The sequence below is a fragment of the Simochromis diagramma genome, unplaced genomic scaffold, assembly GCF_900408965.1.
Source record: "Simochromis diagramma unplaced genomic scaffold, fSimDia1.1 OVJJ01000717.1, whole genome shotgun sequence".
Taxonomy (NCBI): Eukaryota; Metazoa; Chordata; class Actinopteri; order Cichliformes; family Cichlidae; genus Simochromis; species Simochromis diagramma.
Genome location: NW_024387503.1, coordinates 2462659 through 2751016, shown reverse-complemented (window position 1 = coordinate 2751016; position 288358 = coordinate 2462659). Strand labels below are relative to the sequence as shown.

Below are 288358 nucleotides of genomic sequence, written 5' to 3'. Positions count from 1 at the left end.
AGTCACTTTGTGCAGGCGATGTTGAGAAACCTATCAAGGTAAGGACACTCATACACACATAAAGTATGCTGGTTTCTTTTTTGTCCTAACTGTCTGCAGAGCTGAATGATGTGAAGCAGCCAGTAAAACTGGAAAGTTGTTATGCACTAATTGTGAAATTCTGGAGTGGTGCTGATGTTTAAAACACCACACTGGCTGATAGCCAGTGTAGCAGGGAGACAACATAGGCATCGTTAGAAAGTTTGGTTTTTTTTTTTACACATATATCCTAAAAACAAACATTATGACTACTGAAGCTTTTATTTTCACCGTTTTTCATCTCGAAAGATTTGAACCGTAAACGTCCTCTGTTGTCTCCCTCTTGCATAACTTGCATATCCTTGATCTTACTGCCACTAAAGATTTGTTGTGAGTATTCGTTTATGTTGTTTCCATCCTCTAACTCTTATTAAGGCAAACTTATCAGGAAGAGATGCTTTCCAGTCAGCAGTACACGTGAGGTAACTGTCGACAGTGTCAACATGGAATGCTGTTAATGTGAAGGATGCAGGGTCTGTGACAGGACCGGCTCAAGTCCTGGATGCATCTACATCTATCTTAAAGGAACGCACACTTTCAAGGAGTTTGGCCCATTGGTTAAATTTACCTGATCGTTTACTGACACAGTCTGGGAGCGCCTTTAATCAAATGTAATTAACAACACTTTATGTCCAAAAATGATCTCTGATTACAAAAACAGCTGACAAAAGCATCTTTTTGAACCTTCAAATATTCCTGTTAAACAGGATATGAAGCTTATTTATGAAGTTTACTGGTGATTGTATTTGGTGGCTCCACACACTATATCCCATTTTGATCCTGGGAGGAGACACAAAGCCGTTGAGGGTTGTGTCAGGAAGAGCAAAAAATTAGCCAAATCAAACATACAGAGCTGTCTGCTTTGGCGACCCCTGTGAATAAGGGAGAAGCTCAAAGTAGCCCACTGATTCTATTTAATTTGATATAAAGGTTTAGGTAAGCTAACCAAGGGGTCAGTTTTCCAAATGGGACAAGTTTTCCATTAAGATGGATCCATTTTTTTACTTACCCATTAGCTTTCATAGCTGTTGAAGAGTCACCAGTGTGAAATTAGTTGTAAAGAGGAATACGGTGCTGCATAACAATCCTTGCGATCGCTTTGGTTGCTAGCGGGTTGCTGCAGTTGCCACTTCACTGAATGGAAGATGCAGATGTGTCTGCAAACACACTGTTCTCTAAACGGCAGTGGAATATGCAAACTGGAAACAGGGACTGTTCACCTTCAAAGTGAAAGTTGTGCCGATTGAAGAGTGTCAGTGCAGTGCTAAAGCACAACGTTAGCTTTGGGAGTGACAATCCGCGTTTCCTTTTTCAAATGTTCAATGAAGCTTTTTCAAGTTTCACTACAGATTGGAGAACAAATAGCACGTGTTTGCAGACAAATTTGCATCTTCCACACCAACTGCTTGCCACAGACGGGGAGGTTTTTGGTGTAGCTCCATCTTTGCAACTGATTTTACGTAGCGACATCCAGCAACCTTCAGTAACCACTTGCCACCCGGTCTGGGAATTTAGATTTTTCGTAGTCAACAGAGGTTACTGAGGGGTCACCGACAGACTGGTTTATAGGCCCGTGTGACTGAGGCCTAAGATGTCCATGCTGTGTATGGAGCTGTTTGTGTTTTCTGTGTTCTCTCAATGCCGAAAGTGTTACAGAATCTACTGTGTGTGGCTGTGAGCAGGTCCTGCAATCGCTCTAAAGGAGGAACTCTGTCACCCCATTTGCCAGCTTAGATGGCCTCTGTGTGTGTGTGTGTGTGTGTGTTTGTTTCTGGTTGACGTTTTAGTATCATGAAGTCGCCTTACATTTGAAGCTTCACACCCACCATGCTTTTGCCTCACCTACTTTGATTTCCAAGCGCCGCTGATCATTTTGGTGCAAAATTTGGTGATTCCAAGTCTCACCTCTCCTCACTGTCTCTGTTCGCTAGATTGACTGTTATGACCACAACAACAGTGGCGATCACGACTTCATTGGAACATTTCAGACCTCGCTCAGTCAAATCCAGCAGGCAACAGAAACATTTGCGGTGAGTTCATGTGTGTGTGTGTGTGTGTGTGTGTGTGTGTGTGTGTGTGTGTGTGTGTGTGTGTGTGTTTGCCAGTTTGAACATTTTGCTTAAGAATAAGCAGAGGGGGGGAAGTACATCCTGACACCTGTATGCTGTGTTTCTCTTCTTCACAGGCGGAATTTGAGTGCATCAACAGCAAAAAAAAAGAGAAGAAGAAAGGATATAAAAACTCTGGCATCATCATCATAAAAAAAAGCAAGGTACTCTGGTTTTATATTTTTTTAATATGTGTTTGATATGTTTTCTTATGTTTTTAGATATATCATTCGTCCTGTTGTTTATCTGCTGGAGCACAAGAAACAACATTGTTTACCCTTCTTAATAGATAAGTACTGCTGCACAGTAACTCTTGTGCTGTTTACAGATAGTGAGGCAGTACACGTTTCTGGATTACATAATGGGAGGCTGTCAGATTAACTTCACTGTGAGTTTCACATTTATTTGTTAATCCTAATCCTTCCAGTTATCATTTGGAGACACACCTGAAATATTTAACTGACGTTGACATTTTATGATTCATTCATAATTAACTGACGTTTATTAAAAAAATGCAACACATCCCTCTGGGGGCGGCGCAGATCGCAATTGACTTCACAGGCTCCAATGGGGATCCCAAATTCCCCCAGTCACTCCACTACATCAACCCTCAGGGCTACAATGAGTACCTGGCAGCCATCTGGGCAGTTGGTAATGTCATCCAGGACTACGACAGGTAAATACATACATAAAGGATTATGCAGGTGCAGAAAGTAAGTCTGTTTTCCTTCATTCAGAAAAATTATAAGTCAGACCGATTTAAAAACAAGCTCCACCGTAACTTTTTCTTTTCTAGTCTTAAAGGTTTCTGTGCACTTCATCAGTTCATCTACAGTAATTTCAATGCAATTTAACATGTCGTTTGTAAGTCTTAATATGCACCTCGCCTTTGGCAAACTCACAATCATTCTTACAAGCCTTGAAAGACCTAATATATCACAGTACTAGTTGCCCACATTCAACAAGTTTCAAATAATGAGGTCAGTGTGTGGGCATGTAATCCCTTGTGAGCCAAAAGCTCCAGCTTCAGACTGTTTTACTCGTGGCTGTGTGAACACTACCAACTCAGCACAGGGACCCACCTTCCTCCTGTTCAAGTTAATGAGAGAGTCAGTCAGGAGAAAGGTGGCTCAAACAGAGGGGAGGGGGCTAGCAGCAAAGGTGGCCCATGGTGAATATGCTGCTGGGAATGAATATAATAGATCTCTGCTCTCACCATGATAGTAGCAGCAAAATACTAATAATCTGACCAGTACTTATCTGTTATTTTGAGCGTTCATTCCTAATGCATGGATAACCGAATTCCCAGCAAACCACTTAATGCAGCATGTCAGCTGACAGGCATTAAGCCAGAGCACCAGCTTATCATCCTGATATTCACTAGTTTTCTTGCACTACAGGAAAATAAATGATTAACAAAGTGAAAACATAACAGCGTGAGAAGCAAGGCCAGGATGTCTTGTTTAAATAGAACCATGAAGAACATTAATGTAAAGAGTCTGACAAAAAGACTTAATTTTAAATGTTCACTGGTCTTTACAAACTGACATTAACAGTCTTTATTTTTGTATTGCTTCCTTTTGCACAGTGATAAGATGTTCCCTGCTTTTGGTTTTGGAGCACAGATTCCTCCTGCATGGCAGGTGATTGTTGCACTTTTGATGTTTGCGTACATGTGACACGCGGCAGAAAGATTGTTTGTGTTGTAGGTAAGTGTAAGCCATTGCAGATACGATCATTTGGGATCTGGGTTGTTTATGTGTGCAGGTCAACCACGAGTTTCCCATCAACTTCAACCCATCCAATCCATTCTGTGCAGGTAATAACAGACTGAATGTAATGTGAGATTTGTTTCACACTGCCATGTGTTTGTATAAACATTAGCAGTTATTTAGCACAGTGGAGGTCAGTCTATATTCAGATTTGCCAGTGTGCAGAACAGCTGCAACACGGGGAAAACAATTATATGTTTTACACTAAATAAGAGATATTTTAATTTTAACATATTAGTAGATTTATTTTTGCATCTTGTTCTTCTCATAATTTAATTTCTATGTTGTGACCTATTGCTTTATAAACATGGACGTACCTTTGGGTATAAAATTCAATTCAATACAGTTTTATGTATACAGTGCCAAATCACAACAACAGTTGCCTTAAGGTGCTTTGTATTGTAAGGTAAAGACCCTGCAGTGTTCAAGAGAAAAGTCCAACAATCAGATGACCCTCTTTTGAGCAAGCACTTGGCGACAGTGGGAAGGAAAAACTCCCTTTTAACAGGAAGAAACCTCCAGCAGAACCAGGCTCAGTGAGTGGTAGTGATCTGCCCTGAGCAGCTGGGGCTGAGGGGAAGAAGACAAGACAAAGACACGATGTGGATGAGAGCTAGAGATGAATTATAACTAATGATTAAATGCAGAGTGGTGAATTAACACATGGAGAGTCTAAAAAGGTGCGTGAAGAAGAAACACAGTGCATCATGGGAAGCCCTCAGCGGCCTGTTCCAGTGTAAATAAGGGAGGATTCAGGTTCACCTGATCCAGCTGTAACTTTATTAAAAGACATCATTTTAAGGCTAATTTTAAAAGAAGAAAGGTTTTCTGTCTCCTGAATCCAAACTGGGAGCTGTTTGCACATAAAACAGACCTGAAAGCTGAAGGCTCTGCCTCCTGTTCTACTTTTAAATATCCTAGAAACCACAACTACAGTAAACCTGCAGTCTGAGCAACTTGCTTTAGTGCGGTGATACGGTACATTTCATCCACCTTCATGTAACTGTGACCCATGACTTTATGATGGTTTTTTGTGTGTGTTTCAGGTGTAGAGGGTGTGGTTGCTGCCTACCAGCAGTGTCTGCCCCAGGTGAAGCTTTACGGCCCAACAAACTTTTCCCCAATCATCAACCACGTCGCCCAATTTGGAAGACAGGCGCTGCAGCAGCAAACTGCATCTGTGAGTCACAGAAAGTTTGGAATCAATCAAAGCAGTCCTAATGTCAACTGACTGCTCCACTCTGCTGCTTTTTTTGTTCCTGTTGTCCTGATGATTCACAGCAATACTTTGTTCTCCTGATCATCACTGATGGAGTAATCACGGACATGGACGAGACGCGCAACGCCATCGTCAACGCCTCTCGTCTGCCCATGTCTATCATCATCGTCGGGGTCGGAGGGGCGGACTTCAGTGCCATGGAGTTCCTGGATGGAGACGATGGAGTTTTGCGTTCGACAACAGGAGAGAACGCCATGCGGGACATCGTGCAGTTTGTGCCATTCCGGAAGTTCCAAAATGTAAGCCGTGGCAAGCTATAAAGCACACTCTTTGTCCAGATGCACCAACACCACCAACATTTGAATGTTTGCACATCTTATTCCAGGCGGGCAGTGCAGCCCTTGCACAAAGTGTACTGGCAGAGTTGCCTGACCAACTGGCCTCCTTCTTCAAGTTATTTGAGCTGAAGCCCCCCACTGAACCGAGTCCTACCTAAAATGTGCAGGAGTACCCCAACCAACACGCTGATCGTGCCCCTCATCCTTCCCTTCATTTGATCCGAGCTGCAATCAGGATTTATAAATATCATAGTAACCTTGCTTTTTCAAGGTTATGTCATGCCTTGATTGTTCACAGTACGTGGTGCATTAAGTCATCATATACTGTAGGTTTGTATGAGCACAAAACGGTAACTTAATGATGCACGACTCTGTCGAAGCCATGTGAAGTTTTCTAGCTTTTCTAGCTCTGGTTGGCTGTAAGAACATGTGACTAGCTTAAACTTTAAACACCTTCTCTTGGGTGCTCTTCTCAAATTACAGCTGCAGCTCTCCAACCTCCCTGCTTTCTTTTCTAACTGCATGTTTCTGTGTGTGTGATTGGCACACTTTCACTGTTGCTCTGTCTCTGCCCTTTGTCTCAGTGTCCTAAAGAACTGCTTGCTCAGAGCGTCCTGGCAGAAATCCCAGATCAGGTGTCTGGCTTCTTCAACACCTTGAATTTGAAGCCGCTTGAGAGCTGCACACCTACTTCTGACCTCTCAGCATCTGCGCCACCCCTTCTGTGATTTATTCTGAAAACTATCTTTCCTTCTTAATGTCTTACCTACAAATGTCTTGTGATTCCTCACCTGGAATTTTTTAGGAAAACTTCCTGCAGCTACAGGGTAAAGCCATACTGCATTAATGTTATCAAAGATTTCCTAATATTTGCTAATATGTGGAAATTTATGTCAGTTAAGTGCCAGATATAAATGTTGCTTTTATTTTATTACCTTTATTAAAGGATTTATTGTAACTGTGTTGTATTGGGTGAGCTGTTATTGACTGTTAGTCACATGACAGGGTCTGGAGTATTTAACTGGGTACTGATATCATCTCCTCTGTATTACAGCCATAACTTCTTTGTTGGTTTTCACATTTCATGTTGTAATGGAAAATATACATTTCAGTTTAATACATTTCAATTTAATATTTCCAGCAGATTTCAGGTGTGATGCAGTAAGTTTTACAAAATGAATCCATATGTACTGATCCCGATGTTCAAAATAATGCATTTGTTGTTCTGTTTTTATAGACTTTTTTACAGTTATGTGATTTTGATTAAAAATACTAAATGTGCTTGCATGTCTTAACCAAAAAGAATCAAAGTGATTAAGAACATCCTTTTTTTACACAGTATACTTTTTTGATTTTTACTTTGTCTTAAGAGGAAGTAGCAAAAAATGTACTTCAACATTTATTAGATCCCCCGATACATTTCCCTTGGTGTATGTGTAAATTCATTGTTGATATTTGGAGCTGTTTACACTGATGACTGTGGCGTTGCCTTATGCACTATACATGTCTTTGTAATGGACGCTAACTTCGTCAGTATTTTACTTTGATATAAAACACAGTGGAAGGAAAAATACCAGGAGTTATCCTTCTGCATTCTTGTCATGGTGAAAAATACTGCAACAGCCAGTTTCGCATGTTGTTCTTTGTGTCTGTGTGTAACCCAGTTCAATAAATATTTCTTAGCTTTACAGGTGAGACTTCAACTCACTGGTGCAACTAAAGCAAAATCTCTTCCCTGTCAGTTTTGGTATAAATCTATATTTTAAAAAAATGAATTTTTGGTGTTTTTTTTAATTTTTTTATTCAATGCTATTTATATTCCTTATTATTCTGTTTTATTTTCTCTTTATATATATTTTTGCAGGTAATACAATAAAAGTAACAATAATAAATATAAATATATTGAAGTGTGTCTCGTATGCTTTTATTTTCCAGTAATACCTACAAAATAAATCATTAGATACTGCGACAGAATGAAATGCCATGACTGCAAACTTGGAAGAACGCTGACCTAGACAGAGCAATGATATATGTTAAGGCAGCATCATTTTCAAAAGTCCGGAGGCAGAAATGACTCAATGATGTGATAATGCGACTGGGCTTGAGTACTGTTATTTTTCATTAACATGAGATTAGAGCAAGCGTTTAACCAGTAGGAATGTCACTAATTACATTTACTACTTTAATCCACTATTACTTCATTTAGGTATTTCTATATTGTGCTCATTTGTGTTGCACCCGTGTTGTAGAGTGCTGCTTTTAAAATACTTGCTTGTTTGTCCAAAAGCCTCTTATACCCTTTAAGTTAAATTTTAATTCACTAAAATTAAATAATTGTAAATATAATCTTAGGTCTCTGAAAAACATCAAATGCTCACGCGATGGTCTGCAACGCAGCGGAGTGAAGCCACTGAGCAGCCCAACTTTCTCCAGGTGAAATCAGTTTCTCCTGGTGATGTTTTAACACAAAACGTTTAAGACAAGTAAGTTTGTAATGAATTAAATTTCTGCTGAAGGTTTAGTACATACATTAATCACATGCAGTAGTGTGGCCACATTTAAAAATATTACCCAAAACACTTCACCGAGCAACAAAAACAAGTTTCCTCAGTGAGTGGTAGAAATGGTACAAACAGTAAGTTATTTTAAATCAAAATTATATTCAAACTGACTGAAATTTTGCTTTTGACAGCCACTCAAAACATTTCTGAACATGGCCATGATGAAACAGAAACCCCACAAAACCAGAGAAATGTCCTTAAGATCTTAGATCTAATAAGCAAACATGATGCATTAGTGAAAAGACGACCATCACAAGGTCCCACAAACGCAAAAATATATCAGCAAAAGCACTCAAAAGGAGATTCTGGGATGTTTGGCTGAAGTGGTGAGTGAGGAAATCCTCAAGAATGTTAAAGAAAGTTAACATTTTTCTATTTTGACACATGAGACAAAGGACATAAAAAACAAAAACTGAGCAGTCGTCTCTAGTTGTAAGATATTATTATGATGGTGCGACTCAGGAGAGCTTCCTTGAATACCAAAGAGCAGAACAATTGGATGCTTCCAGTTTAAGAGAGAAGATCATTTGATGTCTGGAGAAGTAAGAGATGTAATATAAAGAGAACGTGGTGCTGACTCTGTGAAAGATGTCGCAGAAGCTGCATGTTTTTTCACTGCTGGAAAGACTGTATACATTCATGTCAGGCTCACATCACAATAATCAGATTAATATTCAAAAAGAAATGTTCGGTATGCCTGCACAAGAATGACCAAAACTGAGTGACCCTAGGTGGTCCTGTTGCTTTGCTACGCATAAAACCCTTCCTGGCAGGTTGTCTGCAGTAATGAGAGCGCTGGAGGAAAATCCACAAAATGCTATAGATGCAAGAGGATTACGCTCTCAGACTGACTCCACGGGACTCCTTATGGTCTTCAGAAAATTTCTACGTGAAACAAAGATTTTGTCTGAGAAGCTCCAGTCAATAAATGTGGACCCTGCCAAAGCAGCTGACCTTAATGAAGCCTCCGACAGACGTTTGAAGACTGCCTCAAAGAGGAGAGCTTTGATGAGCTGTGGCGTATAGCCACTGAAACATGCAGTAGTTGCCATCTTTCTACCATTGCCAAATCAAAAAGACCAAAACAAACATCTAGCAGACTGTCTGATAGTCTTAGTCTTATCTACATTTGGACAGAAAACAAATGTCAACAGCAAAGATGCCTTTACAGTCTCTATATTCCTTCCCATTATAGATAGGTGAGATCATTTCTCCATATATGACTCTGAATTGCAAGACTTACAAACTGAGATGTGCCATACAATACGACTTCTTGAAAGAAACAAAGCAAATGGCAGAGAGTGCCCATCCAGTTTGTGACATTCCTGGAACCTTGGAAGGAGGTCTTCTTGGAATTATTTTGCTTGTGCAATTGTCTGTGTTTCCTTAGAAGAGGTAATGATGCAATTAATATTTTTAAAGCATTTTTGTGGATATTTTGTTGACTCCATTTACACATACATCACTGAAGATGTGCCACCCTGCCGAGACCTCTTGCCCCTCCTTTGCCACCCCCAATGTAAAATTTTCTAGATCCGCCACTGCTGAAGTAAAAAGTGAGAGTTTTTTTCCCCATATTTTGCAAAACCATTATCCAACACTAAAGTATGTTTAAACTCTTGTGCAGCTCCACTTTTCACGTAATAGATCATTAGCAGGACAAAATACTGCATATGAGTTTGAAAACTGTACCCAGTGTTTTGTTTTTTGGCTTTACTCGAGTTTAAAGTAGTTTACACTGGTTTTATATCAGATTGATCATATATCCCCCTCTTGCCCTTAGCCCCCCACCCAGCCACCCGCACACACAGATTCCTGGTGACGCCCCTATTCGTTTAAACTGGTGGGCGTGGTTTCGTGCTTTCGAAGCGGACGGGAGCTACTTTTCCTTACAAGAGCACTGTGCCAAGGGAGTGTTACCAGTGTCGGTTATAGTAGCCAATATTTTCTTTCCTTGAGTCCCATAACGCGTCTCACACTTTCAAAGGTAAGCCTGAATTTAAACTAGCTATTACTAATTTTGCGGAAGTTGACGTGGTATACCAGCTAACCTAGTTAGTTGTCAGTTTATTAGCCCTGTGAGCCTACGAGCAGTCTTTTTTTTTAAAGTGCTCTTTAGCTTTTCTGCTCCACACCCACTGCACGGCATTAATGGTTGTCACATTTTCCAAGACACTGTGCAGCAGAGAAGCATTGTACATAAGTGAATTCATTGGCTACCTTAGTCATAACGGGATAGTGTAACGTTAGCACCCCTAATGTAGTGTAACATTAGACCGCTAATAGTTAAACGTAATGTCGAAGCAAAAAAATCCTCCCGAAAACAAAAAACAAAACAAACCCGTCTGTGTGTTAGAACAACATCACTGCCTAGCTGCACGAATGGTTTCGTTTAGAGGGAGGCTGGGAGGGCTAACAGTAGCGTCACAATTGTATACCTACGTAAACAAACGCAAAAATGTCAGTATTTCAGGACGATCTTCACTAAACATTACCACAGCCACTTACTGTTAAATCAGGGCTCATAGTACTGCGTAGTGCAATGTGTGTGTTTTTTAACATCTCTATGTTGTTGTCTTCCCAGTTTATTACCAGTCAGACATGGCTGCCCAGTGTGTAACCAAGGTGGAGCTGACTGTGTCCTGTGAGAACCTCCTGGACAAAGACGTCGGCTCAAAGTCAGACCCCCTGTGTGTCCTGTTAATGAACAGCTCTGATTCTCAGTGGTATGAGGTCAGTGTGTTTAGCAGGTCTAAATGATTTGAGTGTCAAACCCACCATCATGAGCCTGTATTCCATACTAACTTTGAAAGGAACAGATAGATTCCTAAAAGTCTCTCCCTACACTGTAAAGTTGATAAGACAGGATATTGGAAAGCCCACATGTTCTCTAGGTGCAATCGGTTATATCACTGTAGTAGGAGAAAAGCTACAGTTCAGTGTTAATTGTTAACAGTGTTAAAAGCCCCCTGAAGGGATAGTTTCCATTTCCTGTTTCCTCACTGTGTGTCTCAATACAAACTACTGCTTTGTGAAGAGTTCACAGCACTAATTTCTCTCTGACTAACTGATGCAATCTTTTCTAACAGGTGGGTCGCACAGAGAAAGTCCAGAATTGTCTCAGCCCAAAGTTTGCAAAGAAGTTTGTCGTTGACTACTACTTTGAAATAGTGCAAAAGCTGAAGTTTGGAGTTTATGACATTGACAACAAGACAATTGACCTGACTGACGATGACTTCCTGGGTGAACTAGAATGCACCCTGGGCCAAGTAAGGTTTCCTTCTCTTTTCCTCTTTCTGTAAGGCTGAAGGTTTTCAGTGTTCAAAATTTCAGAATTCATTTCTGTTAAATGAAGTAAACAAGATTTTGCAGATGCAAAACTGGTAGGACTTATACTTTGCTGTAAGAGGACACTACAGTGTTACCATGTTGCAGATGAAGCATTAACATCCCTGATAAGCAGTTGCTGGTTCGACTCTTATCAGTGTAATGTGACCTCATGTGTTCATTATGCCCGATTTGTCATTTGCTTAATGGTCTGCAGGCTGCTGTGTATTACTCATTTATTCTCTTGTCTTATTTATCTTGTCTCTTTTTTGCTTGCTTTTAGGTTGTATCTAGTAAGAAACTGACCCGACCGCTTGTGTTGAAGAACAAATCGCCAGCAGGGAAAGGGACCATCACAGTGAGTGATGCAGAAAGCTGCAGATAAACAGTTGGATGGTGTTGTTTTGCTTTTGTCTCAGTCATTTATCTTTAATTGTGTTATAGATCAATGCAGAGGAAATAAAAGACAATAGGGTGGTGAATTTTGAAGTGGCAGCAAGAAAACTAGACAACAAGGTATGGCTGATACAGTGTCAAAACTTAAATTCATTCTTTCATTTTTAGGTATTATTGACCTCATTCCCTTTATTCATTTTCGTACACAGGATTTGTTTGGAAAGTCCGACCCCTACCTGGAGTTCTACAAACAGACAGAAACAGGCTGGCAGCTGGCTCACAGAACAGAGGTGAACACAAAGCTTTTACACTGCTCCTGCCTATCCAAAAGATACCAAATAACAGAACTAAAAGTTGTAACTAGATACACAGTTGTTGCTAACCATAACGCATAAAAACAGGCGCTTGTCTGTCCATAGTGTAGTTATATTAAGAGAAAGAGAGAACTTTAAGGAATTAATATAGCCACTACAGTGACCATCAAAACGATGAAACAATATTGCCGTAAACAGTTTATTTTGCGACACCACGAAACAAACGATAGCGTAAAATGAAACGATAGACGTTTTTATATCGTCATCTGATATATATCGTTATATCGAACAGCCCTACTTCTAAAGAAAACTAATATATTTAGAAGACACATTATTTCTATTTGCGCACAATAACAAAATTACTCCAGAAAAATGACCGGGGTCAATATTATTAGTACCCTGATAAACGGACCTTTTCATTGAGCTGTAGCACAGACCATTGCTGTGCAATGATGTGATTTAGCTATTTAATGTTCAGAGGTTGTAAAATGAAGAGGGGAAGACTATCTTTAAATTTACACATACTATAAAAACATCAGGAGAGGTTTGAGCTGTCACTGGAGAAAGCGTCATGCCAAAAATGAAAGCAATCAGTTTAGACTTGAGAAAAGAATTGTTGATGCTCACAGAGGAGGAGATGGATGTGCAAAGTTATCACAGCATTTCTGAGTGTCAAGAGCTACAGCGAGAAGTATCAATTCAATATTCTTATGATTGGAGAAAGAATGGAGAGGCGTACAACCCAAAGATCATCATCATCTCCACAGTGAAACATGGTGGTGGGAATATTATGCTGGCGGATGCTTCAGTGTGTCTGAAACTGGGAATCTCATCAAGGTGGATGAAATCATGAAGAACGATATGGGAAGTAAAGCAATGACCCATCAATTATGGCAGTCATGGCGAAAAACTATCTGCAGAAGACCAAAGTTTCTCCTTATCTCTAACTTTTCTCTGATGGAGGAACAGTGATTTTTCTCTTCACCCTCAATATTCAGGGTGAAAAGAGGAACTTCTGATAGTGTAACTGTTAAACACAGCTTTTGCACAATTATTATTAGCTAACACTAGCTTAGTTAGCAACTGCTCAGACACACATAGCTGCTAATTATCAGTGAATTACATACATCTCTCTCTTGGCAGTGTGTACCTCACAACAGGATGTATTATTTATCTGATAATACAATTACAATGTTCCATAAGGCGCTAACAGCAGAACACTCTAGTTTAGTGACTGGATTTGGTGGAGGTGAGGCGTAGCAGATGGCTTTAGGCTGTCTCTTCTCATCTACCTGTCAAAGAGGCCACACCCTAACTTTAAGTCTTAACCAAACAGGTGAGTGATTATAAAAGCTAGAGAGCCTGATACAAACAGTTTTCCATACCAGGTTGTAAACCTGTTAATTTAAATTTTGAAGTTTGGCATTTTGAGAAGGGGGTTGACTCTGTTTTAGAGTCAGGCTCCAGACTCTATATTGTTGTTGTTCAGTGAGTCATGGCATTAACTTAAGCCTGTGCTTTGTTTCTCAAATACTGAAAACCGGTTTTGATCCAAGTGTGAGGGTGTATTTATAGCTTTTCTTTCTTGGAAGGACTGGGCTCCTGTTTGAGACCAAATAAGCTCCAGAGGGGAAAAAACATTTTTTCTCCTCCATGTGGTGCTCCCCAGCACCTGATCAAGAACTCTCTGTATGTCTGATACTAAAATTTCCTTTGTTGGATGACAAACTGTAGCTGTAGTTTTTGCGTTGTTGTTATTAGGTGGGCCGCCTACCAGTTGGTGACACAGCATCAACAAACCACAGATGAGATAAAAGGAGCATATTTGACATTTTCTCCAGTGACATGTTGACTAAACCAGACCGACTGGACTTGTAGTATTCTGCAGTATCTGATTGTGATGAACTGTTTTTCTCAGGTGGTGAAGAACAACTTGAATCCAACATGGAGGCCGTTTCGAATCCCTCTGCAGTCTCTCTGTGGAGGAGACATGGAGAAGCCAATAAAAGTAAGTAAATGATTTCAATCCACTGGGCACCTACAATCACTCCGATTTTTCTTGTTGAGTTCAAATTCACTGTTCTGCTTTAGAGCTGTCGGAGTAAGTGGTACTTCAAAACATACAAAGTAACTAGCGTGTTACAAATTAGCTTGATGATATTTTTTTTTAACCTCTGAAGCAAACATGTCAGGAAGGAAGCACTTTCCCACCATAGAGGACAAGTGAGTTATTTGTGAATCAAAGTATTTGTATTTTTACATCTCTCCATCGTTTCCTGTGTGATGTGTGCGTGAAAGGAGCAGATTGGGAACAAGGCGGGGTCTCTGCAAGGTGCTCGCCACTTTTATCAAGTTTACCATTCGTGAAAAGCAACACATACAAGTCCAGTCATTTTACTGTCCGCCTCTCTTCAAGAACACGTGGAGTACAAAGTGTTCATTTGAGTGTTACCTTTGCATGTTGTTTGTTTCTTCTGTTTTGTTTGTCTGCAGAGAGGAACTTCACCAAACCTTTTCTCATTTGTCTATAATGGCATCCAACACTGTGGATATTTTTAGTTTTTATTCGGAGCCCTCCTAGTTACTGAGAATAATCCCATTTCCATAGAGAAAGTATTCTTAGCAAAGTCTGGTTATTTATTACTTTTCCCCTCCAGTTTAACTCGATCACGACCAAATGTTTTTGCCCGTTTTCAGGTTGAGTGTTACGACTACGACAATGACGGGTCACATGATCTTATTGGAGTCTTTGAGACGACAATGAAACGCTTCCAAGAAGCCTCACACACTTCTCCGGTATGAGAGTACTGCAATATGTGGGCAGCTCAAACATTTCTGCACTGTGTTTGAGTTGATGGCTAAAACTGCCCTTTGGTCTCTGACATTGCAACAGAATGTGGCCTTTACTGTGGTTTTATTCTTGCAGGCAGAGTTTGAATGCATCAACAGTAAAAAGAAACAGAAGAAGAAAGGCTACAAGAACTCTGGTGTTGTGAGCGTAAAGCTTTGCCAGGTGTGATACTGATTTTTGTTGTTGTTTTGTTTTTGCTTTTTGCTATTTAAACTGACTTGATGACCAGTATACTTGTTCCAGGTGGTGAAGGAGTATACCTTCTTGGATTATATTATGGGAGGCTGTCAGATTAACTTCACTGTGAGTCTCGTCTTCTCTGTTTCTTTCCCGTTTTCATTCATTCATCTTTGCAGTAAGGTTTTCTATAGCTTCACCTGTATGTTTGCCAATAGGTGGCCGTTGACTTCACAGGTTCCAACGGGGATCCTCGGTCACCCCAGTCTCTGCATTACATTAGTCCCCAGGGTGTTAATGAGTATCTCACTGCAATCTGGTCAGTGGGTAATGTCATCCAGGACTATGACAGGTAGGAATATATTTCACATACCTGGTATTATTAGTGTAAACTATGAGATATTTAAAGCTACTTAAGTAGAGTTGTATGATAGGGACTCATTTAACTTGGCTGATAACTGTATCAACTTATTGGCAATGCAATCTATGGCTCATAATTCAAATAAGCTTTTGGTTTGTCTTTCATGTTTAGTGATAAGATGTTTCCTGCATTTGGCTTTGGAGCCCAGATTCCACCCACATGGCAGGTAAAGCTTCTGTTTATATGAAATGAGACATTTCCACACCACATAAGACAGTTTTTTGTTTGTTACCATACTGTAGATTGTGCTTTGACATTGTTAGATCACACTGTGAACCTGTGATGTTTGCTCTAATTTGCTGATTTTTCTCTGTTATAATCTATTGTGTTACAGGTTTCCCATGAGTTTCCGCTCAATTTCAACCCATCAAATCCATTTTGTGCAGGTGTGTTTACAGATAAATGCACTGGAGCTGATGTTTCATTACTTACTATACACATGCACCCTAGTACACTGTAGTTCTCAGTTTGTAGTGTGTTTAATCAATGGTGTCTGTATGGGTGTGTGTAGGTGTTGAAGGTGTGGTTGAAGCCTACAGAAGCTGCCTGCCTCAAGTCAAACTGTACGGCCCCACCAATTTCTCCCCGATTATCAACCACGTGGCCTGCTTTGCAAAGCAAGCCCTCCAGCAGACCACTGCAGCTGTGAGTATTTCACCTCTTCAGCTCACTCACTGTAGGCAAGGGCTTTCAGTTTCATATTTGAAATTTAATTTAATGCTTTAACACGTGGATCCTCTACAATTGACAAAATAAGAGATTGATGCATGCTTAGCATACAACCCCACCCAGTGGATGAACTGAGGGACTGCACCAAGGGCTGGTATAAGATAAATAGGGGTTGTTCTATGCTGTGAATAATGCAAAGCGACTCTGGCAAAGTCCAAGAATAACATTATGGAGTAGAAGGATATGAGCCTAGTAAGTTACCTTTTACTCTACATCTCTGTGAACATTTGCAATATTCCACATGGGATATGAGCCTGCACTGAAGAGTAAGAGATATTAGTAATGTCATGAGTAGTGCAGTCTACAAATTCATATGTTTAGTCATCGGTTCTAGTAAGATCATAGTGTGTTAAAGTCTTAGCACTCAACTTGAAAACCTTGCAAAAACATTTGCTTTTGGAGCGAGCAAACTCAAAAATGTTTTTTGTACATCCCAAATCCAAAACTAAAAAACTGCAAGTGTTTGCAATATCTCTTGGAATTTGTGAGCCATTATTGGATACTGTATTTGGGAAAATAATTAATCTTACATCATGGCCACATATGCTGTCCTGTTAATAAGAAAAAAGTGGGTTATGAATTCACTACCTCATTTATACTCTCAGTAAACATTTGGTTCGGGCAGTCCTGTCAGTGTATGGTTGTATAATCTTCACATTGAAGCAGGTGATTTGATAATAGCTTAATCAAAGCTACAGGATAACAGGGGATGGGGCTTTCTGATGCTCGAGGGGCACTAAGCAGTAGAACTGAGCAAATATCAGAGTTTTGATGAGGATTCAAAAGCTTCTTGCTTACATGTTGCTGTAATAGTTGTGTTTTTGTTGTTGTTGTCTTCTTGTAGCAATATTTTGTTCTGCTGATCATCACTGATGGAGTGATCACGGACATGGACGAGACGCGCAACGCTATCGTCAACGCATCTCGCCTGCCCATGTCTATCATCATCGTCGGGGTCGGAGGGGCGGACTTCAGTGCCATGGAGTTCCTGGATGGAGACGATGGTCGTTTGCGCTCTCTCACTGGCGAGGCTGCCATGAGAGACATTGTCCAGTTTGTACCATTCAGGCAGTTTCAAAATGTAAGTGACAGTAAAAACATCAAGTTTTTGTTATATATCTATATGTACCAGGTTTCTGGATGCTGTTAGCTTTGGGTGCCCCCCTGATTTTTCTGTCCACATTGCATGTACTTTGTTTTTTTTGTTTTTTTCTAAGCTGACATTAAAATTACAAACTAAACGGAGCAGAGTGTTTCTCGAGCCAATACCAGTTAATCATATATATCCAAAGTGAGGGATTGCCTGCGCCTCAGCCTAAAAATCATCTAAGCTGTTTTCACACATGAAATGTTGCGGGAAACATGTTAGGACAACCAGAGAATGTCCCTTCTCACATTTTCCACATCCCAAGAACAATGCCCATGTGGGCCCACAGTGGGAAAGTGTGAGTGAACTGTGGGGTTGTGTAGGCGGGGCAAACCCACACTTACACCATGTAAGTCCCAACTTGGGTGTGCTAATGCTGGGTCTCTGCTTCGTGTAGTCCACTCTATGGGCTGCCTCACTGGAGCCTTACATTTCATGCCAGTGAAATATGCTGTTTGGTGTAGGAGAGGAGGTTTCATGGGCTCTTCCCACATGAGTGCGTTGTTAAAAGAGAGCTGGGAGGCTGACGGCCGTTTAATGTCCAGTCTGACTGAGACTGACAGATGCATTACCACAACCTGTGTAATGTCTGGAAACATGCAGAGCTACAGTGCATGTGTGGAAACAGCTTTAGCTTATCTCTTTGCTTTGTTTTTATCCATTTCTTTTCAGGCGCCCAGCCAGGCTCTTGCCCAAAGCGTATTGGCCGAGTTACCTCAGCAAGTGACCTCCTTCTTCAGTTCATTGAAACTGAAGCCTCCCCAAGATCCTAGTCCTTCATAGGGGTACCTCAGAAATATTAAGTCATAAACCCTGCTTTCATCTAACTTCTCCTTCACCTGCACGAAAAACTGCAGCAATGAATCACTGCATGCGATTCATCATCAGTCTGGTACAACAAAGTCTGTCGTACTGTCTGACTGAGGATCTGTGGCTCTGGTTAAAGGCACTGGTGGCACTCTGACTTATATTAAAGGAAAATTCCTCTATTTACGTAACGCTGTTAAAGCGGCACTTTGTTGTTAAAGTGATAAGCAGTTGAGCACATCTTTGATCGGTCCAGGAGTTTTGATTAATGTTAGCCTACCACCGGCCTCAAAAGTATAATCATCTCTGCTGGAGTTTGACATAATTACAGCCTCAGAAAGTGTCAAGATAACATCTGAAATCCAATGTTTATTAAAGTGTGTGGAATTTTCCTTTAAGCTCTCTTCATTTCCATCACTCTCTCCTTGCTGTGTTCAATACTCGTGCAAGGAATCAGTTAAAAACATGTAGAATTATTTTCCTCTTCACTGTTTTTGACTTGACTCTTTTTGCTCTTCAGGCACCGAAGGAAGCGCTGGCAAAGACCGTGCTGGCTGAAGTACCAGGTCAGCTGGTGGATTTTTTTAATACCATGAAACTGAGTCCACCCAACTCCAACCCTGCAACCAACCCTGCAGGCACTGTGTAGCAGACTCATCTCATCTCCAGCAACTATAGATCACCTCATAGCTTCCTCACATTATGCAATCACCACACTGAGATAATAGAAAACACATCCTACACAATCACTCTCCTCGGTTAATAATCTGTTATTGCTTTTAGATGCTAAAACAGGCTTGGTGCTTTTGAGATTACAGTGAATTCTAAAGCAACTGCAAGATAACCCACACTAGGATTTAGGGCTTTAGTGTTAATGTAATATTTACTGAATAACAGGATATTCAGATTTACAAGATAAAACACTGCAAAGCAGTGTGATTAATTTTTTTTAATGCGTGTTTGTTGGCTCCAGAAGCAAATTATAAAAATTAGGTAAAATGTAGAATAGGGAGTTCTGGGCTTCTCTGCTTAGGCTGCTGCCCCCACGAGCCGGCCCCAGATAAGCGGGGAAAAAATGGATGGATGGAGGTAAAATGTAAAATAATAAAGATTATCTTTTGATAGCATCATACCACATGTTTATTCTTGTTGTTTTTGGCACGTGGAGCTTCTTCTAAAAGCTGTGGCATTATTGCACATTTATAGCAAAACATTATATTATTCTGTTTAGTTAGAATGAAATGCCAAACCCAGAGTATTATTCTGAAATGATGTTGTGATAACTGGAATGTATAATGCCAGTTTCTAGTTTTGTGTCAGCTACATTTAGGATACTTTATCACTTGGATGAAGATTAGCAAAGTTACCACGGGATCATTTCTTCAACTGGACCAACAACTAAGAGGAACATAAATCAGTATTAAACATGCTGGCACAGTAGAAACCAAACTCAGGACTGATCGTTAGTCATATATGGAGTCTGACTGATACAGTAGTTTTTAAGATCGATAACGATATTTGGTGAGTTTAATAATCTGATACTTTGATATATAGGCAGACTCTTTTGTTTTTTCTTCTCTTACCTTGTTTACTCTGCCCACCTTTGCTTGTTTTGTGGCTTTCCAAACATACGTGCTGCCAACAGGGGAGCTGCATGTTTCAAGGGCATATCTACCGTAACTTCTTTACCTGATACTGAAGGATTGGCAAACAGCTAACATTGTTCGGGTGATAAATGGGTCAGGTCCTAGTCATGTACATGTATGTTTTTTTTCGTTTGTTTTTACCTTTTTGTTTTTATATGGTTTTACAATGAAACAAATGTATCACGTTTCATCTGCTTTGTGGTCTGAAAGAAGTGGGAACTGTGCCTTCATTGTGCATTAAGCATGCAAATAAAGCCTATTTTATTCAAACAAATTAAATCAGAACGTCATTTAACCCTTGCAAAGAACTAGAAACTGTTTATTTCTCATGCACACAGTAAAGTTGAAGCCATTTCTGTTGCTACTAATGTTAATGTTATGTTAATTCCACAGCTTAGTTTAGGATGTTGATCCACTCTGCTGGTCTTGAGTGTAAGGATTTGTGGATACAGTCATGTACGGTATTTAAAAGACAGACGAGGCTTTCAACTCTGCAAACTAAAGCCAGTGCGGAAGTGCCCTGAAAATGCATTCTTTCTAATGCCCACAGTATACATGTGTATACTGAAGAAATATGTTCATAAATGCAGGGTGTGTGCGTGTGCACAGGCACATATGTATGTTTATATTTGAGAATGTATTCATGTATATACATATAAATGCAAATGTGTCCGTGTTTCTGTTTGTTTGCAGCTGAACATCTATATCAGGATAAAGTTTATTGCTATCAATTTTCCATTGATTGCACGTCAGTACCTAGCTGTCGATGCCCCATCTATTCTGTCCTTTACAGCTTTACAGTCCTGTCTTTCTTGTTATGTCTCATGTGAATGTTCCTCTGTACAAAAACAAAACTTAGAAAAACCATTCAAGCCAAGACATCGTGCTATTCAGCTTGAGTTTATTTTCAATATCTTTTATCATTTTTCTTCAGTTCCAGTTTAAGATTCATGCTTTTCCCCCCACCCAATTTAGAGCTTATAATGAGTGTCTGTATGGCCTTTGTGACGCTGGTGCAGAGTTGCTCAGACTCTAGGAGGCCATGCTCAAGAGAGGGCGAGGAGGAAGCTCCAGCTGCAGGATGCAGGGAACTACCTCTGTCACCACTTCCTGTGTGGTGAGGATTTCGGAGCTATGCGTTACCTGCTGCTTCTCTTTAAGAGTTTGAATGTAACTTCTCACCATGCGGAGGAGTTTAGGTGTTTTGTAGAATAAAGTTATAAGAATCATCTTTTAAGCCTATTTAAAGAATCACAGAAATATTGAGTGATGCTACATTAGACTGTTTTTTTGCTGCTCTTTGAGTTCAGCAGGAGGAGGTGAACCTACAGCTGGGAGCGATTCCCTGGTGGGTGGGTGGGAGGATCGTATTTCCGTTATTCCTGGTCTGTACCTCAGACAAGAACTGAGTCAGCTTTTTGAAGTTTTCCTACAGAAAGAGGACTAAGATGGCAACACACTCCTAATGATTTGTCTTCTCAGTGTTGCCATAATGTTTTCAGTTGTTAAATACTAAACTAAAAGCAGATAATTCAGTGTTGAAATATTCCACAAAAGTTCCACATTAAGAAAAGTGACCCCAGACAGTCTACGAAGGTGTTTTTCTGTCCACAAAGTAAATATGATTCAAGAATCACCAATTACAAGATTTCAGCTAAAAAAAAAAAAATTCACATATCAACTTTCTCTAGATTTAAGTCTTAATGAATAATATGTTCATTTTGTGAGTTACATTCCCCCCGTGAGGCAAAGAAACGATAAAGCAAAGTATACTTAACCCTTGTATGGTGTTCGGGTCTGTGAGACCCGTTTTCAGTTTTCCTCAAAAGAAAAATTAAACAATTAATTATTTTTTCAACCTGAAATTCATTGGCTTTGGCTTATTTTCTGTGAAGAACATAAATCCGAACTAATTTTCAATGACCTCATACTGTACCTCCCCCCACGCATTTACATTACATACAAGGTGTTCGGGTCCACTGGACCCAGGTCTAATAAAAGTGTTGAAAGTGCAGGTCCTGTGTTCCCACACTCTGTCTTCCTCCTTTCTGGTGCTGCTGATAGTGTTTTCTTCCCCTCCTGCTCGCGCACAAAGTTGCAACATTGTTGAAAATTCAACTACCAACACCGTCTGCTCTTACATTCCCACACATTTTACCCTCTTTCTTGAGGGATCCAAATTTTATTTTCTTATACCGTGTCCCACCTGCAAATTAGGGGCATAATACTATAAAAAAGACTTTGCCAGTGTGGTTCTTTATCACAACTGATCAAGATGGCAAAAGATTATCTGCTGCGAAGGCCATCCAATTGATTTTGGAGGAGAGAGGAGCTTCGGATGATGATGTTGACAAAGAGGTTTCAGAATATTTCACATTTCTGAAAATTCAGAGTCTGACAGTGACTTTGAAGAAGAGGATGAGGTTGAGCACCATTTAGTAACAAAACGAAGACGAGTACCCCATCTGCTGCCAGCTCCAGGACCAGAACAAGCCCACCAGACAGCAAGTGAAGAAATATGGATGTCAATAACTGGTGAAATTGAATGGTCTTCTTGCCCAAGAAATGAGCCACCCTACAGAGCTGTTACTGTGATAAGCCAGGGCCAACACGGCTGACAGTTACTCATGTGCAGGACATCAAGTCTTCATTTGAGCTTTTCATCCCAGATTCCATCCAGAAAATTATTCTGGATTGCAGTAATCTAGAAGGACGGTGTGTTTTTGGAGAGAGGTGGAAGGAGATAGACCAAATTCATCTAAGAACCCCAAAGGCCTACTTTGGGGTTCTTATCCTTGCAGGAGTTTTCAGGTTCAAAGGGGAATCCACAGAATCCCTGTGGCATGCAGAAACCGGCAAGAACCTTTCAGTGAATCAATGTCTCTGGAAAACTTCCACAAAATTTCCAGGATTATCCGTTTTGATAACCGAGACGACAGACCAGCTCAACGGCAGTGAGACAAGCTAGCTGCCATCAGGACAGTGTGGGATAAGTGTGTGCACCACCTGCCCCTGTTTTACATCCCTGGGCCTAATGTCACCATTGATGAGCAGCTGATCCCATTTAGTTGTGAAACATATTGCTTCACGTGTAAATGTGTTGTGTCTTTCCACTCACTCCACTTGATTACAACTGATTTATTTTTTTTATAACATTTTATAAAAAAAACCCAAAAAATAAAACGAGAAGCACATTAATTCATAAATGTGATCTAACAAAGGTAAAGGGAAAAAATTAACCATGTTTGCTGTTCATATGGTTTGTAATTGGGATGAAGTAAACATCTGTTGAGTAATTTAACATAAAATTGTTTGATAGTGTTAATTTGGAAAGCCAAAACTCTAGCGGGTCCACCAGACCCATGAACACTGGCTGAGTAACAAAAATATGAACACCACACAAGGGTTAAGGGCAGACCTCCCATGATATTGCCAAATCACCACCGTATAATCTCTCGCTTGGCCTCTCAGTTGAGGTCTGGTTTCAAAAAGCTTGACTTGATATAAGATGTACAACTTACCGAAATTATTACCACAAAAATCAAGGTATTATTCAGCTATTAGTGAATCAATTGAATCTAAAATTCAAAAATAAATGCTCGTGCAAAGTTCACACAAATACTTTATTGTGTAAAAGTGTACAAAGATACAGCTTGTTCACTGATGTCACTGTCAACAATGCAGAGTGATAGCAGTTGTGACTTAGAGATACTAATCCCCTCAGGCTAACGACCTATAATCAGGCACTTCACATTATTATATAAAAATAGGTTGCTGCCTTTGTGGAGCTGTTCTTATTTAGTGTCACATTTCCTGCTAACATCACCTTCTGCTCAGGCTGTGAACCCAGCTTATCCGAACTACTGCCTGAAAGATGACACGTGAGCACTACAGCAAACGTCTGATCTACAGTGAAGATGGATGCATCTCAGTGCTACAAACCTACATAAATCACCTTATAGATCACATGACTAAGACATTCTTTACTTTGCGTTACAGTGCTGAAGCTCTACACCTTCTCCAAAGTAGCTAGTGGAAACCTCACATCTTGAGTGGAGGTTTATTTTCAGTTCTCCAGCAGCTCAGCCGACTGTATTTTTATGTCAGTTATGCATAAATCAAAGAGCTTAAAATGCTGAAAGAGGAGCCGGATCCTGGATAGAATTACATGCGGTGGATTTTGTGGTGATCCATGAACTGTTTGAGGTTCTGCAGGTTGTCCCACCACGTGAAGAGAAAGGTCTCGGCAATGAGACTGAACCAGGGCGTGATCTCCAGTTCTTTGCGCTTGGCCTTCTCCAACATCTCCTTCAGCTCCTCTTTGCTCACATAACAGTGGCTTTTGATCTCATTGGGGTCTGGATTCAAGTCCACGTCCTGTGGAGAGGCATAAGAAAGTCATGCATCAAAGACAATCCTAATAGACAAAAGGCAGACTCGCAGACAAATGAAATCCAGATACACGCTACATCAAGATAAATGAAAACAGCTGTCTGTGAAGTTAATTTGCTCAGGAGTAATCATGTTTTTTGCTCCATTCCTGCTTCCTCTAAGCCGGTACTCTCTCATATTGTCTGCACCTTGTAAACATGAGGCCTCTGTGCTCATACCCAGAGCTGTATGCCTTTGAGACCACATTAGGGATGCTCTCTATATGATACAGAGTCATGAGCCATTACTTGCACATACGCTGACCTCATTATAGGAAAAACTGGACATGTTTAATGTGGGCTTAACTTTAAATCATCATGGAATTGTAACTGTATCTGTAGAACACCTTAATATTTAAGGTGATAATATTCAGTTGTATGATTGTGGTCAGTGACTCACTGAGCTAACATGCACCTAATATATGCGCATTTTAATTTTTGCATGCCAGTCACAAACACACTCATTAGAGCAGTTTCACCTGAGGCAGGTCCACCTCACATCAGTGTCCTGCAGAGTGACCACAAGTTAGTTTGAAGAGCTTAATGATTACATCCTGTGTACATGAAGCATATTCCTAAATGAAGCTATTCTTTTAAATCCACAGAACTCATGTACTCAGAGGTAAACTCGGGCCAAGGCTTGTTATTTACACGGGTGAAGTGAAGCTGTCACATCAAGCCTGCACACTGTGTAAGGTAGATTTAGCCTTTCAGGTTAAAACAAGAATCACTGAGTACAGTGGATATAAAAGTGTACACATCCCTGTTAAAATGCCAGGTTATTATGATGTTAAAAAAAACAAGACCACAAAAAATTATTTAAAATCTTTTCCCACGATTAACATGAACTTTGACCTCTGCACAATTCATCTGAAAAACAAACAGATCTGTTGTGGGGAAAAATATGAATAATTAAAAACGTACAATAAGGGAGGCTGCCAAGATACCTACAGCAATACTGAAGGATGTGCAGGTATATTCGGCATGTACTGGTTGTGTGCTACATATGACAACACACAGGATGTTGTCATATGTGTGGACTATGGGGCAGGGTTTCAAGACGGAAGCCTTCTCTGACAAAGAAAGACATCCAAGCCCAGGCACAATTTGCAAAAAAAAAAAAAAAAATGCTAAAGTCTCTCAAAAGCATGTTACCATCCCCATGGTGAGCCATGGTGGTGGCGGTATCATGCTTTGAAGTTGAATTTTATCAGCTGGAACTGGAGCTTTAGTCGAGGTGGAGGGAATTATGAACACCAGTCGCTTATGGCTCAAAACCTTCAGTCATCTGCTTGAAAGCTGAAGATGAAGAGGAATTTCACCTCCAATGACCCCAAGCATATATCCAGATCAAGATAGGAAATATTTTCTTTTAGTGAAAGTTTTGCACAGGAGATGACCTCACAATCTGACAGCTGGAGCACTTTTACAAGGAAGAGTGAGCAAATGTATCCAAGTCAAGATGTGCCATGCTGATGGATTTTTACCCAAAAAGGGTAAATGCTGTAATTAAATAAAAAGTTGCTTCAACAAAGTTTTAGTTTAAATGTGTGCATGCTTATGCAAGCAGCCTATTGTCCATTTTTTGTCTTTTAGATTTTTCCCATAACAGATTTGAATGTTTTTCAACTGAACTGTGCAGGTTGTAACACAAGGGAAAAGCTTTGAGGGTCATGCACACCATTTATATCCACTGCATACACTTGTATCTAACAGATACTACAGCACTACCTTCTGCACAAAAAGGATGTAGTCAATCTCATGTTCTCCCCAAACCCCATCGGACTGGGCCTTGTAATGGATTCTTGTTAGGTATGTCATTTCATCTGGAGTCACCTGAGGAGAAACAGGAAAGCCGAGATCACACACACAAGCGAAGATTTGCCACAATCCTTAGTAATCCTCTTCCAGTGTGGGTAGAAGTCGGAACTGAAACACACACCTGCTCCATGGGAATACCCAGCTCTGCGCCGAGTCTCCTCTGAGCAGCTCTCCTCACCCCCAACGCATCCTTCTCCTCCAGCTCACTGTCTGTGTGTAGAGGATGACTACAGCATGTGTTTGTGAAGCAGCCTGCACAAAAAACACACACAGAGACACAGAGGATTGTTAAAACCTATAAATACTGCTTAGCCTCGATAAAGCAGCCTCTGAGGGGACCGCAGGAGAATTTAAAAGTAGTGAGACTGACCTGGAAAAGTGATTTTGGCGTCAGACCTCTGCTGTAAAAGCAGCTTCTCCTCGCTGTTGAAAATAAAGACGCTGAAGGCTCTGTGCAGCAAACCTGTTGGCAAGAACAAACAACATGCATAGAAATGAGTGATGCAGAACAATACCTGTGTGGATCTGTGTGGATCCTAATGTGGAAGACAGGCACCTTTGTCGATGTTGGAGTTGAGGTGGCAGTTTTTCTTCGTGTCCGCTCCGATCTTGAGGTCGTTCTCGTCGATGAGGATGCACATCTCGGACAGAAGCTGCACCTGCTTCTCATCCAGGTGATCGGTGGTTACTTCGGGCATTCTGGCTGCAGACTGCAGGTGTCTGACTTCACTGCAGCGCACAGGGTAGCAAACAGTTCATGATTCACCAATTTATCAGTGTTGGCTTTTAAATGGCACTTTTCATTTGAATGACAGGCTTCACCGTTGTATTTTTTTCTGTAGTTTTACAGTAGATGAAAAAATGATTATTGTGAGGTGCTTCTGAAAGCTCTAGAAAGTGGACCTTGCGTTTTATTCCAAGTTTAGGATTCAATATTCACACTCAAGGAATATTGTATAGCAATAACACTGAAAATCCAAAATCAAGAGACTCCGTGAAATGATCAAGAAACCCTCTTTGAAACAGTGAAACACATGAAACGTTGGTATCTTGCTAGTTCTGTGTAGCTTTTATATTAAGACAAAAGTTTACTAAATACACCTGCTACAACATATAAAGCATGCCGTACTGGCGACAATATACTGAGGATTTGAGCCACGACCATAACAGTGTGTTCTTTAACCCTTATGTAAAGCTATGTCAAGAGCAAGACTTTGTTTTAGACAGAATTTGGCCTGAGTTTTGTTGGTAGCTGTGATAACCCGGAGGATACAAACAAACGCGCTGCGGCACTCAGCTATCAATAGCCCAAAAAACAGCGTTACTTCCTGTTTACGGCTAATAAGCTTAACCGTTAGCTGGCTTTTAAACTCAGTATTTTGGGCCTGTTTCAGAAACCTACGTCCTTCCATCTTACCTGGATATCGCTCTGCCGCAGGTAGTAACAGCTGCGCACGCAGGTCTGGATCGCCGTAAAGCTCCTGTGGTGGCACAAGGTGCGTTTGACTTCAGCACAGCGGCTCCCTCCCTGGATAGCATCCGGAGGACCGCCCACACAGCCCGCGCCATGGCCTGAGAGAAACAGAAAACCAATCACGGGGACCGGGGGTGTGGCTGTCGGTAAAAAAACGGCCAGGATCGCAGTGGGTCGGGATCGGAAGGTTAAATCACGCTTCTTGACAAGGTTATTCTGCCAGATTACCACCACTCTATAATTCAGATATATTTAATTTACAATGACACAAGAGAGAGAGAGAGAGAGCTCGGCTATCGAGTGCTGTTCAAACACTCGATTTTTTTTTAGCATTAAGGTTCCTGTTTTAGATCAAGTGCAGTTCATGTTACATCCATATAGGAAAGCCATAGAACTTAATACAGGGTGCAGGCTCGCTTATCAAGCCCACTATGTCCCTTCAACTGAATTCTACTGATCTGTTTTGACTGTAAGTTACACTAATTCATACAATTCGGTAGTGAAACTCTCAAACACCTATATTTCCGGTAAGTTAATGCAGTTCAAGCTCCATTAATCATTCACATGATTGCTTCTGCAACAATCACGGTAACCAGGAGGACACTGATCCGATACGGTCAGATTTTGGGAAGCATCTTTCATGTCTCTTTGAAACCAGTGATTCACCAAGGTGATTCACCAGGTGTACAGCTAGCTTTAAAGCATGGCACTCAACAATGGCAAAACAAATAAAATGAAAATGTGATGAGGCTATTGTGCTAGTGATCCACTTCTACACCCAGGAAAATGCCTCTCTTGTTTTGCCTCTGCAATCTAACAGAGACATTTTTGCACTTTTATAACTGTGGCTACACCTCTCCATAAGTGTACTATGCATATATGCTAATAAATATGCAGACAGCCATCTTTAAAAGGCAACCCGAAGAACTTGAGGAGGACATATTTCGATGATGCAACTTTGATTAAAAAATAAATAAATAAATTAAAAAAAAAAAAAAAAAAAAAAAAAAAAAATTATATATATATATATATATATATATATATATATATATATATTAGGAACATTGTATAGGAATAAACTACTCCAAAGTTTACGCAAACACAAGTATAATTACGTTATATTAATCAAGTGTAGTTATGTATTAATAAAACATTAAAGCTACTTATTTTAAATTTTCATCGTCAAAACCTTCCTTACCTGTTTACTAAAGCTATCTAGAGAAGGTGAAGAAAGGAGGGCAATACCAAGTTGTACCACAAGATGGTGCAATGAATCCATCTAACATTTATTCTACCTGGTAACTCATATTTTTAATAGTGGCCACACAAAATAAAAGGAATAAGGGAGCAAACAAGAAGTGAAGTACAAATCCCCAAACACTCCAAGTTAAAATGCAATTGCATAAAACAACTTTAAGGTCTAAGCTGAAAATGGTAACGACCCAACAGCTCCGTTCCCGTAGACTCTGCTTCATGTTTTCCTCCAAGCCCCGACTGTCAACACGCCATCAGACCACACTGCACAGCACATCTGCGCCACCCAGGCTTCTGTCAACTGAACATAAGTATGGACCTGCTGTTGTATATACACGCTACGGAGAAAGCGACAAAGCATTCAATTACTCACGAAAGCTGTACTTTCTTTACGGTTTGCAAATCACGTCTTTTACCGTGTTTCAACGGTGTTTTAGGGCGCAGTCTGTCGGAACGACTAGCGCTTCCAGTTACTAACCTCACGGTTTTTCATTCGTTGTCCTCCCAGCCGCGTGACAGCTCATTGGCTAACAAAGTGCAAACACGGTCTACGTTACACGGAAGTAGAGTGCACAAATAATATACGTCATGTGTCAAAATTTTCTAATAAAATTCTGATACTTTTTGTAATAAAACTATAATTTATCACCCATTTTCCAAACTAATGAGTCACAGCCTTGTCAAAAAATGCAAACTTGTTAGCGTACACGAGCTCGTGCGACGTTAGAGATGATATAACCCGTCGTGTCCTTTAGCTGCTGTGCGCTGTTTGGTCTAAGATGCCGCGAGGAAGCTGATATGTGGCAGTTAGCTCGTGCTAGCGTTTAGCTCTAGTAATTTCTCGGGCTGCTTGGCGTGTATAGATTCAGTCAGGTAATGACAGTGGTGAGTGTCGTCTTGTTTCGTGTACCTGTATATCAAAATGCTGTCAAATTACCTTTTAATTTTTCATAGGTAGTTAATAGACGTACTGTTTTATGAATCGACGCGTTCAGGCGTTTTTACTGTTTCCAGTCTCAGTTTCACGCTCATATATATAACGAGCGAGCTAATATTTATTACACATCATTGCCTGCCCTATAAAATTTCTGTTGGCTTATATTTATTACCCGTTGTCCTCTGGCTTACTATCATACTGCGCTATAATAACGGAAGCAGCGGACATACAGCGCTGCAGAACTTCAATAACATCCTGTAATTAATGTGGTAATGTCTGCTGGCAAAGAAATGTACGATTTAGAAGATGATCGGGTCTTTCAGGCTTTACTGGCTGTCTATTGTAAATTCAGGCGACACCATTTACCTCGGGACTCTTTATTAATTGGACAAAAGGTCTAAATGCACTGTCTATATCTATTATTTCCCCGTGTAAAAGAATAACGTGAACACATAGTTTAATTGTTGGGATTTTTGAATGGATTTAGAATTTAAGTTGTTTTACCTTAAAGAATTCATGTAATGGGGCTAAACCTGCATTTTCCTTTCTTTTCACTGACAGACAGGTGGCAATAACTGAAAGCCTGAACCAGCCAACCAGAAAGTCCAGCCAGTGTTTACCTGTTTCTCAGGTAGGGTGTGAACAGGGGGCAGGGCCACCCACGAGGTAGGAGGGATGCCTGTGGAGGGCGGAAGCAGCAGCGGCTCTGCTTCAGCTGCCCGTCACCCCAAGCAGAAGCGCAAGGCTCACAGTTTGTCTATCAGGCGCACCAACAGCACGGAGGAGAGGCCGGGAGGCATCCAAAGAGGAGACATGCTGGATGGACAGGTGAGGGGGAAATACACAAAGACATGGATCCATGGGTTTTCTCATTTACACACAAGCAAATCGACAACAGCAGACAAGTAATCTATGTTAACTTGAAGTTTTGAACACAGCGTAATAACATATGTTAGGTGTAAAACACACAGAGTTTCACTTTAAAACACAGAGCAGGCTGTTCTCGCATAAGTAGCATTTTTATTGTTAGGCTGTTTTGGTGCGAGGCTGGTTCTTTCATTCACAAGAGTACAGTATGAGCCAGTTAAGCAGCATTTCTTTTATTTTGTACTTGCAACATCAACAACGCCACGCTTTCACATGTTTATGAGTTTCTTCCTCTTTGTGAAACAGTAGCTGCAGTTTCTTAGTTTTGGGCAGATATTTCTTAGTCAAAAAGTTAATGCTGTCTCTGTCCTCTGTGGGTTTAGACTTTGGTTACTCATTTCTTTGTTTTAAAACAAAGTACTCGCCTGTGTCTCTGTTATCAAGTTGGTTATTAACTTACTCCAAACACGGTTCTCTAAATTAGTTCTACAATTGATTTATTTCTTCCAGAAAAGGGAAGACTGAGAACCTGTTCACGAGCAGCCATTTCCTGGTGCAGACCAGTTGCTTCTTCCCTTCTGAGATAATAAAAACTGTTTCTGTTTGATCAGGAATATCTTGGTTGTTAACTTTTGGGAGTTGGCTTTACAGCAACCTTATTGAAAGTCATCTCCCAGATAAGACCAACAGATGGTTTGTGAGTGTTTCACATTGTATTGACAGGTTTCTCGTATCGGGGGAGATGATAGACAACGTGTAGGGTTAAAATGAAAAACACGTTGGATGACCTACTTATCAGTCGCTCTCAAAAATGGGATGGTTGAATTTGTCAGTTTGCCAGACCATGGAAATCCTTTGCCTTTTACTTTCTGCGCTTTGTCAGCCACTAAAACTAGAGCTCAGCTTGCACTCGCCTGTTGTCTCATCAAGTTTTAATATGGGCCGCTTGTTCAGGTCTGATTAGTCTTTTCAACAGTCCTTTTTTGTTTATTGCCAAGACTGGCTGGCGCTGTGGATGTACCTCCTCTATTCCCTGCAGCACTGGCTACACATACACAGACAGTTTTATGGACCCATATTTTACACAGAACAGATATTCTTCCTCACTTTTAACACTGCTGGCTTTGGCCTGAGTAAGCTGCAGGTTTAAGTGCCACTACTAAAGCAGCTTTAAATTCACAAGGCCTGCCTGTTATTTCTTAAATGACCTTTATTTATTTGTTTGGGCTTTTTTTTGATAAAGTGTGTGAACGTGGTGATGACAGAATGGTCATGCGGCTAACGTCATTGTGCCAAGCGGTAGGTTTTTTTAACACGTGCCTCAGCTGAAGGGTGACAAGTGAAGTGTTTGGTATCGTTGTCTTTTGGACGGCTGAAGGACTGAGCAGCAGCGCTCAGGGAGCTGTGAGACGCAGCCTTCTGAATCTAGTGTTTTCATGGCAGCTTTTATGTGTCTTCACATGCTAGTCTGGTGGAGATTGGCGGTCAGCTGGTAACTGGGTACATCTAGGACTGCACTATGGAGGTAAGTTAGTAGAGGCTGGTTGGACACTCCTGTTGTGTAGTAATTTGTTTTTAGCTTGTAGCTCTGTAGCTCAAACTGTGGCCAAGAGTTCGCACAAGTTCATCTGCTGCCCGATTAAATCGCGTAAACACGTGTGTTCAGTTAAACGTTTTACCTTTAAGAGTCACAAACTTCACTTCCGACTGTAATAACAGAACATGTTGTTGTTATACAGTTCTGCATTTTTGGCATAGCATTATGCTACATTATGTTACGCCACACTTGAGGAGGATGTGGAGCGAATTCCTGCTCTACATTCCTGACCTTGAAGCGTGCCGTGTGTATGACCTTACTGTGTGTTTGGTTCTGTTTTCTGTCTGTCCAGGACTCCAAGCTGCCTCTCACTTTGCGGAGCAATCTTCTTGACCTGTTTGGTCAGATTGAACGGGAGTTTGAGAATCTCTACATAGAAAACCTTGAATGTGAGTAACTGACAGTGTACGCATCAGTGCTCATTTACTGAGTGGACGTTTTCAGTGTTTAAATACTGACACGTCATGGCTGTCTTACGTTGCAGTACGTCGGGAAATTGAATCACTGAATGAGCGGCTGACTGGAGATGGACAGGCTGTTGAGGGAGGAGACCCCACCAAGGGAGCCTTGAAAACAAAAGGTCCGTAATTTCCAACACAAATCTATTTAAGTCTGTAATTTACACTGAGTACAGTTAATAGAAGTCTTTGGAAATTGAAATGGAAAATATTGATTGTGTTTAAAGTGGATATCTCATCCCATGGTGGCTGAAGTAATCTCCCTGGGAGCTGATAAACATAAAGATTTAAATTGGCATGTTACTTATGTGTCATCTTTGTGACAGACTGTCGTAAAACAGTTGTACACATATGAGCAGTTGTTTTTATTTTTACCTTTGGGAAGCCAAACTGTGTTTGTTCTTTGAGTTACTGTGGTTTAGTCACGATGCAGATAGATAAATGGTGACTTGTAGGGCGTTCGTAAATGATTAAACTGCTGATTAAAACTCGAGGAAGTTGTTGATCACAGTCCACACAGTGTTATTGCCACAGGCTGAAGACAGAGGAGTCGCCAGCATCACAAAGGCGGTGAATTTCGCCGGCTGAGTGGCACCGTAACACCCACAAAGGGGTGTGGGACTTTTCAGTAAACTGATTTCTCCTGCATTGATCTGAGAGATATTACAAACAGTGGCATTCCCACTCTGTCTCTAGCCAGCTTTTCGTGTTCTGCATCACATCCATGTCATGACATTTCTCAAAAAGTATCACAAAAAACATTTTGGACCCAAACTACCAGGAGTCCAGGAACATAAATTGAAGGGAAATGTGCCCCCAAATCACTCAAACATACGATAGCATTCGAAAAGAAGAGAAGTACAAAGATACAAGCAACTAAATGTTTACAAAATTATAGATAATACCAAAATAACTTTAAAATATTCAAGATAAAATAGCGAAGGACACGGATATTTTCTACCTTTAAAAAATGCTGTAATGAATAAGAATTAAAGTGAAGGTTAATGAAAGCAACAAAGTTTAATTTGAGATGTTTTATCGGCTCTCTCAGACAGGCAGACTCTACCTGCACAGCCTAAAAAGACAATTTATCATTTCTTTTTTTTTTTTAAAACTTCTTTTTATGGCAGATGTTTGTACCAGCTGTGTTTGTTTATGTTGTGTCTATATGCTGACCAGGCTGCTATATGGCATGGCTACACATTTGCATGAGCCACCTGTTTTTTCTTTGTATGATGGTACAGGGTGAGTGAACATTTTCTAGGAGCTAATGTTTACTTGGATTTTACTATTTGGGCATCCAGCAGCCTCCATAAGGTGAAAATACTCTCCAGTAACCCTCCGCCTGGCTGTGTATCATTGTTTTCATTAAATGTGTTTTCAATGCCAACAGTTGCCTCGATTTTCACTGCAGCATCCATAGTTTTCATTTGACTTCAGAGCTCGAGGCACATGCCCACCTGGAGGCCAAAAACAGTATGGCGGCCCTTTGAAAGTCTATAAGTTTAACTTATCGAAAATACCAGAAGGTTCCTGTGCTATCAGATGCACTAATAAGCTTTAACTAACCCTGCCTTACAGGCCAAACGTACCAGCCCCTGTTTCTCCTCAGCAGCCCCGGCTGTCAGTGGTGTCTCAGTTAAACTGTTGGAACAATTTACCTGACATTAGATGTATGACAAATGTGACAAATTCATGTTATTGGAACTTTTCTGACCCTACACTGTAAATTTCCACAAGACATGAGATTGGAATACATATGAAAATACATGTAGCTGTAAGCTTCCAACCTGGCAGCAGTGCAAGGTGAGAAAACCCCCCCAAACACTTTAGTCCTGCAGTACTACTGAGTGTCCACGATCGGCTGTCACGATGGAGTAACGTTTTGTAATCGTTTTTGCCCACCAGGTTAGCAAGTTAGCAAGTGACTGAAATCTGTGAATCACTATAAGATGCCATATAAAAATTGTACAAACAATGATGTAAACTGTAAACTGATCGATGTTCATGCTTGGGGTGAGACACTCACATAGGTCAGACTTATGCAAACCCTCTGTTATGACACCTAATATCCTTAAAGCCAGCCTGGATTTCTAAAATAAGCTCAGTTTAACTGGTGATCACACTTTGTGAAGCTGAGCTCTCGACAGTATTTTCACAGCTCCGTCCTTGCTGGACACGGGGACATTTACACTGCATAAATGTTCAGTGTAGATAGTATAACTAGAAACGCTCAACAAGGCTTTGTATTGTCGAGGTGTGTGCTATTTTAAAATCTTGACACTTTACGAGGCCGTTACTGCAGCAGTGAATAAAAGCAAGCAAGAGTTCTGTCACTGGGTAATGAATTTCATTCATTGTTCTTTGTGTCTCTGTCACACAGCCAGCCACAGCACCAGTCAACTGTCACAGAAGCTGAAGACGACCTACAAAGCCTCTACCAGCAAGGTACCTGGCACAAGCCACGTTAGCCCGTTCAATAGAGCTCGTAAGACGTGTCATGTGTGTAAATATTTGAGCTTTTGGGATTCAGGCCTGTGTGAAGTAACTGACTGTGGAAAGCCCCTGTAATGCTGAGTGAGAGGAAGGAAGAATCTTCCTCTGAGGAGATCATAATCTGTTTAAAAAATGTGGGTAAACAAATAATTCACTGATATGATTGAAGATTTTAATCACAGGGGTAAAAGAAATCGTGTGTTTACTACAGCATTTACCACAAAATGTCATCTCCCCTTTGTCCTTTGTAATCTCTTGACTCTCTGACACAGTGCTTGTACACTTTCCAGGGCAAATTAGGTGGACCTCGCAACTTCAGTGTGGCAACATGGGAGTTGTGGGGCGGAGATTCATGGGTAACTTCCTGAATGCTCTGTTTGCCACTAAGCATCATGGGGGAGGCGGTGGTGGCTTGAATGTCTCTTTAACTGCAGTCTGAACTTGACTCCTTCTCTGCTCTGCACTCATACTCAAGTCATTTGGGCAAAGCTGCATTTGTTAGATGTAAAAAGTGTTACTTTTTATTTTATTTGTTTATCCTTTTTTGTATCGCCTTTCATTACTTTGGCGATTCTTTGAGTCACTTTTCATCAGCTATTTCAAACACCGTGTCAGTTGGCTACACTTACCTTCTTGCTAGATGAGAAGATCAAAAGCAGTCCCAATTTTGGGGGGAGCTGACGTTAGTAGCTGGATAGCTTAGCTAAGCACAAAGACTAGGCCTAAAGACTTGTAATGAGGAAGCAACATTGTATTGCCCGAAAGGTAACATAATACATCTATCAACAATGATTTCTGTGGAACTTTTGTGCTTGTAATTTCAAGTTTCTGCTGGTCGCCTTAAAAAAATAGTCCGGCACACGATCCCTGCCTTCATAAAGTTTTGTTGTTTTTACAGTTAAGTTTTTGCACAGTTCAAACAATTGATATAAAAGATTTTGTCTGCACATTATGCCTTGTTTTGACTGGGCCAGCTAGCTGCTTTTCCTGTTTTCAGATTTTATGTTATCCACAGTTAACTGGCAACTTGACCAGTGATTAGTGTTTTGTGGTTTGGTTTTTTTGTTTTTTTTTTTTGTGGGGGGGGTGTTGTTTATTTGTTTTTTTTGTTTTTGTTTTGATAAGTGTTCCCCCGAATTGGCTTATGTTGGACAGGTCTGCTTTCAGCTTCTTTTTGTTGTCTTTCCCATACAGATGTTGTTAGTAATGATTACTATTATTCTGCCTTTGAAATTAACAGATAGTTTTTGTAAAACTATTTCAGATTTTGAAAAAAAATAACATCAGGTTTTTCATTAATCTGAAAAATTGCTGCCTTTCGTCTTATAAAGCTAGATGAAGTGTTTCCTCTCTAATTGGTAAAAACCTGTATCTGTACTTGCCATCAGGTTACAGATGAAACATCAGCAGCACAGCTGATGCCCTCAAGCTAGCATCCCTGCCACTAGCAGTATAGCTTCTAGCATCTTTACATCTGGTTAAAACGTTCAGGGCTGATCTCTGTCTGATCGAAATCTGTTAGAATATGGTAGCTTTTTCATTACATCTTCACTTTACCTACTTTGCTCTGCTCCTGTCCACATTCATGCACACACAGTGAGAGCAGAGGAGAGGAAACTGGTGTGAGCTAAACATTACACGAGTGCAGATAAAATTAGTAAAATAGAAAAATACCTAAAATAAATATTTATCTTTTTTCCATTGCTATATTTACAGTAATAGGAGAATCATTTTTCTCTTCTTTTGTGTTCTATGTAAAATGCTGTTCTGCTTTTTTTTAATGCAGAGAAACACCTTGAATATAGCCACAGTGAAAAGAGCATTGAGGGAATCAAGAAAAGGCTTCTTTAATTAACCCCATGACAGAAGTAGCAGCTATGTACAATACCACTAACCTCTCAGCTGGCTAAGAAACATGACCAAAAACTAATTTTGGAAAGATGGAGGGGACTTGAAACTAATGATCCTCACTAACTATAGCTTCAGTGTTGTACGGGGTTGACATTGACTGGGCTATTCACTCATCTTGTCTGCTATTTTGCTCTAACAACAGGAGGTGTATAGTAAGGTTGCATCAGAGCGCAAGGTGAATATAAACACTCTGGACAGGATAAGAGTTTATATTAACACAGTCTGGCACTCATGAACCAAATACTTTGCTGCTGCTGCATCTAATGTCTAGCAATGTTGTTAGCTTGTTGCTGTGGTCAGCTGTCTGCAGCAGCATGTAAAGTACTGGCTGTGACAGCTCTGTGACAAGTGAAACTGCACTTTAGTTTGTTTATCTGGTAGCCTGCAGTGACGGGTCCATGTGCAATCAGACCACTAGTTATTTTTAGAGGTTGCACCGGTCGTTTACAAGGACAATCACAATCTGTCCTCTCGATAATTTGATACTCTAGTGACATGCAGTGTGGCGCAATCTGAAATCACAAATATGGAAAACACAAAAGTGTCGCAGTGTACAAACACACTTGGGGTCTGTATCACAAAGCCAGTTTAAATTATTCTGATAAGCTGACATTTAACAATGAAAACGTATAACTTTAAATAGAGGAACACAGTATAGAGATATTCAAATAACTTCCCGATAATATAACTAATGTGTTTAGACAAACAGAATTACCACAAAGTGAAGTCTTTTTAATGTGTTTGGCATTTTCAACACGAGCGGTTATAAACTGATAAACATTAAAAACAGTTAAAAGTTAAGGAAGGCTCGACCTGCCAATGCAGAGGGTGACCAGCACAGATAGTCTGTGCTGAAAAATAAAACAGGTACGCGATAAAGCTGTAATGTTGCTTTTGTAATTAACTGAATTCATAAACAGCATGCACAATTAATATTCCATTGTAATTGGTTATCGAACTTCAGTTTGTAGTAAAACCTTTTTTTATCTCTGACATAATTATCACCAAAAGTAAAAACGACTTATTATTCTTATTGCTCATCTCTTTAATGAAAACCTTTGCCGTCATTATGATCATGTGAGAGAAATGTCAGGCTGGCTTTGTTCCCATGTCCTTAAGTTAAATTGCTTTGGAGCCATTTAGCTGTACAGTTAGGATTAATGACACCTCAAAGAGACTTAACCTATTTCCTAAGAAGACGCCTTTCCAGGTGACCTTGTTTTGTGATACACACCCTTGATCTAATCTGGCAAGCAACACATTAGCTTTTACTGTGTTTGACAACGAGTAACAGTTAACTGGCAATACCTGTATGTAGCCAGGTGTTGGCTAGGAGTTATATCAGTATTTACGGAGCCTAAATGAAGCTGTGCAGTAAGACAGGAGAACTACAAGTTAAACTCTACATATTCTTATATTTTGTAATCAGTGTAATTACATTTACATTTTTTAATAATTTAACTGAGTGCTGTTAAACCGTTTTACTTTTCTCTCCCTCACACTCGCTTCAGATCGTGTCCAGTTTCAAAGCCACCACCGGCTCCCGGGCTTTGTGCCAGCTGCTCAAGGAGTATGTGGGCCATCGCGATGGGATCTGGGACCTCAGTGTCACCCGAACTCAGCCAGTGGTGCTGGGCACTGCCTCTGCAGGTAGAAAAAAAAAGTCCCTTCACAGACTATATAAATCAATCATGATAGCTTTGTTGTACACACAGGCAGCATGTGGCACCCTAGTTTTAAATAAGAATAAATAGCAAAGACTAAAGGTGCTGCAAGCAATATTTGCATCATTATATCTTTGTCAAATTAATTGTGATGCCTCGGTGCAATTAGCAGAAAATGAGAACATACTTAAGATGATTGATTACATCTGGTGATGCAGCGCAAGTAGTGTTTTAGTATCAATATTTATCCAAACCAGTCCTTCAGAAACAACATGTTGGCCTCGTTTTATCTTTAAGGAAGCTCGTTAAACAATCCAGAAATTTCTTACCACATCCACTCAGACTATACAGCCCATTACATAAATGCAGGATCATACAGCGTGAAACCATTAGCTGGTTACTGTAAAAATGGAAATGGCTGCATGTTGTTTATACCTGCTCTCTCTTAACAGACCACTCAGCGCTGCTGTGGAGTATAGAGACGGGCAAATGTCTGCTGAGGTATGCTGGCCATGCAGGATCAGGTAATCACAGCCAAAAGCTTTATTTGTCTACAGACATTCACAAAGTCCATACACAAAAATTATTCTAAATCGTTTATATTTTTTCTAATAGAATGTTTTAATAGCCTGTCTGAGTGCTTATAACAATATTTAGTGTGACGTACAGCCTGTCGTGCGACATCTCTTGTTAATAAACACTGGCTCATGGCAGAAGCATTTCGAAGCGTATTCTTAGATGTAACACTGTCTGTCAACATTTGCTTACACGGCTTGTTAGATGACGTCTCTTCATTGTTCCCTTTGCACAGTCAACTCCATCAAATTCCACCCCACAGAGCAGATGGCACTCACAGGTAAGCATTTGAATGCATGTTTGACTTGTCAAGTCGACTACGTTAAATATAGCATCTGTTTCAACAGGTTTGTTCTCCTTGTTGTCGTTTCAACCGTTTTCTGCTGCATCTGTTGCCTCCAGCAGTCACTCGTGTGTAGATGTGAGTTGTGCTCTTTGTTGATTTGTACTTTCCACAGCCTCTGGGGACCAGACGGCTCACATCTGGCGGTACATGGTGCAGCTTCCAGCCCCACAGCCACCACCAGATGTCAGTGTGAGTAGCTTTGAACTTGTTCTCTTCCCAGTGTTTCTACAATAGGTCACTTTACTCTCAAATGAATCAAACCAAAACAAGACAGGAGCTCGACTGAGCTTTTGTTTTGCGTCTTTCACAGGCTCCGTGCGATGAAGACCAGGATTCTTCGGACAGAGAGGAAGGCGAGGTGGATGGCGAGGGCCCTTGTGAAGTGCCCACGGTCCGGGTTGCTACTGCAACACTCAAGAGCCACCAGGGCGTCGTAATAGCAGCTGATTGGTTAGTGGGAGGCCGACAAGTGGTGACAGCTTCCTGGGATCGTGCTGCCAACCTGTACGAGGTTGAGACTTCTGAACTGGTTCACACTCTCACTGGTATGTAATGGCAGAGGAGTCGTAAACAGAAGTCAGGGTTTTTGTTATTTTTCTTCCTCATTAGTGTACTTTGTATGACACTCTACAGTTTAACCAGACTGTTATTAAAGGTCAAATATGAAACTACAGACATTTTATCTTGATGCATGCTCACTCATCCAGATAAGGAAATCCCAAAAAGTTGATTCTGTTCATCTGGACGTAGCGTTTTCAGTGGGAAAAACCACTCATCCAAGTGACTTCTTCAGTCTCAGCTGGCTGCAGGTTTTCCCAACCTTATAAACTGTACATTTGCACAATGACTGAAACTAGCACCACTGATGAATGATGGGCTGTGAGGTCAGTCATTAATGTGCAAAATCTCATAACCACTGATCAACAAGCACTGATCAATGACCATGAGTACCATTCACAGAGAGTTGGGGAGTGGCTGCAATCACAGCATTGTAGGATGGTAAAAGATGTATCCTTAGGCCCCCTCCTTGATTCAGAGATGGTCTTTCCCTTTTCCTTGACTCCTCGCTCGAACCAGCGTTCCTCCCTGTCCAGGATGTGTACATCCTCATCACTGAAAGAGTGTCCACTCGCCTGTAGGTGTAAATAGACTGCAGAGTCCTGGCCTGACGAGGTAGCTCTTCTGTGTTGTTCCATCTGCTTAGCCAGAGGTTGTTTGGTTTCCCCGATGTATAAATTATGGCAATCCTCCTGGCACTTAACAGCGTACACTGTGTTACTCTGTTCCGATCCTTGGGGTTGACCTGTTTTTGGTGCAGCGTGTTTTGGGGTTTGAAAGCCACAGAGACAGGGTGTTTAGAGAAAATGTGTTTCAGCTGTTCCAGTACTGCTGACACATACGGGATCACTACAGGTTTTTGCTCAGGCAGCAGTTGTCCTTTTCTCCTGGATCGGCTGGAGTGATAGAGCAGTGACAAAATGTTCTCATGATAGTCTTTCTGGTTTAGCAAAACCGTGCACCTACCCTTGTCTGCTGGACAGGTGATAATGTTGTCATCACTAAGCAATGTGAGTGCCTTCCTCTCCTCCATGCTGATGTTTGATTTTGGGTACAGACATTATAAAATCCATGTAGTTTGTGGAGCCAGCTTGCTTCTTTCAGTGTTTCTCAAACTCTTTTTTAAAACCTGCCAACTTACAACTTTTAAAAAGTCATTATTAATACTAAACAATCCAGGTTGAATTTTACTAAAAAGGTCAGTGCAATAGCACCAACAAGCTTTCTTCTTTTCCATGAAATCACATTCAGCCTCATATTTTTCACCTTCTTGTCCACGCTCCACCTACACTGGTTTAATCCAAAGAAAATCTGACGTGTAAAGATCACACGCTGTTGTTTTTGTTGTTTTTTTTATGTTGAGATTACTTAGAAAGGTGTGAATTTATGCAACACAATGTGCTGTGTGTGTGTGTGTGTGTGTTCAGGCCATGACCAGGAGCTGACTCACTGCTGTACCCACCCAACCCAGCGGCTGGTGGTCACTTCATCCAGAGACACCACCTTCAGACTGTGGGACTTCAGAGACCCATCCATCCACTCTGTCAACGTCTTCCAGGGACACACTGAGTGAGTCTTTCTCTCTCTCACCCGCGCTCCTCCTTCCTGGTTCCCTGACAGATACTTAAATGTGGGTGCAGTCTTTAATTTGCCCACAGGGTGGTGCTGTAGCATCTCACCTCTCCATAAATCCCTCCAACATTTTCTTTTTCCTTTTACATTAATTTACAGACCCTGTTGCTCTAAGCCAAATCCTCCACTTGCCTCTCATTCATTACGGAGCACTTCTCCTCACTTCAACAGTTTGCTTCTCTTTCTCCTCTCTGCTCTTCGACTCTCGTTCTCCCTCCCTCTCCCGTTCATTTATCTGTCCGTTTCTGCGTTAATCCCCCCACTCTGTGTAATTTGGCACTTCGCTCGCTGTTAACACTCAATTGCAGCCGCTCATTTCAAAACGATGACTGTCAGGCTTGTCTGTGGCTTTCAATGGCAGTGCTCTTTAAAAGGCACAAGAAGTGTGTGTGTGTGTGTGTGTGTGTGTGTGTGTGTGTGCCGGCTGGCTGGCAGCCTTTGATTGCAAGTGGGGGGATTATGGCAGAGCTCATTATGTACGACCCCAACATGTATAATTCCCGCAGATCCCACTCTAATTCTCTCCCATAGACAATTGCTGTAATGAGATTAAGCACCAGTGTTTCACAGTTAACAACAGCCCTCCTCCCCTCCTTTCCTTCCCTCCATCCTTATTTCCTTCACAAATGGCCACTTTCTTTGTGGTGCTGCATTTAAAGCAACAAGTAGACCTTCAGGCAGACATAATGATTCCCCAAACTTCTGCAGGCTCATTACAGGACTGCAAAAAGCCTAGTCTGTAATAGTATTTCTACCACTTGACACACGCAGTGTAAATAAGAATGCAGCTGAGCTGTTTTTCAAGTTGCTGATTAATAGTTTAGTTTTGTAAATATGTATAAATGGAAGACGATGCCCATCTCAGAAGAACACAACTTTAAAGTCTTCAGATGTCATGTTTTCACTCATGTGGTGTGCATCAGTGAGTTGAAAACCCAACAATACTAATTTAGCTGAGATGTAAACAAGTAACACAATGTAGACTTCAAAGATGAATTAATTGGTTTAGTTTGTTAAATGCTTGCAAATCCATTCTCGGCCTTTTTGCTCAGTAATTATTAAATATATTTAGTCCTGTTGTTTACTTTATAAAGAACACGGTGACACTGCTGCCAAGTGCCTGGAAACATAATAAGACAGAATCTGATTAGATCTCAGTGTTGATATCTTGGTGATTTCGGTCCAACAAATATGCTAAAAAGTCCTAAATACTCGCTTTAATGGTTTGGAGGAGTAGTAAGCAGAAGAGGAGTTGAGACAGGCGTACTCTGTTTATCAACTCATGGCTTTTGCTGTATGTTCGGGCGAGTAGGAGAGCATAATGGACAGGACGCTGGAAAGAAGTTCATTGACTCTGTGTGTGTTTTTACAGTTTCCCCACTTTACTACTTGTGAGGTATCCTTGTTTTAACAGTGTCTTAGAGCACTAACAGGTTGCCATTCCTCCTACTAATTTCCCAGGATCTCCAACATGACATAATGGTGTGGCATAAATGGCATAATCTCCGCGTCCCTCCTGTGGAAACATCAGAGAGAGTAGAGTGTGAATAGTTTAATAGGCAGACGAGGTTGAGAGCTAGAGGGGAGACAGCCTCTCGTTTTCACCGTCTTCACTGGCAATTACAGCTAACGCTCCCTGACAGCGAACCTTGGCAGCTAAAAGTGCCGCGCGCCCCCTCTGTCCTGCCACCCCCGCCGTAATTGCAGTGTAATGACAACTGCGCGTGAGCTAACAAAACGACCGAGAGCAAACGAGAAATGACAGCGGACTTGCTCTACAGACGGACTGCCATGTCACGTTTGTCTCTGCTGCCGTCGACAGCTTTCGGTGACATCTGATTGCAGTTTTGGAGAAATGCAACTCTGTACGTATGTGTGCTCGTGTGTGTCTGCATGCAGATGTGACATCCTGTCTCTGGAGGAATACAACAGCACTTACCGGGTTCTCAGCGACTGTCAGATCTGCAGCATGGCAAAATAACAGAGTGCTCTTAAACCTCTTAGTCGTCGCTACCTGAATATTTTCATTAACATTTTAGGCTTATGCTCTCACCCACTCAACAATGAGCACATGTTAAGGTTCTTTGAGATTTCCATACATTTAAATGCAGTCGTTTAGACCAAAGCCTCAGTGCCAGAACAGAAATCCAGTCCACTTAACAGTTTTACGTAAGAAAAATTAACATGCAGTTTGGTATCAATGTCAATAATACAAAGGAGTCTTACAAACTGTTATAATAAGTCTAGCCAGATCATTTTACACACTGCTTTCATGTGATATTTGCATTTATAATGCACAAAAAAATTTTAACCCAGCAACACAAAGGCATTCAGAGTGCTGTTAAAAATGTCTTATATTTCGGGGAAGTATTTTCATTTGAAGATTGAGCCGAAGCTTCACGTGAAGACTAGCTGTAACTGTCCAAAGGGCTTTCTTTGTAGATGTTGAAGCTACAGGTGTGTCCTGGGCTGTGATGTCCCTTAAACGTATCACATGAGGCTGTCATAAAGTTTCTGTTTTGAAAAAGCACATCCCCAAGAAAACACTCACCGAGTGGCTGTGCACCAGCAGATTGTAGCTTTCTGCCTTCTCGAGATTCACTCTTTCACACGAGTGAGTGACAGCGAGATAAAACGATGTATTGTAGGGTCTTTACCTTATAATGGAACGCACCGTGAAGTGACTGTTGTTGTGATTTGTTGCTGTAGAAATCAAATTGAAATGATCTGTTTTCTTTGTGAGAACAAGTTTGAGTTTCAGATCATCACAGTCGGTCAAAAGTTGGAAGTTTTGCATTGTTCTCATTTTCTTCACATCTTATATGAGTCATGACACCTATTGTTCAGGAGAATACTGCAGCCTGTACTCGCACGCTCAGTGCTGGTGTAAATCCTACCGAACCGTGGCAACGTCAGTATTTGTGTGCATGAACGGCCATCTCTCGCTTCTTCTCCAGCACCCAAAGTCTCACAAAGAGTCTCGACCTTGGCTTTCAGAGACACTGCAAAGCATTAAGTACTACTGAACACTCCCCTCCTTCCTCACACCCATTCTAAAAACCCTTTAACCTTAATCAACCTTTTAATCAATTATCTCGTCTGATTACACTCCCCTCACACCTCCCACCTAACACACCTCCTATCTTTCCTCTTCGCTATCTCTCCCTGCTCTCCGTTTATTCCCAGGTGGGCTGTACCCTGCAATGTCAGAAGGTGCCTGTAACGATAGAGCAGTTTCTTTGAGCCGCAACCTCCCTAATAGCACAAAGTTTAGTCCGCTAATTAGCCCTTAATGCCATGTCGATTTAAATTAAGCAGGAAGCCAGTTTTACCTAAAAAGATGGGATGTAGAACCCAAGATAGTGCTGTGTGTGTGTGTGTGTGTGTGTGTAAAGGCAACACGAACCTTAATAAAGAACGAGGAAGCCTATTCAGGCCTCCATGAATGAGTAGGAACAAAAGAGAACGCAACTGATGTGTCGTCATATTAAATAGATTCAAAATGCTGAAGATCTGTTAAATGTACGGATAGGCCTGACCTTAGTCCTAACGTGGGGAAAGAGGAATCATGCCTGGCTGAATATAGGGGGGCGGAGGAAGGGATGGGTGTATGCACTGCTGCCTCCAGTGTGCACAACATTCCTGTCAACAGGATCAACTAAATAAAGTACTGCCTGAATTTGAGCACACATTTGTTTTTGTTAACAATATGACAAAAGAACATTTAAGTTTCCGAACACATGGAGTTTTCCACTATAAAGTTAACACTGGTATCAAATGTTAGCGAGTTATCGCGGATCTATATATATACTGTATTGGTGTGGCTCCGTTGTATTGGCTCTGAGACTAATAAAAAACCATAACAATAAAACACTTGTGTATAGTTTAGGGGTGCCCAAGCATACATCGAAAGTGCTGCAAGTAATGGGTACTTGAGGTTACCTCAAAAGGCTCTGAGAGGACGCGGTAAACGGACTGGTTCTTATATAGTGCTCGTGCACTCTACTTGAGTACTCAAAGAGCTTTATACATTCATACAAGCACTTTGCTCTACATTTCTAAGTGCTTCTGTCTAATGTTCACGCTCTGATGAATGCATCAGGAGTAACGGTGTATTACACTTGTATGTATTATGTTATATGTATAATGTTCCCAAACTTCGGAGCATGTGTTTCATCACATTTAATCGTAAACTGAAAGAAAGAAAATGTGACTAAATGCCAATGCATCGAGAGGAAATCATCGTTCACAGCATCCTGATGGCTCAAACACGTTTGCTGGTGTGAATGTTTTCAAGCCATTATTTATCTCTTCACTTTGTCCCGACTGCCGCATCTCTGTGACATCCTCTGTGCACGAGTGAGATCCTGCCAACTTCAAGTGGCAAAATGACACTTTGTAAGGTTTTAACAATGCAGAGTCGCATCATAAACGAAAAAGCACACAGTGTCAGCTTTACAGTGTTGTACCTGACACACCCTCTGTGGCTCCAAGTGTCTTTGCACATCACCGTGACGCATGTGTGCGGCTCGTGTCATCTTTTATGTATTAACAATAATAGCACTGCCCTGTGGGAGGGGGTGACTAATAACTTGTCACTCAGAAAACTTTCTTCTTTCCGTGACTGGTAGAGATGTGCAACTATGATCTCTGAAATAGAAAACCATACAGTAGCTCATTACCACCTCCGTTTGCTGCTTGCACGCTTTCGTGCGTAACAAGTGTGTAACGCTGTTGTGTGTGTTTGTCTTGCAGCACGGTGACGTCTGCGGTGTTCACAGTGGGTGACAATGTGGTTTCAGGAAGTGATGACCGTACTGTCAAGGTGTGGGATCTGAAGAACATGAGGTCGCCTATAGCAACCATCCGCACTGACTCAGCTGTGAACAGGTAGGTGACAGGAGGAGAGAAACTGTAGCATGCGGTGCTGCACGTTACAAACTATGGTGTTAAACTGATATGTTGGCTGGTTGAGCGCTCTGTCAGTGGTTGTCAACACTATAAATTAATTTAAAGTCATAGATTGCTTTGAGGTTTATTTATTCAATATAAAGTATAAATTGAATTAAAATTTTACAAGTAATTAAATTAGGCTGATGTAGTTAAAGTCAGCATTTTGGGCATCAAATTTTCTTTGTGTATTATACTTTTCTTTATACTTTATGCTTAACAAATGTATTGGAAAACCACCCGATGTACGGTTTATGCAACCGCTGCTCTAAATTAGAAGTGATGGTAACTACCAATACTTGTAATTACCAGCATGCGCAAGCTCTTTAGTCAAAATGATATTTTTAATGCTAAAATGTAATTACTGTTGTTATCCATGAAATTTTAAATTCACTGGGTTTCTTTTTTTAAAGCTGAAAAAAATAATATAGCACACTGTTATTTTTGATTAAATGTCAAATTACAGTTATTCACTTGCATTCCTGAATAGAAAAATAAATTTTAGTTATTGAATGTTCTTGAGTGAGGTCGCAGATGCAAGTGGTGGAAATTAGTTTGATTCAAAGGGTGGCTGGGCTCTCCCTTACAGATCATTTGAGAAGGACTTATAGTAGAGGTGCTGCTCCTCCACATCGAATAGCGCCAGTTGAGGTGGTTTAAGCAGGATGGTTCCAGATGCATCCTTGGCACGTTGTTTCGGGCATGTCCTGCTGGTAGGAGACCTCTGGTCTGAGCTGGAAGAGAGGGTGAGGGAATTCTGAACTTCCCTGCTTAGACCGCTGTGACCTGAACCTGGATAAGCGGCAGAATGGATAGATGGATGAATGTTACACTTAATTAATTTTGGACTTCTCAGAGGAGTCCAGTGTTAGGTTTATATTGTTGGATTGTCATTTATGCTTAGAAATATATACTCATATATGCTTAGTTATATAATTGATTGCATATTGATTGGATGTCTGATCCTTAGCAGTCTGCAAAGACTGTGTGCCTTCCAGAGGGTTCTGGCATACATTTTTTTTTTTTTTTAAATACTTGTGTTTTCTATTAGTGACTGGGGATCTAAAACAGTGTTTCCCAACCTTTTGGAGCCACGGCACATATTTCACATTAGAAAAATCACACCGCACACGACCAAACAAAAATGCCACAAAAAGCATATTGATCATTTTTCCCCACGCACCAGATATAGTGGAATTGGCTCGGTTTGTCCCCAGTGTACCTTTTTGTGCTTTCTTCTACTCATGCTTTTCTCCAGGAACCAGGTCAGACTGACTACTTTTTCTTTTCAAATAACTATCTATTGCAGTAGTTCTTAACCTTGTTGGAGGTACCGAACCCCACCAGTTTCATACGCGCATTCACTGAACCCCTCTTTAGTGAAGAATAAAATAGGATTTTTTTTCAAATTCAAGACATACATACAGTGGGGCAAAAAAGTATTTAGTCAGCCACCGATTGTGCAAGTTCCCCCACTTAAAATGATGACAGAGGTCAGTAATTTGCACCAGAGGTACACTTCAACTGTGAGAGACAGAATGTGAAAAAAAAAAAAAAATCCATGAATCCACATGGTAGGATTTGTAAAGAATTTATTCGTAAATCAGGGTGGAAAATAAGTATTTGGTCAATAACAAAAATACAACTCAATACTTTGTAACATAACCTTTGTTGGCAATAACAGAGGTCAAACGTTTACTATAGGTCTTTACCAGGTTTGCACACACAGTAGCTGGTATTTTGGCCCATTCCTCCATGCAGATCTTCTCGAGAGCAGTGATGTTTTGGGGCTGTCGCCGAGCAACACGGACTTTCAACTCCCGCCACAGATTTTCTATGGGGTTGAGGTCTGGAGACTGGCTAGGCCACTCCAGGACTTTCAAATGCTTCTTACGGAGCCACTCCTTTGTTGCCCGGGCGGTGTGTTTTGGATCATTGTCATGTTGGAAGACCCAGCCTCGTTTCATCTTCAAAGTTCTCACTGATGGAAGGAGGTTTTGGCTCAAAATCTCACGATACATGGCCCCATTCATTCTGTCCTTAACACGGATCAGTCGTCCTGTCCCCTTGGCAGAAAAACAGCCCCATAGGATGATGTTTCCACCCCCATGCTTCACAGTAGGTATGGTGTTCTTGGGATGCAACTCAGTATTCTTCTTCCTCCAAACACGACGAGTTGAGTTTCTACCAAAAAGTTCTACTTTGGTTTCATCTGACCACATGACATTCTCCCAATCCTCTGCTGTATCATCCATGTGCTCTCTGGCAAACTTCAGACGGGCCTGGACATGCACTGGCTTCAGCAGCGGAACACGTCTGGCACTGCGGGATTTGATTCCCTGCCGTTGTAGTGTGTTACTGATGGTGACCTTTGTTACTTTGGTCCCAGCTCTCTGCAGGTCATTCACCAGGTCCCCCCGTGTGGTTCTGGGATCTTTGCTCACCGTTCTCATGATCATTTTGACCCCACGGGATGAGATCTTGCGTGGAGCCCCAGATCGAGGGAGATTATCAGTGGTCTTGTATGTCTTCCATTTTCTGATGATTGCTCCCACAGTTGATTTTTTCACACCAAGCTGCTTGCCTATTGTAGATTCACTCTTCCCAGTCTGGTGCAGGTCTACAATACTTTTCCTGGTGTCCTTCGAAAGCTCTTTGGTCTTGGCCATGGCGGAGTTTGGAGTCTGACTGTTTGAGGCTGTGGACAGGTGTCTTTTATACAGATGATGAGTTCAAACAGGTGCCATTCATACAGGTAACGAGTGGGGGACAGAAAAGCTTCTTACAGAAGATGTTACAGGTCTGTGACAGCCAGAGATTTTCCTTGTTTGAGGTGACCAAATACTTATTTTCCACCCTGATTTATGAATAAATTCTTTACAAATCCTACCATGTGGATTCATGGATTTTTTTTTTTCACATTCTGTCTCTCACAGTTGAAGTGTACCTCTGGTGCAAATTACTGACCTCTGTCATCATTTTAAGTGGGGGAACTTGCACAATCGGTGGCTGACTAAATACTTTTTTGCCCCACTGTATGTGTTTTTTACTGGTGCACAAAATGAGGCGTGCATATCACGGCGGAGGCTCTGCCGAACCCCTGAGACCGACTCACCAAACCCCTGGGGTTCGATCAAACCCAGGAACCACTGATCTATTGCTATTACGCGCTGTGTTGTCTCACAGCATGACTATTTTGTAATTGTTTTTCTTCATCTTCATCTTCTTCAGCAGGTAGTTGTAGTGCCCTCTAGTGGAAGAGAATGTAATTGTTAGAGTGCTAATCAGGTGGAACCAGATAATCTTCCGTGCTTTCCGTGCTGCAGGACAGTGGTGGGGAAACACTGGTCTAATAAACTTGTTAAGCATTGTATGTACAGTTAAGGCAGTTAGATGTTCGTATTAACATGGTTATTGTTCCTTATCTTCATCTTCCTTTAAAGTGCACCACACCACCATTTACCAGACAAGATTGTAAGTGTCATCGTTGTGCTGCAAACAGAAAGTGAAAATGTGCTTCAGACGTGGCTAGATTTAAATTCTATTCTTTCAGTAAATCACTGACATAGAGTCGGTCCAGTCAATCAGGAGAACTCGGGTCAGCAGATAAACTCTGGCTCCAGTTTAAAGTGCGACTACATCTGATCTTTCAGGATCAGCGTCTCTGCCAACCAGAAGATCATTGCTCTGCCACACGACAATCGACAAGTACGCCTGTTTGACATGAGCGGGGTGAGGCTGGCCAGACTTCCACGCAGCAACAGAATGGTAAGAGCAGAATAACCTGGACGGGAAGGCGGTTGTTAGCTCAGCATCAGTTACCATCAACTAAAACCTGCGTGTGTGTGTGTGCGTGTGTGTGTGTGTGTGTGTGTGTGTGCGTGTGTGTGCGTGTGTGTGCGTGTGTGTGTGCGCAGGGTCACAGGCGAATGGTGTGCTGCACGGCGTGGAATGAAGAAAACCAGTCGTGCAACCTGTTCACGTGCGGCTTCGACCGGCAGGCTATCGGCTGGAACATCAACATCCCCGCCCTGCTGCAGGAGAAGTGATCAGAGTCCCTCCGTGTATAGACGGCGCAGCACACGTCTGCACTGTAACCCGTGGCCTCGCACACGCGTGTTTCCTCTGTCGAGCAGTTTGGTTGTCGTGTGCTTCGCAGCTTTCCAGCAGTGAGCTCCAAGTTCAGACAGTAATTGCTCCTCAGTTACTCTCACATAAAAGCCTTTTCATGTCATCTGAACACGCGTGTACGAGGCCACACAGCCGACCTTCTGCGTCTGACCCTTCACTTATTTAGCATGGATCGTGAATTGTGACAAGGCTCGTCCGATCTGTCCGCCCCCAGCCTCCTCTATATATTTCTGACCCGTGTGCCGCGGGGCTGCCGATCACGGCACTGTTGTTTAGTTACTGCTGAATCGTCGCTCTTGCATGTAGATAAACTCAGTTTGCAAATGTTACTTGTAAAGTCACAAGAGAATAGAACCGTTTGTAGAATACGATGTGTAAATAATATATTGTGGCCTGTTTAAAGTGACCTGTGTTGCAGGTTGTTGTTGTTAGCTAATGTGTCTTACAGTTTGGCAGAGACAGTTCTGTGATTCTTTTATTTTATTTTATCCTTTTGGTCAAATATTTGGAAGATTTCTTATCGGAACATATCACAAATCTCCATCATATCACCTGTGCAGCGAGCGGGCTGCCGGGCCAGTCGGTGAGCGCTTCAAACGGCGTCTGAGGCGTTGTGGGAAACCTTTGACAGATTGAGATTCGCTCCCTTGCCTGTTACCTTTGATGCTTTCAGTTTCACAGCCAGCCTCCATATTTCCAGTATAGTTGAAACTGTAACTCTGCCTTGTTCTGTGTTTACAGTGGATTTTTATTTTTTTTAAACATGTTGCTTTTTTCTGCCTTTTCTGTGAGGATGTAAAGTGTCAAGAGCATAGCAATAATGACTCTCTGTGAACAGGAATGTGTTGTGCATTATCATATTCCAGTATTCCCTACGTGCTGCTGGTGTCCATAAGCTCAGTATCGACTCGTCCTCTTTAGCTTGCTGCCAGCTCCTGAGCCCTGCGTTGCTGTACTGTGTGATCCTTAAGTGAACTTGTCAGGTCATTTCTGTGCTTCAGTAGCGCTCCTGTCAACATGCTCTCGCAGTTTGTGTTGAGCCCTCAGTCTTCTATAACTTCCTGCATCTTTGTCGCTGGCGGCGCTTTTACTCTCTGCACGGAGCGCTCTTTATCCAAAAACAGAAGCAATAACCCAGCTTGACTTGATGTTTCTGGTGCTCGGAGTGAAGTCCGGGTCTTTCTTTTTTGTTTTCTTCCATTTTGAAATCAGTGACTATAACTTGAAATACACACTGAATCTCAGTTTGAGTTCTGACTTGCCTAGAAATAGGCTTAACTGGATTCCAGGAAGCTTCAATTGTTACACTTGTGCAATATTTTAAACATGAAGTCATGCTGTAGTTTCTCACACGTTTAATCGACTTCAGTGCTGTAAAACCCACACAAAAGACTCTGTGTACCTGTGTGACTGCTGTAGCTGTAGCTCGGTGTATAAAGGTGACTTGCTGAAAAATCTGGCTTCAGACTTCACTGCTGTTTCTACCCACAACACAAACGGGATGCATTCTGAAGTAGCATGAATCTGAAAGTGTAATAATCTTATTGAAATGCCTTACATTGCATTGAGGAGAAAAAACCCGGTGCATGGGCCTTATCCATCCAAGCATCAGTGCACTTTTCCAAATGCTTGTTAAAGAACTAATTGTGTTCCCGAGCACAGCAAAGATAGGATTTTTATTCCTGTTTCATTCAGGGAACTCAATTTGGCGCCCACCGGTATCAATGTCATTTTAATCTGCAGGTAGAACGGCACGGCCCGATTCGTGCCCCGCTTATGAATTTCAACCTGGAGGAAATATGATTTTGGATTGATACATTAAATTATTGCGTGCCAGGCTGTAGGGGTAAAAAAAAAAAAAAAAAGAGTGGATGGGCTTTGCTTCACTGTAGCGAATCATATTCACCTCAAACTTCATTATGTGATCTACTTTGCATACTTTATTGTGACGGGTACGTGCTCTCTTGACACTTTCCAATAAAACGTGTGATTCCCTTTTTCCAGTCTCACATCTCTTTTTCATCCTATTCAAACACAAGTCCCTTGTTCCCTTTTGTTCACTTCAGATGTGTTTTTGAAAGGCGCACTTTATTCATCAGGTAGCTTCGAAAAACAATGTAAAACTGGTGTTGATGAGAACAGATTTAAGAGGTGTGTGGATTTAATGAGACTTTTAATTTGCTTGTTAACTCATTCTTAAAGGAAGCCACAGCGATGCACAGAGCAGGCATGCAGCTACTTTATTTCTTAGTGTTCAACAACTTCTTCTATTTCTCTTTTTCACTAATGTCCAAGAACATAAAAAGGATCCGTCTGCTTCTTTTGCTTCCCCAGCTCAACAAGGGGCTTGGCTCAGGATACCCAGACACCACCTCCTTAACTATATAAAGAAAGAACCAATCAGGAGGCTAATGGAAATCACAAAATGTTATCAGTGATAACACCAAAGCAAAAAAGCTTGGGATTTGATTAAAAATTCAACAAGTTATAATGATTTAAGTTAAGATTATATCTCCAACCAGTAACAATGTGGCAGCCTCTCTGAAGCACACAGTTCGTAAATAAATATGTTTTCATCTACTGAGTTAAGACAACGTTCACCTTAACAAAGTAAATAATATTGGAAACCCGGAAAAGAGCATTTTTATGCTTGTGGGTCCCTCATCTTGAAATCAGTGATTTTCTGATTTGATCCCTGAAATAAAGTCTGTGGATAACACAAACTAAAAAATTTTCATATGAAGCTTTCATGTTTTTGTAGAAATTAAAGGTTGGGAATACTGAGGTCGCGAGGCTGGTTTAGTAAGTCTGGGCAATAACACGTACACTTGAAAAATTAAAATAAAAGTGGCATCATTTTGTGAAGATTGTTTTTCTGAACTAAACAGGCAAGTGCGAAAAACTGGTTTCCCACATAGCTCGCAGACATTCATATCTGCAGTAGACTAAACTACTATGAGACACAGTTAGCTTAAAACTCTGCCACACCTCTGATCACTTATTATGGTCTAGTGTTCAACTTGAAGAAATTAAGTTTGCACGGTTTCCACTGCTCACAAGTTCAGTTTCCTCTGTAATATTTGTTTCTTCATAAACAACGTTTCAGTGGATGATATTACCGTTAGCTTTCGGCCTCCGATGGAGGCGTAATGTCCCTCCAAACTAGTTCATCATGTTTTTCCCCAGATTTAACGAGTTCACATGTTCCTGCTAATCTTGAGCCTCTTGTCCCTACTTAGTTTTGACATATTGTAACCATCTGTCAGAAACTGAGAACGTCTTTGTCCCAGTGCATTTTTAATATTTACCTTCTACCTGAATAGAATTAAGGATTTATTACATGTTTTATTTCTATTTTAAACAAAATCTTTTTTTTTTTTAATCTGAAACTGTTGTAGACCATACCCCACTGGTGTAACCCTACATGATGACACAATATCATGTGTTCTGGTTCCTAGATTTCACTGAGAAGCAGCATGAAACTGGGAGTCAGAATACGCTGTGGAGCTTCACCTCTCCGTCCTCGTCCATTAGATTAGAGCTGGCTGGCTGTGACCAGCCGCTGGAGCAAATTGTCAATTACGATGTATATTGTTGAGCACACAGCCGACTCCGTGGCCTTAGGGGAAGGGGTGGAAGCTACTGAGGAGACATGCCTTAAACTCCCTGCGCCTCCCCCCTCTTCGTCCTCACTCGATTCTTCCTCCAGGCTAATTTTTGGTGGCTGGTCTGTGTGACACCTGCCACTGAGCTTAACAGAGATTAACCATTTCCCCATGGATTTCCCCTGGGAGATGCAGGAGAAGGGAGGCCTCTTTAATAATAGTCTGGATGCTCCGAGCCTCAGAATATGATGGCACAAAAAGGTGGCCATGAGAAAATGTGAACAGGCCAATATCAGTGCTCAGTATAGACCAAATATTCTCCATCTACCGGGTCAAACGTTCTCTTTCACCCTGCAATCAAACTGACAGTAAATGTGACGAGAAAAAAACTTCAAAGACCAAAATAAAATTACAAGATTTTGAGGTTTTATTCACATATACAGTACAAACATTCACTTTGTATTTGTTACTGAAGTGCAATTTACAGACCTTAGCAGCAATTCTTCATAGACTTTAATTTACATCTTAATTAGACATTTTAGAATCTCTTTCACATCTTTGTCAACTTTGTCTTTTATACTTTTTCTATTTTTTTTTTTTTTACATATGTACACTGTTTGTAGAATATTGCCATTCAGACACAGCCTATATTTATTATATCTCTGAAAAATAAATGTGTGAAAATCTGTGTGATGGCTGATGAAGCCACTATCGAACATGGTGCAGAAATGATGACAAACGTCGACAAAGCAAGTCTGAATATGTGGCTTCTCAGACAATTCAAATGTGCAGCGCGATGCGATGAAGGACCAACTCTGTGTTCTGACACACAGACGGCGTTTACACAAAATCCGAGATTTGAGTCTGCTGCATTTTTTAGCACAGGTAAGGTCTAACAACTGGAGTGCTCTCACTGAAACTGCCATTAGCCTAGCTTGGATTAACAATGTTGCATTAGCTACATTAAATGTGAGCACATCGAAGAGGACCTCTTATGCTTTTCTGTAATGGATGTGGATACTTTTCTAGTGGTTGATGGTTGTATTAAACGTGGCCAAAGTTTTAAATACCAGGGTAAATAATCCCCGTGAGCCAAAAACCCAGGCTTCACACAGAGGCTCAATATCCTGAACATCGCTTTGTATAAAACTGTTTCAAACCTTCCAAATTGAACTTAAGACGAGACATCAAATGGAGTCGAACTAGGGCCGAGCTGTACCGTAGTGTGATACTGATTTGTACCACAAGAAGGCGTCATGAGTAAATGTAGCCTTCATTTTACACGTTCTTCTTACCCCGCAGCTGTAAAAGGCTGATGACTGAGTATTGTTGTCACCCCATTGGCCGACATGGACCCCCAACTTTGTGAAGACAAGATGTCACCTACGATTTTCACTTGCTACCCGACCGTATCTGCTGAAATTCTTGGACAAGTTCGAATCTCAGTCCGATCTTTAAGTCTGACGTCATTAGCCGTGTCTGGGCCCAAACTCTGCTGCAGGTCCCGAAGTCAAACGATCACTGCAGCATCACTCAGAGTTGAAAAACTGTCTAAATTCTTTCATCTCTAATAAAATGATCAGCGTTCCTGCTCTACCAGGCGTAACAATTAAGTTTAACATCCAGGCATCCATGAAAACAGAATTTATGAAGTTTAATGGAGTTCAAAGTTAGCAGGAAGTTAGCTAGTTTCCATCTAAACATAATATAACATGTTCTGACAGAACATTCTGAACATTTCTGAAACAAATTAAGACGTACAGCTCTGCTATCACTTCCCACATAAATGAAGACAGGAAAGCAAACAGCAGTGATGTTTGTAGGGTTGTGCTAGCTGGTATATAATGATATGCTACGTGATCGCTAGCGACACAGCTATGTTAGCAGAATACAAACAGGGAATCTGGAGGATGAACGCTAACGAACGGAGGACTTTTTTCCACTCGATAAAAGTTAACGTGAGTGTTCACAGTGGTTAGGGACAAATGCAATCACATGACAGGATGCTGCAAACAGGATGCTGCAAACGGACCAAACGTCAGTCAGGAGAACCACCGAGATAATCCATCAATAGGAGGTTAGTCATTCATAAACTGCTGCATGGGCTGGGCTGTAGTTGCATCATAAGGTTTTGAAAACTGCGCTTTAAAATGATTAGCAGTAATAAAAAACCGAGAGAGGAACAACAGCCTTATTAAATGCAGAGTAGTTTGGGCCCAGAAGCAGGGTTCATCACGCCATCACTTAAAGACTGGATGACCTCGACCTCAACGTCAAGGTCAGAGGTCAAGTGATAACTTGAGAAGGAAGTTACCTATGATTGGAGCATTTTGAGGATATGGGTGTAGCCAGAAGGACAAGCTAAACATCAGCATGCATCTGAAACACCTCAGCACAGCCTGGGGGAAATCGCTGCCCCCTGGGGGTGAAAATTCAGCTTCAATTCTGCAGAGGGTATTTCCAAAAAGGAGCTTTAACGGGAGAGGAGGTAGAATGGCTTATTTCAGATAACAACGGGCTGCACTTAGTCCCAGTTTAAGATAAAGATAGAATGGTGTGGCTAATGCAAAGCAAGAATAAAAATACAGAAATGAGCGTAACAGGTCCATATGAAGTTGAATCTATTAAAACTGCCATTACTAAAGCTGGATTTATACACAATGACACAGTTTCCACTCATATTAAGACTTAAAATTTGTCAAGAAACTTTTTTAAAAAACCCGGTGCATTCGTCTAGCTTACGGTAACTTTGCCTTCTCTAACATGTAAACACACATCTGGGGCCTCACGGGGACTGCAGGAAGCGCGACTGACGGTCTGCGTTTTCTCACCGTTTGGACAACAGCAAGGATGAATGGCCTCCTTCTTAAACATCTAACAAGGCGATTACGCTGCTCACAACAACGGCTGCCAGCATGAATGAAAGAATGTGAATACAGTGACTCCACAGAGGTGGTGGTCACTAAGAGTCACCTATAGACGGCAGCTCCAGTGCTATTAATCTTCATCACAAAGTCCAATCACAACAACACCCAGTCACTCAGTGCTGCACAGGTGATCATAATGTCATTATGGATACGAGCATAATAAATCCAGCTTTAGGGAGCAACATAAACCCTGAGGCCTGGTCTCTCAGGCAGGGGTGCATAATTAGGTAAAAGGGGATGTCACACAGTGTGTTTGAGTGCAAACTGCCCAGTTTTTAAGCATTTTGTTAAACACATTTTTATGTGGAGAATCACTTCTGCAGCTTTTTAAAATTTCAAATGTAAGAAGAAACTCTTCCACATGCAGTTTTTGTGTAAAGCCGCCCGTGTGTCCAGTCGTCTGATCTCCAGTAAAGGCTTAGCTCTCCAGCTGTGACACTGTAATGCTGCCTGGACAGGGGCTCACAGCAGGGGCAGGACAAAACACAAGAGCGACCACTAGATGTCACTCTCACTACTCTGAACTGGGCCGCACCGCTACCTTGACTAGAGACAAAAACGGCAATGACAGAGCAATACGAAGACTATAAACATTTAACTGATTTAAAAGGACAAAAAAGGGAAAAAAATCACGTAAAATGCTGCGTTCATGAAATATGCAAAGACATAAAATAGTGTGAGGTGCAAATTTACAAAAAGAAACAAAACAAACTTCACTCCAAGGTGGTCATGACCACAGAATGACAGCTTGCTCGGGGCATCAAGGCTGATGACTCGCCTCCATAAGCAGCTGCTATTGGTGGCGACAAGATTAGCGATTAAGATGCGTGGAAACGGGCATGAAACCAGGTGGAAAAAAACGAAACAAAACAAAAACTCAGGTCAGGCAGGTCAAAAGACAAAAGGAGGAGAGTAAATACACCACTCCCCCTTCTCCTCCATCACTCCACGCACTCAGGGCGAGCTGTAATGGCTGCGTTTATGTACCTCGCTTTCTCTTTTTACCCAGAGGGGTGAAGATGAGAGGAAGGGAGGGATGGGGGAAAAAAAGGGTGGTGTATTAACCTGTCCTCGTGTCATGTTAAACTCCAAGCGTGGCGGGGAGAGGTGAGGAGAGGAGGACGAGGAGGTGGAGGCAAGGGAGGAGACAGAAAAGAGGGCAAAGGAGGGAGCGACGGAGAGTCAAAGGGTGAGTTAAGAGGAGGAGGACAGAGATAGAACGAGAAAGAGAGAGAAAGGTGAGCTCTGAAGCGACGCTCCGTCCTTCTTTTTCCTCACTCGTTCTTCCCTTCCTCTTTCTCTATCACCCGTCACTCTGACAGGGCCGGTAATTGGACGAGGACCTCTCCCTCTCTTTTTTCCCTCTGCTTCTGTCTGTCTCGCTCTCTCCCCCGTGGCTCTACTCCTCAGCGGGAGCCTTGGGGCCCGGAAATAGCTGATGACAAGATAGTGGCTGCCTTTCATTCCCGCTCAAGGTTACCCCACCCTTCCCTGACAGCCACAGAAGAGCTTGGGGGTGGTGGTGGTGGTGGTGGAAGGGGGGGTCACATTTAGGTGGGTGTTTGCTTAAACTCGTGTGTTTGTGTGCTTAAAGAACACCAACTCCACCCTCGTGTCCCGTTTCTTTTCAGACGTCCAGTCAACCTTCCGCCTGCCGTCCTGGGTGTACGTGGAGAATGAAATGCAGACACACACACACATGCTGGGCTGACAGCCTTGAGTTTAGAGGTTAAACTGGGTTGTGAAACATAGACTCATTGGACCCTAAAATAAAAGAGATGCTTAAACAAACACACCCTCACACACTCTCTCTCTCTCACTCAGTCCGACAGCAGGAACTGCTCCTGCTCTGGGGGTTTTTTGACCCAGGTGCCGAGGCCCATTTCCTGCAGAGACCTGAACCACTGCTGCTTCGCTGTCTGGTAAGGGCGCGCCGCCATCTTGGCCTCGCCGTACATGAGCTGGCGGTCCGCCGAGCTGGACGCGTGGATCCCCAACTGAAGAGGGCGAGGATGACCGGGAGAGAAAGTGATGGGTGGAGAGGGGAAACAAACACAAGAAGAGAGAAATTGAGAGTCAGATAAGAGCGGAGTCAGACGTGAAGACGGGGATGGAGAACAGAAAGAGAGAGAGAAATAAAGCCGGGGCAGAGGGGCGAAAGGTTTAGCGAGCAAAACAAAGCGAATGAGCCGGCACAAATGCATTTGGGTGGGGGCTGGGAGCAGGCGCAGGGTGGAGGGGGGCTTCAACAGCTGTGTAATCTCCCCATTTAAATTTCACAAGCAATTGAACATTCTCTGTGCTTTTTGTGCATTCCTATTGTCACGAGGAAGGGGGGGCGGGGGGGGCCAATGAAGATCGGCAGGGAGACAAGTGGGGAGAGAGAGAGGGAGAGAGCAAAAGTTTGTTTTGGAGATTAGTGCGACTGCTCTTGCGTGGCCCCTTATATGCGGCGCGCAGGGAGCACTTAGGGTGGGGGCCTCCTCGAGTACTTCTCCAAATAATTATGGTTTCATAGTCATTATGCTTTAACGGCCGCCATTTGGCGATGCAGGCAGTGTCTGTTACGTAAAGTTTCAGAATGGAAATGAGAGTGCGGCGGGTAAAGATCCGAGCTGTCAGTTTTTTGATAAGCCGCACAGACAGCAGATGTTGCCAGGCAGACAAATGTATCTACGGCAGAGAGGAGATTCCACATTTCCACTGCACACAGCTCTCTGCTTCTACGCGTGTCTGTGCCTTTTGACTGCTGGCATGCATCACTGTAGTTAATGCTTGTGTGTAGCGGCTGTGCGCACGGGATTCCTAATAGCAGTGGATTCCATATTGTTTCCAGCAATAACTGAGCGATGCCTTTGGCTTTGCTGCACGAGAGCACTTGCAGGGCACAGAGCGCTGAAACTTGTAAGATGTGATTATTGTTCAGCCTTATATTAATTAAATAGGACATCGTAATATTTTTCTGGGAACTAAAAGATACAATGTGGGCAGTGTTTTGTTTATTTTTAATTCACTTTTCAATTGGTGGAACTTTATCCACAGCAGACATTTCTGCACATCATAGCAAACAAAAGAACGGTGTAATTATTAGTGTGACGGGCGCCGCGTTCCGTTTAGGTGTTTTCTCTAAAACATCGAGTCTAAATGTTTGCTGTGAGAAAGTCCTGCAGAAGGAGTCAGTGATTCTGATGAATCGAATAAAACTGGAGTTAACTAAGCTCATCTGGAGGTCACTGCAGTTCCTCAAATGCCCACTTGAGGCTCGAGCTGAGAGTGAACGCTCAACTTTACAAAAGGAAATAAACAGGTTTCAAACTGAAACAAGAAAAATTATTTTTGTGTTTATTGCTAATTTATGTCTTCATAGCAACCCTGAGGTAGCTTATATATATCTCATTGTATTAACTGTATCAAGGCTCAAAGAAATACTTTATTGCACTGCAGGAGCTGTCTGCTAGGCAGATGATCTGACACTGATCTGGACTGATGTGGTGTTTGTCAAGTAGTTAACGAGCCCGTCATAACTTAAAGACCTTCTAGTACCTTATTATGCTAGTAGAGCACTTCACTCTCTGACTGCAGTCTTACTTGTGGTTCCTCTGGTATTTAAACGTAGAATGGGAGGCAGAGCCTTCGTCTTTCAGGCTCCTCCTCTGTGAAACCAGCTCCCAGTTTGGATTTAGGAGACAGACAGCCTCTCTACTTTTAAGATCAGGCTTGAAACTTTCCTTGTAGATAAAGCTTATAGTTAGGGCTGGCTCAGGTGACCCTGAATCCCCCTTAGTTATGCTGCGATGGGCCCAGGCTCATGCAAGTATTTCTTCTTTGCATTTGGTTACAGCAGATGGCCCCGCCCCTCCCTGATCCTGGTCCCTCTGTGGAGGTTTCTTCCTGTTATAAGGGAGTTTTTCCTTCCTACGGTTGCTAAGCGCTTGGTCATAGGGGGTTTGTCTGATTGTTGTTGTTTTTTTTAATATTATATTGTATTTTGTAGGGCATTTACTATATAAAGGGCCTCGAGGTGACTGTTGTTGTGAATTGGTGTCATAAGGTCTCAGCCACTTGACCTTCGCCACAGGTGCCTCCCCTCACCTTGCGGTACAGTCTGTTCCAGCGGGTGAACAGGGCGTGCTTGCAGAGACGTGAGGGTGTCCCTGAGTCTCGTCTCCGTCCAGTTGCGGTGTTGACCACCTCCAACTGTGCGTCACCCAACGTCCAGTTGACGCTCACACACGACGCCTTCCCCGGCTGCTGATAATCGGCACTGCTCAAGCCTATGTGGAAGACAAGAAAATACAAATGACATCATGACATGTCACATGGTTTTGTGAGTGAAATTTTGCATCTGTATGTTTTCTGAACCTCTGCTTTGTTATTTGGTTTAACCTTCTGCCACCCTCGCCTCACTCTTGCCCTGAGGCTGGAAGACATACAGGTTTGCAGGGATGCACAAAAACGATACGATGGCTATGTAAGTATTATGGTTTTGATACACCTTTAGAGAGCAGGTTGGAAAAGGAATGAAGCACATAAGCAATGTCTTTTTATGCTGTAAATATCATCTCCACACTCTAAGATCGACTGCTGCCTACACTGGACTGTCACTCTGTTCTCCACTCTCTACATTTCTTTTTGAAATAATTAGCCTCGCAGCAAAGCACACAAAGTGATCAGCAGAGGAAAGTGAAAGAGAGACAGCGGTAGATGGAAAGTGGAGGTGAGCGGCGATCACACGGCCTCCGTGGAGAGAATTAGCCGCCTGCACTGAGAACACAGGCGCTGGCAGAGGTGCTGGGCCTGTGGCGGGAACAGAGCTGACAGCAGGGTGAGGAGCAAATGAGGGCTCAAGGCAAAATGTTCCTGAGAGGCCAGCGTGGGCGTTTCATAGAAGCTGCATAGGAGTTTGGATTCGCACCCGATTGTACAGCCTGAAGCAGGAGAAAATGTTGAATCTAAGCGGCACTTTCTGGGGCAGAAAATGTAACAAATATGGAGTGCCAAACTCTGCGTTTCTTCAAAAGGCCACTTGAGGCTGGATACAAAAAGCAAGTCAATCCCCAGAGACTTCCAAGTTAAAATGCCAATTTTTACTGCAGAAATAACTATATTTAAATCCTGGTACAAGAAAAATTTTTGATCTCTATTGCTAATATGCCTTTCACACAGTACGGGTGTGGATTGCTTTACAACTTAACCATTAAATTATCTCATGTATTAAAGATATGCACTATTAAAGTTTGCAGAGTTTCAAATTTTCACCACTGGATGTCAGTAGATTGCAGATTGCGGTTAACTTAGTTCTGTTTTTGTACCCCTCCCAATTCAAGTACATAATCCTAGCTGCTATGTTTCAGTCAGCCAAAAGAGATCAAAACTATATTTAGATTATATCACATAATAGTTGTGGCCAGTCGGTATATATCTACCAGCCTACCGATCAAATCCAGTTCTAAGGAACACTTCCAGCCTGCTGTTTACCTCAGCTGTCAATGCAGAGTGAGAAGTGTCCACCTTTATTTACTCTGGAAGAGGCTGTAAAACTTTCTGAAAGGATCCGATACAGGTCAATGAGCCGGAGAAGCTCTCTTTTGATCGATGACAGTCATACTGAAGTGAGTTGTTAGGTAGCAGTGTTGTTTTTGCTGCCGTTGGCTGCAGTTCGTTCATGAAACTTTCTCAGAAGTAGATGTAACAGTTTGACTGAGGCATTTAGCAAATAAATCCTCCTACAATGTGACAATATAAACAAAATGTTTATCAGAAGGAAAGAAAAGGAAAGGACACTCAAGTCTAATGTGAGCTGGCATAATGTTAGCTTATAACCAGCTGTTGTTGTAGCCTGCTCTTCCCATTTAACTCTTCCCAAGAGTTGGGAGTTCGCCTTGTAATCGGAAGGTTGCTGGTTCGAGCCCCAGCTTGGACAGTCTCGGCCGTTGTGTCCTTGGGCAAGACACTTCACCTGTTGCCTACTGGTGGTGGTCAGAGGGCCCGGTAGCGGCACTGTCTGGCAGCTTCGCCTCCGTCAGTACGCCCCAGGGCGGCTGTGGCTACAGTGTAGCTTGCCATCACCTGTGTGTGAATGGGTGGGTGACTGGATGTGTAAAGCGCTTTGGGGTCCTTAGGGGACTAGTAAAGCGCTATACAAATACAGGCCATTTACCATTTTAATTAGCACTTATCCATGTCTGACCGACGCACCCACACAGTTCACAGATGTGAACCAAACTAATTTGTAGTAGCTGATAAATTTGTACTCCAAACATTCTGCCTCTAAAAACCGACATGACAAAGGCCAACATGCCAAATGCGAGACCTCACATTGTTGGTCCACAAACAAATGGGTGCCTCAGCCATCTGTCATACGCAGTCTGTGGTTAAATCACATAGGACAAATGCCTCCTAGAACTAAATTTTGATTGTATATTTGTATGTACACTAATTGAGATCATGTGTTATCCATTGATAACTGCTGTATTTTATGTAAAGCTACCTTTAAAGAACTGGAAGGCTTTTCTGGACTACTACAGAAGCATACTGGGCCCACTCCCTATGTAGATAGAAGAGATGTACTTAGAGGCGATTATATGCTAATGAAAAATAAAATCAATGCTGTATTACTTTTCTAGGAATAGAGCCCTGTAAATTCTGCACACTGGAGCATTAATAATCACAGCTATAAGAATCGCTGTCTTTGATTCCAGCTTGAGTTATTTATTACATCATGCAACATTAAAGGCTCCCCTTATAGAAAATCAACGGGCAGAGTCTCTGTGACGGCTGAATAACAGTTGCTTCTGATCTCATCGCCTGACAGACAGCTTGTTATATTACAATACCAGATCTACAATACCACAATACATGCCTGCAGATCATTTCCTCCTTTTCCACACTGATTTTCCTGTCTTCACTCTTCCATTTACCAATCTCACCTCTCCTTTTCTGTTGCTCCTTGGAGCTGGAATGAATCGCCTGCCACGGTAACAATCCTCCGTGTCTCTTATGTATTACCCATCTCTTCTCTCTTGTGCAGACGCACCTCTTTGAACAAAAGACCCTCCTATCCATCCTGCTTTTTTCCACTCCTCTCGCTCCATTCATGGCTCATTTCTTCCCTTCAATGGGCTTGACTCCTCTGTTTCTGTAATAGCCAATTTGATGTTTCCTCCATTGAGGACTTGATCAATTTCTCTTCTGGGAAGTGTTTGGCAGACATGAAAAAGGCAGAATTAAAGCCTTTGGTTATGGGATTCAGAACTGTACAGTACACACAGGAGCAGCTTAATATCTGAGGCTGCTGTGCGTTCATGTGTACACAGTGCATCTATCCTGCATTATTGTAGTACTGCAGGGCTGTAAATGTGTGCCTTGTTGGGTGGAGAAGAAGTGGAGGAGAAGTGAAGCAACAGGTATGTGAAAAGAGGAACTTACTCATTTTCTGTGTCAACGACTGGATTATAAATGAACAGTTGCTGGCTCAAATCCTTTAAAACACTTTCTATAAACATATTTTAAAGACCAGATTTTAAAGAAAGGTAAGCCAAGAAAAGGGAAAATGCAGATTTTAAATTGATTTCATTCATTAAGGAAAAAAAAGCTATCAAACTCTATTTGCCCCTATGTGAAAAAGTAACAGACCCCCTTGTTAACTTATGAATTCACTGTGATTAACCACATTTTTTGGAAAGCTGAGTTCAGTTTACTAGCCACACCCAGGCCTGAGCACTCGCTGACCTGTTGGATCAGGAAATCCTTTAAATAGAAAGTCTTCGTCAAAGCGAAGTAGACTCAAATATCTCAAAAGACAACACAACATGCCAAAATCTAAAGCAACTCAAGAACAGCAGCGTCAGTCTGGAAAGGGTTACAAAGGCATTTTAGGCCTTTGGAACTCCAGCAAATCAAGGCTGGAGGAAAACTGGGGAAACCTACGAACAGCTGGAGTGGCCTAGTCAAAGTTTGGACATAAATCCAATTGAGATACTTATGCATGACCTTAAACAGGGATTCATGCTCGAAACCCCTCCAGTGTGGTTAAAGACCTGCAAAAAGACCAACCATGGTACATGCCCACCTTCATTGGCGTCTTAGTGTGGTAAAGTTTGCAAAAAAATCAGCCCCAAAGCATTATGTTTCCACCTCCCTGCTTGACTGTGGGGACGGTGCTCTTTGGGTCACACACAGCATTTCCCTTCCTCTAAAAATGAGACATCAAGTTGATGTCAAAGAGCTTGATTTTGTTTTATTTGATCCCTGCAATTTCTCCTAAGCCTTCTCATTTAGATGTTTACTGGCAAACTTAAGACAGGCATGTACATTTGCCTACTTAAGCAGGGGGACCTTGTAGGCACTGCAAAATTTCAGTCCATTATGGTGCAGTAGGTTACCAATGTGGTTCGTGGTGATTGGGGTCTCAGCTGAGGATCTGTCACCTTTCTTATGATCATCCCATGAACCATCATCTTTCAATTTCTTCCATTGCCGAATGAACACACCAGGAGTTGTCACCTTGTTACCAAACTTCTTGCTGATGGTCTTGTAGCTCAGTCCAGCCTGCGCAGATCTGCAGTCATGTTTTTCGACAGCTCTTTGGTCTTGTCCATGGTGGTGGAGAAGATGGAATGGAAGAAATTGATACTGTAGACAGCTGAGCTTTATGCAAATAATGAGCTGAGATCAGGAGCATCTGTAATTGATTGATTGATTGATTGACTGTGCGCCACATGGACATATAGCCAATCTGTGGAAGTCAGAATAGTAGCTGGGTTGTCAGAAATCAAATACTTATTTGACTCAATGACATGCAGATTAATTTATAATTTTTATGTAATGTTTCTTTCTTTTTTTTAAATAAACAGATTTTAGGTTGATATTCTGTCTCTTAATTTCTTCTCCCAAAAAATAATAATAAAAAATAGTAACTGATCATTTTATTGTAAGTGAGCAAACTTATAAATTCAGCAGAGGATCAAATGTTTAACAGCACCACTGATGGACTGCCGATGATTACTTGATGTTAATATGTAATGAGTAACTGATTACATTTTTCAAGTAACTTTCCTCACAGTGACATCATCTTAATGCAAATATGTATCAGACCTCAGAACAGCAAAAGCTAAAATACGAATTTCAACACGTGGAGAAAAGAGGGTGTAGCTGTAAAACATGCATGTGCACGGATCTATCTGCAAAGCTCCAAAAGTGGAGCACGAACATTATTAATGTTTCCTTTATCTGCTGTTGTTCCGATTCCTCTTATCCCGAAACAACAAAGCCCCGCCACAGTTTGCGTTCGCTCAACAGCAGGACGAGGAGTGAAGGACAAGTCGGTCCATCGATGCGTTTGGCCCTCAGGGTTCAGGTGGAGCCGCTTTGGCTGTGTGTGATAAGAACGGGCCCTGCGATCCTCAGGAATTTCTTCTGGGGGTGTCGCTTTTAAATAACCCTGGACTCACAATAGCCTGGGAGCTCATCAGAGGCAATGAAAGGCTGGCGGAGGAGATGAGAGGAATGGGAGGGGGCGATACACGTGCAGTCATCTGAATGCGAGCGAAGCTCTGCGTTTCTTTATTCCCGCCCTGCCTTGCTGTCTCCCCTTGTTTTCCTCAGCCTGTCTCTCTCTCGGTACGAGCTCCCTCTCAGATTGAATGGCTGTCCGATAAGGGCTGTGATTACATTGATTTGGCGTAGGGCCATCTCCACTCTCTGTCCATCTCTCTCCCTGCCTTCACCCTTCAATAAACTACTCATAGTACTGCAGGTGCAAAGATCTGACAGTCTGAGACACACACACACAGAAAACACACAATCGCTGTTAGAGAGGACGACAGAGCATGTGCAGGACACCTCAAGAAATGGCGTAAAGGACATTCGACAGCATTAGTGTGGCTTTAACTGGTGGGAAAAAGAACCTATAACAGTCATTAAACACTCTTTGCAGCAATGATAAAAAACGGGATAAGGAAGAACGATGAACAAAAAGATCAAACCTGACCACAATTTTCCAAATATTAACCGCAGCTTGTAATATCTAAAAGCAAAGACTCAAATGACTCCATTTAAAAAGCCAAATCATGAGAAATGCTCGCTGAGGCTGCGGTCTGAGGGTTCAGTGATAAATTCATCCCAGCAACCATCACCAGAGGACATTTCAGCACAATTATCAATCTCGATAAGGACGGGCCTCAGAAAATCTTCGCCACCAAGGCAACCAGAGAGCCCCTGCGCCCTTCAAGAAGAGCATGCAAAGCCATGTATAGTAGATATGGAGATGTTAGCCACAGAGAGCTGTTGATATGATATAATGTGTTTCCCTGTAAGTGACTGTGATTCTCTTTGTTTATATCAGTGATCCCTAACAACCAAATGTGTCCTACATCTCTGTGCGTGCCTGTCGCTCAGCGGCTCTGCCTGGCCTAGATCTGAAGTGATGGCTGATGCAGTTTCTACCAGTTGGGTGTCATTCACATCCTCTTCCAGCATTCATCCTCACTACAAACACAAGCCTCGAGTCTCAGCGGAGCCCTGGAAGCAGACGCGCCAAACAACTTCTTAGGTTTTGCTTGTCTGACTGGCAAAATGTAAGTGTAGAGAAGAAGTGGTGTACGAGTTTGCTAAGAGTGCGAGAATGTGTGTTTGTGTGTGCGTGAGAAGGGGGTGTAACATATGATCTGTTATGATGCATCGCGCCTGTAGCTGACATTCCTTAAAAAGAATACGTGAAAACAGAGTACTGTACACGAGGACATTTATGTAGTGCAGATCTCTAAGCATGTGTGGGTAAGTCGCTATATGAAGGCAGGGTGAGAATAGAAAGCAGACTGTAAGCTGAAAAGAGGAAATGCAGAAAAGGCTGAAAGTGATCCAAGCACAGAATTCATGTTTAGTGGGTTTTAACAGTTTTGCTGAGTAGGCTACAGGCTGGTGCTTGTGTTTAAGGATATTTTAGGGGTATTCCCAAGAACAACCTGTTGTTTCCGAAAGTGAGTTAATCCACATTGAAGATCACTTTACAGGAGACTCAAACATGTACTTTTAGTATCCAAAGTAATATCAGAATAACTTGGGAGCTATGAATGTACTTTGCTAATCAAGCTAGCTAGCTTCTGCTCTTACACTTGAAAGAGGAACCTACATGTTTATCCTACCTTAGACTTTAAAGTTATCAATAAAGTTAATGGACTATTATTTTGAAGCCTTGGTTTTGTCATTTTGGCCCACAAAACACTGGATTTTGAAACACGATCTGACTGTATATGGATGACAGGGTGTAGGTGGAGAGGACTACAGGGATAACCCAAGAACACTAGGCTGAATATAGCCCACCTAACAGGACAGTCAGTTTATCCAATTTAAATCCCACTCTTCAAGTCTCTATCCTGTTTCTGCTGGCGTGCCCCAGGGTTCAGTATTAGGGCCTCTTTTATTCATTATCTACATGCTCGCTCTTTGCCAAATATTTTGAAAATATAATATCAATTTTCATTGTTATGCTGATGACACCCAGCTCTACATTTCCTCCAAACCTAATTCATCCCTTCCACCTTCTCCCTCTTGAACTGTCTTATGGAGATCAGATCTTGGTTCTCCTCCAATTTTCTCAAACTTAACAGTAATAAAACAGAAGTGTTACTTGTTGGCACAGCCTCTACCTTAACCAAATCTCACAGTTTCTCCATTAAAATTGAAAATCCCCCATCCTTCCTTCCCCGCAGGTAAAGAGTTTGGGTGTCATACTTGACAGTACTCTCTCATTTCAGTCTCACATTAATTACATAGCCCGGTCTGCATACTTTCACTTACATAACATTAACCGACTTCGTCCCTTCCTTATTCCCCATGCTGCTGCCATCCTTGTCCATAGTCTTATTACTTCCCGGATCGATTATTGCAACTCCCTCCTATTTGGTCTCCCCAGTAAGTCCCTCCATAAACTTCAACTTCTTCAGAATTCTGCAGCTCGGGTCATAACTCGTAACTCCCCTAAGAGACTATATAACTCCAATTCTTCAACAGCTTCACTGGTTGCCCATAGAAGCCAGGATAAACTTTAAAATATTAGTTCTCATGTTTAAGTATATTCATAACCTCGCCCCTCCTTATCTCTGTGATCTGCTTCATATCACTACAGTTTCCCGCTCTCTCAGATCTTCATCTGCCACTCATCTTCAAGGTTCAAGGTTCAAGGTTCTTTATTTGTCACATGCATAGTTATACAAGTATAACACACAGTGAAATGTAGCCTGACACGCTCCTCGACATGTGCAAAAAATTGGTGGGGGGGAGGGGGGTGTAGAGGAAAAACATACATACATACACACATATATATATATATATATATATATATATATATATATATATATATATATATATATATATATATATACATATATATATATATATATATATACACACACACAACCTGTGCACTGCCTGGATTGATTACAAGAAGGCCTATGACTCAATGCCCCACAGCTGGATACTGGAATGCCTAGAATTGTACAAGATCAATGGGACCCTAAGAGCCTTCATCAGGAACTCAATGGGGATGTGGCGTACAACACTAGAGGCCAACTCCAAGCCCATAGCACAAGTCACCATCAAGTGCGGGATCTACCAAGGAGATGCTCTGTCCCCACTGCTGTTCTGCATAGGCCTGAACCCCCTCAGTGAGATCATTAACAAGACTGGCTACGGATACCGACTACGGAACGGAGCAGTTGTCAGCCACCTCCTGTACATGGATGACATCAAGCTGTATGCCAAGAGTGAACGAGACATCGATTCACTGATCCACACTACCAGGCTATACAGCAATGACATTGGAATGTCGTTCGGACTGGAGAAGTGTAGTCGGATGGTAACAAAGAGAGGGAAGGTAGTCAGAACTGAGGGGATTGAACTACCAGAAGGCAACATTGCAGACATAGAGGACAGTTACAAGTACCTGGGGATCCCGCAGGCAAATGGGAACCATGAAGAGGCCGCTAGAAAGGCTGCAACCACCAAGTACCTGCAGAGGGTCAGGCAAGTCCTGAGGAGTCAGCTGAATGGTAAGAACAAGATCCGGGCCATCAACACGTACGCCCTGCCCGTGATCAGGTACCCTGCTGGGGTAATAGGCTGGCCAAAGGAGGAGATAGAAGCCACTGACATAAAGACAAGAAAGCTCCTTACCATGCATGGAGGGTTTCACCCCAAGTCCAGCACCCTGAGGCTGTACGCTAAGCGGAAGGAAGGGGGCCGGGGACTGGTGAGTGTCAGCACCACAGTCCAGGATGAGACAACGAACATCCAAGAATACATTGGGAAGATGGCCCCAACTGACCGAGTGCTCAGTGAATACCTCAGGCAGCAGAAACCCAAGAAAGAGGAGGGAGACGAGGAACCATCATGGAAGGACAGGCCCCTGCACGGTATGTACCACCGGCAGATAGAGGAGGTGGCTGATATCCAGAAATCCTACCAGTGGCTGGACAAAGCTGGAGTGAAAGACAGCACAGAGGCACTAATCATGGCAGCACAAGAACAAGCTCTGAGTACAAGATCCATAGAGGCTGGGGTCTATCACACCAGGCAAGACCCCAGGTGCAGGCTGTGTAAAGATGCCCCAGAGACAATCCAGCACATAACAGCAGGGTGCAAGATGCTAGCAGGCAAGGCATACATGGAACGCCATAACCAAGTGGCCGGCATAGTGTACAGGAACATCTGTGCCGAGTATAACCTGGAAGTCCCGAGGTCAAAATGGGAGATGCCCCCAAGGGTGGTGGAGAATGACCGAGCTAAGATCCTGTGGGACTTCCAGATACAGACGGACAAAATGGTGGTGGCTAACCAACTGGACATAGTGGTGGTAGACAAACAGAAGAAGACGGCCGTAGTGATCGATGTAGCGGTTCCGAATGACAGCAATATCAGGAAGAAGGAACACGAGAAGCTGGAGAAATACCAAGGGCTCAGAGAAGAGCTCGAGAGGATGTGGAGGGTGAAGGTAATGGTGGTCCCCATGGTAATCGGAGCACTAGGTGCGGTGACTCCCAAGCTAGGCGAGTGGCTCCAGCAGATCCCGGGAATAACATCGGAGATCTCTGTCCAGAAGAGCGCAGTCCTGGGAACAGCTAAGATACTGCGCAGGACCCTCAAGCTCCCAGGCCTCTGGTAGAGGACCCGAGCTTGAAGGATAAACCGCCCGCAGGGGCGTGCTGGGTGTTTGTTTTTTTTTCTACATATAGTATATACATTGGGTGAATGTGCAGTAGTAGCAGCAAGCAGGTGAATTCTGTACATTAATATGAATAGACATCTGACTATTTTACAGGATAGACAATATAAACATATTTAAAATTAAAGATATTGAAATGTACATTGTGCCTTGGTTTAGTGTCTGGAAGAGTCCTGACTCAGTCAATTATAGATGATGTGAGAGGGCGGGTGTGTGTGTTTAGGGCACGGATGGCTTGGGGATAGAAGCTCCTCTTGAGTCTCTCTGTCCTTGCCCGGAAGATGCGGAACCTTCTACCAGATTGCAGAAGTTGGAACAGTTTGTTGCCAGGATGGGACGGGTCCTTCAGTATCTGCGCTGCTCTAGTCCGGCATCTCCTGGTGTAGGTGTCCTGAAGCGGGGGGAGAGCAATCCTGCAGCAGCGTTCTGCTGTACGGATCACTCTCTGGAGAGCTTTTTGGTCCTTCACACAGCTGTTCCCAAACCACGATGTCATGTTCTGTGTGAGGATGCTCTCCACAGCGCCTGTATAGAAAATCCTGAGGATCTTTGGAGAGACCCTGAACTTCCTCAGTTGTCGTAGGTGATACAGGCGCTGCCTAGCCTTTTTGGTCTGGACCTGAATGTGGGCAGCCCATGTCAGGTCTGAGGAGATGTGGACACCAAGATACTTGAAGGACTGCACCCTCTCCACTGGAGCTCCATTGATGATAATGGGCTTGTAGTCTCTGTGCTGACCCCTTCTGAAGTCCACCACCAGCTCCTTGGTCTTGCTGACGTTCAGCTGGAGGTGGTTGTCCTGGCACCACGATGCCAGATTCTTCACTTCATCCATGTAGGCCGCCTCATCGTTGTTGGAGATGGCACCCAACACCACTGTGTCGTCAGCAAACTTCACAATGGTGTTGGAGCCGTGGGTGGCCACACAGTCTGAAGTGTAGAGGGAGTAGAGCAGTGGCGAGAGGACACATCCCTGAGGTGCTCCTGTGTTGATGGTGATGCTGTTGGAGAAGCACCTGCCCACCCTCACCACCTGAGTTCTGCCAGTGAGGAAGTCCAACACCCATGCACACAGACGGCTGTTAAGTCCCAGATCCCTCAGCTTTGTGAACAGTCTGCAGGGCACTATTGTGTTAAACACTGAACTGTAATCAACAAACAGCATTCGCACATAGTTACCCTGTTTCTTGTCCACATGGCTGAGAGTGGTGTGTAGGACGTGGGCGATGGCATCCTCTGTGGATCTGTTGGATCTGTAGGCGAACTGCAGCGGATCTGTGGTGTCTGGGATGGAGGAGGAGATGATGTTCTTCAGCAGCCTCTCAAACACCTTCATTACTACTGAGGTCAGTGCAACTGGCCGGTAATCGTTCAGGGATGAGGGTTTGCTGTTCTTGGGCACAGGGATGATGGTGGATCTTTTGAAGATCTTGTTGTTCCTTCTGCTCATCTTATCACTATGGGTCACAGAGGAACTCACTTCCTTCAGCCTTAAGAAATATAGATTCCCTTATTTAAGTCACAACTCAAAGCCTACTTGTTTAAACTGGCTTACTCTCTTTAATACAGATTTTACTTGCTGGCAAATAGTAGTTTTTTTGTGTGTGTTTTTAATTTTGTTGTTTGTGGCTGTATTTTGCTGGTTTCTGTATTTTAATTTATTTGAATCTATTTTAATCAAGTGTTTTATTGATATGTCTTTTTCTCTTTGTAAGGTGACCTTGGGTTTTAGAAAGGCGCCCTCAAATAAAATGTTTTATTATTATTATCATTATTATTATAATGCTAACACTGAAATTTTAAAATGCAAAGTCCAAATCCAGTGGGCTACATTGGATTAGATCCCCCACATCAGGTATTTTTTTCCATGTAGTTTTCAATTATAATGAACATCACAATCTTGACATTTGGGACCTGTTTAAAGCAATGCCACCCAAGGAAGCTCCAAACTTAAAGCAGACAAAAAAAAAAAACCCTCAGACCTTTATGTGCTACATCAGAAGCAAAAAGTAAAAGTATATTGAAAAGATTTTTTTACTGTGTCACTTTCTATTGTGTGGAGACTTCCCAAAGTGCATAGAGTGTATTTTACAGCTACTGCCCAGAATTGCTGTGTGGCTGATTATGTTGTGGTCATACCGCTGAGCAGGGGCTGGTTGCGTCTGTATGTGGCAGGCAGTGGGCCCAGGCGCTCCTGACGCTGGTTCAGAACTCTGCCCAGATGGCCCGTGTGACGCAGGCTGCCAACGGTCATGCTATGCAGGTACACTGGTTCCACAAAATGGCTCAGCAATGCCCCCTGCAGGCCAAGGATGTTCCATCTAGGGGTAGGGAGGAGGTAGGAGGAAGAAAAGAGAGAAGAAGTTAAGGAGGGAAGAGAGGAGAAAGGATGGAAGGAACAGCATTCGTGAAAACGTCGGCGAAGGTGTGAGTGTAGGATGAGGTGTGTGGGTGAAAGGAGAAACGAAACGCAACAGTTGGCCAAAGATACGAAATAGAAGGAGGAGATGGAGGGGTGGAGCGGTGGATAGAGAGAGGCAAAGTGGGGAAAACGAGACAACAAGGCAGGTGTGAGAGCTTTGATGACAGGTGGAGACAATTTGATCATTATCTCGATGTGGGACGTGATGAATAGCAGCAAGTGACCACACACGCTCTTCACGCATAAACGTCCTCTTCCCCCAGAAACACAAACCGTCATCACCAACAACAACACCGCCAAAGGTCAGTACATCAGCATTCATTACCTGGAACAACACATTACCACGTGTGCATTCATCAGTGCCACGGAGGTTAATACACTGCAGGGCTGCAGGAGAGCCTCAGTCGACTGCTCGCTGCACGCGGATCTCCTTGTGGTTTGTTTAGCGAGCCACAAGTGACACAAAATCACTGTGGGGCTAATCCCGCAGGCCACGTGGGCACCTCAAAGTGTAGCCATCAGCAGATGCTAATTTATACATATAGAATGATAATTAGCGTGTTTATTATAATCCCTGCCCTTCGTAAATGAAGAGGAATCCTGCTGTTTACCTGAGCTGTGCACCAGACTTTCATTGGAGGCTTCTAATTTTTACATCACTGTTCTTTTTGTTAATCAATGTCTCCTTATCATGGATGCAATTACACCCCGCATCCCCCCACCACCCCTTCCCAGCTTAATAATCACTCATTACAGCTTCCTTTGCTTCCCCAAGCAGTCAATTAACATCACCGGCTTTCTGGGAATCACTTAAATGGGCTCACAAAGCAGCAGCCCGCCCGCCTCTGCTTTACCTGCAATCTGTCACCAAGATCTGTCCTTCCTTCCCAAACAGAGAGGAGGAATTTTGTTCAAAAAGCAACGCGCGCACGCCCAAACAGAAAATACTTTAGCCTGAAATATTAATTTACCCAGAAAGCGACACCGTGAATCAGAAACATCTTCTAATCTCATGCAAGAAAAGACAGCCATCTGGCTTGGGCGTGTGAATCTAGAGAGAGGAGAGGGGAGAGGACCTCCTCTTTCTCTCTCTCTCCCACCCTCAGTAAACGCCGACCATTAAAGTAATGTGTTCATCTGCATAAAACTGCGGTGGAATGGAGAACATCATCGTTATATGAAAGCCATTTAGGCCCCTCAATTAAATCCAGCTGTCGGCTTCGAATCAAATATTAGTGAAGAATCTTCACCGAGGCCCCGGCCTTAAGAAAACACGACGACAATCGGCGGGCGATGCAACGGCCACTGTTATCAGCTGTGTTTATGATAAGAGCAAAGATCCTAATATCCCCTCTGGTCAAAAGCTGAACTAACGATAATAAAGTGCAGGAAGTGGGAGGAAGTGGAGGGGAATAAAAAAGTAATGGGAGGTTGCAAAATGAGCGTGACAGAGGACAAAAAGAGTATCCAGGGGATTGCTTTAAGATTGCAGTGTGTGCTGGTGTGTGTGTGTGTTCACTCTGTAGCTCTAAGCTCCTCTCACTTCCACCTTCCACTCCTGACCTTGATAAACTGGCCCTCTGTGACCCACTCAGTTTAACGATGGCCACCGATCATTTACAGCGATATAAAAAAAGAGGAAAGAGGAAGCTGCGGAGCAGTGAGAGCGCGTCTGCTGTCTGGCCGGGCAGGATGTGGTGAAGAAGGTGGTGAGCGGGTGGGCGGTGGGGGAGGAAAGCAGGGTTGTCCCTTCTCCCTCCCCCGTCACTCTATTTTTTTGTAAAGTAATTGCTTTCACCCCTGTTGGTGACCTGGGTAGATTTAATCACACCATCTCCACCCCTGGCCAACTGAATCAAATTGGTCAAATTAACAGCGGCTACACAGGAGAAGGGTTCACCTCTCGCTCGTGCGCTCTCTCTTTCTCTCTGTGTCTGTGACACGCGCGCGCGCAGCAGCGGCTCAGCTGTAGTCCTGTACGGCTCGGCTGGCACAGCGTGGTGCTTACTAAGCTAAATTCACGGGTTCGGCTCCTGTTGAGGCAGAATCGTGGCAGAACAACTGAGACTATATTAAAAATTGATTTCAGATATTTCAGAGAACGTCAGGTGTAGAAGAGAAGAATTACAATTGTTGAATTTCTTTACTCGGTACAGCGGTGAATGTTTTTAGCCGTGCTAGCAAATCTGGAGTATTTCAGTGGGAAGGAATGGCTTTACTGGAGACAATCAACTGTTTGTGACATGCCGTTATAAGGGCTAAATTGCTTAAAGAGTAAAGAAATTTGTGTTTGAGCGATTATTACTTTGTTGTAACGATGCTTCTTGGCAATAAATCTTATCATGTGTGAAAGTTTATTTTTCCTTAAATGGTGCCACATTTGTAAGGGAAATGCATTTGTTGGTTGCTCCCATGAAAAACTTGCCAAATTTCTCTGCCAATGCCAAACAGCTTATTCGGCTACCAAAAGCCTCTTCATGGCCTAGGTTCAGTAAGATGCTGGAAACATTCCTCAGAGATTTTGGTTCATGTTGACATGACAGCATCACACAGGTGCTTGCAGATTCTTCAGCTGCACATGCATTTAGCAAATCTCCTGCTCCCCCACATCCAAAAGGCGCTCTGCTGGACTGAGATCTGGTGACTGTGATCTCAATGAACTGCCTGTCATGTTCAAGAACATTTGAGCTTTGTGACACAGCATTTTATCCTGCTGCAAGCACAAAGGAAATTTCTGGCACAACTTCACCTGCTTCCAAGGTGCACTAGGGAAGAGCAATAATCTAAAGAGGCCGAAGCTCCACCAACACTAGTGGTATGAAAAATGACTTTATTACCCGATCAACGTGTTTTAGCCTGTGGCCTCTGCCAGGCCATCCAGGTGGTGTATAAAGGAGGCAAATATCCCCACACTACTGCACCACCATCAGCACAGGATGGCTCCATGCTTTCATGATGTTTATGCAAAATTCTGACCCCACCATCTGAATGTTGCAGCAGAAACTGAGCACAGCCATAATAATAACAGATTTATTTACTATTAGAATCATTATAATCACTTATCACCTCTAATACCACCTCACCACTTTAAATTTGCAATGTATTTGGAAATATATTTAACATTATTACGTTTTTTGAATATGTGTAGCAGCCTCCAGTGTGACCACACTCTTCACACAAGGACAGCGTGAAGCTGGAGGCAGAAGAGTAAAGCTGTCCTGATGTATCGTGGCCATCTGTCCTAAACTGGCCTGACAACATGTGGACATGGGTTCTATAGTAGTTTTGCTCTCTCATCATATATTACTGAGTCACTGAGTCTGTTTTAATCTAACACTGTTGTGCCAGGAATAAAAGAAATCAATGAATTAGAAATAAGTGATTAAAACCACAGTTTTCAACTGTAAACTGCTGCCCTCTAGTGGGCTGTGACGGCACTACAGGTCAGAGGTGGGCAGTACCGGTATTGGTATCGATACTGATATTGATATCAGATCGATACTGCGAAAGCATCAATATTTTGTTTCTATCCTTTAACTTAGGTACATAGCCCAATAAATTGTATTAAATATTTTTTTAGAAAAGAAAAAATTTACATCAAACATGTTTAATGAAACGTGTCAGTGTTGACTGACGATTGATGTCTATTTTATTTATAGGCTATAGCATGATAAACAACAAAATCTGACCAAAAGCTTATTTACATCCTAGGTCTCAAATACACATAAAAAGCCTAAAAGTGTGTTTTATTGTTTTAACTTATTATTACGGAAAGTAAAAATCATCACAGCCATTTTGTGCTCAAATTGAAAATTACACATCTCATAAATCATAACTTGGTCTTGGAATTGGGCATTTTAAAGTATCGGTACTGGTATCGGTATCGGCAGTAGTAGCCCTGTATTTACTTGGCATCAGATCAATGCTAAAATTTGCAGTCCAGAACCAACACTTCAGGTGGGCTAGGTGAGTAATCTAATATTTACAATGAAGAACATTTTAATTGTGCATTAATTTGCATTTATTTGACCAGTTTTTGACATGAGGTCTATTTTCTATTTCACTTAATTGTTTGGAAATTGTAACTGACAGAAGAATTCATCAGTTTTAGAGAAATGGTACTGAAAAGGTGGCAAAAGAAAAGTCTTTCATGGCTAATTATCATCAACAAGCAGCTCACAGCAACAGCAAAATTAATCTATGAAAACGAAGAGAAGTAGCAACAAAAAGCGAGCACCTATTGTTGGTTTTTACAAGTGTGAGAACAGAAGACGGGTAATTACGGGTTTGGGCAGACCACAGAGGTTTCTCTGTCCCTAAAGTGGGCTGCAGAAGCCTTGAGTTTGGAATATTAGTCATAGCAGCCTTTACCAACTATACACCACAGAGTGTAAAGGATTGTATGACTAATACGTTAGCTAAATAACAGGCAGCACTGCAGATCTAAACAAAGCCGCGATTAATACACTAATTCATTAGTATGGGATTAGCTATTCAAGTCACATATGGGAAATCAATAGTCACCCCCCCCGGACTACAAAAGATTTCTCACTGTGCACAGCTCATGTTAACACACCATCCCACACACACACACACTGATGCATTAGGTAAATATCAGAGAACCCTCTCCTTACATCACATCTAAAAGTGCTTTATTTAAACAGAGATCTTTCCTTCTCATAAGGAAGCTAATCTCCTAATAAGGTTAACCTTTCCACCAATCACTTTAGCTTTCATTTCTTAAGTAGACCAGACATCTCGCGGGTGAAGGGGGTGAGCTGTTTTTTTTAATCTTTTCTTTTCTCTTTTAAACGAGCACAATCCATGCAGTAATAACTGCAGTGCTCACTCATATAATTCGATTATGATTTCAATAAATGAGGCATAAAAACAAATTATGAGTCAAAGCTGCGAACCGAACAAAAGTAGCAATTTTTGAAAAGTGTATCTATCACCAAAAGTCAAAACTAAAACCTGTGAGACAAAACCTACTTAATCTCAACAAGAGTGGGCGAGGGCAGCGAGGGAAAGCTCTGCCAAGGAAGCTCACTCTCTGGCCAGAATGGACTTTTAAGGCAACAGTATTGTATTTTGTATATATTAATTGTTTTCTTTGTTCTTTCGAAACATACTTGAACAAGTTTGTAATGCAGGTAAAAATCAGATAAGAACAGCATGGCAGCTATTTACAGTGATTACACAAACATTATGTATGTATAATAACTGGAAATGAATTCCTTGAGCTCATTAAATTATATAATACTACAGAATATTTCTAACTAATTAATCAGCTTATTCTCTTTTTCTTGAGAATACTTGGAGCCAAGTAGAAAGAAAAAAATGAGGTCAGAGGTCAAATGTGACCCACTTGTAAGAATCATAGTTTCTAAGTTATAAGGCTTTTTGTTGACAAATAAATCATTAAGTTGATCTTGAAGACTTTGGTGGATATAAACCAAATTTGATTGGCTTGTTAACATGACACCACTTGACATGCCTACAAGGTTTTACAGGAATTGATTCAAAACTTTTCAATCTATCGTGTTTACAGACAGAATGATGGCGCGCATGCAAACACAACCAAAACCACAACCTCCTTGGTGGATGTAAAAAAAGAATGGATGCAGGATATGTGTGTGTTATTCTGGACACGCACAAGAAAATGCGACTTTAAGCGCAGGAAATGTTGGGAACACGTGAGCGCACTGACCTGGTGAGCTTGTCTGTGCAGGACATGGTGATGAGATGTTCACCCTGAAGGACACCGTCCCAGGTCTGGGCGGGTCCCCGGCAACGCACCGGCACCGTCCCCTCGCCTGACTCGATTTTAGTCCGCAGGTGACTCCGATGCTTCCTCATTAAGTGTCTGCTGCTGTGCACTGAAAGAATAATGCGCACGATCGCAGTTTTACTACTTTACAAAATCATTTCTTACTACACAACACCAGCCAGCGTCATGCAGTCTGCCAGTACTGAAGTCGCAGATCTCATCTCTCAGCAGTCAAGAGGGTTTTCCAATATGTCTTTAAATACATTACATGCAAATATACAGCACGTCTTAAGTAGGAGTTGAATTGTTTGCATGAGTTGCAAAGCTCTCAGCTGTTACAGTCTGTGTGTATGAAGCTGTGTACTTTCAAAAGGTATAACAGAAAAAGCAGATAAACAAGAAAACATTACTGATATGCAAGTTTAAAGTTTGGAGTAGGGAATTAAACGTATTAGTTTGCAACTGCCTGCTTCCTTACTGCTAATGAAGCAAACACGTGACTGGACTGTTTATGAATGCGTGGGCTGTGATTTTTGGGAGGGAGGAGGTAGCCTTCTCCCTGGAGCGATGCCCTTTTAAAAGTTTCTATTTTATTTTATTCAGACTGACAGAGAAATCCTTGCTTTATTGACACTGTTAGCAAGAGCGCAAGTTCCTTGATCCATTTAAGACAATTTCACGTAGTTTAGCGTGGGCGTGCAGTGTAGCATGACCTCCACAGGTGCTGACAGTGGTAGTTAAAGTCAAATGTTTCTTACTGTTTGGATCATGCCTGAGTGCAGTTTGCATGTTCTCCCCGTACCGCTGTAGCTCTCGCTGCGTGTCATCCCTGTGACACTCTATAGCAATATATACGCCTTCGTTGCACTCTGACCAAATGTACATATGCAATCGCTGTTTTGGTTTCCTTTCTTGAACTTTAAACCCCACAGTGACACGCTCTTCCTTTTCCTCTCTCCTCCACAGCTGATCTGACAGCAGCTAAAACTTAAGCGCCGACTTCCAACTCAGAAATGTTTAAGAACTGTCAGGAAAAGGTGCTCGGTAATTTTGTAATCTGTGAGAGCGCACAGAATTACATTTAAAAGGTTTAATGTCTAAAAAGTATAAAAGCTCTCTCTAATGACAGCCTTTCTCCTTCTTTCTTTCCGTCAGTGCTGGTTTCATGAAAATTTCACTGCGCTGTAGCATGTACTCGCAGAGCTTAAAAAAGCAGCGTCAGTCAGCGAAGGACCAGATTACATTTCTGAACTCGTAGGCCACCAGAAAACTGCTGGGCAAGCCATCTAAATGAATATACAATTTATATTCAGTAGGTAAGCAATAAAATGTCATCTAGTCAGCCCGGTGCAACTGAAAAGAGGCCAAAGACAGAATGTGACATGAAAAGGATGGCAGCTTCTTGTGAAATAATACAAGGAGAGCGGTGGCTTTCAGAAAGTCTGCCAGAGAAAATGATCTCTTTATAACGTAAGACACTGTCTGAGAAACTGAGAGAATGGCAGCAGTAAAATGGATTATATGTGTATTAAAATAGCTGCGTTTTATTCATTGAATGATGTCGACTTTATGGAAAACAAGGAAACAGAAAGGGAGGGTTTCTTACGGTCAGCGGTGATTTCGTATGGAGAGTTGAGCCTCCCGTCTCCACACGGCGAGGTGCTGATGTACATGTGGAAATGGATGTTGTCTCTCAACCTGTAGCCGCACTCTTTGTGGTGCACAAATATCGACTCCTCCCAGTCCTCCGGCCTTTTACTTTGGCAGCATAAAAGGGAAAAGACAACAAGAAGGAGGGAGATTGATGAGAAGGGTAGAAGCATTTATCACAGCAAAGGACACAGATCTGCACTTTTCTTTTCCAATGATGAAGTGAGTTGACATGGACAGAGATGGACACTGGCCCTCTCTCTGACCACAGACAATTCTCCTCTGTCAGACGGAGTCCTGGACATTACTCTTGCTGCCCATAATAGTCAGAACAAACAGGGGAATGAGTTTAACCTGTTGGCAAGTACACACCTTTGAGTCACGACATTGCCATTGTGAAGGCCAAACGAAGTAAATATCATTTCATATAAAACAAATGTACAGAAAATGAAAAAAAGTACAGCATGGGTTTGAGTCCATTAACAGGAAGTTGTTAGATAGGCACTGATTATATGTACTCAGACAAGATTCAACCGTGTAACATGAAAAACACGAGTGGGCTAAAAAAGATAGACGAACTAAAAAATCCCAGGAGTGGAGCCCACAAAGCAAACTGCAAAACTGTGTTCAGCAGCAGCAGCTCAACATGGCCACAGCAGCCACTGTGGACCGCTATATTTGGGGAATTATACAACAAACATCCATTGACTGGAGCTTTCTTTATCACGTGACTTTAGCACTTCCTGTTTCAAATCACAAAATTAGTTGCTCTGTGTAATATGTGCTAACTGTCCCAGGTATCTGGTGGACTGTTTGGCTAACATTAGTAGAAGTCGTGTATAGCTAACAAGCTATGATCATAACCAATTCTGATTGTGAAAGGTTGATGTGTAGTCCATATGTTCTAGTGTCTGCACTCTATGCTTCAGTAGCTTGTAGGACCACCTTTAGCACCAATAACTTGTAGTAATGATAATCGGAGTTTATCAGATCCTCACATTACTGTGCAGGAATTTCTGCCAGTTCTTCTTTACACTTTATTTACACTGTTGCTTCAGTTTATTGAGGTTTGTTCTCTTAAGTTTGTCATACACATATTCAAAAATTTAAGTCTTTTGTTTTTCAGCTATTCTGTTGTAGATTTGCTGGTTTGCGCGAGGTCGTTATCGTGTATGACATCGATTTCAGCCAAGCTGTAGTTGCTGGACAAACAGCCTCACATTTGTCTCATGTGAATACAACTGAATACTCTGGCATAGAGAAGAGTTTATGGCCATCTTAATCAGCGGTCCCCAACCCCCAGGCCATGGACCGGCGGCGGTCCGTGAGTCGTTTGGTACCAGGCCGCAAGAGTCACATTCTTTTTAAATTACATTTCACATAAAGTTTTAAAAAGGCTTTTCTTATTTTTTTAATTGTTGAGTTATATTATTTGGATGCCTCAGTATCATTAAAATGTATATTAAATATCCATATGTCCAAATGTATTTTAAAATTTACAGGCTTTCATAGGGTGTCCTAATTTTCTCACATGACTGTATTTCCAAAGAAATATTTACAAGTTACCATAGCGACCAGAGAGCATTAAGGGGCAGAGAAGAGGATGTTCCTCTCAATGTTTTTGGCGCATTTCAGGAGGACGCTGCTAATAAAGTTACACAATTACACACTGAATTCACGTTTATTATTATATTTGCAAAATACCACATTTTTGTCTTGGTGGTATCATTTTATTTTGTTGTGTTTATCCGTGACACCTTAAAGGCCGTTCTGTGAAAATATTGTCCGACATTAAACTGGTTGGGGACCGCTGATCTTAATGACTGCAAGGTGCCCAAGTCCCATTGCTAAAATAAACACAAATCATTACCCCTCCACCGCCGTGCTTGACAGTTGCTGATGATGAACTAATTGAGTAGATTTGATTATCAGCATCTGGCTAGCAAGTATAAAGTAGCATCAAATAGAAATAATCTAGTATTTCTAAAATACTTGATCCATAAGAAAAGATGGCAGCATTTTCTAAATGAAAACAGATTAGTGATAAAACAGCAGGTTCCAATATTGTTTTAGGACAGTTTATGTTTATAAAACACCTTCTGTCAGGTAAATGCTTATAAACAGGAAATAATTATCTATTTTTTTTTCTTGTGTGTAGGAATAAAGCTGTCATCACTCACATACAGTACTATATAAAAACTATCCCTCATAATGCAAAGCACGACCGCACTCTTTATATAACCTCTCCTCTGTTTCTGATGTCCTTTCACTGAGTGTAAATATGGCAGTTCTGGCATTTTGTTTGGTCGTTTCATTATGAGTTATCTTCCCCATTAGCCATTTTGCTCAGCTGCAAAGTCTCCCTACCTGCCATCCAGCATTGTGCTAAGACAAAAAGTCAGTGCTGTGTATGCAAATATGACATTCAGCCATCTAGACTTCTATCCACTAATCTGATACATCAGCCTTGCAATCGAGCTCCTGGGGGAGCACAAAAACATAATATATGCTCATGCACTGGAGGCAGTTAGGAGTCAAAACTCGTCAGGGCTGTCTCGTGATACTGGTGAAAAGCTTGGTGAGTTTGTGTGCACCAGCGCGCGCTGTACAGGTAGCAAATGCCCACAAAGTAGATAAAACAGCACTAAAAACAAACAGGCCACTGAGACACGGAGCTGAACCGGTTGAGTGTGTGATAGTATGCTTAGTTAGCTGAAGAGAACAGCGCACATATGGCTCGTTGATTATTGAAAAGTCTCAAAGCGGTGCTGTTTCCATGGAGCTTATTGCAGAGGAGAGAGCATGCTTTGGCACTGCAGGGGGAGGTCATAACAAAAACATGTAATGCTGTTAAGCATACTGTAATGAGTAATGCCATGTAATGCATGTTATAGCTGTTAGAGGAGCCTTGGAAAAGTTTGTGAAGCCTACGCAGCATGCTGGCAAGAGTTTAAATTAGCGATTAAAGTGAAGTCACTGCGAGAATGTAAGATATTTCCTCGTGCACTTTGCAGAGACGTTGCTACTACTTTATACTCGATGAAGCATATAAATTCTTCATAAAGAATTCAGGCTTTGTTTTATTTTGGTTTGTTGTAGATGCAGTTTTAAATGGATAAAACCTGTAAATCAGTCTTTGTCTAAAATCCCACAATTACAAAGTGATTTTAGACATTCAGACCCTTTTTTGTGCCACTCAATATTATCCTCTAGATGAGTCTCGAAAGGCTTGGATACATTTTAGAAACCCTTATATATGCTGTTCCTGCATTCAGACTGCATGGCAGGAAAAATAAAAAGTCCTGAAACTTCTGTAAATGCCCAGTATGAAGTTATCAAGGCATAAACTGGGGCAAAGATGTAAAAACACTTGTAAAGCTCTGGGTGTTGAGTTCCAAGGAGGTTTCAATAACTGTGAAACTAGGTGTGGAAAAGAAGTTGTGAAATAGTTACTGTGGTTCTTGACTCAAAGTTTCCCATTCGGTGAAATTGTGTAACCAGGAGTCTCAGAAGAAGGAATTTTGAACACTTGTTTGTCTTTTTTGCATTTCTACTTTTCACTCGAGTACACTCAAGAAAGTGAAATTGGACAGTTGCTACATTTACATTTATTCTGCTTTCAAAGTAATTTTATGTTTCTACACTATGTACACTCTGCATGACATTTAACATCTTAACACTAGTTAAATTTATTCTAGTGAGATCATGTGATGCAATCTAGTAGGAGTTGTTAGGTGCCTGGACTCGTGAGATCATGTGACATTTCAAACCACAGGAGAATCAAACATACACACACCAGGTGCATGCTATTGCTCTTTATTGTGGCCTAACCTGTCAAGGACCAAAACATGAGGAAAATTCTGTATAAAACCCTGTAATCATAGCTTTCCTACTGATTTTTACGTATGGAGTGACAGCTTGTTGGTGTGGTGGTTAGCACCACCTAGTCCTGAGTTCAAATCCACAAACTGGCCACGGCCTTCTGGGTGGAGTTTGCATGTTATCCCTGTATTCGTGTCTCTCTGGGTACATGCAGTTAGTGAGGTTAGGTTAATGATTCTAAATTGCCCATAGATGTGAGTGTTAATAGTTGTACTATATACTTTCTCTCTGCAATAGACTGGTGACCAGTCCAGGTTGTGCCCCACTTCCTGCACCCCCGCGACCCTGATAAGGACAAGTGGAAAAGGGTGGATGGAGTGAGAGCTGTGTCCCAAATCCATTAAATTGGATTTATTGCATCAAATACCTTTGTTGGACTAATGTATTTTGCATGGGTTGAATCAATTAAATTAAATTAAGTTGGACTCCACTGCATTAAATACGTTTATTCATCATTAATTAATTTAGCTGATCCAACTCAGTTAAGCGGGAATATCGGAATTACATAATGCTAAAATAAAGCAATTTAATCACGTGGAAATTCTTTCCATGATTTTTTTATGTTCATCCAAATAGTTAAAGTGTACTTATTGCACCACTGTGTTAAATGCGCTGCAGCCTCCATGAACTCAGCTCTGCAGCTGCATTTAAAAGCACACTAACATCGACTTTGATTTATGATAAAACTTTGAATAATTCAAGTCTCGCTCGAACCGTTCGGTTTAATCACCTGGATCTAGAGAGATGAATTTCACAGGCTGATTGTCATTTTACATTCAGCAATCAGTGGGTCAAACTCCTACAAAGGTAAAAATTCAACTTTCAAGATGAAACAGAAGTTTTCTCTAAGTCGGTGTAATGATCAGCAAAAAAGCTAAAGTTGAAGGCAAGTGACTGGTCAAAAACAGGCCTCGCAGATAACCAACTAACTAGTGACAGCAAGTGTTATCTGGCCGTGTCAGGTGCTGAAAGATTTCAAAGCTGTAGCATGTGCACATGCGGTGCTCAGGAAATGTCTGTGTGCTTTAAAGATACAGCAGAAGATAAAGCTTTTACCTCACGAAGAGTTCAAGTTGGGAGTAGAGGAAGCGTAGCAAGGCTCGTCGGGCTGTGACTTCAGCGTGACAGTCATTGACTACTTGTCCCTGATCACTCAGATACTCTCCGTTGATGCACTTGGTGCCAGTAGATAACGCCACCACCTGGGCGTGTCTCAGGTCCAGGCCTGTTGAACAAATACAGACAAATGCTCACATTATTGCGGTTGTCATACGTTCCATTGACTACATTGATTCCTCAATCAATAAGCTTAATAGTAACCCTTAATATCAACAGCATGTCCTTTCTCACCTTTCGATCCGTAGGAGGCATTTTATCATTATTAAGAAAAAATGGTCGAACATGCACTTCTCTGCTTTGATCTGACAAAGCAAAAGAGTGCCCTGCATGGTTTCCTTTAATCGCCCAATGATTATCAATTAAAAAAGCAAAAAAAGAATAGAAAAATAAATCCTATTTGCCCTGAAAGATGACAAATGACGAGACTAAATAATAGAGTTCCTCTGTGGCAATTTGCCAGCAAAGAAAACCAATCACAAAGGACACATCCACATCCACAGAGCCTACAAGGCTCCTACAGACGAAATCAAGGAAGACTAGTCACTACAGAAACTATTAACAACAAAGTTTTAATCTTTACATACCCACCCTTAAGAAATCTGCACTGTAAAAAGGGCATAAAGCACGGCATCCTCCCTGGTTAACAAGCTGCAAACTGAAAAAGACATTTCAGTCTTATCATTCCTGTTTCCTACTCATTTGCATTGATGTTAAGCTATCATTGGGTCACTGCAACAACATTAGCTTGTTGTGCAAGTCATCATGTTGACAGAGAACAAAACAGAGTAGGTGTGCTTCCCGTACATGCCCTCTTATTTACTGATAAACCAGTAACAGCAATGATATGGCCAATTCAGATGTTTCACTGCTGCATCCCTATGCTGTCTAGCATGATGATACCACTTGTAAATATGTAGCGGCTAAAAACTTTAAAATCTACCTAGCTAGCAAGTACATTTTCAAAACAAGCAGCTACATCTGTCAGTGTTTTTATAGAAATGGAGTTTGCAGGTTAGCAGTCCAGACAGCAAGGAAGTCTGGTTTTAAAAGTGCTAAAAAGCGACTGCATGGTCTTATCTAAAATTAACAATATGGTGGAAGATTCATATTCTAACTCACTCTGTTTGGGATAATATGGCACAAAAGAGAGGTCACCCAAACAGAATTCCCAATAGCCACAAGAGAGATCAAAAAGCCATCCTGTCTCATGTTGGTTTTCCTTGAACAAAAAGGAGCCTTTTCCTAAGTAAGGATTCAGGCCAGTGCAGGGCCATGTGACTGACTGACAGATAGACAGAGGTGGTGCAGAGGAATGGGGGAGGAGGGCAAGTGGGGGTGGGGGGCGCTGGATCAGCACGTTCACGGCTTGCCATTCCTTCCTTTCTGCCACAAATCTCTCCCATCGCCTCTGAAAGTCAGGCTTCGCTGGCTTCTGGCAGACCTGCAGGCATCGCCGGACCGGCACATGAGCTTTTATCAGCCTCGGCCCAGATGGCACTGCAGCGTTAGAGTCCTGACACCTTCAGTGATGAGGAGAAGGAAGGAGGGCAGGGGAGGAAAAAAGAAAGGCTGAACGGGAGAGGAGGGTGCATGACTGTGTGTGTGTGTGTGTGTGTGTGTGTGGGGGGGGCAGTTATAGAAAAAATAGACCAGTAAAGACGAAAGGAAAAGTCTAGGGTAAAATTAAACTTTTACTCTTGAAAGTAGAATACCTGAAAATAAGTATTTGGCTTAAAAACTGAATGCATTAAAAAAATGTATCTAAATATCGTTAAATGTGCTTTTTTTTATTAGTATCTACTATCTGTGGCAGTAGCCACAGTTTTCAATATATTTATAACATTTTCTTGGAAGCAAAACAAGTTCTAAAGTCATTGTTGACATATTATCACATTTTAGGTTAGCACATTTGAGGTCTTAGGTAAACAGCTGTTTATTTATGCAACTAACAGATACTTAGCAGCATTATTCACTGGGCCATGTGAATAAGTCCAATATTTACTCTGTTTATTGCTTATTTTTTGGTCTCCACCAGCTTCTACAGAATATATGGCTCTTTGGGAGCTAAATATTTCACTAGGCTTAACACACTGGTTAGTTTAAGTAAGGACCTGTTCAACATCACAAAGAACTCTTTAAACTGAGTTCGTTATGGGAGCTTCTGTTTCCTCGACTCTTATGGTGAGTCATTTTTTATTACGATTGCATTTGGGCCAGTGATGGTCATATATACACTGAGAAGGCATAAGATTACGATCACTGACAGGTGAAGTGAATAACACTGATTATCTCTTCATGATGCCACCTGTTAGTGGGTGGGATATCGGGTTGCTGACCCCGTCCCCTGCGGAACAATGCCAAGAATGGACATGTGAGAACTGGACATGAGCAACAGAGGAAGTTTTCCTGGCTTGACAAATTACCTGGGGAACACCTGGCACCAAGATGCCAGACTATGGGAAGATGGCAACTCAGCAGAGGTGTGATGCTTTGGGCAATGTTCTGCTGGAAAACCTTGGGTCCTGCCAACCATGTTGATGTTACTTTGACACGCACCACCTACCTAAGTATTGCTGCAAACCGTGCACACCCTTTCATGGAAACGGTATTCTCTGATGGCTGTGGCGTCTTTCAGCAGGATAATGCACCCTGCCTCGAAGCAAAAATGGTTCAGGAATGGTTTGAGGAGCACAACGAGTCTGAGGTGTTGGCTTGGCCTACAAATTCCCCAGATCTCAAACCAGTCAAGCATCTGTGGGATGATACTTTAAGTCCACTTCCATAACTTAAAAATTAGATTCCACAATACACTTTTAGGGTTGCATTGGAGTCCATGCCTCGATGGATCAGGGCTGTTTTGGTGACAAAAGGGGGACCAGCACAAAAAGTTATGCCTGATCAGTGTATATTTCAGCTGCTCAGAGATAAAAAGACAATGACGCCTGTTCAGTTTAATGCTCACAAAAAACAAGCTCTTTTGTGTAAACTGGTCATTAACATAATTTGGTGTGTGTAGTTTCAGAAACACATAATCCTGTGCAATTTGATGTAATCATATCTCAGTTTTCCTTGAAAAAAAGTAGGTTTAAAATTCTGCACTATTACAGTACAGTATGAAGACTGTACAATCCTAAGAAAAACAGTATTGTGAGTTCAGCCATTGACATTCCCTGTAAGCAATGCAGTCCAACCCTTTCTCAGTGATAAAGCAAGTTCAAAAAGGTAACAGACTCTCCCAATTTCATTCTCTTGCTTTTCCTTGCCGTTCCACTTTGCGATTGTTTAGATCAATTTTGCAGTGGATAATTTCTGCAGCGCTGCTTGCTACCCTCCCATGAAATTGGCACTGAGGTTGCCTTCAGTTTGCAGGAGAAAGAAGAGGAGGGGGAGGACGAGAAATGAATGAAAGAGAGGGAGAGAGAAAGTGGGAGAGGCAGGCAGAGAGCCCACAGGCAGTATGCTGTTTTTAAACCAGGAATAATCAGCTGCATCTCACAAGTACAAAAAGAGATGGTCGAAAGGATCGAGGTAGAGTAGAGTCAAAGGCCTGAGGCTTCACACAAATACATCTGTTGATTACTGGGGATTCAAAGATGTCACACCTCGGGATAACAGCACTTTCAAAAAGCATGTACATCAGAGCGAGACCTGGAACTGCTCATTATAGCAGCTGCACTACACTAGTCAGTGCCTGTCAGAGCCCTTTAACTGGAAAACAAAGCTCACACCGCCTCACTATAGCAACCCAGAAGGTAAACACACTTTTTGACGCCACATAGAGCTAAGACTCCCCCCCTCCCTTCTGCAAAGCCCTCGGTACATACAGGTATGTTTTTTTAATGGTATTTTGATTACTGCTCCTGAACTTGACTTAGCCTACATGGAGGAAAAAGTGAGGTAGGAGGAGTGGTAATAATCAAGCAAAGCAGTGCAATTTCCCTGTCAAGAATTAAAGGGAATGTGCGCAGGCCTGCCAGGTCAAAGTGCGGGAAAATTGCACTCATATTCAAGTGATTGGCACCCAGACAAATCATATTCACGATTATTACTGGCGTCATTTGAGGTCAAGTTGGGCAGTTTAACTTATTTGACTGAACACTGTGGTCAGCTGTGTGGCATATGACTGCTTCGTGTGTCACAAAATGGCTCGAGTGCTGTTAAAGTGAGTTAATTTCATTGGTCTTGATTGGTGTCAGTACCCGCGACTAAAATGTTCCTTTTCCTAATGACCTCGTGACTTCGAGTGTGCCACAAAACTGTCCTGCACATGCAAATTGTGCACCATTAACTGCTTGTTTGGGCCACTTTGGAGCTCTTTAGCCACAAAAAGAAATCAAAAGTGAGGCACTTTTTTATGCTGAACCAGGTTGTTTTATTCTTACATCTCAAAGTAAGTCAACACATTTATCAAAAAGCTACTGTATGCACTTCCTGAGTGTTTATGCTTAATGCTGCATTACTTTCAACCTACAATATGGTCCATTCCACTTGGGTCTGTCTCCATGTTGGAAAAATGGCCCCTCACCACCAGGCTGCATCACACTACATTACACAGCACTGCGGCAGACTGCGGGGCAGTTGTTTAGGCTCTTAGATGGCACATCTTCACTAAATTCCTATTTTGCTTTACGAGGGCAGGACTGTGTTTAAAAGAGACTGGGAAACAGCGTGGTTCAGTCAGGTCATCGGCGCCAACAGTGACACACACGGGGAAAAAAACAAGCTTGCAGTTTCACTCAGCGTATAGGTGCAGAGCTGCGATATAGACTTTTCCATACACCAAAGTGTTTTCTGCCAGCTGAAAATCCAGAGTGTGTTGGAGGCAAAGCGTTTTTGTTTTTTTAGCTTTGGCACTTTTGTTGCTATGAGGCGGAATAAGTAGCATGTGCCTGACTCCAGTTGAGTCCAGCTTGATTGGCAGACCATCAATGAAGAAAATATTCCTTTAAGCATCATTTTTTTCCATCAACATTGTGATTTTGGAGATTTCATTTGGTATGGGCTCGAATACTCAGGGAGCTGCTGTACTGTAGCTAATAACACCAGGAGAAGTAAGATGTGACAGGTGGTTAGCGTAATGTTTGATCATTGTTTTAGAGGAGTTTAAAAGTACACAGCTCTGATGGTATGATTACCCCCTGCAGTATTCTCCTAAACGATACAGACAAACGCCCACATCAGCGCTGGTTCAGGAGTAGAAGCCATTGAAATTGGGTCAACGAAAAGTTCTTCTACCAAAGAAAATAATTAAAGATAAAACAAATAAAGACAAAAACTAAAAATTCAATCACACTCCACTTTTAAATGTGTTAACCACCTGATTTGAAAACTTTTATTTTAAAAGTACATTGAATGAGTTAAACGTTCTGACTTCCTCCTCACATCTATTACACTGGTTCTGTCATGGGCTGTTTCTTTTCATCCAGCATTTTGAGTTTCATGCCTTTTTGTATTATGACGTTCTTGTTTGTATACTTTAGGCTTCAGTCAGTTCTGTTGATCTTGAGTTCTGTTTCCCTATTTAGTTCTTGTCTGTCTAGGTTCCTCCCATGTCTGTTTTCCCCACTATGTTAGTTATAGTGTCGTGTCTTCAGTGTGCAAGTGTGTAATGTCCCCGGTGTTAGTCTCCCTCGCCCCCTTGTGTGTTTCACGATGTCTTTGTCCTCTTTGTGTCTGTGTTTCTGTGCATGTGTCTCTTCCCAGTTTATGTCTCCATGTTTTCTGTTTTATTTTGAAAGTCTTGTGTTCCGTGTTCAGTGTGTTTAGTTTTGCTTCCCATGTGGCGTCATGTTAATTTGCATCAGCTGTGTTCCCCGTGTGTTTCCACTTCCTAATCAATGTTGTGCGTATTTATGTGGTCTGCTGTCATTCATTCTTTGTCAGGTTGTCTTTTATGCATCCAGTTTAAACATTTTTAGGCACATAGTTTAATGGATAGTCCTTCTTTCAGTTCACAATATTCAGATCATTTTAATTCTTAATTCTTTTAAACTGGGCAAGTGTAGCAAAAACAATGTCCAATGTGCAAAACGACAATAGGAAAATGACCCTACTTCCTGTTTCATCTTTGACCTCAATAATACTTTTAAAACTAATAATTAAGACCATTCAATCTCATTTAAAGTAGTATGATGTTAACTTTGTAAGTTAGCTTGAAACAGGTGTTAAAGCAGGACATGATTTATTGCAGCCATTCCCAGAATTTAAAATGCTATCATCTAATTTGAAATCTAAAAATCTTTTACATTCATCAACACCTCTAATTGCACAACAGAGAGTTTTAAAGTTTGTGCTTTCACTCTAACCGATGAACCATCGAGGCCAGATTAACCCTTCTTTAAACGTTAATATGATAGTTTAATGAATTAAGAAGCTAATTTGCGGATATCCTGCAGCTAAAATAAATGGCTCTTCCAAACTGTTCTAACTAATTTATTTGTAAAAGAAATGTTCTTATTACACCTTGTCCCAATCCTAATGCAAGTTCTGGTCTGAGGCCGGTGCTTTTTGATAAACCAGTAATCAGGAGTGTTTATTGCACACTTAATAGGTAGTTTAAGGAAGTACGTACAGAAATGTGGTGATTTAAATACTGTCCCTATACTGGTTTATTCTCCCCTACAATGACTGAGCAGATTTCTTGTTGGATGAATGGATTAAAGTAAAGCCAAGTTGATTTCAGTGGAAAAATGTTCTTATCCTAGAGAGTTGACTAATCAATAATCGCTTTGTAAGAAATGCAAGTAAGCAAAAGTGACAATGAAATATAATGAAAACTTTGTCATCACCAGAAAGTATCAAAAAACAATCTGTACTTTTAGTTCAATTAAAACATTTAAAGGAAAAACTTCACTTTCTCTGTAACAGAGGGTTTGTAAAGTGCTGTAGTGTTATTTTTGGAGTACAGGATCTGAATACTCGTCTGCTGGAGTTCCTAAATAAACCTGCTGAAACCTAAACCGACTGTCAGCGAGCTGCTGTGAATTATTCCCGAAAATATAAGACTTCAACAAAGAAAGCTATTACATGTTTGAAGTGAAAAGTGAGCACAAATTGCTGAGGATACTTTACAGGCAATAACTGTAAGAAACCACAGGGAGTGACATGACCGTGAACTTTGCAATGATCCATTATTATACATGCCAGCTGCAACTCAAAGACACTGGAAAGCGATTATCAGAATCCCTTTATTCTCTATGGTTATAAAACAGGGAAAATGTTTCTTAATAAGCCACCCATTATCTCTGAGCACCATAACGCAGACGTTAAAACATTTTTTTCTGAAGCAGACTAAGCTCTCAAGGTCAACTTTTAGTCAACTCATTTATATGCCATTTAGGTTGTGCTTCATGAATCCTATCTTTCATGTGTTCTTTCATCACAAGATGTTGGGTGATTACGCTGAATGTCATCCAAACCGTGTCGTCTGAATCGCAGCAAATCTCTGAAAATGCTCAGCAGCAGGGGAGAGGAAAAGGAAAAAACACGCACACACACAACTTGGCAAGAGTAGAGAACGCACCCTGTTGAATCTTTATTAGCTTTAACAGGAAATCGCTCTCAACATATAAGGCTGTCTTTGTGGAACGTTGCTGGAGCTCTCAAATTCTCGCTGCCGCAACAAATCCCGCGTGCATCTCTGCTCTGTTGTCGGACGTGATTGTTAAATGTTAAAATGTGCAACATCCATAAAACCGCATCCATTTTCAAATCCTTATTTGAAAATGGATGCAGAGACTTCGAACCATAGCTTAACTTACACTTGTAATTAACTTGCTTGAAACCCTTTGTTATCGTCTCTTCTCTCGGTCCCTGGGGTAAGCCTTGGAGGACGGCTTTCTCACTCCATCCCAACAAACAAATTTGAAGAAAGAAGAAAGGAGGAAAAGGGTGTGCTTCTTTTTTAGCATCTTTCTATGAGCGCTGTTTACCATCACCAGACAGCTGATGCGATTCAGATTGATTCAAATGAGATTTTCCACACTTTCTGACGATGCGTTCTGGCACTTTACTTTGGTAGTCGTCTCACAACTCTCAGCCTGGTGGTGAGGCTAATCTCACTCAGGTTGAAGCTCAAATGTCTCGGTGGGACTCCTGCAAGGGCGGGGGAGGAGGGTTCGCTCTCTGTCTATGGTTAAAAGACGGACCCTGATTAATATTCTCGAGGCAAAAGCCACGGAGACATGGAGAGAGGCAGAAAAGGAGGGCGGGGTGCAGAACAGGACTCCCCAGTGTTCCTGTCAAGTTTGGTGTCTGACTGCACGGATTCTGGCCACCACACTGCTGCCGCCGCCGCCTTACTGCGAATACTCGGCAGCCCTATGTCTGGATCTTTGAAGATAATGTGTGCTATTAATAAACAAACAGAAGCAATTACTGGGAGGGAGAGGAGAGGGTTTGGATTAGGTCAGGACGAGCGCCGGCCTGACTTTAGTCTAAACTGATGAGCTGCTGCACTCCAAAGACAGTTGAGATACCAATCCCTTCTCGCTGACCCCTGCACCCCCACAGCCTGCAGCCACAGAGCCAGATAAGACACCTGTGTGTGTCTGTGTGTGTGTGTGTGTGGTCATTTTTTATATTACAGTAGATCCCAGAGAGAGCGAAGGCCCTGTGTTTCGTACCATGACTTTTACTATATATCTTCTCATATAGCATTGCTGCTTAAGTTATTTATCTCAATTTACGTGTGCCTTTCATTTCTTGGGGTGGAGGTTATTGTTTTATTTACTGATATGTGAAGAAAATATGTCAAAATTTGGCTCATTCTTTTTTTTTTTTAAAGTTAATAATTGATCCATTACTTTTTTTTTAATGATTTTTTATCTTTAAATGATAAAAAAACACCCCAAAACAAAACAGAAAACAGAGTCTGTTACAGGTTAGGTTAGGTCAGAGGTCGGCAAACCTGGGCACGCGCGCCACAGTTGGCACGCAAAGGGTTAACTGATGGCATGACCATAGCTGGACTGGCCATCGGGCATTTGCTTGATGGGCCGATGATTTTTATTTTTATTTTTGTAACGGTATAAACAATGAAAGGTGGTGGATTGGCCAGATGCTGGCTGATGTGTAAAAATAACTCAGTTGTTTGGCGGTGGCTATGGCGGAGCTTCCACAGATTCAGTAAAATTAACAAGTGGTGGAGGCCAGCAGGTGGATGAGGGAGAGGGGAGGCAGGACGAGGAGAGACCCGAGGCAGCCGCCGGTCCGAGTGTCAGGTGAACTGAACTTCAGGTAAGAAGTTATGACCTGCAGTCTATCTGGGTCAGATATAAACCAAATTTAGGTGGAGTTTATTTTCGTTGTGCTGACTATTTACAGTCAGTTACAATAACTCGTACTGCGTGCTAGCTAGCATGACGGAGTTTCTATACAGCTGGGTGGGTGCTATGATGTTACTGATAGTGAACTTTTTATTCATAAGGTTAGTTAGTAGAGTTGCCAACCGTCCTGTAAAAAGACGGAATGGTACCTTATTCAGAGAAAATATTACGCGTTTCGTGTTGAGCTGAGAGGGGACGCAGTTTGTCCGTACTTCAGCTAGAATGGAAAAAGACACAAAGCTGGAGTTATTCTGTCGTTACGCTGCACAGCTGCTTCTTCTTCTCTCATTCTCTCCCCCTCCCTCTCCAGTTGCTACTTTAATCATGAAACTGATCAATGATCAGCTGATCGGCTTTTCTCTTTTGTTTGTTTATCGCCCACTTTGCGCCAGAAAGAGGAAACCGGCGGATGTTGCACTAAACAACAGCAGCACATTTAAGCTTGATCAGCTGTTGTTAGAATTTATTTAATATTAATTTCTAGTGTCAGCTGAGGTTTGCTGGAGCCACAGCTGTAAAAGCTGCTGGTCAGGATGTCAGTTTGTATACCTGGTGAGAGGGAAACATGAAGATGAAACCAGGAGATGTCCTTACTGAATCATCAGAGCTGAACAGGTGATGGAGAAACAGGTTTACCTTTTAGGTGACATAAATGAGTTGAAGGGAAGTTATGAACTGTTTCTGAGAGATAAATAACACCAGGATCCTTTTCTATGTAGCTGACAGCTGGTAACTGTGCAGGGGCGGGTCTAGCAAAGTTTTGCCAGGGGGCCAGGTAGGGCATTAACAGGGAAAGGGGGGCACAAAGAAATACTTTCTTATTCTCATTTAAAATGTCTCGCTGTTATTAAATAATTATCTGAAGCTTACAACCAAAGTTTTTATCTGACATACAATGTATAGAAATCATACATATACCAACAAGATTGTACATCACTGTCAGAACAGCATTTGGCTAAAAATAACTTAGCCTACTGTAAGAGGGACGTTGTTAGCTTTCCACATTCCGACACTTCAAAAGCTTCAGGAGCTTTCCGCTCAGCACAGCATCAGCACCACGGAGATACACGGATACATCCGTAGACTTGAGACACAGTGCATTTTTGGGACTTTCAGGAGTATGGACCAATGTTTTATTTTCTGAACACACCAGAAATCTTTAATGAGCAGCTAGATTTGTCTTGCATTAACTGGCTGAGTTAATGCCAGTTAATGCAACATCGAAGCAGCTGGAATCCATAGCTGTGCGGGTTCATGGAGCTGCATTTTCACCTGCTGGACATCACTGCCTGACAAGTTTAACTGTCTTCAGAACATTGCAGAGGCCTTATTGACAGTATTTGGCTCTACATATCTGTGTGAGCAGATTTTCTCTCACATGAGTCCTCAGGTAGCCGTCTGAATGCTGGACACTTGGAGACCTGTGTTTCTGAATGGGAGACCAGAGATCCCATTAACATGTGTATCTCTGTATTAACAAACATGCCATATTGGCCCAGTTTACTTTTCTTATCATTGTTGTGAGGAGACCATAAATAGCATTTGTATTTTCTGTTGTACAGTTCATTTGCTGTTCTTGTTATGGATAAAAAGTGTCTTTTTTTGTTTCAAAATAGCTGATAACTATTCACTGATAGCTGCCTACATCTGCAAACAAATATAATTCTACAAAGTGGTTCTATATATTGTGTAACTGTTCATATAGAGCGTTATTAAATCTTTTGCTAATGCAATCATATGGCACACTGACTTCTGAGGAAATTTTAAATGGCACTCGCCATCAGAAAGGTTGCCGACCCCTGGGTTAGGTTGTCTTACCCTGCTCTCAGACTGTATAATGGAAATTCAGAATTTTCCACCTTTAAATAAAAAAGGTTAACAAAGTTTAAATTGAATTGTTACACAAAGGTTGTTTAACAATCTTGTGTGTGTGTTTGGAATGATAACGGATGAAAAGGTTAGCTGTACAGACACTGTCCTGTGTGCAGAAAAAAGCTAACCAAAAGCCTTTCAGCCTTCATCTTATCTATTGTGAGGTCTTTCTAGGGTACCAATGAACAAAAGGTCTCAGTGATAAACTTCCCTGGTGTTTCAAAATCTCCTGTCTGACTGAAAAAACACCAGCTAGCTACCTAGCTAGCAAGCCAGCTAGCTACTGACATTAAATTTACATCACATCTGTGGTCAAAAGCAATGTTCCCTCTAATGTGTCTGAGCGAACACACAAACTCCCTGCACTGTGGTCACGCCAGCATCGAATCCATCCAAGTTACATGGTTTATTAAAATAATCAAATTACAGCATTTAGGTTAGACTACTTTTAATTAACTGCTTTAGCCCACTTACAGTGAAAATTTAAATAAATATTGTTCGTGACCTGTGTAGTATGTTAACACTACTGGAAGTAAAAATAACTCGAACTCCAATTTTGAAAACACAACTTTCTTTTTTTTCTTTTTCTTTTATAAAGCTCTGACCTGTATTATGAGTCTGAGTCTGTGGTCTGGGAGAGAGTCTGTAACGCTCTGTCTGCAAAATACAGTATATAAAGACCAATGTTGGGCAATTAATTATATAATTACTTCTTCAAAAAAGTTACTGAGTTTTGCAAACAACAAACAGTTTTTTGCAGCTGCTTACCTAAAAATGCAGCCGAGGCGTTTTTTAAATAAACATTTCAAACTATTTACAGAACAATCAGCTGTTCTGCATCAAATCTGATGCCACACAAATTATTTGTGCCACTCCAAAAAATAATTTCTGTCCACTATGAGATGAAGGAGAACAACAGCCTGATACCTGCAGGCCTGAGAACAGGAGATGTATCACTGCTGTAACACCTGTAACATTCAGCAGTCGCCTCATTGTTCTGACACACACAACAAAACTATTGACTACACTACACACTAACTACACAAGATTTGCGCTAAACGTCGCAAATCTCTCACATCTCAAAACACGCCGTCACTCCTAAAACTTCCTCCTGTTTCTTAACAACTAAATGCCATGTTTTGATTGGTCGACATGGTACATTTTTCGACCAATGGGAAAGGGTGGGGGTGTTTTGGTTTCATCTTTGCTCACAGGCTTTCGAGCGTTTTTTTCTTATAAAACGCTGTTTTTACCGTTTCTCCCCGCAGTAAATATAAACAACGACAGTATTGAGGAAGAAAAACAAACACTGCATATATTTTATCACAAATCTGGTTTTACGTGGCCTATCAACACAATTTAAGAACTGGTATGAAGTCCACACTTTTTCCGTCAATTGTTCCGTCTGTCCTGCTCACATCTCCAATGGTTGTCCACATTGTCATTAACGTGGCTTCACTCCACATCAGCCACGCCGCTTTGCTAGCTAAAACACCGGTGTTGGCACATAAGGACGCTGTCATAGCCTGTCAACGACGTGGATTAGCTGCGCATATGCGTGAATGTGAATCACGTGATTGGCTGGACTATGGGATAAAGTGGCATCGTTCTAATCCCACACTGGAGCAGCCAGTCAATCACTGACTAACACTGCAAAACAGAATTGTTAACGTATTTACTTTAATTTCAATTCAGGTTAGAACTTTTTTTTGTGCGCAACGCAGATTTTTTCTGCGCAGAGACCGTGCCAGCAGTGCGCACGAACGCAGCTTAGAGGGAACATTGGTCACAAGCCACAGGTGGTAGTTATTGTGCTGCTGCTGAGTTTTGACGGGTTTTAACGACTTCTCCTCCTGTGTGGAGGATGTGGAGGTTTAGTCTGAGTGGAGACACCTACTGTTCAGGAGAATACTAACCTTGTAAGAATAATGCTAACAAGGTTAGCATAAATGAAACGGGGCCTTAACAGCAACAGCTAACAGCTAAAGCTAGCATATCCCAACAACAATTTTCAGTAACAGACAATGACACACAAGCTAACAGCAGAAATGCACACCATCAGATAACAGCTAGGAACGTTCAACACAAAGTTCTTTGGTGCGATTAACCTTACATTTATGTAACGCAGTTATAGTTTCTCTTATAAACAGGGGTGCACATAAGTGGTCCGCAGGTGCGCATTTGCTGTTAAAATAAAAGACATGCGCCAGATATGAAGTTGCAACGTGCGTTTGCGTACATATAAAAGGCAGTGTTTTTGTCCGCTAGAGTGGGATTTTCACGGCATATTCTGCACCACATCTCTGTGCGTTCATCATTTGTTTGAAGCCAGCTCACTTCCTGCAACCACTTTTCCGAGAACACGCGCTTCTTTTGCGGTTCGGACTTCTTCTGACATTTCTTTGGAGGTGGAGGAACACCAAAGTAATTGCTTAAAGGAGCTTGCTTCTTCGAAATCTTTAAGTTCTAAACAAATGTCTGTCCTCCTCCAGAGAATCTTATGTACGCAAACGCGCGTTGCAACTTCTTATGTGGTGAGCATCTTTTATTTTGACAGTGAATGCGCACCTGCGGACCACTTTTGTGCACCCCTGCTTATAAAAAACAGATTTAGAAACCTGACAGCTTACTTCGTATAAACTTAATGCGAGATCATCCTGGTGTGGATGTGTGCCATGCAACTCTACAGAATTATTATAAGTGATGTGGAGTGCGTGTGGAAAATGTTGAAGCAGAAATAACACACGTCTGTGTGTGGGAGGCCCCGATCGACTACAACAAACAGCACTCCTGTAAGACAAAGATGTAGTCATGTAAATGTCTAGAAGTGGAACTCATTGTTTCACACTTTAGGAGAAAAGCAGATTGAAGCCTCCTCCTACTTACTGTTCCTTCACTGAGTCACTCCGTCAGGTTTCAGATTAAGGTGATCTAGTTAAAATTCCCACTGTGACATCTGGAACTCCTGTCAAAGCTCCATGAGCACTGAAAGTCCAGTATGCAGTGAGGATGACTGACACTCACTACCATGTCTCATTCTCCTCAGAGATTCTAAGCAGTCAATAATTCATCAGGAAGGTATACTCTCATGTAAGGGTGCAAGGTACAGCATGGAGTGGAAACTTTCTCCCTCTTCCCACCCTCAGTTTGTCATTTCTTTCTCAACCTACAGACAGTCCCTTCCCCATCTCTTCCTTGTTCTCCCTCCTTCACTCACTCACTCCCCCCCCCACCTTACTGTCTCAATTTATATTGCACCACTTCAATAATTCAAAGTGATATATAAAAGTCAATGAAATTTGCCATACCTCGGGTCATTACGATGCCTGCCAGGGATTTGTGCCGAGCGTGCACAGGACTGCAGCCGCCCACCAGCGACCGGTACTTCTCCCTCACCAAGTGGAATATTGAATCAGCAAAGTCCTGAAAAACACAATCGCTCCCTTAATTTCTACTGGACACAATCTGTGGAGACCGACTACCCGGGTTTAAATTTGCTGCACTTGGTTAACCTGTTCAGGTAAACAGAGTGAGGTTTAGGGAGATTATCCTAAAAGCCAACTTACCTGTTTAGCTATGAGTGCATAGAGATCATCGAAATGCTCGAGGCATCGGTATAAAAAACACACAGCAACTTGATTATTATTGAAAGGTTTCAGCTGGAAAGCTCTACACACAGTATTATTAATTCAATGATACCTGATAGCCATGAGTGTTTTAGATCTTAGATGATGCATTTAATCTGTATATCCTCATCTGGTTGTTAAAGAGACACAACATGCACATTTTGTTAAGCTCTTCCCTACTTAACCTTCCTGCTTACATGATCTGACCAAGCAGTGTTGCAATTGTGATGCAAATGTAAAGTTTTCATTGAGTAGTCGTTAACTTTAAGAGCAGAATGAGTCATGTACTCATTATCGTTTCTGCCAGCATATCCCAAAATAAAAGCCACTTGTCCCAGACCCCATTGTTTCCTGTCTGACTTCACTGGAGTGCACGATCGTGCTGGACACCATTTTTCAGTTCTCATTTCCTCCACCATCTGCCATTTGGAGCGCCTCTAAAAACTTGCTGGTTTTGCTTCTCGGTCTGACCGACATTACACATGCTGATTTACTGGAGATAAAATGCAAAGTATGAAATAAAACTGTGCTCTCTATGTACATTTACCCCTCCACCTCCGACTCAACACTTCTCACCAGACATCCACTAAATCCACACTGTTCACCAGATGTTTGCCGAGACATGGGCACGGTTTTCGCACCCTTTGGAATTTTTAATGCTCTTTACTCGAGTAGTAATTAAGGGCTTAGTCTCCAAGCAGTCTACACGCCAACTGTAGAGCGCAAACGGATCACTGGGAGATGGCAACAGAGTGGCAGTGGAGTGGGCCTTTTGGACAGATTGAAGCCCGCAGTGGCTAAAAGGACATCAACAGATGCCACAGTAACAGACGTACAGAGTGAGAGAGGAGCAGAGAGATTAAGGGCAAACAGAAAAAAAGGCGAGGAGAGCAAATGAATGAGCATATTGCACATTATAGCCCTCGTCAAGGCTGTGAAATACTCTCACAGTAGGAACTGGCGGTGGAGGTGCTCACAGCTTGTGCTGCGGTGGGTGGCGTGTGGGTGTGTATGTATGGACACGGGCATATTGGTGCTTTGACACCGGTGTCAGCCCGAAGCTTTTTCGGCGAGTAGAACAGGAAGGAGCAGTGAAAAGTCATCACGGTCAATAACTTAGCACAGAGGTTCTCAGCTAACGGTTGGGTGACAGGTCAAAACTGAGGCGAGTCTCCTTATTTTTAACAACAGGCAACGAAGACAAGAAAAGACACATTTCCTCTACCGCTATTTACGTGATGCTTGGCTAACACTTCACTGTTACTCGGCATTGCTGCCAGTTTTCGGTTTTACAGTCGGCGGCAATGATCAGTAAACATCCTCATTCCAGATTCACCTCTGAAATATAGTTATCAGGCATATTTTGCTTTGTCATGCCAAACATTTTAAAGCCAAGAAACTCTTCACGAGACAGCTCAAAACCAAATAAACAGTTTGGGACATGGACTATGACGATAATGTTTTACATGTGTCAGAAGTGAATAAACAGGTACCGTATACAAAAATGCCTCTTTTTTTCAAGACAGTTTTAAAGGTGCAGTAAGTAGAATATGTGGGGTGGCTGTAGGTAAGGAGGTACAGCCGGTCATCTACCTATCCAAAGGTTGGTGCTTGGATCCCTGGCGGCTCCTGCATGTATCCTAAGTATCCTTAGGCAAGATACTAACCCCAAATTGGTCTCTGATGCATTCATTGGAGTATGAACACATGTGTATGTTAGATAGAAGACACTTGAATAAGACATGCTGTATAAAGAGCTTTGAGTGCTCAAGTAGAAAAGTGCCAGTGCATTTACAATTCATCTTATATTACTCTAGACAGTCTGCACTGCCAAATATTGCACTCAGTCAACCCTCATGATGATCTACTGGAACAACTGCACAACATTTTGGACTGTGCCTCCAGTCCAAAAGAAAACTGGCATCTTCTGGACTCCATCATGGCCGTTTGCCAAGAGTTTCAGCCAACACAACTGCTTGGTTTACAACACGAGCAGCAGAAGGTCAGAATTATAGAGTCGTTAAAAAGAAGAATAACATCTCTGGCCTTTCTTTCATGTTGGACAAACACATAGTAAGGGTAGCATCCACATTCTGATAGATATCCAACCATTTTCTGTTGCTTATCCGGGTCTGATCTACAGAGCAGCCCTTCTTCTCCCCAGCCACACACCCCAGCTGATGAGGGGACACCAATCCATTCCCAAGTCAGCTGAGAGATGTAATCCCTTCAGTGTGTCCTGGGTTTGCATGTCCTCCTCCCATTAGGACATGCTGGAAACACCTCACCTAGGAGGCATCCTACCCAGATACTTGAACCACCTCAGCTGGCTCCTGATGTGGAGGAGTAGTGGCTCTAGTCTGGGATCTTAGGCTGCAATTCCGATTTTTTGATCAAATCCGATTTTTTTGTCTGCTTGTTCATACTACAGAATCTGCAGATTATATAGTACAAATAAAATGTTCACGTTCCTCCAACGTTGTCTTCCCAACAGTTTCACTAACATCTACACGGGATGGCCAGGAAGCATTCACGATGTCTTACGTCACTGCCTTGTGTCAGTGACGTAAAAGACGGATTTAATGCGACATATATATATAAAGCAGTCGCTTTCTGAAACATCAGATATGTATTGGATTCAGTACCACATATGAAAGTGACCCAGGTCGGATTTGAAAATATCGGATTTGTGCTGTTCACACTGTCATACCATGATCGGATATATTGTCGCATAGGGTCAAAAAAGTCGGATTTGATGCACTTTCGCCTGCAGTGTGAACGTAGCCTTATTCTTGAGGTCACTATCCAGAGCCTGCGGCCATAAATAACAGGAATACAGACTGACCAGAACAACAGCTTTGTTCTGGTACAAGCAGCTTTGCCGTAACCCAGCTTCAGTTCATCTCTCTACAACAGCGCTCCCCAACCGCGAGAGTTGAGGCTCGGGGGTGAAATTTATGGTTTTCAGGGTTTTTATCGGTTTTTATCGTTATTTTTTTTAATCGTTTTTATTGTTAACTCGGTTTCCCTGGGTCTTTTCCTGTGTGTTATGAATAAATCTTCTTCTTTTTCGGTACCGGTACTAGTTTTATTTTGTTGTATTTATCCGTGACACCTTAAAAGCCGGTTCGTGAAAATATTGTCAGACATAAACCGGTCCGTGGTGCAAAAAAGGTTGAGGACAGCTGCTCTACATCACAGCATAAAGCTATAGAGGAGATTTCTTCACTTTCTTCATTTTATCAGTCGCTTCAGATCATTTTTCAAGGTCTTAAATAGACACATTTACTGTAAGTAGCTTTAATCCATTTTTAAACTAACAGTCTGCACCTTTAATACGCACAGCCCTACTCAGTGACCTGCAGCATGTGTGGAATAACAGTAATTAGTTTCCCTGTTAAAAAAATCCAACCTTTTGTGCTGTTGTTAATAGGAAACAGCTGATACTCACTAATGTATTTTTATGTCAGCACAGCAGATGGACTTGGACACTCAGTCTTTTTCTTTCACTTTATCGTTAATATGAAAAACTATAACCATATAGTTACATAGTTACGAATATCTACAATTATAACTATATTAACTGTACAACAATATTAACAGCTGTTGCTGTAAAACCATCAAAGTTTACAAAGGAGGGACGAATGAATGACTCCATTAAAACCTGTTAGATGTTACGCGGTGACAGTGAAATTCTGTTTTTAGTTTACTCTTCCACCACTTTTGCAAAAGACATAATAATGTGTAACAACTGACAAACACATCATTTGTGTAAATTTATTAATCGCCCGTAAAGATAATCGCACCTACGAGCGTTATTTGGGAGTGCCGCTAACAAGCTATTTTGTCCTGTTTAGTAAACCTGACACTGACAGTCTAAATTTGATACCTGTAATGGGTGGAACACCTGTTGTGTAGTGAATGACCTGTAGAGGGTGTAAAATAAAAAGCATAAATCTCACATGTCAGAATAACAAGTTTCTACAGCAATAAAGAAATAAAGAACAACCTGGTAACAATGTGTTGGTTTGTTTTTTTTAATAATATGCTTGAAAAATGAACTAAACATATAATTTCATATGAACACAAAGAGCCTCAATTGTTTTTGTTACACAGTCATTTGCTTTGCCTTCTATAAAATGTGGATGTTGTCCTTTAAAAAACACAAAGTTAGAGCAAAGTGTGGATAGTTGTTATTCATTAAATGTCGAGTAAAACCAGCAAAAATATACATCACATAGATTTTTGCCAAAAGACAAGGAAATTTAATGATAATTTTGTAATATTTGGCAACATTTCTGTCAATTTATTCTGAGTTTATAATTAAAATTCCACAGTTAAAATAATCCCTAGTATGTAGAAGATTACCAAGAGAAAACCATCCTCGCTCTGCCACGAGTCCTGCAAAATGTTCTGATTCTACACGCAGTAACAAAACCTGTGGGGAAAAAAACCCTGCCTTGGTTCTTGCTCCTGAAAGTGACATCCAATTAATTTGAACAGAATCCTGCTTGGCTTGGCAGCGTCAGCTGGTGTCGGGCACATTCTGAACCCAGAGTCAAGTCCTCCATCCCTCCTAAAGGCCTTTTCATTGATGACATTACAGAGGTGAGAGAACGTGGCAGCTCGGAAAGGCCCGGGGAGCAAAGGTGGAATAGACCCTGGCAACCAGCCCAGCTTTTTGTCCCTCCCTCCTGCTTCTTCCTCCTCCTCCAACTCTCCTTTAACTCTCTCTCCTCTCATCTCTGTCACTCTCTCTCTCTCTGTCGAGTCGTCTTTCCTCATTCTCGTCTCATCTTTTTACCTCCTTGTCTTTTCATTCCTTTCCTCTCTTCCTTTTTCCTCCTCCTGCTAACTCTGTCTCTCAGGTTGGTTTGTGATAGAGGGCAGTGATGTGCCGACTGTGATTCAGAACCTATAATTTCCACATGGAAACAGCATAATCATGAACCTAATCTGCATCACCCGACTGAAAAGAAAAAAAGGCCTCAGCTCCCTTCCTGCATTCTCTTTTCTCTGTTTATATTATCAAATATCTAAATACATACCTCTGTCTGTACGGTGTCCCCCTATCATTTTCCTCACATTGACACACACATACACACACTCATATACACACACTCATTCCTCAGTGGGGGAGTTGAGTGCCACCTTTAGTGTGGGCCTAATGTGGCAGAAAAACGGGGCCAAGGATCTCACTCCTCGGTCAGGGAGAACATCGGCCTGCCGCACAGCGAGAAGGAGGACCGGCTGGCTTGCTTTCGGATCAACATCAAGGTTAGCGCCGCTCCTCTACAGCTACGTTTGGGAATTTGGTATTCAAACTCTGTCTCAGGTAACTGATATAAACTGCACTCTGAATGCACCTCAGGAAACTGCTGTAGTGGCTGTTGTGTTGCTCAGCCCACCTGGTGTCTTTGCCGCATTAGTTCTGACCAATTTACTTGGCAATTCCTCCGGGCATCCCGAGGGTGGAGAAAACAAGCAACGGCGGTTATTTAGTAACATCTGCAGCTGCGCACGATGAAATTTACTGCCGTAATATCACAATCAGCTCGAATCAGGGGGAGCTGAAATTAGCAAAATTAAAGCAAAATTAGAAAGAAACAGTGACCTCTGACTCTGTCTGGTCTGACTGAAATCCAAGTCGCACTCAAGCATGTTTGTAACTACATCAGTTAGCAACATTTGGCAACCCTCTAGCAACCAGTCAAGCACTGACATGCTTAAATACATGTGATTCTACATATTTGTAGGTGGTTATGTACAAAAATGTAGTTCTGCCTCTACTGTTTAAAGCAATTATTCTGGTCAGAACTGAGAATATTTAACATATTATTCATCAAACTTGAAACTCATCAAAAAGGGCCATGGACAGTGCAAAAGATGGATGTGGTCTGAAAAGTGCACCCAGTGCAAAAGTGCCTAAACCTATTTTCTTTTAATAGCCACCAGGGGGCGATAGTTGTGGTTGGAAAGACTTAAAAAGACTGTTTAAGTCCTACCTTGGACTTGTTCTCTGTATAGACTTTCCTTATGAGTTTATAGGCTCAGACACACATTTCAGGTAAAACGTTGAGCCTCTGTTGTAAATATAACTAATAAGTTTCATGCTCATTTGCTAACAACCACCGATTGATAAGTTGCTGTTTTCAAAACATCAAGAGTGAAATGGTGAAAATGTTCATGTTGAGGCATCAAAATAGATTTGATGCTGTCTATGTGGGAGATATGGGAGCATCCGTTTGGGAGTTAGGGTCCAGTGATGGGTGTTTTTGAATGGGCTAAAGAAAAAACAACAACACATGTGATAACACATGGAACAACACAATCATTTCAACTTTACTTGTTTCCATAAAAAAATCTGCTTTTGGAAATCAGATTTTAAAGCAAGAAGTAATTAGCTGCCATCTCCTCTTAGCATGGATCCCTGTAAAAATACTGTAGCCAGATATACGACCAACTGTGGTGCATGTACCTCATGACTACAACATCAGCATTCAAGCAACCAATCGTCCCTTCAGTTAGAATCTAGCAGCTAAAGATAAAAGTACCCCTCTGCTAACTAGCTAGCTGCTGTTTGGTTGGAAACAAGAAGCATGCTACAGATAAAGCATAAACAGTAACATAACGGTGTAATAATACAGTGCAATATAGTGCTACATCATTTGAAGTGAATGCATTTAAACTCTTACTGTCAAAAGATTATTTATCACAGCTTTCTTAAGTCACACAACCAAAACAAAGACACTGAGACAACAGTAAGAAGCATATCTGCAGGTTTCTGGTCTTCAAATTATTTGTGCGTGGGATAAAGAATGAAGTTAAATGTAGGTAAGGATTTTCAATACACTGCTGTCATATTTTTTATCTGTCCATCCAACCATTCACCCCTCACCGCCCCCCGTCTGTTCGTGCACGTAAACAGTTTGGCGTCTTCCTCCAAGGTAATGTGGAAATTCACCAACAGTCCTCCTGCTGCCTTTCCTCTGAAGTCAATATTGTGCCAGAAACACAAAATGTCAACAGGAAATTTTTCTCCACTGCTGCTTGACCTAGAAGTCTGCGCGTGCTGGCAGGGGCGATGGCGTGTGTGCCTGTGTGTGCGCGACAGGAAAAAAAAAGTTCAACTGTGTCATTTATTGTTTAGCACTACGGCCCCCAAATGGAAATACTGACAGGAAACTCCAGCTTCATCAGTGATTGTGTTTAAGGCCCTCGGTAACGCTGCCCGTATGTTTCTGCACATCCTCAGTTAATCTGGTGAAACTGAAGCAGCCATGATGTGTGTGTGTGTGTCCATGTGTGTCACTCCTCCATGAAGATCACTGCATGATTTTTACCCCACCCTCGGGGTAACACACACACACACACACACACACACACACACACACACACACACACACACACTTCAACCCACCACCCTCACACCTTATCACCCGCCTGCAGAGCAGCCCAGGCTGCATAAAAATGGGGCCATGTCTTATATTTCTTTATAGAGGTATTTAACAATTCATTCTCCTGAGTTTTAATAGTGTCTGCCCTCTGCCTAGATATCCCCCCCGCCCACCTCCACCACCACCCACACACCCTGTGCCTCCACCATCAGCCCTGCCTCCCTTCTCCCCATCCCTCGCCTGCCGCCGAGCATGAGGCTTTTGAAAATGGATATCTATTCATTTGGCGGAAACGCTGCCTCTGGGGGCTTTTTAGGTTCTCAAAAAAGCCCGACTCCTCACGGTGAGACAGATTTCCCTCTTGTTTGTTCTCCATATGATGTAAAGCATCGCTCTCGCTCCTAAATCTTTCTGCTCCTTCTCTTGCTGGCCTCTCGATCTGTATCATAAGAGGAAAATCAAAACAAAACTCATATGTCACTTCTCAGATCTCCTTTCAGCGGTCGCTCTGCTGTCTTGCCTTTTGATGACAGTGAGAGATGTGGTTGTGCCACGTGACAGCGACAAAGTGCAACCTGCAGGACTTGAACTGTGTAAAATTTGGGGAACGCTGTGAAACACTTTTGCACCTCGCCTCTAACCAGATCTAACCTTTTCCTGCGCTATGGCCAGATGGCCCTGCAGCCCATGGAACAGATTTCACTTTGTGTGTGTGTCAAACTTTCTGCCTGAACAGCGGGGCCTTGTCAGTCAGATCAGGCAGCCGGGCTGCACCATGCGGCCGTCGTCATCATAACAAGAGGCTTTTTCCCTTTCAAACCACATGCTTGATGTTAGCAAGAGAGAACAAAGGCAGATGAAGGAGCACCAGAGAGAGTGAGAGAGAATGACAGAGATGGTGCATTTGATCTGTCTTTGCCACAGCGCTCCTCTCCGTCTTTCCCTGGTGTGGGTGAGAGATAGGGGGAAGATGCAATGCTGCACCACAGGTTTCCAGCAGCAAAGCAGAGCTCAAGCAGAGATTCCTCATTAGGCTTGAAAAGGTGGGAACCACGACGACGAGCTTGGTGCATGTGGTAAGGATCAGAGTCAAGGATGAGCTACCACAAAAATGATAACCTCATCCAAAAAAACAAGGGCACCGCTTTCTAGAAATGATGCTAAACATAGAAGTGTTTCATTATGGCTTTGATGTTCTCCACTTGGGGCTGCAATCAATCCCTGTGTTACAGTGTAACGATCCATCCCTCCTGTACAGCCAAATTCACGACAAGGGCAAGCGACCACTTAGAATATATGTACAATGGGATTTTTAGCCACAGACCCGGCGTGTCTCTGAGGACGATAACGTAAGCCTGTGGATTCACTGGATGGTCCGCCACTTTGGATGCCGACAGATCACTGGATGAAACAAATGTCCATGTAGATCCAGTCTTAAAGGGACAGTTCATTCCACCAAAAAAACCCCAACAAATTTGATCTGGCCTACAGCGCTCTTCATTTACCTGGCTAGGTTGGGAGGTATTGGTTGTAGAGATCTCTGCAGAAATCATGCACACACCCTGTGAAGAGCATCAATGAGTAACTGTTTTATTTCTACTGAACTACAACAATAAACCTTATCACTGTGCAGGAATAAGTGCCTTTTAATAAAGAGACACTGTTGCAGCATTTTTTATGTATTAGGAAAGTGCCATCTGGTTCCACTGTAGATAAAAGAAGGCTAGATGCTAGATCCAGATGCATTAACAGCACTGCTGCCCAGAGGAAAATGTGTACAGTTGATGTACAGTTTGATGTGAACGGTGTCTTTTTTTTGGCTTTTCGGGATTTTTTAAAGTTTCTCATGGTCCCTAAGGTTTATATCCTAATGACTTTAGTTAACCCTGCCAAGCACCACCACACACACATATCAAACAATTATTTATATATTTTAAAAACATACTCGTGAGCCTCAGGGAAGTTATCCTGCTGACTCCCTCTGATATTCAGAGTGAAGTATTCTGACAGCTACTGGATGGATTGCCATTAAATTTGGTACAAACATTCAATGTCCTGATGAATCCTAATGACCTTGAGCTCCACAAGGAGGTCATCTTCATATGTTCTTCAAACGATCTCACCATCTTCTGGTCCCCAGAGACTAAATCCCACTATGAAAATATAAAATATATTTCAGTCCAAGCAGAGACACAATCGCCCATCTCAGGCCACGCGCCAATAAGCAACCCGATTTTGACACTCAGGAACTTGAATCATCTTAGAGTCACAGCTACAGCAGCTTGTCACTTGGTCATTTCTGGACAGCATTTCAAGCACTGTCATCGTTTTAAAACACTGCATGTCAGAACAAGGCTTTTCCTGCTTCTAAAAGAATATCCTCATCTACAAGGTCCTCAAGCACCTGTTGTTGTGATTTAGTGCTATATAAATAAAGCTGAATTGAGCTGAATGCACATGTTCACCCTTCAAACTCCCAACAAGTTTGTCATGTTGTCATAAAATTAAATAGTGTTTTCCAACCTTTGGTAAAAGCTAAACTTCATATGTCTCCTGATTGGTTACATCTGTTCAAAGTTACTAATGCACTTAAGCCTAAATCCAAACATTAATTTGGGAAATGAAACCCCAGCATTCAAGCCAGATCGAGCTGAAGCTACTGAATCATAACCAACAAGGGCAGATGCTACGCACGACTGTCTCTGAAACTCATTATCAATCTTAATTCTCTTCATCTGATCAAACAAGCTCAGCCAGATACAACATAGATGCTATCAGGGCTCGGCCCATCTGTGGCTCTATGTTTTGTGTGGTTGTAATCTGGAAACCATGGTTGCCAGGTCCCTCAATAAGCTTTGTTTTTTTTTAAACCAGCACTTTCTAAATAGTTATTTCCTCTTCTGTGCAACCAAAGAGTGAGATGATGCTGTTACCTTTACTGCATCAGCTTATAGAAATGTCTTTATGTAAAGGATAATCACGAAATCAGACTCAAGACTTGAGAAAATTCAACATACACTTGATTATAATGCATGTGCATGTACTGAACATATTATTTATTTAGTTTTTAAATAAGAAATTCCTTCTTTTTTTCATCCTATAAATCTTTGTCTTTCTGCCCCTGAAATGCCACAATTTGGTATGAATATTAACCGCTTTGTATCAGTTTATTCATTATCTTCCACTTATCCATCCAGTTAACCTGACATACATGTCCTTGGACTGTGGACAGGTAGTGGGAGAACATGCACCGTCTCATTTTGTATCCAGTTATTAGTAATTACTGATGAAGAGAAGGAAGAGGGCAGGTGAAAGTTGACAAAACAAATCTGCAGTCTGTGGTGATTTTACAGTTCAGCGATGGTCATGGAGAATTGTTTCTCTCCTGTCATTTAAATTACCCTATGTGGTGAGCAGAGAGGTACAAGCAGCAACAAATAATGAATAAACAGCAGCAGAGTGTGCCTGATAAAAAAAACGAAAGCCTAAGTCTTGAAAATGTGGGTTAGCATCTGCCACAATCTAAAACCTTTCTATATAATAATTCACATCACAGCTTAATTACATTAATTACGCTTATTCATTTGGTTAGATTACAGTAATAAACCTCAGAAGAAAACTTTACATGCAATTATGTCGCATTTTCAGAGTCTTAATGCCTCAAAAAGACCTTTGTGGTGTTTGACAGATATTTTATGGCACTTCTGTTTCACCTTACAGCTCACAGACGAGTTAACATGCTCTTCCTGAATTTGTCTTTAAAATATGCACAGGGCAGAGGAGATCACAGGGAGCAAGAGAAAAAAATAAATAAATAAAAGGTTCACGGTGACAACAGATGGAGCGCGCCTAAGTCGTCTCGGTATAAATCCCCTCTGATTAACCTCCACGCTGGAGATAAAAGCAGCGATATGCCTAAAACGACTTAATAATGTCAGGCACAGTGTAAAACACACACCAGCGGCTTTATACATTATGCACCAAAGGCCAGCAGAGGGACTCCTGTGAAAAGATAACACGACACACCCCCGAGAGAGATGGAGGGAAGGGTGGAGAGAGAGGGGAAAAGATTCTGTATGGAGACGGAGGAGGAAATGAGAGGGTCAGCCATGAGGATTTAACAAGAGTCTATCATCTACAGTACATTGTTGACTAAGGGAGGATGGAGGAGGAGGAAGCCACTCCAGAGGCCCCCGAGGGCTGTTCACACAACTCCCATTAATTTGCCCATGATTTAACAGAGAGACGGAGAGAGAGACGGAGAGAGAGCGACCTCTTTGCTCCAAGTTTTATATGTGTGTAGTAACGAATAACGGAAGCAGCAGTGGACAGTCTACTGCCCCAGAGACACTTTGCAGTCACAATCTCAATTAAGCGCTTACCAATTGCAACTGTCACTTAAAAAAATCAATAGTTATTAATCCTGAGGGACTTCATGTGTAAGAGACTTCTGGGTTAATTGCTGCTGTGTTTCGACTGAGAGAATGAATCAGAAAGATCTGTACAACAACTAGGGCTAAATGTTGGGAGCTAAAATTACAGGATTCCTTTCCTAGCATTGAAAAGCTTTTAACATATTCAAATAAGACGTCATATTCCACAATATGGATACTTCCATTATTAAACCTACATGTAGTACGCGATACATTTAATTCACATGTAATGTGTGAAGTTTGACACAGTCCCATTACCTCAAATCACCAGAAAAAACGATTCAACATTAGACTTTTGCACATACCACTGCATTATGTGACCATTTATAAACTTTTATACTAAAGATGCAAATTTTTTTTTTACACATAAACACCAAACAACATCCACAATGTCAGTACTTGATGAAAACCTGGTGTTGTTAGCTAGCTTGCTAGCATCGACCTTTCCATACTCTTTTGCTAGCTGAAGCTTATTTGTGCTCTTTCCTCTTCTGATACTAGCCAAGAGGCTGACCACTGAGGGTGAAAAAATTACTCTCTTCCACGTTTAACTGTGGACTAAAATGCACAAACTATAGGAAGTATATTTACAGAACAATGCCGTTTGAGGCGCTGGTTACACACCACAGGTGACGTAATGCTATAAAGCTAAGCTAGACTATGTTGTTGTTCCTGTTGGGAAAAGTATTCAAATTTCTTCTGTATCAAGTATTCAGCTCTTATCTTTGTTTTCAGAACTGAAGTGACGTCGACTCAGAGCACCAGGAGGAAAACTTTATACTCAACTTTGTTGGGGGAAGTGTCAAGTGGCGACGTGGCGACTCCAGACCTTTGAATGTCACTGAAATCCAGAGACTTCAGGTGATGATGGGAGCAATACCCACTGGCAAATTTTGCTGAAAAATTGAGTTTAGCAGTTAAAGCAACTAAGTGGTAAATACATTTGAGGGTTACCTTGGCAATCATATGCTGGAATGTCTGCTAACAATCAGACATCAGCAACAATGCAGTTCGAAAATATACATGCAGACGGCGGAGCCACGTGATGGTTTTACCGTCACTGCTGCTAACGAAAGTACGCGTAAAAGTGTGGCTATTTTAAATATAAGAGAAAGAGAGAACTTTAAGAAATTAATACAGCCACTACAGTGACCATCAAAACGATGAAAAAATATTGCCGTAAACAGTTTATTTTGTAACGCGAAACGATAGCATATAATATGAAACGATAGATGTTTTCATATCGTCATCCGATATATCGTCATATCGAACAGCCCTACCTCTTAATGCTCCCTGATGCTGTTTGTATCTACAACCTATTTTTTGTTAAATTTAAGGGACAATACAGATTTATTTCAGTCTAGCATATTTCACTGATGCACCTTTGTTTGGCTCTAAGAGCCACTCTCCAATCAGTGCAAAAGCTCAATGCAGCTCTTCAGCTAAGGAAAAAGCAAATCACAGCCTCAGACACATAACAAACTGGCATGGATATTTATGTCAGCTGACCTGCTGCAGGGTGATTATGTCAAATGCAACAAATACACCTGGCTGGAAACCTGGAGGGAGATCCTTGATGAAGTCAGCAAAATGGCCGTTCTCTTCATGCCTTTGTGAATCAGCATTTAGACAAATGTGGATTAAAAACCAGGCTGAGGAGCAGTGCAGGCTTCACTCTCTGTTAATATGACCTTCGCCCACTAGGAGCATCTCTGAAGCCACATATCTGATAGAAGAAAATAATCACAGCAAAATAATATTCACCTGCTGTGGTCAGAGATGGACTCTATCGTAACAGAGGTGTGGGACACTGACTTTTTTAATAAAAGTCATATATTGATATGACGTGTCAGCTCATGGATTTATCAGTCCAACTCTATTCTCCATCTCCCAACAGAGCTTTTCTGTCTGGAATCAGTAATATTTTATGCCAGACAGAGCGAAGCCACAGAAATAATAAATCCAGGAAAACTGTTTGCTTTTTAGACAGGTGGAGAGACTGCAGCAACGGCGTTAAAACGTTTCAGAGGGAAGGGAGACTCTAGAATTGGCTTTCATGTCTTAAAAGAGTGGAATGGCTCCTCTGAAGCACTGCGATGGCTCCCTCCAAAGGGTGGCCGATTGTGTCGGCCTCAGCCCAGACGCAGCGGCCGCGCCTCCATCTCTGCTGCTCTTGAAGATACCGCTGTGGCTTTTTTTGGTGGTCTCGACCCTGGCAATCAGCGAGACTTCAAACCTCAGCGCCACCCTTTGAACGGTGCCCGTGAACATCTGTTGCCAAGCGCTGCTTTTCCTCTTGGCTTGGAGATTAGAGGCAAAGACGAGGGGAAACACTGGTGCTTTCAGAGGCTTGTCTGTCCCCTCTGTCAAGCAATGTCTAACATAATGTTCTGTCAAGGGTACAATGTGCTGCTAATAGCAATACAAAACTTACTAATTTACATGAATACAACAACATGCTGACTCGAGTGACGAAAAACATCACGTGCTTCTGCGCAGCAACGCTGAACCATTGAATGGAGTGTAGCAGGGCACGCACTGGAAATAAATATCAGCTCCCTTTGTCTGCCTTTGTTTGTGTCTGAAGCAGAACAAGTTTGATGACTGAGAGCAAGACTGTTTAACTTATGCAGCTGTATTTTCTTTTGCATTGTGGCGAGTCCATTTGCTTCTGAAGGAGTCATTTATCCAGAGGCCTTCCCTCTGCTGGTGATGACTAAGTGTGGACCAGACTCTGCATCATGGCTGTGGGTGCTGCTGTGGCCAAAAGGGCCCTAGAGCCAGCCATACATCATCAGATATTGATACGCTTCCACCACAGCGCCACGGCTGACATTTGATTCATAGCTCTGGGTGCTCTTTCTGAATCCCTAACAGTCAACAAGGGATCATGGGTAAATGTCAGTGTTGTGTTGGTTTGGGGCGCCTCACTGACATGAGAGAAATTGGTAAAAAATAATGGAACTGGTTAGGACAGGTAACTTTGTCTTGACTTAATGGGCCTTGTGTGTGTGCTGCACCGGCTAGAATTTCATGACAGCAAAAATGGAAAAATAAGTTAATAATGGTGCATGACTCTGCAAATTCTGGACTGTAATGCTTTACTTATTTTACAACTACTTGATATTTATTTTTGCATTAGCCTGCAGACGCCCACATATCAGCACAACCGTTTCTAACAAGGATGACATACTCAATATCTTTCTGTAAAAATATTTAGATATTGCACAAAGCTGAGGAAAGTGGGTGAAAAAATGACGCCTACTGCATCTCCTCTATACTACAACCCTCTCAATCTGTCCATGTGTTATCTTCAAGTTCTGGCTGTTTAGTAAGGATCAACATACACTCATCTTGAGCTTCACTCTGGGTCTGTGGGGTCTTTTAGCAGCTTTGCGTCACGATGTGGTCTTTGAAAGTACTTAAAGAGATTTGATAGTGTTCTCGCAACATTTGCTGACTTTGCGCTGTACTTAAGTTTGTAACTGGTAAATCTCCACTTCTTATAAATGGTAAACCATTTTTTTGTCTGAGGTCAAATAACAGTTTGTCCTCGTTAGTTCATCTGGTTTTGAAAATGAAGTATTTGAAAAATACTTCATTTTCTGAGTGATGGGTTACACTGTAACACTGATGGAAATACAGCATGGTTGATTATGACTGTGGCAGAAACTATGGGTTAGTCTAGTTTGCCTCTGAGTACGAACAACTGGGAGGAGACCCTGGTGCAGAACCTGCGATACAGATTATATATGTCAACTAGCCTGGGAACACCCAGGGATCCCTGTGGAGGAGCTAAAATGTAGTGCTGCTGTGTGTAAGGATGTCTGCTTATGGTTGCCTCATGTGACATCGCAACTGCTGAAATACCTTCACACCTTGCTTTTTTAGTCTGTGATTGATTTTTGTGCGTGGCATAGTCAGGCTGAACACATGAGTGCACGAGTGGGCCTGTTTTTTACCATTTCAATCAGTACAGGAGCTCACAGATTCCCAGTTTATACAGAGGGAGACACTGCAACTGCTTGAAGACCAGAACTTCCAGAAAAAATATGTAAACAACAACAGCAACCCCTACACACCTACACAACCAGTGCAGAAGTACAAACTAATCTTTACCCGACTTTGGATAAGCACAATTTTAATGCATGCATGGATGTTTTGAGTTAGTTAAACTATTTGGATTTGTGACTGGTTTGCCAATTTTTCACGAATTAGATCAGCGGTCCCTAACCCCCGGGCCTTGGACCGGTACCGGTCCGTGAGTCGTTTGGTACCGGGCTGCGAGAGTTGAGGCTCAGGTGTGAAATGTATAGTTTTCAGGGTTTTTATCGGTTTTCAGCGTTATTTTGTTATCGTTTTTATCGTTTACTCGGTTTTCCTTGGACTTTTCACGTGTGTTATGAATACATTTTCTTTTTTTCGGCACCGGTACTAGTTTTATTTTGTTTTGTTGACACCTTAAAGGCCGGTCCATGAAAATATTGTCAGGCATAAACCGGTCCGTGGCGCAAAAAAGGTTGGGGACTGCTGAATTAGATTACAAATGAGGATAAAAACAAACGAACATGTCATGCAAGGCCTATTTTCTTTTTGCCGGACATGGTTTTGCTTAGATTTTATTTCCCCCATGGTAGTTTTTTTTCTTCTATTAATTACACGTTTAACACAATTTCTATTAAACAGCTTGAACCCATCATGCTGAAGTTATATAAAAGCTGTGGCTGTAGAAATAGGACAAGAAATTTAAAACACAGAGGTGAACTAATTTTTCTAGAAGAATGCAAGGTTTATACATAATGTGAGAAGAGGCCCAGATAAAAGCAAATGTTGGTCTAAAACATTGATCAAGATTGTGACTGACACAAAATAAATACATAAACCATTGAAAACCTTTGAGACTGTCCTTAGATCCGAGCTGGTCAGCTTCCCTCTGAATGCAGGGTTGTGCACGGCGACCCTGTGCGCTGTCTGGTGCATTGTGTGAGAGCACATCAAACAAAAATTCACTGATTGTCCGTTTCAGCAGGGACCGAACCATTCCTCTGTGGAGGACCTACTTTCAGCAGACTGAATGCATGTATGTCAAACAGAGCTGTTCAGCTGACATTTCAGAGATGTGAGGTTTTCACCCAGCAGTGATACAGTATGTTTATCCTCAAGACAGTGGCTATATGTTTACACCTGCCCTTTGGAGAAAACAGCGCTGCTCTTTTCTGCACTGATGAATGTGGGTTCTAACAAACATCCTCTGACAGAAGAGGCTTAAACAGTGCATGATCCTTCTCACCGCCAAGCGCTACGTTCGCGCACACACACAAACACAGAGCTGGGGCGACACAATATAATATGCACTTCACTGCCTGCGGATGAAATGAATGCAAATAACCGCATGAGAAAGCCTTTTGAGCGTGCCAGAGAAATCAGTCTGTGGCCCCTGCTCTTTTAACATTTACTAAAAATCCATCAGGTGGCGTTTGCAGAGTAAGCAGAACACCAGATAGACTGTAACAAATGCACATGCTCTCTTTTGTCACCTTTTCTTTCCTTTCCACCAGACCTTTCAAGTGCACGCACACACACACACACACACGAGTCGTGTGCATACACAGCGTTCATAAGCTCCTGCAGAAGGCCAACAGAGAGAGCGGGAAAGGCATGACAATAGACTGAAAGGAGAGTCAATATCGAACTGAGGAGGAAAAAAAACAGCAAAGAACATTGAAGTGCTATACCTATTGTGTGTGTTTTACTTTTAAGCCTATGCTTCCTTTTGAAAGTGTTAAATTACACACTACCGCTCTGAACTCTGATGCATTAGACACTCTTTCTAATGAATGCGTGTCAAGCTTCCAGATGCTGCACAGGAGAGTTAACAAGCTATTTTCTTTATTCCTCGATTTAAATGCTCTTTGTCCTCCCTGCAGCTTATGCAACTTGTGTTGTTGATGTGTAAGGGAGTCAAGGTGAAGCTTGAGCATGAAAAGAAATGGAGTCAAATGAGCGTTTCACCTTTAGACGGCGAGATCACCGTTTCTCTACCTTCACAAAACGTAAAAGCTTCAAGCTCAACCGGCGGTTATGTTAACAGTACTGAGAGAAAGCACCGAATGTCAGCTATGCTGGAGAGTCGGGCTCTTTGTGGGAAGTAGCTGCCACATCTAAACAAGCCAAAGCTGTAACTGTGTTTCTATAAAGTGGTTCAGAGGAGACGGTGCTTGACACGGGGGGTTGTTGTAAGGGAAGCAAAACAAGAAAGAAGGTGGGAGAAACGAGTAAGGGGTGCAGAGGATGTATAGTGCATATATACGTGTCCCTGGATGACAGCAAAGCAATAGTGGGGGAAAATGTAAAATGTCTATTAAAAGTTAGAGGAAATATAACACAGTGGAGGGCAACACTGAAACACAAAAAAAGGGAAACATTTAAATTTTTTGAAGGTATTTTTCATTTTTTTTATGCCCATATTGGTTAAATTATCACATTAGAATATATTTAACAGTCAGAATGAGCTTTTCTCAGATAAGCAAGTCATGTTGCTGTGTTGGTCTCTGTTGCAATTCTCTGACATGTATTTATTACTACAACATAACATAATGAGATGTGCCGGGTGGCCCTTGTGCTGTGTTTCTAACCAAGTGCAGTAGCTTTACTATTTCTTAGGAAAAACAGATTTCTATTTCTATGTTGTAGCATGTGACAACTTTATTAATAACGTTGCTTCTTTTTAAACTCTACAGTGAAAGGCTCTGAGCACTGCTAAAACATTAGCCTACACTATATTTTAAATAAATAAATAGTTTTCTTTTTATTCACATACAGGGGTGCACATAAGTGGTCCGCAGGTGCGCATTCGCTGTCAAAATAAAAGACGCGCACCAGATAAGAAGTTGCAAAGCGTGTTTGCTTACATAAGATTCTCTGGAGGAGGACAGACATTTGTTTAGAGCGCTTAAAGATGTTGAAGAAGCAAGCTCCTGTAAGCAGTTACTTTGGTGTTCCTCCACCTCCAAAGAAATGTCAGAAGGAGTCCGAACCACAAAAGAAGCGCGTATTCTCAGAAAAGTGGTTGCAGGAGGTGAGCTGGCTTCAAACAAATGGTGCAGAATATGCCATGAAAATCCACAGGGCCACAGTGGCACAAGCTCTGTCACCCTTAGTTCTCATCTTAGTTTGTTTCATAACAAGTAAGCCCTGCTCAGATGACCTCAGGGACCTGCTAGGGCAATGGGCTGTAGCATACCAGAGATGTAGGCTGGTGCCAGTCCATGCAAAGCTCTATAAGTCAAGACCAGGATCTTAAAATGGACTCTGAATTCAATAGGAAGCCAGTGTAGCTGAGATAGCAACGGTGTAACACATATTATTTTATTTGGAACAATGTGCAGGAGTGTTCAAGCACAAGCATGCTAAAATCCATCCAGTCCTTCATATTATTTCCCTTTTATCCATTTTTCTCCCTTTGTGTCGGTGCTTTTACTGTTTTTAACAAGTTCGCTGTTATAGCCTGTCTGGTGTACGGCTACCAGCAAGATTCTGCCGGGCAAGCAAGGCGATCATTGCTTCTCCAGTGAAATAAATATCGACATCAATATAAACTAAAATTAAACCGATCCCTCTCTTTGTATTTCAGTGTTGTTATGTCACTGAAGCTTTTCTTAGTGCCTGTTGCGCTATTCTTCAAATTACTGCCATCTTGTGGCCACAGCTGGCTATTGTTTCTTGAAGCTTGCCTCTGAATCCACTGCCATCTGTAGCGTCTCTCAGTTTCAGGGACGAGTCCACGTCCTGTTAGCAATGGCTTGAGCTGGACAAGTTAAGAGGTCGGCAGCCTTTTTTCTTTCTTTTCTTTTTTAATGCATAGGCCCATTGTTCTGAGCTCATTACAAATATATATTTGAAGCGATCTCCACAGGACAGCCAGACTACAGACTTATGCTACTAAATATGATGCATTACTGTAGATCTAACAGAATTTAATATTTCAGATGATCTCAGCCTTAAATATCTGTATTAATTCTGACCCATATAACATTTTTCTGCACAATAACACCTCTTGGTATATAGTAGCTGACAGAGACTCCATCTGCAACCCTGATAAGGATAAACGGAAGAGGATGGATGGTGTAGTGGGTTTTTTTTCATATTGTGGTATTACTACTTTTTCTTAAAGGGTTCTAAAAAATGTGTCCAGAACTCATCATTGATGATAAAAAGAGAAGTAATAATATTTTACAATTCTTAAAGCAGGAGGGAGTGCAGAAAAGTGATAATAAAGGTGATAAAGCAAGATGCAGGAAGCTGTCAGCATGCATGCCTCTTCAAGCATGTGAGCTGAGGTGAATCATTCTCAAAAAGAAGGATGTCACATCATATGGCACCGCTGCTTTAAGCTAAGCCATTTTTTTGTTTATCGCTTTTGTGCTAAAAGCTCTCCGAGTCAAACCATATGCATCTGCCGGCAACCGTGGCGTTTCATTTCTCCATCAGCAGGAGTGGTGCGTGTTCATCATCCTGCAATAGAGGCCCTGAAATACAGCCAGGATGCAGAGACAAGAGACAGGGCAACGAGAATGGATTTGTTATGTACCTGCTGACGTACTACCAGGTGCTAAAGGGTAGGAAAGTATTAAAAGTCAGAGTGTGCGCTTTCTTAAAGTTTTATGCAACTTGAGGACAAGTATGCGAGTGCTATTAGTTTTTCATCCTTTTTTAGCCAATGTGATGGATAAGTGCAGCAAAGGCAAAGTTTTTCTCAGACTAAAAGCTTTAAACTTTCCCTTTCAGCTCCTGACTAAAGTATATGATAACTATTCATGCTGTGAGCCATGGATTTTGTTTCTGTATAACGCAATCTGTCAAAGCTTTATCACTCTACTGTGCAGCCAATCGAATGGCTGATCAGCCCATCTAGCCAGAAGACTTTGTTCGAAAGTTCACACCGCTGAGATATGTTGAAGCTGTACAATCCACCTCTGTGATAGTGCGAATGATTGGTACAAATGTTGTAAGGGCATGATTTGCTCTAGCCTCCAGAATGGCTCGTATTTGATCTGCTAAGTGCTTTACGGGGAGATGAATCGGGCAAAGATGTTATGACTCACGGCAACCCTGTCTGTCATCTGTATGCAGAGTTCAGCGCTTCCTGTATCGGAGGGGAGGAAGTGCCATCAAAGGTCGCCCCCGAAACATCCCTCTGTGACAATGACAATGGAAGCTGGTATTAACAGGCCGCCTCACAAATTTAGAGGTGACGTCTGTGACTCGAATCAGCAGTTCAGCATTTCTAAAAGCAATTGTTATGAAAAAAGGGAGGAAGAAAAGAGCCATTTGATGATAGCAGAGAAAGTATGAAGTTCAGTAAGAGTTCAGCCGCCTTTATTTTGCGTATTCATACTTTGCTAATCTGGCAGGGCTCAGCTATCGCAAAGGGGCAGAAAGAAATGCTGCTATATGGAGTGAATAATGCTTCACCTTTCCCCCTGCAATTTCACACGCGCACACATGCACACCTGGTTACATTTAAAATATCCACACATTCTAACACGGGGCTGTGCAACCCATCATGTAAACATTATGAGGAACATATATGACCTCTGTGTTTCCTCTTATTGCCCAGGGGGATAACATAAAAATACATGAAGATGGAGCAGGGGCTCCATCCATAACTCAGTGGACAGTGGTTCCAGGCACAGCGCAGGCCTTAACTAGCTGGCTGTTGTATACTCGTGGGCAGACAGGCTGAAATATGAGGTCTGAGGACATGAGGTCTTCCCAGAATGCTAAACTCTTTCTTTCTCCCCCCCCATCTCTCACCCACTCTCTCCCTTTCTCCCCCCACTGTGCCCTGCAACCAATCTGACGCCTAATTAATCCTGAAGGTCTTTTGTTCCGCTGAGGTTTTTCTCTCTTTCCCCCCACTGCACTCCATCCATTCTCACCTCCCACACCCCCACTGCCTCCCTCTCATCCTTTCCCCCTGCCAGCTCGGTTTTTACCCCTCCTTCACCACATACACGCATTGTCATACCTCATTCCAGCCTCTCCTATTTTGTCTTCCCCATGAGAGGCACATTACAGTCCCAAAGAGCAGGGCACAGGTAACAGATGTTTTGCTTTTGCTCCCTCCCCGCACACACTTTTAGTCAAGAAAAACAAATGCATGACTCTTTCTACACTTTTTGACAGTATTCTACTAATTATGCTCTTCCCAAACTCTTTTATGGCCTTATTTATTAATTATGAAGGTGTAGCAGCAGACTAATACTAATGCAAAGTTATATGTTTACAATAGTAATCGAAATGGTTGGGGACTTCTGGAAATGATGATCAAAACATTGACCAGAACCACTCGAGCTGTTTTACCATCTTTATGCTAAGATAATCTAACTGACTCCTACCTTTGGTCTTATATGTTGCATAAAATCATAAGCAAATAGTCATAATAATGAACCATTTAGGATTAAGTGAGAGAATGACGACATGTGAACATGTAAATACAATGGACAGCATAAAAGATGGTCGCTGCCACCAGTACCTTGTTTTGTGGGAACCAAAAGTGGACAAGGTGGATTGGACAGTTATCATATGGTCAGGAAGTTGTGTCCATAAACTGCACAGGTATGGTACACAGGCACAGAAATCAGCCGCTGTTTGCCAACTGATTAATGAAACGCTAGAATTTCACTCACTGAAACTGGATTACAGCCTTCTTGGATGGTCTGTACCGCACAGCGAGCTATAACACATGTCAGATAATTCATTTAAAAATGCTCTGAAAGGCACCAACAGCCCAAACACAGTGGAGTCTGGTTTATTAACTCAGGGTCTGACAGAAGCCAGAACACCTGTCAAACAAATCAGCCAAATACAAAGTCCAGGATAAACACTTTTTTTTTAAAGGTTGTTATTAAGAGGAAAACTGTGCATAGAGGCCAAAACCACTTTGTACCTGCTGCATAGATGCTTTGTAAAGCTGTAAAGTTGGGGGTTTTAAAATGGGAGTGCATGTGGATTGACTCACCTTTGACAGCAGCCTCAAGTGGCCACTAGAGGAACTGCAATGTTTGGCACTTCTGCTTTGGCTTCATCATTAGCCCTGGAGGTTGCAGTTTGGCGAATAGTGTGTTTATTATTATTATATTGCTGTTTAATTACATTTTCATTACACTTTATCGTTGAGTCGAAGCATTCAAAATCTATTGCACAGCTGAGCATGTTAACATAACAGGAGGTGCATCCACCGTAAACTCAAGCAGACCACGGCAACAGCACGAGTAAACTATGGAACAGAGTTTGGAAAACCACTCGGGAAAACATCTACGGAGATTTAGGAGGCCCAGAGGGTCCCAGTGACCATCCAGGCGTGTGAGTAGTCGACGAGGGACAATCACTGTCAAGGGATGTCTGTCATTTTCTGCAGCAACAATATTTTGGACATTTTGTTTTGGTCCCAGGGCTGATTCTATTATTTGAACAAACACACACATGTCACACTCAAGACTATTTTCTAGACAATATCTAGATTATTATGGTGCAGAAGGTAAGCTGATATGATGTTAAAAACTATGACACACATAGCTGCAAATAGATTATAGTAACGGGTTAATAGCTCTGTGAAAAAAAACAGCTCCCTGCGTTTTTCCGATTATATTTTTTTCCTCTTGTTCAATTCTCTATTTGTGTCAGACTGACAGATATTGTAGCATGTACTACAGATTATTAAAGTTTAACGGCGGTCTCTCCCACATGTGCTGAATCCTGCATCCCACAGTCTGTCTGAACTTCCCTTCCAGTTCGAGCTGCTTTTTTCTCTTCTTTATATTCAAATAATAAAAATACATTCAAATTGACATTATTCCAGGACAATTATTCCAGGATGATCCTGTACCAACGAATAATCAGTTGCTTGTTTGTCTGTAAGTAACTGTTTCCCTAGAGCTCACTATCACATGACAGTACAAACCTCAAACTTTAAGAAGAAAAAAAAGAAAGAAAACTGACACATTTTAAATGTTTTTTTAATGATTTACACATGAAAAAATAAACGTAACAATTTTACAGCAGCAGCTACACTTTGCTCCTATACGTTTAGGTAGTTTAACATGGAATAAAGCATAATATTTTAGAAACTGTGCATTTTATTTGCAAAATCAGTAACGTTCTCACATAAATGTGGTGCAACATTTTTCCCAGCAGAAAGTAAAAATAGATCACAGACAGACTGGACTATAAGAAGTGTCAAGTCTCTGATACGAACGAGGTGTTTGTGCTCTACAACAATGATTCATTGCTTTTTCCCTCCCTCTCCTCATTCACTCCTCTAGCTTGCTCGACCATCACGGCTCTTTGAGTCATGAAGGAAGGGTCAAGTCTGAACACTGTATTTACAGCAGCAGTTTAGCAGTTCTTCCACTGCTTAGCTTTACCCTGAGAACGAGCTGAGAGCAAGCGCCTCAGAAAAAACAACAACAGCTGTTCTCGAGTCCCCGTGTTCACAACAATGTATTTGCAGTGTTATTGTTCGCCATCTTGTTTTCGAGAAACAACTAATAAAGTAAGTGCACAAGTGGGTACTGAGTAAGACAAAGATGTCCTGGTGATTTCTGCAATACACATGTTAGGAATAGTAGTGATGTTTGTAACCAATCAGAAACATCCTCGCTACACAGTCTCTGGGTCTTAAAATAATGAGCGCACCGTCCCAGCTAAACCTGCTAATGCACAGTCACTCTGATTATGGCCGAGGCCCGAGGACGTGGAAGTTAGTATACTGTAGATTATTAGATGTCACACATCACCATCCACGCCAGCTCAGATTGACACGAATCACTCAGTGTCGGGGAGTTTTTACACGATCCTTTGATGCTGCATCTGTTGATCTCCTCACTGTACGTTACCCCACTGGCTTCATGAGAAATTACATCTCCCAGCCGCCATGCATGCTAATGTTGGCCGTTCACGTGTCGCCGTTCAGCGCGTATGACAGAACGGTCCACTGCTCCAAGCTGGAAGGTCATTTAAAGGCCAGACATACAGACCCCTCACCTCCTCCCTCCTCTACCCGTCTCCCCCTGCCTGAGAACCAGAGATAAACCTACACATGCCAGCCACACAGGACCAATAGTCGTGATTTATCAGAAGCCATTTGCTACCTGAACGCCTATGAAATTGTAATGAACTTGATTATGCTTTTAATGAAGTGTGAGAGGTTCCTCAGAAATGATTATAGCCGTGCTCTGGCTCACAGCTATGGGCTGTGCAGGGAAAAGGAGGAGGGAGAATGGAGGAAAGCGAGGACTGGAGGATTGTCACAAAGAATGAAGACTTGGTAGCAGCGACTCAGGATACTGTAGGGCAAGCGGAGGTGCACACAGCAGCGCCACGCTTCTTTGGAATAGATTACAGGGGTGTTTTACTGTATGTGCGAGGTGACTTGACCCGACCAACCCCATTTCAATTCTTCCCTGCTAAGGGATTTTCCCTCAAAGCTGCATGCTGACGCGGTACATTAGATTGAACAGCCTGCAGCCTCATAGGTCATATTTTGCATACATATTAGGCAGATTGGGATGATTCTAACCTTTCCACGTACAGGGGCTCACATTCAGATGGGGGAACATTATTGTTTGGTAATTTCACACACAAATCTCCACTCTCCCTTGCTGCTTTTTCTTTAAATACCAAATGATGAGCTAAGTGGTTGGTAAAAGGGCACGCAGACAGTCTAAAAGCAGAAAGCAGCTTTTTGCACTCATATGACAAATTGTAATGAGACACCTTGTGGAAGTGCATAGGGTCAGATCTGCTTTACAGCAGTTTAAGCTCAAATTTGGTTTAAAACACAACAAGAACTACTGCTCCATGGAGTTCATGGCAATGTGCATAGTTTATGCCCTGACAGTATTATACTCAGGTTATTGCCATATGATCTACATATGTAGAGTTTAAAAGAAATGATTTCTAATGATACATACAACAGAAATTAATGCTTTATGTGAGAGCAAAATAATAAGAGCAACAGAGACAAACAATACTTGATCCTCTGTAACCAGAACTCTTCATGAGGTGTCTTTAAAATGTGTTTTTAAAGACTTACAGTTATCTGTGAGGTTCTAGAAAACAGTAACAGTAACAGCATCTAGCAAGTTTTCTCTTCTATAAATGTTTCAGTAGAGTAGAATAGAAAAGGTTTTATTCTGTTGTCTGTGGAATTTCTGAGGTATCCCGTCCATGGTAGTCTAAGACAGTGTTTCCCAACCTTTTGGAGCCACGGCACATATTTCACATTAGAAAAATCACCAAACAAAAATGTCACAAAAACCACACTGATAATTTTTCCCTGCGCACCAGATATAGTGGAATTGACTCGGTTTGTCCCCAGTGTACCTTTTTTGCTTTCTTCTGACCACTACTCTTGCTAGGACCTTTACCTGGGTTAGACTCAGGACTCAGCTCAGACTGACTTCTTTTTTCTTTTCAGATATTTATCTGTAGCTATTACCTGTTGTCTCATAGCATGACTATTATGTAATTTCTTCTGTTTTACTGGCAGTTGGCAACCCATTTAGTTAGAGCAGGTAGTTGTACTGCCCTCTAGTGGAAGAGAATGTAATTGTTCTGCTCGTTACTTACGCAGATCGCTGAGAGTGCTAATCAGGTCCAGATAATCTTCCACGGCATGCCTGATCATTTCTCACGGCACACCTATGTGCCACGGGACAGTGGTTGGGAAACACTGGTCTACGTGACTGGACTCCTTTAAATTTAAGCTTCTTTCTATTCTGTAGTTTCTCGATGTTCAGAGATCAGTTTAAAACTTTCTTAAACTTTTATTTTGTAAAAAATGTCTCTACGTCAGTCTAATGATGGTGATTCTACGAGTACTGTGACTTTTTCGTCATATTATTTCAAATATCATCAGGATTTGCACATTTAATAAAATGGGTCTTTTAGCATCTGAATAGGCTTTTCGATTGCAGCCTCAAGACGTGCATAAAAGCAAATCCTTAGAGAAGTCTGAAGTTAACACACTCTTCATGTGCATGAAGATTGTGGTAATTTAGGCTTTTAATTATTTCTTTAAATTGTTGTTTTTCCCAGGTGGAATGATCATACAGGAAACATCTTTAACGACTTTAAAAAACAAGAATTTGGTCCACAGGTTTGAATTTATTTGGGATTTTCTTTAATCAAAGGTATACAACATACATATTATTCACATACATTTCACAACTCAGTGAAGATCTAAGAAGGAGAAGGTGTAGGGGGTGCATGTGTACTTTTAACCCTTTGTGAATTAGAGAAAATCCAAAGTAATATCAAACGTGTGCACAAAGTTGTTAAAGATGTTGTACAATCATTCCACCCTGGAAAAAGGAGATTTCAAGGAAATCAAAAAAACCCTAAACTAGCATGACATTCAAAGCCCACGATAGCTGCATGGTATCATGCATTCAGCTCTGACAATAGAGGTAAAACCTTAAAACCGCCTTATGAGCCATCACTACATGACAAAACTGTGTGCACAGAGTCACAGTGAGCACATAGTTTAAAGCTAAATTAGGAAACTCAGATGAACGTGACAGTTTGGGTACTAGCTTCATCATTTCTTCTATATACTTCTCCTTTAAACCTCTATGACCTCTTTCGTTTTCTTGCTGGAGGTGGAAGAGTTAAAGATGCTAAGATTTTTAATTTGGATCGACTTGGACGGACAGGATTAGAAATGAGTAAATCAGAGGGACAAGCTCAGGTTGAGCAGTTTGCAGACAAAGCTAGAGAGGCAACGATGAGATGGTTTGGACATGTGGAGAGGATGGAAGATAGAAGGAAGCTAGGCTGAGGCAGCTGAGGCAGTGTGACGACTCCAAAAGGGAGCAGAAGTAGCAGCAAAACAAGAGAAGCATTGGATTAGATAGAAGCAGTCCATTTGTTATTTTTACCACATTTTGAAATAGCTGCAACTAACGTGATATGGACAATAGTCCAATATATCAGAAAATATTGGTATTGCCTTGTGGACGGCCATCATCCTGTTGAAAACTCACTCATCTGTTTTTCTGCACTGGCTAAATATCATCATAAAGATCATAAATGAGTTATTTTTATGATAAAATAATGTTTGCTTGTCTTTAAAGTACAGCAAAAATAAAATCACCAAAAACTCGAAAAAACAAATGACATTAAGCTGGTATTTTTCACCCTTTGTCTGAGCCTTCATACTGCAGATTAGCTCATTTTGATAAACTTAAACGAAACATTTGCTGGACGACGCCTGATGACGCTTGTACACTTTCTCGAATAAACACCCTGCAACTGTGAAAGACATCTAATCTGAATCAGTAGGCAGTGATAAATGCAGATGTTTTATCAGGCTGTTTGCACTGTGCCACTTGTGGCGATAATCACAGAGCGAGTACAGTCTGCTGCTGTGGCTGTCACTACGCTGTCCACATGCTGAGGCAGTAACACTATCTGCAAGGTCCCCAAAGCTGTTAATCAACTCCTCTCTAATGTGTTGTTCACACCTTCTCCCTCTCCCCCCCTCCTCTCTGCACAAATCGGTGGATTTCTATCTTAGACGGGGTGTTTGGCCGGGCGATCGCTGTCGCTAATTTGTTGTGGCAATATTAATTAATGATCAGCCTGTCACAGCTGTTTATATTGAGACAGATTAGAAGTGGGAGAGATTAGACAAAGAAAACAATCTGCGAGAGGCTCAACGGCTGACAGGGGTCACCTTCACGTGTCTGAAATCATATTCAATTTGCCGTGGGGGAGGCGGGGAAATGACTCCACTTGACCAGTCTGTATCCTTCCCTATCTGTGGTGCTCCACACTTACAGATAACTAAATCAAATCAAGCTGAAAAGCAAGAAAATAAAAGACAAACTGCAGTCACATTTGATCTCGGCTAATGCGACGAGCAATTAAAATATCCTGTTACGCTATTTGCAGTCAAAAGAGAGAAGAACTTAATTTTTGAAAAGCTGCAGGCTTTTCATGCCTCAGCTCATCCATTAACCCAAATTTTCAGCCGCTCCTGCCACTAAACAGATTTCTCTATTCAAATGGAGCTTAATCCGAGGTGGCAGAGCGCAGCATCCTGACCACTGACCTCCCTACTGTCCTTCCCGTACGCGGACCTGCTGACTCCCAGCCTTCCCGCGGCTGCACACAAATCTCGGGCTCAGTTGACTTGGCAACACCGCAGTGCGTTGTGACGGCGAGTGGAGATTAAGTGGCCAATCAAGGCCTGAACAGTGGGGTAATCATTCCACTTGGTAAAATGGGTGTCAGAATTATTCTAGCACTTTCTCACTTCACTCTGCAGGCTGTAATAAGGCAAAGACATTTTCCTGTAACTCGAGCACGGCGGATAGGATTCAAGAACAACTTCCTGCTGATTGATTAATAATGAAGATGAACAATTATGTTCCTAGAAGCTGATGTAACCTTGAGTTCAGGGACTGTATAGAAAATCTATGAGGAGAGAAGAGAGTTCAGTGAAAAGACAACAAGTCTTATTTCTCTTGTTTCTTCATATTTCTCTTTTATTATTATTATATTTATGGTTGGGTTTAGGGTCCACCCTTTATAAAAACACACTCCCTAAAGATAACCAGAGCAACTGCTATTGTTACCACAGCACAACTGATTAAAAAATATTGCTATTTGAATATAAAATGATGAGAAAACACTGCAGTGCACAAGCCCTTTTGTACAGGGTTATAGAAATCATATATTTCGCGACATTTTATTAAAAATATAGAGTCGGTTTAGTTACTTTCTGTTGCTTTTCTCACATATTCGAAGGAAATGCCGTATGTAATTCTGCAACCCTCTTGTGCAGCTCCTTAAATTGAGACAAGAAGACTACTATGTTTAAATCCTTAAACTGTTAAGGATACCCCCATTCCCTAAACTGCGACCGTGAATGTGCTGTTGAGCAAGGCGGCTAGCTCTCAACCCGAGCCTGCGATGGTACCGAGTCTCTGAGCGCTGAGTAAGAGGAGCGAAGCGAATATAAGGCGAGATATCTCGGCAGAATACATTCTCGTTTGATTTCCCTCGATAAATAAAGGTTAAATGAAGGAACGGAAAATGAAAGTCCTCGCTGGAAGATAAATAGCTCTTTAATGCCAAGCAGACAGTGGCCCGATGCCTCATTTCTGCTGTGATTGTTAAAGTGAGTTCCCAGACACGTGAGTGTGGGAGGGATGGAGGACGGTGCAGGCTGTTACTGCAAGAGAATCTGTTGTATGTGGTTCTGCACTCAGATTCGGGCCTTGTCAGTCTCCCTCTTATATCCCTTAGTACATTTACGTGAAGACGGAAAGGTCTGAGAGGAATACAGAACCATGTGGTTCTGGTGCGTTTAAATATTTCATTTAGACGCATTCTGGAGTTACCAGCTCAGTTTCAGCTCAGTTTCAGCTCGTTTCACTGCCAAAATCATTGTATTTAAGTGTTGTCACTTCTTTGTGTTCCCAAATTCATTTTTCAAAAAGAAAAAGGGGACGTCTCTTACTGTTCCTTTCACTCAGTGCTAGACATTAGTTGTTATAAGATGTCTTTCAAAACACAAAAGTCTTTGCTACCATGAAGATGACCCACTGCTTTTAAGTAGAGGCAATACTATGACCAGTAATTGGGCACTTGGGTTAGGTTCCTGATGTAGCACAGCTTTAAAAACTTGATGCTATACCCCGTCCTCCTGAGTTATATGATGCTGACTCTTAAAAGAGCTTCTCAGGTTAGCTTCAGTCTGAAACAGGTTAGCTTTAGTTCCCGTGGGTTTCAGGTCTAGGGTCTGAAACATGACGCCAGTGGAGAAGCGCTTCATGCTGCATACTGTGCATGTTTCTGTTCAGACAGTGAGCATAGAAGGGCTTTCACCCACCAGAGATGTGCTTCTATGCAGTCCTCCAGAATCCCAACTGTGTGTGGCTGGACGCCAAATGCTGACTGTTTGACAAGTGGGCGGGAACAAAGAGTAGAACAACAGAAAGTTCACTGGGAACAGGCAAACAGTGAAACAAACACTAAAGATTAAAAATATAGCAGATAGCACAGATAGTTCACTTTCTGTTGTTTTTAACACTCGGTTTCACTTTGCTCTGTGTGAACTTCACTCTGACTGACCAACAATAGCACGAGCAAGAGTGGGCCACAGTGGGCTACCGTCACTAAACAACAAATTCCCCTTTAGACCTGTGCTTTTTCTATTGGCCAGCAGGAAGCATGTACTGCACTCTGGTTACAAAGAGAAGTATACAAAGAAGACAGTTTCCTAACAAGCTGCTTCTCTTAAGGCTAGTTTCAAGTCTTATTTAAAACAAACCAATGCTGATTGTGTAAATTACCATCATATTTAGATTAGAATGGATGCCAAATGGTGCAACTGACAAGTTATCATATGATATCAGTCATGTAGTCAGACGGCAGCGGCCAAAAATACAGAACTCGACAAACTGGAGCTATGTCCATCTTTTATATACAGTCAGGCAGACTTCCACTGGCTGCACTTGTTCTCATCTATGCATGTCAAGTTTGACCTTATCTAAAAATATACACGTGCAACTGGATGCAACAACTCTGAGAAGAAGGTTACCAACAACAACTAAGTCACCACAGTCCTGTTTCGGGTTAGGGTTAGGCAGTAAACTTAGTTAAGGGTTATGAACCATGACTAGGTTTTCTGACGCTTTTCTAAAGTCTGGATGAGGGTTAATGATACACAGAAAACATCTATGCATCAAAGCTGTGTTCTGCAACAGGTAGCTAAAGGGAATTCTGAAGAAAGAGAACAGCCTGAGCTGGCACAACATAATTTGGCATACCACCACAACGTTTGCTCTACCCTCAGGCTACAGCTGGCAACCACCCCCACATTACGTGTCACATCTGCAGTGTAGTCAACCACTGCCCGTGCAATCAGTGTTTGGCAAGAAGACTGACTCAAATGTGAACATAGTGAGAGCGTATAAGAGCCGGAGGGCTTTGCATTAAGGTTACGCAACATGTAACACATTATATATCCATGAACACACGCCTGGCCACATGTTTATTCACGCACGCATGAATATTATATTAACGCCTTTGTCCTTCAACGCCAATGAAAATAAAACGTTTCTCGAGCCTGGCAGACGGCACAGCTGACTTTCAAGAAATTCCACAAGCGAGTGCTTTCTGGAACTAAACGGGTGCGGCAAATCCTCTTAAAATCCTTTTAGACACCGTGGCAGTGGGGAGAAAAAGAAAGTTTCTCCCAGGCAAACATGTGCAGGTTTGTTGGGTTGATGTTGGGCTCTGGGGAAGGACACTTTTGCCAGTTTATTTCTTCAAGGCTAGGGAAGAATATTAACACAACACATACCCTACAGGGCGCGTTGTGTGTCGACACAAAAGTCTTCAAGGGAAGACTTTAGGGAGACGACGCTTTGGATGTGAACAGCTTAATTTTTTCAATTCAAGACCTCGAGACGGTGGTTTTACATGTTCTTTCTGCTGGGGTGACCTGGACAGCTTGGCTGCAGAGTTCCTCGCTATGCAAACAATAGTAAACAATGAAAATCAGTGTGACTATCTACTCAGGGCAGTTTTACTTGAGATAAAGTCCTGCAGCTGCAATGGAGTTTTAAATGGCTGTCAACAAGTGCCAGCCGATCCAGCCACCGTGTCTTTAGGCTCTCCAATTTCCTCAAGTTTCTCACAAACTAGTTTCCTCGCTCTGATTGCTATTTACATATTTGGGTAAATGAGCATGGGATTGGTCTCAGTGGTTTGTTTGTCGATTTGCTCTTTGCTTTTCTATTTCCTTTGGGCAACAGATTGAATTAATGTTTGTAGACACTGTGATGCCACACATGAGGAAACAGGAGATTTTGCAAAATTACAAAACTCACCCAATTACAGCTCTGCAAACACATAAGACTGACGAAAAAAAGGAGAAAAAAACCTCATTTGGGTTTGTGACAAAGATTTCTCATGTGTCAGAGGCACGGGGACAATAATTAGCTTCATTTACATGCTTTTCTATTAAACAGGCCAACAAACAGATATTTGTTTACCCTAGATGAAGGCTTCGCAGAGCACACACCCATGAGCAGATGTGCAAAAAAAAATGACGCATCTTTAGCTTTTGCTGTAAGACCTATTTTGGACAACAGATAAATGTCAGCTTGCTCACACATTTCTTTATTTCTGCTTGAATCGGGCTCTCTTTAGCTCCTATCTCCTTTCCTCCTTAATTACTTGTTGGAAGGTGTTTGGATTTTCACCGCACGCCTGCTGTTTTGGTCATTACAGGCCCCTGTCGGAAGTGGAGTGTCTGCCAAAGAAGCTTAGCAAAAGACAGGCGCTGGGGATGTGTCTGCACTCACCTGGGGTAAATGAGGACAACTCTGCCTGCTGGCTTTGAGACCTGTTCTCCCCTCGGGGGCCGTCCTGATGTTGAAGAGGGCCTGAAGAGCATACTGGGCTGCCTGATTCTTGGCCAGCTTCTTGCTGCGGCCGTAGCCCTCAAAAATCCTCCCGTCCACACGCACAGCCATCACAAAGCTGCGCAATCGTCGGCCTTCGGCTCGCTCCGAAAGACAGGCGTAGCGCAAGCCCGGCCGCAGCTCATTGAGCACAGCCATGGGGCTCTTAGGGGCCTCGGACTCTTGGACAATTCCACCGAGCCTCTGCTGCGCCTGCACCATCAGGTCCAAGGTGTGGCGCAGCAACCGCCCGTGTCTGAGCAGCTCGCTGGAAAGCAACTCGCTTTCGGTTTCCGAGTTGCAGAGCGAGAGGCGGTCGGAGCACGACGAAGACTCAAACTCCTTAAAGAGCGTGTCGGGGAAGTCGGCCTGGTCTGAGGTGAAGTCGGCTGAAGGGTTTGAAATGTTTCCCATGGCTAGGTGGGCCTGAGGAGCATTGGGGAACTGGATGAAGGACTTGAGGGCCAGCTCTGCGGCCCTCATCTTGGCTTTCTTCTTCGTGGGGCCTGTGCCCTCAAAGGTCAGCCCGTTGACTTCCACAGCGATGGAGAAGACGGGAGCGTGGACAGGGCCCGTCTGAGACACCATCCGGTACTGCAGGCCGGGCCGCAGCTCATTCAGCTGCACCAGCGCGTTCTTTGGAGCCTCAGACCAGGACAGTTTCTTATAGATCAGACGGAGTTGACACAGGTGCCCGTTATTGTCTTCCTCCAGTGGCCGTTTCCTCTTCAGACCAGAACTCCCGCTTCTTGTTGACTGACACTCCCCGGGCCCTATGGAGCGATCCTCTAAGTTACCAATATTGCGGTTTTCCTTCACCTCTGCACTGCTGGTGCCTGCGATAAAAGGAAAAACAATGTCATTGCAAGTGATAAGAAAATAGTCAAAACACAAGAGTGAAAAGAGGCACGTTTATCCTGACTGAACAAGACGAATCAAGAAAAATCTCTCAAGGCAGATTGAGCCACTCGATACACAATGAAATGGTAATGAACACGTCTGCAATCGTCTCCCTGAGCCGAGCCCACTTCATACCACGGGGCTCTATCATATTTAAGTATTTTAAAACCCCAAATACAAATCCCCTAAAATGGCGATGTTATCTGCCAAATCATCCTGTAATCTGCCTCCAAATTAGTTCTGAATCTGTGTCGCAAGTGGGGAAACACTGGTCCCCGTGGCCAATGCAAAGCATCAATCCTATTTGTAATAGGGGGTGGGGATCTCGTCGAGTGGCAGGCATTCCGAGAAAAGGATGAGAGAAATGTCTGCAGCCCGCTTTATTTCACACTTCTTATCCTCTGTGAGAGCAAAGTCTGAACAGCTGTGATACGCTCTTCAAACCTAGTTACAGGGGTAGTGGTGGCGTATTGCATTTCTGATGGGAAATGAACAAAAACAGGGTGTTCAGATCCTGCCAGAAGAATGTTAATGGTGGCATGGGAGCCATTCATTGGTGGGCAGATTGTAGGTCTAGATGATAGCGTATGCAGGCATGCATTTACCTATCTAATGACTTAATTATCATGAACACTCGGATTTAATATTTAATCGCTCGCTTTTAAAGGAATACAGAATTTTAACGTGCAAGCTGACACCAGTGTGTAACCAAAGAGCTCATCTGCCAAATAATTAATTATGCGGGGCGACAGAGAGATCATTTCCATATTAGGCCTGCCACTGAGAGAGGTAGCGTGTGCGCTGACAGAGAGAAGGAAAAAGACGCAGCAGCTTACTTAAACTGTCCTCGTCCTCTGTGCTGCTGGTCCCAGGGCTTATGTACTTGAAGGGAGCGATCAATGCCGACAGCATACTGACTTTCTCTGGAGGGGAGACAAGAGACACGCAGAGTCAACAACAGGGCAGCGGAGGAGATGTTTTGATAGTTTTATCGATTAAAGCCGCGGATCATCATCGGCCCCAACACGGGGCCAGAGATGAAGCATAAGCGAGCAGAACTATGCACACAAGCCTGTCACCCATGCATGGAGCGCAGTGCGCACACACGCACGTGGTCAAGTAAAAATCCACACATTCGTCCACTGTGACTCACACTACAACGTTTGCTGTTTTGTGGACTGTCCTATTTTGCTGCTTCATTCACAAAAGTCACCATGGAGCTTAAAGGAAAATATTCAGCGGCGTCGCCAGAGAAAATGCAACATTAGACGCAACAAAGCAGCTTTCTAAATCAAAGTGGTCCGTTCAGATTTTAGACAGGACAATATCACAGCTGTGGGCAGGAAAGGACTTCTTGAGCCGTTACTCTAATAATATGTGTAAGCTGTTGTGTCCAAATATGCCAAAAAAAGTTATGCAATCTACTCTCTCATCCACACATCTAAAATCATTAGGCTTAATTATGAACGCTGTTTCGGGCCACTGTAATCAGACCCAGATCGATATATTGGATTTGTCAGTATTAGTATATCCAACAGACCGTTTAGCAAAAAGAAAATAATGCAAGTTATAATTAAATATTTGCTCATGATATAGTTCAGCAAAGCTCTTTTGTTTCCAGTACTGTCAACATTATGCAGCACATATAGCATATATAATATTTTGGGGTTTTTTAGTAATAATTTTAAGTAATAATTCAAATCCAAAGGACCCCGCCTTTTTGTCCAGTGGCCCTAATCCTCGTCCATACCCGCTTAACAAGTGGGCCAGTCAGAAGGACTATATGCACACATACAAACACGCATACAGCAATAACTAACATGTATATGCTTATGTATTATAAATCCCCATTCTTTTGATTTTCATACACATTATGCTCATTTCCCCATCCCTCTGTGAACGCCATGTTACAGTCTCCATTTATAAACAACCAAGTTTTTGTCATCTGACTATAATCAGTGATACAACGAAGATTTTAAGACTAGCAAGACAAATTAACCACTCGTGTCTGCGCCATACAAAACCTGCCCGCAGGTTTTTTTTTTCCATATCAGTAGTAGTCGTAGCAGTCGCAATAATTGTGTCAGCACTGCTCAGAATCGCAGAACTGTGACTAGGCATTTGATTTTTCTCGCGCGCCCTCATGAGGGATAATAACAAGATTTTTTTTATCTAATATTGTCAGGTTTGCTACTGTCTGCTGGATCACACCGATAAGCAATCTTCACTTTGCTGTCAGTGCTACAATTTTCATGTAATGTGGCATGTGAGATTCAAGTCACAGTGAAAAACGGCTCAATTAATTAAACCAAAATGCAAAATAACCAACGTCTCTTCTTTGATTCTTCTTTCATTTTCAGGCATTTTAACCATTTGAAATCTTCCACACTCATGCGCCACACCTATGATGATAAACTCTCTTTATCTACCACAGCGCTCTCCTGTTCCTCCCTGGGGCCCGCTGCTGTCCAGGTGTGCGTGTTGTTTACTGTATGAAGCCCTATTAGAGCCATTGCTTGGTCTAGTGCACTCCATGCAGCGCTGAGCAGAATTGACAGACCAGTCTGGCTCCTTAATTAAACCTCCCCTCTCTTCTCAACACCACCTAATGATCAATAGAAGACAAATGTAAGGGAGAGGCATCAGGACGGGAGGAAAGACAGGGCTGTACAAAAAGTACAATGAGGTGATGAAGAGGGAGAAATAAAGGCAGAATGAATGGATGTCAGTGTGTGCAGGGTTAGAGGGTGAGCCAGAGGTCACGATGCATCCCAGGCCCTTTGTGTCTCCGCCCCAGCATTCAGGCCCGGGGCCGCAACAGTTTAACGTTGCTAAATGCTGCCTAAATGGGACGCAGCATTACAGTGCAGTAAACACATTTTGATAAGAGCACAAGGTTGTGAATGAGCTCGGCCCCCAGTGCTCTTTCTCTTCTCGCAGCTCAACAGCACTAGCGGGGCTCAATGAGTCACTCTGACACACATGGTTACACTCTAAACACTGAGGCTGGAGCTGTGCTAGTCCTCGTGGGCCAACATCACAATACACGCATTTGCATTCTGACCTAATTACGGACCGAAGCCCAACACAGGCAGCAATTTGGGCCTAAATGACTCCCTTGGCCAGTGTCATTATACAGGCCATTTTCAAATCAGTCTATATTGTTTTTAAACCCCCTAAAGCCCCATTTACAGTAAGAAAACACACACACACACACACACACATACGACTGTCTGCTGTATTTATAAATGTGGAAAAATTAGTGTTTTTAAGGGTCTGTTGGCTGGTACAGCATATCTTAGCTCATTCTTGCATTTATACACAAATGTCTCCGGCGCCTTTGTAGCGTGAAAGACAAATGTTCACTTCAAGCATGAAATTGGAGAGCACAGCGAGGCCAGCAATTAACACTCAGGAGCCCGAGCTTTCACACTGGGGCCCCAAACGCCTGTAATCTATATTTGATAATCCTGTTCCACCAAGGGGTCTTAACAACCCACTCATCAGCTATTGCCAAGTGAAAAGCCCCACTGGGCAATGAGACACCAAGGCTTTGCATAAACAGACTGAAAATCGAGAGCCGCTCTGACATACGAAAGTGCATCCTCCTTTAGAAATACGAGGCTAACATTCGGAGCGCTCAAATCTGGAGGTTTACAATGGAGAGGAGACGGCAGCTGTTAATACTGTGCTGTGATTGTAGGATCCAGGTCTGCCAGTGATAAATGCACTAACCCAGCATTCTTTAGGAGGAAAATCTTTGGCTTGTAAAATGAAGTCTGACTAAAGAGAAAATGCTTATTATGGCTTAGTTGATTGATGACCTGCATATATGTTTTCCTAATTAGTTTATGTTTACAATTAGCAGTTTGAAATCTTCCTTAATACAGCGTGATGTTCACTTTGTAAACTGTGGGTTCACTTAAATAGGCAATAAAGCAGGATATGCTTTAATCACTGTCACTGACAAGTGGCTACAATACAGGTATCACAGTTTGATTACATTTCCTAAAATGAAATCCACAGTTCAGTTGTTCTTACATGTAGATAGGGTTTTAACCCTCTCGAGGCAGGCGTTGCAGATTTGCAACAGTTACAAACTAACAACCTGATTACCCCACATACATATTTTATTAGTTTTTATTACTCAGAAGTGCCACTGCAGGACTTGGTTGTGCATTAGCAACAAAAAGTTTAATTTGAGCCTGAGAGGGTTAAAGGCCATTGCAACCCAATTTTACCATCATAGTTGTTATTAGTTTTATTAAGGGACAAACTTTTTTTGAGTCACATTTATAGATGGTTCAAAGGACTGATAAAGCAACTGTGACCTCACCCGCTGGGACGTGAAATCCTGTCATTAAGTCAGGAGATGAGGTGTTTGAAACCGGATGTACCAGGTGAGGGATGTGTCAGACTGTGAAACCACGTGATCTTGGCTAACAACTTGTGATGGGCAAGTTGTTAACGTTCTCATGCCAAAGTGTAACAGATCATGTCATGTGACAAATTGAAGGTATGTTACGCTTTCGGCCACCCAACACATTTCTAGGTTATGTGTTCGGAAACGTCAGGAAACATGAGAACCGTTTGGAATGAATCTACACATGTACATTTCTTTTACTTTCTCAACATGAATCGCTTTGGATAACACCATGTAATATGATTAAGACTGTACTTAAGGTTAGGAATAAGGTTAGGGAAACGTGTGTTACCACTGGGAGCGTCAATCCGGCACGTATCATAGAGAAGGTAACCTTCCGCGCTCTTATGGGTTGCCTCGGAACATGACAAATCGTCCGTATTTTATGTGTCGGGAATGAGATCGGTATCCTCATTATGTTAGTTTAATTGAACTAAAATGTTAAAATGGACTTAGCGTTTTATACAGTCAGAATTGCAATGAATACCTGACTGTTTATAAAAGCCAACGCTGAGGGTTGGAGCTACAGGTATCGCCCCCTGGTGAACATTCATAATAATGCAAGTTTAAGGCACTTTCCATTGGCTTTATTTTACAGACCCGGGAGATCTTTTATACTGCCTGTGACCACCCCAATCTTCTTCTCCAGATATTTAAAACGCTAGCCAACCAACCAGTGGGTGAAATCTTTTCTTCTTTTTCTCTTGTTCTTCACCCTCTGCATGTTCTCCTTCCATACATCCATGAATCTTCTCTCTGGACTTCCTTTTTCCCTCCTGCCTGGCAGCTCACTTCCATCCCTTTCCTTATTCCCCCTAACCTGCTGCACATCCTTTCTAACTCAACCTTTTTGTCTAGCCAACCAATAACCAATAAATAGGGCATCTTTTACTTACAGTGTAAATCTTTATTTTCTTCAGCTGCAGTCATGTTGATAAAAAAGCAAGAAAATATATTTTATTTTTCCCCTCCAAACAAATCAGGGAAAAACCTGCTAGTTTATTTCCAATTAATGCTAATGTGATGCAATAGCATTATCATCCAAAGAGTAAATGAGACCTAACGGCATGTAAGTAAAATTAAAATTCTATCTATAATGACCTGATGATGGCACTCGATGAAATGTTAGGTAATCACATCTCGATTGGCTTTATCCTCTGGCCATCGCGATGTTGAAATATTTGTGTGTTGACTAAAACGCTAAAAGCACACACACTGACAGATGAAATATCATCCCTATGCAGTTAATGATGTAAGGAGGAAGCAGATTCAATGCACTGTCCTCCCTGCTTCCTAATGTGCTGGACTTATCACCAGGCTTTATGAAAGCCTGCACAGACCCTTTTATTCTGCATTCAAAGGCTTTTTATTTGAACATTCACAGTCAGAATAGAGGTTTTTGTCTATAGAGCTCCTCCAGTCTGTATAATTTCACACAACCTTCCAAAATAATTCTTTTCACTTTCAGTGGAGCACTGTTCACTTCAAATGTCTCAGGAAGTAGCTATTGAGTAGAAAATATCACTGTGGTTTCAATAACTCTGATGTTGAATCAACTGTGCAGCAGTAAGCAGCACAGTTTAGAGGTCATCTCTGAAATGCCACCTCTGACTGTGTTTTCAAAGGTTCATGAAGCGCCAGCACAAGTGCACTATTCTCTGATTTATAAGTGAGCTCCGTGTAACATAAGAGGCATTTTTTTCCCTCAGTGATTTACAGCTTGTAGTGCTACTGATTTTCCCAGAAATATAGCAGATTTTCACTGCTGATAACAAATTAATTTGCGCAGTTTTAAGTTAATGCTTCAGGAAGTCCATATGGAGGCCAGATTGCCGAGACCACCTGAAAGCTTCTTTAACCGAAATCGCTCTTAAAGCAGCATAAATACTCTTCTTCTGTTAGTTAGCACTGATATGAGATTGAGGCTGACTGTGAGGCCAGCTTCATGTTTCCAAATTATACACCGATTATACCCGTCCAGTATATCGGGGCAAATAAGGTGAATGTGCAACCTTCCCTGTCAAAGCTTCACCTCAAAGCTAAGAGGAAAAATCCCATCTGCTGCGAAGTTCATCAAACGTATCACCGATCACCTCCGCAGATGTGAACCCCGTTACCTTACATGCCCTTCACGGTATCTTTCATCCATCCCTTCTTATTCAGCAGTGAGCCTGAATGAATGAGACAATGCATGCCAATAGTCTCAGCTCACTACGTCCATCCCCCACTGCACCAGGACACAGCGAGAGGAGACGACACTCATTTGTTTCCACCGCGGAAAGGCTGGGAGGTGGAGGAGAGCCAGGTTAGATAGGGAGAGCCTTGGCAGATGGCCAGACGTTCCTGATAGTGACAACCCTGATGATGGTTTCCATTCACAATGAGCTGCCGAACAGGCCCTCTCTTTCTCTCCTCGCACTTCCTGAATCAGTTCTGAGGAGAGGGTAATGAGCCCAATCAGATTTCCCCATGGCTCAGCATAACGAATGGGTCAGATGAGCGACAGGAGACACTAGTGAAACAGGTGCTGGGGGAAATCATTGACTCTCACTCTCTGTTTGACTTTCTCTCTTTCTCTTTCTGTATTTTTCTCTCAAACTCTTCTTAATACTGAATCCACTGAGCCAATAAATGAGAGGCTGTATTGTTTCTTTACAAGCTTGTCTCTAAAGAAGTTTGGACGCAGTGTTAAACGTAAATCAAAGCAGAAACTGACAATCTGTAAATCATGCAGAATCTGTGTTTGACTGAAAACAACACAAAGAAACGCAACTGAGAAATTTGATTTGAAAACGAAAGCTTTGAATTTGATGTCACAAAGAGCTTCAAAAAAACTGGGACAGGGGCATCTTTACCACTGTGTTGCATCACCACTTCTTTTGCCACCGAATGTGTTTCAGGACTGAGGAGCCCAGTGGATGAAGTGTTGGAAGCAGAATTATTCTTATGTTTGCTTAATAAAAGCAATATAAGCTCTTTCATAGGTTTGGCCCCTCCAAATGAATTTTATCCTGCATTTACCGGTGGCTAAAAGGTCTGGAATAGAGGCAACATCTAATAAAGGATGTCACAGATCTCTCCTGATTGGAGGAGTAATTCACCAGAAAGTGTTACGGTCTATTTCATATCTGCTGATTTGGCTTCGCTTCTCCTTTCCCCGCCTTTCTGCCATCATGTACAGTGTTACTCTTCATAGCAACTCAAAGCTCGGACTCAGCAAAAACGCTGAAAACACAGTTCAAGTCCAAAGGCAGTATACTGAGCAGCTGCTCAGGTAACCACTCTATTGGCACATACAGATGCATAGTATAAGTTTTATAGCCAAGGTTAATGGAACGCAGCAATATTATAATAATATAGTGTAGTACAATAATGTTGCCCCTTGTTGTCATGTCTCAGCTGCTTTTTGTTGTAACTTCCTGTTTTACTTTGAAAGCTGGTTTTCTCACATGCTTTCGTCCTTTCCCTCGTCCCGTCCTGCACTCCTTGTTTGTCTGAATGTTTCCACCTGTGTCTTTCCCTTCATCTTTGTCAGGTCATCTCTTTGCCTCCCTGCTTGTTTTTATTTTTCTGACTGATTTCAGGTTGTATATCCTGGAATCTACCTACATTTTTCTTTATGTCTTCAATTAAAAATGATTTGCTCCCTGCCCGTACGCGTGATTTGAGTCCACTAACAGAAAGTTTTCATTATTTGAAACTCAGTCCTTCTTAAATTCATACTTCTAGAGGTTATTGCGGCTGAGTCTACTTTTTGTGTAATTTGGTGTACTTCAGCCTTTTTCCCTGTTTCCTTTCCATAATAATAGATTCTTGACAGCCACCCTTCCACTGACACCGTTTCCGATAAGAAATCAGTACAGCCAGACACATCTCTCAGGTCTTTGCTGGATGTTTTCTTATTTCTGAAGGACATGGCTTTTATCTGCCGAAGACAACTTTTTTGTCCATCTTTCGTCCTCCACTTGTCCAGTTTTCTTACATTTTTAAGGCCAAATCATGCTGACATGTGCCAAGTTTTCAGCTAATGCCTCTTTGGGAAACACCTTGTTGGTGCAAAGCATATAATTTTATACCTGTCAAACTTTGTCACTTTTTCATAGAGTCAGCTAAAGAAATGGAAACAGGATGCTGGTAACAAAGTGCCAAAAATACAATTGAAAATGTGAAAGTTGTCTTTTAAGTGTAGGCAAAACACTGATTCACGCTTTAGTTAGGTATCATTTTCTGCTTGGATGAGTCAAAAGGTTAGTGTTAAGTGGCTTGACAAGGAAACGAACCAAAATAACATCCCTCTGAAAATGGTCTGGCACAAGGACTGGAATGGAAATGAGAGAAAAAGCAGCCAATGTCCAAAGAAAAACTTTGAAAGAGATTCAGAAAGCCTGGGGAACTATTGCTCAATGCCACTTAAAAAAAATAAAAATAAAATCTGGCTCAATGAAGCAAAAGAAAACCTTTGCATAGTATTGCATGAGTTTTACCAGGTCAAACTGTTGGTGTTTCCATTCAGTCACAGGCAATGTTGAAAATCTATATGCGCTGGACATAAATTATAATTTGACTGTATTTTCTGCTAATTATGGAACTTTAATCACAACCTGTAATATTAAACATAAAAAATCTATCAAAAAATTTACAATTAAAAAAACACCAGAATATTATTAAAAACGTCCTTTCTGAGTGTTAGTGATGTCTCATGACACACTCACAAAATGCTGACTTTAAGTGAACTGATTCAATGTAAAATGTCCTTTTAATGTTGGCACGTTAGTAAAATGTGAAATGTAATGTAATGCACTTGATTGGTTTACATTCAGTTTACACCAAGCACATTTTCTTTAATGATCAATTATTTGAATAAATAAACCTTTGATTTTCATTTCTGTTACATTTTACTCAAAACGACTGCTTCACGTTCGCCGAATATGAAGAGTCATTTATAGCGTAATGACACAATACACGAGTGTGCCTGTGTTGTCCACACATGCGGGAAAGGCTTTGTGCTATGCGTCTGCGGGCCTCTGTACACACATCAGTCAAACATCTAAGGGGAAACATGCAGAGGCTGCTTTCATATTGTGTTTTTGCTGTTTGACAGACATAAAAAATGGGCTTTAGCAACATACAGTAACTCCAACAGCACAATCATAAATAACACCAACACTGCTGTGGTCCCCACCCACAGTAGATTTTCTGAATAATCAAACAGCTGTAATGTGGCTGGATGTGTTATTTAGCCTCTGTGCTCAGTGTCTACATTCCTCATATGATTTCTCTCGCGTTGAGCTCCGCGCTTATTTCCTGTGGAGTAAAAACACTCGGCTGTAGAAAGCCCCTCGCATCGACCACTCACAGGATATGGGCTTTTTTTCTTCACGCTCAGGTATCACCGACCTGTCAACACAAATGTGCGTGAACTTCTGTGTTAGAAAGAGGTGTTTTAATCGCTGGTGATGTTCAGTGAGTTGAGAGTGGAGGACAAAAAAGAAAAAAAGGCATGTACAGTATGCTATGAAAATGGGAGTAAAAAATAAAAAGAGTAGGGGGACACTTTAGCACACACTGATGGATATTTAGCACCTGATTAGCAGCAATGAGGACAAAGTAGCCAGGCCATCTGCTTTACATTTGCTCCCCTGGACATGCATGCATGCCAAGGGCAGGCTTCACTGTAGACACCCTTTGCTACACGCTACGTGTCATTTTGTTGTCTTTTTGAGCAGATGTTATGCCGTTTTACAGATTAATGTGACCTTTATCACCTATAGACCTTCATGATCATCAAAGATACATGGTCACCGGTTGTTTTGCAGCTACGCTATGTTCAGTTTGAACAACTTGAACAATGCGCTGCTAGTGGGAATTATCACTTTGTGTTTTAGGCAGATGTATCACGTTCTGTTTTGTTAACTCCAATTTCTGGTTCTCATTAGTGACTGAGGTTGGCAGGTATTACTTTTCATTTAATCATGTTAAAAGCTGCGTGTGCGCGAGACAACCTTTGAGACTTAGACTGATTAAACTTGTGTGGAATTCTTCATAATCTTGCACTTTTCTCATTTGATTTGTTTGCAATTAGTGTCTAACTTCGCCTCCTATGATAATTACAACAAGTAAGAAGATAAAAAATAGAATTAATTAGGAGGGAACAAACTTGAAATATCTGCAAGATGACTCCTTATAAGGATCTAGCAGATAAATCTGCATCAGTAGGCCAGCAAATGATACACCTGTTCCCAAGTCTCCTGAGTTTGCTTCTTTTTAAGGAAGGAGCCTCCACCTTTGGGCTTTAAGCTGTTCTTATTAACTCTCAGTGTCCCTGGACACCAAATTTTAGCACTTCAGAAAAGAATCGTCCCCTGGCTGACTAAGATTTCAGTGCGGACGTTAAGCTTAGGATCAAATCTTCATCCAGGCATGTAATCCAAACCACACAGCCTCATATTAAAAGGCTAACCTCCATGTTGTGGACGAACTCATTTCAGATGTTACCTCAGGTGAGTTCTTGTCATTTTTGGCATCTTTTTCCAGTCATGTGCTCCTGATCTCCGTCCAGTGTATTTTCACTCTTTGTTTCCATCCAAAGTATATATCACAGTTTTGTTTTTAGAACATCAGCTAGCTGGTGCAGCTTATTGGTCCAGGATCAACATTGGCGCTAATCAGTTATGTTGTTATGACTCTTTGGATAATTAACTCTTGTTAATGTATTTTCTTTACTAACTTGTAAAATATAATAACTATCAAGTTATCAAGTTGGGTTTGCTGTTAGCCCAATTTAGCTTATCATGTTGGTTTATTAGTGAGTTTTTAAAAGCACTGGCTAACTTCTTGGCTAATGCTAACTGAATGCTCAGATAATGTCACTGGTCAGTTGCTGATCTTGGAGAATAACAATGTTATTACAATGATGTCCTAACAGCATCAACATGAGATACTTTGCCAACTACCCAACTTAACATTGACTATTAGCTCCACTCGTCAATTTAATGAAGCTGAAAGAATCTGGGCTGATTTTAGCTTTAAATGGCGCCTCTGAGCTTGTTTGTTTCTTGGGCGCTAACAGCATTTGAACCTAGAAATGGCTAAAAACCTCATTCTTAACAAGCAAATGAGGCATTAGCAGGTTGGTCGTTTCACCACGTCTCCTGCCTTTATGCTATGTTTAGCAATTAGCTCATCTTATAGTAAGTAAGAGTATTTCAGAAAAAATCAAAACACAGTCTACTAATTTCTGGTGTACCAACATGCATTTCTTTGGTTTTAGCTCTAATGACTTGGAATCAAACCCCCATAAACACTTTACAGCTTTCTGTCATATAGTCATGGTCACAGCTCTTGCTTTGCAAAGCTTGCTTGAGAGAATAATTTAGAAATCTAGACAGTGAGGAAAGCTAACAGAAGCTAAACACAATTGTCTCCAGTCTGTTTTTGTCACATTTCTTATAACACGAGGAAGAGAGCAGTGCTTTCCTTTTACTGCTTGATCAGAGAGAACAGAAACTGAAATGTGCCTTTTCTGGTCTTCCATCTTCTTATGTAGCTTCTTAATGGGTGCAAATACTTAAACAGTGGGGGCCTGCTGACCAACACTTCTGTGCATGTAAGAAAAGATAAGATTCGGCTGAACCTGAAAATTCATGATCAGCGCTGGCAGGTTGAAACTAAGGTGGCGCAGAATACAACACTGTGGAGAAGAACTCCAGCGGACTGTTTAATCATATTGTGGCACATGGCAAAATCTGATGCCGTTATCTCTTTCTCTCACTTTTTAAATTTTTTTACATTTGCTCTTCCATTTTGACAGCGAGACACAGAACACACTCCTCTGCTCCTCAGAGGCGACTCGCCACGCTCGAGTGTCATTGCAGGAGCCTGCTCAGAGTGTGTGACGGCTGTCGTAGAGACCCGGCAGACGGTGGAATGGTACGGCGTGGGGGGAAGGCTTATGATCACGCCACCGCCTAACACTCACGCTCACAGCTCCTCAAGCACTCACCTCTGAGAGCCGTGCTTGCTTTCAGTGCTTGGATACAGCTGGAGAGCACCCTCCTGATAAAAGCCTTTTAATGTCATTTCTCAAATGCGAACTGTGTGAAGTGTGCATTTTCGATGTAAGAAAAAATATATAAATTTTTCACTTTGGATCCCGCGCTGTGAAGACCAAGTACGCTGCTTTTGGATGCCATTCAGTTTGACTGCAAAAGCTTTTAGCGCTAAAATAGCAACATCGTAACAATAGTAACTTAGAGTGCTGGAAAGGCCTTTATGAAAACAGCCAAGTGTATAAAACACGCGAGCAACAAATCATCCTAAAAATGAACTTGGCTCCAGCTGAAATGTCAGTGTGGCCTTGAGATCGAGCAGTGGCAGCAAGAAGCTGAATGAATCCTACAAGTCAAGAGTCTGTTCCTGTGAATACATCTCGGCAATTAAAAGCAAACAGGCAAATCTTTTTTTTTCGCTTAAAAACTTCTACACGGATCACGATCGCCACCTGATAAGTGTCGGATTTAATGCGCACTCGCTTCCTTCCATAACTGAATATTAATGTAGGCTGTCATCCATGAGAATGACTCATTTACGAGCGAGCGGAGAGAGCCGGAGACTCAAACCTGGATGAGGTTTGTCGCCCCGCTCGTTTGATAACAAGCACTCAAGTGTATTTACAAGGCAGAGCAGGCGAGATAAGTCTGCGGCGTAATGACACTAAGCAGGTCAGGAATGTCTCTGCCTCTCAGTGTGCTGGTGCTCATCTCCCTCCTACAGTTATCCTTCTTTCTGTCAGCGAGCCGCGCGGGCTCGCTGTCATCGGCGCCGATGCAAAGCATTCTCCAGCTCGACTTGAGAAGCCTTGTCTCTCCGCTTTCATCACATTCGTTTACTCAGAGCCGAAACTCTGGCCTGTCGCCGCGCTCGGGAGAGAGAGCAAAAACGTGTTGCACTGACACGGCACTCAAGACGGTGATGTGACCCCCGCATGTGGTCTCCAATCTCAGGGTGTGTGGGTGTCAATAGGTAGGTGTGAGGTTAGATACAAATTGGCCTGCTCGTGTCAAACCCCTGCAGTCACCAGCTCAAGCCTGGACGGCAGCTGGAGCCGAAAAGCAACACTCTGAGCGGAGGGAAGGTGTGAGGGAGAAAAATAGCTGAAAGGAGTCTGACTTTTGGTTGCAACTTCATATGAAACACAATTTATCTGTATGGAGATCTAAAATAAATTTGTTTTTCCTGCTTCTATTCGCTTTCCCTTCTTCCCTCACCTGTCCCCTCCGCGTCCTGTTTAGTCACCTGCACCCTGTCCCGTCCTCTCCGGCGCTCATACAAATCTGCGAGCGCCTGTGTGATCCTCCCCCGCCACTGTTTTTATGCCTCACATTATGACACATATAATCAGGCTGGCTGTTTGCACTACTTTGTTCAGCACAAATTGCTGCACCGATGGTCGCGGCAAAGCACAGATGGGACGTGGACAGTTTTTCATCGGCTGTTCCATACCACAGAGCCCAACACATCTGGTATGCAGCGAGAAGCATCTTTGCACTAATTTGTTTGTCACTATATATTGAAGGGACTATCTGTCATCCTGCCATGCTTTGGTTGCGGCATGATGTTTGAAGAACATGGCTAGTCAGAAGTTTCAGGCAGCCTGGCTGGTTGGCCACTCGGGACTCTCTCACACACACACACACGCACGCACACACACACCAACGCACACACACACACACTCCCTCTGAGTGCAAGGAGGAGAAGGGGAAATAGAAAAGGTACGGAGAGTCTGCAAGTTTTTGCTTTAAAGCAGATCTCAGTACCCATAAAAAAGAGAATTTGAAGAGCTCAGAAGTGCTAACTGTGGGTGTGACTACAGGAAGACCAATCTGAGTGATAATTGACTGAGATGCTGTTGTCATGTCTGGCGAGTTTTCCTTTCTCCAATGGCAAGTACTCAGTTGTGCAGGTGCAAATTTTAGTGGGGACGCAGGGGACGTGCTGCTTCCAATATTTAGAGCATGCAGGAAGTTTTGAACAGGAAAAGAAACTTTTTAAGACATGTCTGTGTTAATAAAGTCCAGGGTTTAAAATGCGTTAAGGTATAACTTAATGGAACAGTTGCTACATGCATATTCTGGTGGTTAAAGATGCAATTTCATGTGTATAGCACTAAATCACAATAACAGTGACCTATAGACACTTTACATTGTAAGGCAAAGACCCCACAATAATACAGAGATGACCCCCTATCAGCAAGCACTTGGTAACAGTGGGAAAGAAAAAAAAAAGCTTTTTTAATAAGAAGAAACCTCTGGCAGAACCAGGCTCAGGGAGGGGCAACTACAGGCCTAACACGCCTTACTAACATGGGGCTACTAAGCCATGATTGGGCAATAGCTGTTCAGTGAAGGCACTTGGCGAAAGGTCAACTTCATGTCACACAAAATTTGAGACACTGAAATCTCAGATTTCTTAAAGTCCCTTCTTTCTCTCTCCAAGTTTTCTTTCCATTTCTAAACTTCATTTTTTCAACAGAAACTCAGAAGGTCTGGACTAAATTCATATCTTGACATTCTTTAGCTGGATGCCGATATAAGATATATACCTCGATATTATTTTTAAAGCCATAAAGTAAGAACAAAAAGAGAGTTCTTAGTCAAAGCTGTGTCCCAAATCTCTCACAGGCACTTTTATTAACATACAGCTTAGATGCACATGAAGAAATTACTCAGAAATAAATTAGCAGCATTTATTAAAATCATGCTCCATAAATAAAATAAAACAATGTTGTATTTCGGCATAACAAAAAGCTCACAACTGTGCAGTCAAAATGTAAACTAAAAGACGCTGAGCACAATAACAAAGACAGATTTCACAGCTGCTCTGTTCCCGAGTTCTACTGACTGAGTTTGAAATCCTCTTTGTAACCACGTCTCTTACAGGTGCCATTTGTGGTCCTTATACACACACAGTACGGTAATATTACGTTGAAGCACAGTACAATGTTTTCTTTTTACCGACCAGCTCCTCTTTGATAGCTGCCGTGTACATCTTGTCGTTGCCTGCAGGTGAAGCGATGGGCGAGGGGGAGTTGTGTTCAGTGAAGGAGAGGCGAGGCAGAGTAAGGTTTGCATAGAGACACAAGTGGACGAAAGAGAGGCAAACTTGCGGCCCCACAAGCATAATTAGTACTTATAATTAACGTAACATAGACTATATCAATATAAACAATATTGTCACATATCATCTCGTATAAAAATATATCGATATAGTTAAAAACTCGATATATCGCCCAGCCCTAGTCTGGACCGATGTTTTTTACAGCTCACTTTCTCATTCTATGCTCTACATTCAGTGTTGTTCTAAGTCAGTTAAACAGCTGTTTGATGCTGATGTATTCAGGCTTGAAAATTAGCCTCAGACTGGTCATTTGTTAGTTGGTCCCTGTTAACGTCAAGTGACGTCATAGTCACCTAGCACTGATCTACTGGATGCTATTGGAAAGAGTGCACACAGTCCATATTTAGTTCCTGGAGAACTCGAAATATGGAAGGTAGCGTTGGCGCACAGTTTTGGTGATGTTTTTACACCAAATAGGATAAACGCAGAAATGAAGACTGGAGAAGAGGCTGGACATGTTGGAGCTTTTGAATGAAATGTAAATGGAAATCTATTTTTCAGGGAGAAGAAGAAAAAACACTGTTATCTGACGACAAGCACTTTCCTTGGCTACTTCTGAATGACATTAATGTTGCAGGGGAGGATGAAGCGGTGGCAATGCTGCCTGCAAAGGGATTTATAAAATTTTAGGGCACTCAGTATCTTAGAAATATCACTTTTATATGTACATAAATTGGAAAGGGAAAAGCTCCGTCTTCTTCCTTTAAGGCTTGGGTTAGCTCAATCTAGGTCTGGGTAACTTAAAAATATTTTCCAATTTGCCAAAATTCATGTAGAGAAGGCTGAAAATGACATGAGCAGGCAGAGTAGGGAAATGTGATTTCCTGTAATTCAAAGGACTGAAATGTAGGGGTTTTTATGAATCGGCACAACCCGAAGAGATTGTAAGCTTTGTAGACGGAGGAAGCGTACGAGATTACTCGCATTCGTAGTGTTGTAAAATCTAAATTGAGACATTAAGGTAAAAATCCCCCATACACTGTAAAAACGCACATTGTTCACTGTTTGGAGCATTTAGAGGCTCTGGAGAGAAAACACGCTTAATTCCAACAAATGATTTGTGTGTGGCATTCATGCAAACATCATTGTGCAGCTGGTTTAATGCACAGCTGGTTTAAAAAGAAAAGAAATGAAAGCCTTCACATGAAATGGATGTACAGTCAAGCAGAAATGAAGAGAACAAGGGGAGCTATATTCAGTTCTTGAACTGAGACCAGTTCTTGGGAAGCGTGCTGAATAATGGAGTGGTGTAATGTGGCACGCAGACATGCTAAAAGGTTTTTGCTGTCTTTCTTTGATTTGGTGCCATTGAGATGTATGTACTTGTGTCGTCATGAAACATAATCCTTAGTGCTCTCTGTCCTCATGTACTGAAGCCGAGTATCTTCAGCATCGCCGGGCTTTAAAACCGTAACTCTCTCTCAGATTTACAGTGATGTTCTCCAGACGTGAAGCAAAGGTCACGAGCCACAGAGGAGAGGTTCTTTGGTTCGCTTTCTGAGCTAAGCTGCGACAGGAAATACTTAACAGCTTCAAAAGCTGCGTCTTTATTTACATAACAAAACAATTACTGCAACTTATATTATCAATTAATCAGCCAATAATTATGTAAATTTAACATCACAGTAAATTACCAAGAAAGCGCACTGAAACTCGAGGCAATGTCTTCTAATAGCTTCTTTTGCTGACCAACAGCTGAAACAGAGACATCCAGTTTTCTGTAGCAGAAGGTTAAAGAACAACATACTGTATATAAAAGATGGACGTGGCTCATTTGAAGCCTCTGCGTCAGATTTTTGACAGCTGGACATATTTGAATGAGATCGGGAAGTGCTGAAGTTACCAAATATTACAAGCATGCATTAGGGATGACTCACCTAAGTTGAAAGACAGATTTGTTGGATACACTGTTAGTGAAATAAACCCCACAGCATGCTAGTTTTAATATTTAAATCAACAAATATCTGCATCAGTCTCAAAAATCCTGTATCCATCGAGCTCTACAGATATACAGATTCCACTGTGCTGTTGTGCTGCAAATTTAATATCACCAACAATTAAGCTTTTCTCAAGGAGACTTCGCTACAACAAACCTGGGACCAGAATGGAGGGGCTGTAGCTCAGAAGGCAGAGCAGGTGGATGGTGGTTTGAATCCTGGCTGCTACAATCTGCATGCCAAAGATCCTTGGGCAAGAGACCAACCTCAAGTTCTTAATGTTGGATAGGAAGCATAAGTGCTTGAAGTGGGTGTAAATGGGAGAATGAGGGATGTTACATAAAGTGCAATTAGAGTATAAAATCAGTATATAAGAACCAGTCCATTTACCATTTACCAGTATGTTGCTAAAAATAAATAATTATTAAAATAAAAATATTCACAAGGGGTTACCACAGCAGGTAGCACCGGGCTCAAACCATGGAGCCACTCAATCCAGAAAAGGGGCAACAAACGTTTAAATCTAATCAATCATGTTGGTCTGTCTTTGAAAAGGCAAGATCCAGTTTAGCTTTTGTATTTTACCAGTCATCTTTCTAAATAATAGCCACATTGGTTGTTTACTTATTATAAATAATGTACCAGCAAACATGCCTGTGCGGGCCCATGGTGGGTAGGTGTTGATGGACTGTGAGACTGTGTAGGCAGGGCAAACCCACACCTATCCTACACAGGGCCCACAGCAGTTTTGCCCTTTGCTTTTCCTATATGGGGTTTCTACAGGCAAGCCTACCATCATGACAATAACCAGCATGGGTCCAATAAGGGTTCTCTGTTGGCAAACCAACCATGAGTGCCCCACAAAAAACCCAGAAAAGCAAAACTTCTATGGACACCACATGGCCTAGCATATTTAGAGTCCACGTGAGTTTTCTTAGAGGTAGCCTAGAGTGGGCTTGCCAACAGAAACCCCATATAGGGGCAACAAAGGGCAAAACTGCTGTGGGGCCTGTGTGGTCATATCCAGTGGTAAGTGTAGGGTTGCCCTGCCCACACAACCCCACAGTTCACCAACACCTACCCACTGTGTGGCTGCATGGGTGTTTTTACTGGGTCCCCCCTCCCCTGCACTGTTCACAAAGGGATAGTTTGTGACACTTTGAGGAACCTGTGATTGTCGGCTTCACAGTCTTTAAACCACCATTAACTGATGGAAATCAGTTAAATCTGTGAGTGTTTACAGGAAAATAACATCTTCTTTTAATTTTTTTAATGCAGTGCTTCTGATTGACATCGGGAGATCAGACCAGAAGCTTTCTCATCGATATCGATTGTTTCCAGAAGAGTTCACAGATAGCTTAAACTAAATGAAAACTCACAAACCTGCTATGTGAAAATTCTCAATGATCCACCTGCTTTTGGTCTGCAAACTAACAGCTAGTCGTGCATAGAAACAGGCTAAGACCTTGCTTTTGACTAAATTTGTCCATTTATTCATGGTTATATATGCATAGTTAGATCTTAAAAAAGAGCTTATCATCTTTGCAGGCTGAGATGAAGCATTGAGACTGAAAATCTGTGCTTGAGTAACACCAAACTGAAGTCTCGAGCCGCAATCACAGTATATTTAGGTTAAATATGAAAAGAGCTCCTTAAGGCAAACAGAGAAGAGAGGCAAACGTCACAAGAAAATAAAAGAGATTATTAAGTTGTATTCAAATTGCTCCCAATTGCTTTTAACTCACGCGGCGCTCCCGCCCCCCATCACCTTCTGCCAGCCTTGAATCCACCAGCCAGCGCTACCTTCCCACCTCAGCCGGAGCTCAATGAATGATGAGTAATGGTGTAGGAGAGTGAGGTCATTATCGAGATGTGGAAGTTTGAATCGGCGTACCGGAGGCTTCATTTGTGCCGCATTCACGACTCCCTTTGACTTTGAAGTGTGCAGCACACCTGACTCGTGGTGGGGAGACTGGTGTTTCTGCTCATTTCCGTTTCATCTTTTTGATGCTACAGCAGGCTGATCTATTTTCAGAAGGGCCTCCACAATAGTTCCCTAAATGCTGGATAGCGGGAATGCGGGAAGCTGCAGTGAAATGTAATGTGTAATGTTTGTGTGAGTGTAGGTAGATTTCCTGCCCACAGTCTCTCGTTACAAGAGAAAGGTCAAAAAACAAAACAAAAAACAGAATGACGGCATCATTGTCAATATTTAATTAAGCCAGAACAGATGCAAGACTCAAATGTATGTGTCTGAATTACATATTTGAAGATGATCATTGTTATTCCCCTATATACACTGAGCTTTTGGCATTTCAAGGTCTTTGCAAGGTGGGTCTTGTGGGTGGTATTGTGGGAACATCAGAGACAAGGCTGATTTTTCCCTTTTTGGGAAGGGAGACTGATGCTGTTGGGGAGTGCCACCGCCACTGAGCATGTGCTTCGGCTGCAGAAATAGTGGTGGTGTCAAAGTAATATCTACAAGAATCTCACGACCTAATATCTCCCAGGAGCATGCTGCCTCGTGGTGTCAATGTTTACTTGTCAGCAGTTGTAATAGCCCACTTAGACAGAAGACATGATGCGACGATACAGTGAGTTAAACAGCGCGCCAACACCTCCGAGGGCCGAGTGAAGCCAAAAGTCAGTGTTGATGAGCGTACAGCGTGCATACACATCCTTAAACCCCCCCCAAAAACCACTATGAACGTAATGAAGTTCAGCTCAAGTCATGATCTGATCAGCTGGTCCTGATTATTAAACAAGAAAAGGACGAACTGGAAATTATGGGAAATTTCATGGTTTGATAAAAGAGCTGCAGCTTTATTATGACTGCTTTCGCACATATTTGAGGATGTCATTGGGGCAGTTTGAACTCTTGTTGGCAGAGTTGGGACAACATCTTAGGAGGCACAGAAATCACCTCAGAGAGATTATTAACCTGGAGCAGCATCTAACTGTGTGTCTGAGGTAAACCAGTACTGTTTTACTATTTCCATTTCAGTATACATTCAGTACCAGTGCACGTTTTCAGCTACAACACACTAGTGGAAGAAAACAAGTTCACATTCGTCCAGCGGTCGTTGTGAACAGCCTTGAAAATGATTCAAATCTTGGCACAAATTTTACACATCTGTTTAAAGACCTTTAGATACTAAACTATATATTTTTTGCACTGATGCTTTAAGCTTGAATGACGCTACATTTCAAAAACATTCTGCTGCCTTACGTTGGTTTATTTTATTTGCTTGTGTGGTTCAACTGACCTATACCTTCACTGAAAATATATCTTCATGTACCTGACTTTTACTTCTGCAGCTATTACTCATTATTATTGTCCACAGATGGACCTCCTTGACACCAAGCAAGGTTGCTAGGAGACCGTGACTCCAAAGCCTCTAATAAAATTAAAAAAAAGAAGGTATTTTTGTGCATGAGAAGTCATCAAACTCGCATTTCTTTCTCCCCTGAAATGTCTACTGTGAAACACCTCTGTGATTTCCACGTTCTTTAAAAAGTGGAAATCTGCTATTTCTGGGAGATGCCGCACATTTAATCATTCCAAGACTGTGCTTGTTTTGTGACTACTAGAAAGAGACTCTGGCAATAATTCTGCCTCGTGTAACCAGCTTTAAGCGGTTTTCCCAAAAGAAAAAGCCAGGGAATGTGTAAGTCCTCAACAGAGTAAATAATGGGATCAGAGATGTTATCCGCTCTCTGTGTAGGCAAAGCATTTCGCTTCTGGTCCATGACCCAAAACAGACAAGCCCATGAAATGGAACACCAGCTTAGTATTGCTGCAGTAGACTCTGATGGGTGGAAACAAATGGAGTTTTGCACTGCTACCCAACATAGCTTTGCATGATACAGTGTGCACCAAATCCTCCCTGACAGTAATACAAGCCTTTGTCTGTTTACATCCACACAGCAACAGGGATCAAAGAGAGGAGAGTGCTGTATCCTCCCAGCCTGTACTTGCATCTATGCATCGTTTTAGTCACATTTTGCCTTCATCCCTCGATATAAGCATAGCTGACCTTTTGCTACAACCTGTCCCCCATCAGTGATTATTCAATATTTAATGTCTTATAATTCTGAAGCGCTTTTATTTTTATGACTCTGTCATTTTTAAATTGACATTTTACAGTCTCGCTCTAATCTTTATGTTATGTGCTTTTTTTTATGCCATGTACGTTCTGTTGCTAATGTTTTCTTATCTTTTATATAGTTATGCTATTTATAACTACTCTAACTATTTAATGTTACATTCTGCAACATTGTTTTTTGTTTGCTTGTTTTCTGGTGTTCCACTAACTTGATGTGCGTTATGATGGATGTTTTTAGTGTTTGTGCAGTTCTCTGGCTAAGCAGAGAGAAGGCCTGTAGTATTTTAACAAAAACAGAGGCGTGCAGAACTCTGAAAGTTAGAGTTTTACTCAGTTTCAATCCGCTGCAAACACGTTCTTTACATATCAAGACTTGCGTGCCTTCTCCCAGCACGGGGCAGATCTATGGCACGAACATGAACAAGAGCAGAAACACTGCAGCGTGTTCCACGTCCTTCTTTTAAAAAAGGAAAAAAGCAGTTAAAAAATCTTACCCACCCCATTTGCAGCTCTGCACAGCTTTATTGAATTTGAAGAATCGTAAACCTCTGCAACAGAAGCAACTAGTACATGACATTCAGGTGTTTCTGTTCATCTTTAATTCCAAGTGGGCATGTGGTGGACAGCTAGTAAGTATGCTGACTTTTCCGGAAGTGTGCAGGTCTGGCCTTGGGCTGTTACTCATCAGTAACACTATAATATGTCCATCTGATAGAAAACATTTTCCAATAACTCCTGGACTTCATTTGGATCAAGTGAAACCAGCAGCCACCAGAGACTAACCGCAACATTTTAGTGTATGTCTGAAATCCAAACTCCAGTAAACCTGCCATCAGGATGGAGGAACAAATAAAAAACCTTTACATCAGCTCTCAGGAACAGCAGTAGGATGGCTGCTGTTTCCTCCTAAGTGGCCAAACTGCTGCATGAACCACGTGATGAACACCAGCCCTGTGTATAATCACTGGAAATGGAGCAGAATGTGTGAAATAGCTTTAGTAGAATAATATTTGGAAGGTTTAGAAAAGCCCTGTGATTATTGTATTTCATCTCACCCATGAGGAAGAAGCCAACAGAACATCTGATGGGGATCTTAGTGGCATATTCTCCCCACAGGCTCACCTGCAAAGCATGGAGCTGCTTTACAGCCCCAAATTACCAGTTACCTCGTGGGTGAATACCTTACCAGTTGAGGAACGCAACTGAGGAACTCTTACTTGTTTTTGATTTGAGCAGCTCCTGGAATTGTTTTAAAGGTTTAAAAAAACTGAACTGGTTGTAGGCTGTATTTGTGTTAGCTGTAGTTAAAGGTTATGATGGAAAACATTTTAAAATGAGAATCAGTAACTCAGAATCAAGTCTGAGATTTGTGATCAGTATTGATGCCTTTGCTCTCCCTCTGCCTGCCTCCACCCTGTGCGCCCTGCTTCTGTAAGCTTCTCCACCTGGCTGCCTGTCGCCCTGCCTGTCAGACCGACTATCTGCCTATCAATCTGTGAGTGTGTCCACCTGCGCGTGGTGATAAGGAGCCGTGGGTGTCTGTAGCCCTGACACCAGCTGATTTATGCCGGCCTCTTTCCCTTTAGGGGGCCGATTTGTGAGAAAATCCCCAACGACTCATGCTGACTTTGTGTGCATAAATGTGTATCTGTTTGTCCGCCTGTTTGTATGTGCCGGTGTGTTCTGTGCCAGCCTCGTCTGTCAAAACAAAGATGACAGGGAGCTGTAACTCTGTTATTGCCATATTTCAACTGCAGTAAATCAGTCAAAGCTGATTTCATATGCGAGTTGCCCTTTGATGAAGAAAATGGGCCTACAGGAAATGTACTTGTTTACAGAAACACGCTGGAGTGTCTTCCACCCAATAGAAAGGCAAAATCAATAAGCAATAAAAGAAAATGAGTAGGAGCGCAGCGTATTGCTAACTCGACTTAAAAGTTGATGACTTCCATTCTGTTTGATTTGGAGTTAAAAATTCATGTGAGAAGCATCCTGAAATATCTTTCCCAGTGTGCGAGAGGGAGCATCTTTCGATTTATAAATATATATATATATATATATATATATATATATATATGTTTATCAATTTAGACGAGTCTAGTCAAGCTTTATTCCTTTGCTCCAAATCAAACCTAAAAATACCATGTAGATAAAAAACATCCATTTTCTTTCACCTGTTTATTTAAGGTTGCATCACAGGGGGAACACCTGGACAAGTCACCAGTCTACCACAGGGCTAACACAGAGCCACAGACAACCATTTAAACCTACACCCAATTTTTGAGTTACCTATTAACAGTGTATGCCTTTGGAAGTCGGAGAACCCATGCAGCCACACACAGAACATGTGCACAGAAAGGCCAAAGCTAGCCAGTGGATTCAAAAGCAGGATGTTGTTGCTGTGAGGCAACTAACCACCGCACTATAGTATACCCCATTTACATAAACACAAATCAAAATAAGACTTGTGAACCTGGCAACCTTGCTCATCTCATGCACCACCATACTGAGATACAGCTTGCAAAACTTGCATTATATCGGCTCAAAGCTGGACACACCTAGCTTAAAAAAGCTTCCTCCTAAGTCAATGCAAGTCAATAGCTCAGTCCTACTATTAAAAGTAGGACAGCAACTTGCTTGCTGCCTGGTGATTTACACATTGTGCGACCTCTGCAGCTTGCGGTGACTAAATGGTTGCTCAGAGCTTGGAGGTTTCCCACAGTCTCTTCTGATCGCAAAGTGATAGCACAACCTTTCTGCAAAACGGCTGCCAGCTGATTGTATTCTGGTTACTTTCCTATAAAACAGGAAGGTTGCTGAGAGCAAATGTAATAGTTTCTCAGAATTTCCCTTTAATGTGAATTTTCATCTATGTAGACAGCAACAGTATATTCAACAACTGTTCAAAACTGATTGTGTTATTATCACAAACAGATTGCATCAAATTGCCAGCGTCACCTCATTCAGTTGCAGAGCGATATCAGACTGATATCAGACTGACTCCATCTATGGCAGGTTTTAGTGACAGTGTTGGTTTGCTGGACAATTTTATTTTACTGCAAAAAATAACTGAAGTGAGAAAACTGTATCTTATTGGATGAAACAGATACTAACACAGTTTAACTTTCAAGACATTGTTTGCTGTTGAAATAGGTGGCAAATAGCAATAAATGTCCTTGCAATACCTAGCATATCACAAAATGTTAAAAATCGCAGTAATATCATATGATGGGGTATCTGTTGAGTCTCACCTCTAATGTATACGTACTTATTAGTTGTGCAAAACAGACTTAACACTCACAACTGCTTTTTAGAAACAAAAACAGAACAAAACACAGTGACAGTAATCAATGCAGAGTCCACAAGCCAATGTGTAACATCGCTGTAGCTAGGTCCATCTTTTAAATACAGTTTATAACATGTAGTGATGTTCCACTGTTTTTAATCCGACCCGGTTCCTTTAGACTTAAAGCTTATTAAGCATCACTTTAATGGAATTTAAGATCTTATATTTACAAAATGTAAAAGTCTCATGTCAGATTGCCAAACAGCCCAAAAATCAAACATGCACACCTGGTAGCTGAAGCAATTTACCTTATCCCAGCATGATCAGTCCATTATTCTAAGATATATAAATACCTTCAAAGCCTCGGCTCTGACAGCAAAGATAGCAACGGCAGTGTTCTCCTTTCTGAATGTCAACTGACGAGCCGTGCTAGGGTCAAGGCAGGTCAGCCCTGGCTGTCACCGTGTGATCACTGGTGTGTATCCGTCTGTCATTTATCACAGGGTGACTGTCATGTAAGTGGGTTTGCTCCCATTTTTCAAAAGCTCTCAAAAAAGCTTCCCAAAAATCCCGAGCACCAACGCTTCTGGACCGACTTGGATCAACCGTGCTAACAGGGACACTCGAATCTTCTCGAATAGACGGCCCTGCTGGGTGGCTTTCACAGTCTGCCTCTGCAATACGCTCAATACTATTATCACTGCTACATCTGTTCTTTTCTTTTTAAAGTTTCGTCTCCATGTTTGCGGCAAGCAGACGCCTGGAATGACACGGGAGGAGGCGTAGAGAGTCAGAATGAAACAACATGTCTGTATGCTGCACTGGCTCCAGTACAACTCCGCCGATAGAATGTATATTCAACACTCCCAGAGCCTGTTTGCTGAGATAATTAAATTCTCAAAAGATGCAAGGAGACGCAACACGTAAATTAATTTGAGCTGCAGCAACAGACAGGATTTATGCCGCTTTGGCGGGAGCGCTCACTTCCAGAACAAATAAATGGGATGTTTTTGAAATTAATTACTGTTCCAGTGCGCCATTAAAGAGTATCAGTTATCAGATGACTTTGAAATACACACTTGGCTCTTTTGATGTGTTAATGATGACAAAGTAAATCATCTTCCCTGCCATGGACCGGTTGAAGAGACAGGCAGGGAGAATGAAGAGAGAGGGGAAAAAAACGAAAAGGCATCAATGAAAAAAACCAACAACTAAAGAATAAAGAAGATTTGTAGAGAAATTAATGGCAGAAGTCCAAATTCCTAAGTTTGATATAACACAGAGTAATAACATATATCAAACCTTTTCATCTGAGGGGAGCGGCCTTTATAATTTAGGCACTAACACAATCCTGTTCCTGTTTTATTCCCCACTCACCGTCCCTGAGAAGGTTTCAAGAGGAGGTTCATTTCCTGCCTCAGGCTTCTTTAGTCTACTCTAGAAATACAAACTTCATTCTATTCAAATGCGTCAAAATGTAGGCCAGAATTACAGCAGATATGACTGATTGTGTTATAAAGTAGGGCTGGATTTAATAGCCTGGCTCTTAATCCATGTCAAGGAAGGCAGAAAAGGCCCATTTGACATGGGCTAACTTCCCTCTGTAATTAGAAAACCTCATTAAGTTCATTAAGTCATTTCTTGTGTTGGGGGATTTGTTTTACATGCGCCGCCAACAGACTCAGCAGCTAGTAGAATGTAGGCGAAAAGGGCAGAAGGACGTAAACACAGACTTTTGGATGTTACAGTAAAAGCTCAGAATCTATTTACTTAAAAACAACAACATTTAGATGGTCATAGATTCCTTTAAAGTGACCATTTTCTTCACTTCGAAAGGGCCTTGGACACATAACAATCCAACAACTAAACAGAAGGGAGATGGTGCCACCCTTTCGATGCGGAAGGATATCAGCATGACACATTTCTGAAAGGTTCTTTGTCTTTTCTATTTATTGAAGGCCTTGAGCACACAGAGGGGAGGGGAATACCTGGTGCGGCCTCAAGGAGCGACACGGTAACAGATGACTAGACGCCGCTGCCAGAGGCCCTCTGTTTTTTGTCTGTTTTTCCCCCAGTTTTGGCTCCCGGACCCAATGATTCCAATTTGGGTGTCAGTGAGAGCAGCAATTCATCATTGGCTGGATTACTTAGTGGGCTGAGAGCAGAGGGTTATTCATCTCTGTGGCTGACACCCACCCGGCCGGAGAGACGCCGTGCTGCCAGCACTACCACTCCCGCTGATGCAGTCAGAGCAAAACCAAGTCCTGGAGACTGACTCACATGCACACAAACCCATTTCCTGAAGCAGCTGCAAGTGTGCAGTGCCATAGGTTAGTGGTCATACTTGAGAAAGTGAAGTTGTAACAGCACACTGCAATGAGCAAGGTCACATTAACATCACCATTCAGGGCCAGGTTCTTTTTTTTTTTTTTTAAATTCAATTTAAAGAAATCGTTGCCTCACCTACATTGGGGCCCTACACGGGCTCCCGAGGGCTCAGCAGCCCCGAGTGCACGCACCCGTGCCACATGCGGGTCGGGTGGCTGCTGGCAGCGGCTGCGGGCAGCACGGTGGTGCGGTGATTAGCACTGTTGCCTCACAGCAGGAAGGTCCTGAGTTTGATTCCACCATCAGCCCAGGGTGCAATTTGCATGTTCTCCCCATGTTTGTGTGGGTTCTCTCTGGGTACTCCAGCTTCCTCCCACAGTCCAAAAACATCCAGTTAGTGGGATCAGATTCCCCATAGGTGTGAATGTGAGTGCGAATGGTTGTCTGTCTCTATGTGTTAACCTTGTAACATACTGGTGAACTGTCCAGGGTGTACCCCGCCTCTCGCCCTATGGTAGCTGGGATAAGCTCGAGCCCCCCCTGCGACCCTCACATGGTATGAGTAGAAGAGGATAGATGGAAAGAAATAGTGGTGCATATTAGTAAATATGACTATTTACAACTGCTGGTTAGACTGAATGAACATATGTGTGAGTAGTAACAAACAGTAAAGTTTAAATAGCACAAAATATCAAAGACTGATAAAATGCTCAGGTTAAATATACTATATGGACAAAAGTACTGGACCACCTGACCCACATCATGCTCACAGGACCTGCTCGGCAGTAGAAAGCACTGCTATGAAGCTCTCAGCACACACAGCCTCTGCTGATGTTAATGTGAGAGGAGTCTGAACTCTGACTGAGGTTATGTACTTGGTGAACCCGCTCTGTACGGGGTGTGAGCCACTGTGGTTCCTAAACACTCGCACTTTACAATCACACTTACAGCTGATTGTGGAATATCTAGGACACTGCACTGGAATTCAGTGAGCTGTCTATGAAGCTTGGAAGGAAAAGCGTCTGCATGTCTTTAGACTACGATGACCTGGAAGACTGAGAACCTTCACAGACAATTCAGTGAGCTCTTTAGAACCAGCCGTTCTTTCACAACCACTTGTAAAGGCAGACTGCACGGCGAGGAGCTGGATTTTATACACAATGGGACTGAAAACACCCAAATTTAAACATTAAGAGCTACAAACAAATACTTTTGTCCATATAGTGTATTTAGTAATAGCAACCAGATGAGATGCCAGAACGTTAATGCTACCAATCTTTAAAAAAATATCTGATGCATGAACATTTTAGCACTTAATTAACTTGTTAACTTTTAAAAACTTTACCCTCAATTTTTTTTTCTACACACAGACCATAGTATTAGTTGTTATTCTGACAATTTTGAATCATTATCAATTTGCTTTTTATCTGATATCATATCCCACATGAAATCAGCCACATTCAAACTGATGAATTCCCTCTGACAGATGTTTCAGCATTTTAATGAGTTGTAATGGCTGTGCCATTTTCTCAAAATGCCCTTTTAAGTGAAAAAAAAAATCCTGATACAACTGTTCTTTGTTTTATAAACTCACATTTTCCCCACATTTTTTTTTTAAAGAAGTCACATTTTGGATCTTTAAACGTCACAAAAACTGCCCTCAAGGTAACCGCAAACGTCCTTTCAGCAGCTAATAAGAGAGCGAGCTCTGCAGTACACATTTTAGACCAAATCACAGCTTTTGACAAAGCAGATTCACACTATTTAAGTTAGCCTTGAAACGTGTTGACATCAAGGATGCTACTTTTGTTCGTTTTTCTCTCCTTTACTTTTAAAATCTCTCTTAAAACAACACTATTTAGTTCCTACCCGTTTTAGCTCACATTGCCTGAGATGTAATACGAGGTTCAAAATCCTAGTTACTGTTATTTTATCAGTGATATTTATCAACTGTTAGAGACAAAAAATTCCAATCAAGGCAACAGCTCTGAATCAGAAATCTAATTATTCAGACCAACAAAACACATCAATGAGAGTTCGCTCGGTCTCTTATAAAGCTGAAGCTTGTTGCAAAAGAGAAGGGAAGCAAAACAAGTCTCTTTGGCAGCCATCTTGGATCGGATCTGAGCAGTTGCTTTGAAGCCTCTGTCTAAATGAAGAAGACAGAGGCCATTAGTAAAAGTTCAACAGTAACTGGGACATAAAAACTGAATATACTGCTTCTGCAGTCAAATGAAGTAAAAACTCTTCACAGCTTTGGGAAAAATCAGCAAGTCACTTACCAAACATGTGCTCAGTTTCACAACATGACAGCTTCTGAAACAGTTGTGCATATGTCAGTGCAACAACATGACAGGTTATTGTGTTTCCAATTTTGGGTGTTAATTGGCTCTTAGGGGGAAAAGGGGGAGGAGCAGGACCACCACTATCTTTATCTTCACACATTTCTCCTCTAGATCTCCATTCAGGAGTCAGGAAGCAAAGTCTCTCACATTCCAACCCGGAAAAAGTTGTTCATGCATTTATTTCCTCAACTCCCACCTTTTATTAGCATTAGCAAAAAAGTCACCGCCTCACTAAACTTAGCCAGTTCACAACGCAGCTGCTCAGCTTCTTACTGGTTTCAGCAGACGGTCTCACATCGCCCAAATCCCGGCTTCCCTCCACTGGCTCCCTGTATGATTTAAAATTGATTTTAAGATTCTACTGATCGCTTTAAAAGCATGTTGGGGTTTGGCCCCAAGCTACATAGCAGAAATGTTGCCCCCTAATGAGCCAGTTCAAAGCCTCAGATCCTCAGGTGGGGCTGTTCCAAAGCCGAGGCTTAAATCTAAAGGTGATCATGCTTTTGCCATCAGGGACCCTTGGCTCTGGAGCGACCTGCCTGAGGAGATAAGGCAGAATCCGTGACTTCCTTCAAATCACTTCTGAAAGCACATTTTTATATACTTATTTTTATCTGATGTAGTCTCTTATTTATTCTTTCATATATTACTGTCTATATGCTTTCATTGCGAAGTCCTTAGCAAGGTGTTTTTAAAGTGATGTATAAATAAAGCTTATTATTGTGAGAGTGGAATCCACCTTCTATTCTAAACAGCAAAGGAGCAAATATGTTAAAATGTGGAACTATCATAAATAAACCAACATGTTTTTGATGCAATGGATTTGCATTTAAAATGAATCTAAATTAAGTTAAAATAATATAATTTTTACAAAATAAAGTACAAAAAATATGCATTTGTCTGTAACTATACAGAGAACCCTTACTTCACTCGCTCACACACACAAACACGCTCATCAACACCCCCTGCCAGGCCTAAACACCACCATGCGCTGATAAGATAGAGCAACCGCTAGCTTCCCTGCAGGTGAAAAACAAGGTGGGCATCCACACACTGAGCCTCACACGGCTGCATTTACAATGCACCTCTGTGGCATCAACATAAATCTGCAGCGTGTGCTCGTCCAGGATACGCATGATTTACAGGCTGGGAACGAGTGTCAAAGCCTATATTCATTTTTAGGGGCCAACAATGGAATGAAAAGCATATGCACAGGGGGAATAAAAGGGTTAGTTCAAAATGGTAAATGGAGCACCACGAGGTGAAATGGAACATTTCTCCATCACGTAGCGGCACACTTTCACTTTGGCCAGGAGTTAGATAACAAAGGAAAAGCACAAAAGGCAAAGGGCACTTTCTTTTTGAGCCATTCAAAAAATGAGTGTGTGTATGGGCCTCCGTACAAAAGACCTTTTTTTCTTCTACTTGCCTTGTTTTGTTTCTTTTTATTGCATTTTTCTTTCCTGTGACACCATGCACAGAGACACAAAAGCACAAAAGTGTTTCCTCCGGCTTCATTTAGATGCTTTTTTTTTTCCACCGCAGGGCCAACAAAGCTGCCTATGTCACCAAACCTGCCCTGTGAGCAGCGTAGTCAATAAGCTGCATTACAGCTCGGGGAAATGGACTTCAGAGTCATGGCCAGGCATCTGAAATGCCACAACTAAATTATCAGTTATCACTGAGGAAGGAGAGAGAGACACACACACACACGGATGGATAAAAGAGAGATTCCATCTATAGTCCGCTTATTCTTGTGAGCTGCATCAAAAGGAAAAGTAATTAAGTCGTCTGAGGATGTTATTGGAAACGAGAATTCTGTCAGTGAGGCTGCGGGCTTGTGATGCCTGCAGCTTATCCAGCATATGTGTGTGTTTGTGCGTGTGTGTGTGTATATGCATGCGAGTACTTCTGTGACTGACGCGCCGCCGTGCAGTGGAAGATGAGACCTCTGTTGTGCGTTTGTAACAAGCGCAGCCAGCCGCTCCTCATTAACCTTTTGGGAGATAAGCCTGTTTTAAGTCCATGTTTGAACAGCCTGTGTGAAGTATCTCCCACTGATACGTGGCTAGCCAACCACCCAAACCGTCCTTCCCTCCTCCCCCTTTCCCATTCAATATTCCTCTTCCTTCACCTCTGCCAGATTACCAGAATTAAATTTCAATTTTAATCACAGGCCTGCAAATCTCCATAAATCTAGCACCTGAGCCACCCTTAATTACGGAACAAGCATTCTGGGGCGGCGTGCTGCCGTGGCCCGCTAACAAGGTTAAAAGGTGCAAAGTGTGTGTAATGGGAAGCAGAGGAACTCACTGAGCAATTGTTAACACCGTGTTAGCTACTCTACTTCTTTGTCTCTTGCCGTGTTCTCTTTCTGTTTTCCCAGCTAGCGAAATACACAGAGCACCTTGTTAGAGGCGCTAGGCTAGAAGTAATGTAATTTAGCTAAGTGGTGAATGCGGAGGTGCCAGATGCGCGCTTTGCAGTGGATAGTGTCGGCAGTGGTGATGGAGCAGGAATACAGAGGCAAAGCTGTTACATTATCTGCTGCTCGCTCGAGTGCTGGAGACAGGATCAGATAATTGGCATAGAGGTGGAGTCTGCTTTCTTGGGGGACTTTTTTTTTCTTTTCTGTCAGCATCCAAAACAGCCTAAAAGTAACTCGGAAAGAATTCCAACAAGGATGTTTAATCTACTTTCTTTTGCATAAAAAACCCCCCAAAACAACCCAAATGTCATTCCATGTAGGAGCGTGGAAAATCTAAGCTGCAGCTAGATTTTCTATCTGGAGTACAATTAAAAAGGAGTTCCTTTGATCTTCTAGTAAATTATCATCTTAAAGTTGTAATCCATGAAAGTTTAACAAAACCGAGCACAAATACATATTAAAGCCGTTCAGCATTGTTACAAGCAGGGTCCACCATTTCTGCAAATTATTAAATATTAGGAAGAAAACTTTGATCAGTTTGACGTTTGAGCAATCAAAGTCCACACAGCTCTGTTTCCTCTAGTTTCAGAATGAAGTGCTGTTACAAAATGTTCAATTCAAAAAGCACAGCACAGCTTTGTCCTCTGAAGGGACTTGCATGATTTCCAGATCTACAGTTTAGGCTTCGCCTCCTGACTTTTGATGTACGAGTCGATGGGATGAGTTTCAGCCTATCGAGGAAATAATCACCGAGTCTGCGCCGTCATAAAGCAAAACTCAGAAAGCGGCGAGCTCCCGTGCAATCGAGTCTTTGTTTTGCAATTTGTAAGCCGTGGGCGGCGAATTAAAGCGGGACAATGTAACGCATTCCATAATACAATTATGCGTGAGAGGACTGCATGTAGGAATGGTGAAAAGGGTTTTGTGACAGGATTTCATGAGTGCGAAAAGCGACTTTAATTAAGCAGTGGTGCATAATAGGAGTCTTTGAGCTTTCCACTGTGTGAAATTGTATGCCAATTAGATAATCATCTGTGAAAACATTGGACATGAAAGACAATGCCATGATAACAGTATGATTATACACACATGCAACACTGCAGTAATTATACGTAGTATTCATTTTGTGCAAAGTCTGTGTGATTATTATATTATCATTGCACAAAAAGTGCTCCCCGTCGCCCACGCCGCGTCCCAGCACAGGGTATAAAAACGACCATTAAATCTGCTCTCTGTTTAGTGTATTGTTAATATGCCTTCCGCTGTCTGACAAATAAATAAATAAATGGAAATGGCAAGAAAGAGACTAATTTACACAAGTTTCATCTTGACAGCTGGCCAGCTAATACTGCATAGCCGCCTTGTTTTGTTTACACATTGGCTTGATTTTGATCACTGGTCTGCTTAGCTTTCCAGATGTCTCGCCCACATGTGTGTCTGCCATTTTCGCATGGAGAGTCCACGGTCATCCTCAAACACGCTTCACATTGCAGATGACTCCGAGCACCTGTCTGTCTGAAAGCTACATTTGAGCACATATGTATTATTTTTAACACACAAGCAAAGCGTGTGTAGTTTTGTGTGCGAGCTGTCAGCTTGCAGAGGGGGATGGTGGGAGCGGGCGTGGGCAGCTGTTCTCCCTCACCTCCCATGCTACTGCTTTAACATATGGCTAACCTTTTGGAGATAGCGCTGCTGTTTACTCTCCTGCTCTGCGCTGATAACGTCCCAAATCGTTACTCCAAACCGACGTCACACTCAGCTTTTAGAAAACGTGAAATCGTTACTACGCTCGGGCTTGAGGGAGAAAGCAAACAAAGGGGGAACAAAAAGAAAAGAAACCTGATATGAATTTTTCATGCATTTTGGTTGAAAATCCACAGAGAGGCAGATTTTTGTTTTGGTCACTGAGAAATTAAGTGTCAATATCTTATCTGAGTCGAACAAATATAAACTTAATAAACTATAACAAAATATTTATTCAAATACTTTATTTTAACAAATACCAAGAAATCTGTATTGATTTATAAAGCTCAAAAAAGTGTCATATATTGATGCCGCAATCATCTGGTAACCACGGTAACAAGTATGGCTGCATGAGTGTAGCCACACAGCAACAACTTCTTGTCACAGTAAAATTCAAGATTTACTTTCTACCTTTTTGTCACATTACTTTATGGCTGTAGTGGCACACGGCATTTACAGTACCTACAGAGGCAGAAAATCAATGAGTCATCAAATCAATGGTGTGCTGGTGTGTATAACAGGTATTTGGATATGTAGGTGAGGAAGCAGGGACCAGCAACCAAACTTCAACCAGCAGAAGGATGCCGCATTTGGCGCAGGGAGCGATGCTAGTTGCATCACTAGTTAGCTAAAATAACTTGTTTAGTTGTGTATTATTAACATTACATGTGTTGGGACTTTTGGTGCGCATCTACTTAAAACTTTCTTCTTCAATAAAGATGATTTTTGACTAAATTGTTAAAAAAAAATCACACATTATGCAAATTTCTACATAATATTACATGATCGAATGAAGATTGTCAAGGAGGTAGCAATACAAAGTTAACAGACAGCTGTGAACTGTTTTCCCCTTTAGTGTTGGCGAGGCTCTCTGTGAGCACTAATATAAGTTGGATAAAAATAGGTAAGTACTAGGGCTGCACGATTAATCGTTAGAAAATCGCGATCTCGATTCATACTTATGTGTGATCTCATTTCCAAATGACAACGATTAAAGAAAAGAAAAAAAAAGACGACGACAACGATTGTACCGCATTTTGATCCGGGACGTAATCTGCATGAAAACAAGCGCGCACTCTTTCTGCTCAACAAATGACAAGGGCGGAGCCTTATACCACGTGGTACAGAAGCTGTGCCGTGTGATGCTAAAATTAGCAGGGAAAAAACAACGGAGAGCACGTCAGGGATGAGGAGAAAGTGACAGGAGAAAATCCGTCCCGGTCAACCACCCAAACATCAATAACAGGAACCTTATACAGCGCTTCCCTATACACGTCGAACTCCCGCAGGCACAAAGAAATTACGGAGGCTATCACTTATCACCTGACCAAAGATATGGCTCCCATCAACACTGTGCAAAACGAGGGATTTAGGAAAATGATCAACACCCTAGACAAACGCTACACAGTGCCGTCCCGCAACTATTTTTCTATTGTTGCACTACCTGCTCTATACACGCAGTGTCGAGCAACGGTGGAGACGGAATTTCAAGCAGTACAACATTTTGCAGCAACCACAAAACGTGAGACATTTGTTGTTTTTATGTTTATTTATTGTTTTTATGTTCAGTCTCAACTGTTACGAAGTTGATGTGCAGTTAATAAGTGCAATAAATATTTATACTGGAAAAGAAAATCGTGAGAGAATCGTGATCTCAATTCTAAGCCAAAAAATCGTGATTCTCATTTTATGCAAAATCGTGCAGCCCTAGTAAGTACCACAGTTACTAAGGCTAATCCTGCTAGCACACTACAGGTAACAACGGATGAGCTACCAACAATTCTGCTTCAAGCAGAGTAAATACGAGATGAGTTCTGAAAGCAGCTGTATGGATAATAAACTAAATGTCCACTATGCAACGGTTCAGGGTGAATACAGTCTGAACTATGAAATCTCCACCATCAGGCCGGGGTCTTTCTGTGAGGAGTTTGCATGTTCTCCTCATGTTTGCGTCGGTTCTCCAAGGTACTCCGGCGTCCTCCCACAGTCCAAAGAAATGTAGTTAATGGAGTTAGGTTAACTGATAACTCAAAATTGCCCATAGGTGTGAATGTGAGTGTGAATGGTTGTCTGTGTCTCTATGTGTTAGCCCTGCGACAGACTGGTGACCTGTCCAGGGTGTACCCCACCTCCCACCCTAAGACAGCTGGGATAGGCTCCAGCCCTCCACCCCATGACCCTGAATTGGATAAGCGGAAGAGAATGGATGGATTTTCTAAATTTGGCATTTCTGTGCAATTTATTGCATTTTTTGGGGTTATGAAAAAAAAAATCACATTGATAATGTAGAGGCCTAAAAATGCAAATATGTTACATTTGACAATCAAACCCTAACATCTCACCCCAACCGGTCGCCGCAGATGGCCCCGCCCCTCCCTGAGCCTGGTTCTGCCGGAGGTTTCTCCTGTTAGAAGGGATTTTTTCCTTCCCACTGTCACCAAGGTGCTTGCTCATAGGGGGTCATATGATTGCTGGGTTTTTCTCTGTATGTATTATTGTAGGGTCTACCTTACAATAAAAAGTGCCATGAAGGGACTGCTGTTATGATTTGGCGTTGTATAAAAAAACTGAATTGAATTGAATGTTGTAAACAAGATCTGGCTGAATTTAAGTCTCAGTGAAAAAAGCTAATATTGATCGTTTTCATAATTGACAGAGTGAAAGAAAATTAGGATACATCAACAAGTGATTGGATTTAAAACACACACGCTTTGCTCATTTGAGTTATTAGATCAGTGGGAAAAGCAACAAGGGGAAATTTAAAAAACAGTTACATACAGCATCTCTGTGGAAAGTTGTCTTTATTAGCATCGTTTTGTTGTTGTTTTTTCACCGTGAACGCTCGTAAAACTGAACCGTAATCCAGTAACTGTCTGCTGTGACGAAGCTTCTTTGGAGTTACATACATCGCTAATGCCGAGGGACTCTTGCCTCTCTGCCTCCTAACAATGTTAAATGAATGGTCCACTTAGAATTAATGACTTCCTCACTGTGGACAAATTTGATTGTGTTACGTTAAAGACCAATCCTCAGCGAGAGGCAGGCCAGCGCTTAAGCAGAGCTACGATCGGTTCTGCTGCTGTTTGAGACCTTTATTGACGGAGCCACGCACACGCACACACACACACACACACACACACACACACACACACACACACTGAAATCAACACCTTCCCTCTGCTTCACAGTCAGGCAGGGGCAGCAAATCGTACGACTCCCCAGACAATATTATCTCATACGCACAGACAAATTACCTCTTTGTTTTAAGGACATGAGTATTCCTCAAAAAGAAAAAAAAACACACTCACACATTATGAAAATCCCTCCATAAATAGGAAGAAGAAAGCACTCAAAGGGAAGCCAAAGTGGCACTTATGGATACTGTTAACGCTTTGCTCAGGCAAAAGACATTTTCCTATTAAATGGGTCTCTCTCTCTCTCTCCCTCACTCTCGCTGGCTCGCCGCAGAACAGATCAAATGAAGGTTACGCTGTCCTCTCTCATGGCCTACATCCTGATGCCAGAGCTAATTGCATAATTTGTTTCAGAATTAACGGCTAATAGCGGTCTCTTCTAGGCTCAGCCAGTCCCCTCCCTCCACATACTCACTATTTTTTGTTTCATCCCATTATATCTGTATTTGCAGAAGCTTTAGACAATATAGCAAAAAAAAAAGACACAAAAAACCCCACGCTGGTGTAAATTACACTCACTCCAAGAAGGCAATGTGGTAATGAATTAGAAGCTAATTCTCTTACATGCCGCTCCTTGTCTTTTGAATCTGAGCAAGCTGTTAAAATCTACAGAGGAAACCCAAAACAAGTGGTGAACTAGAGAGAGAGAAAAAAGAGTTAGGTAAGGAAAAGCACACGAATTCCCTGCGTCATGTTGATATTGTGCTCATTCCGATCAGCTGACGTTAGTAACCACAGAGGGACCTGCAGGAGACAACCCCGAGTCTTCATGCGAGTGTGCAGAGGTTGTAAGACTGGGGATGCGAGAAGTCTCGAGAGAGAGACAGACGAGCTGCTCCAAAGGTGGCCACTATTAACTCAACGCACCCCACCCCTCCCCTCACACCAGGCAATAACCTTCTCTCCTCTTCGTGTAATAACCAGCCTGAATTTCAAACTCAAACAAACAGGAAGGGGAGCGAGCGAGGAGGAAGTGGATGCAGGAGACAGACACAAAGAGAGGGGAGGGGGGCTGCAAAATAAAGAGACTCTGGATTCAATCAATGCTGTGATCCAGCTGTCAGTCACTGGCTATATTAACCTGCAGTTGTGGAGGGTGTGAATGTTTTGCCCTGGACACAACAGCAAAACCACAGCGCCCAGTAGGCCCGCCATGCGAACATGAAAATGAGCTTGGCAGGAAGTGAGGCAAAACTCTCCGCTCGGGCTGTGGTCAAGCGATCACGGCAAAAACAAACATTTCTCTGAGAAGTTCAATCAATAAATATGTGAGGTTTTTTTCTCCTCTGTTGGCACCTTTTATACAAAAACAAACACGTCCACGTCACTGAAAGGCTACAACGCGACCTCTTCGCATTTTTCAAATTAAAGGTCACTCCAAGCTAAAAGCTCAGCGACGCTGCGGCTGGCGTCGAATTACTTCGCTCGCCTCCGTCTGTCTCCGAGAAATTTGATTGCTAAGTCAAAAGGGTGGCCGTGGTGAAAATGTTAGTGTTTTCTGCTAATCATGTGACTTGACCCGGATAGCCAGTGATCTGTATCTGGCTCTCCCCGCGTTCTCCGTGTACTACAGCTTGCAAAAAGAGCCCCAGGCAACGAAATCTTAATTAAGGTCCTTCTCAGTGCACAACCTTCAGACAACTTCGCCAAAACAAAGGCTACAAAATAATACAGAAATGCTTTTTTCCCCCTCCCCCCTTTTTTTCTCTGTCTTTACCATTTAGGAAATAGCAGCCACTCATTTAAAACTCTTCGCCTGCATGTGGAATTTGATTGTAACCTCAGGTTGCCTTTTCTATTATGGTGGGGAATAATGTTACAACACAGAGAACCAGTTTTTAAATTGAAATTTGACAGCTCCACAAAGCAGGCATGTGGGGGAAAAAAGAAAAAAAAATGAGGAGGGGGGAGGACACACACACTCAATATTGCATATTCACAGAACGCCTCTCGCTCCTTTTCCTTCCTCTGCTTTTCATGTGAAAAGGACTATTGTTGCACCTTTCCCACTGTGGAATGCAGTCTTAATCTTTTTTTCCCCTTCACCTGCTTCATCTCGTGTCACTAATATTATACCAGCTAATATATAAAATTATATACAGTATGAACAATATAAAAAGACTTGGTGAGGTGACTGGGCTCTGTGCTTATCTTATAACCATAGTTTGAGGACTTTGGAGGGGATGGAGGGAGGGGGTGGACGCATTGTACACAGTAATAAAGAAGAAATAATATAAGAACTGATATTACATTTATTACAACAGAGAAATGAGTTTTCACAGTGCTGCTTTAATCAGGACGCAGCTGTGCAGTATTTTCCTTTTAGCTGACTTCTGCATCCAGAAAAATTCAAGCATAAACATTCAGCAGCGATATTAATATTTAGGATGACTGCCGTGTCATTTTATGGTAAAAATGATGAACAGTAAGAATATCTTAAATTCCCTAAGGTATCTATCAGTGTCTCGGTTGATGACGATTTTTTAAAAAATATAAAAACTACTTTTAGCTGCTCTCTTGTCACAAGGGGGCGCCACAGCGAGTAGCCCCCACATGCTTGATTTGGCAGTTTTTACATTGGATGACCGACCTGATGTAACCTTAAAGGCAATGTGTGTTTCCATATATTTTGTTTATATATATATTTCTACATTCTGTCACCTGTTTAATTTATCCAGTTGTTAAGAGATGACGTATGAACCCTGCTTCCGGGTCCAAACTACTCTTCATTTATTAAAGCTGTTTGTGTTTTTAACATGTTTTAATGCTTTGTATCTTGAACAAGCCCCTAAAAACAGTCAGGGATCACTGTTGGTCTCTCTCCGTTTTTATTATCGCTATTCATCGGCAGCATGTTTTAAAGCTCAGTTTGTAAAACCTTACGATGTAACTACAGCCCAGCCCATGCAGCAGTAAATTAATGACTAACCTTGTATTGTGGATGGATTATGTCAGTTGTTCTCCTGACTGAAGTTTGGTCCGTTTACAGCATCCAGCCATGCGATTGCATTGGTCCCTAACCATCGGGAACCCTCACGTTAACTTTTATCGCGTGGAAACAAGTTAGCGTTCATCCTCCAGCTTCACTGTGTTTATATTATGTTAACATAGCTGTGTAGCGAGCCACCATGTAACATCATTAGATAGCCCAACTTTAGTAACCCTACACATGTCACTGCTTTTAGTGTTCTGTCTTCATTTATGTTGGAAGTCATAATAGAGCTGTACATTTTAATGTTTTAGAAATCCCTCATGGAACATGGTGTATCATATTTAGGTGGAAACTAGCGAGCTAATTCCCTGCTAACTTCCAACCACTAAACTTAATAAATTCTGTTTTCATGGATGCCTGGATGTTAAACGTAATTGTTACGCCTGGTAGAGCAACAACACTGATCATTTTATTACAGATGAAAGAATTTAGACTGTTTGTAACTCTCTCTGCCACAGTGTTCGTTTGACTTTGGGACCTAAAGCAGAGTTTGGACCCGGAAACTGCTGATGACGTCAAACTTAAAGACCAGATTTAAAGTGTCCTTGAACAGAAAGATCTGAAACCATAGAACACAGCCGTCCGGCTATAACAAAGCTATTTATGATGCAAATGTCATATGACATAGTTTTAAAATGATGGCTCGGAGGTGAAGTAGTTTCTTTTTGCTAAATGTCTTTTCCCTCTACTGCTCTCTTCTACTTCTTTATCTCTGGTGTGAAGGACTAAGACGTGAGAAGAAGAGTCAAGCATGTGCAACTGGGAAAGACTGCAATGACCAAAGGGGTGAGACTGCACTGGCAAAAGACATGGTTGACAAATGAGTGACATCACAGGGGCTATGGTAACAAAAAGCTGAGCTTAACTATCAATTAATTTCAGCTGTAAAAGTATTACAGTAATTAAAACTGTTTAATATTAATATAAAGGATTTTGACTGATGTTTAGTATGTGGACTAAATAAAATCATTTGTTTATTGACTATCTCATCTGTTGGATTTTTTTCTCTAATGTCATTATGGAAAGATGAGAAGCGATGGAACAAATTCTCCCATTGGTTTTCCAACGACAACTGGGCAGGAAAGTTAGAGTGATTATATGTTTTACAATAGCAGGTTTTAAGAGGGTAATTATTGCAAAGACACTGGTCAAATCTGGTCAGGCTTAGCTCTAGTAACAAGTCTGTCAGACCACCACCCCACTTGCACTAAGCTACAGTACGTTACACGGGAATCATCCAGTTGTAACTCCTCAACAGCGGGTGTGCCGATCAGCATCTGCTACTGGATGTGTGTGTCTGGTGTGTGCGTCACAATTCTTTCACTTGCAAGCATTGCCCCCTGTAAGCCCCCCACAGCCAGAGCAATATCAGCTCCACCAGAGACAGCATGTGACCTAGCTTTACTCATCTCAGCTAAACCCATCTCTGCCACACACACAAGGAAATGTACATGCACTTGCACACCTACACAGGCATATGAATGTACTATATACTGGGGGGCGGGGGGGGGAGCAGAAAGGAGAGAGCGTAATAACAATCTTACCTGCTTCACCGAGTCGGCAGCAGCAAAGACAAAGAGAGAGAGGAGAAACAAAAGAAGTTGACATGAATGGCAGCATGAAAAAAACTATGCTTTATGAGACACTGTTGTGATAGATTAAAACAGGTTATAAGTCCATGAAAAGAACAGATAACATTACCAGCAGGAAATTACTTTGAATACATATAAGTAGCGGTGGGCTTTATAAGCATATTCGTGTGTCATTAACCACTGGCCAATTAACATGGTTTAATTAGTGTAAACAAATCAAACCATACTGATATGTGTATATAGCCTTTATCTTGTGTCAGTGATACTGTCAGAATTGCTTTTGACAAATTAAGAACAAAACTAGAGCCTCCTTTTAATTACATTTTAGATTTTTTTTTAGATTTTTACTTCAAAGCTAGTGTGCTGTTAGCTAAGAAGTGAGACTGGAATTGAAAACAGCTGTCCAAACTACAAGCACATTTAAAACTCAGTACTTTAGACACAATACCTCACTAACATACACAAATTGCACTTAATTAATTAATGTAAAACACTAAAGTTTTGAGTGTATACATATTGGAAAGATTTCCTTGCTCAGAGCTGTGCTAATATTAGCTTAGAGGCTGTAATACGGCTAACCCTGGACATGTTGAAGCACCTGGAAATGGTCAAACAGTAATCTGTCATGAAAATGTTAAAACTAAATGTTCAGTTTTTGTATTTTTGTTATATGTTTCTAAATAAGCTTTATACGATGATTCCAAAGGTATTTCTTTTTATTTTGTTGGCAGAGCCAAGCTAGCAAAGCTAAAGTTAAGCTAAGTTGATGCTATAGGTTCATAGTTACTGTTCAGACATGGATGGTTTTCTTTTTCTTGTCTGACTTAGAGCAAAGCAGCACATGATATTTAACAACTAGTCCTCTGTATGCAATTATACTAATGCTTCGAATGCATGCTCTTCATACAGTACGTTCATTATTGATGATAATGATCTTGCATTAGTATGCTTATATGATGCTAATGAGCCTTCAAAGGTTTCATTATGCTTCATTACAGGATCTTTTGACAAACTAATGAAAACTGCAGAGGTTACACTCTCCTTACATCTCTATGACCATTACAGTCAACACAACACTGTTTTATGCCTGCTATACACATGCTCCAAAACAAATATCCATACCCTAAAAAGCAAGCACTAGAAAAGGGAGAATAGATCTAAGATGTTAGGAAAACATAGGCATGCTGATTGGCTTTTTAGAGCAGGCAAAAGCGGGAGATTTCAATCAAGATTTCTGACAGTCTATTAGGATTGGCATAGGTTATCATTACCTTGTGTGTCGGCATCCTAATGCATGTTTTCCTTATCAACGTTTAGCACATTGATAACGCCAGAGAACAGCAAAATGTCATTCTCTGGCTAAAAGTAGGCCTATATGTCTCTGGCAAACAATGTGGCTGTCTATGAAATAATGAGGTTTATCTCATGGAGACCCAGTGGCTGAAGGCTGCGGTCATTTCATGATTTTTCTTGCTGTAAACATCCCTGTACCTGTCAAACTTCGATACTTGGGAGAAACGCTAAAGGTAAAGTAAGGTCTGTCAGGCAACCTCTAAACAACCCTGAGCATCCCTGGATATCAAGGACAGTTGTACGATTGTAGCCAATAAAATGTGTTAATCTTTTCTTTTTAAATTGCTTCTTTGTTACTATTAACTTGTCCAACTACCACAAACTGCAACTGCCAACGATTAAACCCCACAGGCCTCTTGTTGAGGCTTTTAAGAACCTTTAAATTATCTTTTTACATTTTGATACTTGGTCAACTGGGACTTAAATATTTAAACTTAAAAAACAAACTATTATCATTCATCATCATAATTAACATTTAGTTCACTCATCAAGCAGTAATCTTATAGAACCATGCCAGAGGCTTTATGAAGCTATAAAAGCATGCAAGTATTTGTACAGTGAATATCAAGTTCAAACTCTTAGTTATGCTAAAAGATTTTATGCTAAACAAACTAAATTACTGGAAAAATTTAAAGATCTGCTGTGCTTTCTTTTACTAAAATCAATTACAGATTTCATAGCAGGTGCGGGTTGAGCAGAAAACCATAAGAAGACATTCACAGAACGTTGGATTGATGAAATAAGCTTTGGTACATTCAAAGTCTGTTATATACCGTATGTACACGGCGATTCACGGCTAATACTGCATGAGCTTTATAAAGTTAAGGTGTGAACCAGTTCTTATACTAGTTGAGGTGAGGAAGAGAGTGGAAGAGAGTTATCTGAGACACGATTGGCTTTTTTAAATGTCTTCTAAAAAGTTTGTTTGTTTTGGTCCATGGCTATTTCTGCATTTGCATTGGGAGATGGTGCACAGTGGATACGGTCAATTCAGGACTTTTTTAAAACTTGAACTTGATTTTTTAGTCCTTTATGAATTAAACATAAACACACCTAAAGTAAAAAAAATAATTCAGGTGATTACCATGAAAAATTGCCATTAATTTTGTGTATCAAAAGCGACATGACACTGAACTGGCTAAAAATCGACTGCCACTTAAAGCACAAAGTCTGTCATATATCTACAGACGTTCTCTTCACAATGCTAACCTAACCTGAAACTTTTAATATCCAGTTATGACATGTCTCCCAAGCCTTCCAGCCTCTGGGTGAAAAGAGCTACTTAGCATTCAACCTCACAAAGGACGGTACTCAAGGAACATAAGCCAGCAGAATAAGAGATGACAAGATACTAGACTCAGAGATGATCTAAAGATGCAGACCTAAAGATATGCAAATAAAGATAAGAGGGAAACAGGAGGGACTGACACACAGACAAATTGAGAGAAGGCAAGAACATGCCACAAGGCACTGACAGACAAAGGTTTCTTGGCTAAAAACACACGCACACAGGCACAAGCAGAAGTGTGCACTGCAAAGATGAACAGCCTTCTCTAATGCTTGCCATACAGATCATACAGCCCTGGCCAGATGTCGTTTACATCTGTAGTAACATTGCAGCCTTGGACCTCACTTGTTTGGTGATAGATGTGGTACCGCAGGCCAAGAATGAGATTTTTCCCCATTCTTACACATCAATTAATTAAAACTATAACAAGGTTTCTCAAACTCTGATATACAAATCTATGCCACCATCTGTGAAACAAACCTGACACGAGAACCAATGAATGACCAAAGTAATCAAAAGCTTTTTAGAAAAACAGGATTAAAATGAAACTATGCTATTAGTGCAGAATATGACATGTTTTGTTGGTACTGGTGGGGTTTATAATGAATGTGGAGACTTAAAATGAGGAGATGAATAAACATGTTACCTTACCAGAAGAGAAATAATATTCATTATTATATACAGTCCTCTATTTTCAGTGCCCAAAAGGGAGTTGGACAATAATAATAATAAATTTAATAAAGTAAATAAAATGCTATTCATAATACTCCGACTGCCTAAACTGTAGAAGCAAATGAGACACCAAATCTGTCTTCCTGCTTTGAGTTTTATGTTTAGCAAGCAGTCCACCAAGCTGGCATGAAGCGACTGGCTTTTTTCCACTTCCTTCAACAATTCCTGTGTTGCTTTTGCAGAATGTTGTGGGTCACTATCTGACTGTACTGGGAAGCACTGCTCAGTCAACTTGACTACACGTGAGCAGAAAGTATCTCTATACAGTTCTTCTAGGACATCACCAACAAATGCTACTGACCCTGTGCGACTGGAAACAATGCATACTTATCCATCACACTGCTTTACGGATGATGATATAAGCGTTTGGGTTTCAGATAGGAGCTGTTCTAAACTTACTCCAGTCTTGAGCTTAGTTTCATCTGTCCAAAGTTTTTCCTTAATCATGGAAAGGATCCCACAATCATCCACCAGTGCCGTCATTTATGTACATAAGGGCCTTTTTAAGTTACTGACCTTAACCATGTTTCTTTTTCCCCCCACTCCAAAAGTTTCTGCTAACTCACTGATAGATGGCCTAAGGATGACCCATTCAACTTACACTAAAAGCTCCTTTGACCACATGTTCACACAACGACAGCTTCCCAGTAATGCAACATTTATCTCGACCCTCTCCAATTAAAGCTGAAATTCTGTATTTGAAGCCCATATTCATCGTCCAATAGAAACTTCAATATATTTTGGTGCACACCTAAAATAACAAAAATTGTGTCACCGTCCAAAAATATATGGACCTAATTGTGTGTTGTCAAAAAGAACAGTTATGCTATTGTCCTCATTCTGCTGACATAGTTGCCAGCTTATTTCTGTGGCGAAATTGGAGCTCCTGGAATCCGTACTAAGAGTCAGATACATAGACCGCTGCCACGCAGATGTTGCAGCGTTGCAGTACATAACTCTCTCATGATTTGATTGGCAGGCCAAGCCAGATAGCGACACAGTGCTATAATTACTGATGGCGAGGCTGCACGCGCAAAACAAACACAAGTCGACACAGAAATCTACACTGAGCCGAGCTGCGCCATTCATCTCGACAGAGGCAACATCCTCAGAGTTGTGCTAACATCATTCAATCATTGAGGTAATTGATGTATTTTTTTGCAGCTACGAGCAAGCTCGGGGGAAGGAGCTTTTGTCAGTGAGCTTTCTTTCGTCTTCACGGTTGCTTTTTCCTCTCACCACCTGCCACATGTTGCTCCGGCAGACAATCGACTGCACAGACGAGCGGGAGGAAAGCGAACGGAGAAAAGTAAGAGAAATGTAGAGATGCGCTGAGAGAAACCAGCACGGGGAAACACAGATAGGGAACGACTGAAGGCAGAGGAACTCGGAGTAAGTGAGGGATGAGGAAGACAAGAGAAAGAGTAAATAATACACCTCCACTCAGAGAAAAACATGAGGGTGAATATGTGACAGAGTCATGCTGGCATCCATCCATCCACCACTGTGAGGCTGACACCATCACGCATGTTAAGCAATTAAGACCTACCTCTGGTAGAAGGGCCATAAATCATCAGCGGACATATAAAACACTCCTCTACTTCATTATGCAATATTCATGTGGATTGACAACAGAGTCTACAGAATAGTCCAAGATAGAAAAATATTACATTTAACATGAATTCATATGAATTTATATCAGCCTAAGAAAACTCGGTTAATATCTAAGCAGAAGTTAATCTGCAGTAATACCCAACAATTTCTTTTAATCAGTTTTCTTCCACTGGAGGTAGTATCAATATCAGATACTACAATCTGGGAGTTATGTTACTGCAATGTGAAACAGCCTAACTCTGTTACTCTAAAAATAGCCCGAATACACCTGTAAGTGGTCTAATTAATCCCAGTGACCCCTGCAATTAATTTAACTTCTCTAGGGCTACAGCAGGAATCACTCACTTCTCACTATAGTGACCTACAAAGTGAATTCACCATTTTGCAGTACTACCCTAATATAAAGAATTACTCACATAGCGTGCACCAACTATTCTGCAATACTTTTCAGAAAGGAGTGCACAGCTACCCCGGGGTGCTTACCCGAGCTTAAGATTGTTCCAGAGGAAAAATGACAGACTGATGAGAGGACAAACCACAGTGCACCATAGCAAAAACTCTTACTAATTTGGGAACGTGCTCTCGGAATAATACGTGCTACTTTAAACAAGATGCAAGCTGGAAATGGGAAAATAGGTTTCAGTCAACTTTTGCATTTTTTACTACTACTGTATAGTTCTCTATGTAGAAGTCCCTGAATAGAGAGGAAGGAGTTGTGAATGAATGAAAGATGTTGGACACTACCTGGGTATGCTTCAGCTGGATAGGAATAAAGACTGATTATAAATAAATCATAAGTTCTACAGAAATACTATAGCGTGCACAGCATACCACAGACATTTGACACAACTTCCTGCTAAATGTAGTACTCGCCAGTCCTCCTTTGAACAAGTAGTTCAACCATTTCCCAGGAGTTAGATGACAAGATGTATTTTACAAAACATGTAGCCATATCTGGGAGGCAAATAGCTTAGCTTACAATGAGGGCTATATATAAAGTCATTAGCACACTGTAGCTTGGCCAGGATAGTCTTTTTCCATTATATATACCTTACTATATCGCCAGACATGGAGACAGACAGCTGGATAATTGAAAAAAATAAAAAATAAATTTCTCATATATCGTTAGCTTCATAGCATAAGTGCCTAAGTCATTTTTTTGTGTTTTCGGAAAACAGACGGACAGGATGATGCAGCAGTGGTAGGGGAGTAAAGTTAGGCAAAAATCTCAATTTGACCAAAAAATGACTTAGGCACTTATGCTATGAAGCTAACGATATCTATTTTTTGACTTAGCTTAGCTTAGCATAAAGACTGGAACCTGTAGAAATACTCGAAATACTGAAAAAGAATCACTTTATTATAATTAGATTATAATATGTACATTTTACTGAGTTTACTTCATCCTAAACTGCAGTCAGTGTGGCTGTAGCTGCTTTGAGCCCCCCTCTCAGAATCTTTGGATTGTATTTGTTGGTATTATTTGGCTATGATACTCACTATACTACATCAAGAGGACTTGACACCAGCTGTCACTGTTTGTATTTCAAGTATTTATCACGCAATTTGTCATCCAACTCAAGATCTGAGGAAAACATGCTTATAGAGACCGTTTCTCCCCCGTGGCACAACCCCACTGAGCCGCTGGCTTCATGATATTATGTGACCAGCGATGAGAGCTGACCCATTTGTATGTAACCGAGCGTGCCACAGTAGGAGGAAGGGCCATTCTTCTGCCATCTGCTCCACACAGAGCCACAGTTGCCCACTGCTCCCATTGATTTCAACTGGCTAGAGGGGCAACTGCCGAGCCAGTCGACACACAAGGAGCCACATTCAGGTTGTGCCAGCTCTGACTCTCGGCTTGCTTACACAAGCTCGCTTGTACAAATTAGAGAGCTAAAAAAGTAGGTAGATGACGGTTAAAAAAAAAAACAAATGAAGGAATAATGAGGTGTTCAGAATGCACGATAATTGGCAATACATCTGTTTGTCATTTTGCTGAACTTTCTGCCATCATAAAAAAAACAAAACAAAACCCAACTGACTAATTAGAAATAGGTTAGACGGTTAAATGTAAATGTGTCATTATTTTGTGAAGCCAGCGCGTTCGCTGTTGAGGGCAAGCATTTCGGTGGTGGCGCCTAATTAAATCTGGGTTTGTCTGCACACAGCCAATGAACCTTGATGTGTTGATGCCATCTCATTAAATAACAGTGATGAAGAGATGGATGGATGAATAGATGGCTGCTCGGATGGATGGAGGCAAAGAGTTTGGAAACACGCGAGTGTTCGATGTCACTGTCAAAACAACTATGACACATAGACACACTCTAGCAAACAGCTGGCTACTGACAGCATGTCAGCCTTCCCCGCATTGTATCTCTTTATTGGACACTTCATGCGCGACCGCCATGAGACTGCTAAGTTTGGAGCACCCACAGACAAACAACAGGAGGAAGAAAGTTGTGAGTCAGAGGCAGGCAGAGGGAGGCAGGACTGAGATGCTCTCCGCTGCCCCTGACAAAGACACGGCTGCAGGTGAAGAAGCACAACCGAAAGCGTACGCTCAGCCATCAGCGTGACTTTAAGTGTAAGGAAGGCCTGGACTGACTGTGGGGCACAAGCAAAAGGAATAAAACCCATTTAACTTAGCGCGTACTGGTGAGCTTCTTTATGAATTCATTTATAAGTATGACAACATAAAGTGCGGCTGCCAGTGCCTTCCAGCACTCACACAATGTTGGCACAGGCAGGCTTTTTGCAGGGTATTTTCAGACTTCTTTTTCGGTACGCGATCTGTCTTTAAGGCTAAATATGCAACTAAGAGTAGGCGCATGGCACCCGTTCAGATGTGACTCAAGATGTAGCAACTAATTGGCCGTCTATGACTAAAAAACAATTTTTAATATCACTTCTTGGAGCCGTACCTCGTTCTAAATCTGGATCGTTGAGTCTCACCCAAAGATAAGCAGGCCATCCCACAGTTCTCCCCCCTACCTCCCCTCCACCATCATTGTTAGCTTTCTTCCTGGCAGGAGTCTTCCTTTCTAATATGTTTTTATAGCCTCTTGCCTGCAGCTACACAACATGTTCATGTGTCCTGTACTTCACACACATCTTTTTACTGTATCCATGCTCATGTGTGCGCACCAACCTGACAAATATACTTTTACAGCCACCCCTGTTGCTGCGGTTGCGCGTGCACACGCACGTGTAGAACACTGTGTACTCGGCTAATAAGCGTTATTAGCTCTCCCAGGTAATCCTGGTGCTGAGACACGAGCGCAGCGGTCCTAAAGCGCCAAAGGGTTCCTCGCCAGCGCCGCCACTGATAATGCAACCGGTAATACACAGAGGAGCGTGTTGTTTAATGCCTTCCCTACCATTAACTAACTCTCAGGGCGAGCGCTTGTGTGTAAAAGCACGCATACGTGTGTCTGATTGTGTTTGTGTGCGAAAGAGGGAAGCGTTTCCTCTGAGGGCCCTCTGGAAGACAGCAAACACTTCAAAGGATTCCTCCATGATACCGAGCATGATATCTGCCCGAAGACACGAGGTTTAAGTGCTGATCTGCCACTGTTTTCTTTACGATTAGCCAGGCGGCAAAGCAAAATGTCATTTAGTCTAAAACTGTTCTGGTGGATTTGCAGCACTGTTTGTCTTCTTAAATCTACAACAGAGGACTTGGCAAATGAACCCTGAGCCCCATGAATAAAACAACAGGGGAAGAGAAAGGTGGCGAGAGAAAAGCCTCGCTCGGTTTGAGCGTTTGAGGAACAGCGTGGCGCAGACGGCAACGTGATTGGAGCCGACAGCGGCAGCCGGCAGTCACCTGCGCGAGAGAAAAAGCCCCCCGTCTGGCTTTCCTCAGAAGAGCTTTTAGCGTTCCATCAGTGACGGACTGTTTTGTCAGGTGTATTAACACGAACGGCCTGTGTGGCTTTTACCCCTCCGCAGTGGTGTCGGCAAGGACAAGTTGTTGCCATGTTGCATTCTGTTCTACTCTGACCGCTTTTCACTGCCGTGACCCAGAACACACGCGTGATCATTAGAGTTATTCATCACGGCTCCTGACACTTCATAACCCGGACTATTTGCAAAAGCTGTTTCCAACGCGTAGCCGGGGCTCCTGGAGGACCAGCAGTGCTTCTCTCCAGCTTTAACTTCACAAATTCTTCACATCACTGAATTAAGTTGACATTCTTAAACAAATTACAGCTGTCCTCTTAGAATGTAATCCATGATGTTATTCACTAAAAATACCAGCTGCTACCTGGGAAATCGTTCAGGTCAGCCTTTATGTGGTAATTACAAGTGGGACGTGTGGGTGTCTTTCGCAGGAATCTGTAATCTCCCACTTGAAATAAACTGTCCGAAAACAGGTGGCAGATCCTCGACTGTTATTTTTGGCTCCAAGTCATGCTTATTTTCATCAGTGTGTGTTTGTTTATTTAATTTCTCTTTGACTAATTGCAGCAAATGCTCACAGTAGAAGCTGGAAGACATGAAAGTTTAGAATTTCTCTCCAATATATCATCAGGTTACTTAAGGACGCTGTTATCAACAAGAAAGCTGCTAGCATCGACGCTACATAGTATCTTCAGAGTGTTTGTTCTCTGCACCGCTCTGCTTGGTTAACCTCTCAACCCATATACATGCAGTGAAACAGAGAGCAAAGGAGAAGAGATAAACTAGAGCTCTTCACTCACAGAGAAAAGAAACAAGTGTAAGGTTCTTCACAGGGACAGGTGTCTTTGAGAAAGTGGTAGGAAAATCTTCAATTTAGCGGTCATTTGATGAGGAAAGCCAAAAATCTTCAGGGTGTTACAACTCTATGCAGACGTTAGAGTGCCATTAGTCCTGGGAGACTTTTGGCCCAGTGACATTTCAACCAGCCCAGTCAGTCATTCCTCACTAATGAATATGTTAGTGTCTGGTCTAGCCTGTGTAATTTTTCCCTCGTTTTATCACAAGGATGCAGGCGGACACAGCCGTGGCATCCGTTCAACACTCTGCAGGGACAGACAAACAAGCTCTGCCAACAAGATGGAGACTTTATGGATTTCCCACCTCTGTTAATACTCAAACGCTTGTGCCCACTGGCACTGTGTGTGAACCTGTGGGTACGCGAAGCACTGCTGTAGCACGATATCCTAACTCATGGGTATTGATAACAAGTCAAAGAGCCCTCTTGACCCTCTGGTTCTAATCACCATCATGATCCACCCACGCACTACTGCTCACCTCCTCCATAACAGAGCGCTGGTGGCTGCGTCACCAGTGGGCTCATTAGCTGGTGGTGTCAGGGGAAGCCTATTTGATGGTGGAGGAAGGTTGGTGGACATTAATTAGTCCAACACTTGTCCATATGCATTATTCAGTTGTGTAGGAGGTATATTGGCCAAGCAAAGCCAGAAAGAAAAATGTGATTGCTTCACTCTTCGCCTCCATATGAAGTGATTTTCTGCTAATCACAAATATTTACATATTCATATCTGAAAGCTCCTTTGTTTTGTGGTAGATGCACAGAGCTCTACTTACTATATTAACAACAGCCGTTTGGTTTCAGGATGATTGGAGTAAATAAAACTTGTTTTGCCAGTTACACGATGAGCGGCACTAAAATAAAGGCGAGAGTTGGTGAAGAAACACATCCAAGATTTAATGGCTCATTAGAGGCAAATTTTGGCTGATAAAAATGTCTTGGATGACATCTTGATGTAATAAACTGCCCCGGCGAGGTTTGAGATGAAGCTCGGAGGCCGACTGCCAGCAGCGATAGAACGCTGGCACATTGAGGCTAAACCAAAATATTTAAAATATTCAAATATTCCAGCTCAACTAATCATCGAGTTAGGATAAAGATTTGTTATCGAGCAAATATTAGTGACCAGAATCCCAACGAGAAGATGTTGCTTGTAGACCGTAGTTGTTTGAATGTCCTTGAGGCTTCTTTTCTAGCTACACACAGTTGATTTGAATCTCTTGGCAGCAGTTTTCATGTTTCTTTGTAGCTGCTTTGCATCAATGCTTCTCAAAAATGCCTGTCCACAAAGATAATGGATCAATCAAATCACAAATACCACCACTGTCAGGTTTTTTTTTTAAAATGTTACTCGTTTGAAGAACAGCAATGTGTCACTAAGGAAATGCAATTGTACAGAAATACTCTGCTTTGAGTAATAATTACCCTGATATTACAAGAAAGTTTACATTTATTGCAAAAGTTCACTTACAGCATGGAAGAGATGGTTAAAAATAGGTTTTTTATTCATAAGATAAACAAGCAGGACTCAGAGAGCAAACCTCCACCAAGGCAGCTCCTTCTCAGGGCAGCATTTACTTTTAAGGGAACAATATTATATATTCTTTTTGTTTTCTTTGTGTCTTTGAGAGGTTTGTAGTACACTGAAAACAAGTGTAGGCTTTATTTGCCCTGTAGAAACTTATTTTATTATACTAGACACAATCCATTTATCCATCTTCTTCTGCTTATCCGGGGCCGGGTCATGGGGGCAGCAGCCTAAGCAGAGAAGCCCAGACCTCCCTCTCCCCAACCACCTCCTCCAGCTTGTCTGGGGGAACAACAAGGCGTTCCCAGGCCACCCGAGAGATATAATCTCTCCAGCGTGTCCTAGGTCTCCCCCGGGGCCTCCTCCCGGTGGGACATGCCCGGAACACCTAAACCAGGAGGCACCCAGGGGGCATCCTTGTCAGAGGCCGAACCACCTCAACTGGCTCCTTTCGATGTGGAGGAGCAGCGGCTCTACTCTCCCGAATGGCTGAACTTCTCACCCTATCTCTAAGGGAGAGACCAGCCACCCTTCGGAGGAAGCTCATTTCTGCCGCTTCTATCCGCGATCTCGTTCTTTCGGTCACTACCCACAGCTCGTGACCATAGGTGAGGGGCCGGTAAATTGAGAGCTTTGCTTTTACGCTCAGCTCTGTCTTCACCACGACGGACCGGTACAGCGTCTGCATCACTGCAGCCGCAGCAGCAATCTGTCTGTCGATCTCTGTCATTTTGAATACAATTATATTTTACTTATGTGGATATAGTACATGTGTAGCATTCATTTCACTGTGCAGCAATAAATATATCGCATAAATAAACTCAAAGTGGTATTTAAATGGTTATAACCTGCTACTGTAACATATAAAACGTTTCCCATGCCAACATGGTCTTGTCACACTTTAACCTTTAACTTGTAAATCTTTATACAGTGCTTTCTATATGTTGACAACACACACCACACTTATAAGAATCATAGTCCCTATATTATAAAGCTTTTTGTTAAATTTTAACCAATAAATAAAAGTTGACCCTGAAGGTGGATATAAGCCAAATTGTAATGGATTATTAATCAGCCGTACTCAGGGTTTCGAGCTGTAGTGTTTACACACAGAATGCTAAAAAACCCAAATCCCTGTTGGTGGAGGTGAAAATCATATAGAAGATCTCGCCTACGGTTAATGATGCATGTACACCACCCTTGTGGTAGCTACTTGTTTGTCCGCGCTTGGCTTCCAAAGAGACTTTCAACCTAAATGCAGCTTACAGCGTCAAACTCTGAACAAAGCCATCCAGTGAAGGTCAACATCCAAGAGTAGTAGTCTTGACTAAAGCACATCCGAAAATGTAAGGCAGCGATAAAGTTTTTCTTTTGGTAATTACAAACTCGACCAAATGAGTGCAAGTCAGGACAGAATTTTAATCTCAGTTTATCATTACCATTTAGGCCCAGTTTGAGAGTTAGCTCAAATCCTACGTTCGCCCTGTACCAGCCGTCTGCCAAACCAGAAATGTGGGGGACGTGAAAGGCAATCATTGCTACATTTTATTAACAACTCTATTTAAATGGCTTGGTGGCAGCGGCAATCTGCAGAGGGCACCTTCAGCAATCAACAGCATTTGAGCACAGCTGCCATGTGAGGTGCACTATGGGGAGCGGGGAGAGCCGAACAATACGATTAATCCCACAGGATAAGAGAAAAAGAAGAAATTCCACAGACAATCACAGTCCTGCAACCTATTTGCTATGCACAGGTCTGTTTGAATAAGTGCTTCATTTAATAATAATTGATTGAGGTGAATTCTAAGCGGTGGATGTGAGGTAGTGCACTGGTGACACACTCCCTTTTCCTGTCTTTCTCCCTTCTGCCCGCTTTTTCCTCCTCTCTCCAGAATTGTATTTTGTGCTTGAGTGAATTAGGTGATCATTTTTTATCTTACATGCCGTGCTGGCTTCTGGAGTTTCTAGCTCCAAGGAAATTGGAGGGGAAGAAGAAGTCGAACATTTATCGCATGCCGAGGTTAATCTCCTGAAATGGTGGGATTTGGTCAGAGAGGAAGTAGAAAATCCACGCTTGCACTCGCGAGCTGCATTACAGTCACATTTCCAGTGTTATTTTTTTTCCCTCACTCTCCCTGCCTCGCTCTCAGCCTCACTCCTCCCCGCCTTCCTCGAGGTGGAAGTAAAATCCTTGGAGCTGAACAGCGGTGACAAGACGAAGTAGCAACACATAAATTAAGGCAGTGACTGGACTCATCACTCACTGTCTGGCGCGCTAATAATAATGCGCACTGTGTGATCATCTCTCGTTGCTGTTGTTAATGCCTCGAATGGGAGCATGCACCTGCACTCTCGTATTTTGTCTAGCCGCACGTCAGATGTTTACTACAACATGACTGCAGACGGCTAACGATTTCAACACGAGCGCTGCCAATTGCTTAACTGCGGGCGAGAGAAGAAAAACTTAGCGACAAACGAATGAATGCAGGTGTCTTTTCCATAGCGCTGATGATGATGAGTGCTAGAAAAACTAACTGTAATCAGTGCTGAGTGGGGATTTCTCTACTTCTTAAACAATGGCATACCCAAGTCCAACTCAAGCCACTTTATAACAAAACTGAAAGACTGTCTCTTACACTGATAAAATCACACGATTAATGAAGTTCAAGACTTCTTTACCTTCAGTGAGAGTGTAGACAGGGACAACAAAGAGAGAGCCTATTTGTCCCATTTCGGCGTCTCTCCTCATTGGCTCACTGTTAAGTCCAGAACGAATTTAAAGTCCTCATCTTATCTTAAGGACCTCATAGCACATATCAAAGAGCACTTCCCTCTCAGACCTCGAACATTTAAAAGTAGAATGGGAGGCAGAGCCTTCAGCTTTCAGGCCGCTCTTCTGTGGAACCAGTTCCCAGTTTGGATTAGGGTTAAACTTTCCACTTTGATAAAGCTTATAGTTAGGGCTGGATCAGGTGACCCTGAATCCTCCCTTAGTTATGATGCAATCCGGTATTGAAGTCTGACGTCATTAGCTGTGACTGGACCCAAACTTTGCTGCAGGTCCCAAAGTCAAACAAACACTGCGGCATCACTGAGAGTTACAAACTGTCTAAATTCTTTCATCTCTAATAAAATGATCAGCGTTGTTGCTCTACCAGGTGTATTAATTAAGTTTAGTATCCAGGCATCCATGAAAACAGAATTTATGAAGTTTAATGGAGTTAGAAGTTAGCAGGAAGTTAGCTCGCTAGTTTCCATCTAAATATAATATAGCATGTCCTGACTGAGAGATTTCTGAAACAAATTAAGACGTACAGCTTTCTTATCACTTCCAATATAAATGAAGACAGAAAACTAAACAGCAGTGACGTTTGTAGGGTTACTGAAGTTGGGCTAGCTGGTATATAATGATGTGCTATGTGATCGCTAGCGACACAGCTATGTTAGCATAATATAAACAGTGAAGCTGGAGGATGAACGCTAACTTTTTTCCACTCAATAAAAGTTAAAGTGAGGGTTCCCGATGGTTAGAGACAAATGCAATCGCATGGCAGGATGCTGTAAACAAACCAAACTTCAGTCAGGAGAACAACTGAGATAATCCATCCACAATACAAGGCTAGTCATTAATATACTGCTGCATGGGCTGGGCTGTAGTTACACCGTAAGGTTTTAAAAACTGAGCTTTAAAATGAGTAGCGGTAACAAAAGCCGAGAGAGGCCGACAGTGATCACTGACTGTTTTTAGGGGCTGTTTGAGATTAAATAGAACAAGATACAAAGCATTAAAACATGTTAAAAACACAACAGCCTTATTAAACGCAGGGTAGTTTGGACCTGGAAGCAGGATTCATCACGTTATCACTTAAAGACCGGATAGATCTAAGCTGCTGGGGCCTTCCATGATGCACTGTTTCTTTTTCACTCACCTCTTTTCACTCTCCTTGTGTTTATGCACCATTCTGCATTTAATCATTTGTTATTATTTATCTCTTACACAGGGAATATTTTGTTCTTTCTCCCTCCCCTCACAGTACCTCTCCCTGGGCCTGGATCACCTGGAGTTCTCTTACTGTTAAGAAGGGAGTTTTTCCTTCCCGTTGTCGCCAAGTGCTTGCTCATAGGGCGTCATCTGATGGTTGGGATATTCTCTGCATTATTGTAGGTACCTTACAATATCAAGTACCTTGAGGTAACTGTTGTGATTTGGCGCTATAAAAATAAAATTGAATTGAAGTGCTCTGTCATATCATTTGGAAGTTATACATAAGAGCTTTGAAATGGGAAGTGTGTCTGTATTACAGCTCTGCTCTTTGAATATAACTGTCTATCCTTACCTTCTCCTGCCTTTCTCCCTAAGAGCTGAAGATGCTCTTAGGAGCCTCCTCTGGGTGCGTGAATAGTCCTTGCATTGATTGCTGGAGATCTGTCAGCATCATTTCGTGGCCTCCAAAGCTTTCGACTTATTTTCAGTATCAACAGAAAGCATTAGTCACCACAGTGTACCAGCCGCTTCCATCACTACTGTACAATACTTTTTAAAATATGAGAACTGAGAAGGCTTCTGCTGTGAACACATGACTACATGGCTGCCACCGAAGAGCCCAGAAGTCAGAGATTAAGTGGATCCGGGTAGGAGATTTATACCTGCACTTTATGGCATTTGCAAATGACTGCCTCCGTAGTGGCAGAGTAATTCCACCCTGTCATATTTGTCTTTAGAAATTGTAACAAATTACTGTGAGTTTGCAGCAGAAGAAACTCTTCTCAACCATTTTTTTCTTGCCTCCTTCTCTTCTTTTTGCCCACCTTTTTTCCCCCTCCAGGCCGCAGAGATAAGTCGCTGATTGCAAGATTGCGGGCCCATCCATTTCCAGTGTGTGGCAGGTGACAGGGAGACATGTTTCATTCTGCCTCATGCCGCGTGACGCCCCCACCCCCACCTTCTGTCTATTCTCTCGCCTCTGTTCTCCTCCCCTTTCTGAACTCCCCCAGCTTTCACTCCTCCATCACTTTTCCCCTTCTCCTGTCCTGCCTGCCCTCCCTCTCTTTTTGACTTTCTCCCCCTACTTTCTAGAGGGGTGCCTGTCAGCATAACTCAGTCCGTCAGCTCGAGGGACAAGATAGGGGTAATTGGGGTAGAAGTGTCTGTGTGCGAGCGTGTCTGTGTTTATGTGTGTGTGAGACGGTGCTTTCATGGCAGACATAACTGCTGTTCTCTTTTCCACTACCTCCTAATGAGGTGTGACTTGTGTCTTGTGGAGAGTTGGACAGACGATTGTACCCCCCTTCCACACACACACCTCTCGGTGACCCTCTTTTTCCCTCCTCTCTGCTTTTCCAGTCAATAAACGCAGGAGGTGCATCACTCACCCACACAACGCCTGACGCCTGACCGGAGCTCAGTGAGCAGGATGTCAACACGCTGTACATGACTGCAACAACCATGTGCTAAGGCTTCACTGGAACATCACTGCAATTCTCACACTTATGGAAAGAGACCTACAGAGATTTAAAGAGGACCTATTTATGCTCTGTGGTGTGAATGAGACACGACGGGTCCAGGGATCATAATTTTAAGCCATTTTATTGACTTGCATCACACCACGACACCCACCCACCCCTGAGTCCCTGTGTTTTAAGGATGATTAAGGATTAAGGATTAAGGATGCCGTGCAGGGAGGGTGGACGCACCTGCACGGCATCCTCCGCGGACCACGCCCCACCACTTGCTCATATTCACCTCTGCATTTTCATTCCTGAACCAAGCTAAATGAGCAAGACTCACATCTCAAAATAAACCCTATGCATCTTATGCATTAAAAGCAGATTTTTCAGGTTTCACAAGACTTTAAAGTTACAGTCGTAAAACTTTTACCACTACATGACAGTAGAGTGCAGACTGTGGTCAACTGAGTTCTGTTTTTTTACCGCTCCCAGTTCAAGTGCATGATTCTAGCTACAGTGGCTGCTATAGGACAAACATGTTTTAGTCAACCAAAAGAGATTTAAAAAATAAGTTTAGACCTACAGCACTTAATTATTTCTTTTGATAAGTTCTTCTGTTTTTGTTGTTGTTAGCTGCTGTTAGCCTCCTGTAGTTATTGTCATACAAATATGTTTATGCACATTTTAGTGTGTTAGAGTCCCAACTTTAGGTCAGGAGACGAAGCTTAAGGTGACGTTTTATTAAGATCCTGGTCTTTCCTTAATGTTTTTGTTTCTTCGCTGAACGGGACCCCGTCTCCTGTGATAAAACATAGATATGAACCTTCATATGTTGAGCGTGAGGGTGCAGGCACGAATTTAAATGTCCCTCCACAGCACGCAAGCATCTGAGAGTGCTACGTATGTCACCGGTCTCTACCCATAGAATTTACATAAAATGCAGTTAATGAAAGGAAGACATCCTTCCTGGCCAATGTATTCAAATATGGAGGGGGAACATGGCAGGTTCCACACACCGGCGCCTGCTCCGATCCTTTTTTAATGGATTCATTCTGAGTTTATGAGAACTCATCAAATTGTTGGAAGATGTAATTACACACTAATGTGTGTAATCAATGTATAAATTTATGAGTACAATAAACTTTAAGGATTTTCCCTTTTTTTAAATAACCTCAAAAAATTACTAACTGTACCTTTAAGACATCCAGTGGTTCATGACAGAAAGGCCGGTTTAATTCATCTCCTTGTAAACTTTTTTCTGATTGAGACGACCATATGAGAAATGTTCCCTTTCGCTGACATCAAAATAGGCCATGAAAAGAAAAAAACAGTCTAAAACTAGGCGCTTAGTGCAGATTGAAGCCTGATATTACTTAAACTGTAGCCATTACATGCTTAACAAGAAGGAAAGGCACAACAGGCCGATTTTAAAATCTCTGTCATTTGCCACTGAATGTATTTTTGTTTTTTTATAATAAAGTATAAAATAATACACATGGCATTTAATTGATGAGTAGTTCCTCTTTATCTGCGTCTTCATTGAGCATCTTGTCTTGCAGACATACTTCACCTCCACAGTCTTGGGACTGCAGTTGGCAACGGCTGCGCTTGTTCTTCTCCGAGCTCACCGGGGCTCGGTGAGCTCGGTGTAGCGACGCATGAACCACTTCTTCGCCTGCTGTAGGTTCTGGTTAGAGCGGTGCTCTAGGTCACGGCAGATCTCCAGAGCAGAAATAGATGTGTTGTTGCCAGCTACTGCCTAAGACAGTCGAGTTGGAGTCTGTCCAACCGTGGGGCATGAGGCGATCTGGAGAGGTAACTGAATAATATCAAGGCACCCAGTCATCGCGCCAGGGCTAGATGGCAAGCAGAAACTTAACTTTTTTAAAGTAAGGGAGATTTGCTCTCTAAATAAAGTCAGCGTGTAAGAAACACAGAGTTTTATCTGTTTTGTAGCAGCTGAAGTGGCTGCTGGTATATAAAGAAAGTACAAGTACAGCACCACAGCACAAAAATCTGGACCCACTCATAAGGATGAGTGTGTCTATGCACTCATCCTTACCAGATCACCCCTTGAGTGCTGATGACTGTGACCACATTTATGGCTATTAACTTTTAAATTGTTGTATATTTTAAAAACCCACCCGAAATTAAATTTAAAAAAGCTACATGTCGTTTTGAGTAAACAAAATAAAATGACAGCCCATAAATTAAATCTGAACAAGAGCCCTGTAATTAATAATGATAATCTAATTCTTTTTCACTGATTGGGATGTTTTCAGTATCAGCGCTCAGACTTTCTTTTTTCTTTAGCTTCAGTTCTAACACGGAGCATCACAGCACTGCAAACCTACTGACCAAGCTACTGCTGGATGTACAGATCAACAACAGAAGTGATCAATCTTAAATGATCTCTGCTCCCTTCCTTATATTATCCAGTTTTAAAACTGTTTATGAGATGAAAAGACACTAAACGTCACACAATACAGGGAGTGCAGAATTATTAGGCAAATGAGTATTTTGTCCACATCATCCTCTTCATGCATGTTGTCTTACTCCAAGCTGTATAGGCTCGAAAGCCTACTACCAATTAAGCATATTAGGTGATGTGCATCTCTGTAATGAGAAGGGGTGTGGTCTAATGACATCAACACCCTATATCAGGTGTGCATAATTATTAGGCAACTTCCTTTCCTTTGGCAAAATGGGTCAAAAGAAGGACTTGACAGGCTCAGAAAAGTCAAAAATAGTGAGATATCTTGCAGAGGGATGCAGCAGTCTCAAAATTGCAAAGCTTCTGAAGCGTGATCATCGAACAATCAAGCGTTTCATTCAAAATAGTCAACAGGGTCGCAAGAAGCGTGTGGAAAAACCAAGGCGCCAAATAACTGCCCATGAACTGAGAAAAGTCAAGCGTGCAGCTGCCAAGATGCCACTTGCCACCAGTTTGGCCATATTTCAGAGCTGCAACATCACTGGAGTGCCCAAAAGCACAAGGTGTGCAATACTCAGAGACATGGCCAAGGTAAGAAAGGCTGAAAGACGACCACCACTGAACAAGACACACAAGCTGAAACGTCAAGACTGGGCCAAGAAATATCTCAAGACTGGTTTTTCTAAGGTTTTATGGACTGATGAAATGAGAGTGAGTCTTGATGGGCCAGATGGATGGGCCCGTGGCTGGATTGGTAAAGGGCAGAGAGCTCCAGTCCGACTCAGACGCCAGCAAGGTGGAGGTGGAGTACTGGTTTGGGCTGGTATCATCAAAGATGAGCTTGTGGGGCCTTTTCGGGTTGAGGATGGAGTCAAGCTCAACTCCCAGTCCTACTGCCAGTTTCTGGAAGACACCTTCTTCAAGCAGTGGTACAGGAAGAAGTCTGCATCCTTCAAGAAAAACATGATTTTCATGCAGGACAATGCTCCATCACACGCGTCCAAGTACTCCACAGCGTGGCTGGCAAGAAAGGGTATAAAAGAAGAAAAACTAATGACATGGCCTCCTTGTTCACCTGATCTGAACCCCATTGAGAACCTGTGGTCCATCATCAAATGTGAGATTTACAAGGAGGGAAAACAGTACACCTCTCTGAACAGTGTCTGGGAGGCTGTGGTTGCTGCTGCACGCAATGTTGATGGTGAACAGATCAAAACACTGACAGAATCCATGGATGGCAGGCTTTTGAGTGTCCTTGCAAAGAAAGGTGGCTATATTGGTCGCTGACTTGTTTTTGTTTTGTTTTTGAATGTCAGAAATGTATATTTGTGAATGTGGAGATGTTATATTGGTGTCACTGGTAAAAATAAATAATTGAAATGGGTATATATTTGTTTTTTGTTAAGTTGCCTAATAATTATGCACAGTAATAGTCACCTGCACACACAGATATCCCCCTAAAATAGCTAAAACTAAAAACAAACTAAAAACTACTTCCAAAAACATTCAGCTTTGATATTAATGAGTTTTTTGTGTTCATTGAGAACATGGTTGTTGTTCAATAATAAAATTATTCCTCAAAAATACAACTTGCCTAATAATTCTGCACTCCCTCAATCACTAGACTCTTTAGAGGGCACGCCATGTTATTTACATCTTCTATGTGCATGCATGACCTACAACATGCAGGTATTTATAGAGTAAAATGTTTGAGCTTTATACCCACTCCTAAAAAGTGATCTTAATTAGTACTTAAAGACAACAGTTCTCATATCTTGCAATACTGATTTCTAGTTTAGCCTGGCCCTTTCATTCTTTTCTGGGTTAAGCGTGCTATGCAAAAGTTTTAGGCAGTAAACAAAAGGGAAGATACTTTGGAAATAATTCCACAAATCTTTGTTATTTAATAACGAACTGCATAAAAAGTTCAATAAAAAATAAAAAATGAATAGTTGTGTAGGCATGCTGGGTTCTCCAGAAACGCTAGGGCAAGGTAGAAATGTGAAGCACTTGACAGCGTAGTACTGTCAATTTAGGTTAGGCCTCACCACATTGGCAGGGCCTTAAAAAAAGTAACGAAGCAATGGAAGAAACACCCTTCATCCATGTTATGACTGCTGGTTTTGCATAGTTTTCCCACCAGGGGGCACTCTGCAACTTCCCTGTTGGCACCATATCATTGGAATGTTACCAACAACAGTTATAATCAGGGATGCACATAAGTGGTCTGCAGGTGCACATTCGCTGTCCAAATAAAAGACGTGCACCAGATAAGAAGTTGCAATCTCTTTTGCGTACATAAAATGTTCTGGGGGAGGACAGACATTTGTTTAGTAGATGTCTTAAAGATGTCGAAGAAGCAAGCTCCTTTAAGCAATTACTTTGGTGTTCCTCCACCTCCAAAGAAATGTCAGAAGGAGTCTGAACCGCAAAAGAAGCGCGTATTCACAGAAAAGTGGTTGCAGGAGGTGAGCTGGGTTCAAACAAATGATGAACGCACAGAGATGTGGTGCAGAATATGCCGTGAAAATCCCACTCTAGCGGACAAAAACACTGCCTTTTATATGTATGCAAACGCACGTTGCAACTTCTTATCTGGTGGGCGTCTTTTATTTTGACAGCGAATGCGCACCTGCGGACCACTTATGTGCACCCCTGGTTATAATCCATGGCTATAACGATAAAGCAAGATCAGTTTTAAACAGCATTTCCATGTTAACTTAATAAAGTCTAATACATGTATACAGATAATAAATGTTTGGTAAAAAATCAGCCAATATATCAACTTCTTAAATCACCAAATATCGATAACAGCCAACATTCTTTGGGTTAGGGCCTAGATTTAGGCTGCCTTAATGTCTTTTACCCTGATTATGATGAGATCTGAGTTCTCTTCTGGGCACAGACAAGTCACTTAAGACAGATATTTATGAATCTGACTGTTTTCAGGTCTCAGATCTTACAACCTGCACCCGCACCACAGTCTCAGCAATGAGCATTTATCCAGCGCTCTCCCCGTAGCTCAGCCTGTCAGGCCCGTTAACAAACCACTTGCTCGCTGCGGCGGCTTGTACCTCAGCAGCAAGGCTGGCGGTCTCATTGCTCAACTACAAAAGTGCCTGTGTACAATATCTCCTCTCATTAAGTCAGCTGTAATGTTTCCCCCAGGCAGGAGTCACACGTAATGCGAAGCCTTCTCATTAGCGCCGTCACGTCACTTTCATTTAGGAGCTATCCGACAGCATTACGCGCCTCTTTAAGCGCTCGGGCCCTCCCGGCCTAGTTCAGCATGTCCAATGACTTATTCCTGCTTAGCGCTTCCCATTTCCTTAACTTTCACTCATTATGGGAGTACTATAAAAACATATTCCCTGTAGAGGCCTGCCAATTTAATCTTTTGTTAAACGTGTGAGGTAGAGTTGTAATCTAATAGACCTCATTAGTTGGAAATAAGGCTTGATGAAGACAAGGGGATTTACGAGAGCCCTGCTAACCAGCCCGCTTTGGCCCCGAAAGAAATTACTAATCAATGACCAACTCACAACTAATTGCTCAAATAGCTTGGGCCGACATTTCCGAAAAGGATTATGGGAATACAACTCAAAAACAAAGAAAGTGCCTACTGTGCACTGGAAACTAAGTGTTACAATGCACTCACAGTTTGTCTTTGCCGAGGAGGTTTACAGTAATCGAACACAGTAGTTTAAGCAAATTAGCTTGAATTGCCTTTAGAAAGCTGTAAAATGAATTAAAACAATTTAACTATTGAGCTAAAGCGATTAGAAGAGCAATATTGCACCATCAGAAGCAGAAGATACCCCCAGGCATGAATAGTAATATGAGCCTTTGCTGCAGTGCGCTTGGTTCTATTCAATCTGACGTTTAGCTGCTCATTCAGACAGATGCTGGTCTCTTTGCATACTTCAAATGAAACGCTTGAAAAAAACGACTTCAAGGAAGCCGCCGCCGGTTCTGACGATTTGTTGGGGAGGAAGGCAGAGAGAAACCAGAGGAACAGAGAAGAGGCCCTTAGCGGCCAGTTGGAGCCTTTCATCCAAAACAGAGACGGAAATTTCTGATGAAAATGGTCACCTGGGCGGCAACGGCGGGCCTGTTATTGATTCAGTCATTGAGACAAAGCAAGAGAGGACTTCCTGGAGGTGATCATTACAGCGGCACGCATGTCAGCGGGCCCATTAGGGAGCACAGCTGCCCCTGGACTAGGAGGAAGTAGAGGGACAATCCTCAGGGGAGGAAACAGTGCAATGCTGGAGACGTCCACAAATAAATCACCGATCACTCACGAAGCTGAGCAGCGTTATAGAGCAGGTACAATCGAGTCTAGTAGTCAGTATTAACATTTATGCACAGATATGTGATTGTGGTCTCATTGCGTGTGGGTAATTTTATAGCCCCCAACCTGGTAATAATACTGACACGATCACTTACCTTTTCAGATCTTTGTATTTAACAGTGAAAGAACTGCTCATCCCTTTTCTGACTCTTTATATTAAAGTGTAGCAAGACACAAAGTATTTTAGTTAGTTATCATGACGTCCACATATGTTACGCATGTTTTTGGTTGCTGTTGAGAACCAGTAGAGTACAGGAAGTCATAAACCTAATGGTGGATCAAAAAGCGACTGTTATATTAGCTACAGTTACGGATTCACCTAAGCTTGTATTTGTTTACATTTTTAAAAAGCTGACCCTATTGTTGAATCATCTATCGGCGTTCTACCTGCAGAGTATCCAAGGACGCATCTGCAAGCAACGCTTTAAGAAAACTTTAAGAAAACTTTAAGAAAATACGGGGATTCTCAAACAAGTCGTGCAGAGTATTTTCCCCCTTAGATTTCTGAGATGATTTGTGGATGTTTGTACATTTCGTGTCTGTGTGCTCGGCATTGACTGAGTTCTGACTCGTGAAGGCTAAAGGTTGTGAATACTTCAGAGTAGTTTCACTTTGTTTGAACACGTGAATACGTGCGTGCAAAATCCACACGCCATGGGACCGTTTGTAATATCTGGAGTACAAATAGCGAGTTACTGCTGAGAATTCTTGTGAGCTCTTTTTAAACGCATTATTTGCAGGTCTCTTAACATCACTTTTGACTGACAACAAGCCAGCAGGCTGAGCGATACTGCTGACGATACTAAACCTACCGGCACGCTTGCCAAGCTGGGCACTTTTTCAGCTACCTCACTCCTTCCCCTCAATCCCTGCCATCCTATACCTCATTTAATCCCCACCATCTCTCCCTCTTCCCCTTCTGCTTCTCTCTCCAAAGCAGGAGAAAATTAAACAAGCCCCCGCCCCCCCACACACACCATGATGGTGGAAACAAATGCTTCTGGCAGGCCTCTATTAGCCAGGCTGCTTATTTGTTAACTGACTGGATTAATGTGCTGTACTTGGTATGGGAGGCCACCTGCACAGGCACTGAAGGATATTCACAGGCTCACCGGTCCGCTCACTAATCTGCCTCTAAGGATGATTGCAGGTTTCTGTGGCATGATAAGGCAAGCTAACTCCTTCCCCCCCTCTCTCTCTCTGTCTGTCTGTCTCGCTCTCTAGGAACATTAGCGAATGGTTAATTTCATCACTCGAGGGACTCTTGACCCCAGAGGTGCTTTGACTCCTCTGGTCTGGCAGGCTGGCCAGAATGCTAATGGAGCAAACTTTCCCCTACACCACACCAAGTACAAAACACCGAAAAGGGAATACGGATAGGTAAGAGTGGGCTGTTTACTCTGGAGTAGTGTTTTACAATGCTTTATAGTAGAGGTTCTCATAGGTCCATTAAATAGAAGTTGTATTTAGACAAGCTCTCCGTTTGGGTTTGTTCAGTCATTCATATTCTGGATTCAGCTTAATTGTCCTTCAGTGATTTCTAACAGCCCCAACAAAGTGAACACCGAGGGAGACAACAGAATCGCTGATTAGAACACAGCAAACACAACTACATCTTAAATCGGTAATTTGAAATATTAGATTTTATATTTTAGATCACCAAATATCAGAATCGGTCTAAAAAAATCTTATACCAGCCAGGCTCTAGCATTTACATGTGAAATAAATCATTATTTGTACCTGCTTTTGGAAAAAACATTATTTCAGAGTTAAATGAAAACAAAGTCCTAGAATTCTCCTAATGTATTGTGACTGGCTAGTTGAGAATATAGGGCAATAATAACTCTAATGATGACAACTAGGAGCTAGTGGTCGACGGTGACTGTTGCTAGAAATTCTCTCCTGCTGTTTGTATGATGCACGAAATGAAAATGACAAACACTGCATCATGGTGTGGTGCTGTGATGAAGCTAAAAAAAGGTATTTTATAACAATCAAAATCCAGTAAAAAGAAAAGAAAGAAACATAATGTCAAAAACATAATGAAGAAAAAAAGAAATGTTTACCCCGTAAATGTTAGAGTTTTGTACCATAGCTCTGTAGGGCCAAATCACATCTACACTAGCTCACAACTGATAGAGTCCAGAGTGTGGACTCTATCAGTTCTCAGCTAGTTTGAAATTCTTTGGTCTGTCATGTTGAACATTTATGCTTACTCACACAGATTCAACACTGACTGACACCAATTCAGAGAAGCCGTCCATATAGCTGCATTTGTTCAAGCAAACAAAGAAGAGCCTAAACTTTGCAAAAAGCTATTTGCATTTATGATTCTGTCAACCTTCATATTTAACGCTTTCAGCTTTGAGTGCGAACGTCAGAATTGCCATGCTTCAATATATTTATGCTTTTACACGAACAAGTCCAGTGACAGCTGACTACAGCCTTTGAAATCCTGCACTCTTATTTAAAATAAACAAATAGAAAAGAGAAATCACAAGGATAACTGTGGAATTTAGTGCTAAGAAAAATGGTCCTTCTAGCATTATTCCCGATTATTCTTAAGCTGGAATCCCCTCTAAACTCCCCTCCATTCCCATGTGTCCCTATGTTTGAACAACACTAAATTCAGGAAAGTGAACATTGTAAAAGAACTCCTACAAGACAGGGCCACAATATTAGCTAATAATTAAGCCTTTCTTAATTTGCCCATAACACATTTGAAATGAATTCATGCACCATAAGCAAATAACACAGAGTGAGTCTACATTTATTGCAATCATCTCCTGTGAATAAGATTATTTTTGCTTCAGAAAACACCAACAAGACTGGCGCTCTTTGCGAAACTCGCATGTACGGGCTTTCATGACTCACTACTGTATTCTATCAATCACAGATAACACGGCACAAAAACAGCTGTTTATTACTGTTTAGGTTCGACAACGAGGGGAAAACACTCAAAGCTTGTAATGAAACAACAGCGCGCGGTTGACAGATTGACTACTTTAAAGAATGAGATTTCCAGCAGGAAGCAGCAGCACCAGAAAGCTGAAAGGTACTGAAGCAAACAGGGATGGATTTCTAGTTATTTAATAGATTGATTACTTTTAAATGAATTTGAATAAACAGCAAACAGTGTTGGGAAAGTGAACTGCCTTTCACTGGGATTTAATTGTCTGGCCGAACATAAAACAACGAGTCGTTGTTGTTCTGTACTGACGTACAATCGACATCGCTGTGGGATAATAAGATAAGGTCCTGAAGCTGATTCAGTTGATGGTGTCCAAGGCAACCTTGTGGAGATGTAGTTTGTGTTTATCTGCAGTATCATACAGCCTGTTAACAAAGAGAGGCAGTCAACTTGAATGGCGGGGGGCCCTGAGGGTTTGCAGTCTGCAGGAGGTGCTGATGGGTGGAGGTTTGGGCCTCGGTGCAACACGCAGACACACACATACACACACACACACAATGTCACGCACTGTCAGGCACCCCTTGGCAGTGCTGCATGTACCATGTCAGGGAAGAGAAATGATCTGTGAATCCTGGGGGAGCAGTCAACTAATGTGCACTGAGCTCTGTGTCCCTGTACAACCTGGATAAGTGACATAAAAGGTTCCCCTCCTCACGTCTCTCTTTTTCTTCCTCGACAGTCTCATTGGCCAATGAAGTCAGACATGTCATGTTTTTCTTTTTTCCCCCTCTGATGATACCTTAAAAACAGCTCAAATGTCAAAAGGATAATAGTATTGTCTATTTGCTACTTTTATCCCAGCATGAGATTAAATCCTCGCTACAGCATGTCTAAAAGCCACACCAACAGCAGCACTATGATTATATATGATTGTATAGTTAGCAACGTTACACAGTGCTGCTGTAGGTTACATTAGAAAAAGTCTCCTTTAGCAACCTTTCCCATCTTTCATTATATTCAAGTAAGCTAACATGGCAACTAAAGTCACATTTCCTTCTGCCTATAAATTGTTTTTTCCTGTAACATTTAATGCACCAATGTTAATATGTGGTTGTTAAGGTGGTGCTATCCACCCACTATAAGATGTCCCGTGTGACCCAAACAGGGCTCCCTCGCTCACCTGTGCTGTGTTTATGTCCCACTTCTAGCAAGAAGAGAAGGAACACATATCACAGCAGTAGGAGACGCTCTATTTCACCAACAAGAAACAACAGAAGTGAACAAATATAAGCTAAGCAGCTAAAATGGGAAGAAGCCATAAGATCAGAGAGGCTCTTTTGTACTTTTTCTCTCAATCTGAGATGACAATGGCTCCATGCAGCTTCTCTCCACACCCACATTCATTTCAGTACAGAGATGAGGTCATAAGCAGTAACACAAAGAGACTAAATTTAATGTGAAACTAATAATAGTGATTGATATTTAATAGAAAAACGAGCTGAACTTTGACACAAGATTGGCAAACTTTTGCCCATCCACTGTCTCCAAGCTCATCGCGTCTTGGGTACACTAATCATGAGCTTTCAGCCTAGGACGTTTTGCCCTTAGCTTCAGTCTTAAGCCAGATGGATCATTAATCCAAGGTGTTACTCCAGTATATAAAAACTTTACCAAGTGAAGCGACATCTAACATCTATGTGAGTAACTGTGCAACATCTGCACTGGTGGCATCACCTATAAGAGGAGCGGATCTATTTAGAAATCTAAAGAATCGAGCTTTCTTACATGTGTTTAACTTGTATTTACCATGATCGTTTCCCAACCTTTATAGGTTGTTTAATATCTAAGTGGTCAGAGATAAGATTTGAAACTCCAGTCACCGTGTAGCTATCGGATGTCTTCATGCCACCCCAACCCTAGCAGCTCCTAATGAAGACTATCTTTTACTTAAGGTAGCCTTCAAATTATGCTTCAGACGTAATTCTACGCTGTATCTTCCACGTAACCTGACGTGAGAAATGTAACTACACGTTGGGTCGATGCACCTCTACAATGACTGATGTGGAAGGTTATGGCATGGGGTTACATCGGTTACATCAAGTGTTAAGGCCCCAAAAACGTGACCAATACCTTTTTTCAGTCAACTTGTATTAATTTTGTAAGATTGATGTATTGAATGACAGACCTTTAAGGGCCATATTGGAAGAAGAAGAAATCTTGGCGATAACAGTTGACAGTGAAGCCTGCATCACATGTGTCAACACAGATTCATGAACTAATAATCATGGCTGTCACCATTAACAGCGAGGTTTGGCTAACAGTCGGTTATTACAGAAGAATACTATGGAGTTCAGAGACAAGAACCAAACATCTTTAACATTTGACATCCACCAAGCAACCGTGTCTTTCTTCCGCATATTAAACAAAGCTTTTTCATACCTCCATTAATTTGAGGCCAAAAAAGAACACGGGGACCGAAAGCAAGAAGCACAAGAGAAGAGGTTCAAAGATGCAAAAGCATCACAGAGAAATGAGAAAAGAGAGACGAATATGATGAGAGACACACACGGGTGCCACCACTCTCTGTGTAGTCGGGTGACAAAGCGCCCCGCCCGAGGCTGCAGCCGTCATAAAAGCAGTAATAGAGTGAACACACATTTTCATTAGCTATTGATTCATTTCCAATTCTCCATTAATTTCGGGGGGCCATCACTGCACAGTGGCCTTTCTCCTCCCCAGGCTACGTTCCTCAGCTTCGCCTGACATAACCGTGGTAATTACTGCGCTCCCGCCCTGCAAGCTGTTCACAGTCTCATACCGCAGTAAAAATTGAATGAGTATTCTGGAGGAAAATAAAGCAGACGAAAGGAAGAGAGGAAGAAAAAAAACATTGACTGAAAGTGAGAAATCAAAGACAGCAAGGCTCTCACCTAAAGGCGTGCAGTTTGACGAAACAGAATTACAATGGGTGTGAGCAATTGCCATTGTGCTATTTCAGCCTTAATTGTCAAAGTGCTCGCTCTGTTTAAAGCTCCGGGTGTGCGCGCCGCAGCTGCAGCCGCTACACTCGGCACAAACTTTTTTCTCAGAAAGTGAGGTGAGAGAAGAGGCGTGCGGTAATAAGTGCCGGTGACTGAGACGATGGTTCAACGTCAAGTGAGACCAACCTTGAGGATGATGCTCGAGTCAGAAAGCGCACGCTAACTGAAGCATTATACACGTCTCTCGGACGGATACATGGATACTTTATGGGTTCATCACTCTAAAGAGCTGACAAATGCACGAGGATGCAGGTGTTGTGAGACAACATGAGGCAGAGGTTATGAGTCAGGTGTCTGGGCATTTCAGTGGAAGGTCAGTAACAAGCACGAGATGCGATAAAAAGCATAATAAAATGTGTAGAGCATGTACGGAATGATAAAAAAGTCTTACCTGAGCCAGGTTAACATCAGGAAAAGCATGAAAAACATTAAGAAAAGCAGGAAAACAGTTATTAGCACTCTTATTTGACATGCTATAATACTTATTTGCTCCACTAGCAAGTATCATAACATCTTATCAGTTACATTTTTCAGATTACCCAATGCAATCCCTGCTCAGTTCTTTTTGAAATGCTGTACATTACTACATCAGGTTTGGGTGACTCACAGTTCATTTTAGCTCCCTTCCACCTCCCTTTACATCAACTTTTGTCTGATTTGTTGACTCCAGAGGGTTTTAATGTAACTCTGTTCACGGCCTGAGCAGCGTGCCTAAGTTGACCATCTCAGGGATAACCCAACTCACTGATATCAGTCTGAAACCTGAGCTCTTGGCACTTGCTCTACACTGACTACATCTTCTTCCGCTTATCCCAGCCCGAACCACCTCAACTGGCTCCTTTCGATGTGGAGAAGCAGCGGCTCTACTCTGAGCCCCTCCTGGATGGCCGAACATCTCATTCTATCTCTAAGGGAGAGGCCAGCCACCCTTCGGAGGAAGCCCATTTCCGCTGTTTGTATCCGCAACCTCGTTCTTTCTGTCACTACCCACAGCTCGTGACCATATGTGAGGGTAGGGGCGTAGATCGACCGGTAAATTGAGAGCTTCGCTTTTATACTTAGCTGTCTCTTCATCACAACAGACCGGTACAGCACCAATCCATCTGTCGATCTCCCGCTCCCTTCTCCCGTCACTTGTGAACAAGACCCCGTACATATTAAAAATTTAACATTTGCCACTAATACCACCTCACCGTGCAGTGAGCAAAGGCAGATATACAGTCGGCTTCTCTCTAGGCAAAAATTTACACCAGGAATTGAAAAGCGAATTTACGGTACTGTAGCACTAAAGTGTTCTGCTGTGTTACTTTCTCATAAGGTAACGCTGCAGTCTAAAAGACAATAACTACAATGTAACAAGTTTCTCTTTAAGTAACTTTCCTCAGTGTTGACAATAAAAGGTGACATAAATGAATACAGTCAAACTCGTAAGACCATTTTCTATTTCCATACCTGCATCATCTTTTGGGGAAGAAAAAAGCATGCAAAGTGGAAATCCACATAGATTTATAGACATGTTATAGTAAGTGGCAAACATTACTACGCTGCCATAACCTGCACAGCAGAGCACCACTGTTCGATGCACTGGAGGCTACACGGCGGTGCGCAGGGGGAAAAAATGAACTCTCCCAGGTCCATCTATCACACTCGCTGCCTCCCATGTTCCACAAAAGATGAAAAAATGGGGAAACAAATGGCAAAGCAAATCAATTACACGAAAAGGAATCATGTCACCTGTCAAATACACTCTGTTCTGTGCCATTCTGTCCCCCTCCCACTTCCAACTGCGCACATTTTCGTGATTGATTTTTTTAAAAACCTTATACATTATTAACACCCTTCATGCTTCATCAATTTACTGAGGTGGATTCTACCCCCTCCTCCTCTTTCTCTTCCAATTTCAATGAGACAAAATCCAATAAACATTGTGTTTGTTCCTGGCATCTACAATTGTTTTAATCCAACATATTAACAGCCAGTGCCCCATATGAAATTCAACAGGGAGCCCCTTCAAGCTCACAATAAGAGGAAGAGTGAGTAAGAGGAAAATCAAGCATCGAGCACCCTGCCCATCTAAGTCACTCATAAAAGAACCCCATGGAGTGGGCTTGAGAGGTCGAACAGACAGCGCTAGTGTGGCTAACTGGGGTGCTGGGGGGGGAGAAGCACAAGAGTTTTCATATCCGCTCAGATTTACGGTACTTGGAAGGGTGAAATAACGACAGTGTTGTCAAGGAAACAAGTGCCACGGCGACACCTTAATCTGGAGAAATATAATTGGAAAAGGAGTGATAAACATCTTCCTATCTGAGTGTGTGATGTAGTGAACGGTATTCGAAAAGGAAGCCGCCTGAGCACTCATTACTGGAGTTATTGTAAGAATAACACTAATGAATGCATATGGAAAGGCGTCCTCAGGGGCTAAAAGAAGGAACTCTGATGTTGAAACAGCCTTAAAGGGCTTTCTTCGAGGATAAAGTAAGGCTTAAAAGGCTTGCTGCATGATCATGCGTTGCATATAAATATGATGAGAGGCTGTGTAAATAGCACTTGTGCAGAAAATGACTTCACAAAAACAAATATCGGATCTCGCGAGTGTACAGGTGCACGCCACACATGCTGTTTTACTTCCCTCTTTGGCTGCACGCACCCAGTTTGAATCCGCAACGCGAGCGAGTCACGCAGTAGGACACAGTATCATTAGCGACTCACCCTTCACAGATGAAAAAAGAAGTCATAAAGAACTCTGCGCAAAATGACATGCAAATAAGGAAGAACTCAAGAAATCTTTGCCATCTCTCACCAATTATCTTGTTAATTACAAGCCATTGTGAAGGGCTCCCACTGTCGACGGGCTCTATGATTATACAGTGCATTTGTCCCCACTTTCCACAGCCTAATCAGTAATTACTACCTGCAGCTGCAGCTCAGTACAGAACGGGTTCGGCCATCTTGGGACAACAGGGAACACTGGGCAATTTACGAGATCCTGGGCCTGCCAGTGTCAAACGTATTTACTTCGCTCAGCAGGGCTGAAGAAGTGAGGTCTTCGGCGGTCACACACATTAACAGTCAACAATTTTCACACCTCTCAGCTTCTGTGTGGAGGGTTTTAGTCACTACTGTATTTAATTTGGTCGTTAAGTTGACCGCTGTTACAAACTATTTCTAAATTGCATTTTTACGCAATGCAGTGGAATAAGCAGGAAGACGGATTGTGACTATTAAGTTTCTATCATTTGTTTTTTATATCAAACTGATTTTGAATGGAGATCATTTCCATGTGACAGAATCTGATTAAAGAGAAGAACTCAAAAGTCAGTCTTAAAGACAGATAATGCCTATCCAAGCAAGTCCAATCAAGTTCTGTCTTTTTACTGTGAGTGACATGGGTTAAAAAGAGCTGAAAAGATCACAAATTTACATTAAATTGCCATTCACTATTTTTTAAAAATGTTATTGTGAATTTCAGAAATGGACATTACAATAAACAAAAACAAATTGGAGCTAATTTGATTTGTTTGTCTGCTAAAGCAGTTAGCAACCGTTTAGCAGTTAGCAAGATATCTGGGTATTAGATATCTTGCTAATTTTATTAAGCCAGATCATGTTTATTAGCAAACAATAAAAAGTTGTTAGTTATTGTGGACTATTTCCACTAATTTAGAGATTACATGGCTCAAAATTAATCTAAATAATCTAAAACGAATTGAACTTTTATGCTAAATAGCTTTTTTGCTATCTGATGCTAATGCTACATACAAGGTTTTTAAAAACTGTTCATCTTGTGTAGTTCTGGAGTGGCACAGTGTTATAGTCTTAACTCATCAACTCACAGCGATTGCTGCCTTGTCAAGGCAAAAGCACCAAAAACAAAACAAAGCCTCACACATAAAAAACAAAGAAAAAACGTAATTTAGAACGGATAAGCATGGCAAAAATAGCATCCCATGTACTCAGATCTTAATTTAATGATAGTCTTGCATATTAAAAAAGCTAAAATTATACTACTTTTTAAAATTTTTTATAACATTTGATTGATATGGTTTATAGATGTGAAGCAATTTACTGAAACATTTTATTGAAATTTTACTAGATATTTTCTCTTAAAAGGGATGAAGATAATTGCCTTAGTCTGACTACTGAATGAATATTCAGAATATTTGGGGGGTTGAAGGTTTTAAATACAGCATGCTTATTTCTGTGGCTTATTCTCTGCGGTTTGAGGGTTTTAAAATGCTGATATAACGCAGCCGTAGAAGACCAGTCATGCTCTCACTGTGCTTATGACAGCAACTCTGCCTTTTGCCTCCGCTGCACATAAAGTAGTGCAACTTCGGTATGATCCCTCTAGGCGTCTGCACATAGGGAGGCCCTTAGGCTGTATTAAACTGCCATCTCTGTGTCTATATCCCTTAGGGCAAACTATAATCTGCCACTGACTGCTTTGTATTTAACATGCACTGTAGATATATTGCTGACATTTACAGGGTTAGGGACCCTTTTCAAAGCGACTCTGAATAGAACTTAATCTTTACCACTGTAGCGCCAGTTTTTTGTTGTTGTTTGTTTGAGAGAAGTTCTTGTGACTGGGATGCCAACAAACTACCACATTAAAAATACTCAAAAACCAATACTGGATCGGAATTAAAGCAAATACAGTTATCTGAGCCTCCAGCTCATGTAGTAAAACACACTTCTCAGGGAGATAGCATAACCATCTTTCCCATTCTGTTCCCGGCTTTGCAGGTCACGACCCATCCCACTCCACCCACAAACACCTTAGAGAGGAAGACTCGCTCTCTAGTGGAAGGCAATGCATATTAATGGAGCTTCTCCTTTAAAGAGGCAGTAAGGAAGAAGATCACCTTTGATATCAAAGGTATGTGGGGGGTGGGGTCTATTTGGCTGCCAACAAAGGCAGGAAGGCTTGAGGAAAGTGTTGGATATGATCACTCAGACCAGAAGGCTCCAGTCATATGAGTTATGGAAGAAGAGTCTGGCCTTCATCGTACCCATCTTCTCTAAGCAGAAAAGATGCGCCTGTCTTTGAAATACGGTACAGTTTCAGTTCCAAGTAGGCTATGTCATGCCATTTAGCCGGGACCGTATTATGACGCTGTGACATGCTAGTGAAAGTCAACGTAAAACCGAGGCTCTCAAACACTTCAAACTCTTGAGGTGCCAGTAAATAAAATAATATTGTCTGAGCGGAGCTGATGCACAGGCATTGATGCATTCAGCAGTTTATGTGTGCGCGTATCTGGTTATGAATAAGCGTGCCATGTGGCTAGTCAAACAGGAAACAACCTTGCAACCTTCAGAGGTCAGAGCTACACTGTCAGCCTATTAATCACTGCTGTGTCTTGCTCCTCAGGACAGACTGGCTGGGCTCAGTGTGTTTAGTGATCCCTGTCAGATTAGACATCTACCAAACAAGCTCACTGCCTACATATCTGCTCCATCGGAGGTGAAATCCCTAAAAAGATAATTAAGTCACCCCAAGATGAGCTGCTGGGTGTCTGTTTAAGCCAAAATCTATGGATGATCAGTGGGGAAGTCAATTTAGTTCTACCTGACATTTGTGTTCAATCATTTGATGTATCCTGGGCAAACTTGTTACACATCTGACTAAACTGGCCAAACTTTAATGCAACCAACTTAGTAGGTATCGAGTAATACAAGTTGTACAAGTTGAAGCACTCTGAAAGTGCTTGCATCTTTCACTCTGTGCCGCATTAATACATCAAAACCAATGCCATTCATCACATCAAGTCCTAAATTCTTGGGAGAATTAGCAATGAGGATTCCTGTGCCATGGTGCACTACCATAACCTCCTGAACGCTCTAAAGGCGAAGGCGGTGATATGAAACCGACTAGTTTGTATAAATCTCCGTCCCCCCTTTCATGTCTAAAGGGAGAAAAGTTTTCTGAAAGAAAAATCTCATTCATGGTGGTAACAAGACTCTGTTTCAGACAGTCTCATGCAGAAGATTTTGTGATGTTACACTCGCCTGGGCGTATGAAAAGCGACAGAAGTGTGAAGATTGCATGCAGGCAGTTGCACACTGGCCTGAGCAAAGTGAGTGTTCAGTGAGTTTACTGTAAAGTCAAGCATGTGGTGAGGAGGTTTTAGTTGCTTTTTAATGATTTGGTGTGTGGTTTTTAAAAAATATGCATACTTCACGCAATGTCTATTTAAACTGACTTTTTAAAAACATAAACTAGTTTTAGGTCCAGTGAATACTCCTAAAAAGTGACCTTTTCTCTCTTTGAGTGAAACTAATCCAGAGTTTTATTATAATGAGGCTGTAACAATTCTCTGCTATCTGATCTACCACAACATGCAATAAATGATCAACAGCTTAGTAGAACCAGCAGGAGGCTCGTCCTGTTTCCTGTTAGTTCAGTGGTCTTGTCCTGCTCCGGTATATATGTGTCACACGCTTACAGGGTGTGAACCTGTACAACCCTTTAAGTCCTTTGGCACAAATCTTCTAGTTGTTCCAAAGTGCAGAAAAATAACCTGTAGGGAAACAGCTTTTAGCTTTTCTGCTCTGACTGACAGAGGACATGAGAGCAGCTGCATGTGTCGAAATCTTTGAAAACAAATGTAAAACTTGCGTCTTTAGATTGGCTTTCGATTAACGATCCGCAATAGGTATGTATTTGTTTATTTTACTTTTTTCATATCATGAATATCATGAATGTAAATACAGTTATAGTTATTGTAATTGTAGTCATGATGTCAAAACATACCTCGATTCTTCCTCTTATAGAAACAGTGGGTTCTGTCCACTGTTTAAAGCTGTTTCTATTTCCTCATGAGCTGATTTGTGCTCCTTTTCCTGGAGTATCACACTACCTGCTTTACTTATCTAGCATTTATTGACTGATCATAGTAAGTTGAATAGTATTCTTTTAAAAAAATATATATAGCAGTTTTGTTTTTTTTGTTTCTTTCAGCTCAGTTGGACAACATAACAGGCCTTTAAAGCACAGAGATGCTTTCTTCATGTGCTTGTGTGCAAAGGTGGAGATCTGGGCAGAGTGGAAGATGAAGTAATGGGAGAAGGATGGATAGAGGGATGGATAGATGAAGAGGAATGACAAAGGGGAGGGAGATCATACACTATACCTGCAGCCTTTATGGGTGTGCAGGTATAGCATGCGGGGGGTGGGGGGAGGCACAGAAGTGTGGCGGGAAGAGGAACGCTGGATGGTGAGATGGGGGGATGACTGGATGGATAGATGGAAGTGGAGAGGAGAGGAGCGTGAATGCTTCAGTGGCTCCACTTGACAGCTGAGTGAGAGGGGAAGCGGAGTGGCTACTCTATCTAATTTGTTAGCGGGTTCATGATGCATGCAGGCATGATACCACACCATGCCTGGCGAACACAGCACAGACTAGAGAGAGAGGGAGAGCGAGACCGACAGACAGCAGAGAGGAAGGAGGGAGGAAAGGGTTTGACAGATCAGGGTACATCAAGGAAAAGATCAGGTGTGGAAAGAAGAGTGGCTAAATATGGAGAACTGCACCCAGCCTCAGTGTTTTCAGCCTCTGTCAGCTGGGTGAGACTGACCGGCATCCCTGTCTTCTGTCTTAGGCAGGGCTTGCTTTTGCATAACGCCATCTCTATCTTTGCAACAATGTTTGAAATCATTGTCTCTGCGCTATCTCAGCAGCAGCTCCTTCTCCCGTGTTGCAAGGCAGGTGCATCTCGTCTCTGCACGAGCCTCTCCGGATGCTTCGCAGACACAATTTTCCTGGGCTTATCTGTGACTCTGAATAAAATGACACAAATCTGGGCATCAGCCCGCTAATAATGACGCCACGTTGATGTGGGACCTATTTTGTGCGTGTTTGTGTGTGCGCACGCATCAGAGTGTGTTTGCGGCTTGTTGACGTGGGACTGATCCAGGATGCCATGGCAGCTGTCTGCTATAATTACCTGGGAGCACGATCACACATAGACAAACGCACCCATACGCACACACACACAGGTATATCTCTGCTGATTACCTCATAAGGCGAGGTTTGTCTGATTAGCTTCCCTATTTACACCAAAGACTTGTTATTAATGAACATGTGCTCTGCGTTTCGCTCCACTATACTTTGTTACTCTGAACATTTGGAAGGCAATCTTTGACAATGTTTGAGGAGCATCACTGATTAGACTACAAAGCCCTGTTTTGATTGAGAAAAACTGTTTGCTGCATGTTTATCATTTTCAATTTGAGTATGAGGCTTTATGGCTGTTTGTCATACAGGAAAATGGGGAGTGAACGGAGGGCGCCTGGCATGCCACCGCAGACACCTCGGACGAACACTGACATTAGCAGACATTATTTCTGGGGGCATGTCTATGAGACTGAATGGCTCCATCAAGCGAACACGGTCTGCAGTCTGACACACGGACACACGAACACAAGGTGCAATCCCACCCACGGTTCCTAGCCCACACCTTTTTTCTGCCCGATATTTGCATAATGAAATGCACTGTTATTTATGTGTCATCAGAGATTGCAGGATATGAAAATGAATGCTCGTTAGCTGCGTAGATCTCTAAATAGATCATCAGGTGCCCACTATAATGGCTGGCATACTACAATGACACCTTTTCTCCATTCACCTCCCTTGAATTCTATCCATTTGGGAGGGGAAAAAAAACACATCACATTGTGCATTTAATAGTACTGCAGCACCATTTGTTTCATAAGAGAATGACAAAAGAGCCGGGACGACACAGTTCCGGGATACAGATTGGAAAAATTGACATTAAAAGAAGAGACGGGAGGTGGACGAATTCAGGGAACAAAGTTCTTAAAAAGAAAAAAAGAGGGCAAAGTGCAACAGAGCAAGACGGAAAGGAGCTGAGCGGCGTAAAATGTTGCCCGGGGCGGTGGCATGGGGGGACGGTGGCTAGCAAGGCAGAGGTGATGGGACTGCTCTGTTTTCTCCAGTCATGCCTGTCCACATTCCCTGGAAAGCCTGTTTTCCAAATCACAGCGGGGTCAGGTGTGGAATGCAAATGGCAGGCTGCCGGTACCGGCGTGTACACCGAGACCTCGAGTGCCACCGTTTAATGAGCTCACTTTAAAGTGTTAATGTGATAGGGACACACGATGGCTGAGTGATTAGTCACAGCCCGTCTGATGGGTGCTGCTTAGCAAGAACTGCACTCAAGTTGCCAGCAATTTGTTAACAATCTGACGAGTTGATACACAGAAATAAATGCAGTGAATGCATAACGTAAGATTTAGGTTTCGCTGAGTCTGAACCTACGCCGGCCCTGTCCCAAATAAATGGACAGACTTGCTTTAAACCAATGTTAGAATCCATAAATAATCACAAGGATATCTAATCAAACATGACAATACTGCCAATCGGATTTGTCATTTCAATTCATCATCTGGTGATCATGGATTCAAAAAACAACAATGTTCTCACAGTAGCAGATGGAAAATAAGGAATATTTATTCTCTGTGTCCACTGAAGGTCTGCACAAAATTTTATCAATTCTGTTTTGATGAAAGGGTCGCATCAACTGCCCTACCTACCCAGTAACCAGAGCCATGCTGCTGGATAAAAACAACTAAGGTACAGTATATTCCACCCAGAATGAGATGGAATGAGCAGCTCATCTCCTAGTGTTCGCTCCAACTACGCTCGGCTGATCACAAAGCAGACCCAGGGTTGGAGGGCTATACGTGCAGAAAAAGAGTGTAAACACCGGGCTTTGTCTCTGTGGGTACGCCTACACAAGGAGAGGAGGATTTCTTTCCCTCTAATCCTCCCGTTTACAAGAGCAGCTACTTTCCAGGGCCATTGTGGATGGCCGTCTCCCTCCATTTACTCCCTGCATGGCACTCATTTCAGCTAGTTTAACGCTGCCTGGGTTCCAGGGGGAAGGATTAGGACGTGACGCGAGCCGGCGAGTGTGGAAACAACATTGACTCCGGACTCTTCTGTCACTCCTCTCTCCTCCCTGAAGGGCACCCTTGTGGACTTTGTGAAATTTTTCCACATGGGTTTATGCTTATTATCTGTGCAAGCGTGTATTCTTAAACCAATCAGGAGGGCTTCATCTGCAGCAAGAGGGGAGCAATGCTGCACTTTACTACATTCAGAGGACTCGCCTTATTCTGTTTACTCCTATTAGCTTCCCCCCCCCTTTCCATGTAGAGACCTGAATGCAAATTTGGGGAATTAATTTTCCCTTGTTTGTCTGGTAAAACCCAGACTTTTCTATGAAGGAATGAAGGAATCCAGACTGTAATTAGCTGCATTTGCTGGCAGCATGAAATGCCAGTTCCTTTGACTTCAAAAATGCAAAGACATTTAGTTCAGTCAGCCTTTTCAATGTGTGATGAGCTCAACAGGACACAACTAAAGTCATATAAATTCAATAAAGTGTGCATAGTTTCCTTAGAAGTAGGCCTTCTTGCAAATCTTGAGTAAATGGTATTTCCCAAATATTTAAGGATTTTATGCTAAGGGGAAGTAATTTCTGTTTTATCTGCACATCCTGTGATGTATTTGTGCTTTCTGTTAGAATACAGGCACACAGAATAAATGCCTTACCGACACCAGAAGAAGCAGAATCATGTAGTGCTAACCATAAGCTGCACTACTAAAATGGAGTAAGCACAGGACAGAGAGTAGAAGTGTGAAAGGGTCCAGAGACCGTGGAATATCAGGGAAATTCTGCAACTTATTGTGGTTATTTCATCTGACGTCTACGATGCCAGCAATTGAGATGACTAACACCAGGAAATGAGATTAGACTAGAAACATGGAGAAAAGGTAAACAGGCTACAAAAAAAAGAAAAGTTTCGTGCAGAAGTAGGCTAGACATTTCTCTCTGAGTCCAATAGCTATGCTGGTGGTAGCTCTATATTTACCGTAACGCCACGAGGACATGAAGGACATGTTGGAAATTAATCTTCTCATCTATCTCTGCTCAAAGAATTATGTATATTCTCCTAAATGTCAAGTTTTCATTTTAAATCATAGATTAATTAGCTGCAAGTCCAGGATTTAATTCTCGCATAAAAGTCCAAACAAGCTAAATATCTCAGCTTCTTTTGTTTCGACCGTCTCCCGAAATGTTTACACCAATTTGCAATAAGTCAAACTTGTCCCTCTGGCGCAGCTATATATGTATAATGATGGAAGCAAATCATAATGGGCTGACTCCATGTCCAGAGACGGATAGATGAACTTGATCTTCCCCCTCCTAAACTCTCCAAGCTCTTCAACCATATGGTGGCAAGGAGTCATGTTGAGACAATGGTGATGCAGTGTTTAACGGGGAAATCCCCTCCCCCAGCGCTCGCTGATGTGCAGCAAAATGAGTCAGTGGATTAGCCGGCTTCACGGAGTTCGCAGTGGAGGGTGAGGCTAATGGCACGTCACTTATTGAAACGGAGCAGCATAGGTTAACCCCACACATTGGTCGACATCTTTTCATTTACTTTGCACAGCTAACCAAAAAGGCGATTACCACGGGGAGGAAAGCCATTAAAATGCTGACCTTTTCCCTTTGTGAAGATAGCTGTGCAAATGTGTGTGTGTGTGTATATATATACACGTGTGTGTGTGTGTGCATGTGTTAGCTAAATGCCATAAAAGCTTGCATTACCTTAGTTAGCATGATTGAGTATTTGCAGTTTGATGAGGTAAAGGGCAATCTGTCATTTTAGGGAATGAGTACAAGTATGTGCAAGCACGTGTGCACAGTATCAATCATTTCACTGTTTACTGTATGATCCTGCAGAGGAAATAAACCTGTGTGACTCCATGCAACCTTTTCTTTGTCCCTCTTGTCGGTTCTGCAAAGTCTACTTTCCCATAAAGTTCAGGCTTCATTAGTCGATAATGCATTTTGGAAAACCAGAAAGACGCAAACCAACAGGTTTCACTACAGCTGGAATTCATTCTGATATATCACTGCCCAGCAGCTTGATTGCTTATTTTTCATAAATTGCCATTAGCAATTTCTGGCTGGCATTGTCCACTTCTATTCAAAACGAGCTGGTCAAAGGTACAGCCAGTGTCCTTTTGTGAATAAATCACTCAGAAATGTCCTAATTAAGTCTGCCACGCACAAGGGGAGAAAAACCCACTGAGAAAAAAAAAATCCAATTGCTTCTCTAAAAAGCGGAACAATGACAGAGATGGCCGGGCCCTGACTGACAAAAGGAGAATTCACAACAGCTGAGGCGCAAAGGCATTCTTTTTGACTTCCTATTATGTTTGTACCTTGGAGATGTTGGGATCTGATTTTCCAGCACGCTGTTCTGTTCCAATCTCCCTCCATTCACTCGCACATCAGTCCATTATCGTTAAATATGCGTTTGATTTCCTCACAATACACTCGCGCCGCACAATGAACGCAGATGTGGAGAGTGAAAGGAGAGAGAGAGAAAACACATTAAATAAATGGCCTATGAGTGAATGACAACAATAAACATATTTGCTTGGAGCAATGAGCAATGTTTATAGTGATAAATGATGTGTAGAGGTGGATCGGCCTAGATGCACTGCAGGATTCCCTGACGGCTAGAAATGGAACCGGGCAGGGAGAGGGCGGAGGCGAGCGAAGGGTAAAACAGGTGACGAAAAAGACAAAAACCAGTGGGGCGATGCTTGTCAATATTAAATTATGAACGTTGTGCACGGTTTTAAGCAAATATCTCAAATGTATATGATTCAGTGACTGTCTGCTACCTTTTTGTAATGATGTAATCGAAATACTGGAATGATGGTATTTTATTACCTCCACCTGCATTCATGTTTTTTATGTGTTTTTGAAGCATTTGTCTGAATACTACAGATGAAAAAGTACAAACAGCTACAGCACCATCAATGCCAACCAAGACTAAAGAGATACACAATTAGAGGCTAGAAACAACAAGGGAATATCGATAAAATGTAACATGTAGCAATAACTGGCACAACAGCCATTTTGACTAATCCGGTCTTTAAGTTTGACGTCATCAGCCGTTTCGGGGTCCAAACTCCGCTTTAGGTCCCAAAGTCAACACGAACACTGTGGCATCACTGAGAGTTACAAACTGTCTAAATTCTTTCATCTTTAATAAAAGGATCGGTGCGGCTGCTCTACCAGGTGTAACAATTAAGTTTAACATCCAGGCATCCATGAAAACAGAATTTATGAAATTTAACGGAGTTAGACTTTAGCAGGAAGTTAGCTCGCTAGTTTCCAGCTAAACATGATATACCATGTTCTGACTGAGAGATTTCTGAAAAAATTAAAATGTATAGCTCTGCTATCACTTCCAACATAAATGAAGACAGAAAACTGAAATTTGGCTAGCTGGTATATAATGATGTGCTACGTGATCGCTAGCAACACAGCTATGTTAGCATAATTAAAACAGTGAAGCTGGAGGATGAACGCTAACTTTTTTCCACTCTATAGAGGTTAACGTGAGGGTTCCTGATGGTTAGGGACAAATGCAATCGCATGGAAGGATGCTGTAAATGGATCAAACTTCAGTCAGGAGAACAACTGAGATAATCCATCCACAATACGAGGCTAGTCATTAATATACTGCTGCCTGGGCTGGGCTGTAGTTACATTGTAAGGTTTTAAAAACTGAGTTTTAAAACGTGCTGCCGATGAATAGCTGTAATAAAAACCGAGAGAGGCCGACAGTGATCCCTGACTGTTTTTAGGGGCTTACTGAGATTAAATAGAACAAGATACAAAGCATTAAAACATGTTAAACACACAACAGCCTTATTAAACGCAGAGTAGTTTGGACCCGGAAGCAGGGTTCATCACTTCATCACTTAAAGACCGGATTGACACAAGAGTAAAAACAGGATGATAACCTCCTTACCACAAGAGAAAAAAAAGGTGGTTTCCCTTCAGTGATTAAATTCCATGTTTTGTTTTGTTTTTGCATTAAGCGACTGATTGGGAGAAAATGCAGCGACCAACTTATCATCCAGTGGTTGAGCAACACCCTCAACCTCTGGATAACCACTTTTAAATCGCAAGGTGATTGCACAGGTTGCCTTGTGGAAGGCAATCTATCTCAAAACAACTGTGGTCAGACTCAGACTGACTGTAATCACTCTCAGACAGATTGGTGAATGTTTGCAAGTAAACACCCAACTAATTCAACCAACAACCAATTCAATCAACTGAGATCAGTCCACACCAACAAACACACCTCGTCTGTGATGCGTCTCTTTGTAGCAGGGGGACTTGACTCAACTGGTTGAAACAAAGTTTTGGAGCGCCTACCTCATTTTACAGTTAATTCACTGCCTTGCAGCAACTACTTCACTATTTGTAGAAGAGGTTCTGGCAGGACTGTGAATGTAGTAGTCAATCTGTATTTCTGTTTAATGTTAACTTCTGTGTTCTGTGTAACAGATTTTCAACAGGCAGCAGCAGATATGTTATTTTCACCTATTTGTCACAGGGAATTGTCCTGTTATCATAAACGGTTTGGATGTAAGAACACTGACTCCATCTTATTGCCACTTGCACCAGAATAGTTTTGAAGACTGACTGAAAGCGGTTGCAAACCTGGTCCCTGTCTTTGAAGAAAACAAGATCATTACACACACTTGCTATAATTTTGATTGCGCCGTGGCCTCCAACAAATGCTCCGTACTGTAATTGTTGCGTTAGTGAAGCGGACAGGTACGGAGTTAAATTTACCTCAGCTCTGACCTCTGAAGCAACCAGAGCCAGGAGTCTCTACTTGTGACCAACGAATAGAGAGTTTCTTAGGTGTCTACAGTCACACTTGCATCTTTACCCTATTTAGAGCCAAATGCTAACATTAGCATGGACGCCTAAAGAAAACAATAACATGCACAGTTGAGCAGTATTTACTGTGTAACCTATTATCACAACTCACACTCATCCAAAGGACTCTGTCCGATTGGGTAAAGACAGACACCTTCTGAATGAGGTAACTATTACTCTGAATTCAAACCCAAACTTTACCCAGTAATGGCACTTGTGCTTTTTAATCAATGAGCCAGACATATTTTTATTATTTGGGCTTTCAGATAAAGTGGAAGCATGAACTTGAAGTTTTATCTGTAGAGCAGAAGAGGCAGGCTTTAGAAATATCTTCCTATCTTTGCCTATCTTCCCCTCTCTTTACTGATATGTCACCTTTTCCACTTCAACCCGGCATAAAAAATATACTCTCTTTTGTACGTTTCTTCCATTTCCACTCAGGATTTTGTATGTGTGAAAATGATGGTACTGGTGGATGAAAGCCAAAGGTGTACATTCAACAGCAACCGCTTTCCTTTCTGTTTGTCTGCAAATGTTTGGTTGAGCCCAGAAAACAGGGCACATGTCGAATACAAACACGGTAACGGAGAATGATCTCACAAAATGTTTTAGGGATCATAACACGTCAGACTTGATTGCCACATACTGATGTCAGTCCCTTGAAATCAAAGAGCAAGGGTTTCCTCCTACTCCACTGTTTAGCACTGACAAACAATGACAATGGGAACAATATATTATAGAAGAGGATGTCAAGTTTCCTGGTGACAGCAGCCTCTATAGACTTCAATTCAGCGCAGCTCGAAGACAGAAAAAAACTCGTGACATCCTTTTACGCTTTACCTCTTACTTTTGAAAAACAGACACTTGAACGAGTCCTCCGAGGCTGCTGAAAAGAACCCTGGGAAACGTAGGAAAATGCTAAATACAGAATGAGTAAACAAGGCACGTCGAAAGAAGGTTATTACAAACGAGAAAACATGTTCCTGCTCGCTCGGTTTCACTTCTGATTCCCTCCCGGTCGCAAAAAGTCCTGTGTTACTCTAACCTCCGGTGAACCACGGGTCCATTAAACCCATTCAGAGACACGCACTGTGGGAGAACAGATCGACGCGTGCTGCGGCGCTGGGTCACTTACCCAGATTAGAAAGTAATGCCTGTCTGTTACTGCAAGATACTCAGGACCTCTGGGACTTGTATGTTTGTGTGTGGAAGAGAAAGCAGATATGATATACAGGTAGAAATTCAAGGAAGAAACGTTCATATGTTAAATATAGGAACCAGAGACCACACACTTCAAACACACTTCTACACACCGCCCGACATGGCTCTGGATCAAGAGGGGAGGCTCATCATCACCCCCGCACCGTGAGATAACTGTGCAGAAAAGCCAGGGCACTATGGGTAATGCTGCTGATTAATAGCATTCAGCAGACATTAAGGCGCTATGATTATCTCTCCCGCACTGCGCCTCTCTCACCCGCTATGCTAATTATTGTGGTGTCGCTCTGAGGGGTACTTCTTTTTCTTTTTCCCCCCGCCAACATCTTTCCTCGGCACGGGTCGCTCTCCCTCCCTCTCCCCCCGCATCCGATATCATTTGTTATCAAATCATCAAAACTTGCTTTTATCAGCCAAATCACTGATGATTAAGTGAAGCAATGGCTGATGACTGACAAAACACTACTAGATGAAGATACTATTAGCCGGATTGTCAAATCTCTGTTTAGATATTTTCCCTCGAAACAAATCTCCCTCTGTCTCTCTCTTTCTTTGATTTTGCTACTCCATCTTTTTTCATTACATAAAAATTAATTGGACTTGCTTATACTAATGCGGTAAATGGCCAGCTGAGAGCCTGTCAAACAGGTGTCGGATCTGCTGGGAGGTACGGCAGCTTGAGCGAGTTTAAATCACAACATATTGATTCTTCCCTGACAAAGCTGGAATGGCACAAAATATTTGAGTGTACCAGCAATTAGACAGGCTGCTCTTATTGTTGCGTTGCTGAGACTGTTGTCCAGAAATGCGTCTGGCAGCGCTCAGTTGCTGTAACAAATCCCAACAAACTTATAACAAGCACGTCGTACCTGTAGCGACAGTATAAGGGACATTACTTATTCTAAAATAACACTGAAACATCTGTATTTATGCACAACAAACACATTTGCAGCCTGACTTCCATCATTTTCACCTGTCAAATTAACGGGGATAAGTTATGTTTTTGCAATATTTATACTGACACTTTGAATTTGAGCAATTTCAAATAAACTCTTTACATTCGTAGTAACAAGCAGCTAGCTATATATCAGGCAGAACTGTCAACGTGGTGCACAACAGCTGCGGCTGATATTGGATCCAGTCCTACTGATCTACAAGGGAGGGGATGCCCCACACAGTCCACACCGATTGACGTACTGGTTTTTGGAGAGGTATGAAATAAGAACAGTTCAGCGTGTTTTTCTGTGCAGCCATGCTTTTCAGAGAGGCCAAAAAAACCTAGTTAAAATACACATGGAGCTGACTGGCTATTCATCACAAGTTACTGGATCCAGGACTATTGTCTCTGGCTTAGCTTAGCAATATTTTCATTTACAACAGCGCTCCCCAACCCCCGGGCCATGGACCGGTATCGGCCCGTGAGTCGTTTGGTACCGGGCCACGAGAGTTGAGTGTGAAATTTATAGTTTCTCAGGGTTTCATTTTTTTATCGTTTGTATCATTTACTCGGTTTCCCTGGGTCTTTTCCCATGTGTTATGAATAAATCTTCCTTTTTTTGGTACCAGTACTGGTTTTATTTTGTTGTATTTATCCGTGACACCTTACAGGCCAGTCCGTGAAAATATTGTTGGACATAAACCGGTCCGTGGCGCAAAAAAGGTTTTGGACTGCTGATTTACAGAATCATAGGAATAAAGGCTTTTAAGGAAAGCATGAGTGATGTGTCTGGCAGAAATTTTACTTGGCAAATGTGAGAAAACATTTAAATTACTTTAAATTACCATAACTGCACATAATTTAACTTCATAATGCTGCCTTGCTTTTGCAGTAATACTTGGGTTTAGATTTAAGCTTGTTAGCTCGCCATGCTAACATGTGCAGATTAGATTAGAAAGCCAAGAAAAGACCGGATTTCCTCCTGCACAAGCAACAACAATCCCATACATAGTGCTTCAGCATAATAATTACTTGGCTTATAATAAAATCCATCGAGTCTTTAGAACAGGTGAGAACATCATTCACAGAAAAGCTGTGGATCCAATAAAAGACACAGCTGAAGAGTTACTGAATTGGAGAAGTGAAAACCTTGGACACAAGGAGGTGGCTGTACATGTGTGTGAAAATTGGATGCCAGACATTGCAGATCTCCATGTTGCGATAACACATACTCGCTGCACACATCACAGACACATGCTCACAAGTCGTGATAGTTCAAAATGAGAAAACACTGAACTCTAACTTAGATCAAAACAAACCTGCCAAATCAGAAAGCGATTTGGATTTAAAGCTAAAAAAGAAAGCTCGCTGCTCAAATCTGATGACTGGCAGGGCCTGTGAAAAACTCGACAGTCTTATTGACTTTCTCCCGAGTCTGCTTGTGACAACGCTGCTGTCACTGTGAGACAAGGCAACATTTTATATTTCACCAGAGGCGAGCCTGATCTGTGGCGCTAACTCAGAATGCCAAATGTCTTGAAATGAGCTCAGGCGACAAGCGAGCACACCCCCTGGTTGTTTCAATCACCGTTCCAGGCACAGTCTCGTCTCTCTCGGGGTCTCTTCTTCCTTGGTGTTTGAAAATAAAGACGATTTACGGGTAGGCTACTGGGGCTGCTCTCTGAGAGGAAAGAGGTAAATGCGCTATGGTGGTGGCTGGAGCCCTGGCAGGGATTTCTTTTCCTGGCCCGAGTACGGTAGTTCTGATCCAGCCTTGAGGGAGCTGACGCTGAAGGCGGGATGACATAGGAGAGCTGACACTTAACATGGACAGGGGCAGGAGAGGGGAGACAGGGAAGGTCACCAGGTCCCCCTGGAAGTATTTATATGTGCGCGTGTTTGTCTGCATGAAAGTCTATGATACTACAAGGATTGAAGCAAAGCTATAAATGCCACTGGCATGAAGCCTTGGGAGATAGAGCATGTTTTTTAGTGTGTTAATGTGAAGCATATATTGTATGTGCATGCTCTGAGGATAGTGTGTGTGAGAGAGTGATGTGTTTTCAAAGAGGTAATAGAAGCTGACAATAGCGAGGTGCGTCCCCTAACTCTGAGTGGACAGAGAAGGACATGTGACAGCATCCAGGCCAGCTCAACTGTCACCGCCACTCACCGAAGGGCCACAGTGATGACAGCAGACGCCAGACAAACACCGACGCTCATGGAAGCGCTGAGCACACGCCATGTTTTTATATTCACAGCCTTCTATTGGAAAATGAGAATCAGTTTTTTTATGTACACAAACCGTCCATTTGCTACCTGTAATCCTAAAGTGCCTCAGACACAGCGAGATTAAACGCTTATCAGCACGCCTTGGCTCAGGGAGCAACATCCCGAGAAACACCTTCTGACAACCAGTGTTTAATAGACCCATGTCAGACACAGAAAGAACAGAGAGAACAACAAACTGGCAACAGATGACAAACTGAATGTTACCAAATTAACTGTTTAGCAGATTTCATATTTTAACTGTTTTGCTTTCTCAGTACTAGATTTATAAAAGTGTTATTAAAAAAATTATTAATTCTGAATCTTTTCGTGAAAATGAAAAAATACTGTGACAATTCTGGATCCCAGTATTCAATCTAGTGCAGAACGATGGTTCTGTGTTAGCACGGTCGCGTCACAGCGAGAGCATAGTCGCTCGAATGGTTGCTGTGTAGAGTTTGCATGTTCACCCATGCCTGCAAAGGTTTTCTATTCTGTCTGTGGGTGTGAATGTGCGCGTCAACGATTGTCCGACTCTCTGTGTTAGCTCTGCGACAGAATCCAGGGTGTGTCCCGCTCTTTCACTCTGTGGCAGCTGGAGAGGCTCGAGCCCCAACATGACCGTGAATTGGGTAAGCAGATGTCTGACCAATCTATTTTTCACTTTTTTGAAACCGATGTCACAATTCATGACGGTGGTTGCTAAGAAACCAAGGATCCTGTGTGCTTTAACAATAGTAACGTCACAGAGAAGACCCGCCCTAAACCAAAACCTGATTTGTTATCTATATGCTATACTGAATAATAATAAGTTATTAAATAAGTGAGGGGATATTTTCTGTCAGACTTAACTAAATCCAAATTCTTGGCATCCAAAGGTATTGCCCCCTGGTGGCCATTAGAATTAATGCACTGCACATGATTTCTTTCTACTTTTAAAAATTATAGCGTGGCTTTAATTTTTCATAAACCCACAAAAATCTCTTCGAAGAGTCAATGAGCTGAAAATCACCATTAAACCACTTGGTTCCCCCACAGAGAGGCATTTAAATTAGAGGACAAACAATGAGAGCAGCCAAAGCTCTCTGAGAGAAGCTGTTTCATACACAAGTCTTTTCCTTTTTACATTTTTACCTTTGATGCTGTTGGCATTCTCTTTCCCCCAAAAGGGGGGTGGGAGTGCAAGCCTCAGTATGTGTGCGTGTGTGTGTGTATGTGTGGCGAACGGGGACCAGCCGCTGGGTCCTGTTCTGTATTGTGGGGTCAATACACATCCTGACAGTCAGTAATTGTACCAGAGGGAGGTGTGGGAGGGCGCCATAATGCAGGTTGACATCTCGCAAGACTTTTAGTCGGCCAAATGCTGGGAGGAAGGAGAGGGGGAACAGAGCGCGGTACTTCAAAACCATCACTGGTAAATATGAGAAGTCATGACCTGAGAGCTGACCCTTATGTTTCTACTTCACTCATCAACTTAGGGCTAATCTGTGAGCTAGATACTGCAAGAAACTGTAGGTGTCTTAGCTAAAAAGCAATCCACTTCCACCTCAGAATCTGAAAATATTAATGTATTTAACAGTCTCCTGTGTATGCATGTACCAGAAATCTGTTTATTTCACATCCCCCCAACCCTCCTCCTCTTGAGAAAAAAAAATCAGTTTAGCTGCCACTTTGTTATGATTGCATTTTCCAATCTGATGGGATTCTTAACGAAAGGAAAGCCAGCTTTTTTCCCCCTCCCAGCGTTTCCAGGCACTCAGCAGGGAAGCCTGTTGAGAGATATCTGATGGCATGACAAACACACAGATGTGTCCACAGACACACATGTTCACGCGTGCAGTCTGCATGTAGAAATGTAGGCACGTCCGTGCAAAGAAACCACTAGGAGTGGTAATCAAGGCTAGAATAACAGAGGCTTTTCTGGGGTCTTTCAGCGATGCAGGGTTAATTTTGCCACTGCCACTTGAAAGTCAGCAGGTTGCTGTGCTAATTAATGGAGCATGACTGCTGTCCTCAGGCAAATCCTCACACACACCCACATAAACGCGTGTGCTCGCACCCACGCACTCACAGCCACTTTACACACAAATGTAGGCTAACAAATTCTGTCACAAAAACAGGCACAGACACAACTTTTAGAGTGTGTGTTTGTTTGGGTGGGTAATCAAGTGACATGCAGCTGCACACTCAATCAGACCAGCCTCAAATGAAACGCAACCACACACACACACACACACACACACACACACACACACACACACACACACCCACATGAGCAGAGATGCACTGTAGCAATTCCTATTAGCACAGATGCACATCCAGAGCTTTACATCCCTACTTCACTTTAGTTCTCATATTATCTGTTTGATTACTTCTATTTATGCTAACATGCTAGCCAGTTTTAAAGTTTTTTTTAATGGCACCATAGTCTTTAAAGCTACATTAACAGAGTAAATATAAATTATATACCTTTCTTGATCCAGATACTTCAGATCTTAAAAGGTGTTGAGTTATACCCGGTCTTTAAGTCTGACATCATTAGCCGTGCCTGGACCCAAACTCCGCTGCAGGTCGCTAAGTCACACGATCGCTGCCGCATCACTGAGAGTTAAAAATTCACTAAATTCTTTCATTTGTAATAAAATGATCAGCGGTGTAACAATTAAGTTTAACATCCAGGCATCCATGAAAACAGAATTTATGAAATTTAACAGAGAAGTTAGCAGGGAGTTAGCTCGCTAACTTCCATCTAAATATAATATACCATGTTCCATGAGGGATTTACAAAACAAGTTAAGACGTACAGCTCTGCTGCCACTTCAGACATAAATGAAGACAGGAAAGTAAACAGCAGTGGCATTTGTAGGGTTACTGAAGTTTGGCTAGCTGGTATATAATGATGTGCTATGTGATCGCTAGCGACACAGCTATGTTAGCATAATATAAACAGTGAAGCTGGAGGATGAACGCTAACTTTTTCCCACAAGATAAAGGTTAATGTGAGGGGTTACTGATGGTTAGGGACAAATGCAAACACATGGCAGGATGCTGTAAACGGACCAAACTTCAGTCAGGAGAACAACTGAGATAATCAATCCACAATACGAGGCTAGTCATTCATATACTGCTGCTGCATGGGCTGGGCTGTAGTTACATGATAAGGTTTTAAAAACTGAGCTTTAAAATAAAACAAGATACAAAGCATTAAAACATGTTAAATACACAACAGCCTTAATAAACGTAGAGTAATTTGCACCTGGAAGCAGGATTCGTCACATCATCACTTAAAGACCGGATAGAATTGTAGGGATACCCATACATTTTCTGACTTCTGTAAACACCTTCCTGGTGACCCTATCATCATTATCACTGGTTTTCTTTCATACTGAATATAGTATGACGTTCATACTGTAACTGAAATCCCACAAACTCGTAGTAACTAAAGTTTATCATCTTGTCCACATCCGTCTGCAGCTCTTTACATCCTCAGCTCTGCTTTTCCAGTCTCAAACTTGTCTGATTCGGCTGCTCTGCTCTGGATTTCCCTCCTTATTTGCTCCACTTGGACTCTCGCCTCAGTTCAGTTATGTTTCCCCCCCATTGCTCTGCACAGCCAGTGACCTGCCCAGTTCTGAATGTGTCCAAAATGGACTCACTCTATCAACGCTGTTGTTATTATATTTATTTCAGCATTAATATCTGAGTATCGATTTTCTTGACAACCCTAATACTGATTAAGGATAAAGAGGTTCAAGATGTTTTGACGCTCTCTCACTGGTACACAATGTTTAACTCCGTTTAACCCCTCTCTCCTTCTGCAGCCTGAGTGGATAGTGCCACATGAATAAAATGCAACATTACATTGTATCAATTCACCCCCACGTAGTCTGCCAGCCACCAGCACAAACCTGCTACAACGGCTGCTGTACTAACACTAACCAGCTGAAATCAGATCTTCTGGTTGAAGCCCCCACAATGCCAATGATAAGAGCGTGTGCACATCTCCCCTGCAAGATCATCTGAGGCATCACTGGGCTCCACAGACCTTGAACCAGGTCCCCTTTGGTCATCTGTGAGACTTTTGTAATAGTAAGGCCACTGCTTTAATTCCACATCCATTACTGTATAATAACCCTGATAGTGTGAGTGTTTGTGTGTGGAGATGGAGGGAAGGGTAGCGGTGACGGGCACGGGGGATGCTCAATGTCAAAGGCTGCTATCCTTGTGCCGTGATGAGCGGGCAAGCTGCTGACATAACCGTGATTATACAGCACCAGCTTGACCTGGAACCACAACCGTACACACAGGCCACACAAACAATGACACACACAAACACATTGGTGCTCCACTGTGAGGGGGACTAAAATGGGACAAATAGCAGGTTGGGAATTATACCAAGGCCAGATGGGACAAGGCAGAGCATACACCTGTTCAAAATCACACAGGTTGTCAGCAGACAAAAGCCTGCGGTGCCTAACATGAATCGTACCCTTGTTTTCCATCACGAGGACCTCGCACACTGTCATCATGATTCGCAGCAAATGGGTATTAAACACAAAAGTCTTTGTCACTAATGTCAGCCCGATATCTGAGATTTAATGTGCGAGGAACTCTAAGAAAAGCAGTTCACTGCTAAACGTCACTTCAGCAGTTCCAGTTTTGGGGCACACGGCGCCACGTACAAAAGTGGCCCATTCATTCTGCATGTTCTGAAACGAAGATAAATTTGTCTTTTAAAACGGTTTCAAGAAACCTCACGGGTGTGTGGCGGAGTTAAGGGGGCTTTCCCTCTAGCGAAGTGACTCTGACGCCAACCTAGTTTCCAAATGACTATAATTTCACTTTTAAGCTGAATCTTTGCCCAGAATCATAATTCATTATCAGCGACGCCGAGAGAGAATGAATCGGGGAGTCCGAAAAATTACTTATAAAAGCCATCAGTGGTCTGACAAGGGTAGTAAATCTTGGCTTGCACTCAGGTGTGACTGCATTGTGTGAATCAGGTGTTAAATTTGGAATTAGCTGCTTGCTGGCTAACAACACATACATCACACTAATGCAGTTCTGTCATTGCTGTGCTCGCCCTTAATCAGGGCGCATCTGTGTTCTGATGAGGCACCCCAGCTCTGTATGATGATAACACACACACACAAACACACACACCTACAGTGGAAGTCCCCAGAAAGCTAATGTTTGCACTGTGTTTAAAGCATGCCAGGTAGCAGATCTGTTCAACACTCATTTTCTTTGTTGCCATGCAGATTGTTGATGAGCCACATGATCAGAGTGAGATCTGTGGGTATTTAGTAACATCTGTTGTGAAGAGCGCAGAGAAAGTGTCATTTTTTGGAAGATATAGGAGATCCTGTAAAGCTGTTAAAGCTTTTGGCAGAGATTCAGAACAGTGATCTTTACCTCGTTCTTTAATTGCTTAAACTGTTTTGCAGTAAAACTGATCTTTGCAGTTTGTAGTGATCAAGATAATCTGCTATGTTGCACTCACTGTCTACTTATACAGCAAAGAGGATGATTTTTGCTACTTTATAGAGAAATAGCAACCGTCCTCAACCATTGTACCTGGTTATTCACATTAAATTAACCTTTGATTAATGAACATGCATGAACATCATGCAGCAACTATTAAAATCTTACCATACGTTTAACTTTTTCCCTTTTTATCATGTTTGTTTTATCCCCTGTGAATGTGATGCTATGTTCTCAGTTTGCTTTGTGTCGCGTCACGTTAAACGAACGTTGCTCATGCGTGACTTAACGGTCTACAACCGAATTTTGTTTGAGTCACCAATAAATACGCAATGATGAATTTCAAAACACAATGCAGGCCTGGCAATAACAAATGCTGTTTCCTGCGTGCTACCCTTTCCATTATGAAAAAATGTAAATAACATTTAGCACCACTGTTCCAGCTATTCATATTCTCTTATTAATATGCAGAATCTGTAAGAAAGCTGTCAGCTTGTCTGATTTCTACTGACCAGTTACACATGTGCAGACTATGGTTACATGCACGTGAACAGTCCGAGTAAATGCATTTGCTTTAACACCATTGCAAAACCATTAGTCATTATCTAATTTTATTAACGTCTTCTTTTTTAATTACCTGCATTTGTTAACAGCAATGCATAAATGCAACACAAGTTGTTATCCACTCGCTACAGCAGAAGCCCTAAAATATTAGCGTTTGTCCTCAGGGACTAAGTCAGCAGACTAGCCTTTGATTTCTCAGACTGTTACTACTGTAGCTCATTAATTCAGCAAGCCAAAGAAAAGCAATGTTCCTTCTAGAAACAAGAAAATAAAGCCCTCTTACACAGGTCTAACTGTGGCCTTTAACAGCTCAGGAAAGCACTTGTATGATGCAAAACGTCTTACTACCCACACTCAAAAAACCCTTACCTCATCCCTGCTCCCGACTGGATTTCACTTATTGCTACCGCACTTCTTATTCCAAATGTATTTCTATAGCTATTACTTACATGTGTTAGCCTGTCAATACAATGCGCCTTGCAGAAATGTCAATTCAATACAACTTAATTCCCCATAGATGACCCCTGTTGTGAATGTTAGAGATAAAAAAATGCATTTAAATGAAATATAGAAAGAGTTGCTTTTACAAGTGAAGATACTTGACATTTTATTACCTTATTTCGTGTGGCATTTAGTTGCACACCATCGCTTCTGTCTGCTATAACATGCCAGTCAAAATCTTCCAGAGTTATTTGAAAATTTCATTTACATGTGAGCAGAAAAATGAGCACACTAGTCATGAATATTAGCCTTCACAAAAAGTCACCTCATAGTTTGGGGCGTCCCTAAGTAAGTCTTTTTCTATTTATCACAGGTGTTAGTGTTTGATGTGGTGTTGAAACAGTTTTTATCACAAGTACCTCTCCTAAATGACATTTTCTATCGATGTTTGGTGCTCGATTTTTCTCTTAAGAACAGCTTTTTGATTCATGTCTGGGGGAAAAAACATCAATGAACACAACGTTTTATTTTGCTGCTTCAGGCAGTGTGACACAGAATTTATTCTGACTAAAGCATGTTGCTTCCTTTGCTCAAGAGACATCAGGTTTGCACACCAAAAGTATGATTTGTCAGAAGTGTATCTGGTGAAGCAATTCCTGGACCCATGTTCTTTTCAAAGGTAATGAAAAGGTCAAAAAGGCGTCTACTTCCTGCTAATGGAAACATGGATCCTTCTGTTTCTTTATTCCAAAGCGCCTCCTGCTCTATAGATACAAACATGCCTCAGCATAGCACCAAATCAGATTGAGATGCAGCCACTTTTTTCATCTTTCCCCCGGTGGCAGACTGTCAGCTGTGACCTGGATATCTTTCATTTTCACTGACAGAAGGTGGTCACATTGTGCAATGCCACTGACAATTTTGCAAGCAGAAACACTGTCAAATCTGAAACACGCTCAGCAAAGTCTGTCCCAGCTGAATGTTGGACGGTCAGGTAGTATCTGAAACAACCTCCTCCAGCACCCTCCGCATCAGACACCAATCAACATTTTGTCAGTCAGATTGAAGAATCAGAGTCAAGTCTGGGATCTTCAACTGAAGATGGACGCACTGACTTTTAGGGATCGGGCTTAGAGTTGACCACTATCTGTAACTTATCAAACCAACAATCAAGAAGTCACACCAAGACTAGTCTCCTCATTAGATGTTCTCTTTTGTCACTATTTGACAGTTTTCGCATGTAAAGCTGAATGCAACCTGATCAACGTCTCCATTCATAGATAATCTGAAACTGTGCACAGTTATCGTCTTTTCTCTTCTTTTTAATGCTATTGTGCAGGTACACTACAAGCCAGCACTTCCCTACATTATCTTAGAAGTGATCACAATGAACAATGATGTAGCATTTGGCATTTCAGTTTCATCACATCCCCTGAGTTTACTACAGTCCTACGAGGAAGGTTTTTTTTTTACCTTCAGCACTATGGAGCATTGTTTTGAACAAGTGAGTCTCTATTCTTATGTGCTTCATACAGCTACAACGAGACTCCCAATGGAATACATAGAGGGGGTGGTAATAAGTCAACAAGCTCAGTAATGCTCCATTAATAGCAGTTAAGAAGACTGAAAACAAACAGCGTGGATGGTAACAATACAGAACGTAAAGTACTTTGATCGTCACCTCTGAAAGAAAGAAATTCACTTCAAAACCTTGGCCCGAGCTTGTGCGAGTCAAGGAGACACTTAGTACAGTTAGATGAGACACTTACAAAGGGACACAAACATAAGTTTTGTCCCTTTGTAAACCCTGCGTTGCAGCGATACATGTATGCAAACTTCTCCTGTTCCAAAAGTTCCAAAACTCTCATCCTCAACTGTTCACAATGACTGGTTCCAACATAGATCCCGTCAAAGGGGAGTTTTTCCTTCCCGCCGTTCCTGAGAGCTTGCTCGAAAGTGGGTCATCATCATATTATTCTAGGGTTACAGTATAAAGTGCCTTAAGGTGACTGCTGTTACAATTTGGAGGAATATAAATAAAACTGAACTGAACTGAATTAGAAAGTTATCATATGTTTAACCTGTGAACACTTCAGCACGTTGGACAGTGGTCCACCCAACTTTATGGATTTATGGTCCTTAGTTAGCATTTCTTTGGCTATGCAGAGAAATGGAGAATTTAACCAACGCACAAGCTACAAGTATGCACCTGAGGGATGCTGAATGTTTGAGTGATTAGGTTGAACAGGAAAAGACACAGAGTTTGAGTCCACTACAATTAAGTTCTTTGTGAATTACTGCCATCTTCACAAACGCGAGGAGTAACGTACAAACCAGTTGTTCCACATATTTTGCGGAACATCTGGTGCCACTGCGTAGCTACAAGATGAAGAAGTGGGTCAGCAAAGTGCGGTCCATCGCATACATAATATCAGGGCATTGTGAAGGATCCTTTAGCCACAGTAACGCCACCTTCTCCTCTTCGTACCCAACAAGAATCTTCAACAATTGTTGCATTTTCATGCTGCACTGTTATTTGGTGCATCGCTGCCAGCAGTCACTGTCACACCTGACTATGGGACGGCGCCATCTGTGACCAGATTGTCCCCGGTCCATCCCGGGGATTATCAGCTATCTGCGGCTGACTTTTCCGACGGGACTGGCTCTCAGCTCATCTGCTCCTGAGCATCGCTCCACTGCCCGTCATAATTGAGCCCGATACCATTCCCCCATGGCTGCCATCTTATAGTGCCCCCCCCCCAACACACACACACACACACACATACACACACCTTTTTGCATCCCTGTATCTTCATCTACTAATCCCCAAAACTATTTGCTCTTTGCTCTTTTTTTATTTACCTGAAGCTTCAGCTCAGAGTTTAAAACACCAAATGTCTGTGATGGCCAACATAAAAAATACCTAAATGCACTAGAGGATGCTAATAACAACATCGACTCACTTTTTTGAAGTTAAATAACTGCAGGGAAATAAAAGCGATCCGAATGTAAGCAGATAAAGGAAGATGGTGTGGGTAGGGATGACAGCGTGGTCTAAATTGCTCAATGTGGTTAACAATGTTATTTAATTAGTGAGGCTTTTCTGTTAAGATAGAGCAAAACTCAAAATCAAAGTCATCGTCTTCTGTCAGAAGGCAAAGGAAAAGGATTTGAACGTTCAAAGGCTCACACTGCCGGTTGACAGTGTTTGATCGGCGGCAATGTCAGACAGAAAATTCGTTCTTTGAGGTGCCAGTGAAGGTAAAAGCAGTTCAAGAGCTGGAACAACATCTCTGCTCTTAACTATTAATGAAACCCTATCCCTATCCACTAATGATACATCCTCCACGTTAATGCACATGGGCAAGATCAGATGGAAAACGCTTTGGGCTTTGGTGCCCGCTCACTGGAGTCAACAAACAGAGCTGAAGATCTGAGGAAAAATAGGTTTTCACTGAGAAAAACAGATAAGGAGAGTTAAAGTATGAGCATTCACTTTCCTTTTATTCAAAGGAGCTGATAAAACACATGAGCCCCTACCTGTGGCTTTTTTACTTTTGTGCCCTTACAGCATATTACGTCCATGCGTCAGTGCGACCTTCACATTCAGAACTGTGTGCTTTCAGGGGTAAAAAGGCAACTAGGTCATCTGTGCAGAACAGGCCTCTATTCAAATGTTAAATTCACCTTGCAAAAGGAATGAGCCATTTCTGCACGCACTGCCGAGAAGACTGTAGCAATAATACCTGGCGCTTCAAATGAACCATCTGAATGAGACAATGTGACCCAGAATTTTCAGCCGAGATGAACCATCACAAAAGAAAAAGACACAACTGGAATCATGGCAGACTTTCTTCTTTTAAATCAAACATATTACACATTCATGTAAATTTAATAAAGTTGAGGCAGTACACGCCCAGAGAGAGTGGCTCACAACACAGACGCACTGACTGTTGCCACTGACGCTTTTTATTGACCCAATTCTTCAACATGTAATTCAATGTCATCTTCCTGGCAGGGGAATACAGCTTAGTCTGCTCGTAACAATACCCCGACTAAGTAATGATGTTCGCCCTGCAAACTAACAAAGCCATAAGGCTCAGCCAACTTCTTAGTCGAGACAACATCATTATGTACAAATCAGCCATGAAATGTGATCTAAGAGCACTCGAGACTTGAGGGAATGGAGTTCAGGGTCAGTGGTTAAGATCTCAGTGAGAAAAAGAAGAAGAGGAAAGTCTAATAGTCTTTGTATTTAGTATTTTCACAGTATTTCAAAGGGCCAATATGTTGTCATATCAGTGTTGTTTTCGGTACTACTTCCTCTGGTCTCCATTAAATTTGCTCAAAACTCAGTCGTCAAACAGTTAATGTGGATTTCTTGATAATAAAACACTGACTTTGAATGTATGTAAAGTTTATAGGTACGTACAGTCCTTTCTTTATCTAATAGGCAAAAGTGACTATCATTGATTCATACAGTTCTTTATAGAGTTTCTATAAAGAACAATCAAGCACTTAAACATAGATCACTCATCTATCAAATTCTAAATGAGCAATTATACAGCTCCCATATGTTCTGTTTCCTGCAAAGATTAGCACTGCTCTTTTTGTTTTGTGCTAGACTTTTGTGAATTGAGCTGGATTAAGTACACGATGGTGACGAGACAGAACGTCGCAGCACCCAGCCAAAACCCCTCGTAAAACCATAACGGATCATTGCAGTTCTGCTAATGGCCACTTGAGGCTGTCTCGAAAAGTTTAGCAATCACAGCCGACTCCTTAGCTACATGAAAAGCATTTTTACAGACTAGTAGTGGGGATAGGTTAAGTGGAAACTCTAAATTGCCCATAGGTGTGAATGTGGGAGTGAATGTGAGCGTGAATGGTTGTCTATGTCTATGTGTTAGCCCTGCGACAGACTGGCGACCTGTCCAGGGTATACTCCGCCTCTCACCCTAAGACAGCTGGGATAGGCTCCTGTGCCCTCCGCGACCCTGAAAAAGGATAAGCCGAAGCGAATGGATGGATGGATGGATAGTACAAAAAAGGAATTTGTTCTCTACAGCTTATTCCCCCTCCATAAAGTTAGCGGTGCAAAGTGCTAACATTGAATTTTCAAAATGTTGACTTCAGAAATCAGTGGGTTAGGTCACGGCAGATTGCAGTTTGTGCCAAGCTAAGCTAACCTCGTGCTGTTGGCCAGGAGAGATTATATATTCTCACCTAACTCTTGAGGAAGACAACCAATGAGCCCATCCGACTACTTACTCCATTGCGGGGCGATTGTGACTCAAGAGTTGGGAGTTCGCCTTGTAATCAGAAGGTTGCCGGTTTGAGCCCTGGCTCCGACAGTCTCGGTCGCTGTGTCCTTGGGCAAGACACTTCACCCGTTGCCTACTGGTGGTGGTCAGAGGGCCCGGTGGTGCCAGTGTCCGGCAGCCTCGCCTCTGTCAGTGGTCTGTGGTGGTTGTGGCTTCAATGTAGCTTGCCATCACCAGTGTGTGAATGGGTGACTGGATGTGTAAAGTGCTTTGGGGTCCTTAGGGACTAGTAAAAGCGCTATACAAATACAGGCCATTTACCATACTGAATTCAGTAAACCCAGAGTCTGGTTTGAGTAGAGATTTGTTTTTTCAAGGTGAATTAATCCACAAATCCATCAACTGTACATTGTTTAAAAAAGGCCCAAGAAATAGCAGCTGCTTTTTTAAACCTGAATACCCAGGTTCCTTAGATCAGTCACAAAAAACCTTTAAAAACAAGAACGAAAATCAATGCACGTCTCCTTTTCCAAATTCAGTTTTCTTTCCACAACCACAGGAGATTTGGTAACTGCTGAACTGTATCGACTGGCTGTGGAGAGTAGCAAAAAGTTCTTGCATTAGCCTAAAAGTAGAAGAGATTATCACTTTATTATGCAAAAAGAAAGCAGTAACTCACATGAACGGTAAGTGTACGTAGCTACATCACTGAGGATTCTAACTCTGTTCATATAAAACATCATCCGAGTGCTAACATGCTTTTAGGAGAATTGGTTTCAAGAAGGTCAGGGATCACATAGTGTAACAGAGATTGCGAGGTCTCGCTGTGCCCCAAAGAGGTACAAGAAGTATCAGACGGAAGTTTTGGGTGGGAGGTAGAAGGCTGATCCTCCACCAGAATGCTTCGCCGCATCTCAGTGCCATCAGCACGGCAGTCAGTGGGTGCGGGGGAAGACAAATTACCAGAGGAATGACTGGAGAGTAAGGCGAGCTCGCCTTCCCAGCCTCCTCCAGATGGACATAATTAAACCATTAGCTGGCGAGTGGGGGCTGATGACTCCATCAGGACCCATTTTGGGCTTAAATAAACGGAGGAAAATAAAGCTGCGTTCAAAATTGCAGCCCGCTTGTTCACGCGCTGTTTACCAGCAGTGTGCTAAGAACCGAGGGCAAAAAAAGAAGGGATGGGTTGTTTTTCCCCTATTCATCTGTTGTTGTTTTGTGTTTTCTGCCTACCTTTCTTTTTTATTTTATGACAGAGGAGGCTTCTTTTTTTTATCTTTGAGGAACTTGAAGAGCACTTCTAGTGCTGGGCTGTAAGAAAGGATCCAACTGTAGGATCCCAAACAAGAGCAACGATTGAAACTGAAACATGCAGGGACGAGATCTCCTCTCCCTCTCAGGGTACGGTTTATCTGCCTTCACCTCAGCTGTCCCATATATACAAGCACAGAGGCTGGTGGTGTGAATCAGACCTGCCATCATTCACTCTGTCTGAGCCTCTGAGAGTGACTCTGACTTTGACACAAGTGCCACAGCAAGCAATCATGGCCACAATGGCACCACATTTACTCCTTCGAGCTGTTACTTTTAGTGGCCGTTGGAGTGATAAGACATCGATCAACGGCAGATGTTTTTTTTTTCCAACTGAAGACCTCGGTTCGGCCCAGACGACGAAAAGGCGAGATTTCCCCACAGAGGCTACGGGGGAAAGCCAGTTTTGCTGAGTTGTTGGACTCTTGCTATCCTCGCTATCTGACTTTGGGGGCATTACTCAGCCACTTCACCTTGACAGATAACTCAGTGCAAAATAAACATGAAATAGCTAACATGAAAAGGGCCTGACCCCTCAGCGACTTCAGCCACAGGAATTTATCACCCTATTTATCACCCTGTGAGGATGAAATAATGGCTGATCGTAAATTCTTACAGATCTCAGCGGGTGTTATATAACTCAAAAGGGCCATTTATTGTGAGGTGGCAAGCAAAACTGTCAAGCCGATCTTAAAGATGTCAGCACCGCTCCTATCGAGCAGCGGCTGAATCATGGGAAATGTTGTTTTCGTCTCTGGAGTTTAAATGACAGGGTGCAGCCGCCGGGTCACCCCGCAATTGAACCAGGCATCAGTTCTCCCCGTGTGAAGAGGAGGTGGCTCTGTTTACCTGCCCCCCGACTGCCAACACAAGCCTCTTTTTTTCTTGCCTCTATTCTGCACCATCAGGCAATATAAGAGCAGCTGCTCCAGGGTCTGTCTCACTTTTTTACTTTAATTTTTTTTCTGCCTCCTCCAGATCCTCCTCCTCTGTCTGCACATCACAGCGTCTCTAGTGTTTCGCTCCCCGTCTTCTCCCTGACAATGAAATACAGTGACACCAATCTCGGGGGGTCCCTCGACGCCAAAACACAGCTGTGTAGCTGTCCCACTTTCCTGCCATCGAACATCCCGCCTGCCAACACTTCTTCCACTTAGTTCTACCAACAGCGCCGCTTTTCCCTTTCACTCCGCGTTGTTTCCTTTCACCCCCGCACTCCCTTTATTCTCTTCTCTTCCGTCACTCGCTTTACCGGAGGATGGCAGCGTCAAAGATAAGGGCCAAACAAAAAGTCAACATTCCTTGCAAACATCTGCTCTGTATCGCCGCTCACTCGCTCCGGTGCTCCATTTTACGTTTGATTTCTCTGTCAGCGTCAGGGGAACGCCACTGCGAGCTGCTAGCGTGTGACATGCTACAAGGCTTCCAAACCGCCCTTGTTGAATTAAAAATACAGCATATGCAGCAGACAGCACTTTGTTATGTTACAAAGAGGAGACATACCCTCTCTTTAGGAAGTGGAGCACACACCTGACATGAACAGCACGGTGTTTACTGATATAACAGCTTACTTAGATAGCAGAGGAAGGGCAGAGCAGTGCTACGGCTCTACATGGGGGGGCCATGACTGCATTCTGCTTGGAAATAAAAGATGGCAGGGATTTGTTCTTGATGCCTGAAGGGGAAGCTTCAGCAGGGAGGTTAGAGGTTGGCATCAACCGCAGAACAGCATCCTCGGAGAAGTGTTTAATGATGCAACAGTCACATGACAAAATATCAGTCCAATGATGAGCCAATCCAACGTTTAGATCTTTTAGAATGAGGGGAAGAGCACTGTGTTAAACAGTGAGCCCAACTCTGACTCCCTCTGTCTCGCCATGGTAAAAAGTCACAAACTTTAATTACTAATGTAATGAACTGTCTGATGTAGTAGCCATGTGAAAAGACAAAGCCATAGTGTAAAGTCAATGTAAAGACCCGCTTGGTTAGGTATAAGGTAACTGCAAATCTAGGCTAGTCTGAAAGTTGTCAGTGAAACTGCTGTGGACTGGCTGGGGTCTTGGTTAGCTACCAAAATTATGGGGCTACTCGCGAGGATTCTTGTAATTTGCATTCATGTCAGAGTTAATACAAAATTTCTTATTACAGGTCTTAGCAATATCAGCTTAATACGTCAAGCAAAAAGAATAATGTCCTTTTCCCCCTTTTTCTTAAATGGCAGCATACACACGGTGGTTCATCTCCTTTATCAGGTGTGGAGTAAGAGAAATACCTCAGACTTTCGGTCTATTAGTGATCAACGCTTAATGGATAGATCTTTTGAAGGTGTGGCCAACTTTGGTCTTCCTCATCATGCCCTGGATACGATCCTGTTTCACAAAGTGTGTTGGTGTTTTTATAGTTTTCTGTTTATTTCCAGATTGATGTGGATGTGTCTGCGCACGTGTCCGTGTCTTGAGTATCAATTTTGAAATCATTTAGTTATTCATGTCACACTTTAGAAGATTTAAGAAGTCTATGATTGTTTCCCACTCAAACTGTAGACACTAACTGGGTTGGCTGCCCAAGCATAAAACAATAGTTTTATAGTAATAATAGCTACTAAGTATTTTCAGTAACAAGTAAAGTATTTTTTAATTGTTTGAAAAAAACATTTACAAGTGGATAATCCATGTGCCAGTGTTTCTCTCACAGCACCATTACTTCACTTCTTGATATCCTTCAGCTGACTTTTAAATACTGTAGCTGCAGAGCAGAACGAGGCATACCTTCACTAACTGCACTCAAAGATGCTAGACTTGGAATTCGACCACCAAATTAGACGATACAGGAGAAGACACTGCTTATTCCTCTATTCTTTTTTTTGTTACAAAGCAGGCCAACTCATATTTGCACAGAAGCATAAGATATTACATTTATTTGATATTATTTAATAATTCTCTCATAAAAACACCTGCATATGCAGACTCCTCACTCGTGCCACAAATAGAATTCATATCTGTGGGGAAACACTGGATAATGTTCAGGAAACTAGTTCGACTCCTGTCAGTCACTATAATATGAGTTTCTGCATGTAGCGCGGATGATCCACGATGAGTCACTCGGTTATCTGTCAGTCTGTCGTAATGCTTACTGCTCTTGCTTCAACTGTAATAATTTGTGAGTGTGAACATGAACCTGGATCTTTTCTTTTTTGTGCTTCGAGTTGAACTAAGCAGAGGATTAAAGCTACGGCGTGTAAAATCTCACCACTAGATGTCAGTAGATTGCAGATTAGGGGTCAGTTGGATTCTGTTGTCTTACTCCTCTAAATTCAAGTGCATAATCACAGCTACTGATGCTGTAAGACAAAAGAGTTTTAGCCAAGAAAGATTAAAAAAAATTACATTTAAAATATACCCCATAATGGTCATCGCTAGCTGGTGTGTTTCTACTACTGGTTATATTAAAAAACCGTTTTGTACACATTATTTTTTTTAACATATTTGAATTATAGAAACCCTTAGACTTAAGTGTTGATAACAGAAATAAAAAAACAGATATGTGTCAACTGAAAATTTTGCAGCATTTTACGTTTTTACCCCCACACTCTGGCCTGCTGTTTGTCTGTAGTGAGTCTACCCAGACACCAATCAGATCAGCCCCAGACCTTTCTTGCTAATTGGGTAAGCTGTGAGTCGACTGTTTACCTCTTACCTGAAAAGACACGCCTATGTGCGGAGGAAGCTGGAAAACGTAGCGAATGGACTTCCATATGGGTCGCTGAGTCAGAGAAGCTAACTTCTGACCGATAACAGCAATACTGAGGTGAATTCTTGAGCATATCTTGAACCTGTTAGCTGCTTTAAGCTGCTGCTAGTCCGCATTAGTGAAACTTCACAATGTTTATCAGAGGGAAAGTGTGACTTTTAGGACAGTCAAGCCTAGCATTAGCTGGTATAATTAGCTTATTACCAGTTAGCTTATTACCAGATGAAGTTTGAGGTGAGGAGCAAAGGGGTCGTGTTTTATTTCCTTCCTGTTCTCGTTTCTTTGGTGAAGCGGACCCATTCTGAGAGGATAGGTACAAATACAAATTAAAATCTGCCTCCTCTGCACATTAACGCCTACAGCTCCTCTTCTAAGTACTACATATCGTTAGCTTCATAGCATAAGTGCCTAAGTCATTTTTTTGTGTTTTCGGAAAACAAGAAAAAACTAATTTTCTAAAATTTAGAAAATTAGTTTTTTCTTGTTTTCCGAAAACACAAAAAAATGACTTAGGCACTTATGCTATGAAGCTAACGATATATGGCCGGTCTCTAGTCATATCCATAAAATGCTGATGTCCATCTTAACTTGACTTCAAGATGGCAGGCAACATGCCAGCTTCCACAAACTGGCACCTGCTTTTCTTTATTTTTAAAAGATTAATTCTGAGTTATGAGAATATTTTACTTTGTTGCAAGATAATTGCACACTGATCAGTATATAAGTACAATGTTGTTTTTCTATATTAAATAAAATAAAAAAAAACAAGGTTAGTTTGATTTTCTCAAACCCAAAACTAAAATGTCTATTATAACACCTTACAAGTTATTCAGATTAGCCACATCTAATGAGTCTTCAAAGCCCTATTCTGCTGAAACAGAGACTTGCCAACACACACAGCACACTGCAGATTTCTGAGCTATACTCTATAACAAAAAATTACCAGAGCTGACAGTAGGCCAGAGAGCAATAAATAGCAGTGAGTTCAATGCTTTGTGCTTTCAACATGTTCAGCAGTTACAGCTGTGGCTGTGAGTGTTAATTTTGACACACTGTCACAACAACAGCAGCCACAGCAGACTTTCAGAGGGGGACCACAGGCATTGCCAAAGACCCATAACACCCAGCCCAGCCGCCAGGCCGAGCACGTGTGGGAGAGATTGTGTCTGTCGCATTCAAGCTGCGACGCAGCAAGGAGGCACTTTAGTCTTCTCCCTCTATTGCCCTCCCAACCCTCTAATAATCACTGATGCTCGCATCTCTTTGACATCCACTCCTCCTTGTTCATCTGATGCTTAGGCAAAACCAGCAATTGGCCTCAAATCAGGCAAACATAATCTCGCCGTCCCCTTCTGGTTTCTGGCCACAGCATCGACTCATATGAGAGAGACGACAGGGAAGAACAAAGAAGCCGGCCGAGGCTTCTCATCTCGATCCGGCTCAGCCACTCCACCTCCTCGTGTCGGTAAAGGGGCGTGTTTAGCACAGTCAGCTCGCACCCATGCTGTCTTTATTGTTCTGTGTAACTGCACTCCACGGACCTCGAGAAGCACACGTGATCCTGCCGTTCTTCCTCTCATGACTGCCGTCTTCATGGATCCGGAGTTTAAAACGTGTCAAAACCAAACGATATCTTAACTGAGTTAAGAAGAAAACACAGTCACCTGCCCATCCAAACAATCAGTGCTACACAACTTGACTGTTTCCTTAGCTTCAGTTCCTCTCCTCCAGCCCCCTCATTCATCCATCAAATTGTCACTCTCTAAACTGGGAGAGCTCGTCACCCCGGTGCTTAACCCCTCTACTCTCCCTCAGCTCAATCATCCATCCTCGCCCGCCTTTCACCGTCTCTCCATTTCTTTCCCTCACACCTGCTACTTCAGCATTTACCCTCTGGTTGCTCAGGTGTGACACCTGCTGCTGACCTCCAAGTTGGGGACACCAGCCCTGGCAGCTGTCCTGCCTCATCATAGACACATAAAACGTCCACGTGCTCATTTCATTTACTCCCGCCTGTTATTTCCCACACATGAACGGAAACACACACATTTCTCTGGGAATCACCCTCATTTTCCAATCTATCATCTGGTCTCAGCTCCCCCTTTCGCCATCTCCATGTGTGACCCAGCTCTGCTCCACTTTCCTCCTGCCTCCCGGTAGACCCTCTCTGGACTCTGTCTTTTTTTTCTTTGCAGTATACTTCGACATGGAGGTAGCACACCCAGGTACCCAGTGCTGGAGTGGGATACATGCTCACAGACATGGATGGCTAAGCACTTGAAAGGCAGGTGGGATTCTCAGGACAATGGCTTTGCTTTATGGGACATTTGTGCGCTTTCTGGCTGCTGTGGTGGAAAGTAGTGAGATCCAAGCTCCAACAGCCATGCTGGCACGCGCCCTTGAACAAAACATTCCATCAGTGGCAAGTCTGGGGCTGTAGTTCTTTAGCTGATAGCGACCTCTGACCTCCCACCGGTGGTGGTGAAAGGAACGTTTTCTTGTAAGATTGCGGTCTGATTGTAACTGAAAGAAGCATGCAGTGTGCTGCTTTGGAAAGGACTTAAACCTCAATCAGTGTTTCCCATAGATTTAAATTATATTTGGTGCAGCAGCGAGGGGCAGGGACAGGCTGGGGCAGGGCTGGGCAGGATGGCTGTAACCACAGCGAGCACCGTGAAAGGAGCATTTGGGGTTTACAAGTTATGTACACTGAGATGAATAAATAGCTGAGCAATATAATCAGCGGCCTCTCGAATGAGTCCCATCCTGCTGATAAACTCCTGCTCTGCAGCTTTGGTGAGGTCGGCAGCACCACACACGAACCATTTCTCCACCAGCTGCAGGCTCTGGTTAGAGCTTGAAGCAGTTCTCCACAGCAGAATAAAGATTACAGCAGCCAGCTGCAGACTAAGATGGTAGAGTTAGAGAATGCCTGAGATGACAAGATGTTTTTCTGGGAGAAGCAGCAATTGATATTGAGGACTGCCAGAATAACAACCTGTCCAGCAAGGCAGCGAATGGGGAAACACAAGAAGGGAACAGCTGGGGCTAGCTAGTTAGCTGTGACTAAACTGTCAAAATAAGAGCAAGTGGACTGCCCATCAGTCAATCCTCACTGGTGTTGTTCTCTCAGAGAAATGAAAAAAAAAAATTACATTTATGTACATATATTATATACATAATAGATACATAATGCATAATTAAATGCCTGTTAAGTTAATGGGAAATATTGTTAAGAAAATCATTCAGAAATAGCACGGTAACAACTGGAAGAGCGACAGGACTTAGTGTTGCTGAATCTTTAGTTTTATTTGTTTTCTGCTATGTTTTACTTGCATCTATTTGAAAGAGTGAGTGTAAACACAAAAACTTTTATTTTATATGCTGGAATCTGCAGAAAATAGGTTTAAATGTTAAAGAATTTCTTCAAGTCAAAGACTGTTGCATATAATGTCATTTTTGTTTAATGCAATGTGCATAAAATCAAAACAATTTTTAAAAAGAGGCTTTCCATTTGATTCAGTTTGGATTGTGCATGAAAAATAGAATTGGGCTGAAAGGTGTATTGCTTCATTACCTATTCAGGTTGTGCATCATGTTTTTAAAAAGTAACTAAGTAATAAGTAACTAATTACTTTTGAAAATAAGTAATGAGTAATGTAACGGGATTACTATTGAAAATGAGTAATCACTAATAAGTAACTAACTACTTTTCCCAAGTAGCTTGCACAACACTAGTCAAGAGAAGCTGAAGTGTGCAACAGGTGAAAGAAGAAGGAAGGAAAAACATCAAAACCTGTTAAGAACTAATTATGCAAATTAGCTGTGCAGTGATTTAGCCTTACCCCTTGACAATGACAAAGGTTCCTCACTTTTATTTTCTCCAAAACACGATCGGTTATTTCAAAAAACAGACTTTTATTAAATTGTTTTTTTCTGACTAGCCTGAAGTGGGAAGAGCTCAGTGGGGATGCTTCCCAGCACCAGTCAGAGTTGAGCAATCTTTGGATCTAAATGTGTTGAAATATGCTGTTTTGTTGTTTTTGTTGTTTTGCTCGTGGTGTTTATTGTCAATCAAATCAAACCGCACCCACACGCTGTAAGGGAGAGTGTTAAAAAGTTTCAAAAACAAGTTGATCCTCATTTAGTCATAAATATTTAAAGTCACCTGAGATTCACAGCCAAGGCTTTACCGTTTGTTTGACACTTGTAAAAATCAATGCAGCATTCCTTGTTCACCTCATGTGAACGCTTTATGGTTTTTTCTTTTCCTACCTAAGACTGAAGAGAGAATAAACAACCCTGAACAGCGACCTTAGTGAAGATAATATCGGATCATCGCTATCATGATCACTGAGATGATGGCAATAAAGACAGGATAACGACTCGGGGGGAGGAAGGGGGGGACTGTGAGGTGGGGTTGAGGGGGTAGAGGGTGGGCTTGGAGCAAAACAACGCCGGCTCCCATTTCCTCAACTTCAATTAAATGGCTTGTGACAGCGCGCATGTGAGGGCATATCTGCCGCGCGCCACTTGACTCCCGTCATTAGTGGGTGATGGTGCCAGGCTACACCAGTTTTATAAGCGTATTTTTAGTAATAATAACCAGCTGGTGAACAACGACGGCTGTGAAAACGCTAGGGGGCGCGTCAAGTTGAGACTGAGTCTCCAGGGTACGAGGAGTGACGTGTAGTCTTTGTTAGAGTGATTAGGCCTTTCAGTAAAAGAAGAGCAAATGAGGAGTGATGCTGTTCGTTCACATGTTATACACCTGATACAATATAGATAAAACCATCATTTATAGAGGAGAGCTTAATTCGTTTTAACAGAGAGGGTAGAAAAGTAAACAAGTCAAAGTAACAGCCAGATGCCGCTGGGATATAAAGAGCGCTAATTATAACGTGTGCTCCGCCCATGGCTCTCAGGTATAACGCCCTGGCTGCCGGGCGTAAACAACGCTCACAGTTACACGGGAAGGAAAATCAATCGACATCTGTTAATTCATCCCAGGCAGGAGACCAAATTGAAAAATGGATTACTCCACGTGCGCTCTGCGCAGATCTACATTGTGATCAAGGAGCGATGCGTCTCAGCACCTGCTTAGTGCAAGATAATGGGTAGCGCTGCAGTTTGGCCAAGAGCACAGCCAACAAGGATCGGATTACGGGGCTGGCAGGAGAGTGGGTCAGCGACGAGCAGGTGTGTGGAGGACTTCAGGCCTCAGCCGGAGCTGTTTGAGGAGAAGCTCGCATTATTACAGCCAAATACATGACCTATAGCCAAGTGATAACAATAAGTGCCACTTTTTTGTGTGTTTGTGCATACTTTTAAGGATAATAATTACATTAAAATGTAGCCACACAGAGACATTAGAACCTTTTATCAATAAATATCTCAGGATTATAAATCTCTTTCTACAGTATCCAAAAACTGGAGTACAGAGACATTATTATAAACCTGCTGTACACGTTCTCAAGCTAAATGATACAACGTTTCATATGTCACGTTAATATATTCATAAAGTTTTAGATCTGAGAATTAGAAACATCTCTAGATAATAAATGCTGGTCAGCGAAATGCATTTCTTAAAATAAACCTGTTTACCATTCATGCAGATGTTTGCAATGTAAAGAGTAGCTTTTTTTACGATCTTTGCTAAATTTCCTCTACCATGCAGCGCTTTCTTTTTGGTGTGATTCAGCGAGCGGTTGTTGTTTTTTTCCTCCCCATTATAATGCAATAATTAAAAGTGTGCTCTTGTTGTTGTAATATGTGCCAATTGAACATGTTTAATATTGAGATTGCTGGTCTGGGCTCATTTAATTTTCCCCACTCTGCTGTATTCACATGATAATTCTATTTTCCTTCAGTGTCTCCATTATTACCAGCTGCAGCTGTAACACTCCCATTTCCCCACAGGGATCATTAAAGTTTCATGTTATTCCGTCTTATCTAAACAGGTGATGTCAGTGGCTGAGAAAAGAGTCTCCTGTTAAAAAGGTAAATTCTTGCTAGCAGCAAACCAGTCTTTATTACAGGAGACTAATGAGTGGAAATGAAAGACAATGGATCTATTCAGGGTTGGCTGGTTCTTTACTGTAGACACACTAATGATAATGCATTCTCTAGTTTTAACAGAGATCCAATCCATATGCCCTCTGACTCATTACATAACACCACTCCAACCCCAGCCACAAGGTCTGAGGGTGACGGTGAAAGCTAATCTGTTTCGCGTGATTATGTTTTGGAAATTTCTGCTGGAGCACATTTTCATTTACTACAGTGGAATATACCACAGTGTCGGTGCTGTTGTTATTACACATTTAAAAGGACTGCACTCTAACGGTCATTTTAAAAAGCGCTGGTTTAATTTGAGGCTCTCTGTGACTGAGCAGTGAATGAGTTTTCAATTAGCACAAAATATGTGAAATAACAACGACAAAAAGACACCAGTGGCTGCATAGCTTACCTACATACCTTACAAACTGACTCAGAGAGGTGGAGATTACTAGACTGTGTTTTAGATCCAGGCAAGCTGATTTTGTCTGAACTTTCCAATTATATAATTATCTCATACAGTTAAGTTGCTAGTATTTGTAGATACTGATGGATTGTTTTGCTTTCGTTGCTGTGAGTTACTCAAATACTGATAAATGTAAAGCTACAGCCAGCAGCTCATTAGCCTAGCGTGTACTGGAGCTCTAACTCATGTCATATTCAGCGCAAAATACACTCAGGAAAACTTTTCAAATTGCCAATAATATATAGAACTGGGAGACTGCAAACTGGGTATGCTAACTTTGCTAAATCTGTCAGCCTGCGCTTCTGAAGCTTATCACATTTTATTCATTCAATTTGTATATAACAGGGTTTTAAATATCAAAGTGAAGTTTAGGGCATCTAATTCTGTTTTTAATTTCTCTGTTTCAATTACTCACTAAGCTACCAGCTGGGAGCAGGCAACAATATATTCAGTAACAATACATTTACTGAATAAGAGAGTCCTATCAATTTTCTCACATAGGTCCCTGAAAGTGGGGAACCACGTCAACTAATAACTAAATTCCTCAAAATATGTTTCAAAATTAAGGTGACATGGTGACCTGTTCGGGTGCACCTGCCTCAAACCTTTCACAGCTTGGAAAATGGATGGATGGGCCTGAGTATTTCTCATGAACAAAGATAATATAAATCTAAATGCAGTTGTGAAATTTGCCAGATTTTACTAATTTTAGTACGTTTTTACTACAATGGTGTGCATCTGCAGTTGCACTTTCATATTTAGCTTGTTGACACAATAATGCTCATCCACCTCCCAGCAAAATATATAAACAAATGATTATACATATTGCAACACAGAATTTTTCTTTAAATGCAAATCCCCAGATTATTCATTAGTAAGTAATCATAAAGTAGTGAGCAAAATAAAAAATATCATTTAAAAAATAAATAAATAAATTCCCAGGTAAGTGATTGTAGCTGTGAATAGAAGCATATGTGTGTGTGTGTGTGTGTGTTTGCATGCACCAGAAAGGCATACTTGCCTGAAGACAAATGGTCCTTTGACCTTTGTATGAACCAGCAGCCCCTGGTGAGTGATAACTCATGACCTGGTGGACGGGTAGGGCATCCATCTCTCACCCTGCTAAGGATGAATGTGATGATGAACGCGCCCGCTTGCTGCTATTTAGATAGCCCTGAAGTCACAGCTATGACAAACTACCCACACAGAGAGCCAGGGCTGAGCCTTGTTTATACTGTCTGCCCATTCACCACCAGGCTACGACTGTACAAACTCTAACAGTGCCACAGGGAACTTGTACAAACTCAGGGTCAAATAAGAAGAGCAATCTGTCTCAGTGACTCTGCCGGCTTACAGTTTTACTGCTCACACTCGTGCATACAGCACATACAGCGCGTGCATCTCCAATACAGCAGCTGAGAGCATTAATGTAGAATAAAGCTACGATCAACCCAAAAATCCAGCAAAGTCTTATTAGCATCTGACTGAAGTAAAATGATCAGACTACAGTAGCGAGTCCAGGCCTCCAGCGCGCCCGCTCCTCTCCTCTTGGTTGACCCTGTGCTCACAAGCTGCTCTCTTCTTTTTAAGTCACATGCCTACAAAGTGAGGTCACACTTCACAGTGTTGACTAAAATTATGAACTGTGTCCAGATTGCCTCCAGCAGATAATCCTTTAGTCATCAGGGAGTCCTACGAGCTGTAATACAAATAGATGATTCAAGCTCACTTCTGTCTGATGACAACGACACTGTGGCGATTCCGTCAGTAAGCGCTGACGTGTTTGGTGGTGTTAGCTGCTGTTAGTCAGTGTTTCTAAACATGTCTTCACAGTGGGTCTAATGCTTTTGAGCTCAGACACTCTCATATGATGTGGGAATGTAATGTGGGGATGAATGTGATTTTTAGGACGCTAAAGACTAACATTAATTGCCATAGCTTTAGCTTTTAATTGACCCTTAAGCTATATGTTAATCAGATTTTGCCTTTCTTTCAGAATTCTCAGGAATCTAGAACATTCTAATAGAAGTTCTCTGGGTTCTTCTGTAATGTGCATCAGCGGTCCCCAACCTTTGTTGCGCCACGGACCGGTTCAATGTCAGACAATCTTTTCACGGACCGGCCTTTAAGGTGTCATGGATAAATACAACAAAATAAAATGATAGGACCAAGACAGAAACTGTGGTGTTTTGTAAATATAATAAAAAAACGCAATTCACTGTGTAATATTAGCAGCGTCCTCCTGAAATGCGCCAACAACATTGAGAGTAACAATGGTCGATATGGTAATGCATGAATATTACTTTCAAAATAAGACACAACTACACGGGAAAAGACCCAGCGAAATCGAGTTAACGATGAAAACCCTGAAAACCATAAATTTCACACCCGAGCCTCAACTCTTGCGGCTCGCTACCAAACGACTCACGGACTGGTACCGGTCTGTGGCCCGGGGGTTGGGGACCGCTGGTGTACATGACAACAAACCTAGAATCACACATCAGTTCCCCTATATATAATAACATGCGAAAAAATATAAACAGCTGATTAGTCTTTACCTGATTATTTAATGCACTCTTTTTTTAGCTCTGCTGGGTTTTTTTTTTACATCTAAAATATTGAGAAATACTGCTTTAAACACAGAACACCAATAAATATATGTATGCTTATACATGTAAAATAGTTCCCCTTGAAATCTCTCACTAAATTATTTAAAGAACTGTGCTAAAAATGTGTCGAACATGTACAGTTTCCTTTCAGCATCTATAAAAAGCAGCATAAGAAATATAATGTTTCTGCTCACTCCAGCCTTTGCCTGCCATCTTAGTGTTTCAAGCCTCAGCTGTGGCAGACAGTGAGGAAGAACTCTCCCGGAACAGGTGCCAGGAAGATAATAGCACCTGCAGCCCAGCAAGGTCGCCACACTGACCCGCGGGTCCTTCTCTATTATTGCGTCTTTGTTTGACAGCGCACACTGTGTGTACATACATGCATGTGCCTGCATTCTATCGTGTGCACATATTTCTCTCCATGCTCGATTTCTCTTACACACAAGTCTGCACTCACACATGGGCGAGCGATTCTACCGTTATCCAACTGATGGTCCATTCAAATTAAAATGAACCTCCATCACGCTAATAGGGTGAGCGGAGAACAAAGCGCGGGCTCTCTGCAGTCAGCAAGAATAGCAGGAGGATTATCACCGCTATCGTCAGAGCTATTATCATTAAACCAAGTTGCCACTCTCCCTTTCCGCTGCAAACCAACAGGCCGCCTGAGTTTACTGCTGCACCAGTTTGAATCGGTGCAGAGCCTGTCGCTTTAGTGACAAGGACATGACTGTGATGTGAAAGCACAACAGATGACGAGTCTGATTTCAAGAATTATATCTGGACATTTAGGCAATTATGTGTATTCCTGAAAGCACAGGGCCTAATTTGAACTTAATGATACGTTTAACTCACTGTTGGAGGCATGCAGTATGTGCTGTTCAGAGTTCAAAAGCAATGCTGCAGTTCCAATGCCTCTGTTGACTCATCATCTGATCTGCTTCGTGCTGCAAATTATTTTCAACCCTGTCATCATCTGTATCCGCAGGTATTAATAGGGAGCATACTGAACTTCAATACCGCGGTGCATTTGAAGTAAACGTATATTGAAACCCGACTCATTAGCCTAACGGTGCCATTGTAAGAAATGTAGGTTAGTTTGTTCCCCTTTGGAGTGCTCATCACAAAAGAAACTGTTTGTAAGGATTGTTACCATCTGGTGGTAGCTAGGCTAATTACCAAAGATAAAATTTCTGGCTGTGGAAGAAGCTTTAACAGGCAAGGTGAAGATATGAAGGAAAGAGGTATTCTTTATAGTTACAGCAGCTGATGAGTCAAGCACTGACAAAGCCACTGCCTCATCTACAAGCTCAAAGTAAAGAAGAGGCTTCTATCGCTAGATAGCTAGCTACCTTAGCTATCTTAGCTCTCTTAGCTTAGGAGTTCTCAAACATTTTTGTCACGAGGTATGCTATTTATGAAAAAGCATCATACACAGACATTACTGCTTCAGAGCCACATCTTTTAACCCTCTGAGGCTCACTTTTTTAAATTATCTATCGATCTATCGATCTATCGATCGATAGATATACAGGGTGGGCCATTTCTATGGATACACCGTAATAACATGGGAATGGTTGGTGATATTAAAGTCCTGTTTGTGGCACATTAGTATATGTGAGGGGGCAAACTCCTCAAGATGGGTGGTGACCATGGTGGCCATTTAGAAATTGGCCATCTTGGATACAACTTTTGTTTTTTCAATAGGAAGAGGGCCATGTGACACATCAAACTTATTGGTAATGTCCCAAGAAAAGCAATGGTGTGCTTGGTTTCAACGTAACTTTATTCTTTAATGAGTTATTTACAAGTTTCTGACCACTTATAAAATGTGTTCAATGTGCAGCCCATTGTGTTGGATTGTCAATGCAACCCTCTTCTCCCACTCTTCACACTCTGATAGCAACACCGCAGGAGAAATGCCAGCACAGGCATCCAGTATCCGTAGTTTCAGGTGCTGCACATCTCGTATCTTCACACCATAGACAATTGCCTTCAGATGACCCCAAAGATAAAAGTCTAAGGGGGTCAGATCGGGAGACCTTGGGGGCCATTCAACTGGCCCACGACGACCAATCCACTTTCCAGGAAACTGTTCATCTAGAAATGCTCGGACCTGGCACCCATAATGTGGTGGTGCACCATCTTGCTGGAAAAACTCAGGGAACGTGCCAGCTTCAGTGCATAAAGAGGGAAACACATCATCATGTAGCAATTTCAAATATCCAGTGGCCTTGAGGTTTCCATTGATGAAGAATGGACCCACTATCGTTGTACCCCATATACCACACCCAACCATCACTTCTGTTGTTCCAACAGTCTTGGAGGGATCCATCCAATGTGGGTTAGTGCCAGACCAATAGCGGTGGTTTTGTTTGTTAACTTCACCATTCACATAAAAGTTTGCCTCATCACTGAACAAAATCTTCTGCGTGAACTGAGGGTCCTGTTCCAATTTTTGTTTTGCCTATTCTGCAAATTCAGTGCGCTGATCTGGGTCATCCTCGTTGAGATGCTGCAGTAGCTGGAGTTTGTAAGGGTGCCATTTGTGAGCAGCTAATATCTGCCAAAGGGATGTTTGACTAATGCCACTCTCCAGTGACATGCAGCGAGTGCTACGCTGTGGGCTCTTGCTGAATGAAGCTAGGACAGCCACTGATGTTTCTTCATTAGTGACAGTTTTCTTGCATCCACATTTTGGCAAATCCAACACTGAACCAGTTTCACAAAACTTAGCAAGCAGTTTGCTAACTGTAGCATGGGAGATGGGTGGTCTCGTAGGGTGTCTTGCATTGAAATCTGCTGCAATGACCCGGTTACTGCGTTTACCAGATATCAACACGATTTCGATCCACTCCTCACGTGTTAACCTCTTTGACATGTCAATGGCTGTGAACAAAGAGAAACTTGTAAATAACTCACGAAAGAATAAAGTTACGTTGAAACCAAGCACACCATTGTTTTTCTTGTGACATTACCAATAAGTTTGATGTGTCACATGGCCCTCTTCCTATTGAAAAAACAAAAGCTGTATCCAAGATGGCCGACTTCTAAATGGCCACCATGGTCACCACCCATCTTGAGGAGTTTGCCCCCTCACATATACTAATGTGCCACAAACAGGACTTTAATATCACCAACCATTCCCATGTTATTACGGTGTATCCATATAAATGGCCCACCATGTATATATATACACACACACACAGTAATGATGCTGCTGACATCTTCAAATGTATATTCATTTTTTCTTTAATTCACTGGAAATTCTTTTGAGTGGCGTATTTGGAAAAAAAAAAAGAAATACTCAGAATTTATAATGTTGTCTCAAATGTCTTTAATGCTTGGAAACTAATAGCCTTTTCTGATGGCAGCAAATCAATTGATTATCTCACTCCTTGAGATACCAGCGAGTAATAGATTTTAAGTGGTTCCATATTTGTCTTTGGTAATTAGGCCTTAACTAAAGTACATTTACAAATATCTAATTATATATTGGCCAATGACAACTATACTATATGTTCTTTGTTACGCACTGATAAAATAAACTGTTTTCTTGATCATATCTGAAAAATGATGCGTCAAGTGATTTAGAAATGGTGTAATCGCCACAGTCTTTTGAGCACAGTGGCTCCATACAGCAGAGCAGCTCCAAACATGCACCAATAAGACAATTAAATACGATTCTTCATTTTCAGCTGTGGATGCGGGTATTAAAGGGTGTCTGAATCTTGGTGTTAGATCTGTAATGGAGTGGGAGGGAGCTGTTTAGGGTCTACCTCGCCTCTTGCATGACGTCAGTTGGGTTTGATTCTGGCCCCACCGCAACCCTGCTCGGATAAGACGTCAAAAACATGGATGGAAAAAGATGAATAAAGAACATCAGCAGATATATAGATCAGAATTTTTTGCTCTCCTAAAATGGGCTTCAGCCCCATCGGTCTAATTTGTTTTCCCCTGAAGCATCTCTGCAACGGATTTGGCGAATCAAACATGTATTCCACAGAGAGAGACAGAGAGAGCAAGAGGAAAAGAAAACCTGAAAGAGAAACAAGAGCAACAGAGGAAGGGATGAGAGTGTAAAGATAGATGCTATCAGACGGAGATATCATAGAATCCACTGATTACACTGCAGTAAATAATAAACAGCGATCGCATCCTGATTGATGTACATCTGTTGTTGCACTGAATATTTGCCCAGCAAGCATCCGATAGAGTTGCAGACTGTGTTGTGTGACTGTTTAGCCTATATGGAATAATGATGATGACTATTTAGCCTTTTAAGAAAGCATTCATATTTAACTTTTACCTAATCTATGTCTCTTGATCGTGTTCTGAGAATAAATCAATAAACAGTACTATGAACAGCAGGCATGGGGCTCAGGTGAATGAGAGAATGAAGAGAACACGAGGAGTGCGACACACACACATGAGACACCAAACAAGCAACTGGCGAGATGAAGAAGAGGAGAGGATCAGGTAGGTGCAGAGTTATCACAGTTTATCCCAGCTCCAGTGTGTCACAGTTCAATAGCAGGTATGAGACCAGGTGGAACAAAGCATGGATGGCATACAATCCAGCATATGGCAGGTTCATCAACATCGAGCTTCTCACTTTTCTAGTTGTTTTACACCGGTTGTAAGTGTTTCTGGTTTGATGATGAGGGACCCAGTCTACATAACCAGTACCTTTTGATAGATCACAGTGTTTCACTTTATATTCCTTTAACTTTAAAATGGGGCAATCTGCACAGAAACAACACAACCACACTGTATAAGTGAGTCTAAAAAGGAAGACAGCGTTTTTTTCCACTACTGTTATTTTAGTAAATATTTTTTCTGGTATAGTTTAAAAAAATCTTATTTCTAATCATATTACATAAATGATTACAGATTAAGCAATTTATTACTTTACCTCACCTAGATCAGCGGTCCCCAACCTCCGGGCCATGGACTGGTACCGGTCCGTGAGTCGTTTGGTACCAGGCTGCGAGAGTTGAGGCTCAGGTATGAAATTTATGGTTTTCAGGGTTTTTATTGCTATTTTTTAAAAATAATTTTTATTGTTATCTCGGTTTCCCTGGGTCTTTTCCTCAGTGTTATGAATAAATTGTCTTTCTTTTGGTACCAGTACTGGTTTTATTTTGTTGTATTTATCCACGACACCTTAAAAGCTGGTCCGTGAAAATATTGTTGGACATAAACCGACCCAACCAAAAAAGGTTGGGGACCGCTGATGCACGACTATTTGAACATGCCATGGTTTTAAAAAGAGACAAATAAGTACAGGACTAAAAGACTTTTAATAAATGAACTGTTTCTTTTCATCATTAATTCGAGAAAAAGACTGGAAAAGCAGCTGTACAATAAAGGCGTTTTTACTGGTTTTACTGCTGCTTTCAGTGACTTACAGAGTATACCTTATGTCTATTATGTCTAAATATAGAATGGTGGGTATGTAGGTCCATGTGGGCCAGCATTTGAGGCACTCTTAACCCGCAGATATCCTCTCTTTTTGTCCTTTACGCAAGGCAACATTTGTAGCCTGAGGTGCCACACACCCTTCACCAACAGCTCCGGCCCCAAAGCGCCACTGTCAGTGAGGTAGCGGAGGGGGTGGGGATGAAATTCTCCATCACGCCAAAGCCCATCCAAGCAGACCAATGCCAAAGCGCCGTGTGTGTACAAACAATTCAACTGAATCTGACTGGATGTATACTCAGGCCTTATCTGGGCAAAGCCAAATACTCTCTGAGCTATCAAAGGTAATGGATGAGTGATTGGAACTCTAAGTTTTTCGGGCAAATGCAAACACATCTATTACGCTCCACCACTTCAAGCTGTACAAATCAAAATCGGGGCAGCAAGAAGGAAAAATAAACTACACAGCATGTGACTGTTAGGAAACTTGGAAAAAACATCATTTTGCATATCGCACCGATCAGCCTGCAGGTCTAAAACTCTAACTCGGCCAACCCTGCGGCGATGCAACATCAGACACACTTAATGCAGGGAAAGATTTTTTTCTAAATACCTTTTAAAGGATTTGCAAGATAAGCTTGTCGGTCTCTCCTAGAAGGGGCCCCTAAAGGATCCTGGAATCGATGGATGGGAGAGGGATTTACTGTAGGGCAAAGAGGGGGAAAAATGTTATTTAATGCTTGCATGTGAGCAGAATAATGAAGCGGCGAGCATATTCGCATATGCGCTCATCATTATCAGTGCTCCTAATCTGCCATTAAGCAATTCCATCAGCTACAGGGATCTAATATTCGCTGCAAAAAGAGCGTATTTATCATTTACTATGAATCAACTGCTATCAGATGTATTTACATAGTGAGGAAGGAGTGTAAAAACACTCTTGACCCCTCATGCAGAGAGAAGTAAAAAATATCAGTGGTAGAAAATATTCTGTACACAGGCACAGTGACTGAGCTAATCATTCAGGCCTCGCTACTACAGCATTTCCCATAATGCTTACCACTTATCATATAATGCACTAATCCAATAAGGATGTATGGCATCATCCTCGGGTTATTACAAAAACAGATAAAGGAACAAAAAAACCAACCATGATCGTATTAAAGGGATCACACTGTTTAAGTTTAAAAATGCTCATCCAGATTAGCAGCTTACTACATCCAAGGTCCAGGCTAAAACTGCACTTTTTCTTAAGTTATCATCTTGGACTAGTTTTAAATGAATTACAGACTGTTTGCAGTTCTGCGCTATCGGCCACATTCATCATCCAAGATGGCGTCAGCTACCTTTAAATCCTGCAGTGTATAAATAATAAAGCTCGAGCGTAACCGTGCGTTAAAGTAAAGTAGTTTGCTTCTACACAGCTATAAATTCCAACAGTCTCCTGTTTCAGCTAGCATGGCTACAACTACTGACCACCTATTAGCTTTAGATTCAGTGTTTTAGCACAACACTGTGTACAAGGTCAGCAAGTGTGTTTTTGACATCTTTCTTACAGCCCTTCATTCTTTGCACCCATTAACATTAAAACCTGACAGTCTAACATTTTTTCAGCCACATCATGAAGTTAATGCTAGTTAGCTTAGCTAGCTACAGCAAAACCGATAAATACAAACTAGAATCAAGAAGCTAGCTTTGTTTATTGATATCTAAAATCAGCAATTTCAAGTGGTAAATCATACAGTGGTCAAGAGCAGAAGAACTGGAAAATATTTCATGCTAGCTCTCTAAGAAAATTCAGACTTTGCCTTCCCAAGCTGCTAACACCCACAACAAAAACCTACAAATGATGAAAAGCAGTGATTGTGGTCACCACCTCAGCCCAAATTGGTGAAGCAAGGTTAGGACAAGTTTCTTAGAGAACAGGCCGTGCAACAACATCTCTCCGCACACGGAGAACTCTTTTGGAGGTTGTTAAAAGGTGTAGCTTTCTCTCCGACCTCCGGAGAGAGCCCTCAGGAGAGGTTCTCTTGTAAAACGCTCCATCTTATTAATGGAAATAAATGCCGTTAGTGCCCCACCCCTCTTCCCCCATCCCCCCACCACTCCAGCAGTAAGACGTGTCTATTCTTGGCTAAAGTCTCCTTCATTAACGTTATCTCAAATAGGCACCGAGTCTGATGGCTAGAGGAGGGACGGCAAGCGGCTAAGCTGCTTCATCCAATTTCATTATTCCATATGAGGCGGGGTATCAGTGTTAACTTTGCTATGTCAGCAAAGCACACGAGGCAGTTGTGCTGTTGTGTGGCTGAAGCATGACATAAGGCGAGAGGTGCCAGCAGCGCACGCTTTGCCAGCTGATCAGATGCTGACAAAGGCCATTCACGTGTTTGTGAGTTTTAATTTCCAAATGCACTCGAATGGCGAGCGAACACATTTCAAGGCTGACTTGCTGTATTTTGGACCGAGTTGGTAAAACAGCACAAAGCTTTTTTTGGAGCCCATATCCTAGCACCTTCTTCAGCTATTTTCTGCTTATGAAATATTTCCCTTTTCATAGCAGCAGCTACCGTGCTGTGAATACGCACATGAAGCTGGAGGACAACAATAACAGTGTGTGTGCTTCAGGGAAGAGGGAGAGAGAGAGGGAGACAGAAACTGAAAGGAAAAGACATGAAAGAAAGGAAGAAAGGGAGAGGAGGGATGAAGAAAGCGTGAAACTGTGGACCGTCAAATGATCTGGCCTCTCTCCAGGCATGATGACTCAGGGATGATGGCACAGTTAGAGCTAATTAGGATCATAAACTGGAGAAATGTTTTGCCACCATGATGTGTGGGGTGCTTCCACACTATTGGCAGGACTTCGCATTAGATGTGAGAGCTAGTCTTGATGGCATGATAAAATAATAATAACAGCGATGATAAGACACAAAAAATCCACTGCCATGAATTAAAAACTTGAAATTTTTAGGTGAGCGAATCTAGTTCAGAATTACCAGACTCAGTTTAGTGAAACGTAACCACACTAGAGCTCTGTTTCTGTTTGACTTTGGCAGTCACAATGTAAGAACAAGCATGAAAAGTGCATTTTGGTTGACATTTGGAGTAAATCGAGTGCGTAATTTTGCTATTAGAAATGCAATTTCTTTGCATTTTACAGCTCTGTCTTCACACTAAAACCCTTCTATACAAAGTCCAGCTGCCACAATCCAGATAAGATGAGAGGAGGTGATAAAAACAGCTTTCCATATAACTGTGAAGGTTGTTAGAGATACCAGCTGCATGAAGAATACACCTCATCTACATGTTGTATTGGATGAAAAAGCTAATGTTAGTTATTGTTCCTCTAAAACCTTAAGTAGGAAAGATGAGATAGTATTCTTTATCTTAAATATCAATGCAACAAAAATGCTAAATATTTTTTAAAAACCAAATTATTACCATGTAAACAAGCTGAAAATTAAATATATTTATATATATGTGGTTTTGGTTCATGATATAAATGAAACTGGTATCAGGATGATTTCAAAGGTAGGAAGGTCAATAAAATTTCCCCCTTTTTCATTTTTCTTTTTTTTGTCTTGTTCTCAGCTGCAAACGCTACAAGGTCCATCTGAAGACAGAAAAATAAGACCTGCCGTCATGTTAACAGCAAAGAAACGGAAACTGCCTGAAAGCAGAGACAGAAAACAAACGATCAAATGTTTAAAACGGTGACCCTTTTTTCATTCTGCATTATTGTACGATCTAAATGCGTTCGGTTTTTGGATTTCTGGTTAGGAAAAACAAGATGCTTAACAATATCGCGCTGTGCCTTGGGAAACCGTGGCAGTGTTTTGTCTTTAGTTTGCAGCCAAAATGAATATTGACTCAACAAAAAAAAAAAAAAAACATTCAAAGCACACATACACACACACAGTGAAAAAAAAAAGATGTCTGAATTGTTCCTTAAATTGTAATCCCTACTCTTACTGGATAAACAAATCACCAGCTTGTTGCTCCCAAAGCATCGCACATGTTCCCTTGTTAAAAACTCTCTCATCGATCTAACGTGCTTCTCAAAAGATACACAATAGTTACACTATTGCTCGGCTGTTGCTCACATCTGGCATCACCCCAACAGCAGCAGCAGCAACAACAACAACAAAAACTTGCTTGACAGTTGCTACGAGACATCCAAACTCTCTTTTACACAACAGGCTCTCTCATGTTGCGTTGTTTTGTGGACTGCAGACGCACACACACTGACGGGAAGCGATAATGCCGCCGAGTTGCCGTGCCACATCTGTGTTTATGAAGACTGACAGCTCCCCGCGAACGGCGACATGTACCGGGCACACAGGCGACAAGAACACACACACACACACGCGTGCACGCAAACAAATTAACACACACAGAGGCATCACTCTGGAGCGCAATTTCCATCAAAGCGGCACACGTGCATTAGTGGCATGCAGTGTAACCAGCTCTCAAATGTCTCCACCAAAGTAGTCATTGTTGTGAAAGCTCTTGTGGACAGGCTGATGAAGCGTAACACATGACTAACTCAATTAAACTGTGTTTTTGTTGTCATAGCAACAAGTGCAACAAGGTATTTGCAATGAGTAATACCCTTATCTTTCCAACTGTGGGAGTCATCAAACAACAGGCTAATTAACTTAAGTGTCACCTTCTGCATTTTTTAAATCTGCATCTGTGCTTTTGATACTTGTTCTGATTCATTCTCTCCGCAGCCTGACTGAGGCAGCTCTTGCACTCCGCGTGTTATTGAGACATTTCGCCATGAAATTTGTTTTCTGGCCCTGAACTTTAAGTACAATTTCTCACTGCCGAGCTCCAAAAAAGCCAAGAGGGACTATTACCAGATAATTACTAATTATGCTAATGTGCTAAAGTTGTGCTATTCCTTTTCCTTGGTCATTTTATCAGCCGTCCTCAAGAGACCACAATGAGTAGTAATAACCTTTTTTTTCCCCAGCCCCCTCCTCCGCCCACCAGCTAAACGCTCAGTCAGCTAGAGGACGCCGTGTCCTAAACCGCAGACTCCTCCGCCGCTACCCTTAATCAGGAAGTGCCTGTAAATTCGCAGAGCCATGCGTGCGCACACCGCGGAACACGGCGCCGCTTCCATCGGCACTGACCTTCATTAACCTCATAAATGCCAGCGGTGTTTCTGTTGCAGCTCTTAATGCGGTTATCAGCACAAACACAAACAAATGTGACAGAAGTGTTTCAGGAATAAAACTAGTGCTTTTCATCTGTGAAACAAACCTCTCTCTCTTTCACACACACACACACACGCACACACACACACACACTGTGTGACATTGGGCTATCCCAACATGGAAACCAAGCACCAATAACTGCATTCCTCAACCAGAAACCTTCCCACTCCTGATGACAATGACTGGTGCAAGGTGTGCATTGGCTCAGGTCCTCTCTGTGTTACCGCAGAGTGAATTTATTTATCAGTGGATTCTGCATGTGAATGTAGGCCAATGCAGAGACCATACTGCAACTGTTACAATGCATGTGTGCATGACGGGGACAGTTACGCTAACATTAAACAATGATCTGAATGAATGCTGAATAAAACACTGTCATCGTCCTTAAAGGTCTCTCACACTTCACTGCAGACTCTGCTTGCTTGGACCACTTTCACTATTCCAACTTAAATGTAATCATTTTTTTTAGCCAGATTTACTATTGGGCATTATGACTGTTTTTTCTTTTTCTTCTATTATTACTCACATTGAGCTTTTTTATTTTTTATTCTCAAAGACAGCATGAGCATCCTGGATTCTATTTAAAAGGAACCTTCGATTTATATATACTTGCTTTTTCTATAATTTATATGCTGCTTAAAAAAGAAAAAACTTGCAGTTTTGTTATGGGTGGGGGTGGAAGGGGTGGGGCTTATTTGACAGATGTTGGCAGGGAGGCAAACAGCAAATGACAGGAGAAAAATGGACATGACATTCAACACGTGTCCGTGCAGCTGGAATTAGCGGCAAGATGTAAACAACGCATAAAAAATGAAGAGTTGCAAACAGAGTCTCCAAAGTATATGAAGTTCAAAGCCAAATCTGGAAGATTTGCAAGGTGTAAGAGGTTTAGCATGAACACAAGTCAACAAAAAAGCTCCAAGTGATCAGTCATAAGCAGTAAAGACCTTAAAGGACAGTGCAGCAAATAACAGCTACGAAGAATCGTGTTTCCTACAAAGCAATAAAGGCAAAACAGGTAAAGGTACTATATCTAAGACAAACAACACTGACAGACAGTGGGCTAGTGTGGTTACGTAATTCAATTAAAGCAAAGGCTGTTTTGTGTGCGTTTTGTATACCGTCTATGAATTTTCAAATACTGCTAACGCTTCTATCACAACTGTGAAAACACAGCTTGTTCTCTCCGACAGGCTGCAACACATCTTCTTTAATCTCAGAGCTATTTTGGTCATTCCGAAATACATTCCAATACAAGAATGTTTGGTTTTCTTCCAGTAGCATCAGTGACTAGCACTAGCAGGCAGTAATATTACTGGTCTGCACAGATACCTGGCTGATTAAACCAGTGCAGATGCAAAGTTCTTCAAATTTGTGAAATCGTAAAGGACAGTCTGCTCTGAGTCTGTGCCCCCTCTTCTTGACCTCTGCCCCTCAACTCAGCGGCGCCTCTATCACCACCGTTAGCGCTGAGAGGGAAGCGGGGAAGCGGGATGATACGGTACAGCCAGGAATTCCACTCACTCTTCCCTCCCTCTGCTTGGTGAGATGTCAGATAGTCACAGAGGATCACTGGGTGGGTGGGAGAGTGGGGGGAGAGGGTGTTTTATGTTGATTGACCCAGCCGCCGAGCTAATGTTTACTTGCGCCTCTCCAGAACAGAGATGTTCAAATGCGTGTAAACCCTCGCATCCCTCCACCTCAACTTTCACCGCCGCCACGGCAGCCCACACTCGACCCGTCTGTCGCCGTCGCCAGCTCACCAGGAAGGAGAGCGTAAGCAGTAATTGCTATATAAATTATGTTACACTCTGTGTTTTTCACATTTCCCCCCTCGGCGCTCTTGATGATACGCTGATATACTGTACTGAGAGTGCAGGGTGATAAGTGTGGCTGTAAAAAAAAATAATGTTGGCCAATAAATCTCGGCGGTGCTTATTTTTGTCTGTAAGAAAGGCACACTGTGGATAAAAGAGCAGGAATATGCTGCACATATGCCGCGGTTTAACAAGGTCACGTCGTACAGATGACTGACAGGCGGGAATCTACAGGCAGATTTGTCAAAAATCAGGGGAGTGCATCATTCACCCAGATGTGCACGACTGTATTTGTGCAACTGACGTCCCTTTAGGGACACAGAGCTCACGGCTGTGACTAATTAAGAGGCAGATCCTCTGTGTGTCCACGAGTCCATCTGAGGGGGATAACTCTGCTCACACTGTGCTTAAAGAACAGCAAAAAAAAAAAAAAAAAAAACAGCGAGTGAGGTGTACATCTGCACAACACCGAGCTGACAGGAGTGCTGGAACCAGAACAATCTGAGGAGGCGGCGGCTGTCAAACAGCAGCTGAAAAAGCAGCTGATGGATTCAGTAAGGTGTGTGATTTTTAGGAAATCTGAGCAGGAGCAGTGAGGGCCGCCTGCTAAAAAGATGTTAGCAAATACATCCCCAGGCTGTAATCTTCACTCTTTACTTATTTATCCTGCCCATCCAAAAGAAATGAGCAAACACACCCAAAAAAGAAAAACAAAAAAAGGAGTCTGGTGGAAAAAGAAATTAATCGAAGTTGCTGAATCTGCTTAGAACCTTTTGAATACACACGCAGGTTTTAGTCCATCTACAAATAATCTGCAGCCTTTTCAAGGGATTAAGCCACAAATGCCACCAAATAATCCCTCAGTGATTTATTGATTTATTTATTTATTTTCCTTAAAGTCTATACACATAATTGTGTGGAAATCTCGAGATGATGCTCGGCTGGCATTTGAGATGAAAGATGACAATGATCGGTTAAAAAAAAAATGGAAGCTGGAACCCTTCAGTCTGAAACTGGGCTTTTATTTTGACAGTTTTATGAAACGTTTAAATTTGAATACAAGCGTCAAGACAGGAAGAGCAGAAGAGTCAGCGGCCATCAGCGCGTCCCGAAGCCACAGTTCATTTACAGCCGGCCCCTGAACTGGCCCCTAATGTCCCGTGTTATCAGAATGAATCAGCAGAGCTGATAAATTAGCTGCTCGGAAATACACGCAGCGAGGGCCTGTCAGCTAATGTGCGCGCGCGCTTGTGTGATACTCATATGCAATGCTTAATGTTGTGGAACCAATTCTGTCGTTTTCCATTATGTAAATACATTTGCCTCAGCACTATATTTTATGTATTGTCTCCCTTGTCTCAATTACTTGGGCTATTAAAAATCAAGAGGTTATGGAAATGAGATGCAGTTGTCTGTTTTGTAGTTTGATGACAAGTGCAAAGTGTTTATGAAAGCTCGTTATGCATTCAATTGCAGTCGGATACGTCAACACGCTCCGAGCGTTCATCCATATTCCACAATGCAATGGGGTGGCACGTCAGTGTCTTCAAGCATAAACAACACAAACGGTCGTGTTATCATCTGTTATGCGTATAAATAAATAAAAATAAATATTGCTTAAATCTTCCTCCTCCTTTTTTATGGAGATGGCAGAAAAAGAGGAGGTGAACAAAAAGCAAAGAGTTTGAGGCCTGTGCCAGAGCAAACAAGTGCTCGGTGATTCAGTTCAGTATTAATTAGCCAAATAAGAATACCTGAGGAAATAACCGGCGAGGTTTTTATTTTTCTTCTTCTAAAATCAAAGCATTCCCTGACATATCAATAATAGCTCCTTTCTTGATCTTTCAAAATGTCACTTTGCAGCTCTTTTCCCTCTGTGAAGTGCAGCACGAAGGAAGTTGGGATAAAATTACTCAGCAATCACGGATTAATTTTAACAGCGAGCAATGCTGCGTTTTCACTTGTGACCACTTTTCTTGTTTTTTTCTTTTTTTAAAATAGCAGGAATGCAAAGTCTCAAAGTGAGAGGTGCTGAGGTGGAAATGTTTCATCAGCCAGAGTGCTGTGAATTGTATTATTTTTATTTATTTAATTTTTTTGCATCATATACATAATATTTCACAAAGGTAAGAGTGTCACTGGCAGAGAGGATGCAGGGCATTTAAAACACACAAGGGATTTGTTTACCATGAACCCCCGTCAGCATCCATTACAGCACGGCTGCAGGGACAGGCGCTGAGCCTTAGGAAAAAAAATCCTCACTGTTATTATGTTTCAGTCACTGGAAATCAGCATGCTTTTCTGTTTTCATTACACATATAATTGGCTGTTTTACAGTTTGTCTCCAATTGTTAATCCACTGATTTCTTCATTAGAAGCTCCATAAAAGGAGGCTGAAAGCTTGGAATTAGAAACAGGCACAAATAAAAAATATCAAGACAAAAAAACAAAGAAATATTATTTTGAAGGGCCAGATAAAATAATTGTAGGTCCCTGCTCCTTTTGTCTCTCTGTTGCAGGCCCATAACTGAGTCCTAAACTTGAGGCTTCTCTGTGTAGCAGTACAGCAGTGCAGTTTTAGCCTCTAATGGGTGAAAATTCTGTTTAGATGAGACAACAGGAAAAAAAAGGAAAAGGACAAAAAAAATGTGAATTATTGGGATTTTGCAGTGTTTTCCAGCGTGGAGGAGGATGCTCTTTAATTATGCTACATTTTGAATATTTAAACTTACTGACAAGAACTGATGTGGCAATCTAACTGAAATTATGGAAGAAATCAGTGAGGAAGTTAAACAGGATTCGTGTGTATGCGCTGCTTAAAAAAACAAACAAATGAAGAAATCAGTGTTAAATATTGACAGCAGCCGTTCTGTCTACCGGAGAGCACGTTTAAAGCTCCATAAGAGCGAAATAATACTTTCATTCTCCGCTGTCCCGTTAGGTATAAGACACAACGAAGGCTCTGCGAGGACGACGCACGCAGCGGCAACTAAACTTTACACGAGAAAGGCGATTTAAAGCCGCCGTCTCCTCCTAAACAGAGATCACGTTTTGTTTTGTTTTTCTTCAGTCACATTTCAAATATGCACTATTATCCAAAGCCGCCGTTATCGGAGCAGGAGCAGCAGCGAGGTGCAGGCTCCACCGGGCTGCCGCCTGTGCGCTCCGATGCTCCGCCAAGGTGCGCACGACCTCTGGAGAGAAAAGCCAAAAAAAGAAGAAAAAAGAAAAAAGGAAACAAGTGGTCTAAAGTTTCTTTTCCTTTCTTTCTGTTTGCTTTTACCTTTTCTCTTGGATCGCCTCCTCCTCCTCCTTCTCAGCTTGCATTTCACCTGGCCGCCCTGAGCCCCCGACGCGCGGCTGTTGTTTCCAAGTACGGATGCCATCAGCGCAGACCTTTGGAGCGAGGCGCAGGGATAACTTGAACTCGGCGGCTCGATTCTCCTTTGTACTTGTCTGGCGTCAGCCTCCGTTGCTCAATGATAGCGCTGCGTCCTCGGCTTTGACGAACACTCGGACTATATTTTCGGCTCTTCTTCTTTTTTATCCCTTCAAACCAGGGAGAGGAGCTTCGCGTCTCGCTGTTCCTGTATCACCTCAGAAACTCCAGCTCGCCTCCAGCTCATAGAGAGACTGTGTTCGCAGCGCAGCGTGGCAGCTCTCAGCAGCACTGATCCCGGCTGCTTCGCTCCTCTCAGCCAGTTTTTGCCGCGCCTCTGCAGAAATTTTGGCATCAGCCACTTTGAATTCAATCATGCAGGACGCCTATCTATTTGCTGCCGAGCTTTCTAATTAGGGTCCAATCCTGGCTGTCTGGGAGGTGTGACATCACCAGCGACACCCACCAGCTCACACCCCTTCTTCACCCAGTGCTGTTTTAAAAACGTTTCGTCTCATTCCGCGCACTTTTTTACTTCACTTTTTTTTTACATGGCAGGGGAACTGTGTTCTTCTCAGGGAGGGGAAGGGGTCAAAGGTCAGGCAAGGATAGGACGTTTACCATCACCAAAGTACCAAATGTGGTCTTCTGCTTCATATACTGCCTGCTGCAAACCCAGTCACCACTAACTTGAGGCTCAAAGGAGAGACAGGGATGCAGAATGAGATGAGTGCTTCTCCTTTCTCTCCTTGTACAGTTGTGTTTGTCTTGCAGGATTTAGGATTTGCAATCTTCTTGTGGGATTAATGTTCTGAAATAAATTCCCTCTCTGTGGTCTGAAGTCATAGATGTCCATGGAGGAAGATTATTCTCAGACGCATTGCTCAGCTGTCCTTTCAAAGGCATCTTTAACGGACTTTTTTTTCACGTAGGTCTTACAAAACGTATTTTATTCTGAAAATCCTGTTTTGACTTTTGCAGGTGACCTTCATCACACATGGCAAAAACTCTTAACGGTGTGTTGTATTCGTAAAGTTTGAAGATTGTGACATTTTGGCATTTTTGTGTGAAAGCGTGGTGTGAAGGCTTTCACAAAGCATTTGTGGTTTACCTAGCTGCAGGTAATTGTTTTATTCCCCCGGCCTCTGCAGCAGAAGGTCAGGTGTGCGTTGGGAGGAGGCGCTATGGTACTGCCGGACACATTCAGGAGCTTGGAATAAATGCAGGTTTGTTAAGCCCTAATCAAGAATGCATTAAGCTTGTACAGCTGTTTCTTTTTTCTTTTCTTTTTTTTTTTTACAGTTGGTGAATAAAGGAAAGAGAGTGATATTTAATACCTAACAAAACAAGGCCTGCTGTTGCCTTGATTTTTTTCCCCCAAAAGACCCCCTTTACCTTCACAGGGCCCCAGCCGCTTTAGTTTTTATGATAAGAAAAAGAAAAAGCAGTGCTTTTGCTGAAGAACCAGCATGACACGTTTGCTGATGTCAGATTGAAAAGTCACTTTGAGGCTTTGTTGTTGGGTGGAAACATTTCCTCCCAGCCTCAGGGGCAGGGAGAAAGAGAGAGAGAGAAAGAATGAGAGCGAGGGTGCCGGGGCCGTCCGCCAGGCTGCAGTCTGCCCTCAGGACGCCCACAAATATCCATGTAAATTGCAGTTTAAGAGAAATCAATATAAGTGACAAGTTGCCAATGCCACTATCTGGGGCAGTAATGAAGGTGTGCTGGCGGGGGGGCCGGAAAATACACAGATAACAGCAAACTGGCTGAGTGGGGTGGGGGTACAGGTTAGAGGAAAGTGTGTGTGCACAGACACACATGCACAGCAAGGTCAGTAAGTGATGGATGCAAAGAACCACTAACTAACCTGGTTATCTTTATGTTCAACAGTACCTATGGCTGTACTACCTCAGTGCTCTACAAACACTATATAGCAACATGTTTCTTTGACTGTAGTCTACTTGATTGGTGAGAATTGAGCCCGGTAGATTGTAAAAAAATAAAAACTGTTAGATATCAGTAACAATTACTTTTTTAAAGGTTGTATCTATTGTTGTATCTATGACATAAATGTTAAAATACAAGCAGCAGGAGACAATATTATTAAATTTATCTGATTATTTATCTCCATTAATTGACTGTTCTGTATCTATAAAACTGTTTACACTGTTCTATTGAAACACGCACACACATACACAAAAGAAGCACTGCACGTTCCCAGATATTCAGGAGAAATTTTAAAGGTACAGGAATTCCTTCTTTTAAGGGTATTTAATTTCCTACTCACCTTAAGCATCGCCTCTTGAACTGAAGTCAGTCTCTAACACACAAAAACACGCAAAAACATATTTATTTATTCTTAATATTTCAAGAATTACTTATTGTCAGTGACCTCTCCATCTCTGAAAAACTGACAGCAATCCAGCTAAAGAACCACAACAGTTGGTTATAAGCTAATATTATCTCACCTAATGTTGGGCTTGAGTGTCCTAAAAATCACACTTTCTCTCTGATAGGTTAATTAAATAGGTTAATTACATACTCATATGAGTTTATTCACCAAGTATCTGAGTTCAGCAATGTTAGATCCACTTTACAGTTTCACAAACAATGGCTAACAGAGGCTAACACTGGCAAAAACAGCAGCTACAAGGGGCTAACATGAACAAAAACAGCAGCTAAAAGAGGCTAACATGAACATAAACAGCATCTAAAAGAGGCTAACATGAACAAAAATAGCAGCTAACAGAGGCTAACATGAACAAAAACATCAGCTAAAATAGGCTAACATGAACAAAAACAGCAGCTAACAGAGGCTAACATGAACATAAACAGCAGCTAACAGAGGCTAACGTGAACATAAACAGCATCTAAAAGAGGCTAACGTGAACAAAAATAGCAGCTAAAAGAGGCTAACATGAACATAAACAGCATCTAAAAGAGGCTAACGTGAACAAAAACAGCAGCTAACAGAGGCTAACATGAACATAAACAGCATCTAAAAGAGGCTAACGTGAACAAAAATAGCAGCTAACAGAGGCTAACATGAACAAAAACAGCAGCTAAAAGAGGCTAACATGAACAAAAACAGCAGCTAAAAGAGGCTAACATGAACAAAAACAGCAGCTAACAGAGGCTAACATGAACAAAAACAGCAGCTAAAAGAGGCTAACATGAACATAAACAGCAGCTAAAATAGGCTAACATGAACAAAAACAGCAGCTAACAGAGGCTAACATGAACATAAACAGCAGCTAACAGAGGCTAACATGAACATAAACAGCAGCTAACAGAGGCTAACATGAACAAAAACAGCAGCTAAAAGAGGCTAACATGAACAAAAACAGCAGCTAAAAGAGGCTAACATGAACAAAAACAACAGCTAACATAGGCTAACTCTGTTAACACTGCAACTAACAGTTGCTAACAGCAGCTTAAAAAGCCTAACAGTTCCTAATTTTGGCAAGGTTATCCTTTAAAAATCACCTCAGTTTTGCTATCGAAAAGAAGTGTTCTTCACTGAGTTTTCAACTGGTATCAGAGTCCTTTCACAAAGATTTACAGCCTCGTTCAGAGCAAATGGGCGTGGAAACATACTTACAGCTGATGTTAACATCGAACTGACAGCTTACACTCACTAAAGATGAATGGAGCCCAGAGTTGTTTGTTCTGCAGTAGGCACAATAACTAGGATTATGCACTTGAATTGGGAGGGGTACACAGCTCAGTTGACTGCAATCTACAATCTACTGGCATCTAGTCGTGAGATTTTACAGACTGTACCTTTTGCTTAAAAGTGAACTTAAAAGTAAAGCTAAATTTATAGTATTATAAAACACGGTTCTTTTAAAAGAAGCTACTAGCAAGAAATATTTGTTTCTGTCAACTAAGCCATTAATTAATTTTAAACTTAAGTGGAAATAAGCTGAGAAAATGTTTAATTAATTACCTCAGATTTACTCATATCAATCTCAAGAGCTAGCCTAATAAGGTTTATAAAAACATTCTATGTAATAACTATAATTCACTCAAAGGGGCACTCACAATGGTTTTGAGATTAAACTTCCTCTCTTAGACAATTTTTTAAAAGATGGGGGAAGTAGAGGAAGCTTAGATATCTTGATATTTTTTTTGGTAGACGAATTATCCAAAATACATTTCCCATAATGCATCTTAGATCACCCTCCATGCCTGGAGAACATCCAGTTTTTCTAAATGTTAATTTAGTTCAATTCAGTTTTATAATTGCTATATATCCAAAATACAGGAAACTTAAGACTGACTACGGCAAAGGAAAACAAAAACATTCATGACATGTAAGTCAAGGTTAAATCAGGGCACAAAAAAATATCTGCTTACGTAAAAAAAATCACACCAAACATATAATGGAATGTTCCAGTATTTCTGTGTTTACTTATGAGACGTACTTGGCATTAGTTTGATGTCATATCTATGGATTAAAGAGTTAGATTTAAATTGTGATTACAGCAAACACGTGGCAACGGCTCCTCTTTTTTCCATCATCAAATCAGGCACCTGCAATCTAAGATAAGGAGGCCAATCAGTACATTGCTCAGACACATTCATTTTCTGCACTTTTGATTTGTGTGTATAGATATATATATATATATATATATATATATATATATATATATATATATATATATATATATATATATGAATATTTGCTGGAATATGACTGTCTTACAATTAAGAGACAGTTGAGTTCTTCTCATCCACCACCTGTGATTGCCCGCTCTCTCTTTTTTTGTAGCTGTATTCATTATTAGAATAATTAATATAGCACACTCGCTCGGTGTTCAGGTAAGGTTGTCTCCATGGTGATACATGTGTTGTGCTCTAATCAAAATGCTGTAATTACCAGTTGTTTTTCTTAACTCTCAGTTGAGAAACAGTTTGTGTCAACATTGAGGAGTGTTTTAGCCTTGAGACATCTCTGCAGGAGAAATGAAAGCTGCTACGGCTCTCAGGAAGTCTTCAGCCCACGGTACAACAGCCCTGTCTGAAAAATATGTGCTGTTTTTTTCAGTGCATGCTTTTATATGTTACCAGTTTTTTGAGCATTGTTTGGAGCGTTCACTTTGCGTTGTTGCCTTCAAGTTGTGACATGTTTTGCCTCAATCTCACACCCTTCGACGGCTTTTCAAAAAGAGGAAACAAACAGGACCCAGAATATTGTGGTTTTAAATGTGTCGCATTAAACAATGATGCTGCTTGATGGAAATAGCAGGAATTTAGTGAGACCAAGTTAACCAGCTTATCAACCCTCCCAGTTGACATAGTGGAACTGGAAGCCTAGGGAGGCCTATCATCAGTCTCAGGGAGAGTATTGACTTTAAGCTTTACTGATGTTTTTTACAGGCATGGGATGGTAGTAGTGAAGGTGGGGAGGATTAGGTGGCTGTGGCCTTATCAGGTGCTCAGGCTCCTCACAAGGCGAGCGACTGGGAGACTCACACACACCTTCATCTCCCTTCCACAGCCGGTTTGCTCCTCTGACTCTAATCCAGCAGCACTTATAAGTCAGGCTGCACTCGCGTACTGTGTGTCGCATCCGCACTGTGCAAATAATGAGCATGTGAGAGCGTGTAAACAGGCTGTAATGTGTAAGATATGCATTTCTGCTTTTATGTTGCAAATGCAAAGTAGGTTTGCTGTGATAGAGAATCGCAGTACCTCTTATCTTTTCTAACTTTTAGATCTACAGATAAATTTGTCAATTTAGGGACAAACTTTATGACATCTGTATTTTACAGCATTAAGAAAATACAACTGCTTAGCTTCCATATTTATCCTGCAATGTGTTCTGTTGCAGGGAGCTTTACACACTCTTTAGTTTCATTACTCTGCATGTAGTTTTACAGGCCTGTGGCACTTATTCACTTTGCTCATCTATGAAAACAGACATGTATGTAAATTTACCTTGTTATTCTTTTCATCTTCATTATATCACTTTATATAGTCAGCTGCCAGAAATAGCTGTTCATATACACATATATATGTGTATATATATTACACATATATTTTTTTCTACATCTTTGCAAGCTACATATTTATTGTATAAGACAAAGGAAGGATTACAGGATTCACTATTAGCGTCACTGTTTGTTGAACAGTTATTAGAGATGCATGACACATATTCTAGTCACCCCAACAGTAACGGTACTCAATTTTTTAATAAGAGATGCTATGCAAACCATGAAACATAAACATTTTATTGCTTTTGCCATTTTGATTACAACAAGAAAAAGAAAAACAAAGCAAATCCTGTATCCAGATTCATACCTTGTGAGCAGTGTTGGTCAAGTTACTTGAAAAAAGTAATCAGTAACTAATTACTGATTACTTCCCCTAAAAAGTAATCCCGTTACTTTACTGATTACTTATTTTCAAAAGTAATTTATTACTTAGTTACTTAGTTACTTTTTAAAAACACGATTTACAACCTGAATAGGTGATAAAGCGATAGATCTGTCAGCCCAATTCTACTTTTTCTGCATAATCCATCATACAAAATGTAATCAAATGGAAAAGTCTCTTTTTTTTAAACTTGTATTATTAGTTTTAATCTTTTAACTTTATGCATCAAGCAAAAATTAAATTATATGCACCATTCTCTGACTTTAAGAAATTAGTTTAACATTTAAACCTATTTTCTGCACATTCTAGCACATAAAATAAAATATGTTTTGTGTTTACACTCAGTCTTTCAAATAGATGCAAGTAAAACACAGCAGAAAATAAATAAAATCAAACACTAGCGGTCCTGTTGCTCTATTTTCACCTGTAAAGCAGGAGTGGGTTAGGCGGAGGTTTACCCTGGTGCAGGTGTGCCGCAGCGGTCAGTGGAAGAATCCACGAGTTTCTCTGTGAGTTTCCCATTACGTCGTTGCTCACGAGCTTGTTTAGGGTTTTTTTCGGTGTAAAAAGAAGTTTTCTTCCCACGCACAACGGACACTAATGTTTTTGTCACTTTTTATGGAATCAAACTTAAAGTAAGGTCAGTACTTCCACGCTTTAAACGCTGCACGCTCATACTCTCACCGCACTCGATATATGGTCCATTGTTGATCTGCACACAGCTGTTGTCACGAACGTCGCACTCGCTTACGTCACTGTCATGAGACATTCTTGCAAAAAAATCACGGTTTTAGTAACGCAGCGTTCCTATGGGAAAGTAACGGTAATCTAATTACCGTTTTTGCAATAGTAATCCCTTACTTTACTCGTTACTTGAAAAAAGTAATCAGATTACAGTAACTGTACAGTACAGTTACTGCCCATCTCTGCTTGTGAGACAGCTCCACCCGCAAACTGCAAAAGCTGCCTGAACTGCCATGTGATCACTGTGTACAGTGCAATTGCTGTGCCAAGCCTGTGTGTGCAATTGTTGTCTGTTATTTTCCTTGGAAACATGCATGGTGATTAAGCAGCGTTATCAGTGAAATCAATAACAAATACAAGTTCACACATTCTTGACAAATTATAAATCTTTGGTCGTTGTAAAACATAACGTGAGCTAAAAGCATGTACGTTAAACGGACATTAAATGCGAAGATAACTGACAGATTCGCAGGAATGCACGGGTGAATTTCAGGTACTACACATAATATAATTTGTAAGGATCTGAATGCTGGAAAAATAATTCTCAAATCTCATAGATGTTGACAATCATGGTGGCAGTTTTAGTTTTTTTTTGTGTCTAGTAGGGAATAGACACACATACATATGCTACGACCATTACAGTAAGATTATTAAAGCCTCGAAACATGTTTTAAAATTCAAAGTTTCTTAAAAGATGCTCACAAATATGTGAGACCAGCCCTCCAAAACTGGAAGGTGATACCAACCCCAACAAGGTGATTCAGCACATTTAACCATGTGTTAAGTTACCCGAATTGTTCTTTCATCTACATAATAGCATTAACATCCAAGAATTGCCACAATGAAGATTTTAAAAAGCGCATATAATGGTGGGAAGGACATTTCAGGAGTAACAATGCCAATGATATTAAATTTCTAAGCTTCCACAAAGACCAAAAACACAAGAGTGCAAACACAAGAAAAGGATAGCAACCAATTAAATGTCAAATCAACAGGGCACTCCAAGAAATCTGAATAGAAATCTGTATGAGAATGCTTAAATCTGAAAGATGGAGTAGTAGTACTGCCCCCAAAGAGCCAATCAGCATTAAAAAAGGGGAATATATTAGCCCATCTTGTTGTTGTGTTGACACATGTGCACAGTAAGTGGTTCCTAACTGTTTCAGCAGTTCACAAGTTGTTAAAGTGCTTGCATCATCTGAATCTAACAAGTAAAATCCCTTTTTGAAACATATTCTGTGGCAAAGCAACAATTCTTAAAATTCTTTGAACTGTGTTTTTAGGTTCTAGTGAACACTGACCAAAAATCCAGTGATCAAATGTTGCATCAAAATTCTGGGCAGTTAGCTTGCAGTACTGTGATCACAGTTAGGTTACATCAAGTGTAGCAAAGATTAAGTTCAGCCTTTATACCGACTTTATTGTGTCTAGTATAAAGACAGTATAATATACTGTCAGTGTAGGGGATGAAAATCAGCCAAGGTATCGTGTGAAACATCTGCTTACATGTTGTTGAATTCAGCTGTGTAAATCCAGAAAGACGGAGCTCACATTAGAAAATATTGTTGTGATACTTTCTCTATGCTGAGCTATTGCAACTGGGTCTCACTTTAACCCTTGACTATTTTCATTATTCTGTTTAGGTGTGGAGACAAAGTCACCCACTACAATGTTATTATTTTTACTGCATGTGTCCTAAATAACAGATTCAAGAGATTCAAGGTAAGAATTACAATTTAGATTGGAAGGACAATTGTACTAACTCATGTACAGGGTGGGCCATTTATATGGATACACCGTAATAACATGGGAATGGTTGGTTGGTAAAGTCCTGTTTGTGGCACATTAGTATATGTGAGGGGGCAAACTCCTCAACATGGGTGGTGACCATGGTGGCCATTTAAAAGTCGGCCATCTTGGATACAACTTTTGTTTTTTCAATAGGAAGAGGGCCATGTGACACATCAAACTTATTGGTAATGTCACAAGAAAAACAATGGTATGCTCGGTTTCAACGTAACTTTATTCTTTCGTGAGTTATTTACTAGTTTCTCTTTGTTCACAGCCATTGACATGTCAAAGAGGTTAACACGTGAGGAGCGGATCGAAATCGTGTTGATATCTGGTAAACGCAGTAACCGGGTCATTGGAGCAGATTTCAATGCAAGACACCCTACGAGACCACCCATCTCCCATGCTACAGTTAGCAAACTGATTGCTAAGTTTTGTGAAACGGGTTCAGTGTTGGATTTGCGAAAATGTGGATGCAAGAAAACTGTCACTAATGAAGAAACATCAGTGGCTGTCCTAGCTTCATTCAGCAAGAGCCCACAGCGTAGCACTCCCCGCATGTCACTGGAGAGTGGCATTAGTCAAACATCCCTTCGGTGGATATTAGCTACTCACAAATGGCTCCCTTACAAACTCCAGCTACTGCAGCATCTCAACGAGGATGACCCAGATCAGCGCACAGAATTTGCAGAATGGGCAAAACAAAAATTGGAACAGGACCCTCAGTTCACGCAGAAGATTTTGTTCAGTGATGAGGCAAACTTTTATGTGAATGGTGAAGTTAACAAGCAAAACCACCGCTGACACTAACCCACATTGGATGGATCCTTCCAAGACTGTTGGAACAACAGAAGTGATGGTTGGGTGTGGTTTAAGGGGTACAACGATAGTGGGTCCATTCTTCATCAATGGAAACCTCAAGGCCACTGAATATTTGAAATTGCTACATGATGATGTGTTTCCCTCTTTATGCACTGAAGCTGGCACTTTCCCTGAGTTTTTCCAGCAAGATGGTGCACCACCACATTATGGGTGCCAGGTCCGAGCATTCCTAGATGAACAGTTTCCTGGAAAGTGGATTGGTCATCGTGGGCCAGTTGAATGGCCCCCAAGGTCTCCCGATCTGACCCCCTTAGACTTTTATCTTTGGGGTCATCTGAAGGCAATTGTCTATGGTGTGAAGATATAAGATGTGCAGCACCTGAAACTACGGATACTGGATGCCTGTGCTGGTATTTCTCCTGCGGTGTTGCTATCAGTGTGTGAAGAGTGGGGGAAGAGGGTTGCATTGACAATCCAACACAATGGGCTGCACATTGAACACATTTTATAAGTGGTCAGAAACTTGTAAATAACTCATGAAAGAATAAAGTTACGTTGAAACCAAGCACACCATTGCTTTTCTTGTGACATTACCAATAAGTTTGATGTGTCACATGGTCCTCTTCTTATTGAAAAAACAAAAGTTGTATCCAAGATGGCTGACTTCTAACTGGCCACCATGGTCACCACCCATCTTGAGGAGTTTGCCCCCTCACATATACTAATGTGCCACAAACAGGACTTTAATATCACCAACCATTCCCACGTTATTATGATGTGTCCATATAAATGGCCCACCCTGTACTAGTATTACATTATATCAGGTATCAATAGTGTTCCCTTTTTCATTTGAATGCGACAGAACACTCATCTGAAACTAAATACGAAACAATTCTTTGGCATAGGAAAGCTTGCCTATGCTGAAAAATGGCTCTGACTGATATTAACATGCACTAAGTAACACCCCGATTCATATTCAAGAATCTGCATTGAAGACCAGTCGCATCTGATGTTTTTATCTCCACAAAAGATCTGCCTAAGCACACATAAGCTTCTGCATGCAGATCCCACCAAAAAACAGATGCATGAAACAGGTGGGCATTTTGATAAGCTACATACTTCAGAAAACAAGTTTCAAGTGTTGACAACAGGAGGAGAGGAACTGACATTTGTCACAAGCTGCTTTTTTTAAACAACTGACTAAGAAATCCAGCTCCAGCTGTGAATATGATCTGACTTTATGTAGAAACGAGATAAACAAATGCTTAACAGCATGTGTCAAGCAGGCCTTTGGATGTCCCACTTTACACTTTCAGTTTCCAGAGACGTTAATGGAAAAGTCAGCAGAATGAACGAGGAGCACGAGGACAGGTAGCAGTCACAGGAAACTGACTCCACAGCTTTTACAAGTCTTCCCACCGGCTTCAAGCACACCAGCAAATGCAGGTAACACATTGCACAAGAATGCATGCGACCAGGTAAATACTGTCAAACATGCCTATCGCTCGTGGCAAACTGTTAGGCCACACCTCGTTTCAAGGTTATTTTAAACAACTATATTAAACATCTGAAAGTGACATTGAACATTTCGTTTAACAGCACACGGCTACAGCCAGGGGGGCTAAATTCTCGCTGATGAACTGCCGGCACTGCACCTTTTCTTCAGCAACAATCTCTTTTGAATTACTTTCTTCCCCCCCAAACCTCACCCCACCCTTCTTAAGTGACACCCATTAATCACATTAGGTCTTTGGAAGAATTGTCTGCAGAGCGTCAAGTCTTGGCTGACCCCAGCATTTGGAGAGTGAAGATAAAGACATTGCACTGACAGCTCTGAAATGGCCCCTTTTTCGTGGGTCAGCGTTCGGGGGAATATGAATATTATTATACATAAAAAGAGGGAGAAAACAATTGAGTTTTTACTTCAGAGGAAGTAAATGACATTGGGAATTCTCAGACTTTCTGCTGCTATAGATAGATTGCCGGGGTAGGATTCAAATTAGCAAAGTTTTCAGAAAGCTCCGCGTATTGATTTAATATGTGCTCCCCAAATATATGAGCGCAAAGAGCTCATCATTAAAGGAGTCCTCTCTAATGTTACGGCTGTATTACTTAGTCTCTATTTTTGCTATCTGGAAACCAAACATATCCTGACATATAGGCTAATAAAATACTCTGGGAGTCAGTGGCGATTGTCTTTAATATTGGATTCCTTAATTTCTGAAAGCATTGAATATTATGGCGCTCTTTGTGAGTCTACATTCCAATCAAAACGTCTCTCTGAATAAGAACTAAAATCATTGCCCTTAATGTCACGAAACATTATCAGCTCTGTGGTTTGGTACAATGGAGCCATTGTGTTCAGCGGTGAGGGGAGCTTATCAGTGAAAGACAGCAAAGGAGAAAGGGACGGAGGAAATGAACGGAATAAAAGTAAATTTGATCTCTGATTTGCAATGGAGAGTTACTTACAGTGCGGGATTAGGACACCTTGTTCAACCAAAATTAAAATAATTTTCTTGCAAAGATATTTGTACATGTGTCGCTGGTTGCTCTGACTTTTCTAAGCGTGGTGTCGTGCATTTTTTATTGTCATGCAAAGTTTAAATTCATCACATCGATTTACTTAGATTAGATCCACAAAGGACTCAGTTTATTTGTTCGCCACTGTGAAACATCCATTATTAATCTAGATGTGAGAGACTGAGCCTGCACAACTTATTCACACTTTAATTATTCATTGTTTGATGTTGCTTTTAATAAGAATATTGAATAAAATAATTAAAAAAATATATCTTCTCAGGGTAGCTACCTATCATTATTGGCTGTAAGGTAAGAAAGTTCATTTTCTACCTCTGCTTAGTGTTTCAACTGACAGTTTAACTTTGTACTCATAAGAAGCTGCTTTTCTCATCTCTTGGTTTGTAGGACTTTAGTGCTGCTGCACTGCATTTACAATATGGATGTGGTTTCTGGGTCTGAAAAGTGAAGGCAAATGAGGAAGTCCCTCATGGGAATGAATGTGCATTCTTTCTAACAGCCAGCAAACAGTCAAAAAGCTCCAAGCACATAGAAATAATCAAGAAAATGACCATCCTCTACACTTGATATATAACCACAGCAAAGGCTTTCCTTATGAGTTCAGTTTAGTCTTCTTCAATACAGTGTGATGTTATTTTTTTAATCATGCTTTTATAAATTTGCAGTGTCCACACTTTTTTAGTCAGAGCCAACCGGCACCAATAATCTTTGGTTAAAATAAATAAATAGAAAAAACAATACTGAGAGTGAAACGCTAAACCTGAGGCTTAAAAACTGGAGTTTGGAAACCACTCGTTAGATTTTAATAATAACATCATAATTAATACAAGTAATAAAATAAAACCCTGATTTTGCCTACTTCTTTATTCACAAGGGAGGGGTCACCACAACAGATTGCATGAAGACTTTCTCCTGGTCGTAATTCAGGAATTTTGTTCTGTATGAGGCAAATGTGTTAACCACTACACTATGGAACAACAGCAATAATAATAATAGCACAGTACACGCCCACAAAGTGACAAATCCCCCAAATTTGCTACTTATAATAATAATAATAATAATAATAACTCACTATGTGTTAATAGACCTCTCTGCACTGAATCATACTTGTTATTAATCTCTGGCTCTTCCACAGCATGTCTTTATCCTGTCTTCCTTTTCTCACCCCAACCGGTTGCAGCAGATGGCCCCGCCCCTCCCTGAGCCTGGTTCTGCTGGAGTTTTCTTCCTGTTTAAAGGGAGTTTTTCCTTCCCACTGTCACCAGAGCGCTTGCTCATAGGAGGTCGTATGATTGTTGGGTTTTTCTCTGTATGCATTATTGTAGGGTCTACCTTACAAAATAAAGCGCCTTGAGGCGACTGTTGTTGTGATTTGTCACTATATAAATAAAACTAAATTGAATAAATGGAATGAACCATTCATATGTTTCTCAATTTTCTTACTTTTTCCGTTAGTCATTCATCCAGTTTGACTAGTTTCCTTTTTCCTGCCTCTAACTCTTTAATTTCAGACAACATCACTTAAACCTGACTACATTTCTTGTAAGCAGTATCTCTGAGTAGTGTCTCCATAAACCTGTTCCCACTTAGCTAAAGTGTATTTCCAGTGTTTAGTTGACTGTAGGCCTTTTATTAATTTTGCCTGTATTTTCAAATTTTTGCCTCAGTTAATTGCAAATGAGCTATATTTGCAATTAACACTTTGCAAATGTGTTAGCCCTTGGAAGTGTTTCCATAGATATGCTGCAGGATTTTATTGTCTGATTTCAGTCTCATTAAAATGAATACATTTAGAGTGTTGTTTTGTTTAAAAACAATATTATTGTTCTTATTGAGACAAGAAAAACAAGTTTAAGCTCAAGCTACATATTTTCATGTTTGTTCCTGTTGTCACTGGTGTTTTCAGGCAGATGGAGAGTGATATCTGCACAGACAGATGGAGAAAGCTGCTGTAGAGTTCCTGAAGGTAAAGATGCTTGTTGTGCCAGGTCTGATCAGGCTGAATTCTGCAGCCAGAAGGGAAATGATGTACAGCTACATTTGTTTTTGTTGTTTCTTTTTGTTTCTTTTTTTTTTGCTCATTGGCATCAGGCAGGTAAATTTCTGGAAACTCCCCTGACCTCCCTGACGGCAGATTTCAAGTACAGACCACAATCTGTGAAATTAAAAAAACAGCCCTCTAAAGCTCTGTTGTGGACATGCGTAGCACAGTTTTCCTGGCACTGTGTTTGTTTAACACCTCATGCAGACATTATGAGGTGTTCTGGCTTTGACCTGACAACCAAGAGGGGGACAGGGATGTATGTTTGGGGAAAAAAAAATCAAATGTCAGCAGAGCTTAGTTCTGATCAAACATCCTGTTCAAACTGATAGCAGCCTGGATGCTGCAGCCGCTCGGGAACTGGCTGTAACTGAAAATGAGCAAAAGAAAATCAAACAAACACCGATGCTCTCATGCATGTCTGATTTTAAAAATGATTCACTAAACCTGCTTTTAACTAACTCACAATTGCACACTTGCACATGCACAGTTGGATATCTGCCGCAGAGTTGCACAAAGCATCGACATCACCGCAAGGGAAAATTAGTAAACAGAGGCTTATCGTTTTCCAAGAGATCCTAAAGGCCTTGAAGCTCAGCTGTATTCCATTTTGAAGACAGAGATTAATTGCCTCTTTTCCACCCCGACAGTAATCCTTGAAACTGCCTCTGCTCGGTGCAACAGCGTCTCGGCCTAACTTGGTGCTTCTCACACAGACCAAGGATGCCACCAGAAAAAGTCAAACAAACCCTCCCTTAAAATTGCAAACAGATTTTCACTACATCACTAATATCCGCCTCATTAGCACTTTAAAGCTAGCATTCAGAATTACTTAAAGTCTTGCATGCGTTTGTAGTATCGCAGAGTCGCAGTTGTGAGAGTGGTAGGAGGTTTGGTAAGTGACGATCACGCTTTGCTCACATTATTTGGCAAGGAATTGAGTTTGTTAATCTCACAATGCAAGCAGAATTAGAAGCTCGGGTACAGCAAGTCTAAGCACTTGAGGATGGCCAACTCTAATACCTCCTGGAATAAAAACCGAGATCAGGCAGGGCACATTTGTTGTTTTCCTGTGATATTTGCAGGTCTTAAAAAAATCCCACCAGCAAAGCGCAGTTTTAATTAATTCCCCCCTCCCGTCTTTGTTCGCGAGACCGTGCTTGTGCACAATGGCAGCATATGGTGCGCTCTGTTTCGCAAATCCTTGAAAATCCAGATCATTGTGGGATTTATGAATGTAACAGATGAGGTTTTGATGATTATGAGGTTGCTGATGGTCATCAGCAGCGGAGAGGTTGTGACTTCGACTCGACAGCGCAGCATATGCTGGGTGTGGTTGGTGAGAGGTCATCCAGATCTTCTGCCAGCGCCGGCCATTTCATTACTCCAACAGATGGCTGCAGGGATTTTACCATTAAAATATCCTCCTGCTGAATCTTTTTCATATTGTCAAAGTTATCAGGCTCGCAGCGCTTCGTCACCGCTGACATTAAACACATTGTCACTTTCGAGTCTCTGCTTTCATGAAAATAAGACTTTAAGTAGTCAAATGAAATCAGTGAGTTTTTGACTAAATGAGCATCGATCTTGTGGCGTGCACATGAAATATTATGTGTTTTAAGATTAATGAGGATTAGGGTTATGGGATGCTTTTCACTGCATTTGCAAGAGATGAATCAAAGGCTGATTGGAAGTCACAAAAAGCTCTCAGAAACCAAATCCTCCCTCGGCAATTAACTTTGTATGCGCTGAGGACGTGGCAGATTTTGATCTTGACTTTGCGGGAAACAGCTGAGTGATTTTTTTTTCCCATTTTCAACCACAACGGCATCATGTTATCGCTGCATTGGCACTGATTACAAGGCCCCATTGACCAGGGGTGCATGCGTTTCTGTCCTCCAACGATGCCGGTGCATGAATAGGATGTAATCAATCTTTGATCCAATCAGAGGTCGGTGTCTGGGTGACTGACAGAGAGGTCTCTGTGGGACTCTGATGAGGCCAGAGTTAAAGGGCTCTCAGGGGACGGGAGGCCATGACAAAGAGATCCTCTGAGCAGCAGTGACTCACTGAAATGAATATAGTGAGTGCTGCTGAGCATCTATCTGCTCTGTCTGTCCAGCTCCCAAAAACCTTTTAGAATATTTTTAAATTAATTAATTCAATTTTGCAACACATTTGTTTCAAATAAAAAAAATTACTTTTAGTGAATGCAACTGCACAATAACACATAAAAAAGTCTTTCTAGTAAGAAAATACTACTAACCTCACAATTCCTGCTACAAAGATCATTTAAAGTGCTGCATTTGCTATCTTTTGTGCAAGCTTGCAGCTTTCTGCATTCTATATACAGTAAGAGAACATGGTGATTAAAAACAGCAAGCAGCCAATGAAGCCTCAACAGCACGGTTTCTACATCTGCTGGATGCTACAAATAGCACCTTTAAATAACACACCCTCCGTGCAGGATCCAAAGTGTGTCTGCCTAAACTTTTAAGAACAGCACTTTATAAGGCGCTGTTGTAATGGACTAACTATTTACTTTGTCTTTAAATGATGAGAACTTTCTGAGCGGATGCTCCTGGAAAATAGCATCCACTCCCTGCAGACAGCTCTGTAACCGGTCCTGCTCTATCACGGCACCAAGTCACTGCAAAGCACCAAGCTGGAGTCGACTGAAAGAAAACAATTTAAATGCAGGATTCTGGGTAATGGTGCAAACATTCAAACCATACAGGGCTTGTCCTTTGAAACAATTTTGACTATAAATATTGAGTTAAAAGTAGAAAATGCTGAGGACTCCATTTTAACTGTGTACTGTTGTGTTACTTTGTGTGTTTAGTGAATTCATTTTGGATCTAATGTTTTTTTCCCGCTCTGAACATAATGTTGTGCCCTCAATCAAAGTTCATATTCCTGGTTGAGCCACATGGATGCGGTGGTTGAAAGTCAGCTCCTCCATGTGAACAGTAGATGGTGGTAGTAAACACTTTTATATGTAGCTCAGATGGGGACAGCAGACACCTCTTTCACATTGTACAGCAGAATCGACTTTTTATTTAGTTCGTGTTTTATTCATTTATTTATTTACTGAAAGCATTCTTTGGTAATCTAATGAGGTTTAAATAAATGTTTCCACTTCTAACTCACCTTTATTCACATCTGCATTAACGTTTTCCACTGATCAAAGACAAGTGTCATTACTTTCCCTCAACAATCAGGCGTGAAGTCTACACCGTGTTCGACAAAACGCAGGAAGTGAGAGACAGAGCTGCTAAATCCCCCAAGTTAAGCTCCTCACCTCCTCCTTCTCTGAAGTGCTACTCTTTCATCAGCCTGGTTTTATCGCTGCGTCAGAGACGGGCAGTGTTTGAAGTTTCAAGCTTTTCCTCTTCGCTAAAACCGCACATCGAGGTGAGCGCCAGCAAAGACTAGATCCCTGTCAAAACGGACCAACGGGCTCAGGAAAAGCAGGGTGGGAATTCAGCTGGGCTGTCGTTTGACATGCCAGACATGCGTGAACATTGCTGGGGTTTGTTTTTTGTCTGTGAAGGTGGGGAAAGAGAGGAAAACTAAATGCATGTGATGAAGCACAGTGATGAAGAGAGTCCGTGTAGTTTGACAATGGAAGGGGAGGAAAGCACCGCCGATGGAAAGTGAAGCTGGCAGATCAATAACTGTGGGAACCAAAGCCCTGTCAGAGACAACAGAGTACAAGTAGCAGACTAACAGTGTGATGTAGACTTCAAACAAAAATGCCATTTTTTAATGCAGCTGTCCAATTAATGCTGTCCTGCCCGGAGATACTGTTTTGGCAGTTGTTTGAATTCAGGACCACCAATATTAATTAATCATTTAATGAGAAAATCTAACCTTAAAGCTGCTGAAATCTGTATTCTGCAAATAAAAATGACTTTAATTGTAACTTTTATCCAGTCTTCCTCCAGTCACCCCCAACTGGTTGCAGCAGATGGCCGCTATTGTGATTTGGTGCTGTATAAACAAAACTGAATTGAATTAAACTGAGATTAAGTTGAAACTGAATGTAAAACATGAGAGACTCAGCTGACTCATAACGATTCATTATTATCGTCTTTTAACTCTTTCATGAGAACTGCTTTATTATTGTGGTTTACATTTATTATTGTGACTTTTACTCCCAAAATAAGACGTCTTTATTTGCGCTTCACAATAAAATACAGATGCATCCGGAGAACTAGGGCTACGTCTACACTAATCCGGATAAATTTGAAAACAGCGTTTTCATCTAAAAACGCTCGGCGTCCACACTATTGTTTTCAATCGTTTCCGAGCAGTTGTTCATCCACAGTGAAACGACTGAAACCGCTTACGTTCCTGTACTGCGCATGCGTGAAACGTAGGACGATTCGACCTGCGTCATTTCTGTCTGCCGTTTATTTATTTTCCGGCGCTTCACGGAAAAGCACCGAGTTTTTAAAATGGACTGACAATGAGGTGGAGTTGTTGCTGCGAGTAACACAAAAGTACAAAGTTGCAGAAGTGAGTGAGAGTTAGAGAATTTGAAGTAAAGCTATCTGGAGCATGTACAAACTGATATAAATCTTTAATAGGGCTGTCAAAATTGAGAGCAAACAAAACAACTGCTGTTTGATGCCCTCTGCTATCTTAGTTTAATTGGTCACATGACTGCATCATATGGCTAAAATGCGTCATTATTTTCGAAAGGCTCCAGGTTCGCCGTCCACACTGCGACGCAAAAACGGCGTTTTTAAATGTATCCACTTTGGAGAGCGTTTTCAAAACGCTGAGTTTTCCTTGGCCAAAAACGTCATCTCAGTGTGGACGGAAGGCCAAAACGGAGAGAAAAAGATGCGTTTTCAAACGAAAACATAATAGTGTGGACATGGCCTAGCCTACTTCAGCTAAATGGCCTGTATTTGTATAGCGCTTTTCTACATCTAGCAAGGTCTGGCTTGCAACCACAAGCAGTGTTGCCAACTCCCCAGTAAGGAAAATCGCTATTGGTTGTCCTGAAAGTCGCTAAATGACGTCATCGCCTAATTTGCATAATTGGTCATGCTAATCTAATTGTAACCTATGTTGTTGGAGAGAGAAATAACATCGTGGAAGAGACATAAAGTGAGTAAAAAACGTCCTAAATGCATTTAGAGTTTATTTAGAACTACAAATTAAATTTCTTTTAGCAATTATTGTTTTTTTAATGTCACAATTCCAACCCTGCTCCTTTACCCGGGCCTGGACCGGCAAAAGTGACCCGAAATAGGCACTCTGGTGGAGTTACTTTGTGTGTGTGTTTATAAGTAGTTTTAAACCTTGTGATCCACAAAACAGCATAAGAGTAAAAGAGTAAAAGAAGAACTGACTGCGTTACAGCACCCGCTGCTTGTTGAGAGTAAAAGCGATACGCGCTTTCACGTCTTTTTTTAGCGACTTTTTTTTAGAAAAAAAGTCGCTAAGGGGTCTGAAAACTCGCTAAATATAGCGACAAAGTCGCTAAGTTGGCAACACTGACCACAAGTCAGCAGAATCTTTTGCGTTCGGTGTCCCGCCCATTGTACCACCCCCTTCAACTGTCCTGCCCCTGGTCTTCCCCACCTCAGCACTATAAATAAGTTTAAACCTTGCTCTCTAATCTACTATATCTACAATGAAAATATATAAAATCATGGGTACACAATCAGCATGTCACACAAGCACCCCTTCCCACAACGTTTAAATTGAATAAGGGCTTGCTGCAATGATGTTTTTCTGTGCTTTTCAGTGTGGTGGTTAACATGTTACACTCTTACATGCAAAAGAACCCCAGTTTGAAACCAGGAGGACATATAAACCCAAACTCAGTGGGTCACTATGTCCTCTTAGTGCTGGTCCCAAGCTCACATGACAAGGATAGTTGCATCAGGAAGGGTTTTGTTTGCAGGGATGTAGGGAGGTCTGGACCTGCCCCTTCATTTGGAGAGTGCTCCATCTACATGTGTTTTCCACAGCCTCCCACTCTTGCTTTGATTTCCTCTCAGTGCATGTTGGCTGATGCCACAAATTCCTAGTTGACTGGAAGAAAACCAGCTGGCTTTCGGCAAATGTTCACTGACGCATCTCAGCCATTGGTAATCATTTTCCTGTTCCCTTACTTTGTACTTCTGTCTTCTCTTCTCCTCTCTTTGTTGGTGGGCTAAGCTTGTACAGTCATCACTTTTTTAAGGCTTGTGCCACCATATCTTCGCAACGCTGACAGCAGCGGCGCTCTTTCTTATTGTTTATGAGTCATGACCAATTAGATGAAACTGTAGATGCACCAGGCAGAATGTATGAATTTAATTGACATGTGAATAACTTAACGCATTGTATGTTGCTGAAGAAACCAGAAATCCATT

The 288358-nt window shown here is 41.9% G+C and overlaps 5 protein-coding genes across 14 annotated transcripts in view; 3 read left to right on the top strand and 2 right to left on the bottom strand.

Annotated features, from left to right (window-relative positions):
- The window catches only part of LOC120725723 (copine-3-like), a 14741-nt gene extending 7361 nt beyond the window's left edge, over positions 1–7380 (top strand). Inside the window, exons 7-16 of one of the 2 annotated variants that reach the window (XM_040018700.1) lie at positions 1–38; positions 2010–2108; positions 2264–2350; positions 2515–2574; positions 2729–2862; positions 3775–3829; positions 3954–4005; positions 5005–5138; positions 5240–5476; positions 6100–7380. The exon at positions 1–38 is cut by the window's left edge and continues 52 nt beyond it. In XM_040018700.1, the coding sequence (XP_039874634.1) occupies positions 1–38; positions 2010–2108; positions 2264–2350; positions 2515–2574; positions 2729–2862; positions 3775–3829; positions 3954–4005; positions 5005–5138; positions 5240–5476; positions 6100–6243 (1040 nt within the window). In that variant the 3' untranslated portion in view covers positions 6244–7380. Of the gene's footprint in view, positions 39–2009; positions 2109–2263; positions 2351–2514; positions 2575–2728; positions 2863–3774; positions 3830–3953; positions 4006–5004; positions 5139–5239; positions 5477–5562 lie in introns of both variants that reach the window. The other variant, XM_040018702.1, reaches the window with a different exon arrangement.
- A 2549-nt stretch (positions 7381–9929) lies between these two features.
- On the top strand, positions 9930–20170 carry LOC120725738 (copine-3-like). 2 transcript variants are annotated; one of them, XM_040018753.1, is made up of 17 exons: positions 9930–10063; positions 10661–10809; positions 11166–11345; positions 11687–11761; positions 11848–11919; positions 12009–12089; positions 14032–14121; positions 14811–14909; positions 15040–15126; positions 15208–15267; positions 15360–15493; positions 15674–15728; positions 15897–15948; positions 16074–16207; positions 17136–17372; positions 18111–18223; positions 18766–18878. In XM_040018753.1, exons 2-16 carry the CDS (start codon positions 10678–10680, stop codon positions 18219–18221), a joined length of 1599 nt encoding a protein of 532 aa, XP_039874687.1. In that variant the 5' UTR covers positions 9930–10063; positions 10661–10677; the 3' UTR covers positions 18222–18223; positions 18766–18878. The 2 variants fall into 2 exon arrangements, with proteins under 2 accessions (XP_039874687.1, XP_039874686.1); XM_040018752.1 differs by lacking the exon at positions 18111–18223 and having other exon boundaries at positions 18766–20170.
- Positions 20171–23495: 3325 nt separating this feature from the next.
- Positions 23496–29378, bottom strand: idi1 (isopentenyl-diphosphate delta isomerase 1). Of its 3 annotated transcripts, none has more exons than XM_040018723.1 (7): positions 29349–29378; positions 27560–27714; positions 26699–26871; positions 26513–26605; positions 26264–26394; positions 26053–26157; positions 23496–24268 (listed from the first exon to the last, which is right to left on the bottom strand). In XM_040018723.1, exons 1-7 carry the CDS (start codon positions 29361–29363, stop codon positions 24056–24058), a joined length of 885 nt encoding a protein of 294 aa, XP_039874657.1. In that variant the 5' UTR covers positions 29364–29378; the 3' UTR covers positions 23496–24055. The 3 variants fall into 3 exon arrangements, with proteins under 3 accessions (XP_039874657.1, XP_039874659.1, XP_039874658.1); XM_040018725.1 differs by having other exon boundaries at positions 29287–29361; XM_040018724.1 differs by having other exon boundaries at positions 29244–29353.
- LOC120725729 (WD repeat-containing protein 37-like) lies at positions 28989–52992 on the top strand. Of its 5 annotated transcripts, none has more exons than XM_040018718.1 (15): positions 28989–29181; positions 30369–30635; positions 32564–32660; positions 32756–32851; positions 35113–35177; positions 35516–35581; positions 38648–38786; positions 39253–39324; positions 39612–39656; positions 39835–39911; positions 40033–40267; positions 41708–41849; positions 46668–46802; positions 50516–50630; positions 50780–52992. In XM_040018718.1, exons 2-15 carry the CDS (start codon positions 30483–30485, stop codon positions 50909–50911), a joined length of 1569 nt encoding a protein of 522 aa, XP_039874652.1. In that variant the 5' UTR covers positions 28989–29181; positions 30369–30482; the 3' UTR covers positions 50912–52992. The 5 variants fall into 5 exon arrangements, with proteins under 5 accessions (XP_039874652.1, XP_039874653.1, XP_039874651.1 ...); XM_040018719.1 differs by lacking the exon at positions 28989–29181 and adding an exon at positions 29533–29743; XM_040018717.1 differs by lacking the exon at positions 28989–29181 and adding an exon at positions 29533–29755.
- Positions 52993–58595: 5603 nt separating this feature from the next.
- adarb2 (adenosine deaminase RNA specific B2 (inactive)) lies at positions 58596–270956 on the bottom strand. 2 transcript variants are annotated; one of them, XM_040018694.1, is made up of 11 exons: positions 267566–270956; positions 257854–257943; positions 136465–136551; positions 134630–135564; positions 101096–101210; positions 86527–86695; positions 81545–81696; positions 79879–80047; positions 73886–74067; positions 61618–61799; positions 58596–59522 (listed from the first exon to the last, which is right to left on the bottom strand). In XM_040018694.1, the coding sequence occupies exons 1-11, from the start codon at positions 267666–267668 to the stop codon at positions 59346–59348; spliced, it is 2361 nt and encodes a 786-aa protein (XP_039874628.1). In that variant the 5' UTR covers positions 267669–270956; the 3' UTR covers positions 58596–59345. The 2 variants fall into 2 exon arrangements, with proteins under 2 accessions (XP_039874628.1, XP_039874629.1); XM_040018695.1 differs by lacking the exon at positions 257854–257943.
- Between the last annotated feature and the right edge of the window lie 17402 nt (positions 270957–288358).

What these genes read in the sequence shown, in the direction of transcription:
- LOC120725729 (XM_040018718.1), top strand. Translation starts at nt 30,483, where the DNA reads ATGCCTGTGGAGGGCGGAAGCAGCAGCGGCTCTGCTTCAGCTGCCCGT. An exon ending in CTACATAGAAAACCTTGAAT is followed by an intron (nt 32,661 to 32,755) that starts GTGAGTAACTGA and finishes CTTACGTTGCAG; the next exon opens with TACGTCGGGAAATTGAATCA. An exon ending in GTCTTCCAGGGACACACTGA is followed by an intron (nt 41,850 to 46,667) that starts GTGAGTCTTTCT and finishes TTTGTCTTGCAG; the next exon opens with CACGGTGACGTCTGCGGTGT.
- idi1 (XM_040018723.1), bottom strand. An exon ending in CAACTCCAACATCGACAAAG is followed by an intron (nt 26,606 to 26,698) that starts GTGCCTGTCTTC and finishes TCTTGCCAACAG; the next exon opens with GTTTGCTGCACAGAGCCTTC. An exon ending in TGGGTATTCCCATGGAGCAG is followed by an intron (nt 26,158 to 26,263) that starts GTGTGTGTTTCA and finishes GTTTCTCCTCAG; the next exon opens with GTGACTCCAGATGAAATGAC.
- adarb2 (XM_040018694.1), bottom strand. Translation starts at nt 267,668, where the DNA reads ATGGCATCCGTACTTGGAAACAACAGCCGCGCGTCGGGGGCTCAGGGC. An exon ending in AGAGGACGAGGACAGTTTAA is followed by an intron (nt 135,565 to 136,464) that starts GTAAGCTGCTGC and finishes CTTTTATCGCAG; the next exon opens with GCACCAGCAGTGCAGAGGTG. An exon ending in AGGCATCGTAATGACCCGAG is followed by an intron (nt 86,696 to 101,095) that starts GTATGGCAAATT and finishes TTTGTTCAACAG; the next exon opens with GCCTGGACCTGAGACACGCC.
- LOC120725738 (XM_040018752.1), top strand. Translation starts at nt 10,678, where the DNA reads ATGGCTGCCCAGTGTGTAACCAAGGTGGAGCTGACTGTGTCCTGTGAG. An exon ending in CTGATTCTCAGTGGTATGAG is followed by an intron (nt 10,810 to 11,165) that starts GTCAGTGTGTTT and finishes CTTTTCTAACAG; the next exon opens with GTGGGTCGCACAGAGAAAGT. An exon ending in TAGAATGCACCCTGGGCCAA is followed by an intron (nt 11,346 to 11,686) that starts GTAAGGTTTCCT and finishes GCTTGCTTTTAG; the next exon opens with GTTGTATCTAGTAAGAAACT.